The sequence below is a fragment of the Vigna unguiculata genome, chromosome 5, assembly GCF_037176805.1.
Source record: "Vigna unguiculata cultivar grain cowpea cultivar isolate G323 ecotype 2 chromosome 5, ASM3717680v1, whole genome shotgun sequence".
NCBI lineage: Eukaryota > Viridiplantae > Streptophyta > Magnoliopsida > Fabales > Fabaceae > Vigna > Vigna unguiculata.
The window spans coordinates 1745201-2012770 of NC_140796.1; the positions used below are offsets into that span (position 1 = coordinate 1745201).

The 267570-nt window shown below is 31.8% G+C and overlaps 31 protein-coding genes, 2 long non-coding RNA genes, 1 other non-coding gene and 2 pseudogenes across 40 annotated transcripts; 16 read left to right on the plus strand and 20 right to left on the minus strand.

The window, feature by feature from the left end:
- Window positions 1-686: 686 nt before the first annotated feature.
- SFC (ARF GTPase-activating protein) lies at window positions 687-11156 on the minus strand. Of its 2 annotated transcripts, none has more exons than XM_085672934.1 (19): window positions 10691-11156; window positions 9431-9507; window positions 8407-8507; window positions 8010-8080; window positions 7606-7668; window positions 6969-7013; window positions 6605-6670; window positions 6464-6511; window positions 6280-6375; window positions 6164-6205; window positions 5805-6020; window positions 5571-5711; window positions 5247-5471; window positions 5065-5151; window positions 4649-4987; window positions 3649-3794; window positions 3453-3546; window positions 1447-1901; window positions 687-1256 (listed from the first exon to the last, which is right to left on the minus strand). In XM_085672934.1, the coding sequence occupies exons 1-19, from the start codon at window positions 10733-10735 to the stop codon at window positions 1142-1144; spliced, it is 2472 nt and encodes an 823-aa protein (XP_085529060.1). In that variant the 5' UTR covers window positions 10736-11156; the 3' UTR covers window positions 687-1141. The 2 variants fall into 2 exon arrangements, with proteins under 2 accessions (XP_085529060.1, XP_027928799.2); XM_028072998.2 differs by having other exon boundaries at window positions 5580-5711; window positions 10691-11155.
- Window positions 11157-14020: 2864 nt separating this feature from the next.
- On the minus strand, window positions 14021-18038 carry LOC114185673 (trihelix transcription factor ASR3-like). Its single transcript, XM_028073541.2, has 3 exons — window positions 17198-18038; window positions 15761-15814; window positions 14021-14513 (listed from the first exon to the last, which is right to left on the minus strand). The coding sequence occupies exons 1-3, from the start codon at window positions 17838-17840 to the stop codon at window positions 14230-14232; spliced, it is 981 nt and encodes a 326-aa protein (XP_027929342.1). The 5' UTR covers window positions 17841-18038; the 3' UTR covers window positions 14021-14229.
- A 5749-nt stretch (window positions 18039-23787) lies between these two features.
- Window positions 23788-30578, plus strand: LOC114185500 (protein MEI2-like 4). Its single transcript, XM_028073253.2, has 14 exons — window positions 23788-23992; window positions 24554-24687; window positions 24813-24852; window positions 25404-25544; window positions 25651-26090; window positions 26286-26402; window positions 26487-26641; window positions 26851-26906; window positions 26987-27385; window positions 27581-28175; window positions 29041-29125; window positions 29504-29572; window positions 29701-29880; window positions 30109-30578. Exons 2-14 carry the CDS (start codon window positions 24610-24612, stop codon window positions 30199-30201), a joined length of 2448 nt encoding a protein of 815 aa, XP_027929054.1. The 5' UTR covers window positions 23788-23992; window positions 24554-24609; the 3' UTR covers window positions 30202-30578.
- Window positions 30579-35978: 5400 nt separating this feature from the next.
- Window positions 35979-38950, plus strand: LOC114185501 (ethylene-responsive transcription factor ERF113). The gene is made up of 2 exons (XM_028073254.2): window positions 35979-36314; window positions 37846-38950. The coding sequence occupies exons 1-2, from the start codon at window positions 36164-36166 to the stop codon at window positions 38436-38438; spliced, it is 744 nt and encodes a 247-aa protein (XP_027929055.2). The 5' UTR covers window positions 35979-36163; the 3' UTR covers window positions 38439-38950.
- Window positions 38951-42518: 3568 nt separating this feature from the next.
- Window positions 42519-45456, minus strand: ATMAK3 (Acyl-CoA N-acyltransferases (NAT) superfamily protein). Its single transcript, XM_028071597.2, is given in 5 exon segments — window positions 42519-42769; window positions 42771-42922; window positions 44534-44589; window positions 45012-45132; window positions 45239-45456. Coding segments are annotated over 5 exon segments (564 nt in total). The 5' UTR covers window positions 45404-45456; the 3' UTR covers window positions 42519-42699.
- An 894-nt stretch (window positions 45457-46350) lies between these two features.
- LOC114184303 (large ribosomal subunit protein eL30) lies at window positions 46351-48326 on the plus strand. Its single transcript, XM_028071598.2, has 5 exons — window positions 46351-46499; window positions 46611-46716; window positions 47032-47133; window positions 47921-47989; window positions 48085-48326. The coding sequence occupies exons 1-5, from the start codon at window positions 46479-46481 to the stop codon at window positions 48123-48125; spliced, it is 339 nt and encodes a 112-aa protein (XP_027927399.1). The 5' UTR covers window positions 46351-46478; the 3' UTR covers window positions 48126-48326.
- Window positions 48327-48865: 539 nt separating this feature from the next.
- LOC114184301 (uncharacterized) lies at window positions 48866-50388 on the minus strand. Its single transcript, XM_028071596.2, has one exon. It carries the CDS (start codon window positions 50245-50247, stop codon window positions 49084-49086), a length of 1164 nt encoding a protein of 387 aa, XP_027927397.2. The 5' UTR covers window positions 50248-50388; the 3' UTR covers window positions 48866-49083.
- Window positions 50389-51003: 615 nt separating this feature from the next.
- LOC114184304 (uncharacterized) lies at window positions 51004-53422 on the minus strand. Its single transcript, XM_028071599.2, has 4 exons — window positions 53278-53422; window positions 53024-53148; window positions 51914-51990; window positions 51004-51365 (listed from the first exon to the last, which is right to left on the minus strand). Exons 2-4 carry the CDS (start codon window positions 53122-53124, stop codon window positions 51250-51252), a joined length of 294 nt encoding a protein of 97 aa, XP_027927400.1. The 5' UTR covers window positions 53125-53148; window positions 53278-53422; the 3' UTR covers window positions 51004-51249.
- A 2134-nt stretch (window positions 53423-55556) lies between these two features.
- LOC114183778 (uncharacterized) lies at window positions 55557-59169 on the minus strand. 2 transcript variants are annotated; one of them, XM_028070909.2, is made up of 6 exons: window positions 58568-59169; window positions 58436-58480; window positions 58068-58349; window positions 57802-57968; window positions 55840-56029; window positions 55557-55736 (listed from the first exon to the last, which is right to left on the minus strand). In XM_028070909.2, exons 1-6 carry the CDS (start codon window positions 58785-58787, stop codon window positions 55726-55728), a joined length of 915 nt encoding a protein of 304 aa, XP_027926710.2. In that variant the 5' UTR covers window positions 58788-59169; the 3' UTR covers window positions 55557-55725. The 2 variants fall into 2 exon arrangements, with proteins under 2 accessions (XP_027926710.2, XP_027926709.2); XM_028070908.2 differs by having other exon boundaries at window positions 55557-56029; window positions 58568-59163.
- A 9040-nt stretch (window positions 59170-68209) lies between these two features.
- Window positions 68210-69516, minus strand: LOC114183281 (allene oxide cyclase, chloroplastic-like). Its single transcript, XM_028070236.2, has 3 exons — window positions 69204-69516; window positions 68967-69088; window positions 68210-68794 (listed from the first exon to the last, which is right to left on the minus strand). The coding sequence occupies exons 1-3, from the start codon at window positions 69421-69423 to the stop codon at window positions 68393-68395; spliced, it is 744 nt and encodes a 247-aa protein (XP_027926037.1). The 5' UTR covers window positions 69424-69516; the 3' UTR covers window positions 68210-68392.
- A 7220-nt stretch (window positions 69517-76736) lies between these two features.
- Window positions 76737-77476, plus strand: LOC114186144 (uncharacterized). The gene has a single exon (XM_028074174.2). It carries the CDS (start codon window positions 76896-76898, stop codon window positions 77196-77198), a length of 303 nt encoding a protein of 100 aa, XP_027929975.1. The 5' UTR covers window positions 76737-76895; the 3' UTR covers window positions 77199-77476.
- Window positions 77477-94465: 16989 nt separating this feature from the next.
- Window positions 94466-96374, plus strand: LOC114184669 (transcription factor DICHOTOMA-like). The gene is made up of 2 exons (XM_028071984.2): window positions 94466-95895; window positions 96010-96374. The coding sequence occupies exons 1-2, from the start codon at window positions 94854-94856 to the stop codon at window positions 96063-96065; spliced, it is 1098 nt and encodes a 365-aa protein (XP_027927785.2). The 5' UTR covers window positions 94466-94853; the 3' UTR covers window positions 96066-96374.
- A 10973-nt stretch (window positions 96375-107347) lies between these two features.
- TRNAE-UUC (transfer RNA glutamic acid (anticodon UUC)) lies at window positions 107348-107419 on the minus strand. Its single transcript has one exon. It is a non-coding gene; the product is annotated as a tRNA-Glu (tRNA).
- A 909-nt stretch (window positions 107420-108328) lies between these two features.
- Window positions 108329-114689, plus strand: LOC114185066 (translation initiation factor eIF2B subunit delta-like). The gene is made up of 7 exons (XM_028072563.2): window positions 108329-108951; window positions 110691-110837; window positions 111223-111572; window positions 112866-113610; window positions 113690-113786; window positions 113873-113927; window positions 114328-114689. The coding sequence occupies exons 1-7, from the start codon at window positions 108483-108485 to the stop codon at window positions 114388-114390; spliced, it is 1926 nt and encodes a 641-aa protein (XP_027928364.2). The 5' UTR covers window positions 108329-108482; the 3' UTR covers window positions 114391-114689.
- A 5177-nt stretch (window positions 114690-119866) lies between these two features.
- Window positions 119867-126583, plus strand: LINC1 (little nuclei1). The gene is made up of 8 exons (XM_028069829.2): window positions 119867-120344; window positions 121746-121955; window positions 122102-122355; window positions 122458-122728; window positions 122815-122898; window positions 123233-125340; window positions 125445-125613; window positions 126016-126583. The coding sequence occupies exons 1-8, from the start codon at window positions 120132-120134 to the stop codon at window positions 126253-126255; spliced, it is 3549 nt and encodes a 1182-aa protein (XP_027925630.2). The 5' UTR covers window positions 119867-120131; the 3' UTR covers window positions 126256-126583.
- Window positions 126584-127601: 1018 nt separating this feature from the next.
- Window positions 127602-128786, minus strand: LOC146885966 (putative disease resistance protein At1g51480; annotated as a pseudogene).
- Window positions 127602-129786, minus strand: LOC146885967 (disease resistance protein RPS5-like; annotated as a pseudogene).
- Window positions 129787-131837: 2051 nt separating this feature from the next.
- On the minus strand, window positions 131838-138204 carry LOC114184161 (putative disease resistance protein At4g10780). 2 transcript variants are annotated; one of them, XM_085673522.1, is made up of 6 exons: window positions 138051-138204; window positions 137315-137930; window positions 136400-136483; window positions 136071-136151; window positions 134648-135264; window positions 131838-133966 (listed from the first exon to the last, which is right to left on the minus strand). In XM_085673522.1, exons 2-6 carry the CDS (start codon window positions 137532-137534, stop codon window positions 131903-131905), a joined length of 3066 nt encoding a protein of 1021 aa, XP_085529648.1. In that variant the 5' UTR covers window positions 137535-137930; window positions 138051-138204; the 3' UTR covers window positions 131838-131902. The 2 variants fall into 2 exon arrangements, with proteins under 2 accessions (XP_085529648.1, XP_085529647.1); XM_085673521.1 differs by having other exon boundaries at window positions 137315-137548; window positions 138051-138203.
- A 647-nt stretch (window positions 138205-138851) lies between these two features.
- PERK8 (Protein kinase superfamily protein) lies at window positions 138852-144493 on the minus strand. Its single transcript, XM_028072365.2, has 8 exons — window positions 142687-144493; window positions 141507-141920; window positions 140719-140805; window positions 140374-140444; window positions 140129-140205; window positions 139756-139903; window positions 139513-139674; window positions 138852-139397 (listed from the first exon to the last, which is right to left on the minus strand). Exons 1-8 carry the CDS (start codon window positions 143711-143713, stop codon window positions 139155-139157), a joined length of 2229 nt encoding a protein of 742 aa, XP_027928166.2. The 5' UTR covers window positions 143714-144493; the 3' UTR covers window positions 138852-139154.
- A 4359-nt stretch (window positions 144494-148852) lies between these two features.
- LOC114184001 (large ribosomal subunit protein eL37x) lies at window positions 148853-149678 on the minus strand. The gene is made up of 4 exons (XM_028071228.2): window positions 149560-149678; window positions 149345-149480; window positions 149174-149275; window positions 148853-149094 (listed from the first exon to the last, which is right to left on the minus strand). Exons 1-4 carry the CDS (start codon window positions 149560-149562, stop codon window positions 149048-149050), a joined length of 288 nt encoding a protein of 95 aa, XP_027927029.1. The 5' UTR covers window positions 149563-149678; the 3' UTR covers window positions 148853-149047.
- A 655-nt stretch (window positions 149679-150333) lies between these two features.
- Window positions 150334-151887, minus strand: LOC114184231 (protein trichome birefringence-like 19). The gene is made up of 2 exons (XM_028071513.2): window positions 151336-151887; window positions 150334-151245 (listed from the first exon to the last, which is right to left on the minus strand). Exons 1-2 carry the CDS (start codon window positions 151822-151824, stop codon window positions 150457-150459), a joined length of 1278 nt encoding a protein of 425 aa, XP_027927314.2. The 5' UTR covers window positions 151825-151887; the 3' UTR covers window positions 150334-150456.
- A 5140-nt stretch (window positions 151888-157027) lies between these two features.
- LOC114183821 (protein trichome birefringence-like 19) lies at window positions 157028-161707 on the minus strand. Its single transcript, XM_028070973.2, has 2 exons — window positions 161128-161707; window positions 157028-157955 (listed from the first exon to the last, which is right to left on the minus strand). The coding sequence occupies exons 1-2, from the start codon at window positions 161626-161628 to the stop codon at window positions 157149-157151; spliced, it is 1308 nt and encodes a 435-aa protein (XP_027926774.2). The 5' UTR covers window positions 161629-161707; the 3' UTR covers window positions 157028-157148.
- A 7049-nt stretch (window positions 161708-168756) lies between these two features.
- Window positions 168757-169368, plus strand: LOC114185764 (uncharacterized). The gene is made up of 2 exons (XR_003604890.2): window positions 168757-169011; window positions 169093-169368. It is a non-coding gene; the product is annotated as an uncharacterized LOC114185764 (long non-coding RNA).
- Window positions 169369-173884: 4516 nt separating this feature from the next.
- Window positions 173885-179391, minus strand: LOC114183359 (protein FLX-like 2). 2 transcript variants are annotated; one of them, XM_028070365.2, is made up of 5 exons: window positions 179232-179391; window positions 178615-179149; window positions 176213-176358; window positions 176022-176119; window positions 173885-174593 (listed from the first exon to the last, which is right to left on the minus strand). In XM_028070365.2, the coding sequence occupies exons 2-5, from the start codon at window positions 179145-179147 to the stop codon at window positions 174108-174110; spliced, it is 1263 nt and encodes a 420-aa protein (XP_027926166.2). In that variant the 5' UTR covers window positions 179148-179149; window positions 179232-179391; the 3' UTR covers window positions 173885-174107. The 2 variants fall into 2 exon arrangements, with proteins under 2 accessions (XP_027926166.2, XP_027926165.2); XM_028070364.2 differs by having other exon boundaries at window positions 178615-179387.
- Window positions 179392-180242: 851 nt separating this feature from the next.
- HBT (CDC27 family protein) lies at window positions 180243-188832 on the minus strand. The gene is made up of 16 exons (XM_028070362.2): window positions 188640-188832; window positions 187654-187726; window positions 187345-187454; window positions 187015-187061; window positions 186582-186679; window positions 185790-186091; window positions 185383-185538; window positions 184795-185005; window positions 184000-184226; window positions 183792-183857; window positions 182921-183040; window positions 182164-182240; window positions 181539-181658; window positions 181234-181453; window positions 180827-181108; window positions 180243-180648 (listed from the first exon to the last, which is right to left on the minus strand). Exons 1-16 carry the CDS (start codon window positions 188742-188744, stop codon window positions 180598-180600), a joined length of 2265 nt encoding a protein of 754 aa, XP_027926163.1. The 5' UTR covers window positions 188745-188832; the 3' UTR covers window positions 180243-180597.
- A 1985-nt stretch (window positions 188833-190817) lies between these two features.
- LOC114184209 (uncharacterized) lies at window positions 190818-193459 on the plus strand. Its single transcript, XR_003604554.2, has 4 exons — window positions 190818-190967; window positions 191790-191988; window positions 192475-192582; window positions 193125-193459. It is a non-coding gene; the product is annotated as an uncharacterized LOC114184209 (long non-coding RNA).
- A 1106-nt stretch (window positions 193460-194565) lies between these two features.
- Window positions 194566-198666, minus strand: LOC114186206 (uncharacterized). The gene is made up of 6 exons (XM_028074246.2): window positions 198502-198666; window positions 197709-198112; window positions 196613-196758; window positions 196063-196339; window positions 195622-195894; window positions 194566-195212 (listed from the first exon to the last, which is right to left on the minus strand). The coding sequence occupies exons 2-6, from the start codon at window positions 198015-198017 to the stop codon at window positions 194727-194729; spliced, it is 1491 nt and encodes a 496-aa protein (XP_027930047.2). The 5' UTR covers window positions 198018-198112; window positions 198502-198666; the 3' UTR covers window positions 194566-194726.
- A 1980-nt stretch (window positions 198667-200646) lies between these two features.
- LOC114183097 (uncharacterized) lies at window positions 200647-201784 on the minus strand. The gene is made up of 3 exons (XM_028069963.2): window positions 201658-201784; window positions 201473-201541; window positions 200647-200971 (listed from the first exon to the last, which is right to left on the minus strand). Exons 1-3 carry the CDS (start codon window positions 201712-201714, stop codon window positions 200897-200899), a joined length of 201 nt encoding a protein of 66 aa, XP_027925764.2. The 5' UTR covers window positions 201715-201784; the 3' UTR covers window positions 200647-200896.
- Window positions 201785-205757: 3973 nt separating this feature from the next.
- Window positions 205758-209286, plus strand: LOC114185749 (uncharacterized). 2 transcript variants are annotated; one of them, XM_028073644.2, is made up of 5 exons: window positions 205758-205918; window positions 206884-207071; window positions 207672-207770; window positions 207878-208029; window positions 208586-209286. In XM_028073644.2, the coding sequence occupies exons 2-5, from the start codon at window positions 206889-206891 to the stop codon at window positions 208971-208973; spliced, it is 822 nt and encodes a 273-aa protein (XP_027929445.1). In that variant the 5' UTR covers window positions 205758-205918; window positions 206884-206888; the 3' UTR covers window positions 208974-209286. The 2 variants fall into 2 exon arrangements, with proteins under 2 accessions (XP_027929445.1, XP_027929446.1); XM_028073645.2 differs by lacking the exon at window positions 205758-205918 and adding an exon at window positions 205982-206239.
- Window positions 209287-211558: 2272 nt separating this feature from the next.
- Window positions 211559-214376, plus strand: LOC114185010 (proline dehydrogenase 2, mitochondrial). The gene is made up of 4 exons (XM_028072482.2): window positions 211559-212322; window positions 213107-213752; window positions 213840-214080; window positions 214183-214376. Exons 1-4 carry the CDS (start codon window positions 211780-211782, stop codon window positions 214220-214222), a joined length of 1470 nt encoding a protein of 489 aa, XP_027928283.1. The 5' UTR covers window positions 211559-211779; the 3' UTR covers window positions 214223-214376.
- Window positions 214377-219529: 5153 nt separating this feature from the next.
- Window positions 219530-222281, plus strand: LOC114185260 (S-adenosylmethionine decarboxylase proenzyme-like). Of its 2 annotated transcripts, none has more exons than XM_028072886.2 (3): window positions 219530-219760; window positions 220567-220715; window positions 220809-222281. In XM_028072886.2, the coding sequence occupies exon 3, from the start codon at window positions 220960-220962 to the stop codon at window positions 222031-222033; it is 1074 nt and encodes a 357-aa protein (XP_027928687.1). In that variant the 5' UTR covers window positions 219530-219760; window positions 220567-220715; window positions 220809-220959; the 3' UTR covers window positions 222034-222281. The 2 variants fall into 2 exon arrangements, with proteins under 2 accessions (XP_027928687.1, XP_027928686.1); XM_028072885.2 differs by having other exon boundaries at window positions 219584-219760; window positions 220563-220715.
- A 2487-nt stretch (window positions 222282-224768) lies between these two features.
- LOC114183044 (uncharacterized) lies at window positions 224769-225534 on the plus strand. The gene is made up of 3 exons (XM_028069876.2): window positions 224769-224972; window positions 225066-225134; window positions 225253-225534. Exons 1-3 carry the CDS (start codon window positions 224853-224855, stop codon window positions 225331-225333), a joined length of 270 nt encoding a protein of 89 aa, XP_027925677.1. The 5' UTR covers window positions 224769-224852; the 3' UTR covers window positions 225334-225534.
- Window positions 225535-225782: 248 nt separating this feature from the next.
- Window positions 225783-226792, minus strand: ATA1 (TAPETUM 1). The gene is made up of 2 exons (XM_028074026.1): window positions 226740-226792; window positions 225783-226608 (listed from the first exon to the last, which is right to left on the minus strand). Exons 1-2 carry the CDS (start codon window positions 226790-226792, stop codon window positions 225783-225785), a joined length of 879 nt encoding a protein of 292 aa, XP_027929827.1.
- A 1301-nt stretch (window positions 226793-228093) lies between these two features.
- Window positions 228094-230952, plus strand: LOC114184992 (pentatricopeptide repeat-containing protein At3g02490, mitochondrial-like). The gene is made up of 2 exons (XM_028072449.2): window positions 228094-230240; window positions 230507-230952. Exon 1 carries the CDS (start codon window positions 228283-228285, stop codon window positions 230170-230172), a length of 1890 nt encoding a protein of 629 aa, XP_027928250.2. The 5' UTR covers window positions 228094-228282; the 3' UTR covers window positions 230173-230240; window positions 230507-230952.
- Window positions 230953-241850: 10898 nt separating this feature from the next.
- LOC114185476 (protein CLAVATA3 INSENSITIVE RECEPTOR KINASE 5-like) lies at window positions 241851-245993 on the plus strand. Its single transcript, XM_028073212.2, has 11 exons — window positions 241851-242875; window positions 242966-243098; window positions 243245-243316; window positions 243399-243542; window positions 243638-243709; window positions 243821-243880; window positions 244002-244099; window positions 244244-244393; window positions 244529-244870; window positions 244963-245342; window positions 245438-245993. The coding sequence occupies exons 1-11, from the start codon at window positions 242776-242778 to the stop codon at window positions 245756-245758; spliced, it is 1872 nt and encodes a 623-aa protein (XP_027929013.2). The 5' UTR covers window positions 241851-242775; the 3' UTR covers window positions 245759-245993.
- A 15660-nt stretch (window positions 245994-261653) lies between these two features.
- Window positions 261654-264113, plus strand: LOC114183708 (zinc finger protein CONSTANS-LIKE 2-like). The gene is made up of 2 exons (XM_028070823.2): window positions 261654-262505; window positions 263522-264113. The coding sequence occupies exons 1-2, from the start codon at window positions 261792-261794 to the stop codon at window positions 263879-263881; spliced, it is 1074 nt and encodes a 357-aa protein (XP_027926624.2). The 5' UTR covers window positions 261654-261791; the 3' UTR covers window positions 263882-264113.
- Window positions 264114-267570: the final 3457 nt, after the last annotated feature.

Sequence of the window (267570 nt, forward strand, 5' to 3'; positions counted from 1 at the left end):
GAATTTATGTTCATATTTTTCAAAGACTATTTTTAAACAATAAAGACCAAGTTCATATCACTTTTGTACATTTGAAAGATTACAACGGATTTTTTTCCTGTAAAATGTGGTCTGGTCATAAGTCATAACCCAGTTGAGGAGGGTCCACTTCAGGTGTTTGTTAGACTGTCACTAATATCAATAATTATGTTAAGGTCACCCGTGACAAAAGTTGAGCTTTTGTTTAGAGCTATGTTAAAACATAACATGAGTGTTGTCTTGCCATAACCTACTAGATTCAGATTTGTTTTGTCCAACAAACATGTCTCCCAGTCAAAATTTTTCACTACAAGCTTACAAAATATCCAAACTTCGTTTTTCAAATGATGTACTGAAAAACGGTAATTCTTCATTGCTGGGTACGAAGAATACAGTGTTTTTTCGACACAATTGTCCAATACTGAAAACTGGGGGTGAAATGGACCACTTCACTTTTTGATTAAATTGACCAAAAATTTCCCATGCATTCGAACATGTTGTCCCACTCCGTCTTTTCAAGATTGAAACTTTATTAAATTTACAATGATTTGAGTTTTTTTTTTTAGGGTAGGGGGTCACTCTAATATAGCAGGTGATTGATGGTTTTCTTTATCTTTTTGCCTTTGACAATATATAGAGATTTTTAACTACATAAATACATCAGAATATTAGAGAGCTAGGGACATGACATTATGGGTACATGTCCCACCAAGTAATCCCAAAAATACAAAAAATGTGAATTACAGCCACAACACCTTCACAAAAACCAATGTACACAACATACACAAATCCCTAGCCTAGTGTGCATCGCAGCTTCACCTCAAAAGTAAACAAAATTACACAAACATCATATTACAAAGTGCTGGCTGGGTGCTACCAGTGCAGCATAACTCTTCAACTTAGACCAATGTGGCCATTTTACATTACACATCTTAGCACTATTTTTGCACAAGATGACTAAGGGGCAGGCATTTCAACCTACCTCTCTCCTTAATCTTCCACACTAGGGACTTTTTACTTGAAAAAAAAACCCAGCTTTTCAATTTATGAAATACAAATTTACATAATCAAATCTTCCATATTTTATATATGTAATAAACTCCGAAATATTCGTCTATCACTCTCATCCATTTGAGTCATTTAATGGAGCATGGACTTCTCTTTCACCAGCATTTGACTCAGCAGCAAGTTCAATTGGGGTTCTTCCCTGCTCATCCACAGCTCGCGGATCCGCACCCCTGCATTTTTAAAGATTTCAATACCATCCATTGAGCCAAAACTATATTGAAAATAATTATGAATTGGCAAATAGCTTATTAGTACCTCCTGGATTACTCATTTAAATGATAATATCAGAGTTAAAGCTGAATACATAAATTATTGAAAGAACCGGATATATCATCATATATGTTGTTGCATCGGAATCACCTTGAAAGCATTAATCTTGCAAATGCAGATCTGCCTTTGAGAATACAGCGATGTAGTGGCGTTTGACCTCTTGAATCAGTTGCATTAACATTTGCACCATACTGTAGGAGGAGCTCCACCATGCCAATATCTGCAGTTTCACATGCAAGGTGAAGTAGGGTGCACCCATCTAGATTGTCCATGACAGGGCCTTCTTTACTTGAGGACCAGTCCAATGTGTTGCCGGCCAAAGTAGAGCTGTGATCATGGCTAGTCTGCTCTTGTAATAGCATTACTTTGGCAAGGGTTAGGGAACTGTTGCACATTTGCTCATAAGCAACATTAACATCAACGTCAGAATTAACAATGTATCGATATACAGCTTTTTTGTCATTAGCATGAACAGCCTCCCAGATTTGTTGTGCCACCGAGAGTCGGTTGTCCTTTGGCCTGCGAACAAAAAGCTTCTCTGCATACTGCCATGAAAACAGAAATGGTCCAGGGAGTCAGAAAAACCACAATCAGAAAATAGCATAAAAGGAAAAATACGATAAAAATAAATACATAAGTACGGTTCACATACTGAATAAGTACGGTTTGGCTTGAAGTCCAAAATACAAACAAAAAGTAATCATCAAGCAAAACTCATGTCAAATTCAGAGCACTTTTACCCTTTCCAATCATCTTAAAAGCTACCTTAATTTTTTAAGAAACTACTAGTCTCACTCAACTAACAAATTATTACTGAAAAATGAAAGTACTCAAGCGAGTCTTCTGACAAGAAACATTGATATCCAGTTAGATAAATGTGTTCGATCAACACATTATTATCATAAAGTGAGATTATTCTGATAAGTGGTATCTACACCAGCACGAATTCATTTTTAATGGAAACATCTCTTTCGAAGAACAGTTGTTTTCTATAGATTCCCATGCATGACATCACTGGCAACGGGAGAACAACGTCACATGATACAACTATAAGACAGATATTTGGGATACATTATGGCAGATAAAAGTAATATTCTGTAGCTAATACCATAGCATCCAAAGAAAAATTAAATTGTGTTTTTTCCACGAATCAATTACTCCCAAAGCTTAAGCTGATAGGTAAAAAAGAAAACACACAAATGTTTTCTAAAATACCCCTCATGCAAGAGGCATTTGGGATTGAAGTGTACATAATGCACATACTCACCTACCTTGTGCTAAACTTAACCTTTTTTATCAGAAGCAAGTAGCGTTAAGCATTGTACTATAGATCACTCCATCATAGGCTCCTATACCATGTCATGAATCAACTAACCTAAGAGCTTTAGCTATTACGTTAAAACACAACGTTAAAATCTCAATATTAAAATTACATTTTCATTACTTATACTTGCTTGCACTAACTTCTAATGCAACTAATAAATAGTATGTTTTCATAAATAATTCAAACTTATAAGCTGTCGGCTGAGTGACAATTAAGTCTCCAAGTTTCTGCCACTAGTTTTGTCTCAAGTGATATATCCAATTAGCATTTGAGTGCTGCTAAAAGAGCTTATATATCAAAGAAACACAGACCATTGAACATGCGATACCTAGGAGTTCTAGTTCCAAGTCCTACTTTCTTTTATCCTTCAGCTCAGCTTCCAAAGTGAAAATTAGAATCTGGTCTGTTTCAACAACTGACAACGCTTTAAATTAATCCAAAATCAACAAAACCTTTGTCTTCTTTTCTAATTTTCCCTAAAGCTCACCCTTTCACAGGTTTTTCTGAACAAAACCAGAACATCATTTACGGTCAGCAAGAGTTGAGTGTACAAACAGAGTACGGTCATACTGTTATAAATATTATAAAAGACATTTGGTTTCCTAATTTATTACCTATTATTGACAATTAGTATATTTAGCATAATTTGTGAAGAATGGATTCCATGATTCTAAAGATTGATTCCTATTGTTATAACCGTATAAATAGGAACCATGTATATTGAGATTATTATCACAAATACTGAGAATACTCCTCTTTTTTTAAGTCATACCTTTGCATGGATGAACTTTTCCTTCACTGATAGAGAATCAGATTGACAAGGTTTGGGAAAGAAGAACATCAGCGGCTTATCAGACTTGCTTAAGCTTCACAATAATAGAAGAGAATATCAGCAATAATTGGTCAAACAATAATAGTTGTAATAATAATGGCTTTAATACAAGGATATAATAATGGGGATTCTTTACCCTGTAGGGACAAGATCAACCTGAATGGCACTTCTTGATTGTAATAATTCCTCCCAGACGGAGTTGGCAAAAGTATTCCCAAGAGACTGAAATAAACTTATGACAGAAGGTTCCCACACTTTAACATCCAAAGTAAGAGATCTGACCTGTAATGAGACAAAATGGTTCTCGATGATTAATCTAAAAGCCTCATCACAAAAAAGAAAGTGCCAGCTAAAACCCGAGTATCTAAACCAGACACGATTATTGATTTTACATCAAAGAAGATTTTGTCCTAAAATTACAAGTATGCAAGAAAACATGATTAGTCAAGGAAAGACAATATTTACACATCCAATCAAGAGTACCTACATTTACCCCGTTCAAATGTTCATAGTTTTCACAAGAGATGCTTATCTTCTCCAATGTATATGGAGTCGCTGACCTTATGGAATGCGGTAAAAAAAAATTAATTATCTCTTATTATAAGGAGGCACCAAACATCTACAAATTGGTTTCAATTGCAATCCTCATTATAATATTAACTCTAAGCTACAATATAAAAAAAGCACTCACAAAGTGGGTTGCATTTTATAAATACATCTATTGTAAGTACAATATAAAAGTTAGATTTCAGAGTTTTCTTTCATGAAAAAATTTATCATGAGAGCAGACACAAAGAATAGGTGAATCGAAAAAGAACAAGATACAAGTAAAATATATTATTTTACTGAGATAAAAATACTGAAAACTCTCCCTTCCTCTGTATATCCAACAAGGAGTTCTGTTTGCTGAAATTGGAATGCTGGGAATTATCAACTAGGCTAACAAAGGCTCTTCAACCATAGTTATTTTCTAAAGACAACCAATTGTTCCAAATTACACAATTTATATCGCCTCATATTTCTTTAATTACACCAGCTCATTGTCAAGCATCCTTACGAATTATACTGGAAAGTAAAATAATGGTTTGCAGATAAAACCTAAACAAGGATCAAAAGAGTGCAATTGTATGGTCTACCTTTGATATGTGCACACCAAGGTTGCGATGCACACCAGAACACTCAATGCAAACAAGAACACCAAGATTTAGTGATGCCCAATCAGGTTCAGGAGCACCACAATCAGCACATTTATCATTCCCACAAACTCTTCGCAGCACATCAATCGGCTTCTCACTTTTAGTGCAGGATCGCTGCTGTTGTAAACTTCTTGAGGGGCGCTCCAGATGTGCAGAAGCAAGACTTCTATCTGCTGCACATTCTTCAACAGCAGAGTGATCGAAATCTGAACTTTCAAAAGAACTACTCTCACTAGTAGACCTATGATGACCACTTCCCATTGGGCTTGCAGGCAACATCTGATAACAATTTTAACATTAATCAAATTGACTTATACTTCATTTCTACATGACCAACAAAAGTTCCTAGAAGTTACCCTTTCAGGGATCTGAGAACTCAGTAGTGAGGCAATAACACCAGTGATTTTTTCAATCCAATCCATCTGGTCCAGCGCACTCTCTGCCTGCACTGACAAGCATAATTAAGGAATGAAACTATAAAGCCTTAATCACCATCCTTGTATGAATTAAAAGAAATCCAAAAATAATATCAAATAACCTGCAAAGTGTAGTTCTTTGTCGGTGAAATGATCCGGAAGCAAAACCTCAAATCTGATTGGTCAGCATCTACTTTGATTGTTGACGTAAGCAGGTTCACAGTGTGGTGAGCAACAGATTTTTCATCATGTACCCCACCATGGTGATGAGAAGACAGCCATCGACTTAAAAGTCCAGAACCAAGCTCAGAACTATTCCTCTGGCCAGAATGTTGACTACTCGACCCCTATACATCATACATAGCAAAAATGAGGTGAAATTTTCATTCAGAAGAAACTTCGACTTCGATTAAATCCTTGAAAAACCAACTTATTTTTTGCATTACACTTCTTACAGATGATTTGCTGCACTGCTTACGATAGTAATACAGCATTCCCCGACTATCAAGAACAAAAAATCTCCTCTTCCAGTCACCCCTTAAGTTTGAGGAACGCTTTGAGAGATAACCTTGTCGAATTGTTTGAACCTAAAATGATGAAACGACAAGTACAAAAGTAAATCACTGGGAGAAAGTAATTGTTAACAACTTCAGTCAACAATTTTCAGGCCTAGATTCAACCTTTCCCTTTGCAGCAGATTGCATAACAGCCTCTATCATCTTATGTGAACTTCTACCAATGGCTTGTATACCATCTCCATTAGGGGACCCATTAGAACCATTTGATGACCACCTACTCTCCCGATCAATCTGTCGTTTGTATTCTTGCATTCTTTCATTCAGGGCTGCCTGCTCATAATTGGATCTTTCTCTTGATTGCTGAGCATAAGTCAAGACCTGCAAAACAGCTAGCCTGGAGTGAATCAATTTTATTTTTACTGTTGGAAAATTAATCACCAACAAAATACCACTCAAAAAATGTTTTTACAATGACGTGTACCCCCTTAGACAAAAAAATAAGAGTGTAAAGACAACTAAACCTGGTTAATATATGGCTCCATTTGGTGCAACAACTCGTAACCCTACAAGTGAAAAATTGAACTTGAGCAAGCTCAAACAGATTGTAGAAAAAGAATAATTTAACAAATATATCTACCTGTTTGAAGTAACGAAGATGTGCATCCATGGTCCCACTGACTGCTTCCAAAAATTCAAATCTCTTCTTTGCTTCAACAGTTGACAAGGCCGTTACCTGGACAAAAGACTCATAATTTACTTGTGAAGACATGTCATGGAAAGAGTAATCATTTAAGTACTTCTGATCAAATAAATTCACTAACCAGATTAAATCGAGCTTGCTCAAATGTTGATCTTGCACTATGAAGCTCCTGAAACATCTCCAAACGTTTAAAGGTTTAAAGAATCACATACACGAGAAAGAATCTAAGCTGAACCAACAGGTAACAAACACAAAGGCCTACCTCTTCCAGAGCAGTAGCTACATCAGTTTTAGTGCCTTTTCTTAGTGACAGAAACCTCTCCCGAGTCTGCAAGAATAGAAAATTTGGCAATCGTTAGAGAGAATTTTGCAGCTTCTGACACTGCTTGTTTCAAAACATGTTTCCAGTAAGTTCAATCAGTTCTGCTTTCTGAAAACAGACCAGAAGTTTTGGTTCATCTTAATAGTCAATTAAATTTGTTAAATTCATTATATCTCCACTGATTTCTTTCTACTTGAATGAATAATTATCATAGGCAGTCCGCTTAGCATCCATGTTTTTCAACTCAGGAGGAACACACCACATGGGAAAATAAAATAAAAAAACTTAGATAATAAGAATGCACCTGGTCATATATAAGACTAGCCTTGTCAAAGCGTTTCCGTGCTTCCTGCATTAAGAGAGGATCCCTTAGAGCAGAAACTAAGTGCATAAATTGCTCACAGAAGTAAACATCAACTATCCTTGATATTAGGTGATATTATAATCAATATTAACAAAACAAAAAACCATATATATGTCATAAAGTTTAAAATACTTCATATACTCACTCACAAAAATCTCAAAACGGAAAATGAAGCCCAAATATTTAGCTCATTTAAAATAGAAATAATAGAATTGTGAAAAGAAAGACAAATTTAGCTCCTACATAGGATCCTGAAGTTTAGTTGAAAGAACCAAATACTTGACAAACTACTCTTTCCACAAGGGCATCAAAAGAATCCCTTCTCAAATCATCAATCCATGTATGCATGGATTAGCTCATTTTGAGGAAATAAGACAATTAATTCTTTCAATTTAACATTCCTAAAAATCTAAGTAACTAACCAAAGAAGCAAAAACCAATTACATGCCTATTACTTCACAGGTCTACGCACTATTACTAGACAAGTTTATCAGTTCTCACATCTGTTTCGTACACATCTAACTGAAAGGATAAACATAAATTTTTACAATATTTATTCTTTGTAAAAAAGAAGTACCTTGACCTCTTGCAAATCAATATTGACAAACTGAAGCAATCTGTCATTTAGCATATGCTCAACCTGACAGAAAGATCGCAATCTATGTTAGCAGTATAGCAGACAATGTGTCACCAAGAACTGATTGATAAGGACAAATATCAAGGATGAAACTCCCAAAAAGCTGACTATTAAAGGTCACAATGAGATTCGGCTTCTGAGTTTGTATGCATTATTGATATTTTTTTCGTTTTTCTCTTTCTCTTTGGAAAGGAATAGATTCATTAATATAAAAAAATGTAACACAGATTGAAGTAAGAGATCCTCTGTTTTACATTTTCTCCCTTTTAAAATGCATCATTAGGAGTCTTTAACAACAAGGAAAGTATTAAAAAACACTTAAAAGTTACAACACAATAGTTTACCTGTGATCGAAGGACTTCCTTGTATGTCCCAATTTCTCTTAGGGCTATGGTGAATTTGGTCATAACAGGGCCTGGAATGAAGGTGGAAACTCAATCAGAAAGTATTTCATAGCCAATAGACTTTTAGAGTTGAAGATAAAGTACAAACTTAAAAATCAAATTATGAAGTCAACTAATCCCAAGCAGCCAGTGGCCACTGCATTAAAGAGAAAAACTGAAAACAAATTATCTCACTAAGAACTGAAATTATTAGAATGAAATGTTAACATAGTCAAGCATTAAAAGTCATCCTTTATTGACAGCTCATCTGGGGTGCCAAAAATGGAAACAAAATCATCTAGGAGGAACAGAGAAACTCTCATCAACCATCACAAGATTGATGTAAAGAGGGGCATACCTCCAAAAGCCACACTGATTGGGTCATTATGTCCACCACCAAAAGTTTCTAGGGCACTGGCAAATGCAATGTCTCCATCGTAGGCCTCCCCAAGACCTTCACTGGAAAGTACAAAAGTGAAAGCAATTAAAGTCTAAAGAAAAGGCAAACCTAACAACTTCAAAATCAATATTCAATATGTAACTATAAGCTATGAGATACTCCTAACAACTAATGAGAAAAAAAAAAAACTAAAGTTTTCCTTTGGATAAATTGACAGATATTGCAGGACAATTACTATGAGGAACATCCTCATAGAGGACATACTAGTGTAACAAACTATTAAGTAGAACTAACAGTTTCCTCTTTCTACCTAGTTAAAAAATATTAATTTTATTTTTAAAAGTGCATCGTATTCACTCCTTCAAAATGAAAATAAATGTTCTTGGAGATAAAAAAAATACAGAATATTGAAAGGATAAGTTGAATGCCAATAAGCTCTAGCTTGGAAATAAAAATGTCACTTACTTTTACACTAGCCAATAGCCACTTTCAAGGAAGTTTCTGTATTTTATATTAAAGGTTTGGCACAAATAAGACGTTAAAATATTATGGTGCCATGCAGTTTATGCTGCTGATTGGATGAAAGGGAATGCTCCTACAAACAAAAATACTTCTGTCCTTAAACATGCTATCACATATTATTGTTTTCATGCTACTATGGTGTTCTACCATCTTGATTGCTTTTGTTGTGATTTACTCAGAGCCTTTGTTAAGGACATCTCACCCTCGTTATCAAATCTAAAATTTCTATCCAAAAGAAAATTTTGATGCTGATTTCATCTAGTCATGAAGAAAACAAACCACAAAAACCAAACAAGAAATTAACAGATGAAAGAGCTAAACTAATACAGATATAGAAAAAAAAGACATCAAGGTTAAAAAATAAAGGCATTAAAAAGCCTAAATAAACTGTAATTTGTACAGCAGACATGCTTCCACGAACATAAGAGATATTAAGTTAAGTGGGCAAAAAAATACATACGTGTATTTTCTACATCCTTTGTAAAATTTTAAACTTCTCTCTCTTAAAGATTCAGCACTTTCCTCCATGCATTGTATCTGTTCATCAAAGAATTCAAGGAGAAGCAATTTTAGGAACATCAAGTCAGTTAAGAGAGAACCTATCATTCTGTACTAATAAAACATATGAAACAAAGGGAAGAATTGAAAAGACCAGCATCATTGTCAGATGTGATACAATGAATATCTCCAACCCCATTAACAATAACCTCATTCAATAAACACTAAATTTAAAATTTTACAAAGCTTTCCAATAATTATATAGTTCAACCAACAAGAAATACACTATATTTCAGAATATTCAGAAGATGATCGAATGGTTTGTTAGAGAGTAAAATATAATTACAACCAAGAATTGAGAAGAACAGATTGCTTTTTAGGATAATACCACTATGATTTAACATATAAAAGGGACTTAATGGTTATGTTCGTGAAGTAACCAAAAAGAGCAATGCCTAAACACTCTATGAAAGTATTAACATAAGGATCAGTTTAGTCTGCTAGAAAGGGGGCTAATTTTTTTCACGGAGTAAAATCGTATGAGGTTGTGTGTGTCAGCCATATCAGTAGAAGACGGGGAAGCTTTCTTGGAGTGAGATTTTTCCCCCTTTAGGGACCAAGTCTTCTTACCCCAATTAGTAATGGAGTAACAAATGGGGAAAAGCACGAGGACTCTCTTGATATAGCTGTTGCTTTCTCTCACTCTCACTGCCCATCCAAGCTCTACCAAAACCCACCTTTGATGCCTGATCAAATGTGCAAGTGCAAAATATCCTTCCATCTCTGACTAACCTCAGAGGGCAACAAACCATAAACTAAAGACTCACTTCCAGATTGTGGAACTTCCCTAAATACGCGTGGCACTAGTACATACCGTAAATCTAAGAACGCAAACATCACGCCCAAAACCATTACTAAAAAACAGAGAATCCCTCGAAGGGAACCCACTTCGTTCCCTTTTGAGGGATTTCCCAGAATAAAACAAAGGAACTCTCAGGATTCAGAATATTCACATTCCATTTGACAAGACCAAAACATGCACAAAATCAACCCTCCACTCCCTAACACGTCACTCGATAAACCCTTAAAACCACCCGATCAAGCTCAAAGACAAACAAAACCCACTATACATTACACACAACATCCAAACTAACTTGTAACAAGGTTCTAGAAAAAAAAAAGGGGGGGTTGTAGAAAAAAAAAACAAAAAAGAGGGAATGACCTGCTTGCGGAACATAGGAGAGTCATCGAGCTTGGCGAATTGCATTTTGATTGGAGCAAAGGATTCGCGCTTGCTGGTGGTTGAATAGACCTAAGAGTAAGTATTGTTTAGCATTATCGCGGCACGAATGGTCGATCTCGGAATCGAAGAGCCGAGGAATAAGAGGACCATTTGCAGGAGCGTGGAGTTGAGTTGGATTTGGTGGCGAACTGAAAACCCTAGCCGAGAGACAACCTTGGAGTTCGAGGTAGCATATGATTTGATTTTGATGTGTGTTGGGTATTATGAGTTGTTCACTGTTGTGTTGTTGTGTGTTTGGTGTCACTGCTGCATCTTCTTTCTCTTCTGATCAAACAAGGGAAATGAAATGAAAGGAAGAGAAAGTAAAAGGTATATTGGGAATTGTTTAACAAAAATTTCACTAATCCAACCAAAATTCTGGAATCCCATGTGTGTAACAGACACTCACTTGGACTAAAGTCACACCCATTGAGTTCCTTTTCATGCACCTTTCCCTTTCTTGCCCCCCTCTTTTTCTTTTTTATCTTTCTCTTTTTTTAATCATATTATTATAATACCCTCATAATAATTACCATCACCTTCTTCATCTCACCCACCCTTTTCAAATTTTTATGTCAAATTTTTTTCTTCAACTATTTAATAAAACTATACACTTAAATAAATTGCTTATTTTTGGTGAATACAAAAAACATTCCACCACTTTCTTATAACCTAACTATTGGATTTATATACACTTTTTCTTGCTATACGTGAAATGGTTCAACATTTTTTACTAGGGAGTTAAATCTGATAATTGAAACATAAGTTTGGTGTAAAGAAAAAACAAGGTTGTACGCTGTCGTACCATTGGAGAAGAGAACGGCGTTATTATTGTAATATAAACCTCTTCTTCCGTCACTCACTCACACACACCTTACCAAAACCAGCATGGGAGAGTTTCTGCACGCGCTACAGCGGGAGCGTGGCCTGAACTGAACAATTGTTTGTCTCTGTGAACTGTGAAGAAGGAATGGCTTGTGGGCCAAAACCTAGTTTCCCTCCATTCATGGGCCGTAGTGGGCCCCACTCTCTCTCCTCCCAATACATCTTCCTCGCATGCTCATCAATAATAATCTATCTTCTTTTTCTTTTCTTTTTTCTTTCTTTTTAATTTTCTTTTCTATTTTCTGTTATTTTCCTGCATAATTCCATTTTGACTGTGCTAGAAAACTGACACCTGTCAAAAATAATCTTCTTTTCTGTTTTCAATTTTTTTTTATGTTCCTCTTTTCTATAATTTGTTTTGCTTCTTCTTATATTCTGTAGAAAATACCACTGACACCGTGATTGCGACCACGAATGCACTATTCTACACTATTCTACGACTAATTTCAATTATTTTTATAAGATTACTTTTGTAAGTTTTCATTTTCTATTACCAATTGTTTCATAGAATAGAATTTCCTCTTATTACAAAGATAAGATATTTATTTTAATAGACATCATTCTTACTTCGATTCCACGTCACATTATTTATTTTAATTGGTATACATTTATTTTTATTTTAATAAGTTGGTTTATCGATAAACTAAATAGTCCAAAATTTTAACTATAAAACTATGCAGTCAGTTGCCTAAAATTATGTTATTTTCATAAAGATTAATTATGTTACTTGCATATGCTTAAAGTAATTGAGATCACCCTTCTTATGTCCTTTTATTACATTGTGTATGTATCAACCTGTGTAATTTTTTTTATTTTATAAAAATAAATATATTCATTAAAAAACTGTCTAATTCAATTTTTTTAAAAGCAATCCAATTTAATTTAAAAAAAATTAAATTGATCATCTAGATTACTTTCATTAAACATATTAGAACCTCTCTTAGTGTCATCTCATTTAATTACTTCATTACACGTTAATAACATCTCCACATTTTCTCTTCAGTAAATAAATAAATAAATAAACATTTCCACGATTTCCACTGCTTAAATCTTAGAAAATCTCGAATAAAGAATAAATGTTGTTGACACTATTGCACTTGTTACTAGTGGTAACATTGTAGTTTAAAATGCAAAACGTGTAACTTTATATGTTGAATATGATTAAAGTAGGAGTAATAATATTTTAACAAATTTAAAAATGGATTTTCTTGTCGAAGCAGTTAGATTTTGATGTAATGAAAATGATACGGTATAACAAATGTTATTTCATTAATTAGTTATTTGGAATAATATTACATTTTTTTATATATGTGTAATTGTAATTGGCGTGTTGAGTTGTTGTCTTTGTCTTCGGAGAACAAATGAATATTATTTATTAGTGGACAAAGTAGTAATATAATTCTTATTTTACCAGTGTAATACTTGCAGGAGCAAATTCCTGTGTTACAGAAAAAGGACAGTGTTTTAAAACTATATCCCAAGTAACCACTTACTGAAAATGTAGTTTTTATTTGATGTAGAATTGTGGTCGGATAAAATGTAGTTTACGTGATTATTTTGTGTAGGTTTTCACTAAGTATCACATGTGACTATTGTGTATAAAATGTATATTAGGTCAAATGGAAGTAAGATTGGAACTTTAATCTTAAAAGTTGTAAATTCATGTTTCGCAGTGCCACTGAATTTGATGAACTAAACACAAGCCGTGTAAGAAATTTAGTTTATTGACAATATTTATGACTGAGTTTATTGATTTTGAACTTATACACAAAATTAGGATTGGAATGTTGGTGAGATTTCAGAGTGGCGGTAGTAAGAGAGTGACATGGGAGGAGAAACAAACATGCCATGATTTTGAAAAACATTTTTATTTTTCAAGAGATTAGATTAGAATGATTAATTTGATTTTAAGACTAAATTGAATCATTAATTTTAATGGGTTTATCTTCCTGTCAAAACCTAATATATGTTTGTTTTTATGTCACATCAGAAATAGAATAAAATTTTTGTTCAAAATCAACTAAAATAACAATTTAAAAATGCACATAACAAAATATGAACACAGGACAACTAAGTTAAATGCATGAATCTAGATATTAAAACAAAAAACAATTAAACCTGAGGTTCTGTTCCACCCTTCTTCTGGTGCTATTAACATGGACTAATTCCATAAACTAGATCCCTTGTTCCCAATAGTATGGTTAATGATTAAGATGGGTAGAAAGATGAATTATACCAAAGAAGAAAAATACTGCAAGAGCACGCAAATAGATACAACTGATTAAAAAAAATGTAATAATATCATCTGTACAACCGCTATTATTGACCGGAAAATATTCATTATATAAACCTCACCGAAAGAAGAGAATAAATAGAGAATAAATAGATGTAGTAACCTCCAAATTTGTGTATAAGATGCTGTAGGAACAGTAATAAACAACAAAAAGTGACATTATGCAGTGACCGGGGATGAAAAAGAAAGGTAAGTAGTGTGTGACATTCATCTTCTACAAACTACACTGAGATAAATTATGGGAACCACTATTGTTGACTCCAATTGTTCTGTACACTATTCTATTCTGACCCTCCTTGCTCTACAATTTATCAGCAATTCTCCCTAGAGCATCTGCCAGCTTATCAAGTACAGCAACTATGTTAGTTGCAGTGTCTTTCTGCTGCTGGCGATCCAATTGGAAATTGGTATTCTGAGTTTCAAGATGATCACGAAGCATTTTGCCATTCTTTTCTAAGACATCAATTAATTGACTTTGCAAACTTTCCTCCTCTGTGTCGGTTGAAAATCGCTTCCTCTTCCGTCCGCCTTGAGATGTAGAACCCATCTCTGGATTTGGGGTTGCCCGTTTCTCATTGGTAGTACCTGCAGACAAATTAAGGAATGTCAAGACAATGAAGTTACAATAATGTTATCAGTTAAGTCCTGAATACTGTATTTGTCATAATAGAAGCTTTGGTCTTATTTCTATACCTATTTAAGGAAGCTACAGCCTAGCAGCTAAAGCTCAAAAGTTTAGGTGATACCATTATGAAAGCTTGTGCCTAAGACATAGCTTGGCATTTATTAAAAGAGAAGAACTTTCTTTTCAGACATGAATTGCGGAACATAGTTGTTCATTTATTAGGGTAGGTTTAGAATGTGGAATGTTAAAAGAAAAGTGACAATGAGACCTAAAGTGCAATTCAATGACTTATCAGAACTGATAAAGTTAAGCATGAGTAAGCACCATTACCCTGTCAAATATACGACTAAACATCATCCCATTCAAATGTATTTAATCCTAATCAAATTCACCCTGCAGCAGAGATATATGTTTTATACCTAGCATCCAATATATTATTAAGTAACCAATCATACATTGAATGCTCCAATCCTATCAATTCTTAATCCCAAAAGTAAAAAGGTGGGCTAACTGCAAGCCTATTACCATTTTCATCTTCAGATAAACCATCATTCTGTTTGTACTAAAGTAGACAAATTTGATATGCAGGAATCGGATTTGTTGGATTCCAGTAAAAGCAATATGGTACAACAAGATGGATAGATAACAAATGAATGAAAAAAAAGTGACCTGCCATTATTGAAATTCTAAATGCAATAGCAAAAATTTATGACAAAAAATGGATAACTAATTAGTTAGAATGCAGCAGCAGCAACAGAAAGAATGGGAAACAAACACATCGGACAAGGTAGCAAGCTGTCACTAATGAGTTTTTAGCTTGCTTTGTATAAGCACTGAATTCATGATATTTTGAAGACATGGAAAGGACACCGAAGTAGCTTCCACGTTTTTGTTTGGCTATCCTGTCATTGACATTGGATGCCCTTTAACAAACATAGGCACTAGGTTTAGGGCCTACAACATCATGTTGGTCACATCAGCAGACCATGGGCCTAAACTTTTATGCCAAAATATCAAGGCTGTCTACAGAACACAACAAGAATCCATTTCGGAAAAAATACAAGGTTTCAACTTTCAATGAGAATTGTGTCAGTGCTAATACCACTGTTAATCCTATTATTCCAATCTTAAAACAATAATCATGATTTTTAATCAATCGTTAAATATTCAAATGCATTAAGAATAAAAGAGTAAAAGACTCTGTTACCTTCAGCATTGCCTTCTCCTTCACATAGTTGAAGGAGTGGTTGAAACTGCTTCTCTGCAAATCAGAAGGAAGAGAAAAATCAAGGAAATATATATAATTGAAGAATGCCACATGGGAATCCCAGTGCCCTTGACTCCAAAGTTCCAACTTCACAACATCATTGCTAGAATGGAAAAAAAAAATACCCAAAAGAAAAAGCCCACTAAAAAATTAGTCTTTCATAACAAAAGAAAAGTGTTGCCAAAAGCCATGAAAGCCAGTAGCATGTCTAGACACTTTCCAACTTCACAAAAGACAACCCAACAACATTAGCATATACCAATAAATGCTAGACATTACCAACAACAATGATATCAACCAAAACTTTTTTCACTGAGTTGCATCTGTCGCATAAATTACATATTAGTGGATATATTTAACTTTGAACTCATTGTGTGTGAGTGTTTGAAGAAATGTGGGGTTTAACCTAAGCCCCTTTTTTCCAATCCAACAACACACTTGCTTCTCTATTTTCAGCTCCGGTACAAGTGAAAAACAGTCAGTGTCTTGCAAAAACCAAACACACACTACATGAGTATTTCAAAACACACACGGTATATATGAGTAACTCAAAATTGATTTCGCAAGATTAATTGTCGTTTGGATCGGCCATAGAGAAAACAATATTCAAGAAAAAATTGACACAATAAATCACCAAAAAAACAACTATTTTTTGCTGGAGAAAATCACTGGTAATCAACCACACAATAAGCTAAAATTGATTTTAAACTAAACTGAATTACTTTGTTTTTATTCTAGATCTAGATGATAAAAAACTTAGTATGGAGTTTGTATGAACCAGCCAAAAAGTTATTTCAACTTTAATCAACTGTAGATTCATATTCAATTTCTTAACACGGAACCATATACATGAATATTTACCTAAAACCATCTTAGTTGTATTTCAACGTTTATAAATGATAAATCCAAATACCAAATAAATCCTTCTTAAGAATTTTAAGTTTTTATCAATTTTCTTCATTTTTTAGTACTTTCAGTGACGTTTCAACTGCATCATCGAAATGTGAGACATCGGTTTTACAAATACGCACTTACTCACTGAGTATGTTTGGAAATCCATTAGAACAGCCATTGTTCGTAGATATGGTACTATCCAATGCATAAACAGAGGAGCATTGTGAGTGTTGGATTGAATGAAACTGAAATTCAAAATACACACTTAATCATCAATGGATTTTCTCCACGCATATCCATATCATAAGACAATTTTTTTCCATCAATTTTACCATAACTTTTCTGTAATGCAATCATTCTCAACAAATGAACAATACCAAAAGTGGAGGAAAAGAAAAAAAAAAAAACTTACAATAACATTACGATAACAGTAGTTCATAGAATCACAAAGGACGTATCTAAAATTGATTCCAAAAAACGAACCTGAGATTGGAACGGGTGCAGGAACATCCTTGGCAGGAGCCGAAAGCAAAACATCCTCCTTCTCACAATCAGAGAACAAACCATCATCACTCCCAACTCTCCGATTACTATCATACAGGTGCACTTCCTCATCCACCGCCGCCTCCACCGCGGCCGTAGGAGTCTCCACCGTCGCTGCAGCTGCAGTGGATGGAGAATCGAGAATATTATACACTTCCCTGTCAAAATAACCGGGCAATTTCCTCTCCCTCCTCAAATCGTTCCTCATGAGCCAAAACGACTCCGTTTCGTCCCTGACCTGCAACTCCCACTCCTTGATCTTCTTGTAATCGCCGGCGAGGTTGCTCCACCGCTTCCGGCACTGCACCGGCTCCCGGTTCACGCCGTGCTTTTTGCAGTACGCCGAGACCAGCGCCCATTTCGGCTCGCTCAAACCGAACGCCGAACCGCTCCCCCGACCCGGTCTGAACCGGTTCTCCGCGTCACTCTTCCCCTGAATCAGCACCAGAATCTCCTGCCGCGTCCACCGCGGCAGCCTCGCCGCCGGCCTTCCGTCGTCGGCCCCGTCCGCGGCGGAGCACGGCGTGGCGCCGTTACCCGCCCCGTCAACGGCGTTGGGGTTGGAAGGCTGGTCCAGAGCCATGAAAAAGAGAATTGTCAAAAAACACGTGACTGGCACGTGAGGATTTGTGACGGTGCTTTTGGGAATGCCCGTTACGGCGTTAAGAAAAAAAAAGAGGGTTTAGGTTTTGTTTATTTATGTTTCTCTCCGTAAGAACGAAGAGAGGGAGAGAAGAAAAAAAAAATAGAGGCAAAGAGAGAGTGGGTTTTTGTGGCTTTTGCTAGTGAAATTGGGGTTTTTATTTTTAATTTTTTTACTACACTAAACATATGTTTTGACCCTTAACCCCTTAACAAAGGGTTTCTTTAATTTTATTATTGCCATTAACAATTATTATTGATTACTATTTATTGGGGTCATATCCTTATCTTTAATTCTGAATTAATGGGATTTTCTTTGTTTGTAAAGGTTACTTGTTGGGTTGGTTTGACATAAAATTCCCCAAACAGCACTTTCATTTCATTGTCCATCCTCAATTTTTTTTCTATTCCTGTTTTTGGTCATTTTCCAAACCCTATGAGATGTGAAATCCTCACTCTCCCTTCCTGTTTCGGGGTTCCATGTAACGTGTAAAATTCCACCTTCAACCCCTTGATGTTACTATGAGCTTTTTCTTCATTTTTCTTCATTTATTTTTTCACCCTTTTTTAAAAATTAATTTTTTGAATAAATGTGGCATCAATCAAAGGGGGGAATAACACCAAATCCCCTTTTAAATAGTTGTTGTTGATGAGTTGACAAGGGCATGCTACCCTACCACTCACTAATCCTTTCTTTCCTTTCTCAACCTCTCTTATCTTATCGAATAATTTCCCTCTAATCTTTGCTTAATGCTCAATGCTTAATCCCCATGGCCCCCTCCATTAATCCCACTTTCTTCTTTTTCTCTCTTTGTGCTTTCACATAACCCTCATTACCCACTACTCTCAATTATAATTTTTCGCACGCCTATTACGTAAGGTACCATTCACACACTCTCGCAAAATCAAACAAACACAATTTCTACCTCACGGAACAAAATCTTCAAAATAACACATGCTTCTCGCAACAACGTAATAATCTTGCTTTCCTAGTTTTGATTACAAAAACAAGGTTAAACATGACAACTATGAAACCGGACACGCCTCATTAATGGTGTGTTTCGTGTCTGATACGTATCGGACACCGATACTCGTACCATACATATTAGTCAAGTGTCCAATTTGAAAGATATTTTTTTGCCTTTAACATGATTTTGACATGACTCCAATACAATGTTAATAACCACAAATTCAATGGTTTTCTAAAAAAACCTATAAACTTGTAAATTTATCACATAAGTTTCTATTATGATTATAAAAATAAGGAAAAAAAATATTATATGATCACTACTTTTCACTTTTTTGGATATTAGATTGATAAATTTTATTCATTTTTTTGTTAGTTGATAATTTGTTAGTTAAAATTTTAAAACTAATATATATATATATATATATATATATATATATATATATATATATATATATATATATATGCATGTCATGTCCCGTGTCTTATGTTTTTCAATTTAGGCGTATCTGTGTTCGTATTTGTATCTGTATCCAGATTTTATAAACAACAATTTTTATTGTAAATCACATTATTTAAGATGCTTTGTTATAAATGTGAATTTTGATGTAGTGTTATTCTTTGGTAAATATAGAGAATTACTTCACTAGTATTTAAGATAATTTTTTTGTTATAATGGAACTTTGATAAGTAATTAACATGGTTGCAATGGACAAAGAGACAACGATCATCCTCGAATTTGTTAATTAAATATTTAATTTTCATCGACGACCTTTGTTATCATTTTCTAATTATCATTAAGATTAAAAAATATAGTGGTGACATATGTTCTATTTTTCTCTCTCTTTCCTGTTTTTTTTTTTCTTTTAGCCTCTCTAATTTTTTCCTTCAAATCCTCGAGAATTGGACACAAACAAATAGAGCTCTTAAAATTGGTTGAAAAACAAGTTAAACAAATTATAAGTTAGATTAAATTCAACTAATTTTGACTTCATGGTTTAAATAGAGTTATTATGGATCTTCATTGATTTCAACTTGATGTTTATGTTTGTTGAATTATTAACCTAATTCCAAATTATTGAAGCTACTTACATATAATCACCTATTAAGAAAAGTTGTCGTTTTTATTTAAGATGGAGAAGTGAGATAAAGGGTTTATGGAGGATAAATAATTATTCGTTGTTGGATTTATTTACTAAAAAATAAATAGTTATTCTTCTCAGAGTCTTATAAAACTCAAATGGGATGGTCTTTTTGAAAGATAGATCTAATTTAGAAAAGAAAAAATACTAATTTTTTTAGTCATGTTGACTCTTCCACATTTCTCATTTATCTAACAAAAACAAACAAGAGGCTGTTGGTAATTCTACGTCTTTCTTTTCCTTTTCATTATTATTTATCCTAATTGTTCTTTTTTGTTACGTATTTTTTTTTATTTCTTTCTTTTTGTTACAGTTTTCATGATTTATTGTCCCAACTTTTCCAGTATCGTCTTTATAAATTTTCAGAAACAGTGAAAATTTTAATGATGACAACAAAAAAAATATGGGTAAATCTACGTTGTGTGCGAATTTCCTTTTATTTTTTTTAGAAAACATAGTGTTATACCAAATTATTCTTTCATACGTCTCTTATTGGTTTTTTTAACCTTTTCTCTGCGGAAAGTTTTGATACACGTGACTTCTTATTTAATTTTTCTTAATTAAATTAACTATGTATTTAATTTTTTTTATTCATTATGTATTGGCATTTGAAAATCATGATCATGTTTATTCATTTTTTATTTTATATATATTCTCGTATTCGCAATTTTTAATACCCATGTGAATCACAGTGTTGTGGAATGCGAATATTTATTTTATTAATGGATTGAGACGAAAGACAACAATTAAAATCACACCTTGAAAAGATAAATTATTTCATAAATTACAATTTCAATAATTACTTTTTTTAGTGACTTCTTAATTTTTCAATAACTAAAATATTCATGTGAAATAATTAGGGATATATTCACAAAGAGCGGCTGAGATGAGTTAAAATAAACTTAAGAACTATATTTTTTAGTTAAAATTTATTTGAGTTTTTTTTATATAAAATTATCTATTAAATTATTATGATTAATTTCTTTTAACTTTCATTTATTCATCTCCATTATCTACTAAAACGTGTTAAACCTAAATATTAAACCTTAAATATAATTAATAAATTTTCAATTCAATCCAAACAAAAGTTTAATTTCTCAATTAAAATGTGTAAAAAAATTCTTAAAACACATAATTCGAAAAGTAATGAAAAACAAAATCAAACAAAAAAAAATTATAATAAAAATAATATCAATAGAAATTAAAAGAAAAAATATTAACAAAAAAAAAATATTAGTACATATCCACAACATAAAATTCAAAAAATAAAATTTGTCGAAACTTGGAAATAAAATTTTTAAAACAAAAATAAAGCAATCGAAAAAGAGTAAAATCGCTAGATAGAAAGTCAGGAGAAAAAATAGAAATCAAAATTAATTATTAAAAATTATAATAACTAATATTTTTTTTTCTATAACAATGTCCAATATGATATATAAAACATATGATGCAACAACTATTATATGTGTCTGTGCTTAGTTGTGGTTGGAAACCAAATATGAAAATCATTCGGGTTGAATTTTAATTTAATATAAGGTGCAAACAAAACCAAAATAAATGGTTAATAAATTAAATTAAATAAATGTTTTTGAGTTTTATTATTATAAAATTATTAAACAATTACAAATATTTCAATATTTTTATAATATAAATTTTCAAATAAAAATTTATTATGATATTTGTTATAGCCATAAATAAACTAGACATCTTCACAGTTAATAAATATAATATGCATTTGTTATCATGATTTAATAAGTATAAATACATTATAAGTAAATATAATGAAACAGTAAAATAATTTAAGAAAAAGACATACTCTTAAAAGTTTATTAATTATTAATCATTATAAACATACATTACTATATTTAAATGTGTGATTGATTTAATTGATAGTTTTTAATATGTAATTTGAATTAAATTCAACTATAATAAATAAATAAACAATTTTAGTCAATTTCTTAAATTTTTGATCAATTATTTATAATTGGTTTGGTTTTAAATATAGCCTCCTTACTTTATAGTTATATTATGCTAAATATACTCATATAAATTTTTTATTTAACTCTTTATTTTAAATGTTGTTATTTATTCCTCAAAATATTTTTCATTCTCACAAATTTTTATTGTTATCTGGTAAGAAGAGTAACCCATAATCATTTTTTTTTTCTCTCTCTCTCTTGCTGGGCCAAATTGTAGCTATAGCCCAATTCTTATGTTATGAACAACTGTTCACAATTAGATTCTGCTAATCACTAATTACTACTAATGTTTAGGCTAAAGTAGGTTTTACTGTGTGAAGTAAGAAGAAATAATGAAGTGCGGGTTTCTCTCGGAAGAAACATTATTCTCCTTGTTGGAAATTAATCTCTCTATTTCCCATTAATTAAAAAAAATATACATAATTATATGTTTAGGAAAATAATTAATCTTGTAATAATGATGTATTTGGGAACATAAAAAATAATTAGTTTAAGAATTAGTTAACAAATAAATACAGAATCACCTTCTAAACATATGCTTTAATTAGTTGTACTTAGAACAAAATAGTGATGAGAAAAACTTGTCATTGTTAATAAGAACATGTATAAATAAAATAAAATCGGCAAAGGTAACTTAAGAATGGATTCTGAATATATATATATATATATATATATATATATATAATAAATAAGAAGCTAGTTTACTTTTTAATTTATATGATTGTATTTATTAAATATTATATTAATAGGCCTTTAGTTTTTTTTTTAGCAAAAAATGACCCTTTCAATTATAATCTTCAAAATAACACTAAAGAAAAATAGTTAAATCTGTTGAACATGTTGAACTACTGAAGAAAATGCAATTAAGTCACCAACTTTTGTTGTTTTAAGTTTAACCTTTTCCACACTCAATTTTTTACATTTATTTTTTGTAATCTGAGGTGCATGCATGCATTGTAAACCTTACCATTGCTGAAGGTTTATGAAGGATTAAAAGTGATGCAGATGAAACAAAAGGAAAAGACATTGCTATATGTTGTTCAATTGTTCCTTAAAAATTGCAATTTCAGAGTTTACAAATACTTCCAATGGAAGTGATCCATAGCAAGTTGCAAACACATTGAATGTATTACAAGGTAAGTCATTAACATGTTTGAAATTTTCAGGATAGGAATCAGAACTCACTATACAGAAGTAAAAGTCTCTGGTTTTGTTTGTCCAATGAATTTGTTGCTGAACATTTTGAGGAAAATGTGCAGAAAAAGTGGCAACTTTTTAGAGAATGAGAAAAACATCATCGGTATACGTTGGCATGGATATTAGATTACATTATTTATCTATTTGTCAAAAGAAAATAGGTTAACAATAATACTCTTGTCATTTTCACACTTTGTTCTTAGAAAATAATAATAAAAATGATCGATTCATAATTTCAAAGATGCTTCAAAAAATTAATCAATCCAATCAATGTGTTAATTCAGTCAATTCGATGTAATGTAGTTGTTAAACACATGTACGGGAATTTTAATGATTGAAAGAATGGTAAGAAAAGTCATTTCAAGAGGAACATAACATGAAACCGCATTCACGCCGTTAACGAAATAAACGGAAAAAACAGTCGTCTCCCGGTCCCTGTTTGCCGGAAAAATCACAGTTCCGGCGAGAGCTCGCAAATTCCGTTGAAGTTCAGAAACGAAGAAGAAGAAGAAGTGAAGGTGAGAAAGGAGAGAAGTTGAAGTAGTTAGTTAACGTGCAATGCAGGGAACGGTAAAAGGTTGTGAGAAGGTTTGGATGGAGGATCTTGCACGCCACACATGCATTGATACCTACAAAGATGATCCTCCCTTTTTGCAAATTCCCACCTTGCCTTATGCCCTACTTTATTCGTTTTCTCTCTCACACTTCTTCTTCTTCTTCATCTTCTTCTTTCCAAATACTATCACTATTTAACTCATTCTCACCCCTTCCTTCCACTTCTGTCTTCTCCTCTTCCAATTCCCACAAGGTAAGTATTGTCTTTGTTTTTGACACCCCTTTTCGCTTTTTCCATCATGGGGTTTTGGGTTTACGTCAATTTTTGTCTCTTCTGTTCTCTCAAGTTTTGGTTTTTGACTTTGTGGGTTTAGAATGTTCAACAGGTCAAGTAACTAAGCTTTTTTAGGGGGGGTGAATATTAAGATGTTCAACTGTTTCAAATCCTCTTGATCGTTCACAATGTCGGTGGATTTGCAATTAATGTTGCGTGCCAATGTTAGAGGGTCATGATCTTGAGAAATTATTAGGTGATTTGGAACTGGATGGTTTTGATCATGTGAATCGTAATCATGTTTTAAATTTACAAAAAAGAAATATTGATAAACATGTCACGTGGAAATTGTTAGGAGCCACCAACATCTCACATTCTTCTTAGTTCAACGAGTTTTAACTTTCCATAATCTATCCTAATTAAGAATTTTTATGTTTTTAATCGCGTGTTGAAAACTTGGAAGGTTTACAATTCCTCGTAGCTTTCTTGCTGGCGAGGTAAAAGGTTGAATTGACTGCCATGCTATGTTGTGCTCAACAGATATAAAAAGTTAGGAGATTTTCAATTTTGAGGCATAGTACATTGTGGGATTCATCATGCCTTCTGAAACAATTGACTATAATTGTTTCTCTTCATCGTTGTATTCCTCTGAAGATATTTGTTCTTCTAATGAGGTATCTTCTTGTTTCATCTATACATGGTGTTACTTTAGGGTCATTTGTAAAAATTTGAAATTGAAACACTGTTGCGGTTCCAGGCCTTATTTATTCCTGTTTTCTCTTTCTCTTTGCTGAGGCAGGCTAGCTTATGGAAATCAGATAACATGCCGAAATGCTATGGTTAGTTTTACTAATCTATTTGACTGTGTTATTATTATGGTTGTCATGACTGAGCGCTACTGGGGTGGATTCGTTTTGCAGTTATCTGCTGCTAAATACCTTTTTTCCCCTAATTTATAGGATTTTTGTATATATGTTGTTAAGGATTTAGGAGTCATTTGCTCGATTTGCATTTGCAAGTTGCTATATTAGGAATCTCAGATTGCCTTGGTTGAGCAATTTAAAAACTTTTATCTGGTCACTCATTACTAGAAGAGCTTGACTTGTAATGTTTGAGTGCTATTGAACTCTGTGTTTGCTTCAAGCCCAAAAAGGCTTATGCACGTCAACGTGTGCTGAAAACCATTTCTACCGTTGCTTCTGACAACATAAGCTTTTAGGTTAATTTTTTTCTCAATACCTTCAACTATCAGTTTAGGAGAGTACAGCATGCAAAGTACTTCGAAGTTAGAAATTTACTTTTCATGCCAAGTGTATCGACAGAAAGTAACTCAGATATGCATATGCATAATGGTCTAATAATCAGTCTTTGACTTTTTTATGTCATGTAGATTTTGATCAAGGAATAAAAACCAGCTTGAGTGTACAAGCGTTATCCCATTTGCCAGATCGTAGCAAAGTCAATATAGTTGCTCCTCAGAATGAGAGTAGCGTCTTTTCAAGTTCTCTGTCGGAATTGTTTAGCAGGAAACGTAAGTTTTATTTGCCTCCTAACTTCTAAAATGAGTTTGGGTTGTAACTTGTATGCTGAGGTTTCTAAAGAGCTAAAATGCCTTTGTTTGACTTCTATTGGTGCAGTGAGATCATCAGCAAATAATGCTTTATATGGGCATTCTGTTGACACTGTTGCTTCCCACTACGAGGAAGAAAGACTTTTTGACTCTCTTGAAGAACTTGAGGCTCAAATTATTGGAAATCTACTCCCCAGTGATGATGATTTCCTTTCTGGAATGACAAATGAACTTGAGCTCGACCACATCATCCAAGACAGCTCTGGTGATGACATGGATGAACTAGACCTTTTCAGTAGTGTTGGAGGGATGGATTTAGGAGATGATAATACTCCATCTTCTGGACAAAAGAATTCTAAAATCCTTGATGGAGCTTGTAACAGTCAGCTAGGACTGTGTAGTGCCTTAATTGATGGTGAACAGCCTTACGATAAACACCCTAGAACATTAGTTGTGAGAAACATTAATAGTGATGTCGAAGATTCTGAACTGAGATCTCCTTTTGAGGTATGCTTTTGCTGTTTTCTTGTCCTTTTGTTTCTCCTAGAACACAAGCTCATCCAATCGTGTTGTGTAATTACTGGTCTTTTTGATAATGCTACAACAAACTGTGCTGAGAATCCAATTCCTCGTAACACTGAAAGTATATTCTTGCGTTGAGTTCGATTGTGACGTCTTGCTTTGTGGCACAAATTTTATCAGGATACTCCTTCCAAGAAAGATATGAATCAGCGCACCCTTGTGGTCTTTTTGTATGATTCATCTGTTTCGGATAATGAACTTCACCGTATATTCAATGTATACGGAGAAATCAAGGAGGTGAGTTTGGTTACCAATTAATTTATTGCACAAATATTGATCAGAACAATTTGTATGTGGTTGGTTAACTGTCTTGAACTGCAGATTGGTAAAAGCCCACATGATCTACAACATCACAAGTTGATTGAATATTATGATTCTAGAGCAGCAGAGGCAGCTCTCCATGCTTTAAATAGAGATGATACTATCAGGAAGAGGCTAAAGGTTGAACCATACCTATGTGAAGACTCAAAACAGAGGTAATCTTTGGGTTCAATTGTCACAATAGTTTCCTCCTGTCACACTGCAATACCAGTCACAATTTAGTCTGCAATTTTAAAAAGAAGTATCAGTGTTTCATTCTATGTTCCTTATTGTTCAAGAAGCAAATTACAGGATCAGAAGCCATTAATTGTAAGTTATTTAGTTTTTGTTCTGCTAATTTTTTTTTGCTTTTATTTGGCTTCAGTATGGCTCAACAGATACATCCAGAACTAGAACAGAAAGAAAGTAGCCTTTATCCAGGTAGAAAATATGCTAATCAACTATCAATTCAGCAGCAGAAACATATTTTTTCTCTCAATGATGTTTGTACGTTGGACCAGGTTTGCATGGCATTTCTAAACCTGGTAAGATGGATGGTGGAAGAATTCTTGGTATTGAGCCTGCCTCATGTACACCATCTGTGAAAACTGCTGGTATTCATGGGGTCTCTTCAAGTGTTCCTAACTCCTTACCATCACTGGTCAGAGTTAAATCATTTGACAACGGACGTGAAATTACTGAATACGATTCCCCAGGCCAGTTTAATTTTGATATTCAAGACGCATCATCAGCTTCTCATCCACATTTTCTCCCAGAATTTCATGATGGTTTAGCTAACAGTGCTCGCCGTATTCCTCCTGAGGTGGCAGCAAACATCAATCTTAAAACACAAGAAAGAATAGAAAGCATGCAGTTCTGTCAAGTAAACTCCAATGGACGCTTCATGGAATTCAATGAATGTAAGTTAAAAAGTGCAATTGATTGGAATGTGTAAGAACTTTTTATTGTCGTTTCTCTTTTTTTCTTCATCCTATGGCTAGCAAATCTATAAATCATGGAACTTCCTGGATAGTAAATGGGAAACAAAAGACTAATTTTTAAGATATGTTTAAGAAATACTAAATTGATCATATTTATTCTCTCCCTTTTCTCAGTTTTCAAATCCTCTGGTAATGGAAGCTTCCCTCTTCCTCCTGGCCATCATTACAAATGTGGGAACTTCTATCAGCCTCCTGAAATGGTGTGGCCAAATTCACCTTTATATTTTGATGGAGTTTGTCCATCCCCCACCCTACCAAGGTTGCATGGACTTCCTAGGTCACCATCTCATATGATGACAACTGTTCTACCCATAAATAGCCAGCATGTGCCTTCAGCTCCTTTTTGGGACAGAAGACATACCTATGCAGGGGAATCTCTTGGGAATATGCAATTTTCTGGTAATACAACATCAAATTGTGTTGACTTTGTTTCTTGCAATTTCTTTCCCCATTTTGGGGGAAACTGTGTTGATTTTCGAATCCTCCCCAAGAATCTTGGACTCCATTTTCATAACCAAAAGGACCTAATGTTTCCTGGAAGAAACCATATGATTAATTCATTTGAGACTCACAAACAACGTACTAGAAGCAGGAGAACTGAAGGTGTGTCAAACTTGGCGGACAAGAAACAGTATGAACTTGATATTGACCGCATAAAAACAGGGGAAGATATCCGAACAACACTTATGATAAAGAACATTCCTAACAAGTAAGTAGAAATGTATATATTACATTAAATAGCTTTAGCCTTTTGTGTTTACTTACTATTTCACTTTCTGCGATGAAAACGTTTTTACATTCATTTGGTACATTTTGGGTTGTACTTTCACTTTGCAATAGATTTTGGAGTTTTCAGCCAACCTTAGGGTATATGATTTCTTAAGGCAGAACAATTATTAATTTGCTGTTGGGAAAAAGTCTCACAAACACCTAGAAAGAACTCTTGTGTGAACTGCAAGCTTAAGCAAATTACTCCTAGTTTGCACTGGGCTTTCTTCTAAAACTTCTTCTTTTAAGAGATTAACCTTCTGGAAAATTCACTTCTAGAAAATTCAATTTTCTTATGTCGTCAAAGAAGTTCTTTGGAAGCCTTGTTTTTAGTTTTGATTGAAGCTGTTTATGTCAACTTTGTGTTGTTCTTTTACTTGTAGATTTGGTAGTAGGCAAGCTTATGTTTCCTTCCTTTTCTCCACGAGTAAATACATTCTGATTCCATAGGAACATGACTTCAATCGTGAACAAACTTATCTTTTATAGGCCTGATATTTGACAATTTGTTTCCTGTTTATTTTTTTCACTCTTTGCCGTGGTTAATGACCAGTTTAGTAGACTACACATATTTATAAAGTTAGGACTGTTATGGTGGGTGAGCTTGGTGGATGGTTATGAATATAAACACAAAATTAAGCTTTTGATTTTTTTTTTCATAGGTTTTAAGCATGTATGAGAAACCTTGTCATCTGTGTTGCATAAGTTTTGCTGAAAAAGACGAATTCTATTTCAGTTATACACCTCGTTTACATTAATTTTGTTAATCTTATCATTTTCCTTCACTCTGATTTGTTCTCCTGCAGGTATACATCCAAGATGTTGTTGGCTGCTATTGACGAACGCCATAGAGGAACTTATGATTTTGTTTACCTACCAATTGATTTCAGGGCAAGTGACTGTCCCCCTTTATAATAAGTTAATGGTCCATTTGTTGTATAGAGAATATCTTTCAGGAACATATTTGTTTTCTTCTGTTTCATGCAGCAGTAAAATGAAAATACTTTCTTGGTTTCTTGCATGAAATTCAAAGAGAAGAAAATGAACTGACCTTCGTCCAGGGAAATTCATTTTCATGGACAAATCAAACAATAAGAAAGTTTAAGAAAATGCAGCTCTCATCTGAATTATTTTCTCTAGTAAAATATACTTGTTTGCATGAAAACAGATTCCTTTTACAGAACATTTCTACTATGAAATTTAATTTACTCTAGTATTCCTTTCTCATTTTTTGTTTGATTATTCACACGGAATCAACATTAATTGCAGAACAAATGTAACGTGGGATATGCATTCATCAACATAATCAATCCCGACTTGATTATACCATTCTATCAGGTATGCTTTAGAAAATGATGATACACTGAAAATGATTGGTGTTAAACTTATCATAATCACATTACATTCACACACACACACACACACCCTGCACCAATAGACTAAATCATATGATGCAACTCTGGTAGGTGTTCAATGGAAAGAAATGGGAGAAATTCAACAGTGAGAAAGTGGCATCACTTGCATATGCTCGCATACAAGGGAAAGCAGCACTCATTGCTCACTTCCAAAATTCAAGCTTGATGAATGAGGATAAGCGCTGCAGGCCTATCCTCTTCAATACAGATGGCCCTAATGCCGGTGACCAGGTATAAATCTCTTTTAAGATCCATTTATCTGTTACATTGCATACATTCTCACTTGCTTCAAGCATAATACAGCATGTATTCTTGCTTGCTTGAAGCACAATATAGCATGTATTCTTACCTGCTTCAAGAGTAGTAGTATGGAATCTTGGGAAGCCATTTGAAATTTGCACTTACCAAGAGAGAAAAAAACTACATACAGAATGGCTACTAACTTTGCAAGGAACACAGGTTCCTTTCCCAGTGGGCATTAATATTCGCAACAAAGGTGGAAGAGTGAGAAGCAGCACTCAGGAGGATATCCATTCATTGGAGTCAGACTAAGGAAACCATCCATACCATTAATTTTAGTGGATGCTAAGTTAACCTTTGGAAGCCAAGTGATCTAGTTACATTCATAAAGTATGTTTGCGGTACATATTTACCAACACTAACCTTGAGTAAGGCAAGAAGTTTTCCAGTTCTTTTGGCTTTTGTTACTGAATCACAACTTTTCATGTGCAAGAGTACTGTGTCAAAAGATTACATGTACAGGAATTTCACATTGGAGACTGGAGGAGAGGCTTGTAAAGTGGTTTGAGGAGAACTTACTCTGTATCAATTTTACCTTTGTTTTCCTTCTTCCTCTCCTTGCTTTTTTCTTATGTATATTGTTGATTTTCGAGTCATTCTCATCCCAAACTGCTGAAATTTTTTATCAACTATTTGTGTACTGTGCTGAAGCCTTCTTGGATTGTTCATCATTGTTGATGTTTGGTGTGCGTGCATGCACACTCTTCTATTCACCTTTTCTTTGAAAATGTTACACTTTGAATAATGTAGCAGTTGTGTCTCGTCTTTTGAGTCTCTGTTGTCACTTGTAAAGACATAACTGACATCTAAAATTATGCTACTAGAGGAGACTCAATGCAGAAGGTTTCATGTCAATTCTGATTCATCAAAACTGGCAATTTCTGTTTCTTTTAATTTGTTATTTTTCTAATGTTTTTTCATTGTAACTGGGGTCCAGTTAGCATGTAAGGAACTTTACTTGTATGCTCCATTGTACTAATACATAATGTTACAAAGGGCTGAATAATCTTAATTCATTTGAGCTTTTTTTTTTCTCTTGTTTTGTCTGTAAGATTGTTTCAAGTAAAATTATTTTACTTACAATTCCTTAACAAGACAGTTTTAAAAGAATAATCATTTAAAAAAGATTTAACAAACATTATGCTATATTATTTATTAAAAAAGTGCCCATATGGCAATCCAAAGGCATGAAACAGTTCTTCATCTTCTTATTTGTTTGTTTAAATAGACATGAAACTGTATAATTTCCAAATATTATATTTAAAATTGAACAAAAAAAAATATAAAAAATGGTAATATCATTTTATTTATTTAAATAAGCAAACTTGTTAGACCTGAAAAATATTTTTTAAAATAATCTGATTAAAATTATGTTGAATGTCATTTTGTTAGAAAAAGATAGATGTGAGTCTAATTTCCCTCTATTTGAAAACAAATTATCATAATTTCCTTTATTATAAATTGTATTTATATTTTTCTGTCTCTCATAGTTATATCTCTCTTCCTTTCACTGGTAGAGAAATAGCAACATTTTTGTGTTCATAAAGTATGATGGCAAATAGAATCTAATATTTGGGGGAGAAGAAAGAAAGAAGCAGCTTCTTTTGACATATCCAAAATGAGAATAAAGAGAGTATAGATTTGAGTGGTGGAAATGTAGTTGTCAGAATTCATGGGCCAAACCAGACTAGTTTTGAAATGACATTGACACCCCTATTAATTGCTAAAGACAAAATAGTATTCAAATAGTTAACCAAAATATGTCATTCATCACATATTAAATATTTTTATATCTTAAATTTCAATCAACCAAAGTGTCAAAGAAAAGGACTTAGTCATTTATCAACGATTAATCATTTAGAATAAACGTTTGTATATTTTTCAACTTAAGAAGGAATTTTCATATGACATATCAATATATCGATAATGAAGAATATCTAAAAAAACGAGCTTTAGCAAATTAAGAATATCATAGTACAATTTACCGAAAAGCTAAAAACACGTTAATTATATAAAAGAAAAAAATAGAAAAAAAATTAAGAAATAAGTAATTCTTTCTTCGGATAAGATTGTATTAAACATTATTTACGAATCTTAACATTCGATCATTTAATATCACATAAAAATTTATTAAAACAATAAATAAAATACAAAATAAGACAGAAAATGAATAATTATTTTCTCTTAAAAAAGAGAATATTTATATTATTTATTACTTATATATTGTATTATAAAGTCGTCAAATTTTAGTTTGATATAAAATTTCAAATATTTTTATTGTACTATTTTCTAAAACAACGAGAGAAAAAAACATTTATAAATTATAATTTCACAAAGAGCATAGTAAAGATAATGATATATATTCATCCAAATTAAAAATCTTAAAACTAAATTACTTGTAGATGTTATTTATTTAAAGTTAAAATTTATTTTCTCTTTTTTTCTCTTTTCTAATTTGGTAATGTATTAAATTTGAGAAGAAAAAAATAACGTAAGGTGGGATGTTGGAGGCATGTGGGAGTGATGTTGACACACATGAAAGGACAGTGATAGCATGCGAGGAAACTGCACATGCACATGCAGACGCAGATGCAAATGCATGCGCAGACACCTACATCCATTCCCATGCAACTTGCATCATCATGCATGCTCTTTGCTTTGCGGCTCACACATGTGATGCGATTAATCAATCAATCACTCACGCCGACACCCTTTTTCTTTTGCTTTCCAAATCCATATTCATTGAATGTTCCTTCCTCACCAATTTAAATCACCTAATTAATTACTTAATTAATCACCGTTTATCGTCAAAGTACACAAAATTTCTATGTTACTACTCATAAAGCTAGCACGTAAAAGACGTTGTGGTGTGTTGTGTCTCAACTCAACTCAACTAAAGTATTAAAGTAAGATCACCAATCATTCCATGGGATACGATTATGAGTGAAAAGTTGACGTACCACTCATCTTCATTACTCACTCTGATGCCACCCATTAACTTACCTTCTACTCATGTCTTCCATTTTCATCCCTAGTGATCAAGTAAATTTAGAACATAAATATCTTTAGAGGAATACAACAATGTGTAAAATTTATTTTTTAAAGATGAAATTAGAGTTATTTGCTAAATCACTTATTAATATTTAAGTAGTTTTGTTCTGATTTCGATCCAAGTTCCTCCAGTAGTCATCGTTAGGAACAACGACTGCATTTTTGAGGTATTATCCACTTTAGAGCGTTTGAATTCTGTCACAATTTTGTCTTTGAAAGGTGCCTCAGAGGGTGGAGGGAGGTAAGAGTATTTAAACTTTGCTTAACCTCAACTCCTAAACGATGTGAGACTTATTGGATATACCGAAACAAGTTTGATGATGTGTAAGAAATCCTAATAAGATAAATTTATAATATATAATATAAAACAAATTTGATCTTATAAATTATTTTTATAAGATTTAAATTAAATTTAAAGTATCAAGATTTCAACTTTAAAACATATATATTTCGAACATAATATTAGATATTAATAAAGTCAAATAGTGGATGACACGATAGTCAAACTAAATAATAAATTTTTCAATAACGAGTGATATAGTAAACCAAAATAAACAACATATATCGCTAAGATAATTTGACTACTTTGATATCATATTAAGAAATGAACTTGTAAAGTTTACATTCACTTATATATCGTAATTAATCTTATCTTTATTAGACATGATCTTTAACCGAATGAATGAAAATTTTCATTTTTCTTTGACTATTTGAGTGACTATTTGAGTGAAAGAAACATATAGTTGTATATATCTTTTATGATATAAGCATAAAAAAGAAAGTGGAGGAAGTGATGTGAATGAATGGTATGAAAAGAAAGGAATTGTATCATGGGACGCTGAAAGAAGATAGTAACATGTGATGAAAGGACCAAAGATCATGCGTGAATGAATGAGAGAGGAATGAGGACAACATTGTACTTCATGCACGCGGCGTGCAGATTGAAGGTTGCAATTTCGGTGTGTGTATGGTTACTTTGTGAATTAAGTTTTGAGATTGGAACTAAAGATAGGTTTTGGAAATATGGGATATAGACAATTGAAAATAGATAACACTCTGCACTATTTGCAGACAAACCATGAAGATTGCTGTATCAAAAAACATCGTTAAGTTATTTAGTGTTCATAAAAATCGATTGATATATTTAAGGAACTGTGTCAATGTCAAGTCTACATCATCCCATATATGGATATGTATATAGTAGATATGACCAAAATATTTGTTATAATCTTTTGATGATAATCATAATCTTTTCCTGTCTATTGTCTTTTTTTTTTTTTTTTTTTCTTTTGTAAGTTATGTTCATTGTCTATGTCAACATAACAAGCCATGTATCTCATGGTTTAAATTTTTATTTATATGAACTTAACGCTTTTAAAAATTTAATTGTGGTGAAAGAATTAAATGTTTGCTTTATACTAATTAAAATTTATTAATTTTTTTATAGTAGTTACTTTAAATTTATCTCAGCAATTTTGTAATAAATCGAGGTTGCAGTAATTTTACACTAATAATGTATTAAATTTAAATTCAAATTTATTACAATTGAATATTTATGAAAAAAATTACAGTGATAAGTTTGATTATGATTATTAATCAAATGTTAGGAACATGTCTAACTTTAATTATCATATCGAGTATAAATGAAAAAAATAGAATATTGAGAATAAAAAAGATTTTTAAATTTATTGTCTTAAAATATTAAATAAGAATCATATCAATTCTTTATTTGGTGGTATTTTATCACAAAATTTAATTTTTTATTATTAACAATTTTAATTGATTTATATTAAGTTTCAAGAAAGTTTATATAAGGTGAAAATCATAAAAAAAGATGTTTAAAGTTTTGGAAGTCATTTTTGAAGAAAATATTTTCAAGAAAAATATAAGAAATTAATTATAAATTTCAAATTTTTAGATGTTTAACGACTTGGTTAAAAAAATGTTTTAAATTTAGTCTCATCCCAATTTTTCTAAGAAAAGTAGAAATTTTTTCTATTTTAGTTTTTCAAAAGAACATATATTATACTAAATTTCATGAGGTTTTGGAATATCAACAAAAAATTGATCAAAATAATTTTCTTAGATTAAAACCAGGTTTTACGCCTTCAAAATGCAGAAACTTACAAATTTTTCTCAGCAACTTTTTTTTTTCCTTCGAAGAAATTTTTATTAAATTGTTTTAGCTTCGTACACATATCTTTTACATAACTTATCATATAAAAAAATTATTTTTATTTCCCTATCCAAAAAATTTAACTATTTAAAAATAATTTTGAATAAATACAAAAAAGAAAGGATTATTAGTTCTAAAATCTATTACCACAACAACCAATTAACACTAAATTATTCCATAACTATGAAAATCATACAGAAAAACCATCCTCAAATATTGATCCTACAAATTAATAAAGGTGTTGAAAATCCGATTTACTAAAAGGAAGAAAATCGAAGAAGAAGAGATGTGTCTTTGTTTTAGCCACTTATAATCGTGTCACTGTCATTATTCTTTAAATGGTATGAAGCCACTTGTTCAAAACACAATTGGTGTAGAAGAATATGGCAATAGATATGGATTTGGTCTACCATTTCAGAACTCAAAACTCACACCTGTAAAAAAGAATGTCATTTAAACAGTTACCACACCATAGACATCCTGAACAAAAAAAATATTATATATTTTTTCAATTGTTATAGATGACATTAATTACTGTAACAAAAATCAAGTAGATTAAATTATAATTGAATTGTGATATTTAAGTTTGTATTACATTAAAGAGTTACCTTAAATAAAAAAAATTACGTTTTATATAAAAGCTATAGTTTTTGTGTAGTGGTAAACTTTAGATCCTATAATTAATATTATAATAACATAACGTGGGTTAGAAAACACTTTTAGATAAAAATTGAAATGAGAGTGAATGATTACTATGGAAAAAAAGAAATATATATTTAAGTATAAGAGGGTTATTATATAGCAGCATTGACACGAGCAGAAGAAGATCACATCTAAGAACACAAAAGAGCATAGAGAAGCAACCTAAAAGTGGATCCAAGAAGGCATGGAAAACTACCACTATCTTCAGAAACATCAAAGGAGGAAGAGAAAGAGGACACAGTACAAGAATTCGATGCTTATGCGACTTGGTCTTCAGAAACTGACATGTCTGCAATGGTTTCAGCTCTTTCTCAAGTTATGGGAACTTCAAATCGGAACCCTCCTATGTCACAATCAACCTCTTTTCCTTTCTCAAACTTCGACACCAAAGATCAACCTCAACCTCAACCTCAACCTCAACCTTCTTCAGATAAAGGTTTGCTACCTTTCTTATCTTCTTTCAATTCATCATTTTTCTGCGTCTTTAAATTCCGATGAATGGAAATGGTGCATATGCAGAATGAATCTGTTTTCAGTCAAAAAACCAAAGTAAAGGTAGAATCCATTTGTTTTGGTGTATTCTGATCTATTGTTGTTAAATTCAAATAAGTATAACTTTATACAACGATCTGTGATCTGATCTCTCGTGTATTTTGAAAAAAACAGGTTAGTTTTTCATGAAAGAATGTCATAGTTTTATTTATTTTGATGGAAATATTGAAAATCTCATTTAAATAAATAAATAAATAAATAAAAACTAAAACAGCACACAATGAGAAAAATGGAAACTGGGAATGACAATGTTAGCATAAGTGGCATGTGGACAACTTAGTAAACACAGAAATTCAATGCATGCGTGTGTCTTCTATCAAGTTGTCGTGGTTTTTCTTCTTTCTTCTTATCTCATCTTTGACCAATGCCCAAAACCACACATCAACAAAGAACTAAACATACGAACTTCTTCACGTAACAGAATAAAATACATATCATACTTCTGTTCCCAACATTCATACGTCACACATATATATTGCATGCATAATTCTTAGAACTTTTTAAAACTTTATAACAATAATTTTTAATTTGAATTTCGTTTTAAATTATGATATCAAATTACAAATACTTTAATATTGAATATCTGCAGAGTTTGACAAGTTTTATGCAGTGGGGAACATAAAATCTACACCTACCTTACCTACCTTAACATTGTTACATCGGTATTTGCATTAACCATTTGATATGGTCTCTTTTTTTTTTTTTAAGTTAAGACAGAAGCACTTTCATTCTTTTATAATCAATTACATTATTATAAGACATTGTGTTTCGAAATGGTTCCACCACATTTATAATTTGCACGTTCTGTTTCCAGATTCAGCCTTGTAGAAATAAATAGCAACTAAATAAATTTGAAACTCCCTTTTTTGGTCTACAATGCCTCTTTATAGGGTTTTAACCTAAAGTCTATATCTTCTCACCACTAACTTATTCTTAATAGGTTAGATTAGGTTAAGTCTGAGCTTCTTCTTACCATGATATAAGAACTTAAATTTATTTTATACAACAAAATGTCTTAATATATCTTCTCCTTATAATTCTCAAGATGTTGATTAGTTTGCTTGTTATCATTTTTTTTCCTGAAAGAGAAAATATCTTTTAAATAAAATAAATATATTCCAACCTTCTTTAACCTACTTTTTTTCTTAATAAATAAACTTTATAAACTTCTATTCATTTTAGATAAATTTAATCAAGTTACGAGAAGATACAATATCAATAAAAGATGAATTCAACATATACAACATTATTTTTATGTAAAAATTTTAAGACAATAAATTTATGAGTCTCTGTTCTTGAATAATGTTTAATTTTCTAATTTTTATTCAATATAGGACTTAGATTCACACTTGAATTCGAATTCTAGTGAATGAAACATTGAATCTGTGATTAATTCGTGTGTGTTGGTAATGAAGGAGTGACAAAGAAGGCACACTACAGAGGAGTGAGACAGAGACCATGGGGGAAATGGGCAGCAGAAATCCGTGACCCAAAAAAAGCAGCAAGAGTGTGGTTAGGAACCTTCGAAACCGCAGAAGATGCAGCACTTGCATATGACAGAGCAGCACTCAAGTTCAAAGGCACAAAAGCAAAGCTTAATTTCCCCGAAAGAGTTCATCACAATGTTTCTTTTATGCACCAAAACCATGAATCTTCATCAAACACGAACACTTTTCCCTCCCATGCAACTTCCAACGCTGTTTCTTCTGCTCATGATGTTGCTGTTCCACCCTCATTTTCCACACACGATCAACATGGCCACCAACTTTTCCCAAACCTGCTTCAATACGCTCAGATTCTTTCAAGCGATGATGCACAGTTTCCTTACTACACATCCCATCTTTTCAACAATCAACAACAACATCAGCAACATCAGCAGCAGCAACAACAAGATCCTTTCAGCTCTCAATTCTCCACCACTTTTTCTTCAACCTCTTCTCAAGCATCCTACTTCTACAACCACCAACAACAATTTGATGAACAGGGACATGGTCATTCAGGCCAGTAGCATGCTTTTGAAAGTCTTGATTAATTTGTATTCACAACATTGCAGTTGCAATATTTACCTCATAGATAATGATATTTTGATTCACTTTTTTTAATCTATTTTTAACTCATCATTTCAATCATCTTTAGATCATTACATCGTTAAGATATAGAGGTGATCGAAGTAGTGAATTAAAAGTGAGTCAAAATATCATTATCCTTATCCATCGGAATTAGTTGTCCACAATTTTTCGAAATATCAAGATTTTTGAGATGTGTAACCATCGCTTTGGACATCAAAATTTGTAGTTGGAAATTTAAATTTGCATGAGCTTTGATCCAAACGTGGCTTCAGAATCTCGACAAAAGCGATTATAAAGCTTCACTAGTAGAATATTTACCTTTGTTAGTGTTGCTGCAGAAAAGAGTGAAGGATTGAGTATCTTTCTTTGAGCTTGCACTTGCACAAGACATGGATCCCACATTTAATTTCAAATTCAATTATGGATAATGCTATCTGTTCCGTGTTGATCACTTTTTTTTTTTTGGAAAGTTTTTAGTGATTTGCTTTAATCGATCAAAGTGAGACAAAAATAATTATTTAAACAGATCATATTTTACTTATTTTTTTCAGATTTTTCTCCGATTATTCACCAATCAGGAAGACGTTAGGTGAACACTTTTTTATGTATTGAAATTTAGCTTTATATTTATCGATTGATAGATACTCATATTTTTGTTAAGATAAACGACTCGTTTAAGCAATCATTCCTATCAAATTCAATGACTCAAGTATCTCCCAACCAAAGACAAAACATTAGCAACCGTCAAGAGAAAAAAAAATCTAAGAAGAAAAAGGGTCGTGGCTTAATGTCAAAATTCTTCTTCAATTTGTCCCATTTTCTTCCTTTCTTCAACCACATATATTCTTAGCCTAAAATCTTTGAACTTCTGAAGTGAAGTGTGACTAAGAAAGTACTTATTAGTAAGTAATTACATGCATGGTGTAAGATACAAATTTAAGAATTTTTAATAAGGTGAAGATTGTTTAGAGGTAAATTTGTTTTATTTTTAGTCATTACATTTGTAAAACATGTCAACATATCTTTATTGACAGGATAATACCAAAATCGTCGTCATTATTATCAAAGAGATATAATTCTAGTTTGAAAAAAAAAACAATTTCAACGACAACTTTTGAAGCGTCCTGAAATACTATAACATTGACGACGGTAATTTAAACCATCGTTATTATAAGTTACTTTTAACGACGACGTTAACAATGACGATTTTGAAGTCGTCTTTATAGAATTTCAATAGCCGTGTTAATAGGAGTTGTTATAGTGTTATTTATTTATATATATAATACAGTTATTCATCTTTCCGTAAATTAACCTTATTTTTTATAATGAAAGATCTGTAATATAAAAAAATGAAAGAGAAAGAAAAAGTGTAAAAAGTTTGGGTTGGCGTTGAACATAAGTCTGCAAATAGCAATAGTATATTATGAAGTTTGGGTTAGACGGAAGTGGCGATGTTTGGCGAAGTTAAAGAAAAGAGAAAGGGAAAAAAAGGTGAAATGAATGATTTTGATTGAAGAAGCTTTTTGACCTGTTCATTCTGCATGCGATGAGAAGTACAGAAGAGGAAATTGAAATAGATTAAATTTGGGGAAAACAAATGATGTCCCATGAGGCATGCTTCCTATAGAAAGTTCGATGATTATTGCTTTACTTTAAGTATTTGGATGTCTGACGTGTCACCTACCAATTATTATCACCATAAGTAAGAAAAATCTGTATATGCTATTATGTAACGAGTATAAAATGAATATCGTAAGTGGATAACTGTAAATAACGGATACGAGTATTCTTTAAATCCACATCTTAATAGGTGGGTATATATATATATATATATATATATATATATATATATCATAGTATTCGTACTTATAGATACTCATATCTGCTATACTACAATTTAAATAAAAAATTAAAAAAATACGACTAAAACATTAACACATTAATCTTAAATTTTATCAATTGGTTTTAAAAATTCTCTATTTCTTTGCAAACTGTCATTCAACAATATTTAAATAGATTATTTCTACTTTGTTTGAAACTTATAAATGTTAAGCATTGTATTTTTATTTCAATTTATGGTTGAAATATATTGTTAAATATTAAAATTTTCTTTTGTAAATAACCGCGAGTACCGTGAATATCCATCGATATTAAAAAAAATATGTTGATACTTGCATAGATATGGATATAAGACATATATTTATTCAACAAATAGGCTACAAAGGAGCTATTACCCATACTGTACTCGCCCGGACATCCCTAATTACCACTTTATTATTCTCTCCAACAACAATTCATTATCATCAAAATCTATAAATGTTTTATATCCCCATGTGTGCTAAAATTGATTACTTTAATCTTCATTTATTATTAGTTGAAAATGTTTTTCTACTATATTATAATATAGTGTATTGAATGTTGACCTAGATAACTAATTTTTCTTGGTAATTTTACTGCTTTATGCTATATAAAATATTTTTAATTAGATTTTTTATTTATAAAACTTGAATACATTTTTACTAAGAAAACATTATATAATGTTCTCTAATCATATTTAACAAGATGCGAGTTATTAATATAAAATTATGATTATAGAATAATACTACAATTTTATAAATTATTTATTTATTTTGTTCAAAATTCTGATTAGATAACTTAACCCTTAAAATCTACTCTCTTTTTTCATAATAGAGTGTATAATATATATATATATATATATATATATATATATATATATATATATATATATATATATATATATATGTGTGTGTGTGTGTGTGTTTATTTTAAATGTGTTAATATGATATTGATAGAGTTAATTGACACATTTAATATATTATTTTGAAAGACTCTTAAATGATGCAAAATTATTTAGCATATCAAAAGAAATCCATTAGTTGATGTTTAAGGAAAATGAGGATTTGCATTTGAAACCTTATTTTTATTTCTCTTGTTAAAATTAATCGACACATTTAAAATATTATTTGTTTTGATATTCAAAAAGTTGAAAGAAAAAAATAAATTTAAATTATTTTTAATCTCGACTCTTAAATAATATAAAATTATAAAATTATTGAATATATAAAAACAAATCTCCTCGATTAAAAAACAAAAGTTTCAATACCCAAGTCAATGATTAAGAAAAACAATAGTTTCGATACTCTTATAGAACAAGTTTGTGTTTGCAACCTCGATTGTTCCTACACAAATGACATTAATATTCTGATTTTAAATGTGTTAAAGATAATATCAATAGAATCAATTACTACATATAATATTGTTTGGGACCTAGTATTTAATATTAAGGATAATATGAAAAAATAATTATAACTCATTGCAGTTTGTCATGTAATTGATTGGAATTAATAAATATTAGATGATGTAATTTGATATTACTAAGGACTGTTTCAGTAGCACCATTAATATAAAATACACACTTATCCTCATTACTAGACCAGTTACCATTTTCTTATCTTTTCCCATTCCATCATTTTTTAGTTTTGGAAATCGCATAGCACCACGGAATAACTCATAACTTGTCTAAAAAGGAATAAATTCTGAACCAAAAATCTAAGGTACTCGAGTCTCATTAATGGCCGAGTGGGATTATCTGATGTAGATTGTTGTGTGCATACATGAATCATGAACTCTGATACAAAAATGTGTCATGATGAAGACCAATCTAGTTTTTTAGTGTTATGATATTTTAGGTGGTAGTGATTACTGATGGTGGTTTTTAACCATGAGAGTTTGCTGAAACAAAAATGCATGGTGCCCCATTATACAAATACTTACATAATAAACATTTATTCGCAAAAAGTTTTAAAATTCCTATTAATCACTTTTCCGATTTCTAAAGAAGTCGTGACAAGACAGACATTTTAAAAACTAAAGAGAAAGGAAATAATTCCTCTCTGATATACAGGGTACAAAGCCTATGTTTATTCTCCCAATATGTGTTGAACAAGTTCCATTCAAAACTTGAACATGACCTTTCATATCGATAGAAGTCATTGTGCTTTTCATCCCAAAAGAAAAAAACCTGAACATTAATATATCAAAGTACATGATGTTTTTCCTATATAGTCATTTCAAATGAAGGAGTTATACAACAAAAAAAAAATTATACTAGAATTTATATGCATGGTTAATTTTACAAATATATTCCCAAACTGTTTCCTCAAATACAGAACAAAATAATTATTTAAATGGTGTATCACCTTGGTCACTTTGCATGTGGCTCTCATATTTATCTGCCATCAAAGGAAGATGGGTGCAACTCTGAGCGGGGAAATAAAAGTTTCAAACGGAAAGCATCAACACCATTCAAATAATAGTGAAAGAGCCGTTTAGCTCTGATAAAGCCAAGGCGACCATACAGTGCCAGTGCTCCTTTATTTGTCACTTCCGCTTCCAATGTAACCTATACATATAATGACAAAGAATGTGAATTTAACCATTAAGTTTGGCCCTAAGGTCAAATTCTAAACAACTTAGGCTTAAGCTACTACGAATACAGATGTATGATATTCAATATAACTCTGGCTATACTGTTTTTCCACTACATGATAAGAATCAAAATCTATAATGGCAGTAGGATTAGTTTCTTCAAAATGAATTTATCTCTTAACAAGCTGTCAGCATTCAACAAGGAAAAACATGAAAAAATTTAAGCACAAGGCTAATAGAAGAATGAGGGGAAAAAATATATCATTCCAAAGGGTGCTTTTAACAAACAAAATGAAAGAGACAAAAACAGAACTGATGTTTTAGAGGAAAACCGAAAAGATGCACGTGTATTATCACAATCCTAGTTTAATTATAGAAAATGGAGAATCAAGAAATGCAGGGACATATCCATAACATGGACGTGTTCTCATTGCTATTCAACTTTAGAAACTGAAGGTTAAACAAACATCTTTCCATTTGTATATAGGAGAAAGTAAAGTTGAATATTTGGTACTCAATCTTTCTCTCTGACTAAATACTCAAACATATTAAATCAGCACACAGTTTTAGTGTTGTATTTGAGCATTATACTAGTATTTAAAGAGGTGCATGCCTGCATGAATAAACTGCAATATGATAAAAGATTTTGATATTTTTATATGCAACCAATTTATTGGCATGTCCTGCACTAATATTACAACGCTAATGATACATTGATTTTCTTTTTTCTAGTAAAACAACATCAAAGTCAGCCAAATTATACAATAACTCACCCTAAAAATCTTGGTTCCAATTTCAATTTCCTAACAATTTTTTCTACATTTTCTCTATTTGTAATAATATATCATAGTGAAACTTCCTGATAAAAGACATGAAACCATAGGCTGGCTGTAAGATGATGAACCATTGGAATGCACATACGGAAGGAAATGAAGAAATGGAAAAATGGACCTTTCGGTGTTTATGAGAAGACGAGAAAAGGGGGCCAGGATGAAATTTGAAGGAAGATAAGTAGTGAAGAATTTGATTGGAAAAGTGAAGTGTTTAACAGAAGACAGGGACAGATGACAAAGGAGACTGAGAGGAAAAAAATGGTGAATAATATGAAAAATAATGAGAGAACTCATTTAGGGAATAGGCCAGGACATGAGAGGGTATGAGTACATTGGGTAGTAAAGGTGACTTTGGCCTGCGGAGGAGAGTGCACGATCCTATAGCATTTTGGGGCTGTATTTTCATTCCTTTAAGCTGAATTCTATCCAGAATTTAGTTTCTATATTCATAAGATTAAAGGTAAAAAAATTAAAATAAAATGAATAAAAGTGTGATAAACAATGAAAGGAAAAAACTAATTCTCTGCTTCCCAGGTAAAGGAATAAAATAAGTGTGAATCATATTTGGGAGTTCACCATTTTCATCCCATCTACATGATAATCATTTTTGGACCAGAACACCAAAACATTAACTAAGATGCAACCATCATACAAATGCACATGAAGTGTATAATAAACGCATAACCGTCATTCCCAAATCATCCAGTGTACTTCTATTGTTTACACATGGTAACATTAATACACACATATACCTCTTCACAACCTGATTCCATCATCACCTTGATAGACCTAGTAACAAGCTCTGTAGCTGCAGAAAAATTAAGCAAAAACGAAAAACCCAAACATTAGCATTTAGTAACATCACAACACTTAACACTATAACAATATCCAATAATAACATCACAAAAACACTTAACATTATAACAATATCCAATAATAACATCACAAAACAGGAAATTAACACAAAAAAATCAACCACTGAACAAATTGGACACGTGTATTAAACTCATAAATTCGTTATCCTAGATTGAGAAGTGCTTTTTGGAAGAAATCATAAAAAAATTATTCTTAGTACCTATTTTCGACTAAACGTGGCCAAGGTCCTAGTATCTTCATATTATGAATTTTCCATTAAAAGAAATAAGAAAAATCACGTCAAAATTTAATATTTTTCACTTCTTTCACAGATAAATTAAAGAAAAAAAAAAGACAACATAGAATAAGAACTACCAATGCCTCTTCCTCTATAAGGTTTGATGACAACCAGCATGGCAATGTAGCCTCTGAAAGTGTTGCGGTGTTCCCCCATCTTACATACCACCGTGCCCACGCATTTACCCTTGTGGAACGCCTAAAACCAAGCACATGCAGAAAGCAAATCAACATAAGGAAAACCCACAAGTTTTACAGCAATTGAATTAACGAAAATTGAAAAAAAAAATGAGAAGTTGAGAAACCAGGAAAGAAAGCTGAGGCCATAGATAGACGAAGTAACGGTACGTGAAGATGGAGTAAGGTTCGCTGAGCTCTTGATCCACCAGGTTCATTATCAGAGGAAGGTGATGCTCGCCGCCATAGCTAACGTATTCAATCTCCGAAGCCTCGAATTCCACGTTCTCCATTTCTTCTTCTTCCGCACCTTTCTGCCGCCGTTTCTTGCACAGCACAAAGGATCTAAAATGGCCAAGATATATGGGCCTTGAGTTTTTCCATTTCGGCACTTATTCTATTGATGTTGCCACCTCCTCTTTTCTCTTCTCACACCCCCACTTCCATAGCCTTGTAAAAACTTAACTCAGCAAAACTGAAATTCAGCAATTTGTCTACTTTTTATTTCCTATTTTTTTTATTCATGTATAAGGAGAATATAATGTTTTTTTATCAATACTTTGCTTTCTACTCGTCAATGATATAATTTTTGGGGACGTATTATGTGAGAAACGATTTAGATATTGAAATGAAACCTCTAAATTTGATTTATATAATCTCATAAAATTATATTATAAGTTAAATTAAGTCACATAATTATTCGAAAAGTCAAACAGATTTAAAAAAAAAATCGTATTACATATTTTAATTACATAATAATTTTAAAGATTATTTCGCCCATTTTTTCACATGCGAGGGTTATATACTTAACTTCGTGATATCTTAAAGAGTATCAAAGTTTAACTTGTTTAGGTAGTCTCAAAACATTATATTTGAAAATTCATCTAATCTGTAATTTTTTATTTCATTTTCATCCTTCATATCTTTTCAACTTTTCACAGCCATGTTTACACTTTTCCAAGTTGCTTTTTACTCGAAAAAAATAAATAACAATCAAAGTGCAGGCTATTTATAATAAATAAATAAAAAATCAAAGAGCATCAATATTTATAAATTATAATTTAAAAAAAAACAGAAATATTTTTTTAATGCTAAATTGGTGACAACTTAAAATATTCCAATTTTATTCATAGTAATGTTATTATTAGTGAAAGGAGTATGAAAAACTTCTATCAAAACAGATCCAGTAATATATGGGCCTCGTTGACGACAAATTGGTGAGGCCCATTATTCCTAATTAACAAAAGGCCCAATCCAATGGAGGATGAATAAGTACACTATATCAAACCCTAGTTACCAGACCTCACAGCTTCTCAGTCGCCGTTTCCTCCGTTTAGGGATTCTGCTTCCTTTCTCCATACTGCAACAATGGTTGCCGCCAAGAAGACCGTGAGCTCTCTTTCCTTCTCTGCAATTAACGTTCTTGATCTGTTCTTAGTTAAAATTCCAAGTCGATTTTAATGGAACTATGTTATGTTGTTTCCAATTCGCAAAATGCAGAAGAAGACCCATGAGAGCATCAACAACAGGCTCGCTCTTGTGATGAAGAGTGGCAAGTACACCCTTGGTTACAAGACCGTTCTCAAGTCGCTCAGGAGCTCCAAAGGTGTCCCTTTTGCACACTTTTGTCATTCTAAGTTTTCGTTTTTGGCTATTTCTTTATTTATTTTTTCATACCATTACGTGTAACCTCAGTGTTAATGGAAGTGTCAATTAAGTTTTATGATCTTATTTCAAAATAGGTGGCTGTGTGCTTCTGTTTTAAAAATCTTGTTTGTTAATTTAATTATTTGACAGATTCGATGATCTCTTCTCTGTTAATTTGGTGTTTTGTTTTACGTAGTGTTGATTATGTCTTTTTGTCGATGTTTTGGTGGTACGTTTATTAAACGATAACTAAATGTTGTTGAATTCGTTTCAGGAAAACTGATTATCATTGCCAACAACTGCCCTCCTTTGAGGAAGTCAGAGATAGAATACTATGCTATGTTAGCAAAGGTTGGAGTCCATCACTACAATGGGAGTAAGTTCTCAATCTAATATCCCCTTTGTGTTGGCATGATTCAGTGATAGGTGGAAAATTACAAGTTTCTGTTTTATGTTAGTTTAGGTAATCTATTCTTCCAGAACTATTTTTATTTCAATGGGTTTAGAATCTTATTGTATTTAATTTATGGTATTGTTTTTATGTTCAACTGACTATTGAATGTGATTTTTATTATGTATTTGTGTGCTATTTTTCATCTATTATTTTCTTCAGATTTCAAGTTAGCATTTGGCAGCATTCTAATGTGATGTCTGTTATAATTTCTATGTTATAGAGGAATAAACATTGAGTACGAGCCATGGATATTCTTGCATTATAAACTGAGCAGTGGTTTCATTATAGTAGGTTTTTAGCCATCTAACTATTAATTTTCTTCAATAATATGCATTCAATTTGGTTTTATATTGCATTATAACCAAAATAGTTGTTTCATTGTAGTAGGATAGTATTTTAACCATCTAACTATTAATTCTCTTCAATAATATGCATTCAATTTTGTTTTGTAGTAGTTCTTGTTTTATATCCCTGTATTTTGGAAACCAACTGTTATATAGTTCGCACATCTTGATGTTAGTTACACTTACAGATCTTTTCTGATGTATAAATTGCTGCAAAATCGATAGGGTTCTAATTTTATTTGTTGATGCATTCGATGAGTTTTTAGCAGTTCCATGTTATGGTATTTGGTAGAAAATGTCTTGTGACGCTTTTCAGGATTCGGTGTGGATCTTTCTCATTAACAAAAAATATTTTTGTTTTATAGACAATGTTGATTTGGGAACTGCATGCGGCAAATATTACAGAGTGTGCTGTCTCAGCATTATTGATCCTGGTATGCGATGCCATCTTTCTTATTTTAATCATATATTAGAAACTGATCTTGATGTTTTTTTTTTTTCTAATACTGTTTTGTTATGGTTTATTCAGGTGATTCTGATATCATCAAGACACTCCCTGGGGAACAATAAAGTAGTATTGGAGTTGCATGCTTTTATTTTCTGTTGTTAGTTGATTAAGACATTGCTGAAAGAGTATCTGATTCAGTTGTAGACTTTTGATGTAAGGTGCATGGTTTTTGGGTATTCTATCTGAGCATCAAGTAATTTTGAGTTTTCATCATGTTTCATTGTGTTAATTTTTATAAAGATAATATAATTTTATTTTCGTCATGATTGCTTCAAAAGTCATCCGCTGTTATTATTGTTCGTTTTTGGATTTTCATGCCAACTCTCCCATATGAATAAGAACTTCAAATCGGTCTAGTTGGATTTTGTTATGAAACAATTAAGAATGTATCTCAAGGTAGCCTGGGCTAATTTTTTATGGATTTCTTGTAAAAAAACTCTTTGGGGTTATTTTAACGAAGTTAAATTCAACCCATGTGCTTCTTGAAAAAACACTTTGGGGTTATTTTATCGAAGTTAAACAAGTAGATTCTAAGGAGACGAATGTAGTGATAGAAAAAGGGATTTCGTAGATTTGAAGTAACCAGAGAAATTCAGTTTTTTGTACCTGTTAATATGTAAAGCCGTACAAGGCTCACAAGGAAATAGACAAAGGCAATTTCCGATGATGGCACAGTGCATGTTAATTATCAATTGTAAAATCAATCGTAAAGTGCATATTTACCATGCAAGCGGAATATTGACTTAACATTAATGCTGTTCAGGGAAAAAAAATGTAACGACATTAATGAAGTTTTCAGAGATAGAGAATTGAAAAAAAATAAAGGGATTTGGTATTGGGTGATCATGTGTACTTTCAAATCTTGTTAGATTTACATTTGATTTTATCTGTGGAGAAAAAACAATAACAACAATTTTGTTATACACAAAATGTGGGGTTGAATTGAAGAACAGACATAAGAAAGTGTTTGGAAAAATGAAATTTGAAAAGTGCAATGAGGCAATTAAGAAGAGGTGAGAGTCAATTGACCTTGGTCATCTTCCTGACAAGGCGAGCCATTTGGTACTTCCAAAAGAAAAAATAAACGCAGCCCAAACCAATAAGTACGAAGATCCAAACACTCTCGTCTTCACCCTTGGATCGCAACTCAGCAATCCCAAAACTCTCTCTTCCCGAATCCCCCATCTTCCCTTCATCCACGTGTCCGTACAACACATACACCCTGTCTTTATGTCCCACCACCACCGACGTCGGAAACCGCCGCACATTCACCTCCACCTTGTCGAACACCGCTCCCTCCGACCAACTATCCATGCTCTTCAACAACCACAGCTTCTTCATCGGTGCCACCACTGCCGCCACCCCGTCACTCCTCACCGCGATGTCTTCAGCGCCCACCAGCTCCTCTTTTACCAACACCTTCCTCGCCGTCCCGTCTTCCGCGTCCACCTTGAAAACCTTCCCGGTGCTCGATTGCACCACTAAGAGGTAACCCTTGTTCACGTAAGCGATTCCGTTCAACCCTAGGTAATCATGAGGTGAGCCGTCGTCGTCCGCCGGATTGTTTGTCTCCTCCAAGTACTTCGGCGATCTGGAGAAGATCGAGGCGGAACCGTCGGCGGTGACCTTCCAGATGAAGTTTCCACCGGAGTTGGTGACAAAGGCGTTGCCACTGTAATCGACAGCGACATCGTTGGCGGCGTCGAGGCCTTCGGAGGGGAGGGGACTGAGGAAGAGGCGGCGGCGGGACTGGAGGTCGTAGGCGGCGAGGGCGTTGAACGGAGGGAGGGGAGGGTACGAGTGCACGACGGCGAGGAGGCGGTTGCGCGGGGTATCGACGGCAAGGCCGAGGATGGAGACATCTTCGGGAAGGTCCGTGTCGGAGATGTAGGTTTCGACAATGCCGGAGTCCGAGACGGCGGTTATGACCCGTTGTCGGAGGGACCCGAGGAGGAAGTGCTGCATGATGGGATCCCATGCGAGGGATTCCGGGTAGAGATTCGATGATCGGAAATTGATGACGTGGGCATCTCGAGCGATGATTGGGACTGGACCTGGGCTCTGTAAGAAGAAGATAGTGATTGTGATGATTACGAGGAAGGGTTGTTTGGGTGATGAGATTGGCATTATGATTGGAGAGTGTGACGTGAATATGGTTGTTAGAATCAGAATAAGCTTTGGCATGCAGAAAATAACGGAAACACGACCAAATCAAAAACAAAAACTCCAATTTCTTACTAAGTTGAGCAAATTAGGGGTTGACTATGATTTATGTTTGCAAACTCTGTAACAGGAAAATAGTTCACAAAAAAGGTTAAAATGGAAAATCGTTATCATTATGATACAACTAAACAAATTAATTAAATATAACTTTATTTGACTAAAAATACTCATCCACAACGTTCGTACAAAACAAAATGTCCACCGTTTAACAACTTCCAGAGATACAAATCACTGTGTAAGAAACTGCTGATGGTAGAGTAATGTGTATTGTTGATGATTGGAATACACTATCAACCCCATTTCTCTAATGGTTATCCACAGAGTTCTTATATCTCATAACAATCATTTGCTACCTCTTTGAATGTACAAATATACAATAGCAGTGATCATGTTAGATCTAAACCCTTGTGTGTAACAAATACTTTCTTTTGCTAAATTATGATGTTTCCTACCTTTGAGTAGTATGAATGAATGATAATGAAGAAAGTTTTAGGCATCTGATTCTATTCGCATAATTATGAGCATGTTCTATTCTTAAATTCACTGCTTTACCTTTGTGTATACGAGGTTATGAAACTAAGCATATCTGAAGTAAAATTTTCAAAACTAAGGCTGCCATTTCAGTGTCTGATTGGTTCCCACATCCTATATAGCTTTTCCCTTGACGTGGATATGAACTCAAGTTTTTCCAAAAAAAAGGAAAAGCAAACAAGCTAGTTTCAGGAATGAAGTTTGCTTTCTGAAGTATATTCCAAAACTGATTACGAATACTATTTTGGTACATACCTTTTCCTGCTCATCATATTTTAGTGTATCTGTTACATGGGCAAAATAAAAGATTGGCAGATAAGTTCACTACCAACAATTACATACCCAACTATGGAGAACAATGACGCAAAGTAAAATCAACATAAAACAAATTGAAACCATAGCCAGTATACAACTCGGCGTGTCCATTTTATCCTAGCCTTGCTGCTTTTTAAAATCATTGACTGCCTTATCAAAAGTGCTCCTAACATGGCGGCACATAAGCATCAGATCTTGACATGCATCTTTTAATACCTCGGATGCTGGATCTCCTATACAAAGACACATTCAACAGTAAGATACCAATGCGGTGATATTGAATTATATATATAAATTATAAGAGACAAGTTTTACAACACAAAAATACAAGAAATGCTAAACAGATACACCTATGGGCGAAAATACTCATCATGAAAAACGTATTTGTGGATGATCTACTATTGGAATGAAAAGTAATTTGTATAATTTGTATGATGTTTAGTTTACTTTTTTTTTATGGATGCAGTGCCTAAACCTTGTAATGTGTTCATATTTCAAATTTGAAAAGAAAAACCTTTTACGTTCAAGAGAGAATATAATGCAACGAGACAGATTTTAGTATCACAATTTGTGTGGTGATAATAATTGGCTTAAAAAAGTTCGTCTCCCTTTCACAACTTCGTATCTATCAAAAGCAACAAATGGCACCTCGGCAGAATATACAACGTTGTCTAACAAAATATGAAATGGTAACTAAGTACACAGAACTCTGGTGATTTTAATGCAAAATAAAAAGTAATAGCTGCAGAAACAAATTTGAAAATCAGTCATTGTTACTTACCTGTTGTCTGGACTCTGATATTAACACGATTCTCTGACGGATGAGGAATGCTGTACCCACAAAATGCCACTCTTGGGCTGCAAGACAACATAATACAATCACATTGCCTCATCAGCATATATTGCACTGATAATGACGAGGAAGAAAAGAGAGAAACTTGGGCATAAAAAGAGATCTATGGAAAAGCCAGGTAAATAAAACAGACAATACTTTATATGTGAGGTCTTAAAGTGAAAATCCTTCAAACTACATTTAACAGAAATGTAAATGGATTAATCAGTCATGCCCGCATGAAGACACTAAATCAATATCAATAGGAACTTTTCGACTTAAACTCAGGTGCATGACTACTTTTCAGACCCAAAATTTACTATGGATAAGCAACCGTTTATGGCTTCAGTGTGTGATGCTCTCAAGAGAATTTAGGCAGACATTTCAAAATTCAGTCTCTCATTCCTTGTTCTGTGTAGAATTCAGTGTTTGGGATGAATATCTTATCCTCATCTAGTTGCAACGTTACACCTCGCTAACAAACAAATATTTTTACAATTATAATTTAAAGTAAAAATATTTTTATTTAGTCATTTTTTATTCAAGATAAAAACTTATTACCTCCCTTCCCTATGTTTTAGAAATGCTATTTGACTAAATTCTTACTCTGTCGGCCAAAAGCTTTTGCATTTTTGTTTTTTTATTCAATTCCTTACAATTCGCTGCGTTGTGGCATTATTACACACTTCAATTGAGATCATTTTAAACTCTTTTTATCTATTATATTTTTTTTTCATGTTAGTTATTATAAGTATTCTTATTCCTTGTGTTCTAAATTTTGACGGGTGATACTATTATTTGTGTTTACTGTTCTATTCTTCTACATATAATTCTTTTCTAACACAATTTAATTTCTTACCCTAGACACTGATAGTGGGCCACACTACTTAGGCCCATTAGAAGCAGTATCAATCTTAAACCTAAATGGCTCAAAGACTCTGTTTGACTAGTCTATCACAGAGAAAAAGAAATTTATAGCTCTTCCCTTCTCTCGTTTCCTTAGTGTATCAGACACAGAAGAACCCTAGAGACATGAATCGGCATAACACTTTGACTTACTCTTGATTTAAGGTGAATCTGACAGTGTTTGCCAAGGTATGATCTTCATCTATGATAGAAAACGTGGACTTACTCGGGTCAGAGACTGAACCGTATTCCATTACTGTCCCTCACAAACAACGAATCTGCAATCGAATCCATTACATATTCTATCATTCTAAGAACAAAAGTTGTATGGAAGAACCACAAGAAATAAACAACAGCTCACAGCTCATAGAAACCAACAAGAAAGAAAAAAAATTCAGAAACAGTACCTCTCCTTCACGCAGTTGAAGACAAAGGCGGAAGGAATTTGGGTTCCGCGACACTTGCAATGCGACTACGAGGGGCTATTGGCTTGTGTATTTATATGACCATGGAAACGATGTCGTTTCAGCTATTCAAACAAATTAAAATCACTTTGTTCTTGCATTTTAAGACATTTAGACAAACAAAATTAATTTTTTTTCCTATTTAAAAATTGGGCACAGAACACTACTTCACACAATCCTTTAAAGATTTGATGATTTGGAATTCATTTAAAGTCATAAAATCACACGTAAATAAAATATTATATATTATATTTTTAATTCTTTTGCAAAAAATAAATAGTGCTTTTGAAAATGTTAGTAGTTACCTCTTAAAAATTCGTGTGCGTTTGACTAAAAAGATTGATAAATCATCACAAAGAAAATTTTATTAGTTGTATGCTAAAACATAAAAAATAAATAAAGATTATATCATACCTAAAATTTAGTAAACAATTATAAATTTAATAAATTGTATTTCTCATTTAACAAGCTTTTCGTTGATTTAGATATAAGTCTCTTAAAATTGTATTTATTTTAAGAATATCAGAAATACATATTAGAAAGAGAATATCAAATATTACTTGATTATATAGCAAATTTCCTTTGTAATAACAGGTTTGTCTTCAAGTATAAGTCATAAACTAAAAACAGTTTTTTGAGTTTTTAAAATTACTTAGGAGAATAACTTTTTTTCAAGATATTTTTTTAAACTTATACGTGAAAATCAAAAGAAAAATAATAATCATAAAACAAGGAAAAACATTTCTCATTGTAAAGGAACATGGTTTAAAAGGAAATAAAATATTTCATTATTTTCTTTGACGTTTAACGTCTGTTTGAATGGATAATTACAAAACTTGTACTTAGTCCTCCTCTCTGTAAATTTAAAAACATTATATTTTAATTTGATACAACTTAAATATATAAGTTGTTACTGGATTTAAAGAAAAAAAACTAATATTTTTGTATTTTGTTAACTTCATATCTTAAATATATATTTACACACAGGAAGGAAAGTATTTAAAGAATAATTTAGGGAAAAGTATGTCCTCTCTAACTATGTATATCGAGTTACTGAGTAATTTTACAAATAAATATATTATTTATATAAAGAGAAAAGGAAAGAGGCACATAGATAAAATGAAAATATATATAATTCTAATAAAAATTTGATATCAAAATTTATTTTATTTTTATATTAACTTAATCTAACAGTTTGTTTTAATTAATTTGCTACCGGTGCCCTGACTTTTCAGAAAGAAAAGTGTAAAATTTTAAATAAAAGTTTAAGAAAAATACAGTTTACACATATTTTAAGTAAGAGAAAAATTAATTTACCATATTAGTTTTGTATGAAAAATATTTACAGCTACCCTATACCTAAATTATTTTTTTAATTATTTGAGTTTTAAAAAAGATTCATACAAACACTAAACTTAGAATAAATATTTTATTATTATTTTTCAAAATATATATTAATTTTGAAACTGTCAAAATATATATTAATTTAATTATTTTTCAAAATGGACCAAGCCTAATTTGAGGAAGGTCCCTTGGGCCAAACAGTCCAAAATTCGACACTATTTTCGTCTCGAAGACTGTGGCAGGCACATGATATTTCTCTGGTACTATATGATAATAAAAAAATATCTAATTTATTATTTTGTAAACTTTTATGTTTGTTCTTTGATTTTGTCTTTTTTGTCTTTATCATTTCCACAGTAAAAATATATATATATATATATATATATATTTTTTTTTTTTAAAAAAATCCTCTTTTCAGCACCACCATGATTCTTTTCATTACAAAATGTTCATATCCCAAACTACTTGTTTATTATGTTCAATTTATTTTCTTAGAGACAAATACTTTCTTTGAAAGGTATTGATAAATCTAACATTTTTACTTTAAAAAGAGATTACTCATATTAGCACAATTTTAATAGTTAATTACACATGTACATTCAATCAAGAAAAGAATTAAAAAATATAGACATGTTACAAGTGAATGGATGATGGTTTTGAAGAAAACCATATTTAAGATATATATCCTAAATTTGAAAAATATATATTTTCATATTTATTTCTTAAAGGGTATCTATATATAATATTTAATCATATTATTGATATTATTATCCTTCATAAATTTTGCGTGAACCATGGTGGAAACTTGTTTAAAATTGAATTGTAAGAAGAGGAATTCAAGATGCAGAAACAAAAGATGCACGTGAATTCAAGCAAAATTTCACCACAAGAACACAACATATCATATCATATTACTTAATATTTATCAGAAACATAAAAAAAAAAAAAATGGACCACCAGATAGAGAAAGAAAGAGAGTCACACACAGCAGAGTCCACAAGCTTTTGACCATTGCAATTTGCATTAATGCTCTTAACTTTTCTATTTTCAGCAAAGCACTGCAAAAATTGGTGAATTGAGTGAGTGAGAGAGAATCTTAACCATCATGCATTGTTCCACTACACCCTTTATCAGATTTTGATGCTCTTTATCTTTTGGTACCTCTGAAGTGAGTGAGAAACATGTTATTCCTTCTTTCTCTTTCTCTTTCTCTCTCTGCCTTTTCTTTCTTTCTCATCCACCAAAAGCAACCACTTTGTTGTTTGCAAAGTTGTTCCTCTCTCTTCCTCCATTCCTTCTTTTCTCTTTCTGTTTCTTTTGTCTCCCATATTTCTTCATCTTTCACTTCCACCTGCACATGCATTTCCACTCTCACATATCAATGTCATGCTTTCTATCATGTGCTTCTCAATCCCATTACTCACCCCACACTGTTTCTATTTTAGGAAACACTAATCAACATCACTTTTATCTTTCATCTTTGTGCAAAATATTCCTTTATCAATTTTCTTACGTGCTCTCTACATATGTAAGTCAATCTTATACATATATAATAACTCCAATGTATTTATACAGTATATTTCGTTTTAAGATAAGTTGGAATACAGAAAATATTCTTTTAATGCAGCTGTCACTTGTTTCTACCTAATCTGCCAATTTTGTTTGGATGATAAGAACCGACAATTTATTCTGACAAAGAAAGAGGTAGGCCAAATTATATGATTATAAAATCCATATAAATTTAAACTGAAGCAAGAGATGTAACATTTTTTGAATTAGAAAAGGACAAAATCATTATTTCTGATAACTTAACTTACTCCTTGTTGCTAATCAGCTTGCTTGAAAACGATTCAATCTCTAACAACTTTGTTGGGTACATCATTTGACAGTGCAGAATTGCTCATATGTAGCACACTTAGTACAATAGTTTCAGACCATTGCATTATCCATTAATGTGACTATTCTATGATGCTATTTTTGTCATATAAATTACTCTCTACATTTATGTGTGTGATCCTAATGAATGGTACATAGCATGACAGTGAGTAGACAATTTGTTGAGGTACCCACAGAGATAAAGGGTGTATTTGGTTTTGGTTCAGTATCATTCTCCATCGTAGAAAGTTTATCATTCAACATGAAATTTTACTCTTTAGTTGATTTTGAAAATCAAACACATATTTATTTTATGTTAAAAAATCAATTTTAATCAATTCTACGACAGTTTCACGTAGAACCAAACACGCATAAACCAATGTACTTTGAATCTCAGAGTCTTATGTGGCTTCACATGTGAGACAAGGGAAAGCTACATAGGTTAAAAAAGAACCACACTGTATTGTTTTAATCATATTCAAGAAGGAGAACTAGGTTGGATTGAAGAGCTATATGATGCAAAATTTGACACTTGTAAGTTGAAACCAAGATAACAGTTTCATGACAGGAAATTTGATTCCCAAAACCACACAGACAAGTGCAACTGAATGTGTAGTAGAAAACAGCTTACTAGGGGGAAAGTAAGTAGGGGCCAAAAACCAGAGATACACTTAAAACATGAAATTCTACTGAGAGACAATATATCTACCACTGCCCCACATTAGAAGGTTACAATCTAGACAACAGATTTGATTCTTTAATCTTGGAAACCGCAGGATATTGTTCTCTTTCTATCCATTCATTTTGAATAATTTTGAAAAAACTTAAATGAACCTGACTCATGTATCTGAATTTTTGGACACTTCTGTACATTGTTTAAGAGTTTAATATATATGTAGTATGTGTAAAAAATCTATACCATTAGCTGATCAAAAGTTATGATTGTTATGAGTTTTAAAATATTTATAATAAAAGTCAACAATATATATTAAAACTCTTTATATTATTAATGCATACACTGTTTACTCTAGTTTTAATAATTTCATTCTGCCAAACAATTACAGTATTTTGAAACTTGGAATTTCTACTGTCTAGTGTTTGATGAGGCGCATTCATTTATGAGGACCAAAGAAAGGGAAACATGAACTGAATCTAAAGTGTTTGATGTTTTAATTAGGACACGTATAAGATTTTGAATTTCTGATGAACTCATTAAAAGAACATTCGGTGAAAAATGTGTGACAGTACCTCTTCCTCAGATTTTGTTTTTGCATTTGAATTAGGTGAGTCTTCAGGTTGAGGTTTTGATCTCTCCATGATGGATGGAGTTGAAGTAGGGCTGGGACTGCTTGAACTGAGATAAGGAGGTGTGCTTTGAGTACCCACGTCTCTTGTCATACCCTCTTTCTTTTTCTCTGCATACAGAGGCAAAGTAGAATTCAGAACTTTAACTGTTCTTGAAAGAAGAAAAAAGGAAAAATCAAGAAGAAGATTGGGTAATTAAGTGTGTGAACCTGGATTAGGAAATTGAAGAGCCACTTCTTCTTGAGTGTAAGTTGCTGGCTTTGTTGGAATGTGTTTGGAGGAATAAACTAAAGGAGCAGACATGGCAATTCTGCTTACTGAGTTTCTGAAAGATCTTCCACTAAGAGTTTTTGCAGACAAACACTCCAATGGTACCTCCCCTGAGAGAGGGTTGCATATATACCTTTCTGCTTCATTCCACTTGGAATTCAAAGCAAACCCATCTGGGGATGAGCATTCCCAACTGTTATAGGCTGCTCTTGCTTGCAATGCTGCAATGAACCATCCCAATTCAATTGATTCAGAAAAATATGTAACTGCTATGCTAATTATCATTGTTGATTCAGTTGTAGTGTACCTTTAAGAGCAGTAGTGAAAGAATATGTTGAAGGGTCTATTTCATCTGCAACAAACGGGACAATTTGATGTGAAAATGAGATAAAAATTTGAAAGCATGAACTACTTTGAATTGGAGTGAAAAGAAAGGCACCTTTTAAAGGGTATCCGGGTGAAGAAGCAGTGCTGGAAATGGCTATGTTTGATCTAAATGACCTTGTGTCTTCTCTGAAGCTTCTCATGTAAGATCCTGAGTACCTTCTGGAATTGGTGTTCTCACGGCTGATTCGAGCTTTCACGTTCCATTCTCTCAAATTGAACTCTGACTCGTCTCTTCTTCTTGAACTATAAGGAAGTGGTTCAGCTGTGGCCATGAATGAGTTAGAAAAATAATTCAGCAGGGTGAAATGTTGCTGCAAATGTTGGTTGATTCGAGTCACTCTCACTCCAACTCAAACTTGCACAGGTTTGAAAGTGGATGATGCTGCAGGTTCAGACATGACAAAAAGAGAGTGTTCTGAAGTTGAAGCTTTTTGTCTAGGCAAGGTATAGGTAGGTGGAATGTGGCTTTGGCATCAATTCAAACACTAGGCATGCCTAAGTACTTCTGTAAGGAGTGTTTGTCTCTCCTCAGTTTTTCACTTTTTGAATCTCCATGGTGCAACACCATGCCTCAAATAATATCATTCCATATTACAACTTTCTTATATTTCTGTTTTTTGGCCTCTGCATTAACTTCATTGGACTCTCTCTCTCAGTAACTATTGTTATTCTTTGACCCCTAATATCCTAGCCCAGTTGGCAAGTTTAATCTTCAAGTCAATCATGGGACACTAACTATTAGTCCCTTTTTTTATTGCTGAAGCAAGACAAAATCAAAATTTGTCTATCTTTTATTTCCTTTCTAGTTCCATAAAATTAGGATGCATTAATTCAGGAAAAATGTCGCTGATATCACAACTCATCCAGCACACAACTTCACTCTATTTCACGGTGAATTTTCATTTTATGCAGATTGTGGAAAACAACACCAAATAATGGATCTGTTTCATGCATCAACATCACTTTTGGTGATGATGGCTCCTCATATTTTCTACTGTCACAGCACACTAACATCACATACAAAACTCGTAAGCTTTCTTTCTATTATTCATTGAGCATGAGATTGATTAATTAACCATTAATAATGTGATTTAGATAAATAAGTTGAGTTAGAGGATTAGTCAGAGCCTCCACTAGTCTTCAGCGAATCCACCTTTAACGATAGCCGTATCATATTTAATTTAAGTGGTCAAAGTAGGTGCAATTTAGATGCAATTTTCAATTCATTTTAGTCAATGTATTTAGTTACAACCACATGAGGATGAGGTTATCAAATGAATGATTAGGGTAGGTGAGGAATTGAGCAAAAACATGTTTTTTTTGTTGTTTTCTCCGAGGATTTAAACAAAAAATGTTAAACTCTCTACGACAACACCATAATTATGTCACCCTAAGGTACAAAAGAAAAACAATTGTTCCAGTACATGAATAAAAATAGCAATTTATTGTATCCAAGAAAAAAAAAAGAATAGCCATAAAATTTAGAAAACCATCATTTATTACAATAATGGCAATTCCATAGAGTCTGACACTCATGCTTCCTGTAGTTTTCCACAAATTAAAACCAACACCATCACCTTATCCGAACTGATATCACAACACCAAATCACTCATTTCAGTTTGATAAAACACCAATCTTTTACCATGATACTCAACCCCAATTCAGGAAACTCTGCAATCAAGGTAAGTTAGATGCTTTTTCAATAAACAAAAACACATGAAGGAAAGTATCCGGGAAGCTTCTGCAAATCAAAAAGGGAATGCATTATTGAATGCATAAACCAACCAAAAAGACATGTTCTTTTGTTAAAGAATGATTCTTTTTTGTTGAAAATTTATAGGGGGTATATATGTATATATATACAGGTTTTGATAACAAGAAGGGTAAAAACATAGGTTTGGTAAATTTTGCATATCTGTGAGTGGTGTATCAGTAGCATATATATATATATATATATATATATATATATATATATATATATATATATATATATTGTTTTTAAAATTTGAAAGGGTAGTAGAAGAATAGATGAATGAAGTTTCCCTCCTAAGACTAGTCCAAATTTGAGGTAGTTGTAACCTAGTGAAATCCCAATGGGGTGAATCCTTTGGATTAACACTGTTTTTGAGTTGAGAATAATAATGAGGTGGAGCATAATATGATGAGTTTGCAATGTTGAGTTGTTTTCAGTGTAGGGTGTGGAGATGAAAAGAGTGGATGTGAGTAGTGTTTGTTGGAGTGGTGAAGAGTTTTTGTGTTGTGTTGTGTTGTGATGTGTGTTGTGTGATAGTGAGAATGTCTTGTTTCCTTTGCTCTTGAGCATGTGCATGTCACATTCTTGTCTTGACCCTTGACAATGAGTGAGGTTGGGACCCTCACATTATGGAAGCAGGACCAGGGTCCCACACTGGACCTCATCATAGCCGTCAGTTTTGTCTGATGTGTATGCAAGGTTAGTATCAAGAAAGAGAGAGGTTCTGTTTCACACCCACCTCTGGGACCCATTTACTTCATTTATTTTATAAAGCCTTTCTACTTTCTACCATTCTCTGTCCCCACAAACTACTTCCCAGTGAACTGTCTCATCTTAATGCAAATTTCCAAACACTCCTTTCGGAAACAATTACCATCCATTTCCACAATAGCCTAGGCCATTCAGAAACACCAATGTCTTCATTACTTTCACTTTCTTAAATATATCACATCAACTATACTAAATGGAAGACTATGATACAAATGATTTGGGTTCATCTGTGTTGTTGTTGTTGTATATTCTTCAATTAAAAGAAGCATGAGAGTTAAAGTGAAAAACTTAGCCTTGAAGCATGCACGTTTGGAAACATTTTAGGTTGCGAGAGACAAATAATTGTCTGATTGTGTTTTTGTTTTGTCGTGATGTATTTGAGTAATGACGTCAAATTATATGATTGATGAGAACTTGATTTGATCAGTTCCAAAAACCTGTTACATTTCCCTTGTATAGCCAGCCAAATACATGTTTCCAAAATAGCTTCAGAAAAAAGTGAGGGCCACGAAGAAAGTTAAATCAGAGATGATGGCATATATTCCGAGAGATTCTGTTCGTTTTGGGGGAAAATCAATCTCATCTGATTGAAAAAAAGAGTACGTTAGTTTAACCTCTTCAATTTTCTGTTACATGAGAAGTTTCTTAGGATGGGAAATTTTACTTTGGTAGTTACTTTGAAACAGATCAAAATCTCTTTTTTTAAGAGAGAAAAATATTTTTTTTAAAGCTATTTTTCGCTTTTCTATCTATTCTGTTTCTCTTTTTATATTTTATTTTAGTTCTGACTTTTTACTGCAAAATCTTCTTCTTAATTCTCAAATTAAATGAAACTCATTCCATTGTCAAAACAAACAATGAAAATGAAAATCAAGACAATGTCATGTGATTGGCTACTGTTTTAAAATACTCGTTCACGATTAATTTTTGTGAGTGAAGAAAATAATGGGCCGGTTTTTGTTTTGCGTTTGTTTTCAAAAGCCCAACTGTTTATTCTATGGGTCTCAAATATTATTTTGAAAATTTTATGGAATAAATTTTTAGAATTTTTGAAATAAAAACTCTGTAATACCCGGATTAAAATTTTCGAAACTTGTGAAATATATTTCGCAATATGTTTTCTGGAAGTAAATTTTCAGAATAAATTTTTCAAAATATATATAATGTTTTTTATAATAAAATTTCCAAAACATTCTTACATAAAATGGCAGTGACTGTTCTTTTTCTCCTCTTCTTCCTCCTCTGCAACAACTTTGATGAGGGTGGCGGTGACAATAATGGTAGCAACAGAATAATGATGATATGGTGCAATAATAAAGAATCTTTGAGTCTTTTTCTCTGATGAGGTTACAATAATTACTAACTGTAAGGGTACAGGAATCAATAACCCTAAAATTTACATTTCTTTACCTTTATCTTGTTCTGTAAAAACTCCAGATACAAATTCTCTGACCTTCCTAACAAAACACAACAGAACAACAAAAAATGATAACTATACCAAATACTTGGTAGTCAAACCAAATGAATAAATTTCAAAAGTAACTCTTTGGTGCCAAATTTTCACTTCCTTTTCTGTTTATTCAATTCATTGCTGGTTGAAAACATCACCTACTCCAACAATGATATAGGTGAATTGAGAAAAGAGTATATGAAAAGAAGAACTATGAGGCTCCCTGAGAGACTAGAACATGTTGTGATGAGAATCAATGGCAGTAATGAATTTCTATCCTTCAACCCCCTTTTGTATATATAACAGGAAGATCAAGAGAAAGAAGAAAAAAAGTGCTTATAATGAAACTACTTTCATGGTGTCACCACCGCCATTGATTCCCATCACAACTTGCTCCGGCCAGCCAGGGGATTCAACGGTGACTTATTAATGAATCATGATTTGCCTCAATCAGATGCAACCATTGTATTAGCAGGGATTGAAGGATCTGCTACATGTTATATAATATTTTTACTGATTGATATTTGAAAAAGGCCATGAATGTAGTACACTTTGTTGCATTGATTGGTACTGTGTTCTTGTACTGGAACTTTGTACTGCAGAACCCTTGCTAAATCAATTATTATGCTAATCATTTTTCCTCAAATAATATGCATAGTGTAACTCAGCCACCAAATTTGATACAACTAGTAAACTATATATGTAACAATAGTTTCAATTAATTAATCCATTTTAGTTTCAATCAATATTTTCTTGATCACAGATCATTTTTATATATAACTAAATTCTGTAAAGATGGTGAAATATTATGAGAGCATGCAAGAGATTGCAATAACAAACATTTTAGTAAATGGTTTCAATGTTATAATTTTGTAAGTGTTATATTCAATAAATATATATATATATATATATATATATATATATATATATATATATAATTTAGAACATGGTATATTTTTAAATTGAACCAAAAAATAAAATTAGTATATTTTTGGAAAGAATAATCGGGTATTAAAGCCATCTGAATGCATATTGAATCATATAAAAGAGATGGATGGCAACAACTAATCAAAGATTATAAAAGGAAAAATCAATAATCATTATATACATGAAGAAATACTTTGAGGCTGCACGTGTTTATTAAATATACAAAAGTAATATTATGCAGAAGTGGTCACAATTTGAATGTGACAGTTGAATAAATTAAAGACATGTGCCACACAATGTGTTTTAGTAAAGACATTCACGAAATCGTGGTTAATTAAAACCAAGAAACCTAAGGTTGCATTATAAAATAAATGAGTGAATTATTAATTTAGTTGTTTAATTGTAATGGTAGGATATAACTAGGTATCTGAAAATGATTAAATAATAAAATAGTGCTTACTAATAATTGATTAAAATAATTTTAACCAATTACTTTTTATTGTCTTTTCAATTGACATCATTGAAAATGTAAATTAACTGGTCTTAATATCTGTGATTGTGACGTTATAAAATTTATAATGACGAAAACATTAAATAAATAATAACAATTCTTTACCTCCCTTATGTATATTTACTGGTCGTTTGGTATATTTTTTAATAAAATGTTGCTGGGCCTAAATTTAATACTGGGACATATTTTTATGGATAAATAAAAAATAGTAATGAAAAATTAACAATGCCATAGCATATTGGGAATCGATTTTAGATGTGTTGGAACCGTTTCTTTTAATAGTTAAAGGCAAGAGAACTGGTTTTGGATGTGTTGGAACCGATTCCATGAAGCCATTGATGTGTGAGACCGATTCAATGATTTTCAAATTTGTTAAAATTGTTCGTTTTGTATTATAGGAAGTTTGAAGGTGACGTCATGATGAGGTGCTGGACTGTGTTGGTGTGTGGTTTTGGGTCAGTTTATTTTGTATTCAAGAAGTTTCTAATAACGCAAAAGCTAAGATATGGGAGAAAATATTATTTGGACAAGTTCTTCTCTGTATAATTGGATGAAACCCACCTTACCCACCTTTTTTTTGTCTTCAGATTAATGGAAATGTGTCGATACAAATTTCACCATCAAATTTATTTATTTTCTTATCCAAATTTTTTAAAATAAATAACACAAACTTTACTTCACAATTCACACAAATTCATACAAATTCATGTATTTACTTTAACTTTTTTGTTTTCATGGTCCATTTTTTGTTAAATTTGTAAAATAAGATTCGTTGAAATTTTGTTTGACAAACATGGTCAAGTGTCAAGGTGGAGGACGACATTATACATGCAGTCCTCCTCCACTCAACCGGTTTCCCTTATTTTTAGAAAAAAAAAACGAAATCTATGTGAAAATGGTTTTTGTTACGAGAGAAGTGAAGTTGTTCTCTAACATGACACCTTCGCTTTTCTTTTTTTTTCAATTTTTTCACATTTATTGTTTTTAACGTCGCCGTTTTTTTTTTCAAATTTTGTATTTTAATTTTTAATCAATGTTAATATATATATATATATATATATATATATATTAATGTTTATTTTTATTCCATTAATATTTTTTATTTTGTCTATTTATTCTTCCAATAAATTTAAATTAAAAAATAATCAAAATTTATTAATTACGTACAAACAAAAAAAAATTGAAAAGTGAAGTCGTCATGTACGATGACGACTTCACTTTTCCCTCCCTATAACGTCCAATTTAAATAATGACATAATTAGATGAAACATTACACAAGATAAAATAAAGAGTAATGACAGGAGTATAAATATCATTCCTTACAACAAAATCCCAGATAACTTAGAGAGTAGTCTAATGCACACCACGATGCCATAGACTAAGCAAGATAAAAGCTGAATAGTACATAAAAGGAATGCTCAAGGAGCATGGTAAAACATGGGTTACAATCCTAACAGAGAACTCGAAGAAGCAGGATCCGACCCAAGACGAGTTATGCAGCGGAATCACCATTATTCTGTTGACCACGAGGAGTTCTCGCATCTACTCACATCAATAAATTGATGATCATTGCAAAAAGAGGAAACCATACACAGAACAATCAAACAAGCAAAAGGGTAAGCTAGAGTAGAAAATGATTTATCATACAGTTACATACACTTTCATAGTACAAGATATATATGTTAACCAATCATGTTATGACTTGCAAACAATAGACTAAGACTCAAGACACGACTTATCTGGATACATATAATTAGTCAGATTCACCGGATGCTTGCACTTGTGGTGGCCTTTACTGCTCTACCGAGCTAATTGTTACAATGTTTCATCCCACCACGCACAAGGTTAGCCTTAAAGTGTTTCAGGCCTCCTGTTACTCTCAACACTTGAGTCAGTATGCTCTACGTGAGATTAACTAACTCTTTAGAGTGTCAGGATGCAATCCTTACTAAATTATATAATCACCACAAACTCCCACTAACAGGGGTCATGAAATTACATCCTGACCATGAGGCACCATCACTCAACCAATGTGGAATTATGTCCTGACCAATGAGGCACCACCATGAGATCTGACCTAGAGATCCATGGAATTACGCCCTGACCAATCAGGCACCACCACATAGCCATCGTGGAATCACGTCTTGACCGCACCAACACTACAAGATTTCCTAGCTTTAGTAACATTTGTTTAGTTACGTTTACTAAAAATGTTACTATACACATCCTACAGTAATGTTTTCTTAAAAACATTACTAGAAGTGATATTAATTATAATATTGTAACATGTTTTGAAAATGTTACTATAAATAGATAAATTTATTGTATAATACCATTTTACCAATATTATAAGAAATTAATTAAATATAAAATACTACAAGAGTCAATGTTAGTGTAGACAGTCACCAACACCTCCAGCATCGTGTTGACACGAAATGGGGATCGTCCTCTCTGTCTTCGTTCACGGTTTCTTCCATCATCGCCAACCTCCGCAATGCACACGAGGAACAAGAGAGGCGTCACCACCAAACATCAACGAGTGAAGATTTCACTCTAATTCTCGATGAAACACTGGCATTGTGAATCTGATACTCGTTACATGCTTCAATTCATTTTTCTTTTTGGATTATTTTGTCTGTTACCCTAATTTCTGAACTTCTTCTCAATGCTTCACATTCTTGTCGTTGATGAAAAACTCGTTGATCACAAGGTTATTGAACGGTTGCTCAAGATTTCTTCCTGCAAAGGTGACCCGACGTTGCGAATATTGTGTTTGTGATTTTCCCTTGCCAAATTGAGTTTTTCTACTAAAGTTTTGTGTGTGTTTGAAATAGGTGTTTTCAGTTACGATTGTGGAGAGTGGAATGCGTGCTCTTCAACATTTGCGCTTGGACAGAGAGACAGGCTCTCGGGTTGAAACTAGAATTGATGTTATTCTTTTCAAATCCTTGTTGCACAAGGTGCAAGTTGGATGGATTTAAATTGAAATGGGTAAGATATTATGAATGTTTATTTAGTGCAAACTTTGACTTGATTGACATGATATTGATACAAATTTGAACTTTTTACCCCTCGTGGCTTCCTCTTGATATTGCTACGATGTGGCGGCGTGATTGGCTTGAACAATTACTGGCACCCAGTTCTAATACCATAGTACCTAAATTCTCTCATGAGTGTGCTCAACATAGCTAGGTATTTTGAGTATGATTCATTTCATAAATTCAATATTGCTAGATTTCTCTTTGTGAGAACTTCCTAACAATTGTTAACATCTTCTCTTTAGTAAATTTTTTCTGAGATATGTGTACTTATGAGAACTTAAATCCATTTGTTCTCAATCTGGTGAAACTTTGAATGAGAAAGTTATTGTTCAATGACTAAATTTAACATTAGACTATCATTATGTGTATTTTTAAAATATTTTATATTAAAAGATATTCTATATTAGTAACATAACGCCGCCTTTATTAAAAAAAATATATTACTAAAACCTTTTAGTAACAATTTGAAAATGTATCTCTATTTAAAAGAAATGTCATTAAAGATTTTTAGTAACATTTTTATAATGTTACTCTTTTATACAAAAAAATATTACTAAAAATATTTAGTAACATTGTTTAAAATGTTGTATTTTCATTAAATAAATGTTGCTAAAAGTATTTAGTAACACTTTTGTAAATGTCTCAATTGATACGTAAAAATGTCATTAAAAATCATTAGTAACATAGGATATACCTAACATTTGATGGAATATTACTAAATCACATTAGTAACATTTTTTGTAATTTAGTTACATTTTTTATTGCTACTAATAATCATGAATGTAGTAGTGCAAAATCATGGTTCTTCAACCAACATAAATCAACCTAGATAACCAACCATCTCATACTTGTTTCATTGCCAAACTCATTATTATAACCTATAACATCAAAGATTTCATACAACAACTAATCACACTTAGAAAACCATATTTTCTTCTTAATCATTTAACATTGTTCTTCATTATTATTATCTTTTATAAAAACTATTTTACCTTTAGAAATATTTTATTTGTATAAGAGTTGTGAAATAATATCAAAGAATTTTTTCTTTAAAAAAAATAGTTAATAATAATGATATTCATACAATACCAACCATGTGATTTGACGAAAAAAACACATGTTTATAAAATATATACAAAAATTGTATTATAATGACACATGCACATCCACAATCTGAAAACATAAAAACATATTAGGAAAAAAAAAACCACATAGAGCTTTAAAAAGACATAAGAAAGAGTAGCTAAAACATATAAATAATCCAACACCAATGATGGCAAATACAAATTACATAAGATATTTGTTTAAATACGACTAGTGGATCAATGTCAACTTTTTCAGAAACTCCATTACCAAAAGAAAAGCATCAAACACCCACTTATTATTCAGAAACTTATATCAAACTACAAAAAGAAGTTGAACTTTAATCTGTGAAACCAGCAAGGGTGGCATGGGGTTCAAGGGCTTTAGCAGCAGGGGAAGCTTCAACAGATGGAATGGGTTCAACCGTCTTCACAAGAAGTTCTTGAGGCAAATCCTTAATACCTTTTAAGTAGAATGTGTATAAAATTTTGAAAGGATACACAATTTGATGCAATTTTACTTGACCCTTAACTCCCTCAAAAATTCCAGATCCACCCGTCACAGCCAAATATGAATCCTCATAAGTTAAGTAAGGTCCCTGCACTGCTATGTGACCATAATCTCCAAAGTAGAAGCTGAAGATTGCTTCATACCTGTCCCCTTTTTTCTCAGCTTTGTTTTGTATCAAAATGCAAATACCAGATGTTATGCCAATGCGCTTTTGCAAATCTCCCGTGTACAACTGCACATGTTCAAAATCAAAATCAAAATCAATCACAACAACACAACTCACTAGCCTCTATCACATGGAAATCCAACATTTGATTACGTTAACAACTCAAACTTCGGTGGAATAAAACATTAAAAATTCTGAAACTCTGTCTAAATTTTGTCCTGAAACCGAAGAAACTTACCTTGTTGCTGAAGGGGACCAAATCACCAAGAGAATTGACAGTTTTATAGCTCAATCTAAGGTAAACAGGGCTTCCACGGTCTCGCTCGTTGATTTCGTACACACTTAGTTCTTGGACTTTTTCTGCATAGTGATCGAGCAAAGAAACCAAAAGGGTGACGTGAGAGCATGAAGAAGACAAAACTCAATTTAATTTAGCTATAAAGAAACAAAATTGAGAACTGGGTATGTCTATTACCAGAGTCAACAGGCTGAGTCTGGCTTCTGCAAGTGAAAGATTTCTTGGGAACTGAAGTGAAAGAAGAGTGTGGCAAAGTGGAGTTAAGCTTGAGAGTTTTGGTGAGAGAATGGTTGAATGGAGATGAAAGTTTGATATTTGAGGGTGTGAGGAACGAAGATGGTTTGGTAGTGACAGAAGGGATGGTTTTGATGGCATGGCTTGAGAAGGTGGTTGCCATGGTTAAGTTTGTGCTGAGAGTGTTTTTAGATGAGAAGAAAAGAGAAGGTTATGTATGGAATGTGTGATGTGAAGAAGGTAAAGGTGGTTTTGCTATATATAGTGCAAAGTGGTGGCTACAGAGGGAGAAAGAATACTGGGTTAGCAGGTGGACGGTGGAAGAAATGTGTGAATCTTAAGGTGACAATGTGAAAGAGAGACACGTTTGAGAGGGTCAAAGGTTCAATAATGGCTACAAAAGATAGTGGACGGTCTCATGAATAGTGCTTCATTTTCTTATGTTGAGAATCGGCGTGGGTGACACTTGTTTTTGGAGGGGTAATAATAAATTTAAGGTACAAGTTGGTGAACCTTTTGTGTAGGTCTATGAGCTTGTGTTCAATGTGTTTTTTTTTATGGTTTGTTTAAACCGTGCTTGGTTGGACTGCAACGTGTAATTGGGCATGCATGGGTTTTTTACATCTCGAAGAATATGTTATGAGGAATGTGAGTTGTTAAGAAAGACCATGATGAAGTTGCGGATTCTGAAAAAATAAAAATGGACAAACTCTTCATAATGTCTACATACATGTCAGCAATTTATTAGATGAAAAAAAAAAGTTTGATGTAGTTCAAAAAAATATTTAATGTAACTTTAAAAGAATTTTTTTTCAAAATTAAAAAAGAAAAATCGTCAAACTATAATGGTCCGATTGAAAAATGAATGTGTTGCATGAGTTGCGTTCAACACGAGAAAATCAACGTTAGAAGAATGTTGGAGGTTTGATTTTCTGATTCTTCAGTTTATTTCACTTTTTCCTTGACCGCAAAACTAATTTAGTATCTTTTTGGACGGAAAGAAAAATTTCAAGTTTCCTTCTTTCACATTGAATTTTCTTTCTCCGGCTAGAAATCCTTTCTTGAGCATTTCTTTTCATATTTTTCTCATTTAACCATATCCATTATTATATTTTTTGTTAAGAATTTTAAATAATATATTTTATTTTTATACAAAAATTGAAATATTTTATAACAAAACATTTTTTTAAAATTTATGAAAGTAATTAAATTATTTAAAACTAAAAGTTCTTAATTTTTCTTAATTTTTTTTTAAAGTTTCAGATTAATTTATGTCTTTTTATTTGTATTTTTTACTTCGATTTTGGTCAAGAAATTATCAACTTTTTTTAACATTAAAATATTAATTTTTTTTTATAATAATAGTTAGAGAATACTTTTTAATGGATATTAATTAAAAAGTTGGTAAAATAAAGATCAATTAAAGAGTTAATCACTTTAACAAAAGTAAAGTAATTTGTTGTTAGTTCGGCATAACCATTTAATTACTCGAATTTTTATTTTTTGTTATCTATGTGATTTTTTTTTCTTTGATGGTTAATAAGATGATGATGTATTTAATTAAATTTTAGATTTAATTATGTATTTTTTCAAAAAAAATTGCTAAAATTTTTTACTTTTCTAGGATGAAATCTATGGATTTGGAGAATTTGTTTTAGTTAAATATAGTGTCAAATGACCTTTTTCTAATATTTGGATGTTAAAAAAAAAGAGTAGTTTTATTTGTTTTTTTGTGTGGGAATAATATTGAATTTTTCGGTCATTTGTTCTTTCACTATTTTATTATTATGCAAAATGATTGAAGGAAGATTTTCAATATCTACAAATTTTCTGTATGGATTTGGTTGTTTTTGTTTATGACGTTTTCTTGTAGTCTTTTGCTTAAAATGATTAGAATGTTTGTCATTACTGTAGTTATTTGAATGATTTTGAGAATGACAAATCATAGTACATTTTAGTATTAAATTATTTTTACTTATGCCAATTTTCAAATTGAGGACTTAGAATGTATGACTGATAATAAATATAAGAAGCATATGAGTAATGTTATATTTGTCTTTTTATGTGCTGAAATTTATTTTCAATATTCAAATTAGGGAGGGTAGGTGGTTTCATTTGAGGACTTAATATAGCAAACTCCATATGTTAATTAACTTAAGGTGAATATTGACAATGCACTTAGGGGTTGTTCTAATTTAACTTCATGTGTTGGTATTTTTAAAGGAAGTCACACTGAATATCTAGATAATTTAAAGCTTTTTTAGGGGTGTAGGCTTCTATTTATGCATAGTTTATGAGATTTATCTATGCTTTGGAGCATGCTTGGAGGCAGAATTTTCAGAACAGTGGCGGATCTTGACCAAAATATTTGAGAGAGCCAAAATAATATATTTAAAATTTATATATTTAACATTACTCTCACTAATTCAATAAAAATGAATACATAATTCAGTATAGTTATAACTATAAAAGAAACTACACATATCTAAAGGATTGTCCATCATTTTTCATATTTTTGAACTTATCAAATAATTCAATCATAACTAAAATTTTCAACTATTTTTTTCTTCAATATAAATAACCATATTATATGCAAAATATTAATTTTCCATCTTACTAATGTACACATATCGATTCAAAGTCATCACAAGCATTTCATTTCATTGTTATGCGATAAGCAATGATGTTGTCATGTTTTGATCTTCACTTTTATTTTATCCATTTTAAAAAATGAATTTATTCTATTAATTTTCATCAATATACCTATTTAAAAAAAAACAAGTTTAAGACTAAAAAATAATTTATCATAATCTAATAAAAAATTAAGAGATATAACTACTAAACAAAATTATGATAATCAAGTCCACTTAAAAATTGTATATAAAAAATCACATAATACATTATTTACTCTTCTATATTCACTAAAAATAATATACAAAATGTCATGAGATAAAAAATAGTGCTAAATATATTAAACAAGTATTTCACTACCAAGTGAGACAAGAGAAAATTACTTTTTTTTTCTTAAAAAATGAAAGAAAAGATATAAAAAATGATGGCAAAAATAATAATTTTATGTTTAACTTGTTCTTTTGTTTCGGTAACAAAAAAAATTTAGGTAAAAGTGAGAGATAAGTATAACATATGAAAAACTCATAATAAGTATAACATATGAAAAACTCATAAGACAATGGAGAGAGAAAATGAAAATTATCTTAATAATTTTTTTTCTTTATTATATTTGATTTTATGTTTTACTATTTGTTAACATTAAATATTATACTTTATAAAAAAATAAAAAATACCTAATTTATTTTTTATTAATTTTTTAATATAATACTACCTAATTTAAAAAGATACATATAATTTAAATAATTTTAAAATATACGTAATTTAAAAATTTTAAACACATATAATTAAAAAAAGTTGAAAAAGTTTTGGGGCGTGGTCCCACCTACTCCTTAAGAGCTCCGCCATTATTTGAGAAGTTTTGGTTAAATAGTGATTATACTTTATAATTTGTCATGATTTATTTGCTCAACAAATAGTTTCTTCGAATATGAGAGATAAAAGTGTTTTCATGTTTTTCATGATGAAAATTGTTGTCCTCCTAAAATAGCTAATTTGGTTTTTATTCATAGGAAACCATATAAGTGATAGTTGTTTAATGTTTTACGTTCATGTACTTATTTAAAAAAAATTCATAATAGATTTTTTTTGTTTATGTTTTATAAAGTGTAATTTTTATCATAAATTTAGTGTGATATCTCATACTTTGTATTCATTATTTAATTTTAATAAATATTTATATGATCACAAATAATTAATGAGCTTTAGAGTATAATTTATAATGTTGCCTAACATAACAAAAAAAAGTTCAATTTATATTAACTTAACTAATTTTAATCCACAGAAAAAAAAGTTTTACGTCGACCTTAATAAAAAAAGTTTGTAAATATAAATTAATGAATTTATAAATTTTAATATAAATTAAAATTAATTATAATATTATTACTATTAATAGTTTTTAACCATTAAGATTTATAGATAATTTTAATTTTTTAATACCTATAGAGGTGCGGGAGGAAGGTATGGAGGTGTGAAAAGAATGTGGATGTGCGTTGTTTTAATGCTTGACTTAGACTTTTGCATTTTTATTGTTTTGTCAATGGAACAATTCAAAATTAGCCCAGTTTTTGTTATCTGAATGTTGTTTTTTTCCTTTTAGTACCATATGGGCTAATTCATGCTTTATACCCAAGCCCATGGTAAATCTAATTAATTTGAAGATCTATTTGGAGAAAACATCTTTACAAAAAATAATTTATAAAAAAATTAAAAAATAGATTTTGGACAAACTAATGAAAAATTAGTTTCTACAAATTTGTTTATATATCAGATTATTTTATTTTAGGAAAAAAACTGATTTCAGTTGTCTTTACTATTTTATCTATTACAAAATACTTATAAAAAAAAATTACACTGCCCTTGATAAACCAAAGAAGTCGCTCAACATAATTAGTAGAACTATATTTTTAAATATGTTGACCATATAATTTAATTACTAATTTTGTCTATGAAACATGTGTTGATTATATAATTCAATTATTAGCTTTGGTTTAGACGATCACTTTTTTTCTTCTTCATGATTTAATAATATATATCACCTATAATATAATGCACACAAACAATGAAATTATTCACGCAATAATAAACCTTAGTTAAGAATACGAACTAGTAGTAGTATCCAATAATTATAGCTTTGTTAAAGACAAACAACATCTTCAACGATAGCCATATATTAATAAGATCAAAAGGTCAAACATAAATTAATACTAAAAACCGAATATTTGAAGATGTTTTAGTCTTTATAAAATGGTGATATTTGATTTTGATACCTACAACTTTATTTCTTTAATTTCCGTTCTTCTAGAATGTAAATTCTTATTTCAATCCCATTAAAATATTTTATTATTTTTTATCCTTTGAAAATCAAAATCCCTAAAGTTCCTTTTTTATACATATATACTTTTTTTTTAAAGATATTACTTGTTATATTGTATTGCATTACATGTTTACCTGGGGACATTGTACCACATACACCAGCAAATATTATATCGAAACAACTATCAAACACATTAATTATTTCAAATTTAACATAAAAATATAATAAAATTTTAGTTCATTTGAGAGATAAACGTTAAATAATTCTATCACAAACTAAAAATAAACTTTATTAGTTTTACAATGTAAAAACGTATTTAACTCTAAATTAATAAAAAGATTGGCACTGATCAGTATATATGATATAACATTCATGCTTTTAGCATGGCTAGCAAATAGTTTTTGTTCCGAACTTTTCTTGTTAAAGGGAAACAAATTTTAAATTCGTGATAACATTTTTACGAAAAGAGTAATTTCAATAAGAATAATGATATTTTAATCTATTTTTTTTTATCTATTTTTAATCCATCACTTCAATTATCATTAGATCATCACATCATATCACTAAAAAAAATCAAAATAAATAATCTAATAATAATTGAAGTAATAAGTTAAAAGTGAGTTAAAATATCATTATCTTTTTAATAAATAATAACATCATAAAATAACGACAATTTGTAATGAAGATATATCATGAAGAAAGTTTTTGTTCGCATTACATGTTTAACACATAGTACCAAAATATTTTGACATAAACATTCCCTATAATTGTTCCACACATTGCTTTTAATCTAATAAATGAAATTAAGATTCTTAATTAATATCTCATCCAATGGTAGGAGAGTCCGTAATTAATTCTGTAATCTCATAAAACTGATATTTAATTAGAATTACGTACTAGCTAGCATTCTCCTAGTACATTGTCTTGTATGGAATGAATGTAACCAAGTACACTGAACCGTACCAATGTGGTTATACGTGCATAATCTTTGATCAAACCAAGAAATTTAGAAGATCAGGTATCAGTTTGTTTTGATTATTTTATCTGGAAAAGAATACGAGAATGTTAATGAAGAAATAGGATTTTACAGAAACATGGAATGGACAATAGGGTTACAAACTGTGAACGCCAAGCAAAAAATCTAGGTGTGTCCACAGTTTCAAAGGCAGTAACCATGCCCCTCACGAGCATTTCACGTGCTCCAATGTCTTCTTAATGCTTTACAGCTTTGCGTTTTGGTCCATTAAGATATTCTCAGACCAAACCCCCCAAAGGAACATGGTTCAGACAAGTTTGGTAGTGATGCCCTTCTCCACATTTTTAAACTCCCCATGTCCCTTATGCTTACACCCTTCAATTAATTCTTCCACACCTAACTCAAATGCAAACAAATCTTAACGACGTTAAAAGTTTTATATCGACCAGCTATAAGATCAATTTATAATATATAAATAGATATAAATTAATTTTGTAAAATTGAATTAGACTTCGTACGAAACCGAGTAACGTATATCCGGATAAGCTATCTTATTGTCTCTTTTTTGAAGTTTCTTTATTTTATTCGGAGAAGGATAAGTTATCTTAATAATGCAACTTAACTTAAGTTTCATCGTGTACGAAGAGGGAAAGAATAATCATTAATTTGATATTTTGTCAGCATATGTAAGAGAAGTTAACTCGAAGGAATGTATATTGTTTGAATATTATGCCACTGTATATACTTAATTAAGCACGACAAAGCTTTCGTTTAAGGTTCCAAAGAGAAAAGAAATAAAATAGAATAATAGAAAACGGAAGCTGCAATTCTAAGTGATATGGGTGGAGCACAAGACACAACCTGTGGGATTATGCTTCTTCTTAAATTAAGACGAAACCCTAAATGTCGAAGCAATTGGTCGGGTTTGAACAAGTCTGGTTAGATTAATTTTTTTAGTATCTTTTACTGCATACAAATTTTTGACTTCAAACTCAGCAGATAAAAATCTGAATGGAAATAAAAGATGGATTAAATATCTTTGATCTTTCTCCATATTTATTTACAGACAGTGAGAGAATCTTGCTCATTGCCACACGATTAAGCACATTAGGCCATAACTCGTGGAGCCACAGCCATTTTACATTTATACTATGATGTCCTTTAAGATAACCCTCTCTGACACACCCTTGTCTTTATATCCCATATTTGAAATCACATGCCTAACTTTGACTATTAGCCTGCCATTACAGTTTTCAGACGAACTACTGTAAGATAGAATGTGAAGTTTTGCAAGAACATGAACATTAATTAACTTTAGACAATTAATAACAAATCACCATGAACTTATTAGTTACAATAATTTCTTTCAAATGAGTCCATGATTGGATTTTGAAGTAGAGGAAACTTCATCACTCGGGTATAGGTGTGAGGAATAATTGGAGAATATAGTCAAAGGACATGACAAGGAAGCTTCGTTGTTTCTTGGCCTAATTATGAGGTTGAAAACCATGGAGAGGGCTCAAAAATCTAAGGTAATAACATTGGTGTTTTACTTAGCATGATGACCTAAACATTATTATTTGGTTTGCTTAATTCAATGGCCGACCACTTATCTTGGTGGTTGATGCCACATAAATGTTGGTGCAGAGAGATGGAGAGAGAATGGGGGCATGGAATCTGAATTGAGGGGCCAATACACATTTTTTTCGGAACCATGGACCACACATTTCTCTCTATAAGAACCCCTCTAAAGTCCCATTTTTTTAACACTGCTTCAAGTGGTTTCAACTTTCAACACTCAACTTTCAACACTCACACACATTACACACAGATATCTGTCTCTCTACACTGCAAAGTGCAAGCTTGCAAAGACAGAAAAAAGATGAACAGAGATTCCATGAAGGCTTCAAAGAAGAAGGTTTCATGCAGAAGGCTTGGAGGGTATCTCAAAGAGCAAAAAGGAAGACTATACATAATCAGAAGATGTGTGGTCATGCTACTCTGCTGGCATGACTAGATACAAAAACATTCTCAACATCTTCAACTATCATTGTTCAACGTTTTTCTTTGCTCATACCATGGATCACCTCACACCGGATTCCTCAAAGCCATGGTCAAGGATCAAAGTTCAAGCATGCAGAAAAAGAATATATATATGTTTTTCTAGCTAGCTCTTTATTATTATGTAAATAGCAGAGAAAGTAACGTTAGAGAGAATTTCCTTCATATAAAACATGTATGTTCTCTACGTGCAAAAAGGCTAATATATGGCAATGAATTAAAATTTTCAGTTTCCATTCTGCACTTGGTATAGTACTTCACTTTGTTTCTTTTGAATCAAGAACTGTTTATGGTGAAGTTATCTGTATATAATTGGCATATTTTGTTCATTTTGTAAGGTTATTACACCCTGTTTTAGTGTAGATAAATAGCATTGCAAATAAGGTAGTAATGATAATCATGTGTTTATTCGTAGATCAGAAACACCGTAAATTTTAAACCTAACTCAATCTTACAAAATTCATACAGATTCGTATCGATCGATGTATAATCGACGAGTCTATGGATTACAGGGAGGAGAATGTTGCCATGAATGGTGAAAGTAAAAGTTAAAAGTGAAAAGAGAAGAAGCATAAGAGCTATATTTATATAGCTAGAAAAAAAAGGACACAAATGGGTGCTTATGAGTTGAAGAGTGTGTTGTGTCTTTTACGTAGGCTGTATTTGTTGAGGTCTTGTCAACTCAAAGTTACATTATAATGCATTTTGAAAAAGAGATGGTGCATCATCACATGTGGTTGATATGACCCTCTCTTCCATTTTTCTCATTGTTTCTTCGACATCATTTTTGTTTTTCTTACCGTTTTATCCACTTCTTCATTTGTCTCCTCTGAGTCACTGTTTCACAAGACTTCCTCATAGCTTTTCCTAAACAAAAATCTCCATGTGAACATTCGCATACCTTCAATTTTTTCTTTTTCTGAATAATATTATTGTTGCTGTTCGTGTTTGAACGCGTCCAAACAGTAAAAAAATGTACATATTCACTATAGGTTACATACAATACTAGCTAGCTTCTGCTCTAACATGGCACATCGATGCTATTCCAAAACTCATTAACTGTTATTTCCACATTTTTTTACCTTACTATTGTTACTCTCTTTCTCCTTCACTACAATAATTCACACAATTCAGAAAACAAGTTATTATAATTAATATCAAAACTATTTTACTATATATATTTATTTGGAGTATGTTATTATGTAGTTAAACTTGTTAAAGTATTTCCTCTCATTCATAGCCAATTATGAGATTTCATTTCTACGATCTTGATTTTAGTTTCCTAATAACAATTAAAAGTTTCTAACCAATAGTTATGATTCCTAATTAATATATTTCAATTTGACTGATGCAAAAATATTCTTTTTCCGACCTCATTTGCACGCACTTGTTCTTGTGGGAATTTTCCCAATTTATGTTTTGAGTGTAGGAGAAAGTTTGTCTGAGACAATCGTTCTATTCTGCTTTGTCACTTTTATATTTTTAAATTAAAAGAGGGACAGAAAAGACTCTATGTTGAAATGGCATATTATTCCAATATAAATCCATATTTCTTGATGAATTATTTCAATAATTCATATTTCTCGTATACACTATAAAAAAATAATATTTATATGTTCAAATGAATTAATATTATTTTTTTATAATGTATATGAGAAATAGGAATTATAATTCATCGATATCGATAGAATAATATCAAGTCTTGATTTATGTGATGAATTATTATTAACTTGAAAAAAACTTACATAATTGGATTCACAACTTGAATAATTATTTGTGAAACTTTTAGTAATTGAAATGATTTTATTTACTTATGTTCATAGAGATATATTTTTACTTGCGGAAAAATATTCCAGTTTAACTAACTATAACATTTCTTTAATGTTTATAGAAACAAATAACTTACGTTTTCTCGTAAAAAAAATATATAAGAGCTCATCAAAATAAATATAAAACATATTGTTGAGAAATTCCACTGGTGTCAGAATTTTTTTTCCCTATCATTCCCTCTATTTAATGTATTCAAACTCATTCAACTATTAATCAAACAAAACAATCATATCAAAGTTGTTAATTTTTTGGGGGGTTCGGTGACAACTTTCGTATATATTTTGGTAGTTGTTCCTTAAAAATGAAAAATCACAAAGCACTTGTTTTCATTCATAACACGTTCATATACTAGTGGTGTTTGGTAAATATCATGGAATATGCTTTATCTACGTCATATTGAGCTTAACTACGGTGCTTTATTTTCACAACTCTATTATTTCATATAAGTGCTATATACAACTGGATATATTATTATTTTATCTAAAATTTTACTTACACTTATCATTACCATTTATATATAATAATATTTTATCACTAAAAATTATCGTGTATTGTTTAAAATTATTATGATTGTAAAAGGATTACTGTGCTGGTTTGAATTTTTCGTGTCAACTAAACATAAGTTCATAAGATTAATTCATAAAATATAAGTAAGTAATTTTTTTTACAAACAGGTTTGGTAAGATTAAATTAAACTTAAATCTATTTCTTAGTATTTTATCTACTTCATATAGGTGCAAATCGGTTAAGGTTGATACAGTCATTAAATATTGCTTTAGTTTTGAATTATGACTACAATACTTAAAATCTAATGTTTGGAATATCACACATTTGAGTGTGTTTACTATTAGTGGGTACTGACAGAGTATCGTATTTTCAGAATTGTAAGTTCATTCTTTCAGAATTGGAGCCTTCATTCTTTTGGTGCAGACATGGCGTCTCTGATATATATGAATAAGATATGTTTCTATAAAATTAATGTATCAATGAATGAATATAATATGTATATCCAACATGTGCATGCATTTATGCTTTTCATTAATCATTACACTATATAAATATATATAAACTGAATAAACTTTTTTAATGATGTTTGGTTTCTTTATTAAATGAACAAAAATTTAATATTTCATTTTTAATTTCTTTATTTCTCTGTATATAAAACTTATTTTCCACCGAAACATGTCATTTCTCTGACAAGTTTGTGAGTGTATGTTTGAAAAACATTTACCATGATCTTGACATAAGTTGAGTGGGAGAATAGAATAGAAAATCCTTATTAATAGTTTGGATCTTAGGTTTTGGTTTCTCACAACAAACACTCCCATCTTATCTACAGTAAAAAGAATCACGTTCTCTCCCAGCTTTAGCAAACACGTAATACGACAAGGCTCTAAAGGGAAACAAAGAAAATTCATATACAGCATCAAAGTTCAAACACAACACTCTTGCACTCGTGCAGTCTAGGACAGTGTCTCTGGGTCAGATTTCAAACACTGTCTAAATTCTCTCATGCCATCATTTTTTATTTTCTCTGAACATATTTTTTCTGAACAAATATATTTATAATAATTTTTATTAAATTAAAGAGAATTGTGCTTATTTTTGCATGTTTAAAATAATTTTAAATTTAAAAAAATGATATTTGTAAAGCAGAGAGAGAGAAGGGTTGATGAATAGTGGTTAGGGCCCAATGAACAGAGGGAACCTCATGATTGAGTTAAGCAGTGAGAAAAAAGTTTGATTGGTCAAAGTGGCAGCTTTATGATGCACACATGCTCACCCATTACTCTCTCTTTTCATTCTTTCACATTACAAAACCATGGTCCCACAACTTTAACTTCTCTAGGACCATCTCCACCCCGATTCATTCCCCATTCAAATATATTTACCATTATTTAATACTTTATTTATTAAATATTCATACAAACATAATATATTTTTTATACTAGTATTAAAAAACTAATTGCTTGTCATTGTAATCCAAAATTCTTGTTATAATCTTCTATGTTTCTATTTATTTACACTTCATATAACTGTAATTCCAAGAAATTGTTCTCTAGAGTTTGAAAATAATGACTATTTCAATGTTAATGGGCCTCGGCTGTTTCAAACAGTTCTATATTTGGGCCCATAGCACGGACCTCGAAAGAATTTCCTCAGCCCAAATCAGCAACATTCATGTTTTGTCTAGGGTCATTTCCTCCAGCAATCCTATAGATTTGAAAAATTCTAAATTTACTCTCTGGTTTAGGATTCTTATTTTCATTATGAATTACTAGCGGAAACAATAGCGCCTGAGTGTACGCATTTTTTGAATTATATTAATAATTGATGATATTATAATGTTATTAAGTTAATGAACAAAATAAAAATATATTTATAAAAATTAAAGTAAGATGTATGGAGAAAATATGAGAAAAATAACTGTTGATGAATAGTAAAAGAGAAAAGAAAAAGAAGATAAGTAAATAGTTTTATAAAAATTTGTAAAAGTAACCGTTAATTTTTAAAAATTTAATAAATAATTAAATTGTAAAAGATAAAGTTGAAATTATGAAATGGGACACAAAAGAGAAAATCCCCTTTATATATAGTTATAGATATAATTCAAAAACATTCCGGATGTATAATCCAGAAACATTCCGAAAGTATAAAGTCCTTGGGAGCTTCATTTGTAAAATTTATTCTCTAGTTTAGGATTTTTATTTTTTATTTTATACATCAATATTTTGTATGTTCTAATCATGTAATCCAAAATTTGAAATAAAAAAATTGTAATCCAATATTTTTTGTATTATAGATCATAATATAAATTTATATTCTGAAATATACAATTTAAAATAAAAACTTATATTACATTTCAAATTGTGTATTTCAAAATACAAATTTGTATTTTAAATTATATAATTCAAAATAAAAAAATACATTTCACATTTCACAATGGTATTTTTCAGCTTTGACCTGACGAAGTAACAACAAAAGATAAGTTTATTAACTGTGATGGAGTATGCGAGAGAAATTATACTTAAAGAGGGAAAAGAAAAACTAGGAGAAGGATTGAAACTCGGTTCATAAACTTGTAGAGAGGGTGCGTGACTAGTGTAGAATGAAGTGAAGAAAATAGAAACAAACTGGTAATTTCATCATCCCATAAGGTGCAGGGTAAAATTATTGGGGTGAAGAAAGAAAATTTATTTTTCTAAACATGCGTAGTGCACCCAGTCCAACTCAGTAACAGTTAACAAGCCCAATTTCTTTACCTTTTCCTGAAAGAACAAGGTGTGTACCTTGATTTAGTCTTTAAATATATTTTATATAAATACACAGATTAATTTTTAATTTAGTTGTAGTTAATGAAAAAATAGCGTTGGAACCAAATAAAAATGAATATTGGTAATAGAATAAACAATATTAGAAATGATTGGTATGTTTAAGAGTAAAGACGTTGCAGAACTAAAGTGAAGTAAATCTGAAAGGACCCTACCGCGCGTGCATGGTGCACACCATCGGTGGAGGAGTGGGCCTGCTAAACTGATTCTGTCTCTGTACATTACGCACAACTTTTTTTTTTTTTTTCTATTTACCTATTTTTATTATTAACACTAGTAAAAGAACTATGTGTGGACGTGTGATCAACCTTTTTATAATAAAATTAAATATAAATAATTACTATAATAAAAATTGATTTTTTTTATTTTATAGTTACTTTTTATTGTTAATAGTTATTTTAATTTTAAAAAAATTACTTATTAAAGGTAAAATTAAAAAACGAAATTTATGAAAAGAAAAAATCGTTAGTATAGATTTATATAGTTTTCTTGTGAACAATATTTAAGAACACATCATATATCCAAAATAACAAATTCAATAGGTAATTGTACTCATTTTTGGGTTTAGTGTTAATTATCATTTTATGTTTTTCTTCAAATAAGTTCATGTTATTATGAACTTTGACATTTATGTTAACATAAAAAAAAACTTATCAATTTTACCATCACATAAAAGTATTAAAAAAAGTTAAACTTTATTATTTTTACTATGAACTTCATGTCTTTCTCATTTTAAAATTTTATTAATTTTTATTTTGGTATTTTAATCAGCCTTTATGTATAATGTGTGAATAAAAATAAAATAAAAAACTATTTTTTAAAGAGTTAAATATGTATTTGCTCCTTCAACTTTTAGTAAAAATTAGAATTAATTTATTTTATAAATCTTGAACTAATTTTGTCCTTCAATTCTGGAGTTGTATGGATTTAGTACTTTTAACTAAATTTTATTAAATTTATTTGACATTTCAAATACACTTCATTATAGTATTTTAGTTTTTTTACATCGTTTGACACAAATTCACTTTAATATTAGTTGATAAACGTGTTTTAAACATCAAATAAACTTAAAAATTTTTGATTTAAAAGACCAAATCCATATATTTATAAAGATAAGAGACTAAATTAATTCCAAATAAAAAAAATTCTAATTTTCATTAAAATTTAAAAATAAAAATATATTTAAAATTTTTTAATTTATGCATCTAACTAGAAATTAATGTAACTATTCTTAACTTTCATATTATTCAGTATTGAGATTTGAGTTGTTTACTTATTACACGTAAGTTATAATAATTGTTATTCTTCATCACAGAGTAATAAATTATTTTTTTTAATTGAATTTTATAATTAAAAATTAAAAGTCTCAATTTTAGATTTTAATTATAAATTATTTGATATTAATCAAACAATTCTTTAAAGAAATAAACGGAATAAATTTAAGGACAAACAAAATTAGGGGATTATGTGAGGAGAGGGGTCAAAATATTTTTTCTTCACATATTTAGTAATAATTTTAAAATTTTCAAAATTGAGGGGACGTTTATCCACTCTCATTTAATAAAATAAAATAATACTTTTATTATTATTATTATTATTATTTCTTTTATATAGATTTCTTTCAAATTTATATAAAGAGAGCGATGTATGTCCTTCGTTAACTAAATTCCCATTTATTTATTATGCTCTTATATGAATTCAAAAGAAAAATTATGATGTTTTGCACAATCACTCAAAATATAAACAATGAAACTTTTCTTTCTTTTAAGATTATCTTCGTGAAAGCGTCTTTGTGAATTTGACATTCTCGTCAGATTCATAATTTTTAAAATTTGTTAAGAGAAAAATAGCATTACAATAAATAAAAAAATAATATTAGAGACTATATTAACCATGTATCAATACATTTACGTAACTATATACTTGAACTTTAGTCTTGTATAATAAAATTGTATTCAATAAACGGTAACGGTTACCTATTGTATAATTATAGCATTTTTATTTCTTAGAAAAAAGTGATCTCAATAAAAAATAAACATGAATTGTTGGAATTCTCACGTGTGATTAGATATATACGTATGCAGATCCCATTTTATTGGTCGATTAAATTAGATTTAAAGATTATTTTGTAATATGGTATAAGAGTAGTTAAAGTGTATACTAACTAAGTTTGTTAATGATGGATTTATTATTCCTAGGGGTGATAATGCGGGCCGGTACGATTCACACTTGACTCGTCCTGCATAAGTGCGGTCTCGTCGGCTGTAGACTAGTCTGCCTATTTTTTTTTTTTTCAATTCTTATGATAAAATTTTCAATGTTTAACAAATTTGGAAACTTTAACAAGTTCACAAAATTAAGTGAAGACTTTAGGAGATTGGATAATAAATTGATAATTCAATATTTTCATCATATTCTTATTCATACTTTAACATACACGACGCGGTGTATTATTCATATTCACCAAGTTTTTTTTTTTTGCGGGCTGCGGACCAGTTCGTGCGGGTTGCGGACTTTTGCAGGTCCACGACCTCAATGTCTTGCCCCGCCTTTCATTTTTTTGGCGGGTCTGTGGGCCAGCTTGATGGACCAAGTCCATATTGTTACCTCTAGTTATTTCACCGCTATTAAATTGTTATCGAATCATTCATTAATATCTACTCTTACATTTAATATGTATATGTCTCGGTGTGATGGGGTGGATCGAAAATCTTATATAAGCTAAAATAAGTCTAATTCATATTATATAAGTGGTGGAAACCTTATCTTATATAACATTTATGCGTATATGTAATTATGAATCTGTTGAAGTGCACATTCATAACTTTTCATTCATCCATAGTTTTTGTTTCACAACTTTAGATGTCCCTTCCATTCCTTTATTAGTTCAGTGCTCCTTCCTTTATACCATCTTAATGTGTAGTACTTTTAAATAGTTACAATTTTTTCTATTTCTTTGTTTTTCGAGAGTTTGATAAATCTTTCCCTATCAGAACACTTTGTACCAACAGCCAATACTAAATTTCTTCTAAAATGGTGTTTCATTAATGCAATTTCACCACAACAAATATGGAACAGATTATATTTCACTTGAAACGTTAAATTTTCATAATTTTTTGTTGTCTTGTTCTTCATTCTCAAGTGAACACAATAATAGATTTCTAAAGTTGTTGTCTTTTCCTTTTTCTCATTTACTGTTGCATTTTTTTTTTCCATTTAGATTTTTGTTCTTGTTGGTATTAGCTGCATTTTTTGTGTAAGTTGTGGATCTCTAAATTGTGATGATCTTCAATAAAAAAAAAAGCTTGTTATATGTACGCAATAGTTGCTACCATGAGTGATTTCAAATCTTAATACTCATTTTCTTTTCAATTCCATCCAAAAAGTTGAGGTTTTAATTACAAAGAAACATTTAATTACTTAAAAATATGATTTAAATACATTTTAAAAATACTATAGTCAAAATAAGGAATCAACTTGAAATAAACCCCTATTATATTAGTAATGTTAGGAGAAATAAAATGAACCACAAATGCTTTTTTCTCTCATAATATTGTGTCCACTACTCTTTCTCTAAAACTCCCAAAAAACCAAAAACACTAGTACTTTATTCTAGTCTTTCACCTTTTAACGGTTCTATTCATTTTTTTTTTTTACTTTTCATTTACCATCTACCAATTTTTATCGTTTTTACATTGAAATCAATTGATGCTTTAAAATCAATTTAATACAAATGATTAAAACTAAAAATAAAGTAACATGTAAAAAAGAAGAAGAAAATATTTAAAAAATAAAATGCAATGATAATAAGCTCTAAATTTAATAATTGATATATGATTCCAATAATGAAAGGCTTATTATAGTTTGAGACAAAGTAACATGAGTTATATGTGGAAATTGTGTCTAGATGGATTCGTTCTCAAACGGTAATGGATCTTTGATGGTGAAGATGAAAATAGAAGAAGAATGAATGGGGTTTTTGAAGTGCAAAAACAAAAAAAGGAAAAAGGATGAGAAACATAAAAGGTAATTAAAGTGATAATTAATTATGCAAGTGGCCAGCTAGCATGAATGCGATGAAACAACAACCTGACACTACTCGAAAAGTGGCAACGTACCACACTGTCGCCGAATCGTGAGAAATGGTTTTCCACGGCACATGAAGGTTTGTCTGAGGGGTTTTCTGGTGGGGGCATGGTAGTAACAAAGAGATCATCAGCAGAAGAAGTTTGATCATGGGACCCCTAAAAAAACCAAGTATCTTAGGCTCAACCACATGATCATGCTCATGCAACACACAAAAACCCTGCACTTTCTGAGCTACAGGTTAACAATTTTTTTCTTTCTTTCTTTCCTGTTACCACTGTCTACCACTTCTTCTCGTCGTTTCGCTCGCCAGAACCAAAAGGTACCGGTCGCTTTCAACCAATGTCTCCATGGATCACTCAAGAAAGAACAACAGTGGGACAAACTTCTTACAATTATTAATGTCTTAAAAACACTCATCAAACTTCAACTCTGTACTTATCAAAGTCAAATTCATACATACGTTGTCGTATTCTTTGTGTTTGATATTCTAATATTTTTCGAAACATGCCTAACGATCATGCTGCGAAGGTCCGAATGTAAGTCTAGTACTTGTAGTAATTGTATCTGCAACCTTTTATAGGATGCTGGCTTTTCAGTTTTACGTTGAAAAGGTATTCAAAACTTTAAGAAAGAAAAAAAAAACTCTTAAATTTGATAGGTACTATCAGTTTTTCTTTTGTTGAGGAAATCCAATTCATAATTACTTCTATAAATTGTGAAGTGTTAGAAAAGTTTAAGTTTATTGTTATCTACTTATATGTAAATCAATGCTTATTTTTTTAACTAATTTTTTTATTAGTGTTTAGTGATACAAATCATGTTTGGAATGTTTTTATTGACTTGTAGGCTTTTGAGGATTTAATATTTGGCGAGGATTTAATTTTGTCAATCGGCGAATCACTATTGCATGTTTATAGAATGTTCCATGTGTTTGTAACTCGAAGATGTGATTCGCCTTTTTGGTCATCTGGTTTTGCATATTGCTCCACCTCCACGAGTTTGTTTTTTCAATAACAAGTTGTTTTAATGGAGAAAATGGATAAGCTATTTTAATGTAAACACTATTTTTTTTAAGTAAATTTCCTCTAAATTGACATGAAAGATCTATCTTTTTTTTTTTTTCATTTGTACATAGCTTAAAAAAATTAATCAAAGTGAAAAAAAGTATTTTTTATGTTTGTACAATTTACTTGACAATTTTATTAGTTTAAACAATAATTTAAAATACTACTTAAAGAAATAAGTTAATAGTTAGGATATAACTCCTTTTATTTAAGAACGTAAGAGTTCGAATATCTTGATTCAATTATAACTTAGTTCACTTGTCAATTGATACACCATGCAACAATTTAATTATTATTGGGACATATAATGATAATACGAAATATTTAAAATAAATTATCCATATTTTTAAATTTATGGTCCAAACTACCCACACTTTTAACTATGTGGTCTAAATTACCTAAAATTTTAAAAATATAATCTAAATTATCTACTATTAGTAATTGTTGTTTATTATCTACATTTTCTAACTTGTTGCTTAAAATAAATAGACAACATCTTTACTATAATGACTATGTTAAAGGTAAATAAATATTAGTACATAACCAAAAATAAATAATCATGTCCTATTTCTAGTTTAAATAATGGTTTTTGAGTTGTTTCCATGTAAATGTTGCCTAATCTATATTTGACCAAAGTAAAAAAATAATTTTAAACATTATGTAATTAATTGATGTAAAATATTTTTTTTTATGTTTCTTATATTTATATCAAAACTAAAAAGAACGTAATTTGTCTCAAATAACCTACTTAAAATATGAATGTTTAAATTAAAATATAAAAAGTTAGGAAAATAATAACTCTAAGTATAACTTTAAAATAATTGTGGTACCTCATTTAAATCGTTGTAGCAGGCAATTACATTGAGAAAAAAAGATTATGGCAACGCCAATAACTAAAGGAGAGTAGAAGTTCCCTTCCTTACCTCAATACCCATGCCATTTTTAAAGGTACAAACATATTAACATTACTCAATTAAGTGCAAAAGGAAAAGAAAACAGGAAACACTAAGTTTATTAATATTAAAGTCTAAAGTAAATTATAATGTTTTGTTATATAGAAATCTGTCAAACAAAAGTCCTTAAATATTTTTTTTCTTACTATAGTAGTTTATATTATATTGTGTCAAATAATAATTTACTCTATACATTAAAGGGTTATTATTATTATGTATTCTCTTTTTCTTTTGTTTTTTCTATCTTACTTTTTTTTTCTTCTTATCATATCAATTAATATTTTTTTTATCAGTTATCATATTAATTAATATAATTTCTTATTATTCTTTTGTTCATTTTCCTATCTGTCTCCAATCGAACAAAAATGAAAAAGGGAAAAGAAAATCTAAAAGGTTGTGATTGATACACACATTCTACTAACTTGTCTAGAGATCCATGGAAGCATAATTAACATGTTTTAATTTATACATTTAGCTTGGGTTCCTCATTCCTTTTGAATACTTAAGACATTTATGGCATTATTAAATGAAACAAATATTAAGGTATCCGTAGATTTCTTAAAGTTCAATTTAGTGTTAATGCATCGAACCTTTTAATACTAGTAATATGTTACACTTACACATGACTTTTAAAATAAACAAATATAATGTTTAATGATGATACATTCTATTTTTAAAATAAAATATATATAATTTTTAGGTTTTTTAATAAAATGACACTCTTAATTATTATAATTTTAAATAACCATACACTTCTTTTATATTTTTAATATATCACACTCATTTTATTCATCTTAAACTAATAAGTCATTCTTGTATTTTATTATATTCATAATTTTTTAGAAAAAAATGATTTGTTTTATATTTTAAAAATTTAATCTAAATTTTCATAATATTTTAGGTTTAGTAAATACCACTAAAGAAAATAAGAAAAATAATTGTTATTATTAAAACATACAAAGAATGTAAACATAATTTATTAAAATAATAGTTATAGATTTATTTAAAAAATCAAAATATAATAAAAATAAAAGAATATAAGAGTTTGATTAACGTTTAACATGATTTAAAATGAGATAATTGGATTTTTTTAAAAATTAAGTTATAAAAACACACATTCTTTTTAAAATAAAATTTAGGAGAAATTATGCTATCTTGGGCTCCTTGGATGGATCCATGACATGTGCATACTACAAGGCAGGGCCACCTTAGGGAAATAGACTTCTCTTAAGAGAAAAGATTCCACATTATTTTTTTTTATAAAATAAAAAATTTCAATTAATAATATGTAATAAACATTATAAAACATTAATTTAAAATATGTATTTATGTAAGTTTTATGATTCAATATATCTAACTGTGTACACTTTTCCAATCAGCAAGTAATTATATCACGGTCTTGACATAGTAAAAAGATGAAATGAAAAAAAATGTCATTTTTTTTTTCCTTCCTAGGTTCTTTATAAAAAGATAAAATCATTATATGCATGTAAAAAGTTTTAATTTACATGTATCCAACTTTGAAGAGTTAACACTATGGTAGCTATATAAAGAAAAAAAAATGTTTTTTCTTATGCCTTGACCGTAATCCCTAGCATAACTTTTGGATTCAAGCATAATTATTGATTTTGTATTAATTAATAATTAATTATTGTTTAATTCCATCTCAAAACCATATCCAAATCTTGATTATATTCCTAGATTCATATGGTATAATTATTAAAGCAAACCCCACTAACTTTTGTACTCTAGCAATTTATGGAAACGAATCTCTATCAAATGTCATCTTCGATTACTTAGGCGTGTCATTTAATTTCAAATCCGTTTCTTTTCTTTTTTTAAGTAAAATTGTTTTTGAAAAAATCAAGATAATTCAAAATTATCTTTGAAAATATGCTTACACCTAGCATTATCAACGGAAGCTACGAACAATATGTTTCTTAGACAAAAAAAAAAGTTTGTGTTCGGATATCATTTAAAAAAAATTAAATACTTTATAATAAAATATATTTCAATTGAAAATATTGATTTCGAAAATAAAAGTTTTGAAATTTTACACAAATAATTTAATTATTTAAAATTACATAATTTTAAGTTTCATTTGAATTAACAAAAAATTAAAAAATGTCATATCTTTTCTTCTTATTAATTCATGTATTTCTTTTTCATATTATCTTTCAACTTTATTTAATTTCAATTGATACATTCTTTTTAACTTCATGTTTATACGTTATCGTTAATATTAATTTAACAGAGTCCGCATCAAACTTTTTGAAAAAATATAAACCGAGTTGAGTTAAAAACAAATATAACAATATAGGTCCAAATACAGGACTAACGAAAGATCAAAATTCAATAAATTAAAAGTGTCTCTAAATAACATATTTAAAAAATTAAACAATTTAAAACAAAAATAGCTTAAATTTGATATATTTAAACTTTATAAAAAGTATAAAATTTCTCATCCAATGTAAATTCAAGCTTTCAATACAAGAAAAACATGATACACAAACTTCCAAAACATTAAAAAAACAGTTATATATTTATTTACTTAAAGAGCTAAGTTAACCATTAAAATAAACTAAACCAAGTCAACAAAACATCAAATATCTAAAATACACACATCATTTATATATTTAAAATATTAATTTACTTTAACTATTAACCATGATATATTCTATAAATATAATTATTTAAAAAAAAATAATTATATGAAATATATATTTATTCGGTATTATATATTTTTTGTCCATAAAAATATTTTTTTATCCATTATTCCGTATAATATATAGACTAAAATTGGAAGGGGTTCCAATCGGTGACTCTACCGACAGTGAAATTAAATATAAAATGTGAATGGCCCCAGAAAGAGATTTCACTAATTAAGTGTCGAATCTAATTTGCAATCATCTAATTTGTATTACGTTCAGTTGTTATCACTGGACCCAACAGTTTTATGAATATTTTCTAGTAGCAATTTTTATTCATCCCGCCGTTCTGTGCTAGAACTAGAAAATTTGAGAAAAACAAATAAAAAATATTTGAATTGAATAAATACAAAAGTAGAGAAAAAAAAACTCTTCTTCTTCGCAATTTTGTTTCTTTCGGCCTAATGCATAAACCAAAATGACACAAACTCGAAGTCTAACACACTCTCCTTACGTTGATGTATACATATTGTGTGATTGTGACTAGATATTAATAGACGGTTCAATAACAGTTTAATAAGAGATGAAATAATATGTCCAAAAGATTTCGTTAAGTTAGACTCTAACCAATAATCCTGATATCATGTTATAAATAGATTTTAAACCTAACTCAAATTCAGAAAACTTATTTGTAAAAGAAGGATTACAGGTATATCTCTAATTAATGTTAGACTTAAAAAAATGTTGAAATTGTATTGAAAAATCAGTGGCACTTTCATAACCATTGACAATGATTTGTGGCGTTGCAATAGACATTTTTATATATAATGCTCTATTTTTTCACCACCATATCAATCATTTTTCTTTTATTTTTTGTTGAATATACACAAACGTATTTTCTAGAAAAAGAAAATTGAATTTTGAAGTAAGTGAATGATAGGTGGTGGGTGAAAAACATGCAGCGTTTAAGCAAGTATAAATTGATGGTATATATATATATACCTGCATGGCCTTAACTGTGAAGAGTGAATCACTGAAGTGAATGCCGAAAAGCGATTACTAGTTTACTACAAAGGGGAGGGAAAAGAATGAGGTCAAGAGACAGTTATGTCCCTATCTTGGAAACGCAACCTCAAATCCTTCAAACATTTACCTTATTTGGTGCAAATAGCGTCAAACCTCAAACCCTTTGGTGGAGGAGAAAATCGAAATATATAACATGTAAAAAAGAAAAGCATGATGATGAGTGATTCATTTGTTGTTGTGACTACTGCATTCAGTAGTAAATATATTGGTGATTTGTGTCGAGTGCAGATCAGAAGGAAGATGTAACCCCCACCCTGCTGTGCTGCAACCAAGGTGCGTGTCAGACATTGAAAGAGCTTTCTAGCTATATTGAAAATGACAGTAGCTGATACGATTAGACCAAGTCAATGGAGCACAAACCTTTGATACTAATGTTACTATCACCACAAAGGATCGAGTACATAGTTATATTTATAACTCAAGATCCAACTCCGTATTACAATTCGATTACGACTCGATTCATTTAATTTCTGCAACGAAAACAATTAATGTCATCTGCATCGACTAATTACATTCTAACGTCATGTTAAACAGAGCTGAGGTTTATCAAATAATGTTGAATTCTATATATACACGAACAATTTAAGATGACAACTGAATGATTTCAGTGTTGATGAGAAATAAAAGTGAATGTAAGTTTGAGTAAGTCTTTATATACTGTGTAAGCATTTTGTATACTCTTTAGTATACTTATATTAATAATATATGCCATATCTATAAATAATTGAATTGTTAGGTTTTATATATGACAACTATATATGATATGATCTGCGTAATTTTATTGTTAATATGAAAATTTTTACTTGTTTTTATTAACGAATTAAAACTCACTGAACGGGTATTAAAATGCTTTATAATGCATGATCAGAAACGATAATATAAAAAAAAAAAGTATCTTTATACTAGTATACAATCTAAATGACTTGTAAATGAAAATCCGGGATTTATTTATTTACACTTTGATTCAATTAGTATGATGAAACCATGTAAACCAAAAAAACATACACCCAGAAAAGTTACTAGTCATTGAGTTATTAGTTTATGTAAAAGTTACTTTTTTTAATCAATATAAACATTGGCAGTCTAATTAAAATTTGTTATACTACAAAAATTATTAATTAGTGTAAAGTTTTATTTATATTCATAACGTAATTTATTTCTTAGAGAAAAAAATCTGATTCACTAAAACGGACATAACTTTAACATTTTTTAAATATATATATGACTTTATAAGTGATGGAACTTTGGTTTTTATGTAATTCAATCAATTACTAATTTGAAAATCTCAATAAAAAACTAAACTTTCAAATTATTGATCGAGAAACTGTGGTATCCCTATCCTTAGGATTTTTCTCTTTACTCAAAATTTAATGTAAAATAAAATCTGAACCACATTAAGAACAATTGCACCATATTTAAAGCTCCTTAACCTCATGTCCCTTGGGAAAAGTGAATCCAATCTTACTGTGTAATTTCTTCTGCAGAAAAAGGTAACTCTCAACTTTAATTTTGCAGAAGGAAAATAAAAAAACTCGACATAATTTTGTAAGTTAACACACATAATAAATACTACTATAGATATTGTGTTAAGCTGTTTTATGTTGTTGAATTCTTCTAAGCTATCCATGAATACAATTTAATTATGACTTCTTTTGAAAACATATTACTTCCAATCTATATAGTGTTTATTTCACATTAAGCACATCTTAAATATAAAAATAGTAAACTTGATAAAAAATAAAAAAGTATAACAAAAGTGGAAGAAAAAAAATAGAATAAATGTTTTACTCTGATCGCTTACAATATGCTATATAGTGACAGTTTATAATTTAGAAAGGGAGATAAGAAAAAAAGAAGAGTATATAAAAGAAACATACAAAAAGTTTCATGAATATAATGTAAAAGTCACAGTGTCAATGGTTCAAAAAGTAATATCGCCATAACTTTGATTAATAAAATATATGAAGAAAAATCATGGTTATCTGAGTAAAACCTATTTTCACATTTAACCTGATTTGTTTAAAGTGTGTGCCACCGAAGTTTAACCCTAAATCCAACGGTTCCACGCGAAGCCAGAGAATCACACCCATATAACGTACACAAAACACATATATTAACGGGCTCAAAAGCTCAATGATTTGACCTTCTTCTGTTTACATTGCTTCCACATAATGAGGCACACAATCCACCAATTATGTGTGTCTTATCCTCTGTGTTATGCTACTCATACATACTACACTCTCTCTTTCTTTCTCCACAGTCCCCACCCCTTTGGTACCATTCTTCATGGTCCTGCACCACCTCACCTGATAAATATGAAGCTCTATTCCAACTATAATGGAAACTGTGAAAACCACACCACACTTCCATCATTGGCCTAAACCTTTCTTCACTTTCTTAAATCAAACCACTTTCTTTTTCCTCCTAATCCACTACCAAATGCTTCATATGCACAAAAACATCAATGTTGTCTTAAAAAAAGTGTATCCTTAGTAGGAAGATAGATAAGAAACATCTTCTGCTTTGGTGTGGTCCTCAATATTCTGCAGAAGCTGTCTAGGGTTTTTTTTCCTTCTTCCGTTGGAAATTGGAAAATCTGTTTATGTGAGATGTTCCCTTCCTCTAATTACACCTCCTCGGGCTCTTACCCTCGTTTCCCTTCTTCATCTTCTTCTTCTGCTTCGCCTTACCCTTCTTTCACTTTCCTTCACCCTGAAAATTCTTCCGCCAGCACCACCTTTCTCCATGATCCACTTTCTGTTACCTTCATACCAACTAACTATCATGCTCCAATGCCTGAAACACTGGCCAATTGGGCAGTTGCAGATTGTGCCGCTGCAGCAATGCTCAACCAGGATCTCGGTGGTGCCCTTTATGGCATCACCAAGAAACCAGCGAGGAAAACGGCCAAGAAAGACAGGCACAGCAAGATTCACACTTCTCAGGGCTTGAGGGACCGGAGGGTGAGGCTTTCCATTGAGATCGCACGCAAGTTCTTCGATCTTCAAGACATGTTAGGGTTTGATAAAGCCAGCAACACCCTCGACTGGCTCTTCACCAAGTCCAAGAAGGCAATTAAGGAGCTAACTCGAAGCAAGCACAGTGCTGATAGCTTCGAATTCTCTTCATCTTCGGATGGTGAAGTGGTTTCTGTGATCCACCAGCAGCAACAAGGGGTGGACTTGGAAGAGGGGAAGTTGAAAGAACCTGCTTATTGTGTCAAAGCAAAGATGAAGGAATCAAGGGAAAAAGCAAGGGCAAGAGCAAGGGAAAGGACTAGTTGCAAGATACTGTGCAGTGGGGAAGGGAAGGTGCAAGAATCCAAGAAAAAGTGCCCTGAAACTGAAAACCATCAAATCCTGAACCAGTTAAGGTCACCCCTTCAACTTCATCCTCAAGATTTAGATGGAGGAGTGCCAAGAGATGACGACTTCAACGTTATTGAGGAATCCATTGTCATCAAGAGAAAGTTGAAACACTCTCTGATGTCTTCCATTCATCACCAAAACGCTGTGATCCCTAAGGAAGCAAGTGTGAACAACAGTGACTACCACTCCTTCCCCAATTTGTCGCCAAATTGGGAAGCTAATAATAGTGCTGCCAATGGACGCTCCACCTTTTGTGCAATAGCCAGCATGAATCTTTCTGCAGGTAAGTTTTTCATTTCCATGAACAAGTACCTCACTCAATTTGTTTCTTTCCTCTTGAAATCGCTAATGACATCTAAAACTGATACTTAAAATCCTATGTGTTGATTTTTATTAGGGCTTCAAATTTTTGGAAAATCTTGGGAGGAGTGCACCAATCCTCATCCTACCTAATATGTTAAATTTCAGTATTATCCGATGATTGTCTCTAGTGTTTTGCAAGGAATTCCATGATCATGGAGGAATCTTTCTGTGTTTTCTACCAGTGACTTTTGTTGTCCTATATTTCCTTTCCAAAATGTACTGATTTTTTTTTGCTCTAGATTAACAAAGGGCATGTGACAGTTGGCAAAAAAAGATGCTGCGTGTATAATTTCTGACCAGTATTTTAAGCGTGGCTGATATTGTGTAAGGGTCAATTTTATTTACAAAGAACTTTGTTGCTAGCATATTTCAATGTTTACATAATTAGTTTATCATCAATATATATATATATATATATATATATATATATATATATATATATATATATATATATATATATATATATATATATATATACTCAACTCATATGGAAGAGGGTAAATTGTCCACCTTAAAATTTAACAACTGGTGGAATATAAGAAATCACACAATAATTTTCAAACCTAGACTAATTAATCACTAGGAGTTGAGCCTTACAAAATAGATTTAGATTTCACTCAACTGTGAAAAACTTATCAACAAGTCAAGAATTGAAGATTAAGAGATTGAAACTAAATATGGTTGATGATCCTATAGTAATTTAATAAGGATTGACATGATAAGACTAAATCTTATTAAAACAAATTTTATTATTTTATAAAGTGAAACTTCACTCACCTTTATAAAATTAATCTATAGACGAATGTTTCTCCCTGTTTATATACTCTAGTTAGTGTATGATGCCTTAGTAAGCTTCACTTATACACATTTTTTTAATTTTGCATAATATATTTATTGCTCTTCTCACACACACATTGTTCCATTAGCTTCAAGCAAAACATACATGATAATTCTTTATTTATTTCCCAGTTGCAAATTTATTTGTCATAATGATTTTTTTTGTATAATATATGTTTTGGGAAATGCATACAAATAAAATTAATAAAGAAGTTAGATCCTAATATAATTGTTATGCTTTGCTAATAAACATATTTTTATCAACAAAAGGAATAGATATATGTACAGGAGAAATTGGAATGCCTCAACCTTTATGCATAACTGCATTGCAAAAGTAAGGTTTATAGGACAAAGTTTATAATCCCTAATGTCATTACTTGAAGTATCATAAGCATTTTAATCATTTAATACACTTCTATCAAGTATTTTCAATGGCTTAAAAAAAGAGTTAAGTGATTCTAATATTTTTAACACGATAAAGTATTTATTTCTATTAAATATTTTATTTCCATCATGTCTTACATTGGTGAATCAATGCAATCTATAAATCTTCACTCCATTAGCATTCTTCCACTAAAAATTAAGAAGAGTTTTTTACTGTTTTACTGAATCCATAGATAATTGTAGTTATTTTTATTAGAATTCTAAGATATCTATTGTGAGAGAAAACAAGAATATGTACTTGATGACCACAAAGAGCAGGGGTAAATGATGATCATATAAATATTCAAGGAACTTTCTGTAAGACTTGGCTGCATTATGTACGTAGTTATTGTATATCACAGACTGAACTGAATTTATGATCCACAGTGATATATTTTGTCAGCTACAGACTTTGTATTATAACTAAATAATAATCAGTTTAGCCCTTTGTAGTCATGCACTAACAATGACTTTGTCAGAACTTTTTAAAAAAATTCAGACGTTTATGGATCGATATCTAGCGTTGGACAAAACAAATGTGTTCACTTAGCAGAAGCATTTGTATTTAATGTTACAAAGACAAACTTAAAGTCTGACAGTTCAGATACAATACTTTTTATATAACTCTGATTGATTTTCTACCTACTTGCAGAAACTGGTTCTTCTTATAATTTTCTTATACAAAAGCAATTATATACGTTATAAGCATCTGATTATTGAATCTGAATCATATTCAAGAAAGAACTCTCCAATGTGAACTTTTCATTCACTGCTAAGTTGTGGAATTGATACAAGAAGTTGCATAATTTATAAGTCTTTGGGTGAAGTCTGAAGCAAGTATAACCTATTTGATCTGTTATTTCCCTATTTGAGTAGTTTAAGTTTAACATTAAACTACTCACCCACCAAGATTTCCTAGAATTTAGTATATGTTTGTGTTTGATGGAGAAATTTCTTAATGTTTCTAGGAAATCTATTTAAATAGGTTGTCCAATAAGCTAAGAGACACCATTCAAAGGGATTCATGATTCAAAATTTGTAGCCTCATACAGAGGTATTCTGCAATTATTTTGTTTTTTTATTTATATTCTCATATCAGACTAAGAACACAGACTCTGGATGATGTATCTATGAAGTGGTTGGGTTCTGCAAGAAAATTGTTAGAGAAAAAAGTTTCCAAGAGTCATGTCAACATGTTCTCTGGATAGCCAACAAAAAAGGTCTTATAAAATCTTTTAGACAACCCTAAAGCCATAGAACTTTCACTAGCTATAGCTAGAATAGAATCTAGTGTAAAACTTTCTGCATAGGTCGAACTCGTGTGTCAATAGATACATAATAGTCAATGTTCGTAACCCAGAATTTTAGGCCGGTACAATTCAAAACTGCATCTGAAGTTTCGTTGAAATCCAAGACAAAATATGAAGGTTTATAATTGGACTCAACACTGAGTATTCGACCAAAGTTTCAGCAAGAACTGAAATAAGTTTCGGCAAAAACTAATGTCATACAAAACTGACATGACTTCAGTAAAATGCAGTTTAAAAATTGGGACGCATACTTGCCTAGTTCCTTTTAGTTTTCCACTCTTGTTAAGATAGCTTCTAAATCTAAATGCAATTCTTTGAATTTGCAACTTAAAGGACAAAAATATTAGTTATAAGTTAATTATATGGAATAGATTAATCAAAATGAACTAATATCGGTACTTTAAAAATATTTTTAATATATTTTAAATTACCAAAATCAATGTCCTTTAATGTATTTTGAAAACACTACATAGGAATAACACAAAAATTAAATAGAAAATCCAAATTTGATATTCTCTCTTATACGACCTCTTTTTAAGTACTACTAAATATTGTTATGTACCAAAGAAGTGAATTAAGCAGGGGAAATTTGCATATGGTACCAAAGCCGTGTAGGTTCTGTTTTTCAATTATATTTAAAAGTTCTATTTTACTAATTTTTATTCTATTAAATGCATTAGATATCATCAAAATAAAATTTCAAATAGGATGGGAAAGTAGCACCTACAATACGTATGAGACTAATTAAATATCATTTTAGAATCATTTTTTTATCAACAAAAAACAAAATCATTAATCAAAATTAGAGTACTTGCTATACTCATCTCTTTGTATAATATATGTACGTGTAAATTATTCAAAACTTGGTCTCTCTCAACTCATGAGACTTGTCTCTATACCTACTATAAGAAACAAAACATATATGTTATTGTTTTTCTAATCTTACCACACATATTAAAATTATGAAAACATTAATTTATAATTTTGACTAATCAAAACGTTTCATAATGAATTTTTTTTTTTTAATGTTCTAAGCTTTTACCTATATTAATGAATCAGAAAATAGCATTGTAGAAGGGAAGTTAGGTAGAGAAAGGTAAGGATGGAAGATCTGATTGTCACCTAAATCATCCCAACAAAATATTTAAGATAAAAGTACTATGCTATATATATATATATATATATATATATATATATATATATATATATATATTCGTACGTTTAGGTCATTAGATTTCTATTGCACCCTACCTAACCATCATGATCCATACAAAATGTGCAGTTCCATTGTACTTTTACAATATAAAATCACACATATTTCAGAAGAGAGACAACGTAAACAGCAAAAATAAAAGGTAAAATTTCAACTGCTACAAATCAACCATCAATAAGAGAAAATTAAACTGTTCCAAAGACTAATTTTGCTTGTCCATGTGTTTGATATAACTGTATATTTAATAGATTATCATCATTTTTTTCTTTTTAGTTTAGTTGTTATTCATACAAGGGATTTTACTGAGGTAACTTTTGAATAAGAAAGTTAGATGAAAATGAATATGAAAGTTAATTGAAGTAAAAGAAGAAAAGATAATGATTGCTTACAGATGACAGAGTGAGCTTTATACATGGCTCGCTTCCACATTGTCTCCTCCTTCTATTTTATCGTAAAAAAGTCAATACTTAAGCTGAAAAGTTGTAAGAGAAAATTTGCAGATTAGCTTGTGACCAAAAGAAAGACAAAAACATATGATAACTCCAACATATTCAACATACATAACAGTCTGTGTGCAGTAATAAATTACAAGAACATTTATTCTTGGATACTCTGATCTCATATGCAGAAGAGAGAAAAAGAAAGTTGATATGTGTGTTATTATTGATATAAAAATTGATATTAAAAACAATATCAGTTGTTTTCTTCTCATCAATATTTTTATTTGAGATTGAATAATAATGAAGTTGGAAAGATAAAGTTATTTGTCATTTTTAATAAGAAATACAGATATATTGTAAATGAAAGTTTAAACATTGAAAATAATGTACTATACAGATTTTGACATATCATTATTTTAATTAAAAATTAAGTTTAGTGATTCACAAATTTATGTAAATAATTAAAATTGAAATTAGTATAGTCACGTAATATATATATATATATATATATATATATATATATATATATATATATATATATATATATATAATTTGACCACTTAAATATAAAAACGTATATACACCTCCGGGTTTTTTTTTCAAATTTAATCAATAATTTTAATAGTTAAGTAAAAAATGATCAAGTATTATCGTTTATAATAGTTTTATCAAAATTTGAGCAGATTTTTATGTTAAAAGTTATTAATTAGGGGTCAAAGGTTATGTTTAATTAGCTTTTAAGATGAATAAGTGTTTTTAATATTTTTTTATTGGATTAAAAACCTTAAATAAGAGTACATTTTTTCAACAGACAATCATCTTGCCGATTTCATTGTGAAAGTGTTTTCTTCTTTTTGTACAAAAGGATTTCAAGCTTTCAAATATGAAATCAATAAATAAATAGTGAAGACCGGCACAGAAAGGGGTGAGATGGATGATAATAATAATAATAATAATCTTCAGTATAATTTTGATTCATTCAGTAAAAACCACACACTGAAACATGTTTTTAATTTCATCGATTGTAACACGTCATACATTAAAAACAAAAAACTGAACTGAAGATAAAAATGAGGTGAAGTAAACAATGAAAAAACCATATATAGCTTCAACTCTTAAGATTTCACAGGCTCACATAAAACAGAATAAGGAATAAAGAAGCTGAAGAGTTCTGGAACAACAACACGCATATATTGAAACATAAGCACGTAGATTCTATATATCAAAGAAAAACGAAATAAGTGAGAAAGAAGATAAATAAACGTACTTGCGTACAAGAAGAACTTGTTGAACAGAAGCAGCTGGTAGTGTACGTAAACAACCTCACAGAGAAGAAACTCCTGGAAAGAACACTGTTCAAAAGCAGAGTGGCAATAACCTCGAGAGAGGGAGAGATAGAGAGAGAGATGTTATTAAGGCACTAACACAAAAACAGGTATATAGCACCTGAGATTAGGTTACATACTCTTTGCAGAAGTGTTCGATTACTGCATGTTTTGGTAATAATTTTTCTTCTGCATGCTACCTAAAAACCATGCTTAGGTTCTGCCACCCTATACCAAATATAGGGAAACTGAGTGCTAATGGAGAAAGTAGTAAGTGGTTTTTGACCACTATTTATTCACCGTCTCAACTCATAACAAATATTTAGGTTTTACAACTTAAGAGCTTAAATTGAAGCTTATAATTCAATATCATGGAACGAGTTTCTAAGAATGGTTGCAGTGTAAACTGATTTTATTATTAGTCGATGTCAAATTTTTACACATCTTTTCATATGAAATTGTTGGAAAAAATTTATCGAAAATTACTTTATTAATAAAAAAATAAAATAAATACAAGGAAATATATAGATAACATACCTATGTTCTTTGAATCTGAGTATATTTATACTCTCTAAATCAATAATTTAATCTAACTCTCACGACATTTTTATTAAAAGAGTATAAGAAATATGAAGAGTCAAATACAAATTTAAAGTATCTTTGACTTGGAACAAGGAACATCATGAACTTATAACTCATTATATAGTCACTAACACCCTATCTTGATTGTCCGAGGTGAAACTTTTCAAGACATGTTATTTTCATCAGTCCAGTAAAAGTATAACATGAGACTGGATATTAAGATGGTATGATAATAGTCTGATTGAGTCTGATAATAGATAAAACAATAAACTCAACAAACAACAAATTTTAATAAAACAGACTTAATATCATTTTAAGAAGTGAAATTTAAATCTTAACTTATAAAACTAATTTTTTTATATGAAATTTACATAGATTGGATGAATTCTGGCCTAAAAATATAAATAAAACACCAGATGGAAAAGAAAGTTACCCTTGATGTAGGTAATGAAACATAATTTAAATGATTTATGCAATTCTTTGGTTCCTAGATATAAAAATGTTTGTATATAGATATGATGATTGATAATGATGTTGAGTGCATGGCATGCAGATACCTCTGGTGCTGAACCTGTACGTCTCTCTTTCTCTCTGGGCCGTATGTAGCAGCAAATAAAATATGAAAAAAAAAAGCTGATATGATGAGCGCACACAGAGGCAAAGGCAATGATATTATATTTGAGAAAATGATTTTGTAAGATTGTTCTGACTAAGTGGATCCTTGAGAAATTTCGAAATTGGTACGTTTGCATAATGTATATGCAGCAGTGTGTCATTGATTTATGTAAGGTAGACGTAGTTGATGACCCATCCCTTTCTTCAGCTATTTTTCTGCTCTCATGTGAAATATTAGGAGAATGTGAAGACTAGCTAGCTATACTATATACCTCACCTCACCTTAGTTATCACTCTTTTACCTAACCACTTTTACCTACACAACTTCTTTTCAACACTCTAACTTGTACGGACTTATTCTCACTTTTTTTTAGGGTTTCATAATCATTCATGTTTATAGTTAGTTTAATGGTTAAACATCTGATTTAAGAAAATTAATGTTAATTATTTTGAAAGAAAAATTGTATTATCTGTAATATTTAATCACACTAGGGTTATTTTGCATTCCTTTGGTGGGTGATGTCTATTTTTACGAATTTGGATTCTTTCTTTGTTGAATATAAAAGGAAGGTGTATATTTATCATTACCCGTTTGAATATATCTTTTAAAATCGAGTAGGGGTGTTAATAGTGAATCAAATTCACTAAACATTGAATTAAAAATAAATCAATTTAATTCAATTTCTTTTGTCATACAAAAAATTTATAATGTTCTCCACCTATCATATGGGTTGGTAACTTGCATTGACTCATTACCTATATTTTATTTTTTTAATTTATTTTATTTCGATATATTTAAACAATTAAAAAGTGTTGGATATTTTAACCAATCTCTCTCATTTTAGGGTCCGTAAAATCGAGCCACAAACTATGATCTACTCTATCATCCCAAATTTAGAAAAATATATTAAAACAACTTTTGTTAATTATAACACAGACTGATTAATGTTTGAGACCATTTTTAATTAAAAGTGACATACAAAGCACGTCATAATAAAATAAAGTAAAAACTCGATAATATAAACCAAATCATGAGCTACTAAACAAAAATAACATTTAAACCAGACGTTAGACCATCCTGATAGTAACATTTTCAACGGCCATAATAACAACTATTATGCTGGTGATCAAGAATAGGATTAGGAACCTCCTAAGACCTTTTAATTAGGTTTAATAAGTGGCAAGTATTTAAAATTACGTTTTTTAATAAATTATATATATATATATATATATATATATATATATATATATAAAGGATTATTATTATTATCAATATTATTATATAATTAACTATAATCAAACTGGCATATGCTTTAAATGAATTAAAAGAAAAGTGATATTTAGATTATTAATTTTGTTTAAATGTTAAAGAAATCAACTTTCGCATAAAAAAACGAAGGGATGCAAGCTAAAAAAAATTGTTAAAAAATAATAATAAACTGCAAATTTTTCATGTTCAAGAAGATTTTCTTTTACAAATTTAAGTTATCATCCAAAACACAATTTATTTTATAAAGAGTTTTTAGAAAACTGAAATATAAAATTTTAGCGGTCAAAAAACATGCTCCAAATTTTGAAATGGTCGAAAAATGAAGCTAGGAAATTAAAAAAAAAAACTAAGAAATCATTGTTTTATAATATAAATTTTAAGATAATAATTAATTTATTTGGAGAATTTGAAATTATTCCAAGTAAAATTATATGTTTTGATGAGGAAATTAGAAGAAAATTGAAATTGATGAATTTTATAAAAATATTTCAAATAACTAAAATAGTAAATTTTGAAATTCACGAAAAATAGAAAGAAATTGAAATTTTCCAAAGTTGTGAAATTGTTCATTACTTAAGATAAAAAAAACCCACATGTCCAAAAATTCGAGCCGAGCCAAGCCGAAGGTCAAGATGACTCGGGCCAAAGGTCGAGTTAAGACCGCTTAAGCCGAAGATCGTGTAGAGCTGACTTGGACCAAAGATCGAAATGAGTCAGTCCGGACTAAAAGTCAAGCTGAGCCGGGTCGAATTGAAGGTTTAGTTGAGCCAACCTCGGTAGAAGGTCAAGCCAGTCGGGCAACATTGAAGTTAGAGCTGAGCCGGCTCAAGCCAAAGGTTGAGTCGAGTCGGCTCAGATCAAAGGTGGAGCTAAGCTGGTTTTGATCAATGGTGGAGCAAGTCGGCTTGAACAGAAGATTTAGCTGAGCCAGTCCCGATCGAAGGTCAAGTCAACTCGAGCTGAAAGACGAGCCAAGTTGACCCTGGCCGAAGGTCAAGATGAGATAACTCTCAGCCGAGTCGACTTGGGCCGAAAATGAAGTTGGATTAGCCTTGGCCAAATGTCAAGCCAAGTTGGCCATAGTTGAACGTTAAGACGAGATGAATTTGAACCAAGTCATTGCGAATCTAAGGTTGAGTCTAATTGCTCGTGTCATAGGTCGAGCCGAGTTTATTCGAGGTAAAGGTTAAGTCGAGTCGGTCTGAGCTAAAGTTCGAGTCGAGCCTACTTGGGCTGAAGTTCATGTCGTGTTGGACTGGACTAAAGGTCTTGACAGGATGGTTCTGAACTAAGTTGACCTTAACGGAAGTCGAGCTAGGTTGTCCTGGGCTAAAAATTAAGTTGAATTGGCTAAACATAAAGTATAAACCAATCTATTATAGTTGAAGGTTGAGTAAAGTCAACTCAGACCAAATCGAGAGAAATAGGTTGAGATAAAATTGATTCAAGTTGTGTAGAGGTCAAATGATTTGAGTCGATCTAGGTCGAACTAGCTCAGGTTAAGCTGAGTTAAATTAGATTCTAAAGTAGTGTTGATTTCAATGTCAAATAAAAATTAAATTGTTTTATTAAAAAAATGTAAAATATTTCAATTATTATCTAAATTAAATATTTAACAAATAAAAGAAATTCAATTACAACTAATTTAATTATTAAATATTTCAATTTTTTAAATGGTTGAAATTTCTCCTCCAAATATAAAGTTAAGAGGTGATATCAGATTTATTAGTAGAAAAATTCTCCACCTACCGAAAGTACTTATAAAAGAAACTTTAGATTCACCTCATCCAAAAAATTGTATAGTATTTTAAATTTGCAGTGCAAGATCTTATCATATTATGCACTGGGTTTGTTAATACTATTATAGAAAATATCACATGAGAAGTGGGAAAAAAAGGTAACACACACACACACACACATATATATATATATATATATATATATATATATATATATATATATATATATATATATATATTCTTTTGTTAAAATCTTCAGAAGTAGACTGATTTGCACCGGGTACTATAATGATACAATATTAAATAGGGTAATTGATACAATGGTTGATGACGTAAGTGCAAATCCTTTATTCAATGTCAATGCACTTTGTTCATTAATTAACAGCAATTATTTACTGTGACTTTCTTTGACTGCAACAAGACAATTTTGACCAACCCTTTGCATAAATTTTTAATTTAGAAACATTAACCCTAGCTTTATGTAGGCCAATCATGAAAATATCTTTTAACATTAATTAATTATTAGCGCAGCCAAAATCAAATTAGCAAAATAATGCAAAGCCATTAGACCTTCGTTACAATCATGACTGAGATTCTACTTTGTCAGCAAACACTTCACCATCACAATATATATATATATATATATATATATATATATATATATATATATATATATATATATATATATATATATATATATATATATATAAACTGAATAATTCATCTGATTATCATGAATTAAAATATGTTTTTGTCATGAAAAACAGTTTACTTTAATGTATTACTCTCAATTTTAACATATTATCTTTCTGAAACAACTATCTTTTCAATTTTGAAGCATGTTTCTAAAAATAAGTTGATTTAAAATGTGAAAAAAATATAAAACTCATTGCTTGAAGAAAATATAACGAGTAAAAATAAAGTAAAAAGTAACGATTATAAACATTTAAAAAATTATAATACTAATAGTTGAAGCATACTTTAAAAAAAAGTTGATTTAAATGTGAAAAAGAAAAAAAAAAAACTCACTCCTTGAACAAAAGAGTTATAATATGTAAAAATAAAGCAAAAACTTACTAGTACAAACATTAAAAATTGTTATAATATTGAAGCATGCTTTTAAAAAAAGTTGATTTAAAATGTTAAAAAGAAAAAATAAAACTCACTACTTGAATAAAAGAGTTATAATATGTAAAACTAAAGTAAAAACTAACTACTACAAACATTAAAATTTTTTATAATACTAATAGCTGAAGCATATTTTTTTCTTCTTAAAAAAAAGTTGATTTAAAATGTGAAAAAAAAATAAAAGACTCAATTATTTGAAGAAAATATACCGAGTAAAAATAAAGTAAAAATTAAATACTACAAACATTAAAAATTGTTATAATACTAATAGCTGAATGAAGCATGTTTTTTTTTAAGTTGATTTAAAATGTGAAAAAAGTATAAAACTCATTATTTGAAGAAAATATAACGACTAAAAATAAAGTAAAAAGTAAATATTATAAACATTTAAAAAAATTATAATACTAATAGTTGAAACCTGTTTTTTAAAAAAAGTTGATTTTAAATGTGAAAAAGAAAAAAAAAAAACTTTTAAAATGTATTAAAAATTTTCCATTGCCGGGAATCGAACCCGGGTCTCCTGGGTGAAAGCCAGATATCCTAACCGCTGGACGACAATGGATTTGATATTATTGATTTTATCTAAAACATATTTAACAGGTTCAATTAAATCTTTTCCCAGAATTTCATCCCGAGAAAAATAATCCATTGAAAATTCAATCTACAATTAAATATTTTAAGATATTTTTGATGGCTTTGTACAAATAATCAATAGAATCAAGACGGAATAAAATGTAAGATATTAATATTATGAATTTTAAACAAACTAAAACACCATTTAAACAAATTAAAAAAATAAATGTAAAAACAAACATCTAAATAATATATTTTTAGTTTATTTTGTTCTTTTATTTATTCAGATTAAATAAGAATGAAACATTAAATTAAAAACAACTAATACCGTTAATAAATATATATTTTTAGTTATTTATTTATTTAGATTAAATAACAATGAAACATTAAATTAGCAATATACCATTTGCGACGTTAATGTTTAAATAGTAAAAAATATATTTTTATTTTCACATTTTTATCAAATATAATAAGTGTTTTTGTATTTGAATATTAGAAAATTTGATGCCCAAACCTTAAAATCACCGAAGTTGATTTCAAATTTTATGCGAATTTTTGTAATATCTCTTAAAATGTATTAATTTTGACGTATTAAGAAAAATATTAATATATTTTGAAATGTCAAAATTTATGTATTGTAAAACACAAAACAACGTTAATATTCCATTAAATATTTTAAATTTAGTCATATGTTAATTTAAAATTAAGAAAGTAAACCCACATGTTTTATAAAGTTAAAGCATGACAACTATAGACAGAAAAATATTAAAACTTGTACAATTGGCAAGAAAACATATGAATTAAATACACGTTTAGTGCTAATAAACAAACAATTTCCTTTATTTTATTTTATTTGTAGTTGTTTTCATTATTGTCTTGGCTGCTTCAACTTCAATTCCAAGCTCAAATCTGTTAACTGAATTTTTCCAAAGAAGAGAGAAGAAAACAAAAGAAACTCTTCCCTGTTTGTTTACTTTCCTTGCCACCCAAACATTATACTCTCCGAAAGTTACTAGACCCAAACAAAACCTAACCTATCCACTATTTTGGTCATGGATGCGCGTAGAGCTCCACGCGCCGTTATTGATCCTAAGGTCCGCAGAGTCGGGTTCTTCGCCCCGCCCGACCGCTCTCAATCGGGTCCACCACACCTGATCTCACTTGACGTCTCTCCCGCAGCCAACTCCCTCTCGCCGGTCATGATCCCACCGCCGCGCCATTCGTCGGAGAATCTCAGCCTCCACGCGCGTCCCGCGCCGACTTCTCCATCCGTCGAGGAATCCGTCACTGCCGAGAGCTATTCTAGCTCGTCGGCGTTCTTTCCCGCTCCGATGTCTCCGGCGCCGTCCTCTTACACGAGCAGGATGGTTGTCGACGACGGAGACTTCTTCGACGTCGGTAAGGTGGCATCTTCGTCTCCTCGCGGAGGGGTTGACTTGACGGCGACGAAGGCCAGTAACGTTTTGGCAAGCGAATTAGCCACGGTTGCGGTGGTGAATGCTGATTCCCGTGCAATTGGCGGTGAGGTTTTGCTATTTTTTCTTTGTTCAGTTATTTGAATCGGCGAATCAATATGCTTTGAGCTTGAAATTTTTTGTGAAAGTAAAATGAAATTGCAATTCAATATATTATATATAATAGCATTGATCAAGTTTTGTGTCAGCACATTGGAATTGGAAGTTATGAATGTTTACGGTTGCGTGCAATTGAATGGAATGAAGGCTTGTGTCGTTGCTCTTTCAGCTTCGTTGAGGTCTAGATTTAACTTTTGACAGCTTATTGACTGCAAGTCAACTCTACCGTGCATATCAGTAGCGAGAACGTTTTACAGTATAGTGTTGCTTGCTCTTTATCAGATACTCCCTTCTGCACTACGCTTTCGGCTTGCGTATTGTATTCCCAAAAGTGAAGCTGCTGAATGTCTTGTTTTATTCTAAAGCTCATTTGCATGCATTAATATTGAATTCAAAAGTAGTGCAAGTAAATTCTTTGTTATTGTTATTTACTTCCGCAAATTGGTTACATTTTGTCATTAGTATGTTTGTAGTTGCTTGAAATTTGTGTGGCTGCTTTAAATTCGAGGGGTTGTATATTACCCAGCACCAGAAAAAATCAGAGATTTGCAGTTGTGGCTAGGACTATCTTCTGTTATTCATGCTAACAAAATGATAGAACAGGTTCATACCGTAAAGTAAAGAAAACAATGATTTTCTATTGGTGATTTTGAAATAGTCTAAGCGTTTTTCTAACTTGGGTCCAACAATGGACTCTGCAGTCTTAGGCCAGGGTAGAAATACAAAATGAATGATTTCACTGGATGTCATTCAGCAGACCAAGACTCTTCCCGATCTTTAAGGGTCTAATCTATTCACAAATGACCAGATGTATCTCACTCTCAACCCATTTTCTTATTTATAAGCAACATGTTTTATTTCTCTGATTATCCCAAGCTGCAACTCACTAACTAATTATTCCTATAACTAACTATGGGGGTCAACTAGCACACAACCACGTTTTAGCTTCTCTGGTTGAAACATTGATTGTGGTATATCTTGGCCTGAATAGTTCCTTAAATATTTTCATCTTTTCCTAATTAAAGTCAACTTGATAAAAAGAAGAAGAAAAACTACAAACTAAGTTTCAATACAAGTGTAATTCAATATCACTGAATAACAAGACTTTGGCTTCGTGATAGATGCCTATTTGTTGCTATCTAAATCTAAAACGTTTCACAAACAGAACTAGTTATTACTTTTGTGATGAAATTTGATTCAATTCGTGTCCAAATGAAAAAAAAGAGTAGAATGTTGGGATGAAGTACTTGATGTTGACTAAAGCTAGAGTAGTACCTGATGCTGAGTATACCCTGTGGTTACTTTCCAGAAGTAGCCAACACTTTTAAGTGACTCAAATTATGTTGAGAAAAACTCACAAAAATCCACCTAATTTTGTGCCCTTTAAATCTTAGTTTTCTGATTTTTGGTACTTTGGGCTCTGATATTTACTAGAAAAGATAGATGTTTATTAAAAATAGTTGCTTGTGTTTTTTGCCATCTGCTACATTGTCCAGTCAGAACATATGAAGAATAATTGTTGTATCACTCTGACTTGCTTGTTGTCAATGGTAGGTGTCATCGTAAAATACTCTCTCTGGTTCTTGTCATCTTTCATTTTCATCCTTGGATGTCTTTTCAAAGGAATCTTTGACAATATGATGTTATTATTCGGTATTTAAGCATTTTCTCCTTAATCCCCTTTAGAAAGAGAGAGAGCAGACAAAGCAGGAGGATCAGCCATGGAAATGAAAGACCAAGCTCTGAATACTAAACCGAAGAAAGAAAAGACGTCAAAAGCTGAAAGACGAGCTCTTCAAGAAGCTCAACGAGCTGCTAAGGCTGCTGCAAAAGGTGTGTATTGGTAGTTAGTTTGCCCTTGTTTGATTGAGATTATGCAATGTTGATCTTGTTTATTTTAGGCGTAAGCAAACTTTCAGCTAGAACATGTGAAAATGTGAAGTTTCTCTACAAACTCAGAAAGTGAATTAAAAGTTGTAGTTGTTAGTTTGGTTGTCTATTTTACATTTACTGTTGAAATGTTGCACTTTTTTTTATTTTTATTTTTTATTTTGGTCATTGGATCTAGCTTCTTCAAACCCAATTCATAAGCTGAGACATTTTTTCTGGAAGCCTCAATTGGGAACTTATGATGTGATTTCACATATGTTCTTTTTTAATGTATTCATTGTGACTAACGCTGCTCATTAGTTTGTGCCTTTATATAATGTGTTTTTAGCTGAAGGAAATAAGGCATCTGGAACTCTGGCTTCAGTGAATGTAAAACCAGCTAAAGCTGCAAAGCCCCCACAAAAATTTGATAATGCTTCAGTTACAGCCTCTGAGAAGAAAGGGGTTGATCGTTCACAAGAAAAAGATAGAAAGAAAGATGTTCCTCAACCGCGGATGCAATATGATGATAAAAGCAGAGTGGAGAAAGCCAAAAGACGTGCTGTGGTAAAACAAACTGAAGTTAAGAACAGAGTTGAACTATTCAGGCATTTGCCACAGTATGAACATGGGAGTCAGCTACCAGATCTTGAGGCAAAGTTTTTCCACCTTGGCCCTGTGCATCCCGCTGTTTATAAGGTAGCTTATGTTGTTCTACTGTTCTGTTTAATCTCGTTACAACTATGTTTCTTATGTGGTTGGGTTAGGATCCATCTATTCACAATAGATGATGTTCTGATGCTATTCTCATAGCTCACCAATTAGATAAGACCACATGATAAACGGGGTTCCTTGCCCTATACGAAGTTGAATATTGAAAACAGAAGAATTCAGCTCCAAATTAATTTAAATTAACAGTGTTTAATACAGCCTAGAGCGAAAAGAATCATAAAACAAACATTCAGCATATTGGAGTTCATTTATTGTATTCAGCTGCAACACTCAACATGTTTAAATCATTAAATGGAAATGATTTCTTTGTCCCTAGCCTAATGTACTATATTAAATTCTAATAGTTTCATTTATACAATTTCCGGACTTATGGCTCTTCCAACATTTAAATTATAGGTTTATGTTTTCAGCTTTTCATCAATAAAAACCTCATTGCTGAAATTTGCATATCCATCAAACATTTTGGTTCAAATTTTGCATGGTGCTGCATCACGTTCTGGGGTAAATTCTATGCCGTCTCCAAGCATTTAGGTATTTTACTTGCAGTTAAAGTTTCAAACAGTCACGTATATAGTAAGATTTCATGGTTCTCAGTTGTCTAAAACATTTTAAAGTGGATAGTTGATAGAAAAAAAATATTAAATCCTACATTGGTCTGTGTAGTTTGCAATGATGGTGAGACAATTTCCACCTTTTTGGTTATAATTTGGACCTTTCCAACACTGCATTGCTGCCTTCAATTTGTTGGTGTTGATATTATTGACATGAAGAGGGAGAGTCAATTGGAAGGAAGGAAGGGGAAGTTGAATACAAACCAAGTACTACTAGATTTAGGAAATAGTATGTTTGAAGTAAAACAACTTGATGGTTAAAGCTATTATCTATTCCATGGTTCATATGAGAACAAAGGCTAGGCAAGATGAAGAATATGAAATAGTATGAAGAGTTAAGTCCTTAAATACTTCCATTTTCTAATTTTTTTTGCACTGCTTTATCAAGGCAACTGAACTATTTGAATGTTAAAAGTTCATCCTAAATGACATCTGAATTGAAAACAAATTGTATCTAGGGACCTATTGTATGCATGGAGATACTATAAGCTGAATCATGAGTTCATCATTAAAATTGTTTTAAGGTGTTGCGGCTGATACGGGAATTGGGATAGATTAGTTGTTAAGACCTGGTTCAATTTGTTTTGTAAATTTTGCACTTTTTATTTCGTTTTCCCTTAACCGTTGTGGTCTTAATGATGATTATCAGGTAGGCTTGCAGTATCTGTCTGGAGATATAACTGGTGGCAATGCTCGTTGTATTGCTATGCTTCGAGCGTTTCAAGAGGCCATTAAAGACTACAGGGTTCCATCGGAAAAGACTTTGGTGAGAGACTTAACGGCAAGATTGAGTAGTTATGTTTCTTTTCTCATTGAGTGTCGACCACTTTCTATCAGTATGGGCAATGCAATTAGATTTCTCAAAAGCCGAATTGCCAAGCTACCTTTGACGTTGTCCGAATCAGAATCAAAAACCTCTCTTCAATCAGATGTTGAGCGTTTCATAAATGAGAAAATTATACTTGCCGACAAGGTGATAGTCAAGCATGCTATCACAAAAATAAGGGACGGTGATGTTCTTCTTACTTATGGGTCTTCATCGGCAGTTGAAATGGTACTGTTACATGCACACGAGTTAGGTAAACAGTTTCGAGTTGTAGTGGTAGACTCTCGTCCAAGACTTAGAGGGAAACTTTTGCTTCGTAGGCTTGTGGAGAAGGGTCTTAGCTGTACATACACTCATATAAATGCTGTTTCCTACATAATGAATGAAGTTACTCGAGTATTTCTGGGTGCTTCATCAGTGTTGTCTAATGGGACAGTTTATTCAGCAGTTGGGACTGCTTGTGTTGCAATGGTTGCCCATGCATTTCGTGTCCCTGTTTTAGTATGCTGTGAGGCTTATAAATTTCATGAAAGGGTGCAGCATGATTCCATATGTTCAAATGAGCTTGGTATGTAAACAATGAGAGATTACGTTCATTGCACTTATGTCTGGAAAAAAAAGTTAATGCTTCTATAATTTTCTTACAGGTGATCCTGACATCATTTCTAGGGTTCAGAGTAGAGAGGATGTGAATCACTTGGAAGGTTGGGCCCATACTGAAAATCTGCAACTTCTAAATCTGATGTAAGGCATTTATATTTACGTAATAATACCAATCCAAAATTGTCATTTCATTACTCTGACCCTGCAATTTTCTACGTTGATGCCAGCTATGATGCAACACCTTCAGATTACGTTTCCATGATAATCACAGATTATGGCATGGTAAGTGCTACAATTAAAGAAGATTTATTTAGTTGCTGCTAGCAAATACCTAAAGTGTGCCTTATTCCGGGCACCCAACGTTAACGTATGGATTATGTCTCACTTTTTAGTGGAGTGACACAATCACAATTAAGATCAATTTGGACTAAGAAAATCCAAGAAGATAAAAGGAAAAAAAAAAAAAAAACTTGCATCCTTGCTCAAATATTAGATAAAAGAGGCACATTAAAACAGTAGATGACAAGAATTTAAACGAGGTTAATCCTCATAGTATAGCTGTTTTGCTTTTGTTGTAAAAGTAAATGAATTTTTTATTGTCTTAAGGAGCATTTTTCCTTTATCACTTAGTATTGATTTACGATCACGAAAAATAAAAGATTTAACAATATAATCTTGACAGGTCCCACCCACAAGTGTACCTGTAATTGTAAGGGAATATAGCAGGGAACAGGTGTGGATATGAATGCTCCAATGTAGATCATCTCAATTCTTGTATGCATGCAGAGACCCTATTTTAGCAATAAAAGTTTTGTGAAGGCTGTGATGATGCCATCGTTCTGTATTATTATTATTTTCTCACCCTGGAATAATGTAACGGTCCTTTTGTTCTTTTCGAAATTTTGGACGCTTGTCTCTGTATTCTCCTGTCGCAGTGAAGAGTGCGGATTGTCGCCTCTCCCGACAGATTTTGTCCATGCATTCTCACTTGTAACACTTTTTTAGCGGTCTTCAAATTTTGAACAGTTTTGTTCTGGTGCTTCATTATTCTGTTCCTAAATTTTGGTTTATTGATTGTAAAACTCATCACGATCACCACGAGTTACTAATGAAGCTGTTACTGCATAACATTGGTGATAATGTGCCATATTCATAAATTTTAAGAAGGGTTCCGGGAAGATGATGAATATGCGCCTAAAGAAGAAACATTTCATATTTTTTAAGAAGTATCAACATTTGATATTTGTGGATGCACATTCTTTTCAATTCATCGGTGTTTCCTTTTATGGATTCCTTATCTGTAGTATGTGTTAGAACTTTTATGGAATTTGTTCCGTCAAGATTTTAATCCATATCCATCGTTCTCTTGGTCAACCCATAATTCATTTTACTGTCATTGTGTGCTTCTTTATTCCTTTTCTAATATTAAATTAATGATTAGTCAACTTCAGATCCGTTTACACATTCAACCCTAATAGAATTAGTATATTTTTGTTATGATAAAATGAAATGTAAATTATTATTTAAAATAAAATTAATAAAATTGTTATTATTGTTATTAGTATTATTTTATTATGAATAACGGATGAAATAACAAAACATAAGTCGAATAATTGTACTTTAATTTCAATAAAATTATTGATTCCAATTATTATTTAAGTTAGAATTTATTCTAGCAAATACATCACCATTAAGGAATAAATTCTTTCCAAATACAAAATTAGGAGAACCAATTTTCCTTAAGGGTGTCACTACACCACCATGATTAGCCACCACAAACATATGCAATCAAGTCATACACCACCACCTCAACTACCATACATCACAACCAACAAATCGATTTTGGTACCAAACACATCGGAGATAGTCGATCTTTACGGATAAAGAGAGAGGAGAATCGATTCTCATCACTCATAAATTGATTTTCATCACTCATGAATCATGTATCATTTCTCTTCCATGTCAAAATTTTTGACATTCTTAAGAGCAATTCTGTAACTTAAGAATGATGAGTTATCTTTTTCACCTCTTCTTCGCATCCAAGCAAGGTCCCTTCAAAACTATATCCGTTCAAATCTATTATCCATATTTAGTGCATTCCATTTGAAACAAATAACGGTTACACTTTTTTTTTCCTCGTGAATAGTACATCACCAAATACAAACATATGATTAGTAACTTAACTTGTTACCAATCATATTCCACGATTAACTACTTCTCATTAGTAAAATAAATCATATCTCGTATCATTAATAAAATAACATCTTTAACCCTTCTCGTCTAGTATATACATGCATACATAACATTTATTAACTAAAAATAATATCAGACTAATTATATAAAAGTCACTTGAACAAAATAGCTTTTGTTGACCGAAATTCAATAGCAAAAACAAAAAATTGGATTTTGTCATGATTTTAACTTGAGGGGATGTTTTAGTTTGAGAAAAAAAATCTATATCACTCTCAATTTTACTTGAGCAAAAATAATACAAAGAATAAATTATACAATAATTTACAAACATTTCAAAACTCAACAAAAACTTATTTTATGAGTTCAAACATGCTATACAAGTTTAAAACCTCGACGCCACAAGATCAATTCATAACCAAGATATATTATTATCCTAAGTCATTATGACTACTTCAAATTCATATACAATAGAACATTATTATAATTCAAATTAATCCAAATATATCAAAATTCACTTCAATGCTCATAATAACCAAATATAATAAAACTAAGAAATTCATAGTTTTTTTTTTCTATTCCAAAAATACTTCATACATATAAATAAATAACTTGTACATTTGGAGTCATTTCTCTTCATTCACTATAGATTACTTAACAATTCCATGACTTAAATACTACTACACAACTTCCTATCACCTTCAAATGTTTAATTTCAACTTCATACCAAAACTTCAAACCAATTAAAGTAAAATAAGTTTATCAACTTTCCTAATTACATGGTTGATATTTGCATTTCAAGCTACAATAATAACAGGGTTGCTTAGAATTGAGAATCTACTTCTGAAAGGTCTAAACATATAAGAAATATCTAAAACAACACAATATCAAAATCAAATAATTATTTTAATGAAACATCACTCGTCATCTCAAAAAACTCGTGAGAATTCAAACTTTAATCTAAACTTAGAAAAACACTAGTAAAAATACATTAAAGAGCAGAAATAAAATTATATAAAAATTCTTAACCAGTTAACAGTTTGAAAACATGACGGTGTTTTTATAAATAAATAAATAATTAAATTATAGTTCATACAATCAATATGAAATAAAATTTTATCTTTATTTATTCCATAAAAGAAACATTTCAATCAAACTAAAATTAGATTTCACATCAAAGTAAATAATATTTTTATAGATTCAAATATAACAAATAACTAGCTTATATTAATTAAAAAATTTGGTTAATACTATTCAATTTCACTAGTTTTAATTAATTTCTTTTACTAAAACTTGATATTATAAATCAAAACAGATATTGAAAATAAACTGCAATTCAATAAAAAAGTATTTTATGAATTATATCATTTAATATGATATAATCAATTAGATTTATTTATATTTAAGTCTATTACATTCACATATGATATTTCTTTTACTATATTTAGCTCAAAATAGTAGGTGGGAAGAGTGTGTGTTGTGGTGAGAAGAGTACACTTGACGGGAATTTCTAATAACAATTAGAAGAAACTAAAACTGTTAAATACTTTTATCAAACTTTCTATTTCCTTGTGACGTAGCATTTTAATTGGTTTTTGTTTTATTTTCGTAAGGAGTTCCTACTAACTTTTCAAAAATATTTTCACATTTTAATTTTGATTGAAATTTTAAACAAAACACTGAAAAGTTTTAGCAGTAAAGTTGTTTCAATAATTTTGTTTCATCTGAACAAAGTTTAAAAACAAACGAACTCTAATGTATGTCTCGGTAATGAATTAATGCAAAATATCGTATCTTTTCATATTATTAAATTTATAATTTCTGGTAAAAATGTTTTTTTTTTACAATGTTATATGGCAAATATCAACTATTAACTAAAATAATGTGTATACAGTACAGAGTTATGTGCCAAATATTTTAAATCTAATCTTGCTCTTTTTGAAAAAGAAAATACTAAATAAACATAAACACATGAAACGTCTTTAAAATACAAACATCTTTAATATTTACTATAGATAAATGTTGAGTGTTTTAAGAATTATAAATGTTTTTTCTTATACGGCAAAAGCACTCTTATACAATTTTTAATGAAAAAAAAATCTCTTTTAATCTTTTTAATTAGTTTCCTAAACTGGTTAGCGTGATTTAATTTTGAACTGGATAAAGAAAGTCGAATTGTAAAAACAAAAATTCCAAAAGACAAGATATATAAATGACACGACTAGTTAATGCATTAATTCTCCTCAAATTATTTCTACAACCCCAATGAAGTCCAAGTATCTTTGCGCATTTCCAGTTAGGTAAATCTAATTCTCGAACATTTAATTTCTTAAAATAAGGTGTAATTAAATTTGAATTATTACCAGATTTTAATTTTTCCAATAATACAATTATTCGATACTGGTGCAGCAAGGAACCTCTCCCAGAAGACAAACGGTGCCTTCCTAGTAAGTGTTACCCAACAACGTTGTCCCCACGAGTCAACAACAGCAACATTAACAAGTACATGCACCAATCCAAAATCAAAACCTTATTATTATATAATTAAGAGATTATAATAATAATAATAATTAAGGAGTATAGTATAATTGAGTGGAGTATAATAGAACATAAAAATAGTGTAGTTACCTATTTTGTTTCAGTTGTTGTGTTTGCTGGTGCATTTGCCAAAGTCCTTATTTAATTTTGAGTTCCGTTTTCCAATGTTGTAATAAACCGCAAAACGACATAACATTGTCCGAAGTAGCGAAGTAAAGAGTGGTTGTTGTGTGAGTGGAGCAGAATGATTAAGAGCTGGGAGAAAGGTCATGCCAATTGGCTAATTCTCTTTTCCAACTTAACACCTCTGCCACACCCTGCATGCATCTTCTCTCAAACTCACTAACTATTCATTTTACCAAAACACCCCTCACGGATATACTATTTTTCTCATTATTTTTTTTTAATTAATGAAAAACAAATCCAATCTATTTTTATTCCATGCACAATGTTAAAGTTTGCCTTTTAACTTTTTTATTCTTTTTGTTTAACTTTTAATTCGTTGTTTTGGTCTCTTAAACATTATGCAAGTCACGTCGTGAACAAATGATGGTGTATTTCAAAATTAGATACATTGATTTTTATTATAAACTAAAACCATATTTTAACTAAATTTGTGAAAATAGGTATTTAAATTAGTTCTTGAAATATGAGTACACTATTCTTAATCAAGTTTTTTACGCAAATTATTTTTTTTTGAAAAATTTTACTATTTACTTATAAATTATTTACGAATATTTGTTTCATAAATGCATGTTTTTCTTTATACTTGATATGAAAGAATTTATGTATATAATTTTTTTAATTATTTATATCTGTATACGAACATTTTAATCAACATTTCTTAATTAATATACTCATTTTCAAAGATTAATTTAAGGGTTTGCTAGAGTTGAAATTGAAAAACATGTTTTATCCACTAAAAAATTACCAGAAAATCTTATTTTTTCACTCCTTACAAGTGATTGTTAAATTAAGTAAAGAATTCTACCATTTGACAATTTTAAATGATTGTCATTATTAATAATAAAAATATACCCGCAAATTTATAACTTTAATACTTTTTGATTGGTAATAAATACATTTTTAAGTTGCTCAAGAAATTGAAATTTTGCTTTAATTGTTTGCGTATTTATTTATTTTACAAATTATTAATTTAAAACTTCAACTATAAAGGAAAAGCATGGTAATATATGTTCAACTTAAAATTTATATTAATTTTTGCATTAAATAAAGTGTGTCTTTTTTGCTAATATTTTCTTTGTTTCTTTATATTTTCAGATTTTCTTATTCTACCCACCACTGGCAAGGGCAATACCGTCAGGCGAAAAACAATACACGAGAACCCACGTTCCAAACCAAAAGGTCACGCTGCAGAATCCCGATATTACCCTTGGCCACGAGGCGCGACCGCGACAAAGGCAAGGGTACTCTCGAACTTTCAGTCACGCTCCAGACATTAAACCAATAAAATAAAAACAAGGAACGTGAGCGATCAGCGCAAAAAGCAAAAACAGGAGAGAGAAAGGAGAAAGAAGTAGAGAGAGAAAGAAGAGAACCGTTTGAGAATTTTAGAGACGTTATCGGACTTCAAATCCTCAATTCGCCGGAATTTGGGAACTGCGGTCGCGTCCGGAGGCTCGCTTTTGGGTTTCGAATTTTCGCGATTCGCGATGGGGCAGCAAGGCTGAGGTTGAATTCTCGAAGGTCGTTGCTGTGGAGTGAAGAATTCGGCTGTGCTGTTTTTCTTTTTTGAAGATGTTTACGCCGCAGAAGGTGTGGTCAGGTTGGTCCCTGACGCCAAACAAGAGTGGGGTTCGGGGCAGAACCGGGCCGGGTTCGGATGTGGGTCCGAATTCGGGAGATGGCGCGAGTGCGAAGGAGAAAGGTATCGTCGCGTTTGTTGAGAATGGCGGGAACAACTTGGATCGCGAGGTTTTGGTTGAGAGAGTTTCCAGCCTCGAGAAGGAGGTTAGTTAGTTGATTATTTATTTATTTTTAAACCTTTTAATATTCTTTTGGTTTTTACTTTGAAGGATTCCTTTTCCTTTTGCTGCGACACTGTTACGAAGTGTGCCTTCGAGTCTTAGTTAACGGTTGCTTTCTGGTTGAGATTGTAGTGTTAGCTTTAGGTTTTAATTGGAATATTTTATGTGTGTAATTGCTGTGGTGGAGATTGAACAATTGTTACGTAATTGTTTTCTTTGTAAGATTTTAATTTTTGGGATAATGTCTGGCTTGGTTCTTCATTGAACTTGAAAAATATGCTTTTTGTTTACTTGGTGTGCGTACTGAGATTTGAAGCTTGACTCTGGGGCCGTAACTTGGTATGTTTTGTTTTCTCCTTATTTAAGAAACCTTTTGGCTATTATGAAATTGTTGAAGCAAAGTCACTTTTAGTGAAATCTTGATCGTTGGATTGTGTATACTGCTTGCTTCACCAATGGGGAGGAATGATTTTATTTTGTCCTTCTAGTCGTATGATGATTCATATTAGAGCTTGGCGGTAAAGATGATTATTATATTTTGTCGTTGAACCTGGGTGATGACTGGGAGGAGTGCTGGAATTTTCAAAAATTAAATTACAAATTCACATTCTTTGGAGTAACATTGAAATGGCTCATTTGGCTTCTCTCGAGTTCATGACCCATCGTAGACTCTTGAGGCGTCTATTTGCCATGAGTTCTGAGAGTTTGGGGATTTCAATTTGGTTGTACTGTTTTTTTTTTTTTTATGTTGTTTTTTGCTTTGACTTATATTTATGTCCTTATCCATTATTTGTTACTAACATTTTTATTGTTCTGTCAAAAAAGGAGAGGGATATTTAGCATTATTATAACTAATTTTATTATTGATATGGAGTATTTGGAGACTCTCATCATCAAGATGTAATGTTTTGGTTGAGTTGAGTGAAAGTTGCTGTAAAAGTAAATAGAAAAGAGAAGCATTTCAATCCTTTAGTTCTATTTTACTGAAGTTTAGCATTGAGCAGCTATGTTATATGCATTTTGGAGATGTCTTGTCACTAAAGCTAGGGTCAGCCTTCTATGTTTGGTATGACTAAGTTTTAGCTTATATGATGTTTGAACCTGCCACTTTTATTTCAGAAGAAATTATCTCTCAATTTTGGTGGCTCCATGTTATTTTCATTCACCCTGGGTTGTCCAATCTCTAGATATTATTGTACTCTGATAAATACTGTTTGGTTTTAGGATGACTACAAGATACTTAGGCTGATGTTAAGATGAAAATAAAATAATTAAAAGGGGAGCTTAGTGAATAAGGGCAATCAAAAGCTACTTATTATTTATTATTATTTTTTTACCGATTATATTTTGTGGTTTGACCTGATTAGAAGTTTTTCTGGACCAGCTTTATGAGTACCAATTCAATATGGGACTTCTTTTGATTGAGAAAAAAGAGTGGACTTCTAAGTATACTGAACAAAGTCAAGATTTAGTAGAAGTGAAGGATGCTCTAGAACGAGAAAAAGCTGCTCATTTAATTGCTCTATCCGAGGTAGAGAAGCGAGAAGAGAATCTGAGGAAGGCCTTGGGTGTTGAGAAAGAGTGTGTTCTTGATGTAAGTTTTTCAACATACGAGTTTACATATCAATCAACTTCTTCCTTAAATAAAAATGCACGACTGTATATCTGATTTGTGGATAGTCTGTATCTGTACTACTCTATTATTTCTTACTGATATCCAGAAATTTGTGATTCAAACAGCTTGAGAAGGCTCTGCGAGAGATGCGATCAGAAAATGCTAAAATTAAATTTACAGCAGAATCAAAGTTGGCTGAAGCAAATGCTTTAGTGGCTAGCGTTGAAGAGAAATCTTTAGAAGTAGAAGCCAAATTACGTTCGGCTGATGCCAAATTTGCAGAAATCAGCAGAAAGAGTTCAGAGTTTGATAGGAAATCACAAGATCTGGAGTCTCAAGAATCTGCACTTCGAAGGGATCGATTATCCTTCATTGCAGAGTACATATTATTGTTCATTGTCTTTTTAGTTTAAATATTTTTTCTGCTCTCTTTCAATTGAAATATTTATTGGGGGTTATAATTGTCTTTTATTTGTGACAGGCAAGAAGCACATGAGAGTACATTGTCTAAGCAGAGAGAAGATTTGTGGGAATGGGAGAAGAAACTACAGGAGGGTGAAGAAAGGCTGGCCAAGGGTCAACGAATTATCAACGAAAGAGAGCAAAGGGCTAATGAGAATGACAGACTGTGCCAACAGAAAGAGAAGGACCTTGAAGAGGCCCAGAAGAAGATTGATGCAACTAATATAACACTGAGAAGTAAAGAAGAAGACGTGAACAATAGGCTTGTTGATATAGCTTTAAAAGAGAAGGTAAGTATTTGCTTATGTGATATTGTTTACCTTTATTATGTTTTTTCTGGTTGTAGGAATTTATGGTTCCATATTCTCTCATGTAGGAATACGATTCTCTGAGAATAAATTTGGATCTCAAAGAAAAGGAGCTATCTGCATGGGAGGAAAAGCTCAATGCTAAAGAAAAAGTATGTTCTTATATAGAAATATATATATATATATATATATACACACACACACACACACACACACGTATGTATGCACATATTCATTTCATTAATGTTTGCTCTTGGAAATTATGGTCATATGTAAGTTGCTGAATTTCATTGATTTATTTTTTCCGTGACTTTTTTCAACTTTTGGTCATTCAAAAGTTAGTGGTGGTTGGGTGTATGCGTTTAATTCCAATGTTACTGGTCATAACATCAGTGTGTTGTGACCATGTTTTTTCTATCAAATGATTTATGCCAATAGTCCTCTACTTTTGCTTTCCTCTTCTAAATACAGCTTGGATCTTTGCAGGTTGAGATGCAGAAAATTCTTGATGAACACAATGCTATTCTTGATGTGAAGAAGCAAGAATTTGAGGTGGAATTGAATGAGAAAAGAAAATCCTTTGAAGATGGATTGAAGGATAAATTGGCAGAACTGGAGAAAAAAGAAGCTGAAATCAATCACATGGAGGAGAAAGTTGGAAAACGGGAGCAAGCCTTGGAAAAGAAAGCAGAGAAGCTTAAAGAGAAAGAGAAAGAGTATGAACAAAAAGTCAAAGCTTTGAAGGAAAGGGAGAAGTCTATTAAATCTGAGGAAAAAAGCTTGGAGACCACGAAAAAGAAAATAGAAAGTGAGCGAGAGGAACTGGTCACACATATGGCTGAAGTTGAGAAAATAAGAAGTAACAATGAACAAGAGTTGTTGAGAATTAATGAAGAGATTGAACGTCTTAAAGTAACTGAGGAAGAGAGGTCTGAATACCTGCGATTGCAGTCACAATTGAAGCATGAAGTTGATCAGTACAGACACCAGAAAGAGCTACTTCTGAAGGAAACTGAAGATTTAAGACAACAAAAAGAGACTTTTGAAAGAGAATGGGATGAGCTAGATCTGAAGAGAGCAGATGTTGACAAAGAGCTGAAAAGTGTGATTCAACAGAAGGAAGAAATACTGAAACTACAACAATTTGAAGAAGAAAAGTTAAAGAACGAGAAGCAGGCCACAGAGGACCATATACGAAGGGAGTTAGAATCTCTTGCATTGGCTAAAGAGTCATTCGCAGCAGAAATGGAGTTGGAGAAGTCAAGCCTAGCTGAAAAAGAACAAAGTCAAAGGAACCAAATGCTTCTGGATTTTGAGCTGCAGAAAAAGGAACTTGAAGCTGATATGCAGAATCAGTTAGAGCAGAAGGAAAAAGACTTGATTGAGAGAAAGACGTTATTTGAGGAAAAGAGAGAGAGTGAATTAAACAACATTAACTTCTTGAGAGAAGTAGCTAACAGAGAAATGGACGAAATGAAGCTTCAAAGAAATAAGTTAGAAAAAGAGAAACAAGAAACTGATGAGAATAAAAACCATCTTGAAAGTCAAAGGATGGAAATGCAAGAGGACATAGATTTACTTGTTGATCTCAACAGGAAGCTGAAAAATCAGAGGGAACAATTTATTGTGGAAAGGCGACGTTTTATTGAATTTGTTGAGAAACTTCGGGGTTGCCAAAACTGTGGGGAAATGATCTCTGAATTTGTGCTGTCTGATTTACAATCTTCAGTTGACATTGAGAACTTAGAGGTACCTTCTCTTCCAAAATTAGCAGGTGATATTATTCTGGGAGATTCCATTGAAAATTTACCTTCAAGGCAAAACATTGGAGCATCTCCTGCAACAGATCCAAAGTCACCTGTTTCTGCTGGCACTATCTCTTGGCTACGGAAATGTACCTCTAAGATTTTTAAAATCTCCCCAATTAGTAAGTTTGAATCCGAAGATTCTGGTTCTCTAAGAGATGTGAATTTGTCTATAGAGAAAACTAACAGGGAAGATTCACCAGGAAGAATTCCTGGCCGTGAAAATGAAGCAGAGTTGTCGTTTGATGTTGTAAATGATTCTTTTGATGGTCGGAGGGTACTATCTGGCAATGACATCACAGAGTTTGAAGCTGCCGATCAAGATCCCTCAGTTGAAAACCAGAGCAACGTTGACAGTAAGGCACTAGAAGAATCAAAGGCTGGGCAGCAGCAACCTCGCAGGGGAGGGGGAAGACCCAGAGTAAAGCGCACACACACTGTGAAAGCTGTTCTCAAAGAGGCTAGGGGTATACTTGGGGAAGCTGCAGAATTGCCTGGGGAATCAGTGGATAATCATGAAACTGAGTTTCCAAATGGAAATGCTGAGGATTCTGCCAATGTGGATTCTGAAAGTCAGAGACCATCCAGTAGAAGAATGCCTATGAATGTCAGAAAGCGTAACCGGGTTCAAACATCTCAAATGACTGTAAGTGGGCATGATGGAGATGCCAGTGAAGGACATTCTGACAGTGTCATACCAGGGCAGCGCAAAAGAAGGCGACAGAAGGCTGCTGCTCCACCTGCACAAACTGCTGGTGAAACAAGATATAATTTGAGACGACACAGAACGTTAGTATTCTGATTTAGAACTGGTTTCCATTTTATTATTGAATGTGAGCAAATGCTTTTCTTTTTTGCTATTTGCCCACTTACTCATGGCTGAATTTTTATAGTGGAGCCACAACTTCATCCGTTAGAGCTATTTCTGCTGGTGGCAAAGAAAGTCAAGGAGAGGTTGATCGTGTAAAAGATACAGAAGAGGAAATTGTTGACTCAAAAGTTTCTCATTCCCTTTCGGTGGGCATTACTAATGAGAATGGTGGAAGCGTACATCTTGAGCAGGTCAGCATGGTGTAGGATTTAAATGGAAGTATTAAATGGAAACTCTTGCATTGTGAGGAAGAGAACTATAAATATAGACCATTAAATCATATTTTTGAATTGTCTAAGATTCAAAGATAAATGCGCATTATTATTTTTTTCAACGGTTATATGATCTCTAACTCGTAATTTTTGACCATCCATATATATTGTATGACTCAGACTTATATTTCTTCATAACTAAGAATTCTCATTCAATAATACACATTAAAAATTGGGCACACAATCACATTATGAATCGTTGAACTATTGAAAATTGGGAAATTGATAGTAATAGGATCCGGATCTCAACAAGTTTTGGATTTCAGTTTACTGTCTGGTGAACGGTATGAAGCTAATGTTAATTGCATGTCATTATTGCAGTCTATTAAAGGTGTTGAGACAAGGGACGGTTATGGTGGTGATACCACAGGGACCTTCACAAACAATATAACCTTGAGTGAGGAGGTGAATGGAACAGCAGATGATGCGGAGGACAATGATGGTGAGTATGAATCCCATGGGGAAGATGCCGGTGGAGTTGAGAACGAGGATGACGAAGATTACCAACAACCCGGTGAAGCTTCAATAGGGAAGAAGCTTTGGAATTTTTTTACGACATAACTCCACATGCTTCTTCATGTCTTGACCTCATCAACTTTAGGGCTGATGTCGGAAGTTATCTTGTATTAACAATTGGATGTAGATCTCTAAATTATAACCACGAGGGGTAGTGCTTAGGAGAGAGGTGATTGAATTTCTCTAGCTTTTTTTTCGTGTACGTTTTCATGAATGTTTGGATGGAACATATGGTATTTGTTGATAGTTTAGGCATTCGATAGTGTAGCTAGAGTTTAGATATATTGGATTTTAGCTACCTACCCTCTTTGGAAATTGATTGTATCCCCAAATGTTTGTATCTCTTCTGTCAAATGTGATTGTTTGAACTTAACGAGGGTGCCTCTCTATCTCATTGTTTGAACTTAACGGGTGGCAATTGGGGTTTGAGTCTATGGCGTGTCCAGTGGGTAATTCAACGCATCACAAATAATTATTTAAAAGAAATATTAGATTAATTTTATATTTAAGATAAATAGAGCTAAGGCTAAACTTGATTAATATTCATATTCTAAGTGTTGGCAGAAAATATACTTTGATTTTTAGTTTGTAGTCAATGGTTGTCACAATAATTAACTTTAGACTATTTTCAGTTGTATTTTGGGGAACCTCTCTAAATTGGGGCAATCAAGAATTTCCAATGTATTGTCAGACCCATTGATTAAGATTACTTTAGACACGATCTTCAATTGTGATAAAATGAAACAATTGAAAATTGATCAACTTGGAGAGAGTAATCTTGAAACTATTGTCAGCACCATTTTTATGGACTGCAAATATGTCCTTGATCGAATAACAACTGCAAACAGTTATAAACTCCAGGTTTTGAAGTAGTGGCACTAACCCTGGTGTTAGATACGTTTCTATTTTATGGCATTCGTTGATACAAAATTTCTTGAGATGAAAGAACACCCACTATGATGACAAAGATTGTGTTAAAAACATTTTCCTTACATATTGTAGTTAAACTTCTTAAATCGTTAAGAATAAAAGATTGGAGGTTTTGGATATTACTACAAAAGAAACAAGAATTTGACAAACATACCAAACTGTACAGTTTTTTTCAATATCTATTGTATCTTCACCAGAGAAGGATGATCATTCCATGACAGTGTAGCTCATAAGCATTCCCATTATAAGTTAAGGTCTCTTGGAAGCAAATAGCGGAGTTCTTCACTGTCTCCAAACCAAGCACGTTGAAGCTCATTCTAAATAAATAGGATCCATATAATATTCAGGCATCCAACCCTCACATTTTCTCATAAGGCTAAGATTCAGAAAAATAAATGTTAGCCTTCAAAAGTGATATGGAAAAACTTATCCCTTCAACTATTTTATGAAAGCATAAAGTATTGAATAAAAGAAAAATGCATCAAACAATTTCAAAGTATATATTCTGGGTTCACATCATTTGGGACAATCATGGAGCCACCTATTCTATTCTGGGTTCACATAAATTGGGACAATCAACTATGAACGGTTCAAATCCATATTTACAAATTAAAATTCCCTCGCACACAGTCTTTAATTGAGGTAAACATATTACTTTCAAACATGTCAACTTACGAAGTCTAATTTTGCTACCATCATCATCTTCATCTTTATCTTTACCATCTTCATCCTCATCCTCATCTTCTTCACTTTTATTCATATCCTCATCATCAACCAGTGCAAATATTTGTTCCATTGAATGACAATGGGATACAGTTATAGACTCCAAATTTTGAAGTTGTCGCACTAACCTTGATGCCAACAAAATCTTTATTCTATGGCATCACATAAGCATACCCAAGTAATAATTTTAGAAGGTCTATGGGGAGGGCATGTGACAATTATTTGCAATCTCTGAAGGACATTGTTCGACAGTTAAATGTGGCAAGACGAAATTCACGACTCCAAAAAAGCATCCTACACCCATTGTGCTTCCAATCTAGATAATGAATTAAATAAGTTTGAGGTCCATTATCACTGCCCAAGATTTCTCGCACATAACGGTTGAAATTATATTGATCAACAAATGTTCCTGCAAAACATTCAAGCATAGTCATCCCTTCTACATCTTCTCCTTCTATGCCTCCTGCACAATGCCAGAAATTCAGGTATTGAATATTAGTCAAACTAGGGAGAAAACTTCCTAGTACCAATTCCAAATTGACATTATTGGACAGATCTAACCATTCCAACCTTATTAAAATTTTGAAACCTTTGGGTAATGCTTCAATGGAACAACATGAAATTTGTAACCTTAACAATGATTGTAGCTCTCCCATGGGAGGTATATCTTTTAATTTTGAACATTGATGGAGCATCAAAGAAATTAGAGACCTCACGTTTGATAAAGAACGAGGCAAACATATTAACTTATGCTTTTCTGATACACCAAGTGTTGTTAGAGCATTCATGTATGTGAAACAGCACTCTGGAATATGTCCAATTGAATTGTCAAATAAAAACAAGGTGGACAAGCGCACACAACAACAAGATATGCCCTCTAGAATAATTTTTAGGACAATGATACTTTAACCCATTTTTTTTACTTACTTTTAACTCACCACTTCAATCATTACTAGATCATCACATCACATCACTAAAAAGAATTAAAATAAATTATCTAATGATGATTGAAGTAGTAGATTAAAAGTGGATCAAAAAAAGTGGATTAAAAAGTGGGTTAAAATGATCTAATGGTGATTGAAGTAGTAGATTAAATGTCAGATGCCATTTTCATATATTCATTGCATTTTAGCATCATCTTTGCCTCACTCTCCTTCAATGCAATTTTCTTTACCAAATCTTGCATTCTTAATGTGGAATCATGCTCCAACAATAATGAATGATTTATGAGTTCATTCACTATCTTATTTCCATCCTTAAATATTTTCTCCAAACTCCTCTTTCCATTTAAGAGGCCCTTATCAACAAGTATCATAATCAAATCGTCTCTAACAAAAATTTTAGGTAGCAATGCACTATACATGAAACATTTTTTCACATCTTTCTCAGCTAAATTATCATAGTTGCGTCTTAGTACAGTTAAGACTTGTTCCTACATCGCCACTCCCATTTTCAATTTATCAAATTTATCCAGGGCATGTCTTCACTTATTGATGCTAGTTTGTCCCTTTTATGGTTCGAGCCATCACACTTATTGCAAGTGGTAAACCATCACATCTCCTTACAACACATCTTGCAATATCTTGCACTTGAGGGGGAACTTTTGAAGGTGTCCCAAGGTGTCCAAGTTGTAGCAAAAACAACTCCCAAGCTTCTTCATATTGATCATCATCATAGAAAGTTCCACTTCTATCATATTAAGTAAGAGACAATCCATCTCTCGACACACATGTCTCAAGCGACTTGTCATAAGCCTTTACTCCAAAAGGAATTCCCACATTTTTTAGATCGATATATTTCCAAATATCATCCAACATCCAAAAAAAGTATTGTGCTTTTTCTTTTCGCCAACTCTGATGCCAAAATTATTGCTCTACACTTCTCATCATATCCCAAAAGGTTGACCTTTATCATTTCCGCAATTTACTACTAGAATATGAAAATGTTGAAACAACGAGAATTTGTTAGGAAGTAGGCTTTTAGTCTAACTCAATTCCCACAAAATCGATTTGTAAGGAAATGTTTCCACCCCATTTATATATTATGAAATTTCTTTATCTTTAGTAGATGTGAGACTTCCAACACACTATCTCACGTTAAGGTATATAGATCTCGTGCTTAAGACTCGATAAATTTAAATAAACAATAAATATTTAATTAGTAATAATTGTGGATTGGAAGTACCACCAAGAGAATTAGTTTCTCAAGTTATAATAAAGGAGTAGTGATAGCTTAAGTGGTTGAGTGTGTTGGATGGTGTTGAAAGGTTTTGGGTTTGAATATTGGGTACATCATTATTGTAATGTTTTAATTATTTATTTTATTTGCATGCTGCTTGGTGGAAAATTGGGTGAACGAGAGTTCGAACGATCTTGATGAACTGATTTTCGTGCAAGGGGATGAGTGGGTTAAGCATGTGGAGATTTTTGGGGTTTACTGTTGAGAGAGAAATCTGGGATTTTCCCAAAAGCATGCTAAACTCGATTAATATTCATATTCTAAGTATTGTCAGAAAATATACTTTGTAGTCAATGGTTGTGGCACAAAAATTAACTTTAGATTATTTTCAGTTGTATTCTGGGGAACCTCTCTAAATTGGGGAATCAAGAATCTCCAACGTATTCTCAGACATCGACTAAGATTACTTTAGACACGATCTTCAATCGTGGTAAAATGAAACAATTGAAAAGTGATCAACTTGGGAGAGAGTAATATTGAAACTATTGTCATTACCATTGTTATGCACTGCAAATATCTCCTTCAAAGAATAACAACTCAAAATAGTTATAGACTTCAGGTTTTCAAGTAGTGGCACTAACCCTGGTGTCATCAACGTTTCTATTTTATGGCATTCCTTGATACAAAATTTCTTGAGATGAAAGAACACGCTCCTCGGTGACAAAGATTGTGCTAAATCAACATCTTCCTTACATATTGTAGTTAAACTTTTTAAACAGTTAAGAATAAAAGATTGGAAGTTTTGGATATCACTACAAAAGAAACAAGAATTTTACAAACATACCCAACTCTTTAAGTTTATGCAATTACTAATGTCAATCTTCATCAGAGAAGGAGCGCCATTCCATGACAGGGTAGCACATTCGGGATTCCAACAAGCACAATTGTTCCTGAATGTTTCTTTCCTCATATGTTAGATCAGTAACCAATTGGTTTTAGTGATTAATCTCATTCTTTATAGTTGCTCTCATTCACAATGTACATTGGTATAAATCTTCACTGCACAATTCTCAGAGTTCATGAGATTTGCTAAATTATCAGCCACTGCAGATCATGAACTCATTTTAATCAGACAATTTCTTCAGATCAATTTATTTGTCTGGAAAACTTGTACTATTTTAATTTTTACAAATACGTTAATTTATTAAGAAAAAGTTGAACGTTAAGAAGAGTATTAACTTATTAGGTTGGGTGTGTAAGGCATTTGAAACATAAAATAGTTTATGCATTCTAAAGGCCAAGCCTAGTAACTTTGAATAATCATCGTTGATTGCAACATGCAGCTAACTTGCAAAAGTAGTATTGTATTGTATTCTTATAATTAAACTATCAATATTGTTGAAAGAAAAATCTTAACAAAAAAAAAAAACTTAAGAACTATTTTTACGGAAAAGAAAATAAATAAATTATTAATCTTCTTTTTCTTTTGGACTTCAAACTTCATACTTAATTTCCTGGTAGTGACCAAAAAACAATTGTAAAATGATTTTCTATGAATATCCTTCACATACATCCATTTTCTTTCGTTAATTGAGCGATAGTATTCTGATGGAGATCTCAATTTTGTGCAACAATGTTTCAAAATGTTGCATAACACTTAGGATGATCAAAAGTATATTAATATACTCTTTATTTTTTTTTCAAAGAATTATCATCTTTTGTAAAGAAAACGTTATTCTATATGGAGTCGATACACATATATATGTTCTTCCACAAACATATTAGTAAACCTCATATTTTTCAAAAAGTAAATAATGAACATAAAGACTAAGCGTCTCATCATCTAATCAACACAGTCAAATTATAGAGGCAAGTATTCTATTCTGGGTTCACATAATTTGGGACAATCAAAGATGTACGGTCTAAACCCATACTTACATACTAAAATTCTCTCGGATACCGTCTTTATTTGTGGTAAATATTGTACTCTCAAAGTGGTCAACTTAGGGAGTGTAATTTTGATACTATCATTGTCATCAGAAGTCAGTGCAAATATCTGTTCCATTGAATCACAGTTTGACACAGTTATAGATACCAGGTTTTGAAAGTGTGAGACTAAGCTTGATGTCATCAATGTCTTTATTCCATGACAGTAGGTAATATGAAAGTCTTTGAGTTGAGAGAACATGGCCATCGAAAACATGGTAGTTAAACTTTGTAAATGAGAAAGTGTCAAAGATTGAAGGCTTCGCATACTAGCGCATAAGTAACAAGATAAACAAAACAAGCTCTTCAGTTTTGTGCAATACTGAATGATAATTTCCTTCAAAGAAGAAAGACCATTTGATGACAGAGCAGCACATAAACATACCCATTGGCCATTTTCTTTTACAGATAACTTCACAAGGTCTCTCGGGAGGACATATGGCAGTTCTTCGCAATCTTTGATGCACATAGTTCGACACTTAAATTCGGTTAGAGGCTCCTGGTAACAAAATTTCTTCCAATCTCCTTTGTGACTCCGATCCTGATAATGGATAGAATAAGTTTGAGGTCCATAAGCACTGTCCCGTGTTTGTTGCACATAACGATTGAGGTTCTCTCGATCGACAAACGCTCCTGCAAAACATTCAAGGAAATTCATCCCCTCTATATCTTCTACTTTTATACCTGAACAACCCCAAAGATCTAGATATTGAATATTGGTCAAACTAGGGAGAAAACTTCCTGGTACCAACTCCAAATCGACATTGCTGGACATATCTAGCCATTTCAAGTTTACTAAATTTTCCAAACCTTCCGGTGGTACTTGGATCAAACAACGTGAAATCTCCAATCTTAACAATGATTGTAACTCTCCCAGTGGAGGTATATATTCCAGTTTTGAACAACCATTGAGCATTAAAGAAGTGAGAGTCCTCAAGTTAGACAACGAATGAGGCAAACGTGTCAAGCAATCATTTCTTGATAGATCAAGTGTGGTTAGAGCATTCATGTGCCTGAAAAAACACTCTGGAATATGTCTAATTTCATTGTCAAATAAAAGCAAGGTAGACAAACGTGGACAATTAGGAGATGTGCCATCCGAAATTTCTTGTATCTCATTGTTAACCAGAGAAACTACTTCCAAATCAATTGTCCATTCCTCAATGTCAGGTATCTTTTTCATACTTTCACCACATTTTACCATCAAGTTACTGCCACTCTCTTTGATGATATTCAAGGCCATTTTCCTCACCAGAGCATGCATTATTAGTCTCAAAAATATCTCCAACAATAAAGAATGATTTATGAGTTTATCCACTATGACATTTGCTTCGTCAAATATTTCTTCCAACCTTCTCTTTCCATTTAACAGTACCATAGCAACATAATTCATAATCAAAAGATTTCTTTCAAAAAACTTTGGTAGCAATGCACTATACAAGAAACATTTTTGCACATCCTTTTCAGTTAAATTATCATAGCTACGTCTTAGTACAGTTAAGACTTCTTCCTGCATCTCCACACCCATTTCCAATTTGTCAAGTTTATTCAGGGCATGTCTCCACCAGTGGATTCTAGTTTCCCCTTTCATGGTTCGAGCCATTACACTGATTCCAAGTGGTAAACCATCACATTTCCTTACCATAGATCTTGCAATACCCAAAACTTGAGAGGGAAGTGTTGAAGGTGTCCCATGGTCTCCAAGTTTTAACAAAAATAACTCCAAATCATCAAAATTAATACCAATTTTGAAAGGCATCACCTCTATCATATTACTTGGAAGGCAATCCATTTGTTGGCAAACATGTCTCAAACGACTTGTGATGATCAATTTATTACCCTTTATTCGAAGAGGAATTCCGACCTTTTCCATATCAATATATTTCCAAACATCATCCAAAATAAGTACTATATTTTCTCTTTTTTCCAACTCTAACGCCTGATAGGTTATATTTTTTCATATAGGTTATGGTTATAGACATGGGCATGGTTATGGCATGGGCATTGGGAGATTGTGGTTCTATATGGTTATATAACATTAGTCTTACACATATAAGACCTTAGACACCACTTTTACACCAAAACCTTAAGGCAATGTTGTTATGGGTCTTTATTCTTATATAGTGTTTAACTTTGTCTTTTCTATCCAATGTGGGACTTTTTGACTCACACTTGGACTATTCCCAACATCTCCCCTCAAGGGTGAGTCCCTTGTTGTTTTTTTTTTCCTTTTTCATATGGTATATTTTCCCTTCAGGTGTATGAGTGACCCCTTTGGTTATGGTTATGCGGTCAGTCACATCGGTGACCCCTTTTGTTTATGGTGGTGGTTATGCGGTCAGTCACTCCGAACCATCGGCTCTGATACCACTGATAGGTTATATTTTTTCATATATGGTTTATAGTCATGGTCATGGCATAGTTATGGTCATTGAGAGATTGTGGTTCTATATGGTTATATAACATTAGTCTTACACATATAAGACCTTAGACACCACTTTTACACCAAAACCTTAAGGCAATGTTGTTATGGGTCTTTATTCTTATATAGTGTTTAACTTTGTCTTTTCTATCCAATGTGGGACTTTTTGACTCACACTTGGACTATTCCCAACAACGCCAAAATCAATGCTCTCTCCCTCTCATCATCTCCATAAAGCTTTATTTTTAATATTTCTGCAATGTGTTGTTGCAATTTGAAAATGGTGAAATCATGGGAAACAGTTACCCATACGACATCTTTGAAAGTTTTGGTTCTCTTTATCTCACTTTCCATGTAAGTTGCTAGGAATGTTTTTCCCACTCCCCCCATTCCATGTATGCCAATGATGAAAACTTCATCCTCTAGCAGAAGATTCCACATCTTCTCAACATTTTCCTCAAATTCCCAACCAACAAATTCATTTGACAACACCAATGGCTTTTCTTCCATATGCTCTTTCATCTCTTCAATTTCATTTTGTAATTCTTCAACTAAATACATTTGTCCTTGTTGCACATTGAAGTTAGAGCAGCTAAACTCATTCAGTGACTTTTTCACATCGATAGCTCTTTGTTTCATGTTCTGCAGTTCTTTCAACCACCCATCAATGTCTCCCTTGCGCTTCTTGCCACGTGACTCCATCAATTGTAATTGTCCTTGAATGTCCTCTTCCTTACTTGTTAGATCGGATATCAACTCATCACAGTTACTTTCTAAAGTAGTCCAAACACCATGACCATTTTCTGCTTCATGACCTGTTTTATTGTTTTGGTGAAGCTTACTTCATTCAAGAGTTCTGATATATTAAAACAAAGAAAGAAAAAAAAATACAAATACATCTTTAAAGCTCTCGTTAAACAGTATTTTATTGCTAACTTTTCCTTTCATTAATATTAAATCAGAAATTAATATACTAGAAGCCAAATCGGTCTTTAGAGGATTTAAATAAGGAGTTTCTGAAAAGAAATCAATTTTTTTAATCGATTTATAATAAATGACATCAAAATAATTGTTTAAAATATATATTTTGAAATTGACAATATTTAGTTAAAATTATTAAATTTTATGCTTTTAGATATGTTTATTTTAGTTTTTAGTTTTTTACTAATTAATGTTAGTCATTTGTTGATTTTTATTTATCAATATTACATCAAGACAAGAGATACTTAAAATAAGCAATATCTAGCCCATGAGAAAGATTACTATACTATTGATATAAAATAAAGAAAAGTTTAGAATTGGTAAGAAAATTATAGGAACTAAAAGAGAAATTTAAATTTTTGAGTAATAAAAAACTTAATTAGACAAGATAATTTTAAAAAAAGAAAGAAATTATTCTCAAATGCGAGTGCTTTACGATTCCAATATTCATATATATATATATATATATATATCATGCTCACAGTAAGAAATACAAAAAAAAATGTTGTTTATTTAAAATACATAATAACGTTAAAACACGAAAATCTTTACTGAGCAAATAATAAAATTGAATATTGAAAAATAAATAAAAAACACTTGGGTGAAAAAGAGAAGAAAAATGGTAACTAGAAATGCGTACCTTCTAATAATAAATGGGTTAATGATGGACTGTTTTCAGGGTTAGCTGCACCACCAACCATTTCTACCATCCATTGATCACCTTAAAGCATTTCAATGCGATAACATAAAAGGAAAATCTATTCATTTCTCAAACTTCCACTAAAATCAAGAAAAATAAAGCTAGTAATTAAGGTAGGTATGTTTGACAAGACATATAATCTCTAACACAAACAATGGAATTGATGATTGAAAAATAAAAATCAAACTATGTTGTCTCACCTTAAAAAATAGAAACACAAGATGAGAGAATGAAATAAACAAGATAAATCGGTAACAAAAGCTGCATACCTCCTCCTAATGATGATTGTATAACTCTTCCATTGTTAATTGAACGACCAACGGTATCAGTCATTTCCTCGGTCCTTTCACCCACTTTAACACATGAGATAATTAAAAGCATTAAATATCACGATATATGTATATGTATTATATGCAAACTCTAATGATTATTTTTCTTTCTTACAATTTTTTTTCTTCTAAAAATATATATGGTTATCTTTTAGAAAAAATCTAAATCATATTAAACATTTCTGCGAACGAAAAAGAATATTTTAAATTTTTAATAATAAATTATTTAATATTGAAAAGATAAAAAATGGGCTGAAATAGTTAAAATCAGAAAAAATTATGATTTTAATTATTAAAATCAATACCATAGATATTATGTCAATAATATTATTTTGATATTTTTGACTGATATTATATCCTGTATTATTTCTCGTGTGCAACCATCATTATCAAATCAATTATTTCTTATATTACTTATGGTATTCAAGATGATTTTATTATAGAGATTATGATTGTATTGTATTGTGTTTATATAAACACAATATATGCAATACAAAAACACCGCAATATTTCTTCCTTTTAATATGTAATCAAGAAAAAATATTGATATATAAAAATATAACATAAATAATATCATTTTTTTAATTAATTTGTATTAAAAAAGTGACTGTATAAAGTGACACTAAAAATTGTATAGGAACCAAGTTTTATTATGTTGAAATGCTTAGAGGGTTTTTTTTTTGTTACATTTTTTTCCTCTTTGAGATTTTTTTATATATTGCTGTCGATGGATTAAGTAAAAACATTAATAAATAACCTTTGAAAAAGTTACAATACAATCAAAAAAATTGAATATTTAAATAGGATACACAAGAAAGAGTGGGTGTGAATATGAGAAATGAAAAATAGTTGTACCTGGTGATGTATCCATAACATTCATGTGTTGTTCGGAATGATTTGAGGATGTTGTATCATTACGAGGGGAGCATTTACTAACGCCTCCCCCTCCATTAATATGTGCTCTAATTCTTGAAACTCCTCCTTTAAATTTATGTCCGCATTTCTTACACTTCAACTTACCATCTTTTTCTTTATCAACTTCTTTCCAGTAGTGTTCATGTTTTGGTCTACCCATTATTACTATATTTCCTATATCCACACAATGAAATATAATTAATATTCATTTCATCCACAGTTGGAAAGTGGGATCACGTTTCTTAATCAAATTTCCTTTTCACCACCTCAAACAGGTTTAAGGCTACTGACAGAGGCTTTAATGAATTTTCCCTTTGGGCATAATAACATGATTTTTCAATTCACAATTCAAGCATGCTCAAGTGTATAATCCCATAATGAGTGGATATGAGTGAGATGAGCAATATACAAGAAACAAAATCCATAAATCTAATGTCAGATCTCTTATTTATGAAGTACTTCACGACTCAGGACTCGTCAGATTCAAGTCTCTCCCTAGAGGACATTGTTATCCTGCAGGTGAATCGTTTCTTCTGGGATTTGGTTGAAGGGATATCTATTTATAAGGAATTAATTTAGTTTAAATTCGATTCATACAGGTAAGAAGCATTCAAGTATAAAATAAAACGAGGGCAATAATTTTCATTGGAAAATCAGAGAAGAATAAAGAAATTACCGAATAAAGCCCTTCTTCCAGGTGTTGATTACTGATAGACAGCAACCTACTCTCTTTCAATATAAATCTCACTGATTCTATAATATTATTATGTAGGCTGTTCAAGGGTTGGTCTCGGTCCAAGGAGAGACAGTTTCGCCGAAATTTCCTGGAAATTACACATACGCGCTCAGAAGTCATAAAGTAGCCGTGTCATGACCAATACCAAACAATATTTCGCTGGACCCATTAGCATGGCTCGAAAGTCTTTCCTTATATGTGTATTTTCCTTTGGTAATGATATAAACAACGTATTTCTCAGTTTATTTTCATTACTTTGTTGTTCTGTCAGCAAATTCTTGACAGGTGAAGTGTAGCAGGTTCGTCCATAAAAATTTCAAAACATTGACATAGTTAAAATTAATGACATTAACATGCTATACATACTCTTTTCCATGGGTCAATAAAGAAAAACTGTTCCCCTCTCATGAATTCCAAACACAAGAACAAATGGCTAGGAACATGGTGATCCTGCACATATCGTTTCTTCTGCTGTAAGGTTGAAGGGATATCTCTTTCTAAGGTGTTAAATTAGTTTAAATTTCATTCAAACTGGTAAGAAGTGTTTAAGCAATCATACACAGCACCCGTTAACTTTGATTTACAACCTATGTATGTTTGGTTGCACATCTTATATGTGATTTTTCACTTCGTGAAGGTGATTTAAGAAAAACTTTGACAGTAATTTTTAGTTCTGTAAATCGGATACTCATTTTGAATTTTGATGTTCAATTCAACCGAAAACTACAAAGTACAAAAAAGTGCAGCGTAAATTGTGATTTTATGCGCCGGTAAGTGTTACAACTCATACATGGTATTTTACATGAATAAATACATTGCTGTATGTAACAAATAACCTAATTTACAAAGAATAGAAAGGGCCTCAGCAAGCAACATGATGTTAGGAAAATGGGAACAAAAATAGTAAAAAAGAGATTTACAACATTAGACATGTCCCACCAGAAAACTGAAGTTCAAGTGCATGCACTGGCAGGTGTGTCTGTGCTGTGTGCATGAATCAAAATTTGTGCAATCCCTGAAGAGTGAGTGAGTGGGTGGTGTGATTCAGACGTTCCAAGGACCAGTTTTGTTTTGGGAAAACATGGTTGTCGAGTCTTGATCTCTACTCCTCCAGCTACTCTGAGACTCATTGAAGAAACTTGAACTATCTTGGCTCCCAAAAGCCATCCTCCTAAACATTCTTATCTGTGCAGATTGCTGTGCAGAATCAAACACCGAACTCTGCCCCGGTTTCATTCCATTATTCAGATCCGTAAACTCGTCTAAGGAATCTAAAGCTCTCACCACCTGCGAACCACCAATGTGCAAAGCATGCACATTTAGCATTCTCAAAATCACAACAAATATATACATGTTCATGCTGACCTGCATTTCATGCTCTATAGACAGAGAATAAAATTACCTGACTCATGCGTGGCCTCTTCACCGACGAGTGGCGTACACAGGCTGCGGCGGCCTCGATCATCCGGAACATTTCGTTTCTGTCGTAGTTCTTCCCCAGTCTTGGATCCACCAAGATTTCAAAGTCCTCCTTCTCAAGTGCTTCACTCAACAAAGGCCGAGCCTGGAAACAAGTTTGTTGACTATTAAAATCAGCATTTTATTTATATTTGTATCTGTTTGTGAAAGCAATTATGTGACTCACCCATTCAACGAGGCTCTCATCACCAATTGGTTGAGATGCATCAACAGGTTTCCGACCTGTAATTAACTCCAAAAGCACAACACCGTAGGAATATACATCAGACTTTTCCGTTAGTTTCCCACTTGTTGCATATTCTGGTGCCATGTACCTGTCAATTCAGACCATTCTTCCCCTTAGGTATGTATACTCACAATACCAACATTTCATACTTCACCAATATCCAAAACACTCTAAAAGATTTATATGCCATAAACGGCCTAAAACAAAGGCATAATAGATCAAAGATCAATAAATAATATCCACACAGGATACAGCTCAGAAAAAAAAATAAAAAATTACTACCAAAAATTATTACTATCAATAAATAACTTACCCAAAGGTTCCCATTACTCGTGTTGTAACATGTGTATTTGAATCTAATGCCAATTTTGCAAGCCCAAAGTCAGAAACCTGTAGATCAAATCATACATTAAAAACGTCACAACAATAAAGAAAATAGTGTAAGATGCTGATGCAGTTCAAGCAGACGTTTAAGTGTGAATCAATTTATTTAAATGACTTCATCAAAAAGTTTCAAAATCTATTCTCCCATCAGAGGTACAGGTTAAAAAAGCTTACTCGAGCTTCATAGTTGAGATCAAGAAGGATGTTCGACGACTTAATATCTCGATGAATAATGCGTGGATGACCTGATAAATTAATTAAATTGAACTAAGATAAACAATCTATTATGGTACAAAAATCCGAAAGATAAAGGGGAAAACACGCAAGTAATTATGAATGTGCAATCCATGTCTGATGCAAGCATCTTAATAGTGGTTGCAAAATTTCTAAAGAACTCAATGTCCTTATTTTAAAATAAATACTCCAAGCACCGAAGGAGCATGTAGTACCATGGAAACACCTTGTCTTCAACTGATGATAAATGTATACTTGAAAATATGCGAAAAAGAAGATACTTACAGTCTTCATGCAGGTAAGCTATTCCTCGAGCTGCACCAGCAGCAACCTTGATTCTGGTAGGCCAATCCAGTACTGGTCTATTTTCTTCTGAAAAAATGAATAAATTTACTGGTCAGGTTTTAGATCAAATTTTAGGTGAACTACAGACAACATGATGATGGGAACTTACTCACCAACCTAATTGGATTATAAATTGAGGTGCAACCACAATGGTTATAATAATAAATTTAAGGAAAAACAAAATATTACGTGTTTCTACTACCACAGTAAATATCCTACATATCCTCCAGAAGTAGGATGTATCCATATTTTTTTCTCTGTCATGGAGGGATGCAGCATAGATATGACATGCAAATTTAAAAAAAAAAAAAAGTAGCATTGATCTATTTTAAACATTTTAACAAATTTCAAAAATAAAAAATAAGGTAGGGGTGCTAAGGTCAATGCAGTAAATCATTTTGATTGAGCAAGAAATTGAACATGGCCTATTTGGATGAGTTCATTTAGGTAATATTTTGAAAAATGTCAACAGAAATGATGTTCCGGTTTACAAAATAGCCAATATTGTACATATGACATATATCAAGATATTGTCAATGTTGAAATTTATTGATAATTTTATAATCAAAGAACCTTTTTTCCTTAAATTGTGAACTATCTGTGAGCTGTCTATGTCCTACAAATTTATGAAACAACTCTAATTTTTCACAACTTATTTTCTTCACCCCTCTCTAGAAATGGGTGTTCAACTCTCATCTAACCATGCAATCAATATGTATTTATCTTACCATGGAGATGGTAATGAAGAGTATTGTTGGGAACATAGTCATATACAAGCAATCTCTGATGTTCAGATATACAGTAACCAACCAAGGAAACCAGATGACGATGATGCACACGGCTGATAATCTCAACTTCTGCCCTGAATTCACGTTCCCCTTGCCCACCACCAATTTTGAGCTGTTTCACAGCTACTTCTCTTCCATCTACGAGTAAACCTTTATAGACACAACCAAATCCACCTTCTCCAAGCAAATTTTGTGCCGAAAATCCATTTGTAGCTTGGATAAGTTCTTCATACGTGAACCATGATCTTGAGCTACTTACTCCACCTGGTTCTGATGGAGAATACACAAAATCACTACCTGATGCACTACCTGCTACAAAGTTGGCAGGAGACTGTGGCCTCAAGAATAAGGTACCTAGAAGAATTAAATTGTAGCCGAATTAAGAAGTTACTACAAACAAATACAACTGTATGGTGACATGCCATTTAAACATAATGCAACTACAATTCCAAAACTTTTCAGAACAAAGTCCAACAACAAACATCCTGCCTAATTATCTTGATCAGCTAAAATTTGTAAGAAATAATGTAGAAACCGAAGTTGCCCCGACAGCAAGGAAGTTTGATTTAAACCAATAAAACGCTTCAAACGTCCAAAAGTGTCAGTCTTTAGCCACAAACCCAGTTCCAGTATCTTGCAACAACTGAGTTTAGGGTTCAATTAAAATAAAGACATTGTTAATGTCATTGATTTGAATACCAGTTCTCGGTCATATAGATCAAAATGCAATTACACCTCTATAGACAATTAATCGTATTTCCCTGAAGATGGCAAGCCATAGTGTAATACGTAAATGAACTCAATATTAAATTAAGAGAAATTGGTATTAAGCGGTAATGAAGATTGATACATTGACATCGGACTTCCGGTTTTGAGTCTATGATGAATATTTCAAGAACCAGAATAGGGGGACTATTCTTGTTCATAAATGAAGTATCTAGGAAACAGAATCCATTATATCTGGATCATCTAATTCAAGTTTAAGGCTCTAGGCAACATTGGGAAAATCCTTTCGAACTAATCTGAATAAAAAATTATCAAGATTAACAACAAACAACATGCAAGAACCAACAAGATAATATCCCTAAGCCCTAATAGTTGGCAATACATAATGCAATACCTGAATTGTGGGATGAGGTAAATGGAGAAGGAGCAGCATAACCACCTCTTGATCCTTTTTCCTTCTTCTTTTTCTTCTGTACAAACCACACGGCCATAACAAGAAAACTGAGGGCAATAAAACCAACTACAATTCCAATGGCGACGGATCCTCCAGCACTTAATCCTCCTGAATGTGAAGGCGTGTTGTTTGTACCTATGTCGTTAGAACCATCATTAGTTGGTCTAGCAGTGGGTTTCTCAGTCGGAAGAGACGGCAGTGGTACCGGTGGACCCCCAACGGCCGTTTCATTGGTTGGGGGGTCAGGCAAAGAAGCTGGAGGTGAAGATCCTGAAGGGACTGAAGGAGGAGTTGATGGCAATGTGGATGGAGGGGGAACATCAGAAGAAGGAGGCTTAGGAGGAGATTGAGAAACTGATGGAGGAGGTGCATGTGAAGGAGTAGTTTTCGGAGGACTTTCTTTCTGTGGAGGAGTACCGGTGGATGGTGGCCTTGGAACATTGGCAGGAGGAGGAGGAGATGGTGAAATTGGTTGAGAAGGAGGGGGAATTGTAGAGGGAGGAGATTGGGGAGGAGGGGAAACAGTTGGTGAAGATGGTGGAGACAAAACTGGAGGGGAAGGTGGAGGAGGAGCAGTGGTGGTGGCTGGTGGTGAGGGGGGAGATGTTACAACTGGTGGCGTTGGAGATGCTGGTGGTAATGGAGGAGGAGAATCTGGCGGTGAAGGAGGGGGCAGAGTTGGTGTTGGTGGTGGTGGAGAAGATGGTGGAGGAGAGACTGATATGGAAGGAGGAGGGGTTGCAGGCACTGCCTGAGGAGGTGAAGGAGGTGGAGCTGAAGGGTCAGAGGGAGATGAAGGAGCAGGGGAATTGGGTGTTTGATTGGGCTGGGAAGAATTGGGAGGTGATGGAGGAGGGGTGGAGGAATTGGTCGGAGAAGATGAAGAAGGTGGTGGTGATAAAACACCACCAAGAACCGGAGGCACCGCAACAGGGGAAGCATTTGGAGAAGGGTTGGTTGAAGCCATTACTGCACAAATCTTCCCTCAAAAACAAAATGTACTACTAGTTAAACACTTCCATCACCACTACTCCGATACTTTCTCAAACCACCATCACTCCAAATTCCAGAAACACACTCGACACAACATTCCAGATCAAGCATCAACAAAAAATTTCAATTTTCAGATCAACCCTTCCACAAGCAATGCTCGAATTTCTTCAGAGAAAGAAAAAAAAAACACAACCACCAAGACCCAATCCCTTAAAAAAACACTTAACTTTGGCAAAGAGCAAAAAGTCAATACCCACAAACAACTTTGAAGAAAGCTAGTACTTTAGTGAGGTACAACAGCTGACAAAAAGCAAATTCACAGTGGGGAAAAAGAAGTCCAGCTCGTGAAACAAAACCTTTTCGCAAATCAAGGAGCATCTTCCAACATTATGACCCAGCTTGGTCACTGGTCTAACCCACCGGAGAGGTCAAAATACAGCATACCCAGATCTCCAAAACTCAGCAATGAACTAAAAATGCAACCTTTAGCGATATCTGAGAAGAGGGTGTTCGCAAATTGCATGTACAATTGACCATGGGCAAGAAACGGAAGGTTCAAAACTCCGTAGGAAAAAGCTGATTTTGCGGAATATGAGAATAGTGGCACACAGAAACAGACACAGCACACCCCACAATAAGTGCAAAGCAGAACGTGGAGACGACTTTCAGAATAAGCTCCGTTTCACACACTCTCTATGGCACTCCTTCACTCACCTCACATGCACTGTTAATGGGAAAAGGTCGTGTCCCAATTGAAAATTCAGAAAACGCAATCATTAAACCATACCATTTTATTTTGTTTTACTTTTTTTGAATTCGAGGGACCAAAGTGCTTCTGATGTTGTATGCTGTCACTTTATTTTTTGAGGGGAAATCCCACTAACACGTTGAATTGGTCAAATTTATTAGACCTATAATAAAATTTGACATTCCCTATTTCATTTTAATGTTTCTTTTTATGATTTATATTTTAATAAATTTTAAATAAATAATAAAGTATGTTAGAAAGTGCTAATAGCATTATTTATTTTTTCTTTATTCAATCATTAGTTTTATCGTTACTGGAAGTAATAGCAGTCTCTGTCATTAACAAAATTCATCAGAAAGTATAAACTAATTTGTTATAAATAGAAGATAAAACTTGCAAAATTTGTGACTTTTAATAATCATAAGTGGAAGAAACTTTAGATTGTGTTAGAACTTGTAAGTTGTAACATCTTCTCTTATTACCATATTTTAAAGTTTCCCCTTTTAGGTGGAGTTTCTTATTTAACAGTTGTAAGTTCTTGTTTTCAGTATTTTGTAAGATTATTTACTATTTTGGTGAAGACATTTAATCCCTCTTGTGCTTAGATTTTTTCACTATGTTGGTTCTGAGGAATGATACTTCTTGTCATCACCACAAAACACAATGTCACTTTTGATGGATTAAAAAATTCAAAGAGTATCTCTACAAAAGTGTTTATCTGAAACTAATCAATAGATAAATTTATTTTAATTATAAATTTTCCTTTCGGTACTTAAGACTTGTCCTCGAAAAATAATTAAAATTAATTACAATGAGCAGTTGTTTGCTATAAAAGAATGATGATTAGAAAAATGATTTTATTATATATAGTTGGAGAGTAGTGGCATGGAATGTTGCAGTTTTTGGCTGTGATAGAGTTATGGTTGGCATTAAATATTAAATATAAATTATAGTAAAGAAGAAGCAAAACAAAAGTATTATTATTGTTGGAATAGTCAGAAGCTGAAGTTCATTCTAACTTGTATTAATTATTCTATTGTATTGTGGTTGTTTGTTAGATCACATATTCAATTGATGCCTTATACAAACAAATTTTACTAATTTCATTTTAATCTCTGACTTTTTAATATAACGTGAGTAATAATTAATTATTCCTGGTCTTTAAAACAATTAAATGGACAGTGAAAATATTGAGAAGTATGAAAATATTCATTTTAAGAAAGAAATTTGCATGAACAATGCAATAGTTTTATCCAGTAAGTTGTTGCACATGGAAAAGACAATCCTACGTGCTTAAATAAATTAATAGTTTGTGCACATGAACTAATGTTTTGTTAAACTATAAATATTGAATATGAAGTTCAATAAAAATAAAGTAGGTAAAAATTAAATTAAATTAAATTAATTAATTAAAAATTAATTTTCTTATCATGTGTTAATCAGGTTAAATCAATTAAATAATTGTGTAAATAGATAATTAGATTTTTGGAATAGTGAGATAAATTAGTTGGATTATATAATTAGGCTACACCACCACTACCCGAAGATTGATCCATTTAAAAATTATCCAAGAGATTAAAAGATAGAAGGAATGTTCACTGTTAGATTAAAATTAGGATAATGAATAAGTATAGGAATAAAAATCAATGACATTTTAGTGAATATTTGTTTATTTAATATTAAAAACTAAATCTAATACCATGGAAGAAAAGTAACTTCTAGTAGTAGATAAATAGCATATAGAAATGAGGTAAGGAATAATATTAATGAAAAGTTTAGAGAAGAGACATAGAATCATTCCTTTTTTTTTTATCCTTAAGTGAATTCTTATAATATTTTCTATGTCAGATATATTCCTTTAATCTCTAGATTATTACGTTGGATATTCTGTTTTATTTCTTTGAACTTTTTATATTTGTTTTTCTAACTTTGTTTAAATTGAAAGTAAATATATAAAAAATTGAACCAAAGGTTTTATTGTATTTAAATGTGATATTGTATATTTAGAATTAATTGATAACTAACAAATTTTCTATAATTAATTTCAAATTTAAAATTAATAATATATATTTATTTAATTTTAAAGTTTGAGATAAGTTCGCATTGAAATTTAAAAATTAAAATTATATTTAACTGTAATAAATTTATCCACTTTTTTAAAACTAGAAACCATAAATAAAATTGAAAGTGACGAAGGAGAATAATAAAAAAATAATGATACGACACTATAATATTTTTTACACGATACTACCACACACTACTTTTCACTCTTTCTTTTTCTTTAGAAATACAAAATTTAACTTGTTATAATCATTTTATTGGTATAAAAATTGTTAAATAATAGTCTAAAGTTGTTATAGGCCAAGAAACGATTGGCACGTTTAAATATACATTGCTTTTATTCATTAAGGCCATGTCGAGTAAAATCATCACACAGGTGATAAGTTCAATCGAGTTTTTAATTTTTAATACAAATTAGTTCCTAAGAAATTTTGACATGGTTCTGACCAATTTTGATATAATAAAAGTATTGGGTTAATCTCACTACATCTACATGGTTCTGACCAATTTTGATATAATAAATTAATATTTTAAAGCTATTAAAAATTAATAGTATTTTGTTACACGTTAATCAGTCTATAATGAGACCTAGTAATTTCTTCATACAAAGTTGATTTCACTCAACAATATTTTTCCTTCAAACATGTGAATATTCCAACTAACCACAATTTAACTTTAACAATATTGTAATATCCCAAATAAATATTACAGCACGTTGCTAAACTGTGAGCAAACTAATAATTTGATGGAATAAACATATTAATAAATCAATATGTAGTTGTCGGCTACATGTGTCAGCCTACTTGCAAGTTTTGTTTTATTCTCACTATTTGACAATTCCTATTCCAATTGCACATCTTCTCTCATTTACTTTACATTGTTTAAAAGAACAAGTTCACAACTTCAAGTATCGATTCTAAACCTTTTCATTATAAATTTAATATTTACTTTATAAAATATCATAAAATGACTTTATTAAAAGATTACTGACTGGAATAACGATTTAAATATTCTGTAACGATAAGTTTGGTACTTTTTAAAATGGAATTGATAGCTATCATTATCTATTCTTCAGCATAATACAGCCATTACAAATTACCTTATTTGTTTAAGCCGCATGTTAAATCTTAATTGGAGCAGTTCCAGTTTAAATAATGATGTTAAGTTTGAGTAATGATAAAATTAAGTAGTTGATTGTAACAGTGTGCCTTTTATAATTAAAGTTTTCATGATATAATATTAATTACAAATTATTTATAATTGATATAATATTACTGCGCAATCCATGGGATATTTTGCATTCGTCCCTTCATATAATTTAACCCTCTAAATACGTCATGTTCTTTTGAAGCGTGAGGATTCATAACTCAGTCAACTATCATACTTACTTTAAAATATATTACAATGTAAAATATATAGCATTCACTTTACAACTTCACAATATCGTTTATGGCCTATCAATATCTTTGAATTTGAGAAGAGGAAAGATTGTTGCTTTCTCCATCACCATACAAGAAAAAGAGAGGAAGAAAAAGAGATGAAAAACACTGAAGAAAAAAAGAAAATGTAAAAGAAAAACGAAACTCGTTCTGAAAATAAAATGTACAAGGAAAATGAAACTCGTTCTGAAAAGTTTTTCTGCAACATATTTTTCATTCATGTGTTTCAGAAAGTTCTTTCTAAAACATATCTTATGGAGTACAATTTTGAAAAACTCTTCAAAAGACATTACATATATTTTGATAATTTTATTTCCAAGAATTTACTCTGAGATGTATTTCATATATTCCGAAAATTCAGTTTCATAATTTTATTCTAGAAATTATTTTAGAAATTTTGTTCCGGAAATTTTAAAAAACTCACTCTGAAATTTTCTGGAATATATAATCACTTGCAAGATAAAAATTTGAGGAGGTGCGCAAAGAATTAGGGGGTACAGGAAGTGAACACGAACACAGGAAAAATGAGCTTAGGAAAATTGCATCTCCACCCATTACATGTTATCTACCACAGCCTTGCATACTTCTCAAATTCTTCTATCAAGGAAACACTATCAGGTGAGACATGATTGCGAAGAACGTTTAACATTAACAGGTCTCACTTTTCTATCTTTTAAAATTACATATCCACAAACCATATTATTTTAGATAAATCATGTGGTAGCATATTCTGAACTCAATTTCTCCTATAGTAGCAAAATCTAAGCCAATGCCGGAATCAAAACTATCTTGTTAACGTAATTAACATAAACTAGTTAATTATAATTCACTGCCAACAACCACAACACCAAAAATAAGGCCTGAGTTGAAAACTAAAATTTAAACGTAAAAAACTATCAAATCAAAATTCCTTATCATCCTCAGGTGGAAATACAAAATCCATATATATCAAATGAGATCAAATCGACAGAAAGAAAAAATGTTCCGCAAGGTTCCGCACAACACAGAAGCCTTAACTCCTACAATTCAATGATCCAGAAAAAAAGCTACCTTGGAAAGCTTAGGCAGTGGTAGCCGCTCCTCTCTTCCTGGGTGCAGCCTCGGTTCCTGATTCAAAATCACCACGTTAGCCAAAACCCTAAACCAATGCCCACATTTAAACACTCAAATAATTAACCGATTATACCCTCTCTGAAGCCGCTCTTGAATCTGCGAGGCACGTGACGCAGGTATCTCATTCTTCCAGTTCCAGTGGTCTTTCTCCTAATAGCCTTCACGCTCCAGTTATCTGAAACCATCGACCAGTGAAAACCGAATTCTTAAACAAACCCTGATTTAAAAAAAGTAAAGAAGTTACATTTTCTAGTGCGCGCTGCTGGGAAAGCACACGCAGCACACCGACTCTTCTGGAGGTGGAAGCTGCGACGGCCGCATCTGACACAAAGGGTGTGGGTCTTGTTCCTCCTTTTACCGAAACTCCCTGTTCCCTTCCCCTACACTCATACAAAATCCAAACACCATCAGCATCAAATTGGTATCACCTCTACAGAGAATAAGCGAAAAAACACATACCATTGTAGCAGCAGAGCAGAAACCCTAGTTTCTCTGAAAGGAGAGGATTTATATATGTGCCTGCACAGATGGGTAGGTTATTCTTTTATATGGGCCTTCAGACCAATTATTGTATGGGCCTCCGGCCCAATTTATATTAACTCTGTTGCATTGGTTTATAGTATATAATTTGAATGATTTAGCAATAAAAATATTAATGGATAATTTTATGCACATGATTTTACCTATTTATAAATAATATTTTAACCATTATAAAAAAATTTGTAACCTACTTATAAATATATTAAACAATAATTTTTCTCTCTATTATTTTTTCATTTATTTTTAAACTATAATTTTAATAACTATTGATTCAATAAAATATTATCTTAATAAATTACAACCATTTAAATTCATATTAGTAAATTACGTTACACTTATACCTTTTTCATTTCTTAAATATTTTTTTCTATCTCTCCTACTCTTTAATAATTCAAAAAAAAAACATTCCAACCATTATTTAATTATGCAAAATCCAACATAAATATAAATATTATTTCATCCTACATACGTATAACTCTTCTCTTTCATCTTTTTAAAAAAAAATTAAAAATCAAAATATTTTAAGAAAATAATTCAAAATTCAGTTTCCGAAAACCAAGTGATATTCATGCACAGACATGACAAAACGACAACCAGAATTCAACACTGCTATAACAAATTTTGACATCAAATGAAAAGTGTGTTAATGCTATACATATACATGTAATAAAAAAGTGGAACAGGGCTACCCGAGAGAAAAAAAAAATCACACTTTGTTTCAAGAATCAATAGTGAATCGTAGCTAAATACGTTATACATTGCATCATCCTATGACTAACACTATAATATATCTGTTTGTAGCTAATGTGGTGTATCCTACACAAATCCCTGTAACGAAGAAACGAAAGATTTCTGAGTTTTCAACTTATAGAACAAAAGCTCATTCCACGTGTCAATAGGCCCCGGCAAGCACCAATGAACACAATCACTGTGCGTGTTCTTCATTTCATGTCCCCAGACATGGATATTAGGATGTCCATCAGGTCTACGCAGCATGATTTCAGTGGTGTTCAGCATCAAAAACTTCAACCCCCTCTTCCTCGCTTGCTTCTTTGCCGCTCTGAACTCCTCCACCTGAACCTTGTACGTCTCAAAAATGTAACCGTCGAACTTCATTTCCTCCTTCCCATAAGGTTTTGTCCTCTCACAACTCCCTCCTTTGTCCCACTCAGCATTCTCGAAGTGTGCAGGGGAGAATGTTCTCAGAAATGTCACACCCTTGAACCCTTCCATGTTCAGTATAGTTCTGAATGCGGTTCGGAACGCTTTTCTGTATCCGTAGTAGTGACTCAGGTCTGTGATGTTGCTTTGTTCACACTTGTGGCACCCCACAACTTGTCCTTTTTCATAGAACAATGCTGGCCGAAAGAACCACTGGCCAGCTGAGATAATGACAAAATCGAAGTTTTTCACTTCACCACTCCACGATTCTTCTGCCTTATCTAGATACAGGTTCGTGATGAGGCTGCTGTGAACATCGCTGCTTCTGACCAAAAATGGGGACCAGAGTGTTACAACTGTAAAATTGTAATCTTCATAGAACCACCTTCTGAAATATATGGGATCTGTAGAATATCTACTGGAAATATCCTCAGGACGAGCCACCTGAAAGAAAGTGAATGAATCACGTTTCAGATATGCATGTTTTTGTGTATTGACTGTGCCATTGAGTGATTAGTGACTATTACTACTCACAGAATTTAGGAGGCACAACAAAGAGTTCATTTGATTTCTTGCGACGGAGTCTCCAACAAAGGCCATGGACTTTCCTCTGACAATCTCTAAGAAAAGGGTTGCATCAAAGAGTGGAAGCTCGCATTCATCGGGTTTCCACCTCCATTTGAGGAACTCTCTATCAGGTCTCCCAAACTTCATGCAGTTTTGCTGATCCAGAATCAAGTTACAGGTCTCGTTATCATAATAGGGTCCTTTACTGTAAGGAACCCATTCCCCAGAAAACACGTTGCATCGTTTCATCTCTGTCACGTTCGAATCGTAGCTGCTTCTATTAACATACACCTTATTAGGAGAGGAAAAGGTAGAGTTATTAGGAGGTAAAAAGATAGAGTTTTTCGTAAGAGGAAGCGGTAACACGAGGATGAATAGGGTGAAAGGAAGAAGGATAACAACACTCTTGAGAAGTTTTCCTGGTGCATGCTTCCCGTTCCCATTGAGAACTTTCATGTCTGAGATAAAATCTGCATCAGAAGCTTTGGTTTATATAAGTCATTGTTTTTGGTAGAGTGATCATTACACATATAAATGATAAACCCTATAAATAAATAAATCTTGTTTTTTTTTTTTTTTAAGGGATGAATATGTATATATAATATTTATTAAAAGTATAAACAATAATTGTTGGGTTGGGCTATTTAATTTTCTGGCTCCATTGAATGTAATATATAATATTGTTAACCGAGTTTAATGGATTGAATGGATAATTTTATGGTAATAAAGTACAGTTAATTTGTTGCTATATAATTAGAAATATTCAAAGCCTCGGATTGTGACATTTGGTAGGTATAGAGCTCATGCTGTATGTAGAAGAAAAACACAAGTGATCACTGCAATAATACATGGAATTAACGACAAAAAAAATAGTGTCAGCTTTAACTATATTCTAGACCCGATCCAAAGTATGCAAAATCAATATAAACTAATTCCTTATTATTTTTAAATAATATAAAATTATTTATTTTTCCTGTTAGGACCAGTCGATAATATTTTATCCTTGTTAAATAAAACTGAACATAGAAGAAGAAAAAGGGAGAGTCACGAAATGCGACAACTCTTAATATGGGGATATACGTACCATATCAAATTATGGTATTTTTACTATGTTGTTTATAATAATTAACTATAACATATGTTAAGTGCTTCTGCGTGTTTTTTTTTTTCTTGTACAAACGAAATATGCATGGTATATGAATCCTAACGAATGGATTATATATTAAGTTTTTTTTTTTAGTTTTAGCCTCTTCTTCAATGTAATATTTTAAGAAAAATTATTTTTTAATAAAGTTTTGTTGACAAACTTCTAATGATGCATATGTGGTAATATCTTAATAACTTAATGGATAAAAAAAAGGTTTGATGTTATTTTAAGAGAGAAGAAAAAGGTTTTGTGTATATTAAAAAATAAATTTTATCAAACTTTGTAAGAAAAAAAAATGTTGTCAGAGTATTTGTTGGAAATAATTTAAGTGTGAGTCAAAAGTCTCATATTAAATGAAACATTAAATAGAATAAATAAAGTTAAACAATATATATGATGAAATATTCAACCTTATTGTCTAAAGATTTTTTTTTAAAAGTGATATCAAATATCTTATATGTGTAAAACTAATTTTATATAAATATATAAACCACAATCTCTCAATAATTATAATCTATATATATGATAAAATATAAACCCAAAAATATCATATTCCTATTTATAATATACATGATGAAACACATCAAATTATTAATCATAAAATAATGAAACATTTTAAGTGAAAAAACATCTCAAAATTCATAAAAAAAAACGATGTCTATAAGAAAAAGGTAACCATATGTTCAAGGTTAGTTACTTTCCTTTGCAACAGTGTTTGTCGTGGTAATGGTAGGACATGCCACTTCAAATTCTGAAATAAAAATTTAAAACAAACAAGAAATAGACATAAAGCAATAACCATGCTGAAAAGTATGTGGCACTTGACACCACAAGCAAAATCATTTTTGAAAACCATTAATTTTTGTATATATTCACATAACTACTTCTTTATAATAAAATATCAAAATATAAAGATAATAATATGATAATTATTTAAAAATTAATCAATCAGCATATAAAAAAAATATATAAAGTACTTATATTGAATAATAAATTGTCAATCTATATCATAATTCAACATTAAAAAAGATGGATGAGGACATAAAGCGGTGTGGGTGTCAAATTTTCGATATTCATAATTAAAAAATTAATTATACATATTAAAAAATAACAAGAAATTAGCCTTAAGTCCCTATATATACTTTATCGTGCACACGTTGAAAATTAGATGTTATGAATATAACAATTGGACCACATAAAAAAATAATTGCAAAACATTGTGAAAAAATAATTTGCTTTTACAAATGGTTTATAGTGCGTGGGACTCCTCTCGAAGACATTGGTCAATTTATGCAGTTTTAGTTTCCATATGCCATTAGTATGAAGGAGTGGGTGATTAAAAGTTGAAAGAGTGTGACATTTCAAAACTGATTTAATTTATGCAAATGGAGTTTGCTATATTTATAACTAAATTTTGTATGAAATTGAGAAAATAATGTGAAGATATAAATAATGAGTTTGCATTATTGTTATGAACAAACTTTAGAGAAAAATTAATTAAAAAGAAAGGAGTTGCCAGCTAAGGAAGAATAATGTGCAAGTGAAGCCAAAATCCAAAACGCCACTTAAGCGGTCCTTCTTAGTCTCCAAAATCAATCAATATTGGAGAACAAAATTATATATCAATCTATTTTTATATCATCGATTCACAAAAACTTCCAAAATGCCAACCATAATTTCATTTAAATTACTCCAAATAATATTTCAAATTAATGCTGCTTCATATACTTTAAATTAAGCCCACAGTTTGTTTTATTAATTTAATCTGGATTACCATGATCTTTTTACACACAAAAATACAAAATATGACCACAAAATATTAATTTTTATTTAGACTAGTTTAATGTTTATAAAATGCAATACTTATTTTTGTAATGTTAATCTTAGTTTTTTTTTCCGGAAGGAGACAATTACAAGATTTAAGGCTAATAATGAGATCAATGCTATAAAAACCCATATTTCCTGCTAATTTCTTGTCTTTGAAATTTTTTTCGTAGGAAATACTTGCAAATTTTTTTGTGAAAAAAAATTGCAAAAAATTGTTACCAACTTTTTTGTAAAATATTTTGTATAAAACATTTTTCGCAACAAATTTTGTAGGAAATACTTACAAATTTTATAATTTTATAGGAAATAATTTCACACGAAGGAATTACATATCAATTAAGATTTTTAGTAAAAATGGCAGAAAAAGTGTTTTCATGTAAAAATTTTTAACAAATTTGTAAGAAAAGTCTCATGGTATATGAAAATTTTTAATAGTGAATATAAACAAATTGATGTATATACTAGATAAAAATATCACCTTTAACAAAAAAAAAAAATCAAAATAATATATTTATTTGTCTTTTATTTCTATATATTATTTTCTTATTCATTTCTATTTAATATGAAATTTGAGCTGAAATTTACCTACTACAGTCTCTACTTAAAAGTAAATCCATAATATGAAGTCTCTTTCGTATTGTTACACTTCAACTAAAAAGGCTTTGCGAAATGATTAGTAATATGATAAACTTGTTTATTCATATTATTTAGTAACATATAAACTTAAGCTAATTAATTAACCTGTTACCTGCAAAAAAGAAAAAGGTAATGGTTCCTACACATATTTCCTTTGAGTGGCACATTTAATTCTTCTCATATTTGTACCATAATGAAAATGTAGCAATAATAATATTGTGCTTTAAAAAGTGTTTGTGTTGCATTTGAAAGGGTTGAATCGATTACATAAAAGAGGGTGCCACGTTTTTGGTTATGGGTCTTGTTCTATTATTATCAACCCAAAATGCAATCATGCAAAGCTTGAATATTAACCACTTCTTTTGCTTGCTTTTGGTAGTATTAGTCACAACAAAGGACACTATTTATAGTATTTGATTGCATATGTACCAGTCAATTTATGGTCCCCGTCTCATTAATATTTAATATCCCACATTATAGTTAAATGCTATTGTTTTTTTCACAAAAATATAAACATAAGATAAAGTATTTGTGATATATTATATATTTGAAGCTACTATTTAACTCTAAGTGTATTCAATGTAGGTAAGATGACAAAAGAATTTGTGTGTAATGTCTAAACCATTACAACCTGATTTTATTTTAACTATAAGAAATTCATGTATTGATTGGTATTAGTATGACTACAGATAATATTCTTCGATTTTTTAAATTTAATATAAATGAGAATATATATATATATATATATATATATATATATATATATATATATATATATATATATATATATTGTCCATAATCATAATCATTCTTATTTTTATACTTATTTTCTTCTCATATTTATTATGTTTTAAATTACTAAAATACATCCTTAATTTATTATATCTATGTTTAGTTTTCATTTATATTTCTTCATCAACAATTAGATTTTGTGGGTTAAAATGTGCTGTCCTTTTGTCATCCATTTTTGGTTTTCCAATTAATATTGGTAAAAAATTAAATAGTGGACTGAAAAATACTATTTATATTTTTTTTGAATATTAAAATTGTAAGTATATACCATTAATTTAAATAAATAATCTAATAGTAAACAACATGTTGAATCAGCAGCTTGTACTTTCTAATAATTTCCCATAAAATTGAGGGGTTTGACGACTTCTTGTAATATTTCAAAATATAATTTTCAATTTCATATTTAACGTAATGCTATATATTCATCTGATATACCATGAAGTTCAAGTTCTCTTATTATGTCATCATGCTAGAACATCATGTAGTTCATTAATAAGTTCTAACATAGTCAAGTTTTTTAACATTAAAAAAAAAAAACTGCGTATAAAGAAGGTTTTATTGAAAAATATAAAATTTACTTTGATGATCTCTATGTTTAATGATATCTAACTATCTATCAATCATGCAAATGAAACATATATCAATATAATAAATAATGTTTAAGTAGTTGGATTGGATGTGCCAACTACTGGGTTTTGCTGATGGGCTTCTTCAATTTGGGCTCATGATGGTCCCGATTATTGTGCACCGTCAGATGTAGTGTTAAATAATTGAGTGGTGGAGATGGATCTGGAATAAACTTTTTCACATTTCTAAACAAGTATAATTTTCCTTTTCCCTGTGGTTCTAAACTTCAAAATCAGATTTTCTTGATTTTTATATGAAACTCGTGAAATTTAAATGTAATTCTAAATTAGTAAAAATAGAAAGTTTAACATTATATAATAATAAAGATCTATAATTTTATTGTCTTAAAATTTTAAGTTAAAAATAATGTAAATTTTTTATATATAAATTAAATTCATGTTTCGTTGGTGTGATGTCTCCCGTGATCTTTTATATCAAATCTCAACATTACTTGTTTCCAATTCTGCATTTGGTTTGAAGAACATCTGTGAGTTGTTGAAGTGGTCTTTTCAGATTGAATAGTGAGTTTTGTCATTCAAGTGGTCCTTACTTATATTCCGAATTATGTAAAGAATATTTCGATAATATTTATGAGGAACAACAAAAAGATATATATCAATGAACATAAAGTTATAAAAGGGATGATCAAATTCGATCTTAGTTTAAAAAGATTTACAAATTACAGTAGATGTGCGCAATGAAGTTTACAATTACAAGCAACGTTACACAAATATCCGATAAAATTGAATTGTCAATTTGAACGCAAATGAAGCCTCTCTTCCGCTGATCTCACACCCTCCATCTTCAACATCCCGAGCAGAAAATCACTCCACGTGTCAATAGGACCAGGCAAACACCAATGAACACAATCATTGTACAGTGTCACATTTTCATTAGGCCAATGACCGTATCTACTTGGGTGACCGTCCGGTCTCAACAACGATGCTTGTGTGACATCAAATAGCCTATATTTCAAACCCTTTTTTCTGGCTTCCTTCTCAGCAATCTTGAACTCCTCCAACTGAATCATATAAAACTCCAAATCAAGACCCTCTAATTGTGTCTCATTGCTCCTAAATGGCTTAGTTCTGACGCAGTTCCCACCCTGGTTCCACAACCCATTCTCAAAATGTGATGGGGCAAATGTCCTCAGAAACACTGTGCCTTTGAACTTCTCTAATCTATTGATGGCCTTAAACGCAGTCCTGAAAGCTCTTCTGTAACCATAGTACATGGTCAAGTCAGGGACATTCTCCAAGAGACAGTAATGGCATCCGACAATTTTTTGTTTCTCGTAGAAAACCATGGAACGTGTAAACCAATGTCCTCCATTGAGAATCACATAGTCAAAATCCTCAACTTGGGTTATCCACTTCTCATCAGGCTCATCAAGGTAAAGGTTGCAAAGCCCAGTTGGGCCTGGGCCCTTTGAATCTGCTTCTTTGGATCTCACCAAATGAGTTGTCCAAAAAGCAGCCATGGTGAAGTTGTAACTCGGGTACTTCCACCTCATAAAGTAATCGTCTCTTTTATACGACACATCAATGGGCCATTCCACCTACCAAATCCCAACAAAATGGTTACAGAATACTCGTACAAACAACCAAAACAAAATATGCTCCTTTGCCAAACAAATAATAGCATACAACAAAGTGGTGTATGTCAAATAAACGTCATTTTGCTACCAAACAAACATCAAGTGTCGTTTCTTTGAAATGCGTATACTTGTTACTATTATTATACAATAATGCATGACGTGATGCGTACTCAACTTATATGTTTTTTTTATTCCTGTGGTGTATATGAATAACAACAGCAGTGTATTATTATTCTTTTATCAGCTTAAACTGTATACTCTGTCTGCAACAAACAAAATTTCCAATCTAGAACAACTATTGCATTAACCAAGAATAATGCTGTTTTTACTTACACACAAGTGTGTAAGTAAAAACAGAAAGTAATAGTTAAGTTATAAGTTTCGAACTTTATCAGAGAACCCTCTCTTTTTGTACTGTAAGTACTGCAAATTTTAAGCTCCTAAACAATTGCCAAATTCTGAAATTATTCCATGTAACATCACCTTTTAGAGCATTTCCTTTTAGCCTCCTTTATCATCTTAAGTCATGTTTTTGTGTTGGGAAAAGAAGCAAAACCCTGCATGTTACAAACTCGGAGGATCCAGCTCATAGTTGTATTGTTTACATGTGAACTTTTCCGCAAAAGACACAGAAATGGATAGCTAATCTTATTAATAATGCATTACGCTAATGGCAATAATACATTATGATATATATTCACTTTTGTATTTGGAGTAAATAAAATAATCGAGTGGTCCCATCTGGTCTCTCTCTCTCTCTCATCTCAGATTCCCTTCAAACACAGACTAATATGAAATTTTGTCCATGCATATGGATTTGGTTGGCCAAGCTTTAATTTCTCATCAATTTCATATTCAACCAAAGTCCTAATGTTATCAAAGAGTATTTGACGTGCACAACAGCATCACTGGTTTTTCTAATTTCAGAAATGTGACCTCTCAACAAGATCTATTATTGAACTCTCCACACCACCTTTATATAGTTCTCATCTCTCTGTCTCTCTTTTTCTCACAATCTTTCTTTCTTATAGTGGATACAGTTTGGTGTTACAACTTGAACCTATAATAGCAAGTCCTAACTGCTTCATTTTTGTCACTTTTGCATAAGACCTCAATTTATAAGAAACTGAGTAGTTTACATGATTATCAGAAATATTATATTCTCTTAATCTCTTTATATTAACAAACTAATGCATGTTTTCTTAAAGGCAATGTAAAAAGAAGAAGGAATATTGTAAAAGAGGATCAAGACAAACTGAAAAGAATTTTATAAAAACAACCAAACGTAGTATAATTATTATTCTGAACCGAACAAGCACTTAGCTAATAGCCTTATGCAGAATGGTTGGAATGTCAAAAGACAACCTGACATAAAACAACAAGAAACTGGGGTACCTTGTGTTTTTCTTTTCTTTTTCCTGTGTCATACAAGAGAAATGCAAGCAAATAGTACTCTTTAACACACACTCACTATAATTAATCATCAGGTACATTTTATGTGTAATACCAAGTTACATGTTTTTATATGTATTAATTCTTCATTTGTTTTCTTTTATGACCTAATGAATAATTAAGTGTTAACACCATCTTATAATTAAATGTGAAAGCTCAATTCTCAACCATTTCTACTTTCTGGTTTGGCAGGACCTGAACAATTATTGCTGTCTCAAAATGCAAGTTGACATAAACTCTTCTTCATAATATCAGTGTATAATTCAAAGCAGAAGCCAATAGAATGAAAAGTTCTGCTACCATCAACAGTGAACAAGTTTTTTCTTTTTGAAAGTGTGACTAAGTTACTGACAGGGTAGCTTCCTCCATAGGGTAATTCTGGGAGTACTATTGTGTATCACAAGTATACCCGAAACGTCAAATTTTGTATAGTAATTTTTCAGGTTTTGAATAATGGAAGTCTACTTAGTTAGATATACATAAAGAGGGGACAAAAATTATGCCGACACTATTTTTTTTTTCTCTGTAAATAAATACTTAACATTTAATTGCTATTAGTTGAACTGATAAATGGTTTTGGAAAATTTAGCAACACTAATTTAAGGTTAATATTATATTCATTTTCTTTTATGTGGTAGCTAGACACAGACGTAGAGAACAAGGTGTGTGACGAGTTGAATCGAATGTGAGTGGCACAGTTTCCCGAGAAAAGATTCGATTCCTCGGCATGCATGCTCGATGCTCTTTCACGCATGTTACTTTCCTTTGATCATTTTACCTAATCCTTGAATATCGTAATGGCTTAGGTGAACAAACCAGACACAAGGATAAACGACAACGTATATATAATCGAAATAGGAAAAAAAACTGCATCCATATACTTTTTCAATAAAATCTGTTCAATAAAAAGGGATAAGATGAAAAAAAGGAAAAAGATAATGATGTGATAAAAATGGCAATAAAAAGTGTTGCAAAATATTGTTATATGGATAACAACTCATCGTAACAGGGTTGGGATAGAGACATTTGGAGAAAAACAAATACGAGCTGATTAATTGTATTACATAGCTTTCAAAAATAATTAGTGGAATAATTAGCACGGTGAAGATAAAGTTAAGAAAGTGATTTATTTGACTAAAACGTTATTGATGTCTAATCTTCACGTGTCAGCAGACATTAGAAGAATAGTAGTAGTAATTGTGTCTGCTCATAGATTTGAAATCCCACCATCTCCACCTCAAAATGTTAAACTTAAAATATCACAAAGCTTAGATTTCCATAAAGAAAACGAAAAGGGTAGTATCATTTACTAACTATTAAGATATTTAAATTTTTGTGGCTCTGAAATTTAGGTGAGGATAAAGGGTTTCAATGTAATCAGATCCAGAACTAATTTTAAAGTTTTGATTTTTTTATTTTTTTTAAGTAGTAGAAAAATAATCTCTCTCCTTCCACTAGTATTTTAGTTCTTGCTTTTGATTATTTATGTAAGAAGTTATTAAAATAAAACACACCCAGATAAAAATAATATTTTTTTTTTCATAAATTATAAATCAAAAAATTAATACTAAAAACAAAAAACTAACTAGCTCACATGCTCTTGATGGATCAAAAACTTACACCAGAAAACTCTTAGCAGAAGCTTAAAAATGATGAACTATGAAGCAATAAGAAAACTTACCCTTGATAGGAGGCAAATCATGGACTGCATCTGGTTTCTGCCAACTGAGTCTCCAACAAACGCCATGGATTTTCCTCTGACAAGCTCAAGAAACTGGAAAGGGTTGAAGACAGGTAGTTCACACCCATTTGGTTTCCACTTCCACTTCATGAACTCAGAGTCTGGTCTACCATACTTCATGCAGTTTTGGTGTTCGTGAATAGCCCAGCATGTTTTGTTTGAGTAATATGGAGCCTTTGGGTTTGGGACCCATTCCCCACTGAAAATGTCACACTTTTTGATCGAAGTTGAAGGCAAGCTTGAAGACTCGTTCAGATCATCAAATGCTGAGTATGGCTTCTTGGATTCTTTGTTCGATGATGAAGAGTATCGGAACAAAGGGTAGGACAGTGGCGTCACAGTGAATAACAGTATGGCAAACACTGCAAGTAAAGTCACTTTTGGGATCATTTGTTTTGGGGTGCTTTTACCGAACAGAAGCTCTATAACTTGGAACTTCATTTTGGAAAGAGGGAGAAAGAGAAAGAGAAAGAGAAGAGAAGGGTAGGAACAAACACATACAAGGTTGTATAGAACAAAATGGAGAAGTTTTTCTTATATAAAATATCTGTTGTGTTGTGTGCAAGAACTTTATTTTATTTCATTTTTTACATTTGGATTATGATTGCAAGTACTTAAGAAAGTTTATTTCCTAATTACACTTAATTAATTTTTTTTTTCAGACATGCATGAGATATATGAGATGTCTTTTGAGAAAAGTTTTTGGATTTTTGGTTGGCATCACCCATGCGCTATGCACAGTGGTATATAATATTTGGAAATTGTCTTTTTCTTTGTCCTACTACAAAACGTTATTAATAACGCAAATACTGTTTATAGTTATTAATCTTTAAAAACAGACGGTGTTTTTTTTTTCTTTTATGAATGCATGCACCTTATTTCGAAAACAACATATTTTATTACAAATCTTGAAATGTCTTCTATGTTACGTACCAAAGCAACTACTACTTAGGTGAGCAGGTAAATAATATCATTATTATATGTTCCAGTGTTGACTTACACTATATATATGGTGCTTTGCTTTGTCAATGAAAATCTGAAATCTGTAAAAGTGGGTGGAGAAAACAAGAGAAATATAATTAATTAATTAATTAATTGTGATAAGCAATATGTAACCAAAAAAAAAAAGAGACAAAAATAAAAATAACTGTAACAGTAAAAGGAATTTTTTTTTATAATTTCTCTATTGGGTTAAGACTTTTATGTTTAATTAATTTGCATTTACGAATTTTACATAAACTAAACTACATCGAGATCCGTGATCATTCACCAAATGCCATTCTTTTCATCTTGGGAAGTGGAATATTTTTGGAGGGTAAATTAGGCAATTTGCTTTTTCAATTTGTTCAAGACATAGATTGAATTTGACAAGTGACAATATATTGATCAGGAATATAATCAAGCTTGCACGTCAGAATTTTAGATCCAGATCTATATTTTTAATATAATGAATTCTAAATTCTCTTTATATTATTCCAATAATCTTCTTTTCCTTTAAATATTGAGTGCATTTTTGTATTTCCGTGATATTAAATATATTTACTTTTGTATTTGATATTCTTTATTAAATAGAAGACGGATCACAGCTTTTCTTTGGAAGAATCTTCTGCAATTTGTGCTGTAAAATGTTGTTGTAGTGTGATTGTTTTTTAATATTTCTCCTTTGAATTATGTTGGTGATGTTAGAAAGTGATGTGATTCATTAATGATTTTACGAAGCTGGTTTCCGAATACTACCTAATAATTTTGATGACAAAGGTCAAATGTAGTAGGATGATGAATGGGTTAAGAAATAGAAATATTGCGTTCGTTAATCTTTGTCTGTGCAATCATAACATATCAGGACACATGTACGAACCACAGGTCATGATCAAGACTACCATAAAACAATTATGGTAAGCTTGCATATATAATGAAAAAATTATTTAATTAAAATTAAATGTGGGGACTAACTAATTGATGTCTGATTTGATATTTAATCAATTCAACAATAACCTAATCAAATGCTAATTCTCTAGTTTATGAGCAGGACTCAGTCATATAATTAATTGTGTCTTTTGTTAAGGATTAGATAAGTTTTTTTTTCTTTAATTTATAGTAAAAATTATAATTAATTTCTCTTCAAAATTTTTGTCCAATTTAATTTCTCAATTTTAAAAATGTGTAAATTTAGTTTTTTAAATCTAGTAAGTTTATTTGATGTTTTGGATACGTTATGATAGTTTTTGAATTATTTATATTTTTTGATAAATTTTTACTCCAATATTATGAAATGTTAAATAAATTTAATAAAAATTTGATTAAAATGATTAAATATACACAAATTTAAAGATTAAGACTAAATTGGTTCAAAATTTAAAAAAAAAATTAATTTTATTTTTCATTAAAAAAAGTAAGGGATCCAAAACATTTCTTTTTAATATATAATCATTTTAAAAATAAAACATATGTAGAAGACTATATATAACTTCATGTTTATCCTTTGATTAGGTGTGATTGATTTGATTAGTGAGTTTTGTAGTAGCAAAGTTGAAGTTGAATGGAGAAGAAATAAGAGAGCAATGGATGAAAGAAAATGAATGCACAACCACCTTGAATTCAATTTCCTCTGTAATTGATTATTCCCTTTGAAGTTTGTGTGTTCATCAATGGTGTACAATTTATTGCAGCCAAAGAAGAAGGCAATTGGAAACAACATGATTTGGATGGAAGAAGACACTCGTGTCCGGTTAGGTAGTACAACTAATCAGACCACCATGTTTACACCTTTGTGACAACATCAATTCAAACAATTGGTGTATGTAACACCAAATCCAGGTTTGACCTAAGTAGCCAACTACACAAGTACACTTGACTTGAGTGCATGAATTTTCCAATTTTTTACTCATTCATTTTTTTTAATTGTGAAACACAATTTAAAAAACATAATTAAGAACATAACATTTTATTGGAAGAACTTAAATATACAAGTCTTTTTTATCTCAAATCTCAGAAAGCCGAAAATCAAAAAAAATAAATAATCAAAATCTAAGTATTATAAGAATAATGATATTTTGACTACTAAATTTTGACAACTTTCATGAGGTGATATCTTCTAAATAATTTTGAAATATTGAGAATGAAAAAATGAAAAAAATGAAAAATCACTTAGAAGATGTCACCTAAAATTATAAGAGAAATTTATCAAAATTTAGTAGTAAATTTTTTTTTCTATAATATAATAAAATCATTCAACATGGTACACAATGCATGCATAACCTGTCCTTTAGAAATACATCATCTCCTATGTCTCATGCATTTACTGTGTGCTTCTCATAAACATTATGTGTCATGTGATTTGTGGTGTAACTAATTTTCTCTCTATCTCTAACTTAAAAATGTAAATATTATAAAAAATTGAAAATAATGTAATCCAAAAATTTTAAATTTAGACATGAAATATTACTCCTCAGTTAGAAAAAGGTCAAATTTAACATTCACATGTATTTTTACTTCTTAAAATTTTCTCTTGAAGTTAATGTGGAGGAATGAAGGCCCAGCAATAATTGAGGAGGAACGTGGTAATGAGACTAATAATGTGAGAAAGTTTAACTTTACACCTAAACTAAATTACATGTTATCTCTTTCATTGTCATCTTCTCTTTTTAGATCCTTTTACGTTGGAAATCTTCAAAATTCCATTCCATTGCTTCCTTTTTCTCACATCTTACAATAATTATTGTACCTCACCCTTCTCATCATCCTTTACTCTTTCTTTTTGGTTCTTGAAGAAAGGATAAGGAAAGATAGTGAAAAACAAATGACAAATAAAGTATAATAAAATAGATAGTTTTTAGGTTATTTAATTCTATAACATTTAAGAAAGTTATGCAAAAAGAAACCCCTATGTATCTAATAAAGTTGCATACTAAATAGATATATTTTTGTTCTATTTTACTCTCAATTACTTTAAAAGTAAGACAATAATTCATTTACTTATCATCCATTTATTTTACCTACAAATAAATTCATATAATAGATTTATTAAAAAATAAAAACATCCATTTAAGTTAAGAAATTTTTATTTTCTCAATCTCCAAGTAAATTTTCGAACAATTTTCCGGCCATTCGAGTCTTATATTTGTCCAAGTGTTTCTTCAGAACAAATTTAGAACAGTGATAAAATCTAGGGGTGGGCATGGATTGGATATTTAATGATCCAATCCACATCCATTTTATATCCAAATAATTGGATTAGATTTTTGACCCAAATCCATTTTTTTAGCAAAAGTAGTTTGGATTTTTTTAGAATCCAGATCCAAATATTTGGATCAAGATTTAAATCCAATCCAAATATTTGGATCAAGATTTAAATCCAATCCAAATATTTGGATCAAGATTTAAATCCAATCCAAATATTTGGATCAAGTTTAAAATCCAGAATCCATTTTTAATAAAAGAAATTTAAATTGAATTTCTTAAAACTTGTGTCATTAAGGCCCGAATGACTCGGATGAGATCGACGATCCGGACGGACCCGACAGCCCGGACGATCAAGACCGGCCCGATGACCCGAACGGGCTCGACAACCCGAACGGGCCGGACAATCCGAACGGGCCCGAAAACACAAACAGGCTCGACAACACGAACGTGCCGAACGACCCGAATGGGACCAACGACCCAGACGGGCCAGACGACCCGAACGGACAGGTCCAAATAGTCGGGCCCAATCGGGTAGTCGGGCACGTTCGAATCGTGGGGCCGTCTGGGTCGTCAGGTACGTCAAGGTCATCAGGCCCGTCTGAGTCGTCGGGCCCATCCGGGTCGTAGGGCCCGTTCGGGACGTCGAGCCCGTCTAGGTCGTAGGGCCCGTCCGGGTCGTAGCGCTCGTTCGTGTCATCGTGTCATCCGGGTCGTAAGGCCCGTGTAGGTCGTCAGGCTCATCCGGGTCGCCAGGCCCGTCAAAGTCGTCCAAGTTGTCATGTCCGTCTGGATCGTCGGGCCCATTCGGGTCGTCCGGCCCGTTCGTGTCGTCGTGCCCATCCGGGTCGTAAGGCCCGTGTAGGTTGTTAGACCCATCCTGGTCGTCGGGCCCGTACGGGTCTTCGGGCTCGTCCGGGTCATCGGGCCGTCTGGGTCGTCAGGCCCATCCGGGTCGTCGGGCCCGTACGGGTCTTCGGGCCCGTTCGGGTCATCGGGCCATATGGGTCGTCAGGCCCATCCGGGTCGTCGGGCCCGTACGAGTCTTCGGGCCCGTCCGGGTCATCGGGCCGTTTGGGTCGTCAGGCCTATCCGGGTCGTCGTGCCCGTCTGGGTCGCCAGGATGTCCAGCCCATCCGGGTCTTCGGGCCCGTTCAGGTTGTCAGGCCTGTTCAGGTTTTTGGGCCTGCCTGACTCGTTCGAGTCTTTGGGCTGCCTGACCTGTTTTCGTCATTGGTTCTGCCTGGTCCGTTCGGGTTTTCGGGTCCGCGTGACTCATCAGGTCATTGGGCCTGATCGACTCGTTCGGTTTGTCGGGCCCGCCTATTTCGTTAATATCTTTAGGCCCGCCCAACCTCTTATGGTTGTCGGGCCTGTTCGATCCGTATAGGTCGTCGAGCAAGGCCCATCCAAGTCTGAATTTAGTATAGTTCCTCTCAACCTTTAGTCTAACCCAACTAAAAATTTAAATTGAAAATTTGGATTGGATTTTTTGGATTATCCATATTTAAAAATCTTGATTTATAAAATGGATATCCAATCCATAAGATATATAAAATGTAAATTAGATTGGAATCCATATCCATTAAATGGATTTTAAATGGATTAGATTTTTAATAAAATGGATTATAAATGGAGTGGATTGGAGCAAAAGTGGATTGGATCAAGAAAATTAAATTTTTTGCCCACCCCTAATAAAATCTTCTCTTTATTTAGTGAATTTGTGTGTACTCTTATAAACTCAGTAGAAAGAGAATAAGAGAAAGAAGAAAGAAAGAAAAAACATTAATTTTTTTTATGTTGTGATCTGGGTGATAAAAAGAAATATGCTTTAGTGATATTTTCATTCATTTTTTTATCTTAAAATTTGGCTTAAATATCAAATTATCTTAATGAAAAAATAAGGATACGCAGAGCTTTAAACAAAAAAAAAATGGTGAAAGAAATTTAATTGCAATAATTAAAAATTTTCATAAATTTAATTTGTGCAAAACCATATACATTGATGACAGTAGAAAGATAAAATATAAATAAGTCCACTAAAAAGGTTAGACTATCTAATTTCCATGTTAACAAAAAAACAATAAATCAAAACGGTATTTAATCTTTTTCAGTCCACACGATCTTCTCTCACATATTACACATACTGGGCCCAAAAAAAACTTTAAATGGGCTTCATTTCACAACATTACAAGTGAAAACTTTCTTAACTCTATTAAATTTCTTAATTACCTTTAATTCATTTTTCAAATGGAATGTATCTTTTACAAATTACATCTTATAAAGTTTATTTATATCCCGTGATACAATCATTATAATAAAAGTACCAAATTGAGTAATAGTCATGTGATAAATAATATATAAATACATAGTTCTAAAAATCCCGTGATATTATTATATGTGTGTGTGAATCTAATTGTTAAACTATGATATAATAATCTATATCTTTAATTCTATTTTTTATTATAACAGAAATGTTTCATTTGATACTATGAGTAATATATAAAGTGTAAGAAATCCTCTTTAGAGATTGAGTGGCTGTAGGTCAATAACTCATCCTTATCTTTGATTATTCAAAATAATTAGCATATAAAATACTGAATTTAATACTTTAGAAAAGATGATGGTGACTTAACCACAAATCACACCCAATTTAATATCCTATTTATAACTAATAATTGTCCACACGTTATATAATTAAGAGCTTAATCTATGTACTACTCTGTTATCGTAAAACATTTTCATATAACAAAAATCATTATCATCATGCTGTATCAATGAATAAAATAAAATAGTTAATTTTAATACATATACTTATAAAAAAGTATCACACTAATATTATATATAAATTAAATTCTAAAACAAATGAATTTTTAAGAATTTTGTAGTCAACCTTAATATTTAAGATATAGCCAAAGAAACAAATTTGTGTTGTACAAATAAATTTCAGGATTAAAAGCACATCGTGTAGGAATTCCTTTCTGCACAAACCAACAAACAGTGACCTTTTGACCACTTAATTGAAACTCTTGCATAACTATTTAAAACTACAAATTTCTTTGATAATTTAATAATATAATATAAATCAAATAAATCAAATAATAGATTAGTCACCTATCCCTAAGTGAGAAGGCTTTTCTTTTTGCAATTAAATTCTGTATTCCATTTCCATAACTTTTTTAAGGAATTTATTTGCATAACTTAAATATTACAAATTCTGGTAAAAAAAAACCTAGTAATTAGAACTTTTTTTATGGTTCTGAATAACCAATACTTAAATTATTATGCAGAACTTCGAATCCATATATATATATATATATATATATATATATATATATATATATATATATATATATATATATATATATATATATATATATATATCTTCAGAGCTATTAGCCTTACATGCTCTTGATGCTTAACATTTCACACCAATTCTCACATTTCAATTCATTCATTTCCTCTTCCTAACTTGTTTCATTTCCCCTTTAACACAGAAACACAAACTATTTGTTCATCATATCATATACCCTTTTCATTTTTCTTTTTTCTACAACAAGTGTAGTTTTTGTTTTCATCTTCTTCTGCATTCTCTACCAAAAAGTGGAGGAAGTGTTCTGTTACCACAAAGAACAAGGGGACAAGGTATGTTTCTCATCACCCTCTTGTTTTTCCATTCTTTTCTTTGTGCTTGTTATTATGCAGTGCTTAGTGTTTTTATTTCAGTGTTTTTTCGCAGAATTAACGATGATGGGTCTGGGAAGGTTGGTAGGGACTCTAAAATCCAAAATAAGGTCTTTGAAACTGAGGAAACCTTATGATAAGATGGAGAAGAGTGAGAGCATGAGAGTGGAGATAAGAAGCAGAAAAGCCAGAAAACTCATTGAAGAGACCTTAAAAATTGCTGATTCACCTAAGTCCAGAACCTTCACTTTATGATGCTTATGTATTATTGTGTTGGTAAAAACTCTTCAATAATTAAGTTTTTCTGCTATTCATATACATGAGTCTTTGAATTTCAATGATTTAACTTACTCTATATCCTTTAACTCTTAACCTTTGCATCAATCACATGTAATTAGTACTACTAATAATCATGTTAGGTATACAAGTCTAGAATGGTATGAAGCATGCAAAAACTTTGCAGAATTTGTATGAGTTTGTTGTTTGAGGCACTTGCATAAAAATGGAAGGTGGAAAGTACCAGAAAAATGAATTATTGAGTTTCTTTTAGGCCATTTGCATAGATAAAAGTGGGAGGGGGAAAAAACAGCAACAAAATTGAAATAAAAGGTAAAAACTTTGAAAGAAAAATATCTGTATTTATGCACTGTATAGTAGATTTTCACTGAAGCTCCTTTCGTTTTCAAATTTATTGCTTATGAACATCAGGTCTGGTTTTAGGTGGACCATTCTATAGATGGTGCAGGCCAATTATGTCACCTTCACTTTTTTCCCTCTTGTTTTAAATGAACACGAGAAATTTAAGTATTTTAAAAATAAATTCAAGAAAATATTTTCAATTCAGATCCAATTAGTGATTCACATGTTTGATAATGTTTTTATGGTTCAAAGTTTTGAACAGTAGATAAGTTCAATCCAAAGCAAAAATATTATGTACATATTTTATTCAGACATGGTAAATTTACATGTTGGTTTTTTATAATATTTAAATTAAAAATCACACATATTCATACAAAGAATAATTGAATATCCGACAAAGAAGTATATCCTCGGCAGTTTTGTTAGTTAAGTGGGAAATTTTGTTTCGAGAGATAAGATATTAAAAATAAATTTCGTGTATTTAGTGTAAACATTTAAACCATTGAATCCGGCTTATATTTTGACAAATAATTAATTATTTTTAGAAAAATCATTTAAGAAGTAAATAAGAATAATAGTTTAATACATATTCTAGAGTAAAAATTTTCATTGGTAGTTTTTTTTTTCAAGAGACTGTAGAGTGTGTTTGTCAAATATATATGCACAATATCTACGTATGAATGCATGATCCACGATATTATATATCATATATTAAAAGTTTAACGGGAGAATCTTGATGTAGCTAACGTCCAACTAACAGATAAGATAACCCATCAAACTCAACCACCAATTTCCCAAAGGAAAACTCAAAACTATATATTATTTATAAACTCAAAACTATATGGTCTCAATAGAATACACTAGTTAAAAGGACCAAACAAAATGAGAAATTTAAATGGTTGAAAAGCTTCCAACATACATTCATAGGAATAAGGGAAGTTGAAAGGGATTTGTTAGTCCAGCAACCATCGTCAGGAACGAACATCTCATTTTGACGTATTGTCCGTTTTGGAGTAACGTGGAACTCTGTCACAGTTTTGTCCTTAAAGGCGTCTCAAATGGTGGAGGGAGGTAGGAGTATTTAAACTTCGCTTAACTTCGACTCATAAGCGATGTGAGACTTATTGGGTGTACCGGAATAATACTAAACATTAATAAATAATATGAAATAAATTCTAACTCATGATTTTTAATACAATGATAAGAGTAAATTTTAAATCTAACTCAACCTTACCAAACAAAATGAGAAATTTTCATGGCTTAACATACTTGTAACATACCTCCATCACGCTGAAACATATACATCTCAAACGTTGCATGAGACTAAACATTAATAGGTGATCCAGAATAGACTTTAAGTCATTGTTCTAATATCATGCTAAAAAGTAAATTTTAAATCTAACTGAACCTTACAAAATAGAATAATGTGAGATTTGCATTCACTTATACATTATAAATTGATCTTATTTATATATATATAAAAAACAACATTAATAAACAAATTTTCATATTATCCATGAACACCAGAGCATGCATTAACGTTAAAAAAATCGGAGAATAAGTCAGAACTAAACACATAAGAAGTTGATATGTAGTGTTTGTCAGGGTCTGAATGAAATTGTTTTCAAATTTCTGCAGAAAGTTAAAGTATATTAAATTGGTAAGTAAAACTCTGAATGGTGATGTTAGAGAATGAGTAGGGGGAAAATTAAATAACATGAGTGTTAGTAAGTGCAGTGGGTAGCCACAGAGAATAAAGTTGAACATTTAAGATGTGGAAATTTGGCTGCACGTGAATCATGAGGTGGAAGAGAAGAGATAGTAATTGAATTGCCCATGAAAAATGCACTCTACAAACACACCATCCAAAGGAAAATGACTAAGCACACTTCTTTCTTCCAAATACTAAGTCCAAAATTTATACCAACCACAATCTTTTGCATTTTCTTGCACCACATAGCTTATTCAAATAGTGTAGAACTTGTTAAGGTTTATTCACTTCACTTTTCTGACTCTAGAACTTCTCAATTAGTGTGAACAATAGTCACGACCTTTTGTTCTTGAAGAAGTATTGTAATTATGAACCCTGAGGAAACAAACAGTTAAAGCAAAACAACAGCAAAGAAACAGAAAAACCAGCGGTAGAGTAGGGAATACTCATTTTCATAGTGAATGTTTTCTTGGGATAGTGGGGCCATCAGAACCAACCCAACCAACATGTTCTCTTGATTGGAATTTGGATCATGAAATCACAGCTCATGAAACAACATTGGATGTGATGTAACTAAAAGGGATATATATGGACATCATCACACAAAAACCTCAATGCATTAATATCTGACGTGACGAGAATCTAAGCGTGAATTTAAGTCAAGTATCGATAAAAATGAAAAAAATTGAGTAAGTACCCTTCATATTAACTGCTATTAGCAATCATACTCAAAACTAGTAACAAAGATATACGACAAACAAAAGCATATACAAGTCAAGAAGGAAGATTCAAACGTTGAACATTTGGTTACTTCTTTGTAACTTCCCTAATGCACCTTAATTCTAATACTTTGATATGAGTATTATATTACATATATTTTACCTGTTTAGGAAGTGGTCTTGGTCCATGGTAGCATTGCACATGCATCAGATTCAGACACGTTGGGTTGAGTTATCTGTAAAGATATTTGATAGATTTGACAATGACAAAACAACAACAACTCTTGGGTGAAAACCTGTGCAGTCTTGAGGTATATTCTGTGCCTGTTATATATACGAGCATGTATGTACTTGAGTTGAAGTGAAGTGAACAACAATCACACTCAATTGGAAGAAATCCTTATATCGTAATGCACAAATAAAATCCATTATAAAGGTCAGGAATCACTAAATTGATCTCCAAAGTGTATGCAAATTCATGTTGGGTTTATTTAAGATTATATGCTAACTTTGTGGTTTTACATTAAGGAGTTGATTCTAAATTTAAAACTTATTTTAGTGAGTTTATATGGCTGTTCAACATGTCTCTGTTGGCAGCTTCAATCAAACCCATGCATTACTGATATGTAATGTGTAATTAAACATGTGATAACTTGATAAATAATCTACACATATTATGATAGATTTTAACAGGGTGTCTCAATTTCCTATGATAGATCAAATGAAGTAAATCATAATTGAATTGTGATATTTTTTAGTGTTAAGTTCAATCCTAAATATGGGTAACTACTTTTAGTCTAATAATAAGAGAGCTCGATGCAATGTAAAATAGGTGGTTGAGTGAAATGGGTTTTATAAAAATTAACACTGAGCAAGAATCATAGAGGTGAAACATCTCATGCTTATTATATTCAGTGTTGGTGCTGAAGTTTGTTTTAGCTTTGCGCGATTTAGTATTTGTGCAAATTGAAGAGAACGGTTAGCATCAAAAACAAAATATAAGCATGAGATGACAATAAATCAATAAACTTTTCAAATTATGTAACAAAGAGTTACCAAAAGCAAAACCAAAAATTAGAAAAAAAATATATAAAAAATCAATAAACTTTCCACATTGTAACAAAAGATAATTACGACGTACCATAATCAAGTTAAAAAGTATAATCGGTATGTCAATAATATTAGAGTATTTATGTACATAATTAATTATATTTTTTAATGTAATACATTATGCTTAAAAATATTATTTCACTATTTACATTTATATAAAAATATTTATGATAATTATATTATTGAATATAAAAGTAAAAAAATTAATATATATATATATATATATTAAAAATATTAAAATAATAAATAAAATGGAATAAACTAATTTAATTTTCATATTTTATAAAATAGTTTATTTCTATATATTATTATATTTTTAAACTTAATTTTTTGCTTATTTAGATTGGATTTTTTATTATATTGAACATTTTATTTTAAATTTAATTCATATTTTGAAAATTACTTTTGCATCGAACTACTTCTAAAAGATATTCTACGAATTATTCAATTAAATTAACTACAAAAGTTTCAGTAATTTTATTATATTATTTATCCTCTTTCTCCTAATTCAAACAATATTATTATTCTTTTTTTTTTCTTTCATGTTCTGCTTTAAAGAAGCATTAATCTTGTAGAAAATTTAAAATAGATTTACAGAAAAAAAAGATTTGAAATCATTTAATCGAAGGTAAGGGAAGACAAGAAATTAATAAAATTAAACCATCTCAAATCCTAAATAAATTATATAGACAAGAAAGTTAGATATGGTATTGTGTTATCAATTTCATGTATAGCAATTATAGGCGATGAGAATGTCTTCCCAATAATAACGAACATTTGTTTCCCCCTCTCGTGGACTATGCACATTACAAGATAGGACAAAACCAAACGTTCATGACCATTCAGACTCAAGGTCACCACCATCATCGTCGTCATCATCATCTCCTCCTACCGGGGTTTACACCTCGGGTAGCTTCATATCCACCTCCACTACGAGCCGGCGGTGTTGAGGAACCATACGGCATATTGTTCACCGGTGGAGCATGTCCATGAGGACCACCAACCCCTCTTGATTGTGTATCATAGCCACCTGCTCTCGATGAATCGTAATCAGCTCCTCTCTGCATATCATATCCCAAACCTCTCTGTGGATCATAGGAACTTCTTTGAGTATCAAAAATTGCTCCTCTATTGGAATCATAAGCAGATCCTCCTCTAAAGGCATTGTATCCAGTCAGCCTCTGTGTGTCGTAAGTAACACCCCTTTGTGCGTCATAATTAGGTCCTGCAGATGCTCCAAAACCAGGTCCTCTGGGAGCATCATAACCGGTCGCTGCAGGAGTTGGACCAGGTTGCGCTCCAGCAGAAGCAAGTGTAGTAGCACTGCCACCACCCCCACTGGCTGCAGGGAGGGGACCACGTCCCTGTAAAACAAAAATATTCGAATTCAAAAACCGAATCAACCTAAGAACATAGTCCTTCTACTCGGTAAATCTTACTTTATTAGCATATCTCAAGATAAGTCCCGTTTACTGATACACAACACATACATTTCAGATCAGTATTGGAAGCGGAGATTTTATTTTTTGGTTTTAGCTACTATGGCATCTAAAATTATCCCCAATTGAGGGCACAAATGCAATGACCCGCCATCATAAATATGGATATCTAATGCTTGATTAGGAGCTATTTTAATAACTGGTTGTAATGCAGAATTTGCATTCAGGATTTTGAATCTATATCAGATTTCAATATCAATTTGAAATTCTAGTTTTAAGGCACTAAGCAAGTACATTGCTTGAAAACCCATTATTAGTGCCTAATCTAAACGCAAATTAAAATCTTTCATCAGTAGCACTACATTTAGCACTATGTTTAGAAGAGCAGATGTTAGAATATAGCAGTTGAACACAAAGCATCTATTGCTACCACTATATCATTCCTATTTTCTCTGCACACAGATAATACACTAATATATTCCCAATTGTTATCATGCAAAGCACCTAAACATGGGAATGAGCATGATAATCCTATAAATTTTGAATTTCTTTATCATGGTAACAAAAACCATCAGCAAGGTGATTATGTTAATTTGGTACCATCAGAAAAGTGATTATCAAAGATTAATGAGTAACAAAAGAGTGGACAACCACTAGAAAAATGCCATTATGTCCATTATGTTAAGCAGCATCATATTGAGAACATAATTCTATGGTTGTTTAACCTTAGGATTAGTATGTAGTGGTAGGGTCTGAGAAATTGTTTTGTTACTACATGAGTCTGTAATTTTATAACATCTTTGCAATTATAGATTGGTGTTATACTTGACAACATATAGACTAACCTATTAGTCTATTCCTCAAAAACTATTGTTAGCATAGGTACCTATAAAAAGTGTAGACCTTATGTGAAGTTTTCTTGTAAATTCCTTTTGTAAAAGGTTAGAATACCCCGAGTGTTCTAATTTAATTTATTCAATTTTTGCTGATAAAAAAATGAGTAACAAAAGCATAGAGAAAACAGATAAAAGTTTTTTAATTCAGATCTCTCTATTAATATAGTAGAAAAAAATAAACTCCAACTAGGCATTTAGTTCAAAAAGTTCATCAACAGGTAGTATAATAAACTCAGGACCACGTCATTAATTCTTGATACAAGGGACAGATACTTAATTGCAATTTATAAGCATTATTTTATTTACTATATTTAAGAATGAAGAGTTTATAAAATAAATAAAAACAAGAAAAATCGTCGGATAGATTAATTTTTATTAGAAGATTTAAAATTAAAAGTATTAGACAATGAACTAAAATGATGCACTCCGACAATATACACATGTAGGCATCACACACCTGCATAACAGAATAATCATCTTCATAAGCATTTTGTCCCACAGGAAGACCGGAAGCCTCGTTCTCATTACTTCCAGAGGTTCCACCATATGGCCCACCTGAATTTTTATTACCAGTTATTAATCCACAAATATGAAAAAATCTACGGATCTATCCTAACACAGAAAACAGGTATGAAAGGAGATCCGTACTACTTCTCCGATCCACATTCGCAGTATTTGTAAGCTCGGCTCGAAGTTTTTCCACTTCCCTACTCATAGAAACATAGTTCTTTTCCATCACCTGGAGTGACTCAAGGTGATCATTGTATAATTTTTTTTCGTAGTCAAAAGTGGCCCTGCATGACCAGAACAAAAGATTGTCAAGGGCCCTAAACATGGCACTCTGACACTATGCCAACATGATGTAAGGAGAGAGTAGGAATTGGTTGGCTTTAAAGTTGTCTTGAGTGAATTATGGGTAAAAAAATAAAAAAGCAGATGGAAAGTTCAGAATAAATCTATGGTAAGAATCAACCCAAATCATAAATGGGTTTAGAAGGGTCACATGGTGGCAGTCAGAAACATATCTTAGTCTTGGCGTAGGAACCATAACACACCTAAATTTTTAAAAATTTTAAAATTAGTATATTAGTGGAAATTAAATTAGGTAGATTTTTTTTCTTTTATAAAATATAAAATTTGATGTTAATGAATAATAAAACATAAAATTAAATGCAATTAAAAATAAATAAATTATTTTTTTATGTTTTCTTGATATTTTTTTTTGTTTCATACATATTCTCACTCTCACATGCTTCCTTTTGTTCATGAAACTCATGCTTCTTATTGTTTATGAAGAAAATTAGGAAGTTAGACAAACTCATGCTTTCTATTCTTATTTCTAATATATATTTTTTCATTATTGAAAATAAAAAGTAACTCTGCTCCCTTTCGTTTATGAAAAAAAATATGAAGATAGACACAAACTCATGCTTTTATATTCTTATTTTTCATATATATTTTTCCATTATTGAAAAGTAATTCTCTTCTGTCTCACTCGATCATAAAATATTAGTTTAATAGATAGTATTTTTCATGTCATGAGTTTTTTTAAATAATTATTTTTACTCTTAAACTTTGCTTTGGATAGGCAGATAAATAAATAATAAAAAAATAGACTCATTTATTTATGACACCTAGAACCCAAAATAAAAGAGAATATATTATTTTGACCCATCTAAGTTATGGTCAAACTCCGCCACGAGTGACGGTTGGGATTCCAAATAGAATGGCATGAGAATGGAAGATTCACCCTTAACCAAAAGGGTGGCAGTTGGGATTCCAAATAGAATGGCATCAGAATGAATGGAATATTTACCTTAACCATTATAACTGCCAAACCTATTTATCCGGTATTGACAATTTATAAGGAAAAAGAGCATGTGATGGATTAAGTTGCATACTAAATAGACATTCAAGTATAGAGAGTTAGGAAGTCTACAATCAGTGGTCCTAATCACATATATCGCATTTCAAGCAAAAAATACTGCACCCTTACAAAGTGAAAATTCATCAGCTACCAATACTTTCTCTGGATAAATACATATGCAGAACCCAAATTAAAAAGACCCAAAGCTCCAACACAAATTCCTTGGGTGTTTCGAGAGTTTCTAGAGGAAATCGGGCAAAGTCACATCAATTAACTGAGTTAACCAATATAAAACCTCTCCTACACAAAGCTTGGAAGACAATGAGTTTATGATTAGTTTCCTTCCCTTATATATTGCTTAACTTTCTAGTTTATACCCAATATGGGACTCAAACTCACTACTCCCAAACACTTTGGACTACCATACCACAAATCTACCAAACATGCATATCACTATATACAAATATCAACACGAAAATCTCTTTTAAGCTTAATAATAAGTAATAGTAATAGAGTTTGAAATTTCACTTGTCTATCTCCAATTCCAAACATGGAAAACCTATCATGAGTGTGTAAAAATCATGTAAATAGAGGTAAAACATCATTTGGAAGAAGGAGAGTCTTATAAGATTTTGTGCGTAACAAAACCTAGTTCATTGTTTCTATATATTTCCATATATTATTACCCGTCTATCAAATCATCTAAATGACATTCACCTTGTCCAATAATCCCAATTCCTCCATCCCCTTCTACTACAAAACTCTTCATAATATTTTCCACTAAACAAAGTTCACACAAGTAATTTCTCAATTTAACTACCCTATTCGTTTTTTTCATTATTCTAAAGATATGTTATCAGGTTATATCCCTCATCAAAGGTTGATAAATGTTAAAAAAATAGACACAACTATCTCTAAACTTGCCAATTGCCACATCTCCATAATATCCCACCCTTCGCCAATACTAACAAAGCCTCTAAACAGAAGAAACAAAAACCACCCCATGAATTTTACAGGCATAATTGCATCCCTTAGAGAGACAGCTAGCATTCCAAATCACCTAGGCCACAACACAAGAAGCAATGTCTACATAGAAAACAACACTTAACCAATGCTTTCATATACTTGGTCACTACATCATAAGTACACATCTCACCCTAAAAAAGAGGCAGAAGAAGGATACCTGCAATGCTGATACTCCTGTCTGAGGCATTCAAGCTCAGAGATAAGCGCGGGGATCTGAACAACATCAGTATGAACCCTCTGCAGTTCCTGAGTCAAATGTTGCGCTTTTGAAACAAGTTCATCCCTCGACAAAACAAGGTTCTGCGCCTCCCCGCGAGTCTGCTGCAGCTCCATCTTCACGCCCTCTCCGCTCTGCGCCTCGCTCTCCATCTTCGAGATCTTCTCCAACTGCGCGCGCACCTGCTGCTCCCGCTTCCCCTTCAACCCCGCCACGTGGGCGTGGAGCATCTGCAGCTCGTGCTGTGCCGCCGCGAGCTCCTGCCGCAGCGCGCCGTGCGTCGCTGCGAGCCGCTGGTTCTCCGTCCCCAGGCGCTGCATCTCCGCGTGCTGCGACGCTAGCTTCTGCTCCATCACCTGAGGCGGCGGGAGTAGATCGAACGGCGCCACAAGTGGGTGCGGCATCACGGCGGGACCCGGCGGGATTGACCGCCGCAGGTGCAGAGGCGGCGGCATGCGGCCTTTGCTTCCCATTGCTGAAAATGGAATTTGAAAAACTAAGAAAATGAGGTAATGAAGAATTGAGAAGGGGAATGTGAATGACAAAGAAACATGTACAGTGAGATTAGGGGAGAGAGAATGCGAATCCAAGAAAGTTTCGAAATGAAGGAACCACAAAAACCCTAATCCAAAGATGAAAAAAGGAATTCCCCAGAATGGTTAGTTAGTCACGACAACAGCCGGCCTCTATGGTTCGGTATACTTCTAAATTTTCGCTATCATAATCCACTCTTTTTTCTAAAGGAGGTTTATGTAAAACTTAATTGGAAAGAGTGCTTTAACTGTTTTACTTTTTTTTAGTAAGAATTCAACAGATTAAAATTTCATTTTTAATCTCTAAAATATAGGATAAATTTTACTTTATTTATAAATGAAAGAAATTCTTTAAACTTGAAAAAGAAATATAACTTATGTCTATCTACGTTAAATCTAAGCATTCAAATTATTTTTAAAATTTACTTTTTATCCTTCAAATTTTATATTAAAAAACTAGGTTATATTTTTTTTAATTCAGTCGACTAAAATTTATTTTCCTATTACAAAGACTTAAAATATAATTAAATAAAAATATTCATTATAAATCGACTACCTCAAATTTTCCAATTAATCGGAATCAAAATTACTTAGTTTGCTATAGTATGTGCATGAATCCAAATTCAAAAATATGACGTAAATTTAACAAAGTTGCTGGTGTAAAATCTAAGTTGAAGAGTATGTAATCAATTGTAAAATGGCGAAATATGTAATTAAAATAATATCTTCAATTAATTTGAGTATGTAAGTATCTTGTGAGAAGTCATTGATTTTGGTCAGCACTCCCACGTTTCTTCGTTCAAAATGTGTACTAATAATAGGACAGTGGATATTACTGAATGTAATTCTGTTAGGAAATATCATTTTCTGTCTTGGTAACTGTTATATAATTCGAAGCGATTACTTAACTAATTTTCTTTACCCAACATTTCGCAATTTTTAAAAATGATGAGAAAAGAAAAAGAAAAACTAACGAATTTGCTGAGAAGTTCAGCGTCTTCAGAGAAAATGGTCGCTCAAAAAATGAACAACCGAGGGCACAAACCGAAGCTGTCATTTATTAACAAATGAATGGGTAGACCAAAGAAAGATACATGTAGATTTCTTTGACACAACTATTCGTACACGTTAAATAGGAGCTTCTTGGCACCTCTGTTACATCATCTCCTCCTTTCTTTTAGTATTTGAATCGGTACAAAACTCTGGTCACTTAGAGAGATCCTTCTTTAGGATGGACGTGATGGCTGCATGAATAAATAAATACTTCTCAAGTAGTTCTGCTTCAACGAACAATTTTGCCGAAAGCACAAGCAGAGCCAAGTCCTTGTATTCAAGGATTCAAAATGAGGGTAATTTACACAAGCTAGCATTCTGCACTTCATACGTCTAGCTACAAGTTGTCTTCCATCTCATCTGGTACATGTAATTTCTCAATGGCAGCCTGTTCAAGATGAAGTTCCAAGTTGCATAAGAAAATGTGACAAGTTTATACCGTTTAAGAGAATACGGAGATAATTGAATTTTCCCCCAACCAATCAGAAAGCATAAAGATAAGTTAGTGCAAATGTAGAAGTTGGACCAGTTTAAAGCAAAACGATTTATATTAGAAGCGAAATCACCTTGATAGAAGCAGCATCTGTTGCAGATGGTTTCAAATCCAGAGATATACCGTAATGAAGCATAGCTCTCTCATGCATGTTACGCCTTTTATAGATCCTGCCCATCAAAGCATAAACACTACTTTCACGAGGTGCGTACTCTTTAAGCTCCTCTAGGACTTCCAATGCCTCCTCAAACTTTTCCAAGCTCAAGAGTATATTGGCCTTCTGATACATTGGAAGGGGATTCTTTTTATCCGCTAAAATAGCCTTCTCCATTACCATCAGTGCTTCCTCGCTTCTCTGTCAACCATACAAGCATAACATAATTTTAGAGTTTCCAAGATACTACAAAATACAAAAGCCAAAGACAAATGGAATCTTTATTTTTTATGTACAAACTACAATCAGTATGGTAAGAGACTTACCTTCAAGGCATGCAAAGCAGTACCAAGGTATGACATTATTACAGACGAACGTTGATTGATTTGGAAAGCCATTCGAAAATGATGTTCAGAGAACTCAAACTTTTCTTGGCGTAGATATACCATTCCAAGTCCATACCAAGCATTATAATGCCTTGCATCAACCCTGAGCGCACTCTGGTAGCATTTGATTCCATTCTCAAAATCTTCTAGTGCAACATACCTGTAGCGATGAATTAGAAGACCACAAAGAGTTGCAGAAGTTATTGAGACTTGTGGATATAATATAAAAAAGGGAGTGGCCATACTCGTGTCCACAAAGGGTGTGTGCATATGCAAATCTGGGATTCAGTTGAACAGCCCGCTGAAAATTCTTCAGCGCAGTTTCATGATCCTTTTGCAGGCTGTAGCAATTACCCATTGCACACCTGCCAAAGCATTCAACCACAACTATAAACCCAGATAAAATGAAAATAATTGTGATAGAACAGCCAAATAAAGAAGAAACATCTAAACACTCATGGTTCTCAAATAGCAGGTGATGTTATGCCAATAAGTATACTTCATGAAAAGGTTTTGAAAAAACATAGGTCAGGTAAGGAAAAATATTGATACACACAAATGGGCTACATATGAAAGAACTCGTATATTAAATGGAAGTAGGTAAGCATATAGATGCTAAAGTTATTATATATACGTCTGGAATGTGGCATAAGTCGACAATAAAAGCACTTGCAAAAGTCAGCACAGTTTTCACTCCCCGAACATGCACATTTGCCTACACAAAGCCGTGCAATTTAAAGCATTCTGGTAATAAGGCAAATATGGATGATAGCAAGCAGAAGTGACTTCTAAAGGAAATAATTTAAAAAAGAAATTTATAAAAACCGGTATATTTTGAATAATCAGCAAGAAGTTCCATATAAAGCCTACCAAGACTGAGGAGATAAACGATCAGTTGATATCAGTTCCTGAGCCAGGTAACTTAACTTCATATCCTCCTTTAGGTGCTGCACAAGAGATAACTTAGTCTCTTGATCAAGCATTAGGTATAACAGTTAGACATTACATAGAAGCAGGAAAAGAAAGACAATAAAATAAAATAGCTCTGGATGGCTATTCCACGCTTTAATTTTCATGGTGCTTTTGTAGCTCCCAGATGAGTGCCATAAAACAAGGAATTGTTTTTATAAATAGCCCATAACATCAGAGAAGCCTCAGACTAAAAACTTTGCAGGATAATTTTACTGCAAGCTGATATTAATTATAATACTTTTCTCCAAATAGTGCATCAGACTAGTAAGCGAAATTAGCTCTCTCTGGATTCATCCTCAGTCCCTAGTATCGTGATATTGCTATCATTGATAGTGGCATATTTTTTCTACCAAGAGGCTCTATTAATTGAACCAACCACTAATCAAAGTATCAAAGGCAAGAGAGGAAATCAAATCACATCTTATTCATATCTATCTTCTTACTTGTGGATTGGGATAATTAGTATAAATAGGGGTTAGTAAATTACGTGTTGCAACACACCAACCATCATTCAGATTTTGTTCTAGCTTTCCATTCTTCTCCTAAATCCCTCCAGGATCATCAATTCAAAGAATTTCTATTATTACTAATACTATTATTATTATACAATATATGATATATCACAAAAAACTAATGAAATGTAATATAAACTCACATAAAGGACTGTTGAGTAGACATCCATTCCTTCCAAGCTATAAGGCATGACCTGACGAGCAAGGCCAAAGGCCTGATCAGCTTCTAAGTAATCAACCAATTCAAAGTACACTTTTCCAACCTGCTTAAAACATCCAAGCATCATATTACAAATAGTTAGTAACATGCACCAGTAAGAATCTCTAGATCAAAAGACATCAAGAATCAAGCAGGTATGGGCTAATGTTCTGAAATAGATGTGTTTGGTTTGTAGGAGTCACAACTTTCAAAGCACCCCAACAGAAAATTATGCATCTAGTTGAATTGTCTCAAACTGATGTTTGATCATTTTCAACAAAAAAAGAAGCACACTCTAGGTGTTTGAGCTTTGTATTTATCAAAAATCCAATCTCATTATTTATCTGTTTTCCTGTTCTCTTTTCCCTTTTTTCCTACTAGACCCCAATTTCAACATTATTTTTAAAATCTTGAAAATATCAAATAGTCCAAGTGTCATGAAGAACTGCATCAGTAAAGAAATTAATTGGAACAAACAATTTAAAAGATGCTACAGAGCACAATCAGAAGGAAAACGATAACTATGAAGGCAGTATAATTTCAGCCAAAATTTTACCCTATTTGAATCCTAATTTTAGGTATATTACACAATATGTCAGATATGGACAACTGAGGATGAGAATATTAGGAATCTAAAAAAAAAACACATCAGTTGGAAACCAGAAGTTACTCCATCCAGGAAAAACCTTTCTTTTCTATAGGAACAGCCAACGAAACATTTGAATATAGCATCGTAAATCTGAATGTAGTATAATGCTAAATCAATACCACTACCTATGAAAGGCCAGAATTTGCTAGCTGAGTAACCAAATTACCTGGGAAAGAACCCACCCAGTATTGTAATGCTTATGTGGAAGTTTCATGTAGGTATCCAGTGCATCCTGTTTCACAAAAAAATAAACAAAACATTAGAAAACTAGTTCTTCTATCATTATTCCTTTCTTCGTAAACCCAATAAAAGATAATGAAAAGATAATTACAAATTTATATATCTCTTAACCAGGGATGATAATTAATTAATACCTGACAACTATATGAGTAGGCAAGTCTACAGCCTTCACCAAAAATTCTTAAAAGGGTCAGTATTTCTGAAGCGCCAGAAATGACTTTTGAACCACTCACTGTTTGTCCACCAATGGAAAAATTTGCTGCTTCTTGTTCATAAGATTTAGCATCCATGATAGGAGTAGAACTAGATGTTGATGATGTGACATTTAAACGAGAATCATCAAGAACATCGTTTCGAGTTCCTGAAGATGAAAGAAAGGATATGTTAATATTAGCAGTTCAAAAATATTTTATAAAAGAAAATTGGAATTAATTTATTATGTAAGAACTTGGGAAGTTGGGAGTCATACATTAGGATAGCAAGTATAACCAGTACAAGATCAGTAATAGTAGAATAAATAGTATTATGTTACCATTGCATAATAGATATAACATATCATACCTGAATGTTAGGATCAATATCAATCATTTAACTATCTATACTCTACTTATTCAAAGTTGGTATTTATTAATCATTGTACAGTATGGTGGTATGTCTAATGTTCGGTGTAGTCATTGTCCCACTATTGCCCTTTTGGGTTAGCCACTCTGAACTGCTACCAAGGATTACTAGATGTGCTTAAAAAACTTTGAAAAGGCAAGAGCATAGAAGAAAATTGCATAAAAAAACACAGAATCATTAGCCGGGTCAAAATTGTTCATGACAAAATAACTACCGCAGCTTCAAAACAATCATCTTTGCACAGGAAAACATAAAAAAAAATAATACAGTAGAAAAAGTTATATGATATAATAAAGACTCATCCTCACCTTCGTCAGCATTTTCATTGGGCCATGGCTGCCCTTTACGAACTGCCATGGAACGAAATGACATACTGCTAAGCTTTGACCCTCCAAGATACTTAGAAGAATTACCAGTTCCATTTCCAGATACAACTGCTGCATTAGCATTTAAACTTGCATCACTGGATAGTCTAGAGCTACGTCGAGGACCAGAATCAGCAAACAATCTCCCCGAAATCTGAAACAATTAAAAACCAAAAGATCAAAAAAATAAAGTACTAAGAACAGAATAAAATGTAAAAAAATAAAAATAAAATAAAATGCAATCTATAAAACTACAGCAAAACAACTCAGAGTATGTTTCCTAGGAAACATTTTCTTTGACATCAACAAAACTATTATTCCATTAACTCACATCATGTCAAAGATATTTAGAAGTCTATCATGTATTACATAAAAACTAGAATGTAGCATGTAAACAATAGAAAACAGAGATATTGAGCAGCTGCAGATTTTAGGCAACTAAATAACGCTTGGTTTGTATTATTTCAAACTGGAGGCAGGGAGAGTTTTGGCTAAGATCTCTTAACGTGTTCTCATTCATGTGTCCCCAACCTTACGTAATTTTCCTTCATCCACAAACTTTCTCCGAGGGGCTTGAATGGTAGAGTTCACTGATGACTTAGGAGAACTGTCAGTATTCACTGTACTCAGGTTTTGGCCGTTAGGCTGCAGATTCCTACACAAAGGGGGTGGCGCAACACCTGACAACTACAGAAGAGGTGAACAGAAAATATCAAATTTTGTAAAAAAAAAATGGACATGCAACACATTCAATAAACCAATCGACATCCATTCATATTTGGTGAATAACAGGGCACTTTTTTTTACCAATATTTCTGATTCTGACTTACAAACTAACCATTTTCAAAAATCAAAATTACAGAAATTATGACTCAATAAATTGTGTATTTTATCCAAGATTAATATGCACACATGATATGAAATTAGATGCACTTTACCTGTGTTGCCATTGGAGACGGGGTGTTATAAAATGATATGTTGGACAGACCACTATTAATTGGTTGAGAAGTTCCTCCTAAAATAGATGCCCCATGATGATTTCCAGGAACATCCTTCAGGCCCTGCATAAGTTTCAGTTGTCTAGGACTTGTATCTTCTGAGACAGAGTGTCTAGTGTCAACTAAATTACAATCCTCGGCTGATGACTGCAACTTAGGTGTGGTCGAGCAATGTAGGTATTGCTTTTGTACACAAAGAGCAGCTGCTTCACCAAAAACTGCAGTTGCATCTTCAGCAGCACCTGAATATTCAGAAAACAGCATAGTGATAATTGATTAGGACAATAACATAATTAAGGACAACAAAAGACTAGAAGTCTACAACTCAGATATATTGTTAAAAAATTAATATAAACAGCCACCCAATGAAATTAAGTCTAGTTCTGCACATTATCATCCTAACTTATGCTTTTTGTTGTTGAATATAAAACTTGTTTTTGCTTTCAATTAGATACATCAACCTTTAAAATTATCCAATTGTAGTATGTTACATCATCAAATAGAAACTGTGCAGCTTTTTGAAACTTATAACTTGAAAAAGCAACCTTTTAGGTGAAGTTGTAAAGTCGCATTCATCACTAAAAAGGTTACAGAAAATTGACAGATATCAAGAGTCAAAACAAAGAGCATCAAGGTGGCACTAAACAAAGAACATAAATAAATTTTAAAATGGTTATGATGGAAAAGGGTGGCAAGTTTCCGCAGTGAACAAGTTGAATATATCATATCGACCTAATATGCACAACTCCTCATATGCGGCCCATATTAGAGGATCCATTGATAGTGCCTGCTTAAAATGATGAATGGCACTTTTCCTTCTGTCAGTGTATCTGAAAAAAAGAGTACCAAAGAGAAGTTAGAAGGGTGAATTTATCAAATGTGGCATGCTTGCATGACATACACATATGTGACTGACACAATTATATAGAATTGACTCCAGTTACAGCATCCAATGTCTTTAGAATAAACTAATATTGTAGCTCTTGCATATGCCACAAAGAGGGAAGATGCAAATATAAATTTCAATTATGTCTGATTTAATGTTAAAGATGTATGATTATAATCTGCTTTAGCCACAACCAGACCATTCCCTTTTAAATAATATAAAAAGAAAATTTCAGATAAACTAATAAAAAGTATATGGTAGGTTAGATTGGTTAGCAACCTGTAAATCAACCCTAACAGATAATGACCAGCTGCCCCGTTTGGAACCTACAAAAAAAGGCAACATAACATAAGAGTCATTCTACTTCTCATAGCAAATGTATTATTGACAAATTATAATAATAAACAACTAAAAGCCAAACAGCACGCTATAACTAACTCATACAAGAATAAAGAATTCAACAATAGTAACTTTGATAAGGAATACACAAAAGCACAAAAGATAAAAACATAATCAGTGATTTGAGACAAAAAATGCTAAGACTTCCAAGAGACCATTAAAAAAGTGCAGAAAATCATTCTCAAATATATTCTGAATTATGTTTTGTACCTCTACACTGGGCTCACTAGCAGGACATAATGCTGTTTCAGCTTCACTAAGAAGATCCATTTGAAAGCATGATATTGCAAACAAGTATCGGGATTGAGCCATTTGCGCCCCTTCAAGGATTAAAAAGAAAATGAATAACAAGAGATACATAATGAGAAGCATAAATATAAGGTGATAAAAAATGAGGTAGGAAAACATTATCTATTAAAAAAGGCAGGAGAAAGACAAATAACGATCACCATTAAACCTAACAGGATTACAAATGAGATTCCAAAACTGGTTGGTTCATATATATTGAAAGACACATACCCTTTAAGATGTGATATGCAGAATAAGCTTGATTATTCTGCAAGTAACATCCAGCCAACAACTGGAGATTTGTCTGTACAGTATCCAGAAAAGATAGTTATCCAAAATTATCAAGAGTAACGATATCCTTCAGAAAGAAACTTTGAATACACACATATATATATCTAAAGAAAGGAGCACTAGTGAACAAGAACAAACAATTAACAAAGTTAAAAAGATAAAAAAGCCTTCACTTGAGCATGTCGTATGTATCTTGGCACAAAAAATAAGAATACACATCAATTCAAAGTGAACAAAGTCTAAATATCACACTGGCACATTTATATAGATATAAATACAATATAACACATAACAAGAACTAAGTCAAAACTTTATAATGACCTTTTTTCTATTTAAGTGATTTCTGCTTCAGACTTATTGTAAGGTAAGCAATTCAAGGGGTTAGTAAGGGCAGCACAAAATATCTCCTCACCCTTAACCCTTTCCTAAAACAGCTACCGTAGTAAACAGTACTCACACGAAAAGAAACCCTTTCATCACTGTTACCAAACCGAGCACACACGCAACTTCAAAACTTGGAAGAGGGAAAACCGTAACGTATAAGTCCACCACTCTAACAAAAAACATCAAGTATAACGAAGAGCCAAATAAACTAGAGGCTTAGAATTACCATCGCGAACCCAATTTAATCGTACTAGTGCACCGTGAGAAAGGAGGGAGAATCTGTGCAGTTCACATAGACTGTGAAGCTAAAAGAGGAAGTTGTATCCAAATCCAAATTCCTCCAAAACGAACTAAAAATTCAACTACCACTACATAAACTACGAAATGGACTTGAATCAAATAAATAGCAAGGTGTGAAGACAAGAGTCGCCGATCTCGGAGCTTACAACGGAGAAGTTTTGGGAACTTATAACGGAGGGAGATGATCTTCCATTTCCATTTTCTAGAATTTTGTGTAGAAAATTGAAGAGGGGAAAAGGTACCTCGGTGGGGAACTCGGCGCATAGACGGTGGCAGAGGAAGATGGCGTTGGCGTGCATGAAATGCCGAAGACTCTTCTGCACGCAATCAACGAGTATCGCTTCCATGGCAGCTTCGGAACCGATTCAGAGAGAAAATGGAAGAAATAAAGGGAAAAAGAGAGGGTTTTGGTTTCGGTTCAAAATGAAATGAAATGAAAATACGAAATTGGTAAGGCACGTGCTTTGTCTCCGATTTCAAAATAGGTCACGTGACGTTGTTGTTGGTCACTCTCATATCGTGAATCTCAAATGTTCCGTTGCTGTTGCTGACAGAAAAACCAAAAGAAAATGATATACGAAAAAAATTAAAATCAAAATTAAATAGAGAAATGATAAATTTCCAAAATTTCCACCAAACTGTTAACGTTTAAATCGATGGCTGTGACGTTAATAATAACAAAGAACGCTCCCTTTGTCTGTAAATAATTCATCATAGTGGTTTACTTTAGAGTTGCTTTAAAAATAAATCTGATCACATTAAAAAAATTAAAACAAAATAAAGAATATTATGATGTTTGGAACATTTTGATAAGATAGAAAGATTCCTTGTGATGAGCATGGATGAGGGTTTCGAAGGAGATATGTACTTGTCGCCATTTTCATTCTTATTTTAAATAATTAAAAAATAAATAAAAATTAAATATATTTTTATTCCTAACGTATTATAAAAATTTGTAAATAGTTGATACTCAAAATTTTAATTTTGTCTGATCCTTTTACTTTTAGAAACATTGTTTTTTGTTGAATTATATATATTTGTACGACATTAATTTTATATAATATAAAATATTTGACATTATTTATATAAAAACCTTAAAACAATAATATTATATATTTCTATTCTTGTATAGTATTTAAATTTATTTATTTTATCAAATATAAAACTTTTGACAGATTTGATTTAATCTTTTGTCTTCAACAAAGATAAATTTTATCTTATATAACAAACAACGTTCTAAATTTAACATCTGGAAAGCTGACACATAGGGTGATATGCGTCTGCCACATGTGAATTTATTTAAAAAAATTAAAACTTGAGTCGACTTAGCCACACTTTATTTTCTCTTCGTTATTATTTTTGATACAACAATCAAATGTTTAAGAAGGTACAATATATAGTTGAATCGATTAACTGATAGCTTTTATTAATTAAAATGTTATTTTGTTCTTGTGATATGCTAACTCTGTAAATTATCAAACGCTATCATACATTATTGTTATCGTCCCTGGCTTCTATTCATAATTACAAGATAGATTAACTGAGGGACTTTCTTTCAAAATCAAATAGTGAAGAGACTAGAAGTACAATTAAATTTTTTTATTTTAAAAATAAGAGATATCAAAATTTAGAGGTAACACTATTTACAAATTTTATTATAGTTGAGGATCAAAATCATATTAAAAAAAATACAGTGGAAATCATTGTTTGATTTAAAAGAGAAATCAAGTTGATAGTGCATCTTATACTTCTTCATCATGTTTATCGAATATGACACGTATTTAATATGTCGATACGTATATCAAATATGACACGTATTTGATATGTCGATACGTATATGGAATACAACACGTATTCGATATATCAATATGTATATTAAACACGATACGTATTTGATATGTCAATACATTTAGTTTTAAAATAATAGGATACAATATAAAATATATAAATATTAAAAATGTATAATAACTTTTACATATATAATAAATATATGATTATTAATATGTGAATCCAATTTTTTTTAATTATAAACTAATATTTGGGTAGTTAAAACCTAATAGATAATGTTAATGATTAATTTAAAAATTAATTCATAATTAAAAGTATTTTAATTATTAATTTAGAGATCAATTATATTTTTTTAAAATTATTTTAGATATAATTTAGTTATTATATAATGACTAATTATTTATTATCATTAAAATTAATTATTATTTAAATATTTCATTGTACTACACTACTACTTTATAAACTATATTTTTTATTTATAAATTTATAAAGCACAATGATACTTTAACCCACTTTTCTTGATCCACTTTTAACCCACTATTTTAAAAAAAAAATCGGTGAAAATATTATTTTTCATTTATAATAAATGTTAAAACATCTTTAAAGTATTTTAAAACATGGGACACGCTTAACCAAGTTGAAGTATCGCTATACGATACTTAATTACTGAATACCAGTTTCAGTTTTTCTTGATACCTCTCTCCCGCTCATTTATCTTCATCACTAGCTCTGCATTTTCTCTCTCTTTGCCTTCCATCACCCTCGCCATTTCCCTTCCCAAGGTCAGTTTCTAACCCTCGATTCTTTTATTTCTAGCTTGCTTGAATCTGTTTCTTCCTTTTCCGTTTTACCATTCCAGCTTTCAATTTTGTTTTCTTGCTCAATTCCACGAGGACATTCTTCGTTCTCCCTTTATTGGATGTTGGGTAGCGGGATTTCAATCGGGGATATTGTTGGATTTCGATTACATCCACTGGGTGTGAGAAATTTTTGTTTTTTCTTTTATTTTCTGACTTCTTTTGTGAATGTGAGATGGATTATTGTTAGACTTTTAGTTTGTCTGATGTTTCACTATTTTTTTTTTCAAGAAACTCAATCTGGGTCTTTTTCAATTGATCGATCAGGGTTTTGTTTATGTTTATGAAATGGATTTTATTTTGAAGAAAATAACAATTTTGACTGGCTTTAATCTTTACATCATGAATTGTTATGATGAAGTGTATGAAACCTCCCTTTCCCAAAATTGAAAGAAGAGATACTGAAAAGGAAATGTAATAGTGCTTTGTTTGTGGACCCTTTCTTTGGATATTTGCAACATTTTCAAGTGTTCCCTAACTTTCTAACAACGAACTATTATGACTCATGATGCATGTCTCATCAACTTATTCTTCTTCTGACAACATCCCGCACTTGTCTGAGAAATGTAAGATCTATATGTGAATGTAGGATCTAATATTAGTTATGTGTACATTTGTGTGTGCAATTAATTTAGTTTTTGTGTGGATATCCTATAATCCTAGCCCACTTTCTGCTTATATTTTAACCATAATGTTAGGTTTTTCGATTGTCAATTTATGTTCACTTTATGTGTCTGAATTTTGAAGGTCTTGCGTGATCCAAGCTTTAATTTAAATCATTTTGGGTGACACGCACGGTCAGAAATATTTTGTGAAGATGAATAGAAAATTTGGTGGTGGAAGACAACCAACAGGGACTCCTTCACTGGCTTTGTCCTGTGTGGTTGTTGTCTTCTCTCTGCTTGCTGGTGCTTCTGTTGTTCACAATATCTATAAGCCTAATCTTGTAAGTTTTTAATCCAACTTTTTCGTGGCCTTTTAGTAACTAACTAGTAACCTCTTTATTCAGTGTTATGTTATTAATATGACAATGCGTGTAAGCTATTTGTGTTTTTTCATTGGTTGAATTCTGAATGCCTAGTTTATATTTCAACACATAAGGAGCTAATGTGCTCGATTAAAACCTATGCTATTTGAAATACCTTGTCTTTTTATACTGTCAAAAAACAGTATGCATAGTTAAGATTATTAGTAACTATTTTTTTGAGATATAACCATCAGTAATTTTAAGTTCAACTTGTTGGATCTATTTGACTATTCATCAAATTTATCTTTATGTCCGTGCTTTTATAAATTCAAGCCATTCTATGCAAACATAGTAGTAGTAGTACATTCAAACACATACTTGTTCAGAATCTTTAGCCTGATATCTTCTTTCACTATGAATTTAAATTTTTCCTATAATGTTGTTAACAACTCCTTTTCTATTTAGACATTACCTCCGGTTGATGGGACCAAGCAGAAATCTGATGGGAAAGAATGATCATCTCCCCTGTAAATTTCTTATGATATAGTGAGATACCAGGCTTTGGGGCTTAAGGTGAACTATCAGTAATTTAATATACAAAATTAGAAGGGATTAAGATTGGAAGAGAATATTATTTCATTTACTTTTCTTTTTTTTGAAGTTTTGTATGTGTGCATATATTTTAAGTTTTTGGTGCAGGTATGCTTTACAACATTTTTTATGGCCAAAAATATTTGAAAAACTGATACAGTAGTGTTCTATAATAATGTTTAATGCTATTTCAATTTGGTAGCTTTAGTATTCAAAAGACAAATTTTAGAATTTTAGTACATTTATTGAGTACAAATTGGTTTAGTTATTTACAGTTATAAAATATTAGTACATTTATTGAATATAAATTGGTTTGTCCGGTAACATTAGACGGACTTTTGTTATGTAAGCATATAAGGAGTTTATCCCCTTTATTCTAAGTTATGATAGTTTTATTTCATCAATGCACAAAACAAGTCCTAATTCAATGGTAAATCAACTTTTTAACCTCAAATCAACGTTGAGAGAGATAATAGCATTAGCATCAATGGTGGCTTTGCGCTGAGGATTACTGAAATATGCAGGTACAGTAACCACTGCATTCTTCACACAGGCTTTTCTAAATATGTCTCTGCAATGTTCAACATATTTGAGAGGACCATGAATATACTTCCTCAGCACAAAATGTTCTTCTCCCGACCCTTCCTTCGACTTTTGTACGTAACAGAAATAATGGATTTGTCATTAAAATCAGCAAACAACCTTAAATGGCGACACCATTTGGCCATCTGATTTGAAGCAGCAGCATCTTCATGGATTGGATTTTACTTTATTGTCTATGGTTTTATTGCGTGTATTTGGGATAGAAGTTTTGTACAAATGTATTACTGTATTATTAAGTATTTTGATTTAACTTCTATTATTTTGAGTATGTTGTGCCGAAGTTTTGATTATGGAGCACAATGAAGAATGATAGAAAACAATTTATATCATTTTAATTAAAAATTTATATGTCCGAAGGTAACAATGGTATAAGATCATTATGTGTAGTCCTACACAAGTAATAATTATGAAATTCACCCTTTATAGATTTTAATGTACTCTTCTATATCTATATTAAATTATGGTAACATCTCAATCAAATTCAAAAAATTTTGTTATTTTATTTTGTATGATTTTCATTTATCCCACATAAAAAAGCTAAATTATGTTTCAGAAATATTTTTAACTATAGTTATATATATCAAACCAAAATCTTCTCTTCATACTATTTCTCCTAAGTAATTTGTTCTTGCATCCCTTTATCGATATGTTTTTTCTTTCTCAATTATGTTTTTAATTCAATCCATTTGTTCATATTACTTACATGTGCGTGACTTTTAAGTCTAGATCCAATACTTTTCCAATTTCTAATACCTTCATCATCTAATTGATTAACAATGCAAGTTATGTTTTAAAAACATAAAACATATATATATATATATATATCTTTGGGTAGCTCTTTTTTTCGGTGGATGGAGTGAAAGATTTTTAGAGTGTCAAAGCCAGAGGTTGAATGTCTTTGAGCAAATAACTCTGTGTTTAGGTGTGTTTGTTTGTAAATGGTCTTTAAAATGTCTAAGTCAGAGAACAAATATTTTTCTTGATTTATGTTTAATACTTGGTTCTCTAGTCTCGATATTAGAGGACGAATGTCTCAAGAAGTCTATGAACTAAAACTTATGAGAGTCTTTAGAGTGTTGAAGTCAGAGAACAAGGATCTCTGGACAAACTATTGATCGGTGATAAGTGTTTAGATTTCTTAATTATAATTTTTACTAAAAGGACAATTAAATTTAATCACCTAATCATTTCGAACCAAACACTTACAACAATTACGTATCACCAAACTAAATAATTGTCAACATCATCCAGGGGTAAACCTCTAATTCTTAATCCCAATACAATAATTGATTTATAAAGTACACACTCTTTCAACAGACGTGATGGCTCACAAGGGTTTCTTTAGTTCATGTGTCTCTAGTATGAACAAAAACAACAGAGAAAAATTTATTTATGTTGAGTTTACATTGTTGTTTTTAAAACAAAACTTGTTATTCTACATAATATAAAAGTTCCTGACGTCAGTAGATGTCAGTGAGAGGAATAAAAAAATAAGAAGTGACATGAGACTCCTAATTTCATGGTTAAGCAGTTTTCTCATCTAAGCTAATAAATTTCTTTATAATTCCCATCATTTCTCCCCCAGGGAATCGCCCCAGACACCCTCTTGCAGCTGCCACTTCATTCAGCTCATAAACTGAATCACCACTGTGAGCTTCACAACATTTGTCTCTTCCCTCCTTTGTGTCCAAATCATTAAGCAAGTCTTCACCAGACTTGACACTGGGAATGGGAAATGGATCAAGAGAGGTTTTCAGAACAGTTGATTCCCCAATAGCACCAACAAAGTCTTTTAGCCGACACATGGCGAATGGAACTGATTCAAAGCTATGATCACCATATTCTACTGGAGTAGAGTGATCTCCTGTGACACAAATGTAAAACTGATTTTCTCCAGAAGATTCTGCTTCCCAGAGAAGCCTTGCAAGCTGCCCCACTGCAGTATCAACAGCTTCTAATGCTTTGACCTTGAGAATGCTCGCCTTGTCATGACCAGCATCATCTATTGCCTACAGTACCACATAAAGTCTTATCGCATAATCCAAAAGGGTAGAAGTAAAAGTAGTCTAGAACAGTATAAGAATAAGGAGAAATGAAGCAGCAATAGCAAAAGATGGAAGATTTTAACTCTGATATTGTATTGCTTAGTATTTGTATTTCTAGTTAAATTTTCCTGGATTCAACATCATCTTTTGATAGTTTTAGTCTATGCAACAGCAGCAGCACTAAACAATACGCATCAGATCCTTTACATTAAGCTAGATACTGAATTACAATTAACACTTCTTAAGCTCTTGATTGCAGCAAAAAGATTGTACAAAACTCCCCAATATATAAAGTGGGATTCTGGAACAGATAGGAGGCAAATTGCAGAAAAGTAAAAGCAGATAACAAGAACAAAAGTTGTAAATTTATGACCTTGATATGAAGAAATCCAAAGTCATAGCCATCAGAGCGACCTGCTTTAAACTCATCCTCTCCAGGTACAAACACTTTGGGGCAGGACTGCAAAGGAGCCGAGAGTGCCTTAGCTATTGCCGATGCTTTTGATGTTAGTAAAGTTCGGTAGTCCCCAGTTGCTCCAGGAGCATCTAGAATATCAATTCCGAGTGATAAGCCCAGGCCAGCAATTATTTTTGTTGGAGCCACCATGCATGGCCACAGACCATGTTTATCTAAAAATGGTGTAACCTGTGATATATAATTTAAAGTTTTAAATGCATACACATGTATGATGGGCTTTCCTTTAAAGTAGCAGAATATGTAAATGGATTAAGATGTATCACCGCATTTATTATGCATCACTTTAATGCTTGAAAGATAAATGAATCAACTATGAAATAAACTGAAAGAACAGACCTCAATCCGAATGCCACAACCTCTTAAAAGGACTACATTTGCTATGTTCTTCCCTTCTGCAACACGTTTAGCGTTCACAGGATGAGAAACCAGAATTTTTGTTATTTCCTTGGACAATTCATTAACAACAGCAGCAGTATTCCTTGCTTCATGAGAATCATCTAAAGCTTCTGCTTTCAAAAGTAAGCGGTTGTCCTTTAATGGGTCCGTTCCTGATATATTTCCACTCAAATTTGGTCCTTTAACGACCACTCCACATCTATGTTCTGTTGCATACCTAATAGAGGAATAGCCATCACAAATAAAGAACTGTTAATTATTTTGGTAGATAATAATCATTTATTTAGCTATGCAAAAATCCTGAGTTCCCAAACTAGTAAACATTTAGTAGTCAATTTTAATTGAAATTTTTAAAATTTGGAAGAAAGTTTAAGCCAAATAAAATAGAGTGCAACAATTAACCCTTGAAAACTTGATATTATCCATGATAAGTGGTAACCTACATTAACAATTAACCATTAAATGCTATAGCAACCTCAGGCATCTTCACCTGACTCTGACTTCATACTGGGGGAAAGATGGAAGCTTCAATCCATCCAGGGCAGCACAGAGTATGGGACCTTCTTCTTCAAAGTGCCTGTCAGCTCTCCTACTGGTGACTATTCCAGTTTTCTCATCAAGGGTAGCAAAGTTTGACTGCAGGAAAATGTTTTGAGTGATTACCATGAACAATGCAAAGAAAACTCACTTTTAGACAAGGTTAAGAATTAACAACTTCAACAGAAGAACATAGAAAGAAAGCACAATCTATGTAACAAATATATCAGTAATTTTAGAAACTTGATCAGAATACTGATGCCAACCAACATTGTATGGTAGTAAAGCATTTCGATGAAGCTGCAAAATTTCAGACTATTAAATTCTCTCCTACATTAATTTTGAAAAGACATGCAGTACCACTGTGTACCAAAAAGACTAGATTTTCATGTCAATACGAAAAGTTAAGTCTTCTTTTAGTTAAAAAGAAAACCACAACATCAAACCATCTCACACATAAATGACAGAGAAATAGAGATTAGACCAAAAAAAAAAACCCAAATTGAATGAAGAAATGAGAATAGTGATTGAATGCAAAATTATTCGTCAGCAGTAACTATCTTTAAGTTCTCCCTAATTTGAGATGAACAGAAAGAGCTCATAATCTTCCTGCAGAAATCTCAAATATTTTATCCTTTTTCTTCTCACTTGTTTTTCTTTTTCTACAACAGAGAGCAGTCCACATATACATGGTTTAAATCTTAAAATTAAATATGGAATCCCTTACAGAATTTATCAAATGAGAAGTTGTTCTGAACTCATCGCATCCAGGAAAGCAAGGAAAGAAGACAAAACATTGATAGTGCCCCTAACAGTGTTACTGTTCTTTGTTAACCATGAAAAAAAATGAGCCCAGAACTTTCAATATTATGCTAAAATTTGAGAAAAATATCTACTCTGGTTGAATCTAAAATTTGCATCAATCTTTCAACGCAATCCGCTATCTAAATCATCCAGGAAGGTGATATTATCTGTGGCATGAAATAAAGTATAATAGCTTCAAACAAAAATAAGCATAGAAAATGGTGAAAATAGGGTTCTTAACCAACCTTAAAAGCAATATCACCAGGTGACATGGCCAATCCTGCCCCCATGGATTCGAATGCTCCTCGACCACGATAATAAACCCTGGGATCATAACCCAACAAGGAAAGATGAGCAGTGTCACTTCCACAAGCTAAGCCAACCTCAACAGGGTCCATGAGTCCATTAACTCCAGCAGATGCTATGCCATCCAAATTGGGTACTTTTGCTGCCTCAAGAGGAGTCTTCAATCCAAGCCTTGGCAGTGACACATCAGCCAACCCATCAATCAACACAAATGCCACTCTTTTTTTTGGCACCTGTGGAGTACCCATTCTGCACCCTTTCTCCTTGCTTCCCTCTGGTTATAAATAGTAGGGTTAAACAGCAAGTAACAAATCACTCCAATGGTGTCTTCACTGCCAAATCCCTGCCACCATAGTAACATTTTATTTTTCGGTAATTTGGCTTCACAACTTACAAAGGCTCAACCAATAACATTCAACCATCACTCTTTTCTTTCTTTCAAAAGAGGAAGAACAAACTTTGTGGTCAGCTATAGAAAAAACAGGAATGAAACCAGAGACAAAAGAGAAGGAAGAAAGAAAATCCCAGCAACAAAATTGGAACTTTGTTTCAATTTTGTGTTCAGCGTTCAAATTGGAAACTTGGATGCAATCCCAATACGTTTCAAACATTAATAAGTACAATGGCATCGATCTCCCATTTATGAACTTGGCATGGTGGAGATGCAGGGAAATGAAATTGCAATATAAGGAAGAACAGAATGGATGATAACATCTGAAATAAAAATACAACCTTGAATGCTTGATCAATGAATGTCAGCGATCCAGACAGAAGAGTCAGCAGATGAAAGGGAATAAGATGAAGATTTCAGACAACAACGCAATAAACACTTTCAGATGTTCACTTTATTCTTCACCCTTTATTCTCAACTCAATCAAATCATAATATAAAAACGGAAAAGCATAAATCAATCTTAATTTATAAAAAAGAAAAAAACCATCTTTTATAAATATTGGAAAAATTGTCCCAACATTATAATAACAAAATAAGTGGTTCAAGTGTCAAACCAGTTTTCACAACAAATTTAATTAATCAGAATATGAAAAGTAGAAGTATATAAGCAGATATTTAATGACTAAAATGTCATTTTTTGTTTATGTTTTTTAAAAATTCCATGTTTTAAAATTTTAATTTTGATTTTCTTAAAATTAAAAAAAAGTCAATTTTATCTTTATTATATTCTTCCACTGATATTATATTAGTGTGGTTAACGTTTTTATATTTTAAAATAACTAATCTAATATAATGACATTTAAATTTTCAAAAATATTTTAAACTAATTATACTATTTAATGGGGAAATGGAGCAAAAGCTTTTTAGATGCGATTATACTACGGAATTAAATATATAAATGTTTTTGTTTTTAGTCTTTATAGTATTTATATTTAGCCTTTTTTTGAAATAAATCTAGCCGTCAACTTTTTCCATTAATGCCATGATGATATTGTGATGAGACACTACTGATATGTCATTATAATCAATTCTGTGATATCCTTATCACTTAGTATGTTTGACTAAAGATTAAGATAAAAATAGTATATTTATCAGGGTTAAATATGTTTTTATTTTTTTATTAAATTTTGAAATTAATTTATTTTAAAATTTTAGACAAATTTAATATACTTTTTTAAAATATGTAAATTTAGTTTTTTAATAAAATTGGGTTAAGTTTATTTGATATTTCAAGTATATTTTATAATAATATTTGACTTAATATTAAAGAAAAAATATGTCAAACAGTATAAACAAATCAAATATAATCCTAAAATACGTACAAAATATCAAATAAACCTAATAAAATTTGATTAAAAATACTAAATTCACTTTTAAAAAATAAAGTACTAAATTTGTCCAAAGTTTTAAAATGAACTAATTCTAAAATTTAAGTTAAGAGAGAAAAAACATATTTAATCATATTTATTAAACAAAATAAAATAGTATTTTATTTATTAATAACAGAAATTTTAACTTTTTGTTTAATTTGAAAAAGGATTAATTTGTAGATGTTTAAAAGAGTTATGAAATAAAACCAAAAAAAAAAATAACTAATTGATCTTCATCTGACATAAGATTTATTTGATTTTTACAGAGAGAGAATAGACATTTAAAATTGTTTGTTTGAGAAGTTTTAAATTTTTTATAATAAATAAATGTCATTCATACACATTTTAGATTTTCTTTTTTTACGATTATAAAGTATTTTTATTTTAAAACTATTTTCCCATAAAGAATTTCATATGCATAGTTCAATTTCCACATTGATTTATATTCAACTTGACTTGTATTTTTTTATATTTCGTTACATTTCTCTTTATGTTTATTCTATTTACTCTAACATTAACTCTTTTGGTTTGCTTTAAAAAATATTAAATTGTTTAAAAGTTAAGTTGATTATTACATAAATGCAATCACTAACAATGGTTTTGCTCGTTTTTTTTTTTTCAAATGGGTTTTTCCAATATAGATTTTGAGTGGAAAACTCAAGCAATGAAATTTAAGAGTGCATTGCTCACTTTTGATATTAGTATTTGTATTGTTGATTTGTCTATAATATAACTAATTTTATAGCAAAATCCTAATATTAACTATATTAATCATTTTATTTCAAATAAATTATATAAACATTTGTATTTATAAGAGAAAAATAAATATATTTATTGAGAATGAAATTATTTTAACAAATATAATCAATAAGTCATATACTTGTTATTATTCTTAATTTATATAATTAAAAAAAATTATAAATCATGATTAAGATATTAAATCTTCAACATTAAATATAAAATTTATTATATGTATTTGAGATAAACCCTGAAATCTCTTCTTAATAGCATTGAAATAGAATTACTCAAGAACAAAATTTTGAAGAAAAAAATGGGAAAAAAATTGCATTAACATGCATCTTTTTATTGAAAAATGGTTGTTTATTGGACTATAATATGATAATTCTACAAATAATCATGTCTTTCATTCAAGTGACTGATACAAAAACAATCTTATTCATCCATTAAAAAAATGAAAAAAAAAATGCTAAAAGCAAAAAATAGCAAAAGTAAATAAACATGCAGAAAGATCAAAAACCAAAATTTGGAACATAAATAGCCACTTGGAGAAATCTTCATTAGATTCATTTGTTAGCCCCAGCTGCATCTTTGGCAGCATCAGCAGCACCTTGTGCCCTTGCTTGCATCTGTTGGCCAGCCTACACACCATAACACAGTTTCATAAAAATCCTCCATAGTTTAGAGTTTATTATATAGAATCTAACACCATGTTTAGAAAAGCTCTTTCCTTCTTAGTTGTTTCAATAAGAAAATAATATATTTATGGAACAAATTTTATTGCACTCACACAAAGGTTATCTCAAACATACTTTTCATCATCCTTATTTTTAAATAAAGTGTGATTTTCTATGTCGATATAGAAATTGACTTTTATCACAGACATAACAAACTTTTCTATGTCCCAAGTGGACTTTTTATGGCAGATCCAAATTGGCATGGAATGTGGACTTTTTATGGCACAGTTCTTGAAATGGCATAAAAATTTTCTATGTCGATTGTATCTATGATGGGTCCTAAACCAACAAATAAAGCATTTTCTAATAGGTATAAAAATGTATTTGTTGCACTTTTGTCTGAATTTGATTATACTATGTTTTAAACTATCAACAAAACTAAATTGATCAACCAAATGTTCTAACCTCTTGGCAGGATTCTTTGGCAGATTGAGCAGCATTGCTTGCGCTATCCATCATGTTACTTGTCTTCTCCTAAATCATCAACAACATTAATCCTTTTTATGCCACTATAATTGAGAATGTTGTTCAAAAATTTAAGGAAATGAATATATTGAACACATGAGACATGATACAAGTGCTAAACTCACCTTAGCTTGACCCACAGCCTGACCAGCTTGATGGCTCATGTCCTGGGATTTGTCCATTTTTGGATTTCCTTGTTTTGAATCTTGAACTTGAAAAAGCAAAAGGTAATTGAACAAACACTTTTTAATATGAGATGTTATTCATAATTGTGGGATGCAGTATATATAGTGGCCAAAAGTAACACATGTAATGACATGCACCGTTAGGTGAGCGAAATTTGGGCTTAAGAAGAGGCACCTACGCTTCATTTGCTTTCTAAAATTGCCAACTAAACCAATAATAGAGGAAAAAAAGAAAAACCTATCTGTATGGATCCATTGTGTTAAAAATAGAAAGCGCATAACTGTTGAATGTGCAAAGGTACATGAACATTGTTTTTAATTAGTTTTAAGAGAGTCTTTACAACTTTGATAAAATGTGAAAGTTTATAACCTCATTAATTGGACATTAATGAAAGTAATATTATTTTTTGTCCTACGATTTTTGTTTGTATGTATTTTTTTTAGTAACATCATTATTGTTTTGAGTTATCATAATGGATTGAAATTAATAATATGATTGTTGTTATGATTTAAAAAATTATAATTTATGGTTGTTTTAATAACATTTTTGTTCTTGTAGTTTAATAATATACACTCTTCTCATGATTTTTTTATTGTATATAAACATAATTGATCATTTTTCAACAAAATTACCAAAATAATAATAGAACATATTTCCTTATGTAACTAACTATTGACGAATAAAAATAAACATAAAAAGATGAACAAAAAATTATTGTGGACAAAACAAAAACACACCCTTTGATCCGAGAATGATCAAATTTTCATTCTTTTCAGTTTTTCATGGGTTCAGAAAATCGTTGTAAAAATAGGTTACTCGAATGAAAATCACCTTCAACTCGGATTATTGACTAAGACTGTTCCAACCGAATTTGGATTTATTATTTGATTATTCAGTATTATTTTGCCGTTATACTTTTAAAATATAATTATAAACATTGATTTTGATATTTTAAAATATATTAAAAAAACATTTTAAAGTATCAACATAAAAAAATTCAATAAAAAATATGTACTAGTTTCAACTAGTACATGCTCATAAGAACTTTTTACCCTTGTCTTTAATGTAAGAGCTTTGCTACATAAGTTTACGATACAAATACAAGAGCTGCAAGATGAGTTTGAAAGATAGAAGGATCATATCTAACCTATGAACTGTTGTTTGAATCCTTTAGAACAGATGAAAAATCCCCTATTCGAGTGCTCTTCACTTCTTCAATCTCATCATCCAAAACCAATGCTCGCAAAATTTCATCTATTTTATGTGCTGTGATTCCTACCGCGAAGACACCACTCTTTCTGCTCCACTCCAAAATTCCATCGCATGTTGCAACTTTCTGCTTGAAAATGCACTTCAGCACACGCCCTTTACAAGGTTTATGAAATCAGCCTTTACATTCATTATTCGATGGTATGACACTTCTCATAAATGACGTGTTTAGTGTCTGATACGTATCAGACACTGATACTTGTATGATATTTGTAAGATATATTATGTTTAATTTGAAAAATATTTTTTTATCTTTGACATGATTTTGATGATTAAAATAAGGAACAAATCTTATATTATTATTATTTTTTCGCATATTGAATATTAGGTAGATATATTAGATTCATTTTTGTGTCAGTTGACAATGTAGTAGTTTGACAATTTCAAACTTAACATGTATATACATGCTCTGTCATATGTCCTATATTTTTTCAATTTAGTCATATCTTCGTATCCATATCCGTATCGTATTCGTACCGATTTCCTATCCAGGCAACATAACCAATCCCCACCGGTGGCTAGAAACCTTTAACTAAAAACACCAATGCCCGTCAATTATGATGAATTGAAAAATTAATGTTTCTCTGCTATAACTTTGAAGCTACAACATGAACACCTTATATTGTGAATGAAATAGTACAATTCCAATTATAATTCATATAGGATTACATGAAGAAAAGAATACCAAGTCCAAGTCCAGTTAAGTGCTGATAGTTCATTGGTTCAATGATTGAAAAAGTATTAGGCAACACTATCAATTGTTTTCTATATTTTAATATATTTTAATAAGTATTTTTTTAGAATCCAAGTATGAGTCTAAATCTTATATTTAATAAAAATGAGAAAGTTAAACACTATACAAAAATGAAAACATTTACCGTCTCAAGATTTTGGATTGAGAGTAGTATCAATCCCTTATATGTGAATTAGACTTATTTCTTATATACTTAGATGAACAAGTTACTACTCTACTTCAATATAAGAGTGCAGAAAAGGATATTCGTGCTTTATAATCTTGTATGTTTATTATTCACCCAAAAATAAATATTCTAAGATAATGCTCATATAATAAATTTTTGAAGTGATAAACTATTGTATCATTTCCATACATGCATGTCCATCTTTCTTTCTCTTAATCTTGTCTTCCTTATTAAAAGTTTCGATAGAAAAGAATAAAATTAAATAATTTTATTTAAAATTTACAATAAAGTTTGACAATAAAATAGTAACAAGTGAATATTATTTTCACCAATAAATTATTTTTTTTAAATACACGTTATATAAATATACAATTTGATTAAAAAAAATTGTTGATATTTTTGATATTTTATATGCAATTTTTATCCACAGAGGAAGTGCTCCATGGAGATGTAACACACAAGTTTTCCCCAATGAGGAACACATATACACTTTATTTTTTTATTTCTAATTAATGAACAACATTAAAAATAATATGTAAAAATGCAGAAAAATTTAAATTAATAAGAAATAATAGTCAAATTAGTGTAATAAATATTAGTATATTTTGTTTTTAATATAATTACAAGTTCACACTTTTAACATAACTTTAACTATATTAGTTTAATTTAAATTCCATTAACAATAATATATTAATAATTAATATAATTGAGCATATAATTAATTTTTAATAATTATATAATTATATAATTATATATGTATATATATATATATATATTTAAAATAAAATTAATATGTAATTTAAATTTACAAAATAATTAAATATTAACAATAATTACTAAAAAGTAAACACATATTTCAAATAAAATTAATAAAATTAAAATTTATTTTAAATTTATAATTATTTTATTATATTAAAAATTTTATATATATATATATATAGTTATTTTAATATTTACCTAATTAAAAAACTAATAAAATGTTATATTGGAAAATAATAATTTATCCAGAAATCTGAAATATCTTAAAATTGGTTACATACAGTAATAACTTACTTGTTAATTATAAGTGAATTAAAGAGAACATAAGTTAACTTGGTATTGTTGGTAGGAAATAACCAAAAATAAAATTAGGTTTTATAAGTATTTTTTTATTTTATGTTTATCCATTATTTTTAACCAAATACTCTGGGAAGTACGCTATGAATTAATATTTCAATTTTTGTCATGAATAAAAGCCTTTTCCTTTTACATCTTATGACAAAACTTTTAAATAATACAAATAAGTCATCAAATCAAAATATAATAATAGTTTATTAAGATTTTTCATCTACTTTTAAAATTATAATATTTTCTAATAATATATAAGATCCTTTCAAGAATTCTTATATATAAAATGTTAAAAGTCAAACTACGAAATTTTAATTATAAAAGTCTCATAAAAAATTTATAAGTGATAGTAGTTTTAAAAATCATTTATTACATTTCTTTAATTTTCACTTTATTTCTTATCTATTCTCACTTATTTATTTTATTTTCAATTACTTATTTTTTTGTAATATCAAAATGCCCTGTTATAAGCAGTATTAATTAACTTAAAGAAGAGAATGAAATAAGATTAATTGATGAAACTTTTTCTATCTGGTCTTACCTTTGACTATGTTTAAGAGAAGAAAACGTATTAACTTTCAACTATTTCTTCAACTCCTTTTTTTTTCATTCAAAAAAATATTTTTATTTGAGCAAAAAATAAAAAATAGACAATTATATATATTTAATTATTAAAATAATACAATTTTTACAATTTTCTATTATTTAGCACCACTAGTATATTGGAGAAGGAGGCATCGAGACGGTGCGTATTGAAAAAGCATAGAAAAACTTTGAATTTCCTTAATTCGGTTCAGTTCCTTAAGACTTTCACTGTCAGATCTTCGTCTCTGTCTTCTTTCTTCAATTCATCTACCAAACGCGTTTCTCTTGTTGACTCTGCCCCCCTTTACTCTCTGTTCAGGTTCATTCTTCTTTTCCCTAAAGATTTTTCATTATCAATTTTTTTTGCATTTCAATAATAGATCACTCACTTTCTCTCTGCGCCTTTGTTTGCTGTAAAGCTTAGAAATTTGTAATCCGTCATACCTCTTTGCTATTGGGTTGTCCCTGATTTGTGCTATCCCTAATATCTCCACACTAACTTTTCTTCTTCTCTTTATTTGGGCTTCTTCAACCCTAAGCTATCATAAAAACAAAAACGAACCGTTCCTCTTGTGCTCATTTTATTGCTCATGATTACTTAACCTGCTACTGATTTAAATCCCTTTTATTTTTTAAACCGGTATTACTAATCCCCATTTTCTCTATCTTATTTTTGTTTGTGCATTTTACTGAAGTAACTTGAAGTTCATGTTGTTCTTTCTTAAACCCCCACCGACCATCGTGTTAATAAAATTGTTATTTTTATGTTTAATCACGTTTCAAACATCGCTATTTATCTGTTTGATGCTAGCTAGGGAGGGACAGGGTTTACGGTATCAACATGATTTAGCAGACTGTCATCTTTACATCTGAACTGCTGGAATGGATCTTGGCATCACTTTGGCTTGTTATGTTTTAGTTGGATGATTTATTCATGTCATGAGATGCTATTTTTTTTTTTTTTTACTTATTTGATTTAGTGCATCAAGGTTATTATATATCTCGTACTTTTTAGGCGACTCTGGTTATGTGGCTGGGTTTAACTTCAATCCCCACATTCTCATTTTCTCCTTTCACCTTAGGTCCAATCATGGTTTTAAATTGCGGTTGTGATTGCAGTTCTGCGAAATTGTGGCTGATGTAACCACAATTGCAGTTGGAGAGTCTAAAAATATTGATGTGGCTGATATAGCAGTTGTGGACTTTTTGTTTTTTAAATCTCCATAGAACACAGAAAAAAGTTATTTCTGGGTTCTGATTGATTGTATGCTGTTTTATGTGCAGTAAGGATGTATAATAATGTTGGGATGCCACCGGGGGCACCTCAACTGCATCCTCAACCTCCAACGAGCTCACAACCTAATTTGTTGGGGAATGCATTTAATGCTGCTGGATCAGGACTCATTCGAGGTGGATTGGGTGCATATGGAGAAAAAATATTTGGATCGAGTTCTGAGTATGTTCAAAGCAATGTATGTATCGTTCTGTCATTCTTTTTATTGAGTCATTTAATTTGACATGCTAATTCATTGTTGACAAAATTTTATCTGATCTTTTGTTTCTCTCTCCTTTTAGCTTTTTGTATGTTTAGTTTCTTTCTTGTTTTGCATTTCTTCCTTGCATCTATGTTGTGTGTGGAAAACTGCTTTTTCTTAGAAAACATAGATACCTTTTGAATGCCGTGTTTCTAAGCTATTTGGTATATCATTTGAACAATGCTTATCGGCTGATCAGAGACGATGCTTACCTGTTGATGATAAAAGACAATTATACCATACAACTTAGCATCTTAATATTTGGCATTTACTTTTAATCCGTTTATAGTAAATTTAAATGTTGTGCATTATTGCAATTCACTTTTGAATCTATTTCATATATGGCAAATGCTCTCACTTCAATAATGCATACATTTCAATTAAGTCAGGTTCTTTTGATTTCGGAGAAAAAACCAATGCAGCTGAGATAATTTTTAGTATCTTTAGTTGGATTGTTAACTTAATTATAGATATTATATGGAGTTGTGAATTCAAAGTATTTTTTTTTTGTAAATATTTTTATCTGTTCAACTACAGATAAGCCGGTATTTCTCTGATCCCCAATACTACTTTCAAGTGAATGATCACTATGTTAAGAACAAATTAAAGGTTATCCTGTTCCCATTCCTGCACCGGGTAAGCAGCAATAGTGTCACCCTTTTTCAAATTTTTCTAGTTGTATTTTCATTTCATTATCTTATTCTATCTTCTCCCTTGCCCTTGTCTCTTTTTCTTGCGTTCAGGGTCATTGGACTAGAATTACTGAACCCGTGGGAGGTAGGCTCTCCTATAAACCACCAATGTATGACATAAATGCTCCTGACTTGTACATTCCATTAATGGCATTTGGTACCTATGTTGTTCTTGCCGGCATCTCGCTTGGTTTACATGGAAAGTAAGTATGATATCTATCTCCTTAATCTTAATTGCTGAAATGATCAGATGTATTTTCCTCAAACTCAAATTTAGCCACCTGGACCCCCACTTGACCTTATTTTTACCCTTATATATACTATGTCGCCGTTATTTAAAAACGATTTGTGCTTGTTTGTGGTGGTGCCAAGGGAAATACAAAATGGTTATTTACCTTGTGCAATAAAAAAAGGATACTGTATATTATCAGAGTTGAACATTGGCACGTCCCTTTTTGACTGGGTGTAATGATGAGTCTATTTTCTTAAAGAAATTCAAGTCCAAGAGGAGTTATCTTTATTCTTGTGTTCCAAACTAAAACATATAAAATGTGATTAGAAATCAGACAAGTAATGATCTTCTATGATATGAAGATTACTGATTTCATTTTCTTGATTGTTATTTTAATAACTCCGTGGACGGATTTTGAAAAGTTTCACTAAGAATTTAGTTTGGTTTATAGTGCTGAGTTTGTTCCATCTCCACATGCTTTCTAGTTTGACATTGTTTTTTAAACATGTTGTATTTGTTGTGGGCAGGTTCAGTCCTGAAGCTTTGAACTGGTTATTTATCAAGGGATTGGTTGGTTGGTTTATGCAAACTGGACTGCTTAAAGTTGCTTTACTTTCATTGGGCACTGGGGAAGCACCTCTGTTGGACATTATAGCGTATGCTGGGTACACTTTTACGGGCTTATGTTTGGCTGTTTGTGGAAGAATGATATGGAGTTACTCCTACTACTTTCTGATGCTGTCAACCTGCTTATGCATGGCAGTGTTCTTGGTTAAAACAATGAAGAGAGTCCTTTTCGCTGAAGCCAGGAGTTATGATTCAACCAAGCACCACTATCTCTTGCTCTTCATTGCTTTGGCTCAGTTCCCATTATTCACATGGCTTGGAAACATTACTGTAAATTGGGTAATATAGTGATAGCATTTACACTGTTCTTAGGAGTTAGAAGTTCCTGGTAATTTTTTTGGTTAACTTCGAAGAATTGTAATACAAGGTTTTTTTCTCTCTTTTTTGGATTTCAAAGATGCGAAATTATAGGTGTTCTCCTTCTTCAGATGTATTATATGATTTTTAGTACTTTTGAGGTTACTCTCTTCATAATGGTTCTCAGTCTCAGGTTCATGTGTTGTGGTGTTTGGTATGTAGCCTTGGTATCAGTATCTACCGTTTCACAGAACACTATTTTTTATCTCTATTCTAATAGTGCAAGATCTGTGGGAGTTGAAAATGTTGTCTGTATATTATGGTAGATTACATGATTTTTTTTCTGTTGCAGTACCTGTTTCTTTGAAATGGATTCAATGGAATTTGTGGATTGCAGACGCAAGAGAAGGAAGGGGTAAGACAATTTTGGCTATTGCTTCCTACGTCCTTACAAGTTTCTACGTACATCTTATCATTCTCGAAATCTATTTTCCGAACACAATAAACAATTCGAAATAATTAATAACACCATATATCATTTGTTGATAAAAGCAATTTTGAAATAATTTTTTGGTTAAGACTATTGTCATCTATAATTATATAAAAACGTAATTTCTTCTGTCCTTAATATTATTTTATTTTACTTTTTATAATATAATTATTTAATATTATTCTTATTTTATTCGGTGCAATTATTTATTAACTTTTTAAAATTAATAATTATTTTGACTTATTAATTATTAATCTTATTTATTACTATTTACAGTATAATTATTTATTAACTATTAGTAGTTATTTTGACTTGTGCTTTTTATAGAACTGTCCCAACACTTATTTTATGTTTTTTTCCTCCCTTCATGATCAGTTATTTGATCTTTCAATTAAGAATTAAATAATGCACTATTATGAGTATGGTATTTAATGGACAATATATATTACACTTTACTCATAATCAAATTACAATATAAAAAACACAGAAAATTACTTATTTTTAAATTTTATATAAATTAATTTTAAAGTAAACTTCTACTTAAGAAATATCAATGGAAAATATTTTAATAATAAAAGTATCAAAAAGTTAATTTACAAGTTAAATAATTTTAATTTTCAAATTGTGATTTAGTGTTGTCAAACGGTTTTTTGAACCATACATTATTACATATTAAGGTTTAAATACTTTTTTGGTCCTCATTTTCGTAGTGTTTGTTGCGGATGGTCCTCATTTTAACAAAATGTTTAAAATGGTCATCATTGTTACCAAATGTTTAAAATGATCCTCATTTTTATCGAATGTTTAAACTGGTCCTCATTTTTGCAATTTGTGTTTTATTTAGTCCTTTTCTGTAACGATTGCCTCCACGATTACAACCAGAGGTAAAGGAAACATATCTATATAATGGGATTGCAGGAAGAAGAAGATTGCAGCAACACCAATTAGCAACACCAATTAGGAATGGAGGAACAAGATTGTCAAAACTCACAAACTGTCCAAACATTCCTTACCAAAACCCTAGCTCACTTATTTATGTCTAAATATCTAATTACCCACACCTATATAGTACACGTAACACACTCTAATACAAATCGTGTCACCTGTACAATGCTCTGTTAATGATTTAAACGAAGTTACAGAAAAGGACCAAATAAAACACGAATTGCGAAAATGAGGACCATTTTAAACATTCGGTAAAAATGATGATCATTTTAAATATTCTGTCAAAATGAGAATCATCCGCAACAAACACTATGAAAATGAGGACTAAAAAGGTATTTAAGCCATAATTTAATCTTTAGACAACATAGCTTCAATCTTTAATTTACTTTCTTCTTGAGTGAACTTATCTCTTTCATACTAAAAGAATATTAAAATTAGCATTCAATTTAAATTTAATGAATAAATTTATATGATTGAAATAAATAAGGATAGTTGGCTAATTCTTTATATTAAAATCATATTAAACTACATTTTTTTATATTGATAATATGTATACAAAATATTAATAATATACATTTTAATTCAAAATTTATTTAGCTAAATTTTAAAAAATAAAATCCCTCTTAATTTTTTGTTTACATTTTTAAAATAAAAATATTTGGACGGCAGTAAAAATATATCATATTAAACTTAATTTGAAAAAAAAAAGTATTTTGTTTTTCCCCTAATTGGAAAAAGAAAAAAAAGGAGTAAAGTATTGTAACAAGTTAAAAAAGGAATAATTTACAATGAAAAGACTGAAAATGATGATGCTCCAAATATGTAAAATGATGAAACACCATTATTGTTTTCTGATAGTAGTATGAATGAATTATTAATTATCATTAAAAGAAAGTGTGTGTATTTATAATTAAGTAAAAATTAGTAATAAATTGAAGAGATGTGTACACGTGTCGAGTGATAAGAAAGAAGAGATAACATGAGTAGATTAAGATTGGTGCAAGGTGGATCTGTGTCAGCACCGAATGTGTCTGAAATTTGAGAGGGTTTGGTTCCTAAAGATGCGGTCACTTCAGAGGACTAAGAAAAACACAAAACACAAACGTGTTAGAAAAATAACGGAAAAAAGACCTATTAGGAAGGGAGCAAGGGAAAGACGACGTTGCATGGTGAGAGCTATAAAAGGAAGAGAAAGAAGAGCATTATGCAGAAGTAGCATTTTGCATCCTCACAGCGTTTTTAGGTCCCAAAGAAAGAAAGAGAGAGAGAGAGAGGAAACACACCCAGGGAGGAACAACACCATCATCGCCAACACCAACACCAACACAAACCCCACCAACACCGGCTAACGTTGTTCGTTACATGGCCACTCGTGTTATCCCACCAAGAATCCTAAGGAATCTCCGATACAACACAGCCACAAAACCACTCAAATCCTCACACGCTCCTCTCTCCCCGACTCTCTCTCCTTCTCCCTGCCTCCCACCCCCGACCTCCGCCGTGCTCCGTCCAGCCGCCACCGCTGATCTTAACTTACACGACGTCGAGAAGCTCTTCTGCCACGTCCGCACCCCCTCGCTCCTCCGCTCCGCCACCGTCCTCCACGCAACCGCTGTCGGACCCTTTGTCGACTTTGGAACCTGGCTCATGCAATCCAACCTCCTGCAAGTGCCTGGCCTTCGTGAACTCATCCTCGCCTCCGTCCGCTCCACCTTTTACGACCACTTCTGCGCCGGCGAAGACGCCCCCACCGCCGCTTACAAGATCCGTGCCCTCAACCACGCCGGCCTCCGTGGCATGCTCGTTTACGGCGTCGAGGACGCCCACGACAATGACGCCTGTGACCGTAACTACAGAGCGTTTCTCCACACCATCGACGTTAGCCGATCTCTTCCCCCTTCTTCGGTAACCCCTTCTTCATTTTTCTCATCCTTCATTCATTCATTCAAAATGATTTTCGCAAGACCAAAAATTTATACAAATCAGAACCAAAACATCGTATGTATATGATCTTCTACCATTTTTGATACATTTAACACCTGACACGGTCTTTAGCTTTTTATGCTGAAGATTATTGTCACGTGTGACGTTGAGATCATAAGTATGTTTTGGTGACTGATCGTATAGAAAGCACACCATTTTCGTTACACCAATTTCATGCAATTCACAGATTGTGTAAAATTGGGAGGAACGAAATTTCGGTGTGCATGTGTATAAGAACAATGTTTTTTCTTCTGTTTTTTGTTTGTTCTTGGGTTTTTGCATGTAACAGATCGGCAACGAATGGTGCGATCTGGGAGTGACTGCCACATGTATGATAAATGGCATTGTTGAAATGAGAATCGAAACGGTGGCTTGATTGGGATCCCGCCCACCTTTGCACTGGAACAAAATCTAGTACTACTACTGTTAGATTATGATGTTGTTGGAGAGGGACAAGATTGGTGATTTCTCTTGGGTGACGGTTGCGCGGTGCTTGAAATGGAGTGTTGGTTGTTCTCCAACAACAGCTACTGTCTAGAACCATCGTGATTTCCTTGTCAATTTCCTTTTGGTACCACAGTAGTCCACGAAAATCCTGTGGCTGCTTGTGCTTTTTCCTTTCTTTTCACGTGCAGAGTGGTGTGTTTTAGATGGAGGTATGATGATGATTGTAATGGTTACGAAATGAATTTTTTTGATGTGACAGGTGAGCTTTATGATCGTGAAAATCACCGCAATATGTCCAATGAGTCTTCTGGAAAGAATGAGCGACTTGCTGAGATGGCAGCACAAGGATCCTTCTTTCAGCTTGCCATGGAAGCAAGATTGCTTCCCCATTTTCTCCGAGTCAAGCCCTCTGTACCACACAAGGAACAGGCCAGAGTCTCTCACCCGAGAGGAAGAGAAGGACCTTGAACTTGCCATTCAGAGATTCCATGACCTTTGTCAAAAGTGTACACAAGCAAACATTCCTTTACTGGTTGATGCTGAACACACTGCTGTTCAACCTGCTATTGACTACTTCACCTACTCCTCTGCCATCTTGAACAACAAAGATGATAACGCCATTGTATATGGCACCATTCAGACCTACCTGAAGGATGCCAAAGAGAGGTTGCTGCTCACAGTAACGGCTGCAGAGAAGATGGGAATCCCAATGGGGTTCAAATTAGTGAGGGGTGCTTATATGTCAACCGAAGCAAAATTGGCTGAGTCTTTAGGATATCGTTCCCCAATTCACGACACCATCGATGACACACACAAGTGCTTCAATGAATGCTCATCTTTCATGCTCGAGAAGATTGCTGATGGCCCAGGTGGAGTTGTTCTTGCAACTCACAATGTTGAGTCAGGTACATACACATCATCATTTCTCATCCATTGAGTTTAATGATTTATGGAATCATGACCCAATTGAGGTGTGTTTAATGTTCGTGTAGGGAAACTGGCAGCTGCAAAAGCTCATGAGCTGGGAATTGGAAAGGTGAACCACAAGCTTGAATTTGCGCAGCTGCATGGCATGTCTGAGGCCCTTTCCTTTGGTCTGAGCAATGCAGGGTTTCAAGTGAGTAAGTACATGCCATTTGGACCTGTGGAAACTGTTATGCCATATCTCCTGAGAAGGGCCGAAGAGAATAGAGGAATGTTGGCAGCTTCGGGCTTTGACAGGCAATTGATGAGGTGAGAATAACATAAAATAAGAACACTTTCCCATTGAGGCATATATACAAATACTTGGTGCTGTTATTCCGATCTGACATTGATCTTTTGCTTTATCTGCAGGAAGGAGCTGGGAAGGAGGCTAAAAGCTGCTGTTTTTTAATTTCAATTTGGTGGGACGAATTCATGGATGTTACAATGTATCGAATTTAGGAAATAGGATTTGCTACATTTGTGTACAAATTAGAGAATCCTGTTAACCTTTTTTTTTCAAATGTTACTTCATTCAAATCAATGAAAAGTACATTCTACTTTCATCTATATTCTAATTATATTCCACTACCGTGCCAAGAGTGAAGTCATTTTTCTTATAATAACATATATTACCTATAACAACTTGACTGCAAAACTATAAATACACGAGTCATATAAAAATAAGATAGCAGTTACAACTTGAATTCACCAAAAGATTTAAACTGATATTGACAAATAACATGAGTAAACAAAAAAAATCTTCTTTTGCGCAGTTTCTAATTTTCATAGTGTATTTGAAAGCACAACCGAAGAGGAATAACAACAAACACAAAGCAGACAATTTGAACTCACCAAAAACAATGTGGACTCCGAAGTGACTCTTATCTAAATTTTCCAACCTGAAACAGCAACGAATCCAACTCCAATAGCACAAAATCAATTCTCCAAGTTGCATATTAATTTTGTATACTAATATTGTGACTTTGGAATCAAAATGGTCCATTTGGAAAAAAGTGAGGAGGAGATAATCATTGGTACTAAGAAGAGTCCAACGAAAGAAGTGATGACAAGAGTTACAACTTGTTCATTGTCATAATGTGATAGCTAGCTATAGATCACCCTTTCACAAGTTAATTGGGCAAGTGTCAAATTGAATTCCCTCCAATTCCTGACATGGAAAATGACCCAACCCCAAAAAAGTAACCAAATCATGTGGGTGAATGTTACATACTATTAATTATTATTCTTTGCAAGGATAAATTTAAAATTGAACTCAAAGTTGAAGATTCCATGGCAGCTATTGCTGAGTTGGAATCCATGAATTTTCTACTTTGATTCGTATATTGAACGAATTTGGATTCTTTCTTAGATTTTTTGTATTTTTTTAAAGTATAATTACTTTAGTATTTTAAAATATTAAATTTTCAACATATTTTAAAAATAGAAGGGAACAGAAGAAAAGAAACCGAAGAATCTGAGTTCAAACTCAATTGAAGACGCAGCACAATAGTCACAATAAAAGGAGAACCGGTCAAACCTTTGAAACCCAGAAAAATATGCAATCTTTGTAACTGATAACTGCAATCTTTTTTATAAAAGTAAAACGATTTTAACAAAAGTGAGATTTTGTATTATTAAAGAAAAAGAAAGAATGAAGATAATAAAAAATAATTTTAAATGAATATAAAAAAATGTGAAAATATCATTCTTTTTCTCGAAAAGTATTAAAGAAAAGTAAAGGAAACAACCTAATAGTAGTTTCCAAAATTGCTCAGAAAAAAATGTTATGTGTTGATCGGGGGAATCCAAGATCTTACAACTTCTAAATTTCCACACGTAAAAAACATGTGAATTTAGAGAAAGATATATTAGTTATTTACGTAGAAGAAAGAAGAATATCCATACAAGTAATTATCTATGCTAATAAATATGACTCCCTCTCTCTCATATATATATATATCACCGGGTCAATGGGCTAAGGGCTTTCTTGAAGTCCATATATGACTTTTCTTTTTGTCCAATAAAATATTTGCATTGTTGGGCTCTCACCTGTAAAACGGGTCTACAAAGATACAATCTCGGTTAGGATGTTATTTCTTGTACTCAACAAATTTCTTTCTGCACCTCATTAAAGTTTCAAGAGTTTTTTTTTTTTTTTCGAAATAGAAGTGGGTAAATGTTTTCCGGAAAAGTGAGCAAGTGTTTTTGGAAAAAATATTTCCGAAAATGATTTAATGCATTTTGAAAAATAAAATCTGAAATAATGGGATTCAGAAATATGCGATACTGATAGAAATAACCAACTTAAACTTACTATGAAATGAACAGCCCCAAAAGGGACCGATTCATTTATACATACAACATTGTGACGACAAAATTATAAACAAATCATCAATATGTGTTTTTGCTGCAGATGGCTCAAGCATTGAATTTTTCAAAATTTAATTCAGATTTAATAAAATATATAATATTTATGATCTAAATCTATTTTAATCACATAAATTACATTTGATTTTTCTTTCAATTCAAGTTGAATTGAATTAAATATAGAATAAATTATTTTTGTCGTTTAAACTAAAATTCATGTTGGATTAACCTAATAGCTTGATGCGAGATTTACTCTATTCAAGTTGACATGGTTTTAATTGAATTATTATTCAAAGAAAATCCAATTTGAACTGGTCCAGTTAAGTCTGGTTTGTCTCGATAGCACCCAAAAGCAATCTCTTCCTACACCTTCATAAATTTCTTTCGACACCCCCGTAATAATCATGCAATTTAGAATAATTCGAAAAGGGATAAAATTGGAAAAAACAATTTCATGGAGTGGAAGAATAAAGTTGTGGAGGAGTAGAAAGAAACTGCTCCACTTGAACTTGACTAACCTTAAACTTGGCCAAACTTAATCTTATATCATTCGGTTCGAACTTATTTTGATTGTACTCAACTTAACCTCATCCCATGGTGATAGGACAACTTAACTCAACTTGAATTTTGGTTGACTTAGCTCGATCAAGATCTGAGTTGACTTATCTCGACTTGAATGTGTAGGTTGGCTAGACTTAACTCGACTTGGGAGCGAGTTGACTTATCATTATTTAGGCAATATTTACTTATATTCACCTAGGTTTGGGAGAACTTACTTAATTTGGACTTGGAGCAACTCAATCTAGCTTTGGCCTAAGATAACTCAGTCCGACCTTTGCCCTTGATTGACTTGTGCTCGACTAACTCATATCGACCTTGCTTGGGATGGATGACTATATTCGACCTAAGTATGTGTTGACTTAACTAAACTATACTTGGGCTTAAGTCAACTTGACTAAACTAGGGCTCAAGTAAATTCAACCAAACTGGAGCTTAGGTTGACTTTGTGCTACTTGAACTTGGATCAACTCGTTATGACCCAAATCTAAATTGACTTGGCTCAAAATGGGCTTGTGTTGATATAACTCGAGGTAGGGTGGTGAACTCACTTCAATTAGGATTTGAACACCGTTTTGTCCCAATTGAAGCATAAATGGGCTTAGCTTGACCTATCTTAGGTCAACTAGATTTGACTTAGGTTTAAGTCAATTCAATTTAATTTAGATTTGACTAACTCGCTTAATCTTAAATCTAAACTAATTAAATTTGACTTATGATTAACTTATACCTGTTTGACTTGTCTTAACTCAAACTCTTAAATTAACTTAACGTGTCTTAATTCGAGCTCGAACTAGTTAGACTTTACTTTTGATGTAAAGATGATTTGATTTTTTTTTCTCCAAACATATTATCAACAATAAAAATATACTTTAATAATTTCATTGGTATCACATTCCTAAACGTGATATTTTTATAATATTTATTTTTGTCTATATTCAATGTTAACTTATTTTTTTCTATCTTTATGTGGCACCAAATAATAAAATAATAAGAACGCTATTATACTGGTGCATGAGAAATCGCTAAAACATGATTTCCCATCAGAACAAAAGAACCCTAGAAAACTAAAGGATTTGGATTGCGAATAAGAGAAATCACATCATCAGAATTAAATAAACTCTATCAATATATTTAACAATAAAATTTGAACAACTTTCTTAATTAGATTTCTCTTCTATTTATGAAAGATGAATAAAATACTTATTCTTATCTATGTTTTATAGATGCTTAGTTTAGCTAAGTTCTAGTTCTGGGAAGATACACCTTAAATGAATGGAAAGAAGAATATTATAAAGAGAATTTTGATTCCATTGCATTCATAGAAGTTTAACAGGTCATTCATACTCATATGGCATAAATTCCACATTCTTTTCAGATTGGGGTTCCACACTTCTCCAAGAAAAAATAATTTCGTATTAGGTTATCACTCTTTCACCAAAATTCATTTCATGCTTTGAATCTTTCCCTAATCATGGATTAACTAAAAAAACATTTTAGTATCAACAAATATGTCAGTCACTCGGTAATGCTTTACACATATAATATCACTGAGGATAATTTTAACAGCGAGAAAAGAGTTGAAAAAATGTCAGGTCGGTCAGAAATATATAAAGAGATGATACGAAGAGTATTAAATTTTGAGCGATGTGGGACCATATACATGCAATGTGGACGGGATAATGGATCCAATCCAATGTAGAAGTGAGAAAGAAGAGGCCAAGACGATTCGATGTGGGGCAAATCGCAGTGCCAAACGCAGAATAAAACATCGAATTCAGCACCACAAGAATATGAATTATTATGAGATGAAGAAAACCAAAACCACTTTCTTTCATTCTTTTTACGTGACTTGCGTTTCGAACATGCTTCACACAAACGCACACGTACCCCGCCACTACTCTTTTCAAATCGCATCTTTCCTCTTTTTTTTTTTTTTTTTTTTTTTTTTTTTTTTTTTCATTTAACTCCCTATCGTCTAATTAATATTCCTTATTCTATTTTTTTTCTTCAAAACATATACATAGAAATAAAAAAAGATGAGGTCAAAAATCAAATATTCCTTGGAATAACATTTTTTTTTTACAATTCTAAACTTGGATTATATTTTTTCTATCATAATTAGTTTACTAATTTTAAAATTAAATATACTCTTTATCTCTTTCACGAAGTTTTCATATATGTTAGGCAAAAATATTAGTATGAATGTTATCGTTACTTTTTTCCTTAATTTCATTCTTAATATATACATATTTTGTTGAGATAAGGTAATAAAAATAAAAATTTCCTTTTATATATACAAGATTTGACAGCTTTCAAAATAATTAGTCATTATTATAGTATTTTATATTCTGAGACTCTCATAAATATTCATTTATTTATATATCATTAAGTATATATATAAATTATCTTCGAAATACAAATAAAATCCTAATTAGCAGACATATATCTTATTTTATTTTATATTTTTAACGCTTAATTTATGATCTTATCATTTTAAATTCCTTAAGATAAAAATAATTTATATATTACAGTTTCAATCTGTATTGACTATAAAATACCGGTTGAATTATATTTTTGAAAGGAAAGAATAAAATTGCATGACTGAGTATATTATAGTGTTAATTTACTAAAATTTAAAATAAACACCACCTTTAAAAAGCATTCCATATATTCTATAATTAATCGAAAGATAAAATTAAACATATTATTCGTTTGTTTAGCACGTAAACCGAGATTCTTTGCCAAATTTATCGGAGGAGGATATGAAAACAAAGATAGAAAATTTAGGGGTACTACCGTAATTTCCAATTAACCTAGGCTCCTATATAAGTTCCATCTCTTCTCTCCATAACAACCCAGCGATTTTGAGTATAACCAATAATCAAAACCCTTTTTCTCTCAAATTTCGCCCTTCCTTGAATTGTTCTGAGAGCATTTCATTCGGATTAATTTTGATTCGAAGTGCAATTTTGGGAGGGGATATCAGACAACTTCACTAGCCTCCATTGTATATACACCTGTAAGTATATTAATTGTTTTTTTTTTTTTTTTGTATTTTTGATTTAAGATTTTTGTTTATGTTTTGAGGTATACACTAGAATAATTTTTGGGTTCTTTGGGTTGTGTTATTGTATTCAAAAGTTTTTCCCGGTTAGAAATGTCAGGTAAACCTTTTGTTTCAATCTGAATGTGTGTTTTTGGTCATGTTCTTCAATTATGTCTGAGTTTATGGGGATTGGAAGGAACATTTTCGGTTTCTGTTTTTTAATATTTTACATGATTTTTTATTTATTTATTTATTTTCTTTCCAGATTTATAACCTTTTCAGAATGATCAATAATGTTCTTATGTTTTTGAATAAAAAAGATCATGTTTTTTTGTACCTAAAAGAATATCTCAGAAGATTTAATCTTGTATCTTTTTTCTTATCACAGACTGCAAATTTATTTTACATCAACGATAGAGATCAAAAGCATCTTAACTTATACTTTATCCTTGGAAGAGAGACCCTGTTGTCTGCATTATAGGGAACAATATTTTGACTTTTTAACGCACACAGCGTAGGCATGATAGCATACGTCTTTTACCCCTATTGATTACGGTTTTATCAACTGATTATGGAATTTGTATTAACATTTTGTATTTATTTGTTCAACTTGATGAAAGGTTACGCCACGTACATGGTGAATTTGTTCAAGATTGCAGTTTTTTTTTCGTTTAACATGTTCATGTTCTTCTCGCACAATGAAATATTCTAGAATTCATGTTTGTACAGGGATTGCTAGCATTCTGTGATTGATTTTGTTTTCTTTTTTTGTCAGAAAGGTCTGAATGATCTGATGGAGTCCAAAGGTGGCAAGAAGAAGTCGTCTAGTAGTAAATCCTTTCTGTACGAAACTCCCCTCGGCTACATCATTGAAGACGTTCGCCCACACGGTGGAATCAAGAAATTCAGATCCGCTGCATACTCCAACGTAAACATTTTTTCTATTTATTTTTCTGATGATTAGATTCAGACATTTAGTATCCAACATTATGTTTGACAATCGAACTTTTGTCTATTGCAGTGCATCCGCAAGCCATCCTGACTTTCGCTTTGTTGCGTGACATAGCCCCCGTCTTCATTTTGTCTCCTCTTCGTTTTCTTTTTCTTTTTCTCTCCCTTGTGTTTTTGTTCTCTACCTACACAGCAAAACTTTCCTTTCTTTTCTAGTCAAGATGGCAGCCTCAGCAATTGGTTTTGAAGGTTATGAGAAAAGGCTTGAGATATCATTTTCTGAAGATGGTGTGCTTGCTGGAGGATCAGGTCTGCGAGCATTGTCCAGGGACCAATTGGATGAGTTTCTGAACCCAGCAGAGTGCACTATTGTTTCATCGCTTTCAAACGATTATCTTGACTCTTATGTTCTGTCGGAGTCAAGCCTGTTTATCTATCCTTACAAAATTATCATCAAAACTTGTGGGACTACCAAGTTGCTTCTGTCCATTCCTGCAATTCTCAAGTTAGCTGATTCCATTGACCTTTCTGTGAAATCTGTAAGGTACACCCGCGGAAGTTTCATTTTTCCTGGTGCACAGTCATATCCTCATCGTAGCTTTTCAGAAGAAGTCTCTGTCCTTGATAGCTATTTCGGGAACCTCGGTAATGGTAGCAAAGCTTACGCAATGGGTGATCCTTCAAAGTCACAGTTATGGCACATCTACTCTGCAAGTGCTCAGGCAAGAGAATCGTTAGAATCTGTGTACGGCCTTGAGATGTGTATGACTGGTTTAGACAAGGAATGTGCTTCTGTATTTTTCAAAGAAAATACATCTTCAGCAGCTTTGATGACTGAGAAATCTGGAATTAGGAATATCCTTCCACTGTCTGATATATGTGACTTTGAATTTGACCCTTGTGGTTATTCTATGAATGGTATTGAAGGGAATGCAATATCCACTATCCATGTCACTCCAGAAGATGGTTTCAGTTATGCTAGTTTCGAAGCTGTTGGTTATGACTTTGATGACATGACTCTGTGCGAACTTGTGGATAGGGTTTTAACATGCTTCCGTCCAGCAGAGTTTTCTGTTGCTCTGCACATTGACATGCATGGTGAAAAGCTTGACAAATTTCCCTTGGACATCAGTGGCTATTACTGTGGAGAGAGGACTAGTGAAGAACTTGGAGTGGGTGGTGCAGTTATGTACCAAAAATTTGTTCAAGGCGATGGTACTGCGTCTCCCAGGTCAATTCTGAGATGCTGCTGGAGTGAGGATGAAGAAAATGAAGATGAAGCAAGGGAGATATAATTGCTTCTGATTTTTATGTTTTGCTGTTTTCCTTTAATCTGTGTTTTTACCTAAATAACTTTGGGGGTTATGATCTGAGAGTGAAGCTACAACGTGCTGTGTTGCTTCACTTGCTAGTTTGTTTGTGTGATTCTGCTGATGTTTTTCCTCACAACTGCCAACTCATGAGGTACTCTTAAATGAGGGTGTTGCAGCTGTTTATCATGGAACTATAATAAATGAATAAATACGTTTTATTATAATTATAATTGTTGAACTTTCTTATTGGTGAGACATTCTCAATTCTGTTATTTACCTTTACCTTGAGCCACAAATTAAGGAGATGAACGAAGTAGTTGTTTTTAAGTATGTTAGATTTGGATATGCGATTCTAATTCACATAATCTCCTCTTAAATACTAAAAGAAAAAAATGGTCATGCTTTGGTTTCTGGTGATACATGCTTTCCCGTTTCAAATCCAATCATGAATTTTTGGCAAATACACAAACGCATTCTGTGATTTTATACTGCTATTTTTAACTTTTCTAATTTTTCAAATAAAAGCAAATATATACGAAAAAACTATTATTATTGTTGTTGAATATAAAATAAAAGAATGTATTGAATAAAGTATTATATTAAGGATTTTTTTTATTATTAATGGTAATAGTATGTTCTTTTTAAATAAAAAACATGTTGAAGAGATAGATGGTATTTTTAATGCTCTGATGAGAAACTATACGATGGCTTATCATCCTTAGCGAGAGAAATTTGGATGCACACAAACGTAAAGAAAAATGAAGACATTTTGGAAATAAACACACGTAAATCACATAAAAATATTATTTAAAATTTTCAATTTATTTTTTGTAAGATTTGATAACTCACACCACAATGGTATGTAGCTCATTAAGATTTAATATTAACAATGTAATTTATACTAAAATAAACTAAATTTAAGTAATAATACTGGTAAAAGACAATGAAATGTTTTGTAAATAAAAGTCTCTTTATATAAAAATACACCCACACATATTTTTGTTTAAAAGTAACTATTTAAATTGATATTTTATGATAGATGAGTAAAAATATATTAGTCCAATTATCTTCTACTTCTACTATGTATTTCCATAGGCAAATTCTACGATGCCATTGTATTTGAACGGATAAAGGATTTTTTTTTTCTCAACTCTTAAGTTAGTTTTTTGAAATATATATACAATTTAATTTATTTAAAACTAATACATACACATAAACTATGAATATCCCATCTAAAAGAAATCCGAAAGTTTGAAAAGTAAATAAATTTTATCTTATCCTTTAATAATGTGAAATTAGATAATGGTTCGTAAGCATAAATAAAAAAAAAAGGTTAAATATGTTTTTAGTCTCTGAACATTGATCTAAAATTGGAATTCGTTCATGTCCGAAATTTTAATATATTTTAGTTCCTAAATTTTAAAAATAGATGAATATAGTCTTTTTAACTCAATTACATTAATTTTTTTTGAAGTGTCGAACATATTTTTCAATAGATATTAAACAAAAAATATGTCAAACAGTGTAAAAAACTCCAATACTAATATGAAAAATGTTCGACACGTAAAAAAAAATTAACATAATTGGGTTAAAAAGACTATATTCATTCATTTCTAAAATTTAAAAACTAAAATAAATCAAAATTTTAAACAAAAACAAATTTTAATTTTGAGTGAAAGTTCTATAACTAAATCATACTTAACCCATACAAAAATTTATTGGCGTTAGACACATGGTTTGATTTGATTCTTTGATCCTGTTCCTCTTATGACGTGACATTTGTTCTAGAAACGATGAAAAAAATGAAAATTTGAATCACAATTAGACCCCAAGAAATAGTGTAAAAGTGTTAGCCAGTGAGTGGTTTGAGAAACTATTTAAGTCTACACAGTTTGCATAATTGTCATCTGCATCTCAAACTCAACAATTCTTCTTTTCTTTAGTTCATTCATTCACTCTATAAAAGAATATATGGACTCCAAGAAGGCTAGTTACGACGCCGGAGTCACTAAAGACCAAATTGAACTAGTTATTAATCAGACATAAGCTACTTGACTCATTTTTATTATTATGGGTTATGAAAGTATATACTCTTGTAGAAGCTGATAAAATAAAAGTACTGTTGTAGAAACTGAAAACAAACATATTTTATTATACATAATTATGCTAATCAATAATTTTTTTCTTCATTTTTAAGATATTTCGGATTAAGTGCTAGTACTTTTTCGAGAACATAATTTTATTTGTCTGATCATTGGATTTATTTTTCATAAAATAAATTACTTTATAATATTAATAATATTATAAGATTTAAATACTTTTTTTAATGCTAATCCATCAAAACACTTATTTTTTTTATTCTTGATCTAACACTTATCAATATTCTACTGTATTTTTTAATATATATATATATATATATATATATTATTGGAATATTTTCACAACGTTAATTAATCAATTCCATATTCTTTCATAAAATTATTAAACTATATAGTGCATCATCCTATGCTGTGTGTGGTATATAGTTTTTTTATCAGCCACAAGAAAATGTCACTGAATTCTCCAAAACTCTCCTGATGAACCGGTTTAAAGGTTCTCCCCAAAAGCAGCACAGCCTCAAGAATCCTTCTAACATAACCAAATATGTAGTACCCGAACCTCAAATAAAGCAATTCTTTACCAAACTTACATATATAAATATCAACACTGCAGCAACTAATCTTCATCTCAAACTACAATCATTCTTTATCCTCATTCATTACATTCAATCAATTCGTTAATTACACATCACAGTTCAAAAGATGGACCCTCAGCAGTTGCACTTCGAGGCTACACAGGCTCAGGGCGAAGGTCAAGGTCAAGCACAAGCACAAGCTCAAGCCCAAGCCCAACCTCAGGCCCAAACCGAAGCCCAAGCTCAGGTTTTTCTTACTCCCCATGCAAATTTAGTCTTCTGGGGCGTGCACAATCTTATATGTCATTTAAAAGACCATATTTTTTTGCATGTACGACAGGAAAAGACCAGCAATTTGATCGACATGGCTAGCAATGCTGCTCAGTCTGCTAAGGAAACCATGCAAGAGGTTCCAATTTGAGAACATACCACGCATGTTTAATTATAATAAACTCGATCAAAATTTCATTTATTGTATAATCAACACACTAATGTACATGTTTTTCCTTACATTATTGTATGTTTAGGCTGGTCAGCAGATGATGGCAACAGCACAAGGAGCAGCTGAAGCTGTGAAGAATGCAACTGGCATGAACAAAAATAATTGAACTAAGAGGGATATGCACGGATCCTGATCATGCAGTTTCACTTAGATTTTGTTTTTTCTTTTCTGTATTTCTCGTTTCTTCTTGTTGTCAGGGCATTGTTTAAGAAATGCTCTAGTTTCTTTTGTTTTGAATGGTACTCCTAAAGAGAACTCTATGATGTAGCTCTCATTTTATCTATCAATAAAATTTTTCTTAGTATAACTTAATACTTCTATAGTTGATTACATGTAACAAGAAGACTAATCACATAAAGTTGTTAGCAGAGTTTGTCAGAAATTACAAGCAAACTGTTCACACACAGTTTGATTTCTGTAGAAAACTGTTTTTTCAAGAGCGAGGGGAAGAACACATTGAACTATGCCAACAAAGAAAAAACCTATATGTTATTCTGGAATAAAATTTGAAGAACTATATCTATATATATAGTAGATGAAGATTGAATTTTGTCCTCAAATGAGTATTTTCTCATCTTTTTTAGGTTGGTACATGTAACTCATTCTACTATCAGCATATGTGTATCCTCCATCTACACGAAGATCGTGTGCTGTTACGAAACCAGACTCATCACTAGCCAAAAACAAAGCAGCATGTGCTACATCTTCAATGGTTGCACCTCTCCCCTTAAGCAAACTTGCCCTTGTCCCAATAAACTCATTCAAACATTGAGGGGTAATATCTACAACATTCGAAAACCTTCTGAAAGCAGTGAGAAGCATCTCAGAGGGAATCCCATGTGGGGAGATGCAGTTAACACGAATCAAATGTTCTCCCAACTCACATGCAGCACTTCTCACCAATCCATCTATGGCTGCTTTTGTCATGGTGTAGCCATGCAAGGCCAAACCACCCATCACCGCTGCAACACTTGAAGTGCATATGATGGATCCTCCTCTTCGACCTTTGATCATTGCCCTTGCAGCATGCTTGATTCCATGCACTGTTCCATGAAGATTGGTGGAAAATAAATGCCTCACTTGGTCCATGTCAATGGTTGTGATGCTTCTTCCCTCAGGGCCTCCAATTCCCGCATTGCTGAGCATGATATCTAGATGACCCTTCCATGACAGTGCAAAGTTAATGGCAGATTCAACATCATCTTCCTTCGACACATCACAGTGTATGTAGCGACCCCCTATGGACTCAGCCACCTTGGCTCCTACTTCATCAAGCACATCAGCAATGACAACATGTGCTCCATTTTCCGCAAACAGCTTAGCTGCAGTTGCACCAATTCCTCTTGCACCACCAGTTACCACTGCCACCTTATCAGCTAGTCTTAACAACAAATCGAAAAAGTGATTAATGTTGCATTCAGTTGAAGTTTCTGTTCATATCACATACTATTATTGATTCACTGGAAAATATACGAGATTATTTATCAGCAAGATAACTGTGTGTGCACTGACCTTTTTGCTGATGAGTTTTGAGTTTCTATATTCTGATTCATGCGTGGTTCCATTTCAGTGATGTAATATTGTTTTATGGATCTTTGTATATTCAACAAACACTTAAATATTGAGAGTTGTGTAGAAATGGTGTAAACATGCTTTTGCTACCTTATAACCACTACTCAACTCACTCCTTCGTATTCGTAATTTATTCTGTTCATGAATTCCATGTTTATTGTTCAGCTAATTAATTTCATTCAGATCTCATGTTTCCGAGAAGAAAAGGAAAAGTCATGGAGTTAAAAAGATTATATAACATCATCAAAGGCAAAAGTGGTTATTTTAATCTTCATAGATGTTTTATTTACTGTCAAATGAATCAGTGTTATTTCAATAATCTGTTCTGGGCATCACAGAATTTAAAAGAGAACTTTGAAAAATATAATTGCTCCATTATTTCCTTGGAAAATAATTAAAACAATGCAAAGGAGATAAATATTCTGTTTCCTTATTTTTCCAAAGGCAGTTGTTTGACATCAACATTTAATTCCAAATTTGAATCCTTCAAACATTATAAAATAAAATAAAAACTCCGGAAAAAAGATATTTTCATAACCAATACAACCATATTATAATAATATAAATAAGTAATTGATGAATTAATGAAGATGATTAAAACAATATTCATAAAAATTGATGTTTATAACTTTCGGTACTATATAAATTTGAATTAATATATTCTGGCAGTGTAACTAATTTTTAAATATAATTTAATTATCAACGAATTAAGCATGTAAATCACTCTTATTTTTTTCATTCAAGCCGAGTCTATGTTTTTTCGACCAATATTGGAGATATAATTTTTTTTCGTGGTAGTAAAGTAATTTTTTTCTAATAAACGTATGTATAAAGTTTAGAGTCATATTTATTTAGTTTTTTTTCATGTCTGGGGTGATTTTTTTTATCACAGATATCAATGTTATTAAAAATAATCCGATTGATATTAACCTAAATAATTGTGGTTGACATCAAGTGAGAATAATATAGATTGATGTTAATAGCAATTGTTTGATATTTAATTTTTTTAATTGAAATACTTGATTTAAAGAGAATTATAATCTCATAAATTTGAATTATTTTGCCTAAATAAAATATTTTAAAAAAATTAATTAAAAATTATTTCAATTTACATTTAATATACTTGAGTATCTTCAAAATTTGTGATATTTTTCATTGAAAGGTAGCGTAACTTTTTCCCCTCCTTATTTGAACACGTCATGAGTGCCAATAGTGGTGGTTCCATAATGCTTTAGAGTATCTTCATATTTAATACCGTAACCAAGTGCAAGTGGAAAACATGGGTGCAGAAGTGAGTTCCATAGTAGGCAGATCCAAATTAGAAAGCCCAATTTTACAATGACCAAAACAAAAAAAGTTGCATCTCCTAAAACCCTAGTTACTGTTTCTCTCTCTCTCTCTTTCTCTTCGTTTCTTCCTCACACTCAAAATCTCGATCAATTGCTTTTCAAATCACAATCCCATTATTCGTTCGTTTGCAGAAATGAGATACCAATGGCGTCTTCTTCACCATCTTCTCCGTTCTCGCCCCCGTATTCCCAATCACTCTCAGGTACTCCCCTCTTCCTCTTCCATTTCCCGTCGTTTAACCGTAAATTCCTCCTTCCCGGTAAACCCTAGTTTCCGTCGGTTTTCTTCGGAACCTGTTCTCCCTCACTCCGATAACGACCACGTCCTCATCGCCGACATTTTCTCGAAACCTGAGGATTCCGACGACGTGAAAAACCTCGTCGATTCGAATCGCATTTCGATCACTCACAACGCTGTCCTTGCGGTTCTGTGGAAGCTCGATTCAAACGTTGATGCGGCACGGAGGTTCTTCCAATGGGTTTCGGAGAACTACCCCGAGAAGTTGAGCTCCAAGTGCTACAACTCAATGCTGCGTGTTTTGGGGACCAATGGTTTGGTTAACGAGTTTTGGGAGTTGGTTGATTTAATGAAGGAAAAGGGATATGGGGTTTCCAAGGGTGTGAAGGAGAGAGTGTTGGAGTGTTTTGAGAAGGGTGGAATGAAAGGTGACGTGGCGAAGTTGAAGGGTTTGTTTGATAACTCGAATGAGAAGAACTGTGCCGTAGTGTGTAGGATTGCGAAGAACAATGTGTGGAGTGATGATGTTGAGAGGCAGATTAAGGAGTTGAATGTTAGGTTCTCCGGATATATGGTTAAGATTGTTTTGGCGGGATTGGCATCAGAGCCGGCTAAGGCGCTGATATTTTTCCGGTGGTTGGAGGAGAGTCAGATGTTTAAGCATAATGGGGAAACTTACAATGCAATGGCGAGGGTGTTGGGGAGGGAGGACTCGATTGATAGGTTTTGGAAGCTTGTTGAGGACATGAGGAGTGCTGGGTATGAGATGGAGGTTGAGACCTTTGCTAGGGTTTTGGGGAGATTTTGTAAGAGGAGAATGATAAAGGATGCTGTTGAGCTTTATGAGCTTGCTATGGCTGGCGCGAATAAGCCTTCGGTTGAGTGTTGTGTCTTTTTGTTGAGGAAGGTTGCTGCTGGGAAAGAGCTGGATATGGATTTGTTTTCGAGGGTTCTGAAGGTTTTTACCGGAAGTGGTAATTCGTTAACTGACCCTATTGTTGATGCTGTGCTGAAGTCTTTGACCAGCGTTGGTAGGACTGGAGAGTGGAACAAGGTTTTGAAAGAAATGGAAGAGTGTGGGTTTGTTGCTGGTGGTAATTTACAGAGAAAAATTGCTTTTAGACTTAGTGCTGCTGGTAATACGGAACAAGCTCATGAGTTCGTGAATAGAGTTGAAGCATCTGGGTGTAATGCAGATCGCAAGACATGGGAATCTTTGATTGAGGGGCACTGTGTTGCCGGGAACATTGATAAAGCTCTTGATTCTTTTAAAGAGATGGTTGAGAAAGAGGGGATCACTTCGGCAGGCTATTCTTTTGATGTTTTAATGAATTCACTTTGTCAAACGAATAGGGCAATAGATGCATGTAAGATTCTTTGCCGACTAGTGAATGAAAAAGAGCTAAAACCCTGGCATTCTACTTACAAGCTGTTGGTAACCGAGTTATTAGTTCAGGGAGGATTTGCAGATGCTTTACCAATTTTGGGATTAATGAGAACCCATGGTTTTCCACCTTATACTGATCCATTTATTGAACACTTGTCAAAGAGTGGAAGTGACGATGATGCGGTACTGTTTCTCAGGGCAATGACTTCAAAGAGGTTTCCGTCTACATCTGTGTTTCTTCGTATGTTTGAAGCCTTCTTCGAGCACGGAAGGCATGAAGAAGCACATAATTTCCTTTCTAAATGTCCACGGTACATTCGAAATGATGCAGATGTCTTGAATCTCTTTTATTCCATGAACTCTAAGGAAGCTGCTTCTTCTGGTATCGTGACTGCTTAAGTTTGCGAATATATCTCATGTTGTACTCTTCAGAAGAATGTGCAATTGCAGTTGTTCGGAAATTTTTGGTGAGTGCTTATTCTTTTTACCTTCATTTAAATTATTGAAAAAAAAAGAAGTTGATTCTTGCTTTGAATAAAGCCAAACAAACCAAACTTTTTGACATTCTATAATACCCCCATGCAACTTGTATTTGACATGCAAATCGAAATTCTTCTCCAACATCATTATTGATTGAAGGACACCAAACTAATGCTTTGCTTGGTGCTTTGACATTAGTGGACTGTAGTTCGATGCGTCCTGATTTACACTGTCTTAATAATGTACACTGTAGATTGAGGTGCTGCATATAAGCAAACAATCTAGACATGAAAAGCTTGCAACAATCTATCTCAGTATTTCTTAACAAATTCACATGCAATCCTTCAGTATTACACACTTAGTCCTTCAGTGCCTTAGATATATTATGTAAGCTTCATTTGTTATTGGACTGGATCCTTTTCACATAGGATAGTGGGATTCTAATATTTCCACTTTCTACTCTGCTGAGCTTGGTTAGTTGTTTCTATGACTGGTTTGTGCTCTTGACCACTACTGACTGTAAATTCGAGGACGGCAAAAATATAGCACTGTTTGAACCAAGGCAATAGACACTGTTGTGTTTTACTTTGTAGTTTGTTTATTTGCTAATAATGTTAACAGTTTCGTCCTGTGAAATCGGTGATCTGTATCGTTTAAGAATCATTATCAATGGATTTTCATTCCTGTTTGCCATGATTAGGAATGGATTTTTCTAAATACACATGATGTTTGAAAATGTGGAAGGCATTGGTCGAAGTAATGTATAAGGTGACGTGAAAATTTCAGTCATAAAATGGTGAAAAATATGAAGATGGAATGTTGAATTCGACAGCCGAGAGATGACTCCCTTAACCTTCAATTGGAAAGTTATTTTTTGTTACCCACTCTCAATAGCGAGCGAAAGCAACATTATCACCATTTTCATCCAGCTAACTATTGACGGTCACAAATTCACAATTTATTATGATTAAGGAACATTACTTTAGATGTACCTTTCCGTATTCCGTCTTCTAACCATTACTTTTGGATATTCATGTTGCAACGATAAAGTGTAGACTGGGTCCTCTTTTTATGGTTTCATATTGGGCCTGGCAAATTTAGACCCACTGGTAGATCTCGCTTCAAATCTGGTGGATGCGTTTCTTATAAAAGCACTTTCTTGAGGACGAAGCAAGCATTTTTCCCTTTTATTGATTTGCCTATATTGAATGACATTTCAGACAACTCACACCAGTAATAGTAAGGTCATATCATATCAGTGCCAATTTGCATTAATGTGAAAAGTACATGTAAATAGTCCTATAATTGATGGCAGGAACTGCAACAGAAGTGTGGTGAAGGTAGATACGACTGTATGTTGAAAAAGAAAGGTTTTTTCTAATTTAATCTGGAAAATAATTAAAACTAGCGATATTTGATTTATAATTTGAGTAAATCATTAAACTCTTCATGACTTCCACAACTTACATGAAGAACTTGATTAGTTCTAACATTCAGTTCAGTTTTCCAAACCAATAGGATAATAATACGAAATATTAATACTGATTACAACAACTATAAAGCCTTATTTCACGAGTTACACTACCCAAATTGATTAAAGGAGGATAATCATAAATTAGCAATACAAGAGTAGCGACACGATATCCAACAATGAAATAGATAGGTGAAAGAATGATGATAGCTTAAATATTAGAAACTTAATTGGGAGAGGTGTGATAAACAATTAGGAATGCGTATGGTTATTAAAAAAAAAATAGTTGGAAAAGTTTAAGAACAAAACTAGAAAGTAATAGTAATTTTTATTTTATAACAAAGTATAACCAGGTGTCAAAGAAAGCAAAATTGCTTTCAGTGAAATTTGCCGATAAAATCAATAAGAAATCAAATGTATTAGAAGTATAAACTTTTTGGGTGGCTGAATTGACATGAAGCAGCAGGTCATGGGTAATCGTCCTATTTTCTGAATGCTTCTGACGTTTGAGTATACACACATACTAATCTTTCTTTGAAGTATTCAATTTTACTCTGTGGATGGTGTTTACAAGAAACGTTTTTCACTTAAATGCAAGATAAATTTGGCATATTATTAATTCTTAAACGAAGCAAAAGAACTCTTTTAAGCAACACAACTGAAAAAAAAAAAAATTACAGTCGAGAACTTTAACCAGGAACACCAGCTCAACAAAAAAATAAAAAAAATAAAAACTTGGACCCTCAACGTTATGTGTTCAATTCTTGTGTCATTTTTCATGACCCCAACCATGTTTCTTTTGATAGGAAAAAAAGAAAAAGAAAACAATGAAGAAGCTATTGCCAACTAAGAGAGACGTGTGAGTTTGTATCTTTTCCCTACGACGGACCACCCTGTTTCTTGTAGTTCCAAAATCAGTGACCTAAACTATGTTCCAAATTATAACCACAACACAACACAACACAACCACATTCTTCCTTTCATTCAAAGCAAAGTAAAGAGTCTTCCCTTTTCATGCTACCCAACACTCTGAGCAGAAAAAATGAGACTCACCATGATAGTACAACTAATCACTGCTTCCAAAACCAACGTTTACAATGCGACTCTTTTATCATTTTTTTAACTTTCTCCCAACATTACCTCAGAAAACGTGTTTTTATGTTTCTCAAGGAAAAAGGCATAATTCGGTTGGCCATTGCACCCTCCCTAACAAAAGGAATGTAACAATAACCAAACAAACTGAATATTGATTTACTTGGAAGGAAAGAAGTTCCTCAAATTGTCAAACCCCAATCACAAATTTTGATTTACTTGCCATCATATCGATAAAGACTTTTTTAACAGTTTTGAACATGTTATTTAAGTTCAACCTTTTGAAAACATTCTGTAATGCATCATTATGAACAGAGTCTAGATTCTGGGCAATGAAAATGTTGGGTTTTCTTGTCGTAAAGGATGTCACAACAATGCTGCTTAAGACACGGAGGTAATTTTGGTTCCTCTGTGTATCAAAGATTTGAAGGAATTGAGAGAGAAAGAAAGGGTTTGTGTGGGGGGGACCAAAGCAAGCATATGCTTTTTGTTGCTTCATACATGCATGCTTTGAGACTGCTAAAGTTACTGTCATGGGGAGGGAAGGAATTTTTGAAATTGGCTCTTATTTTCACTTTGTCTTTGCAACAAGCATGCGTGTGGTCTTTTTCTGCTCTTTGGCTACCATTTTCTGCTTCATTCATTACAATATATTCCATCAGGTTTGCCTCTTTTGCCCTGTAACAACACTATCTTCTTTTCTGCAAACATGGTAACTCATTAGTTAATTAAAGTACAAAAATTAGATCAAATCCTTAAATGCGTCTCTGTAATTGAGTAATTAGTCTTTGGTTATCAACCAAAAGATGTCTTTTTTATGCATCTTTGTGCCTAAAATCATAAAATCTGGTTGCACCAAGATATCAGTTTAGAAATTTGTCATATCCCTGACTAAATGACACTGAGAAGATGATGAAAATTAGGTGGTTTAGGTTTTTATTGTGTTTTGAGAAGCATATAGAAAATGATGCTTCAAGTGACATATTATTGATTTGCTCGAAAACACCTCATTCTGCAGGATTGTTTGGCTAAACACAACATCATTTTCATTTCTCAATCCGTGACAGCGTTTTCAGTCTGATAGGCAAAGGGGTTGAATGAGACTTATCAACAAACAAAACGTGATGACTGTAGAGTTGAATGTGACCCCAGAAGCAGAACAGTGCTGTCTTATTACATTATATTTATTTTCATATCCCTCAAAATTATTTTCCTCGCATCAAGTGCTTCTTTGAAGGTATTTTCCTGGTGGAAATGTTTCTTGGAGCTTTCTGCAGTTGCATCTTTAGTCCTTTGGCAAGACTTACAGAACTTACAGAACTTAAAGAACCACACATAAGAAACAAAAGACAAGTTATATTCTTACAGATAATGTTGACAAAAAAATGCCATCATCTCGTGATGATTAGTAGCTATTGCTTCCCTCAAATCTAATGCACATATCAGATGGGACCAAACCTCTGAAGAAACAATAGGTGCATCATAAATTAAACTGAACTAATGATATTAATATCAGTTATACTCAATTTCAGCTAAAGGTTAACTAATCACCTATCAGTGACCCTTTTAGATTTTGTTCACTTCATGGTGCATTGCCATTTGACATGACATGACTACTGATAATTGATGGTTTATGTTGCCAAAAACAAAAATTCCTAACGTACATTATCAATGACATAATGGCAATGTATGTTACATACATGTGACTCAAAATAGCAGTACATATACATGTGACTCAAGGTTTTGGGTACGTTAGCTATAGCTAGCTATGTGTCCTCTTTCAAGAACTGAATGTTATATTATTCAATCTTCGGAAAAAAAGGGAATTAATTACCTAGATTTATGTCACTAGTGCTGCTACATTTAAGATTACATAACCAGTAACCATTAACCAGTAACAATATTTGTGTAGTGCAGAGAAATGGAATCATACAATAATTCTAATCATGTGTGTATTCAAACCTTGTCGCTTGAGACCAATGTTTTTGAGATTTCTTGTTGGTGGAAAACAGTTTAAATGCTCCAAACATATAACGGCTTCTTGTAGAACTGCTTTATACAATACAATATGATTCTGTAGGCAATGAATATGTGTCTTTTGACACTTTTACCATTTCACATTAGTACAATGTGTTTATTTGTAAAAACTAAGGCTACAAATGTTCTGGTTTTACTTTTGAGTTTTATGTGGAGGTTCAGTCTCATTTTGAGTAGTATGAGATCTTTATTGTAGTATTTAATTGGTTTTGGTCCTTCTCTCCATATTTTTGTGCTGATAAATTTTTGGAGGCAATATTTTAAAAAGGGGAAAAAAAGAAAAAGGTGAAGTTGGATAAGGGAGAGAAAAATGAGTGTTTGGGTGTGGTGAGAAGTGAAATAGGAATAATGGAAAGAAGCAAAGAGTGAATTATTGTGGGGAGAGTGCAGAGGTATAAAGTGGGGGGATCAGTTTTTGGAATCTTTTCAAGATGTTAAAACATCATTCTCACAAAGTAAGAAGAAAATGGGAGACTTTGAAGAGGGTGGTGGAAAAAGCAAAAGTAGGAAATGAGGACAAGGTGTTCCCTCAATCAACCTTCCCCTAACAACGTTAGCTCCATCACTGTCTTTCATATTGTGGACATATGAATCACTTTTACTTTCCTGTCAAAGCCCCCCTTTGTCACATTTGCCCTGCACCTCAACCACAAAATAATGCCAATTTTCTCTTTTCACTTCTCTTATTTCTTCCTAGTTGAAATCCAAGTACGAGTCTATCTCTCACATCAAGTAAAAATAAAAAAATTTAGCACTCATAAACTCATTGTCATTTTCTTAAGGTTTTGGATCGAAATAATCGTCAATCGTCTGTCTGATTGGACTCACTCAGGTCTTATTGTTGTTGTGTCTCTGAGACGAATTCTCTCGCTTAACAATCAATCAACACTTGGGATGGTACAAACACCTTTAACAATTAACAACTACTCAATGGGCATGCACTCTTTACATATTATATCAGTTTCAAAGTTGTACAAGAGTTAACAATCTATTACAGACTTGACAGTACAAAAGTTAATCCAAAAATTCCTACTTAGTTACTTCAACAATAGGTTGTGCATCTTGATTGAGCAAAACTTGAAGGAAACTTATTTTAAGCTTATGAAAACCACTTATACATTCAACAAACTAAATTAACATTTAATTAGTTTTGATCTCTACTTTCTAATCTCTTTTTTAATGCTTAGAGTTTACGTTATCAATGGTTCCCAGACATTGTAATGATCTTGATACAAGGATATTGAGAAATATGGTTGACTTTTGTCCCTGGCATTAGTGTATCAAATAATGTAGCCACCTGCAATGGCACCATAGAAAAGGAAGATAAATTAGTTGGAAAAATTAAAATAAGTGTAAGAGAAGTAAATTATTCAGAGTCTATCAAATGCCCTTTAATAGGGTCATAGATAGCAGTATATCACCTTATAAAAAAAGTTCTCCTTCAAACCTTAAAGCAACCAAGTTCAATAATGGTGGCTCATGAAATGATGCCCATGTGCTGCACAAAGCTTTTTGCCTTCTGATTTATCTCTGTGAGTTACATTTATCTATTCACATTATCTTCCAAATATATTATAATAAGCTTAGAATTTTATATTTTACACACTCTAATAAAGATTCACAAATACTGCAATTGTTGATAACTTCATTCTTAGCCAACTGTTGAAAAATTTTCAATCATGATTGTAATCATTTTGTTTCCAAAAGTTCATCAACACAGTATATTTGGTTATACAGAATTGACAAATACTCATCAACATGTTTCGGAAGACAGATTTTTTAGCAGTTGCTTACGATGTTTTCTAATGTTCAAGAGATTACTGTGTATATATATGCTTTGAAAATCAAAGCTGGTTTGAACAAAACCTTCTTTGACATTATTGCATTTTATCTTCTCTATTCACTCCTTTTCTAGGTTGCTCCAACATTTTTTCAACATAGTTTAGTCTCCTCAATTTTAGTTTAGAGTACTATATAAAAGTAAAAAAGTAAAAAACTTTAAAAAGATTTAATCCATTGGTATACTTAAAATTTAAACTCACTAGTAGTTTTACATCCTTAAAAAAGTTTAGGGTTAAATTGAAAAAAAAATGTTAAACAACCATTACACTTAATTGGAAAATTATTATTACCAACATTATTCATTAAGGTTGAGCAAGTTTAGTTAGTGTAATAGAAAAAGTCAAATAAATCATTTAAACATTTAAAAAGAATGAAAGTAATTAATTAATTAGTGTAATTTATCCAAAATGTCAATGAAATAAAGTGCATATATACAAAGTATGGAATGAAAAAGATGATTTGTACAAATGGGGTGTATCCATTATTAAAACTCTAAAATGGATATTGTGAAATGATGACATTAGATCCAAATTGGTAGCATCATTAGTTGATAAGGAGGAATGGGTCCATTTTCATGATGGAAACATCTTCAACCAAATGGAGAAGAAGAAGAAGAAGAAGCAAAAAAAGATTATAGAAAAGAGAAAGTTGTGGAAGCAATTGAAGAAGGAAAAAAGAGGAATTTGTACTAATAAAGAGTCTGAAACTGGTTTTTGAAATTGTGACTAAACAGATAGGGTCCAATAAATCTGAAACTTGAACTTGGATGTTCTCTATTGTCTTCTAATTCAACAACACTGTCAAACTACTATCACGTGAGTGAGAGTACTTTTAAGTTTTTTCAAAAGAATCCAAGAGGAACTTCATCAAAAAAATACCACTATTTTAAATACTCCAACTAAATGTCATGTAAAATAATCCAAACCAAAGTTATCTTTATATTTGGTTCCATTTTTCAATGTTTCAGATGAGTTGTTTTTCTCTTACCTTCTATACAGATGCATGCAGAAAAAAAGGTTCTTTAACAATCTTTTATGTTCATTTCATTTTTAGATTTGGAAAGAGAACTACACTTTTTATGTCATGTTGAAAATTATTAACAATTTTTAATTTAGAATTTTGACAGCAATTATAGGACATATATATTTGGTTGGCATTGAGTTTTCATGTGTCTAAAATTGATAGGTGCTTGTCTATAGCTAAACCTGCATCAGTGCACTGCATTGTACTAATTCTGCTAGGGTTTGTTTGATATTCAAGGGTAGCATGATGAAGGAGTGGAACCTTTATGACCTAATTTTTATACAAATATTGTGTGGTTCAGTGCATGCATCCTTCCAAATCAAAAAGACTATGCTCCATTCAAGTTAAGGAAATTTTCTGAATTTAAAGCACACTTACCAATGACGACTAATTGATATGATAGGAACAAAACAAAAAATAAGAGGATTGAAAAAAATTTAAAAACCAAAATGTTTTATTAAAAAAAGAAAAACCTAAAGCATAATTTAGAAACCAAAATTATATTTAAACCATACTTTGATGTATATAGTATCTGCAAAAATAAATTTTGAAGACAATGTAATATCCTTGTCGAATTTAATGCCGAGAAGCTTTCTGAACACATAGGCCAATGTGTTAATTCCAAAAACGACGTACACTTGGCATGTTTTTGTTGTTTCTCACGTTTGAGTGTCCGTGACTGCGTTCTCATTACAACCTCATTTATCTACCAAAGACAAAAAAACACACAAAATACAGACAAATAGGTTTTATTTATAAACACATTAAGTTACTGCATTCCAGCTATGATCTGTTTTAATCATTTATGATTCTATTTTAAAAAATATCTCGCTAAATTAAAAGAAAATATTTTTAAATCCTAAATTAAATAAGACTAATTGAAATTATTATTATTATTATTATATACATAAATGGTACTAAAGATAGGAGAGGGTTATTTTGTGATTGTGAAGAGAGGACAATATGATCCTAGCTAGCTGTTATCACTTTGCATTGGTCCTTAATTGGTGGATATTTTTGTTTTGTGTTTTTTTCTCATGTTAGGTCAATTTATTTTCCTTTATTGCCTTATATAATTGACCTACAGTTTTCTTCCACACCCTTAATAATAATAATTATTATTATTATTATTTATTATTATCTTTTATGCATGCAGGTCCATTGTTTGAATTTTTAGTAGTAATAATAAATAGATCACATGGTACATATAAGTTTAATGAGGGCATGTTAACATATTAATTGTGAATTCGATGGATTTCAAATTGTACTACATTTGCTGATTTTATATGACATCAATCTGACATATGCATAGTAAAATATATTATATAACATTTGATGAGACTAATACCTAATGAATCATTGTTATGCCATCTCTCTTATACTGCTTCTGGTTTTGCAGTAAGAAAAACATAAGATTGATATATGCATGAAGAATTTATTGTACATAGTTTTATTTAAAAATATCATATCTAGCAACCCATTTGAGAGAATATTGCATATAATTGATCAATCAATAATTTTTATTTTGTTGAACTATGTAACAAGTTCATCAAGTTAAAAAAAAAAAAAAAAAAAACTAAAATTCTTCTTTTGAGTGCACCATTAGGCAGTGTGTCACATCCCTTTCACATAACCCACATACACATCCAAATACATTACTATCATCCAATTCATTTATAGATACAATATTATATATAAACACTTCTTTTTGTGATATCATAATCTTTAACTCAAGTGGCAAACATTCTCATTGCTCCATAGATGGCGTGTCACCTATTTTGAAATCTTATTAGCAACCTATTATAATGCTAATTAATAATTTATTATCACCTATAGCTCTTTGCCATATGTGAATCAATGGCGTTTAACCCTTCAAATTATGTTATTAGTACATTTGCATGCGTAATATATATTATCATATAGTCTTTATCAAATATATTCTTGATGACGTGTCTTCCACCCTATAATTTTGTGCTTAATATGGTTGTATGCAATCAGCATCTACTCTGCAACTATATGAATGTATTGTGGAACATGTGATGCACAAATATGTCACATTCCATATTTAAAAACACTATAGAAAAAATGTAGAGAGGTATGCAAATTTTGATTCACATATTCTTTTACTATGAAGCATGTTTTGTTTTGTTGTCCTGAATTTATGGATATATAAATTTATTAAGAATCATAGATAAAGGTTAGGTATGTTGGGAGTAATTTTTAGTATATTAAGTATCATTAGGATTGATGGATTATTTTAGATTGATTTATAAGGGAGACTCACTTCAATTCATATTGTTCATTATAACACTTTTACCTAAAAATTCATGTTAAGTTCAAAATATGTTACTTATATTTTCTATTTAATCTAAATTAAATAAAATTAATCCTAGAGAGGAGTATATAGTTATTTTATAATAAAAAATTTTAAGACAATCTAATATTTTCTTTATATGGAAATCCTTTAAAATCATCACACCCACTATATCATATGCTAAAGTTATATTATTATCTATTAGGCTAAATTACATTTTAGTCATTTTATCATCGTATTTTTCAAAAAAAATTATCTTTTTATTATGCTAATCGTCAAAATGTTAGTCCATTTATTTATTAATTTGATACTTAATGTTAAACAATGTAATATATATAACAAGGAATTGCTTAAAAAATTATTTTTCAATAATGTTATTCCACAATGTATAAATTTATAGTTTAAAAATTATATTTATGTAAGTAAACATATTTATTAATCAATTAAAAAATAAATATATAAAAAAAATTATCTCATAGTTATTAAAACTTGCAAATGAACAACAACCATATACCAAAAGTTGGCATGCAAATAATATAAGTTCCTTTAAACACCTTTTATCGGATTCTGGTTAATCCACTCAATCTTATTTCCAAAACAACTATATTTTCAATATTTCTAGTTTTTTAAAAAAAGTATTGACATTCTTAGTAATGAATAATTAGTGATAAATATTTTAGGGTCTGTCTGATATAACTGGATATTGGCATAAATATAATAATTAATTATTACCTTATAAAAAGAATAACAGCATAAAAATATAACTTTAAGTCAATCAAGATTAAAATCTTCTCAATAATGTTAAACACATATCTCCATCATGTTGGTTCAACCCATTTAACAGAAAAGACAAAGAATCCTAGAAAACCCCAGCCTTCAAAATGTTTTATATTAAACAATAAAAACAAATCAATAATAAACATAATGTCATAAAATTGCAGAGTGCAATTCTTTTGAAAATGCAAAGGATCCGAATCCTTCTAAAAGTAATTCCCCAAAGATCTAAAGTTAAACCCCAAATAGTAACACAATTGTACTCTTTGGTAAAAGACACCTCTTTTGCATGTAAAAGTTTGTCCTAATTCAATTTTACATCACTTTGTTAAGGTAAAAAATTACATAATTAAATTATTAAGGTAAAAATTACTTTTAATTTGTATAAGTTACAAAACTAAAAATAAGGAACAATTGTTCAAGTCTAACTCAATTGTATAAGATTAGACTCCGCATTGAAATTTATAGCTATTTATACAGTAACGTAAATTTGTTTTTATCTTTTTGATCGATGTGGAACATTGAAGTATAATTGAAAATTTTGGAGTATTCACTTGGATATGAGGTTAATGTTTGGAACACTAGAGTTCAATAATATACGTTTCTGACATTTTTTGTATGGAGAATGAATGTGACAGTTGAGTTGTTTGGTAAGAATAACAAGTAAGCAGAAGAATAAAAGCAAAATATTAGGGTTAATGCTGAGGTAGAAGGTAGGAGAAAGAAGAGTAGTTTGTAGGGTTAATGTTAGTGTAAGTTGGAAATGGTGAGAGTGTGATATAATAATAAGAAAAGAAAAAAATGGAAAAGGAAAGTGTGTGGTGTGGTGGGTCACGGAAAGAGAGAGGGGAATGGCAGTGGCAGCTTTTGCTTTTCAAAGTTTTACTCTTTTTGAACAATTTTATGGGAATGACTGTCTGCTGTGGGAATAGACCAAAGAGACCAAAGTGTGATGGTTAGCTCATAGTGCTTTATGGAATCTATAAAGCACATACCATTCATTTCCACCACAAAACCACATCATCTTATATTATTTTTTATACCTAACTCACATTTTTCTGCTTCATCTATGTTATCTCACACAATCTAGCATCAATCTTCAGTCCCCCAGAACACCATTTTCCTCGAGATTCTCACATTCTCAATACCTTAATATTCTAAATTTTAACTTTAGGACTCTACTAAATGGCCAAACTCCACCCTTTTGGATTCTCCACCAAACCATAACCACTCATGGCTTTTGCTTGCTAATCTAACACTAATCCAACAAATTAAAACAGATAAACAAATACTATGTAATGTACTGAGGCTGAATCAAACACGTAGGATTTTGGTTCTTTGCAGCCAAAAGGGAAAGAAAAGCACTACTGTATTATTCTTTTGTTCTAAATGTGTCTGCATAATATTCATTAATAAAATCTAATGATATCTCTCATGCGACAGTACTTTTTTTTCTTTTTTCTTTTTTCTGCTTTATCTACTACTTTGCTGATGCATATATAGTTTCATGAAAACTTCTTTATGCTTTTAAGTGCATGTGCATGATTAAGTAAGTAACTCTCAAGTGCATTTCCCGTTCTCTCCCTGCCACATATGTGACTCAAACTTTTACCTTGAATTGGTTTTTATTCATCTGTTTTTGTTCTGAGATTAAGGCCATTATATATATAATATTTTGTTTACAGCTTCCTGACTCAGTGACAGGCATGCTACTTCTCTTTATGCTGTCTAAAAACATGTCTTTTTTCACCCCTTTGAACTGACACGAGATTTTTCGGTGAATGAGATTCTAGCATGGAAAGAAGGGAGTGAGTTTCTTTTTCTTATTTTGAACACCACAGTGATGAAAGCACACCCATTTCAGAACTGTTAAACGTTCCATATTTACATCTTTCTGGGTTGAAGTTTTGAAACCTCAACCTCAAGTGAAGTGTACTTGCATCTTCTTTCTTGGAGATTTTCAATCTGAATGGGGAATCCAAGAGGAACAACTCTTTTGTTTTTCACATTGTTCTTCTTTTGGAGCTCCGCAGATGCTTTGCTTTCTCCCAAGGGAGTGAACTTCGAAGGTATGCAAACTTGAAATTTTGCTCCTTCTTTCCCCTTGTTCATAGCTTCATAATATGCAGAGTTTTGAAATAGGTCTCTTTTTAATGCAGTGCAAGCCTTAATGAGCATAAAACGCTCTCTGGAGGATCCACATGGTGTTCTAGACAATTGGGATGGGGATGCTGTTGATCCATGTAGCTGGACTATGGTCACATGTTCTTCAGATAACTTGGTCGTTGGACTGTGAGTCTTTTCCTTCAATCTTATAATTAACCTCTTGAAATACTGTTCCAATTTTGGACACACTCAACAGGTGTTGTACCAGGTTGTAGTGCAAATTGATTCAAGCTTAAGATGAAAGTTGTGTTGTGTTGTGTTGTTTTGTGCAGGGGCACTCCAAGCCAAAGTCTATCTGGTACTCTATCTCCGAGCATAGGCAACTTAACCAACCTTCAGATTGTGTAAGTAATTGCAAGGCTCTATGCAATTTGATACTCTCAAGATGAATGCTTCTTATTGACTATGTTTTGGACAACTTTTCAGGCTGCTACAGAATAACAACATAAGTGGACCAATCCCATCAGAGCTGGGAAAACTTCCTAAGCTTCAGACCCTTGATCTCTCAAACAACTTCTTCAGAGGGGAGATTCCTCAATCTCTGGGACACCTTAGAAGCCTCCAATACCTGTAAGCATAGATAAGCTTGGGTTTGATATCTTGAGATGAAACCATTTTCAGTATCAATCTCTCTGATGCTGAAATTTTCCCTAAAATTGTTTCAGGAGGCTCAATAATAACACTCTTGTTGGTGAATTCCCAGAGTCTCTGGCTAACATGACCCAGCTTAATTTTCTGTAATACACATGAACTCTTCTGTCTTATACTTGTATCTTATGCATCATTTCAGTTCATTTTTCCAGTTTGGTATTGCTAAAAACGTTTCTTGTTTTGTGATTGTAATTCAGTGATTTGTCATACAACAATCTCAGTGGCCCGGTGCCCAGAATTTTAGCCAAATCATTCAGGTAACTCTCTCTGTCTCTCTATCTATCTCTCGGTGTTATGTATGTGCATTTTTGCTTGGAAGGAAAACAGAAAATTGGGTGCTGGCCTATAGATTAATCCCATTCGTTTTTATTGTTTCAGCATTGTTGGAAACCCCATTGTTTGTGCCACGGGAAAAGAGCCAAACTGTCATGGGATGACATTGATGCCTATGTCCATGAACTTGAACAATACCGAACGTAAGATCTCGTCAGTGTTTGTCATGTTTTTTAAAATTCATTGTTCTTACAAGCCTTGTGTCAGTTTCCCATGTACTAGTGTACTCTGATACATTCTGCACAGTCATTGTTATGATGCTGATAGCAATATCTTTGCTTCTCTAGATGCTTTACAATCAGGAAGACCAAAATCTCATAAAATGGCAATTGCCTTTGGCTTGAGTTTGGGATGTCTCTGCCTCATAGTTATCGGTTTTGGAGGTGTTATTTGGTGGAGACACAAGCACAATCAACAAGCATTCTTCGATGTCAAAGGTACTTTCCCATTGAACACCTTAAATGAGATCAATTTCGTTATATAATAGTGTTCCTGTGCATCAAAAGCTACCAGTTTGAATTCAAGTATGGTATGTTCTCATATGCTTATGATCTTTATGTTAACTGTTTCAGACCGGCATCATGAAGAAGTGTACCTTGGAAACTTGAAGAGGTTCCAATTCAGAGAACTCCAGATTTCTACTAACAACTTCAGCAGCAAAAACATCCTAGGAAAAGGTGGTTTTGGAAATGTCTACAAAGGAGTTCTCTCTGATGGTACTCTTGTAGCTGTAAAGAGGCTTAAAGATGGCAATGCCATTGGAGGAGAGATTCAATTTCAGACCGAAGTTGAAATGATAAGCCTGGCAGTGCACAGAAACCTCCTCAGACTCTATGGATTTTGCATGACACCAACAGAAAGGCTTTTGGTTTATCCATACATGTCCAATGGCAGTGTTGCTTCTCGTCTCAAGGGTGAGTAAGATCAGTTCTAAATTTCATACTCAAATTAGACAACCTCGTTTAGTGTACCTAAGGATTCCAATACCAAAATTGGTGGTTTTCAGGTAAACCAGTGTTGGACTGGGGCACTAGGAAGCACATTGCTTTAGGAGCAGCAAGAGGACTACTTTACCTTCATGAGCAGTGTGATCCAAAGATCATTCACAGGGATGTGAAAGCTGCAAACATATTGCTTGATGACTACTGTGAAGCTGTGGTTGGAGATTTTGGGTTGGCAAAGCTTTTGGATCACCAAGACTCACATGTCACAACTGCAGTGAGAGGCACAGTGGGGCATATTGCCCCAGAGTACCTTTCCACAGGACAATCCTCTGAGAAAACTGATGTTTTTGGATTTGGCATTCTCCTCCTTGAATTGATCACAGGCCAGAGAGCTCTAGAGTTTGGAAAATCAGCCAACAACAAAGGAGCCATGCTTGATTGGGTGAGTTTCTTTCCCTTCATTATTCATCAAAAAACTCTTTCCTTCATCACAAACCAAATGTTAAGTCTCTAAGTCCTTGTGTTGTTCACATTCAGGTAAAGAAAATTCATCAGGAGAAAAAGCTTGAAATGCTGGTAGACAAGGATCTGAAGAGCAACTATGACAGAATTGAACTTGAGGAAATGGTTCAAGTGGCCCTCTTGTGCACACAGTATCTTCCAGGGCACAGACCTAAAATGTCTGAAGTGGTTCGCATGCTTGAAGGTGATGGATTAGCAGAAAGATGGGAAGCCTCACAAAGAGTTGACACAACCAAGTTCAAACCGCAAGAGTCGTCTTCATCAGATAGGTATTCTGATCTCACTGATGACTCTTTGTTGTTAGTCCAAGCCATGGAGCTCTCAGGACCCAGATGAATCAATTGTCCAGTAGCAGCAGTACATTTTCATTTTTGTTTTAAAGGTGTTCAAAGAAAGCATATGATAGTTGAATCTTTGTTACAAGAAGATTATAATGTTGTATGATAGAGATTTACCAGAGCTGAAAAAGGCTCTGGTAATGTTTACTTTCAAATGTACAGAATCTCATTCGTTGAATGTTAATTTTGTAATATGAAAAATGAATTGCAGTGATTGAACAATGTTTTCTTTAGCTGTGTGAGTTGCAACCTCAATTACGCATGATGGTTTTTAAATTCAAACAACATTAACAATAATAAGACACGACCATAGAGACTGATAATCTATGTTTATGAAAATGTGAACCTCTTAGGTGGTCCCATGGTAAGGTGCAACGGTCCTTTTACTTTGGTAGTTGATCCATTTAGGTTTGTCCCAGGGAATGGTGCAATGGTGATTCTTTCTATATAAAGCTGGGCATAAGTGTTGTACCTCTTTTACCTAACAACAGGATTTCTCCTCCACACCTCCTTTCCCATTCCCCTAACCAACACCACCAAAAAAATCTTCATTCTTTTATCTTTACTCCATTAATTATATGTTTATAAGAGGGCAATGGATTAAAATATTAACATTGTCAAGTCTCTTAAATAACTTCAAACTTTATTTTAGCTTTTTATACTTGATCTATGATTTTAATAAACTTATATATATTAATCGACCTAAACCTTCGCATAAGTTAGGATAATGATATTTTAACCCACTTTTTTATCCACTTTTAACCCACAACTCCGATCATCTTTCGATTATTTATTTTCATCAAAATATCATTATACCATAAGTTAATAGGTTGACAATGAAAAACAATGATAAAAATAAAAATATATTTCACCAATATACAAGAAAGATTTTAATTAGAATGTTAAAATATGTTTTTAATCTCTAAATTTTTGTGTCAAATTGCAATTCGTTCATATCTTAAATATTGATACAGTTTTGTCCTACCGACTTTAAAACATAATAGATATATTTCTTATAACTCAATTGTGATGCTAACGTTTGAACTGTTTATATTGTTTGATACGTTATAATTCAAATTTTAACTTGAAATGTCGTTTAACACAAGAAAGAATTAATACAGTTAAGTTAAAAGGATTATATTTATTCATTTATAAATTTAAAAAAATATATATATATCGACAATGACAAATTTTAATTTTTTGTTCATATTTAGGACTAGAAACGTATTTAACTCTTGAAAGTTTAAAGTATTTTGTGGCGAAAACTGAAAATTTGTTCGTGAAATATGGTGTGCGTGTGTTGTAAGGCTATTTTATCGTGGTTGTATTATTGGGGGAGAAGTTAGATACTACAAAAAAAAAATATCTTAGAATTTCCTGCACTAAATTTTAAAAGAAAATGGAACAAAGACCAGATTTGACAATAATTTTTGAAATAAATAACAAACACGTGATGCCTCACAGTCCATGGGCTTTGTTTGTGAAAAAAGAGACGTGATGAAGGCTTTTGTTTTCTAGAGTAGAGATAGAAAATAGGGATTACAGGAAATAAAAGCCCGTGATTGAATATTTTATGGACTCCAGTACTGAACTCAGATTATTTTTGAAAAATAATAATTTGCAAACAAGAATGGGCTATCTTTCGTGAATTTTAATCGAACCCATTAGCCCAAAAAGAACCCCTAACAAAGCGTAAGCACGATAGAAAATTTTACAACATTGAAAAGTTTTATTTATATTGAATTTAACTTTTTTCATTATAAAGTTTAAATTTTGGATTCTTTTTAAGAATTCAAAATTTATTATATTTTAATTTATTTTTTGATATAGTTCTCTAATTACTATAAAATACAAAAACTACTGTTCTAACCTTAAGATATTGATAAAAAATGATAATCACATACTTTAATAAAAAAAATATAGTTAATAATTACTAGAAAACAAGTTCACCAATTTTAGTGAAGAAATAACCTAATTTATGTTTTGGCCAACGTTAGGGGTGAGAATAAAAATTTAACCGGTCGAATTTGAGAAATCCGAAAAAGAAAATAGAATATAGAAACAGAATATGAAGTTTTCTAGTTTTAAATAAACAAATTATTTATTGTGAGAATTTCAATTTATTTTAAAATTTTCTTGTAAATAACATATCTGTTAAAATATATTTTAAATCTTTTATAAAACATGAATTAATTCTAAGATAAAATTTCAAAATAAAAGGAACGTTTCATCCAACTCATATGATTAAACGGAATGAAATGAAATTTGGATGAATAAAATGTGAATTGGGAATCTATTTATCATCTCTTAAAAAGTATACTGAAATTTAATTTGTAACTCATTTAGTAGAAATCACAATGATTTATAAAAGTATGCAGTATAACATTATGATGAAACGAATTCGTAACTTTTTACTTTTATTATTAGTACGTTGAAGTTACACATAACACATGGTTAGACAAATGGAACTAAAGAAATATTCTCTTTATGATTTACCAAAAAGAAAGAAAGATTGCAATTTAGGTTGTCTCAGAAGTCTCATTTGAGAATCTATCACTCTCGAAATAGAATGGTTCCTTCTTTCCACTCGCTTCCTTAAATTATAATACATAACATTTCTTTCAAAATATTAAAAATGACAGTTTTTTTTTTTTTTTTACTTTAAAACTATAACTACAATCATGCATGACAAGACTCCTAATTAATTTAAAATACACTCTTGACAAAATAAAAAACATTTTAAAACATGTATTAGGTTAGTTTTAACTTATTAACAATGTTCCGGTACATTCAATAAGTGAGTCGATGTTAAGTTAAGTTTAAATATTCCTACCTCTCATACATTTTTTCACTTTCTGAAACATCTTTTAAAGACAAAATCGTGACGAAGCTCAAATACCCTAAAATGAACAATACCTAAAAAACACAGTGATTGTTCTTAACGATGATTATCAAAGTAAGTCAATATATATAAACAAGAAAAAGAAATGTATGTTTTATAATTAACAATACATCTAACATATTATGTGTATTTTTGATTCCCCTCTCAATTTGTAGGGTTTTGGGGTTCATATATACAAGCAAGTAGAGGAGGTAGATAATGACCAGACACAGTCTTAATTAACTGTTCCCTAACACAATTCTTATATTCCATGATAAAACTGTGTCTGTCTCCAAAGTTTGTGGGCTGAAATGGTTGGTGTTATTGTGTGGCTGTTATTTGAGGAGGCTTAAGTTAATAAGAAAGGAGAAAGGAGGTTAATTGATAAGCAAATCTAGGTGCAAACCATGTCCAATACTGTGATCTACACAATCTTTCCACGTTTGAAGCCATTTCCTGAGTTTTGAGCCACAAGTTTTGTGGCAACCTATTACACGGTCGGCATCACTGTAATTTTGATGTCACGTCCACACAGTGACCGTGCATATCTTCATTGTCGCCAACCCTACAAATTTTGTCACTGCTTTATCTTAATTGCATTCCTCTCAAAGTGCAACCCTTCTCTCAGATGTTGACCACCTCTCACTCTTCCATCATCAACAACCAACCATCTTCACATGCATGGACCACACTACTTTCACATCTAATTCATACCATTTTTCTCTAATTATAGACTTTAAATTTTATATTTACAAACATACAAAGATGATTTTACAAGTCTGACATAGAGTAGACTCGAGAATACATTTTTCATATTGTTAAATATGTATAAGTCATAGGAAGAAAAAATATGTATAAGAAGTGTTTGATGAAAAACAACTAAAATCTAATTTTCAGATTTATCTATTGTAAACTTATCTAATATGTATAAAGTGTACAATATTCCATAATATAAAAGACAAAATAAAATATAATATATCATCATAATATATGAATATTTGATAATAACATAAAAGAATCAAATACATGATATTTCCAACAATAAAATTAAAATCAGGAGAAATGTGATATTTCTAACACGTATAAATGATCTCGAATAGAGAAGTCAAAAATTGGATACAGAGATATTTTGACACTCAAATTAGTTGGATGCAAAGATATTCTTAATTATTTGATTAATCTTTAATATTGTTTAATTAGGGTAATTTAAGAAGGATCCTAGATGGAATCCGAAAAAAAAATATTATTATTTTTTTATTAATTGAAGTTTATCGTGATCATTAGAACAAATTTAACCTTAATTTCACGATTAGTTTATATATGATGTTTTTTTTTTCAAAGTTAAGACCCACTTAGTTTGAACTGATAATTATGATCAACATCAACGTTTTATGAGATATTGAAATAAATGTTTAAACATCTTAGTGGGAAACCATTCTAAAAGATTCCTGAGTCCAAGATGCTACAACTTGAGATGTTGATCCCAAAAGTCATATTCGTATTTGCTGTTTGGATTTTCTGACCATGATACAAAATATTTTATTTGTTCAATTTTTTTTAATTTAAAAAAATTGTGTTTTAGTCTTTCAATTTTAATAAATTGTTTTAATGTTCTCTCGAATTATACTGTTACATTCGTTGTGGTTAACAAAATTAAGGATATCCACGTCCACTAATTAAACGCATAATTAAAATTGTAACGTAAGAAAAGTCACTTTAATTTGTTTGGCTAAAGTATATTTTTAATACATTAAATTTTAGTTAAATTTTATTTTAGTTTTCTAAATATAAAAAGTAATAGTTTTGGTCTTTCATAGTTAAAAGGTGAGTTAATATTTCTAGTTCAAAATAAATGTAAAAATTTTGTTTTGCTCTGCTCCTTTATGGGAAAAAATTTAGAGATATAGGAATTAACTCTTACCATTTAGGAATTAATTAATTAACCAAATGTTTTTTTTTATCATATGAATATGTTTAATTCAATAACAAAATGCTATATATAATTCATCACAGTTTTAAACTATCAAAATTTAAATTGTCGAGTAATAATTTTAGATTTTCTTTTTGTCATAATTCTAAATCTCAAAATTTAGTTACTAAAAGTAAACAGTGAATTAATTCATTCTAATAATCAATATATTTTAATTTTACAAATGAGAAAAAAAAAAGATAAAAACAAAACAAAATTGATTGCATTGTTGTGTATATGTAGTAGCATCACCCATGCCACCATTGTTAGAAATGAAGAATGAGAAAAAGTTGGAAAATTATTTGTATTTCTTAAATTAAATATGTTAGCTATCTAAACAAATTTTCAACGTCAATTTTGAAAATTGAAATAGATTATTTTTAAATTGAAAAAAAAAATATTTTAAAATTATTGGAGATTAAAACTTTATTCTGATCATATAACCATTACAAGTCTATATTAATAATATAAGTCGTCATTACAAATTATTAATATATATAATATCTGTGCAGTAAGAAATCACATGTATCTTTTACTTAAAATGGATAATTTCATTTAACCTACCTCGACAAAATCTTTTTGTAAATATTTAATGCAGTTGAAATTGTATGATAGTAATAAACAATCTAGATGTTCAATAATAAAATACACAATAAATTATTATTATTATTATTATTATAACATGTATCTGCGTAATTATTTTCATAATATATTTACTAGTTCTTTAAAGTTTAATTTACAATATTCTTATATGAGCATCACATCAAATCCAAGTATATTATTACCTTCCTCTGTCAAAGCTGATTGAAAAAAGTCAAAAAAGGACGCATGAAGAAGACCACCCTTAACGAATTAAATTTGACAAATTACAAAACCAAAAGTTCCGATGTAATCTTTATGAATTAATGCTAATGCGTTATTCAGAAATGACGATGCTGTAGACAACAAATGTTTGATAACAAAGTGTGAAGTGAATAATAAGGAAGGGAAGACAAAAATGACAACATAGGAAGAAAAAGAAAACAATATAAAATGCGAAGAATGTTTATGTCTGGGATGAATTTTATAGAGTGTATCCACGATGGTGCAATGAAGTAGTCGAAGGGAAACGAAATTTGAATGAGTCTCTTGTGGCCACAAAGTAAAGATTTGATCTTGATGGGGCTGAGTGTGAAAAGACATCCATGTTTTGTTGGAGCAGCATTCCATGAAAATCAAAACCTCTTCACTCACCCAAAAGCCATGTCAACAGTGAACAACTTAAGAGAAGAGATAAGTGTAAACCTAAACACAGGACCACACCAACACCTTCGTTTGTGGTCTACGTGCATCCTCATCTATTGTCTCTTACGTGCCACCCTCACATTCGATGTTATAATTTTCACCAACTTTATCTCACTCACCATGCTTTCAGTTGCTTCCACCTCATCACACACTCTCACAACTCACCAATGTATCAAATAACATGTCTTGAAAAGTCTCATATTATCTAGAATAATCAATGAAATGAATGTTAGTGACTATATAATGGATTCTAAGTCTATAATGTTTCTTGTTCTGAATCAAAAAAACCTCAAACGTATATTTGACTTATTTGTTAATACTCTTGGATTAAATTATTATTTTAAAATTTGTAAATGTACTCGAGTCGAAGAACAAAAAACATAAATGTTTTGTCTATGCGTTTTATTATATTTATTTTATTTCTTTATTAATAAAGTGATTTTTGAAATTTTTTTTCACCAATAAAATACTCAAATATTTCTAAAATAAATAAACAAATATTTATCCTTTACAGAAAAATAATGTCACATCTTGGGTATTTACTGTCTTACTTTACTTACATGTTATTATCTAGCTCATCACGATTCAGGTGATAATTAATTCATCCATGTGTCATAAATTCATAAGCCTAAGTTCTGGCTCAATATATATATATATATATATATATATATATATATATATATATATATATATATATATATATATATATATATATATATACCAATTATAGCGTTTTCCAATTATTTAGTGTAATTTTGGTTTGAGTTAGAATTGTTGCCCTACCACATTTGTTGATGTGTACATAGATGTCTCTCACACTAAATGCTCCACAACAAGTAACAGTTACACAATTTCTTCCTAGGTGATGTTCAATCCCTTTCTGTCATTCAAATTTACAACACAAATACCAACATTTTCAGCCTATGTCTGCTTCATAATTAATCTCTATAACAATTATGTTTTAGCAAAAAAAGAAAAAGAAAAAGAAAAACTTTCCATCAGGTATATATCAATACAACAATATTATTATACCTTCAGTTTTTCTACGGAGAAATTAATATTACTTTTCATATGAATTGGCCCAACTTCCAACTGCCAACTCCATTATGCTTGCCCTGGATTGGAAGTTATTGTGTGCCCCAAACACCACCTTCTCTATTTCTTTGTAAGCATCCAATTGTATGGCTCGTGGCAAATTTTAGTCACAAATTTATTGCATGAAAATTAGGTCACGTTAACTAACGTACTAAATGTGTAAAGTTGTTTAATCACATATCCCGATATAATATAATATAAGTAAGAAGACACTGCTCGCAACGGGATATAATTTATAAACCACGATCAAGAAAAAATAATATTAAACTGATGAAATGATTGTGTGTGAGACCACTGATGTAGTTCACTTCACGTGTATCATTAAAAAAATGAAACATAGGAGAATCGTTCTCTTATTGTAATGAGGGAATATAAAAACATACGTACCAACATCCCATGCAGAATATTTTTTTTTTTTTACTTGATCCGGATATATATATATATATATATATATATATATATATATATATATATATATATATATATATATATATATATATATATATACCACAGGAAAAGCAAAGAAAGTCGAAATGAGTTTGGTATTGTGGGAAATAATTCAAGTGTGAGTTACAAGTCTCATATTGAATATATAATAAAAAAAGTTAAACACTATATAAAAATAAAGACCCATAATATTATTATCTTAAAGTTTTGGTGTAAAAGTAGTGTCAACCCATAATAGAATTACTTTAAGGGTTTGGTGTAAAAAGGGTTCAATATGTTTTTGGTCCTTCAAGTTTAAGTGAATTTTGGAATTAGTCATTTTTCGAAATTTTATACCAATTTAGTCATTCATCTTTAGAAATGTGTGGATTTAGTCCTTCTTACCAATTTTTGTTAAGTTTGTTTGACATTTTAAACGCATTTTATGATAATATTTGAGTTAACATTGAAGCGAAAATGTGAAAAACGGTATAAACAATTCAAATACTATCATAAAATACACTTGAAACGTCAAAAAAGCTTAACAAAATTTGGTTAAAAGGACTAAATTCACGCATTTTTAAAGATGAATGACTAAATTGGTATAAAGTTTCGAAGAGAGACTAATTCCAAATTTCACTGAAACTTGAGGGACCAAAAACATATTTAATCCGTGTAAAAATGATGTAAAATGTCTTACATGTGTAAGACTAATGTCATAGAACCACATAGAACCAGAATCTCTCAAATGACTAGAACTCTATAACTCATATGGAAAATATATATAACCCAACAAGTATCACATAATAAAGGTCTAAAGAGGAAGCTCATGATGTTTAGGATGTTCATTTATGGATGTAATTGAACTCATCCCCACTCCGTTGGCACTTTCAAGACAAAATCTTAGAGAGGTACATTGATGTCACCTATTTTCATTAAAGAAATTTTAGCTCTTTGCACATTAAATTCAACTATATCACTACTTAATTAAGGGAACTTATATATAGGATTTAAAATTTTCTTGTACTCCTGTCTCAGTCAAGACTATCGGATGAGAAATATTAATCAGTAAAAATTAGTAATAGAATGATTAGTAATTAGCAAACACTATTTTTGGATAAAATTTGTATTTACTACTTTTTTAATCAATGCTGTTAATTATGTTATGTTATAGTTGAATGTTGGAGTTAGAGGGAGTCGTAATTAACAACGGAGATTCATAAGTTAAAATCAATATATATATATATATATATATATATATATATATATATATATATATCCTTAATTTCTAATTGGAAAGGATAATTAATTGTATTAATTTTTATTTTAATAGTATTATACAACACATCCAACAACAATGTGAATTTTTAATTATATTATTTTTTTAATTAAGTTTAAATATATTTAAACTATTTTCCTTTATCTAAGGTGAACATGCGGTGAGTGCATTGAATACTTAAAAAAAAGATAATTCATAATTAATCTTAAACCTAATTTATCAATATATTCAATGATTAGAAATAGTAGAGTGGCATAATTAAGAAAGAAGTAAAAAGCACATTATTAACGAGGATAATTGGAGATGACGTATGGGAGTACGTGATGGTGAGATTGAGGAATGAACAGTGCATAAAATATGAAGGAAATATTGAATATTCCAATTTCAAACTCATTCATTTCAACTACCCTTATCTTACACTCTCACATGGCATGCCCAACCTACCCTCCTACACTTCTTCATTTTAATCGTGACTAATTCCACCGCTAGACATGCTTCTCTTTTCTTAAGTATTTTCTACAATTTCTGCAATACATTTATTACATATATCAATTCTTTGTAAAATGAGATTTATCAAATTCTATACTGTTATCTCAAAACAAGACACATGAATATCAATCAGAAAACACACACATATATACATGATATAAAATAATATGATAGTTTATTTGACATTTTCTTACCGTAGAAAATATTTTCAACGATAACTAAAATTTCAGAAAACATAAAGAAAAGTTAAATCAACATGAGATTCAACTGTCCATAATTTTATTACGGATTAAAAATGTTTTTATTCCTTAATTTTCAATGAATTTTGGAATTAGTCAATTTTAAAATTTTGGACCGATTTAATTTTTCATTTTTTAAAATACGTAAATTTAGTCATTTTAATTAAATTTTGTTACGTTTATTTGATATTTCGTACGCATCTCAGTATTAAATTTGAGTTGTGATGGGGAAAACAATAACAAACAATATACCAGAGAATGCAGCGGATATAATTTCCCCTAACTTGCAAGAATCTATGAGGAGCAATAATCAAAGAGCAGCAATAATAAACCACCAAAAGCACAAATAAAGGCACCAAGATTTTTAACGTGGAAAACCCCTCAAATCAAGGGTAAAAACCACGAGTCGTCCAGACCAAAGAAATAGCTTCACTATGATCAACAAGAGTACAAAAGAGTCTTAATCAATAGCACAAATTAGTGCCAACACCCAACCAAATAACAAAGCAACAAAGCTTTCAAATAGAGAAGAACAAGAGAGGAAAACCTCTCCCTCTATGTGTTAGGGCTTTCAGTGTATTCTGACTCTATTGTTCTGCCTCTCTCTTTATTTTATAGCCTCCTCTCCACTAGGTTTAAGTGAGACATGGGCTTCTCAAATTTTGGGCCTTTTCTTCACATAGGAAGGGAGCCCAATACCCAACAAATCTCCCCCTCACAACTATGTGGAGATAACCGCCAAACCGGCGATCTCACAACAAACTTCAAACTTTCCTCTTGGCAATGCTTTAGTCATCATATCAGCACCATTATCATCTGTATGAACCTTTTTCAACTCCAACAACTTAGCATCCAAAGCATCACGTATCCAATGATACCTCACATCAATATGTTTGGATCTAGAATGAAAAGTTGGATTCTTACCAAGATGGATAGCACTTTGGCTATCAACAAACAATGAATAGTTATCTTGCCTAAAACCAAGCTCCTGCAAGAATTTCTTCAACCATAACACCTCCTTGCATGCTTCAGTAATAGCAATGAACTCTGCTTCTGTAGTAGACAACGCTACACACCTTTGTAGTCTTGATTGCCAAGCCACAGCTCCCCCTGCAAACTTTATCAAATAGCCCGAAGTGGACTTTCTGGAATCAATATCCCCAGCCAAATCTGAGTCTGAGTAACCCATCAAAGTAGGTTTATCACCTCCAAAACAAAGCTTCATATCAACTGTACCATGAAGATACCTCAAAATCCATTTCACAGCATTCCAATGCTCTCTACCTGGGTTTGACAAAAATCGACTAACTGTACCAACAGCATGTGCAATATCTGGTCTTGTACACACCATCGCATACATCAAACTGCCCACCGCAGATGCATAAGGAACTCTACTCATATTGGTCTTCTCAACTTCATTTGAAGGACTCTGTTTAACACTCAGTTTAAAATGAGTAGCAAGAGGAGTACTCACAGCTTTAGCATTTTCCATCTGGAATCTCTGCAACACCTTCCTAATGTATTGCTCTTGTGATAGATAAATCTTCTTTTCTCTCCTATCACGTGAGATATGTATGCCAAGAATCCTTTTAGCAGCTCCCAAGTCTTTCATGGCAAAAGACTCGCCAAGTGTCTTCTTTAACCTGTCAATTTTGGAAATATCTTTTCCAACAATAAGCATGTCATCAACATATAATAACAGGATAATAAAGTCATCATTAGAAAAACTTTTAACAAAGACACAATGATCAGAAGTAGTCTTCATGTAACCCTGCTCACACATAAAAGACTCAAACTTCTTATACCACTGCCTTGGAGCCTGCTTCAAACCGTATAGACTCTTCCTTAGTCTACACACATATTCTTCCTTGCCTTTAACAAGAAAACCATCAGGTTGCTTCATGTATATCTCTTCCTCCAAATTACCATGAAGGAAAGCTGTCTTCACATCCATCTGCTCAACCTCCAAATCAAGAGTAGCAGCTAAACTTAGCACAGTTCTGATGGATGACATTTTCACCACAGGTGAGAAAATCTCATTGAAATCAACACCCTTTTTCTGTCTGAAACCTTTCACCACTAATCTGGCCTTGTACCTTGGAAGTGTAGAATTTGAATCTTGTTTCACCCTGAAAATCCACCTAGTTTCCAATGCCCTTTTGCCCTTAGGCAATTTCACCAAGTCGTAAGTGTGATTATCATGCAAAGATTTCATCTCATCTTGCATTGCATCCAGCCACTGTTTCTTCTCTTCACTATCCAAAGCCTCTTCAAAACACTCAGGTTCTCCACCGTCAGTCAAGGTTATGTACTCATCACAGGAATACCTTGTAGAAGGTTGTTTTTGTCTATTAGACCTCCTGAGTTGGACTTGAGGTGATTCAGGTATATCACCAAGATCGTCATCATCATCATGTTCCTCTTGAGCATCATCAATTGGAACCTCTACTCCACTTCCAAACTGTCGATCATCAACATCACCATGTTGCTCATTGTCTTGAGCTTCCGTTTCAACATTCTCCAAATTGTGAGTGGGCAACCTCATCGGATTACCATCAGTGAGATTACTGTCTTTCTCGGGTGTGGTCTTCTTCACCTTATCAATGTCTTCAATGGTCTGATCTTCCATGAATTGTACATCACGGCTTCTAACAAGCTTCTTCTCAACAGGATCATAAAACCTGTAGCCAAATTCATCCTCACCATAGCCAATAAAGATACATTGCCTTGTCTTTTTATCTAACTTGGATCTTTCATCCTTAGGAACATGAACAAATGCCCTGCAACCAAAGACACGCAAATGATCATATCTAACATTCTTACCAAACCAAATTTTGTCTGGCACCTCAATATTCAAAGCAACTGCGGGACTGAGATTAATAACATGCACAGCTGCAAGCAATGCCTCTCCCCAAAAGTGCTTAGGCAACTTTGCTTCTGAAAGCATACATGTAACCCTTTCAACCAAGGTCCTGTTCATCCTCTCCGCTAGACCATTCAACTGAGGAGTTTTAGGAGGAGTCTTCTCGTGTCTAATACCATGCTGCCTGCAATAAACATCAAAAGGTCCACGGTACTCACCACCATTATCACTACGGATGCATTTCAGCTTCTTGCCTGATTGCCTCTCAACCATAGCATGAAATTCCTTGAACTTTTCAAGTACTTGACCTTTCCGCTGAAGAGCATAGACCCATAGCTTCCTGGAACAATCATCAATAAAAGTAACAAAGTAAACTGCACCACTAAATGACTTTACCTTTAATGGGCCACAAACGTCAGAATGCACCAATTCAAGTAATTCTGACTTCCTTGAGGGTGGATGCTTCTTAAAAGATACTCTGGTTTGTTTACCAGCCATGCAATGAGAACATTTCTCCAATTCTGCATTTCTCAATCCCATAAGCACATCCTTTTTAGCTAAGCAGTTAAGCCCTTTCTCACTTATATGACCAAGCCTCCGGTGCCACAAAGATGCCTCCATATACATAGCATTCACACTGTCTTTAGCAACCAAAGCTTTAGTCCAATACAATTTAGATTGTCTCTCCCCTCTGGCCATAACCAAGTTACCTTTAGTGAGCTTCCATTTACTAGAACCAAAGTGATTGTCATAACCACAATCATCAAGCAACTGCACAGAGATTAAATTAAAACGAACATCTGGAGCATGTTTGACTCCTTTAAGCAACAACTGCACTCCCATGTTGGTTTGCAGGCAAACATCACCAACACCAATCACTTTAGACTCACCATCATTACCCATCTTCAACACTCCAAAATCACCAGAAGTGTAAGATGTGAAGAACTCCTTCCTAGGTGTAACATGCAGTGTAGCACCACTATCAATAATCCACATGCTCTCATCAGATACAAGATTAACAGACTCAAAGTTACGAAGAAGAACAAGATCACCATCTGTAGCAGTAGTGACACGATCATCATCATCATGATCATTCTCTCTCTGTTTGCCCTTCTTGTCTTTGTTCTCCTTTTTCCACTTAAAACAGTATTTCTGAATGTGTCCAGTTTTATGACAAAAATGGCACTCTAAATTCTTGTATCTTGACTTGGACTTGCTCCTACTCTTCTCTCTACCACCTTTATGTTCCTTTTTCTGACTTCTCCCCCTAGCTTCTGTAACAAGCATCTCAGACTGAGATGAAGAACCATGTGCCTTCCTTCTCATCTCTTCATTAAGAGCACCGCTCTTTGCCATCTGAAAAGAAACAACACCATTCGAGGCAGAGTTCGTAATTGAAACCCGAAATACCTCCCAAGACTCTGGTAGAGTATTAAGCAACCATAATCCCATAACTTCGTCATCAAACTTTATGCCCATTCCTGACAATTGATCTAGGAGCCCTTGAAACTCATTTAAGTGATCAGAAATAGAAGAATTCTCCCTGTACCTCAAATTCATCAAGCAATTTAACAAATACAATTTATTATTGCCCGACTTAGAAGCATACAAAGACTCAATCTTCTCCCACAAAGCTCTGGCATGTGTCTCATTAGCAATATGATTATAAACATTATCTTCAACATATTGCCGAATAAAACCACATACCTGTTGGTGCTCAAAGTCCCATTCTTCTTCAGACATAGAATCTGGCTTCTGTGTAGCAAAGACCGGAAGATGCAATTTCTTGACAAATAATAAATCTTTCATCTTGCCCTTCCACAAATGATAATTTGTACCATTCAAAGCAACCATCTTTGCATTTGCCTCCATCATTCAAGCAAGTAAATATAGCCCAACCAAGAGCTCTGATACCACTCTGATGGGGAAAACAATAACAAACAATATACCAGAGAATGCAGCGGATATAATTTCCCCTAACTTGCAAGAATCTATGAGGAGCAATAATCAAAGAGCAGCAATAATAAACCACCAAAAGCACAAATAAAGGCACCAAGATTTTTAACGTGGAAAACCCCTCAAATCAAGGGTAAAAACCACGAGTCGTCCAGACCAAAGAAATAGCTTCACTATGATCAACAAGAGTACAAAAGAGTCTTAATCAATAGCACAAATTAGTGCCAACACCCAACCAAATAACAAAGCAACAAAGCTTTCAAATAGAGAAGAACAAGAGAGGAAAACCTCTCCCTCTATGTGTTAGGGCTTTCAGTGTATTCTGACTCTATTGTTCTGCCTCTCTCTTTATTTTATAGCCTCCTCTCCACTAGGTTTAAGTGAGACATGGGCTTCTCAAATTTTGGGCCTTTTCTTCACATAGGAAGGGAGCCCAATACCCAACAAGTTGTTTATACTATTTGACATATTTTTTGTTTTAATGTTAAGTCAAATATTATTATAAAACACGCTTAGAATATCAAATAAACTTAATAAAATTTGATTAAAATAACTAAACTCACGTATTTCGAAAGATGAAAGACTAAATTTGTCCAAAATTTTGAAATTGACTAATTTCAAAATTCTCTAAAAGTTAAAGAACCAAAAACATATTTAATTATTTTATTAAAATCTATACTCCGATTAAAGAATAATTTCTTTGGATTCTTCATAATCCAGTTTTAAATAAGAAACGCCAATGGTTAAAATTGCAACTTTAACTGATTAGTTCTTTGAAACTCAAATCTACTCGTTTTTATTGTAAAATTGTAACTTCAAATAGTTCAGAAATATCTATGTATATATGAACACATGATAGTGGACACAATAATCTCTCCCAACATTCTCCCATTTTTTTCTCTTTCGTGTTTCCATCCGATTAACATAAAAAAATCACAATGATTCGCATCTTCAATCGTCGTAATTAGTGCATACCTAAAGGACATATAACCTTAAAAGTATTAAATTTTTATCTTACATAGATCCATTTCATACAAGATTATATCTTATGAACACTAATAAAAAACTTATTTTAATGTTACCTTAAACTTGTTAATTAGTTTTCCTTAAAAAAGAAAAAAAAAAATCTATAGTTAGTAGTTGTAGCAAGAAGTGTTAGAGTGGAGTTACATCAAGATATTATATTGGGGTTGCAGTATATTATATTCCAAAAGGCAAAAGGAAACTAGAGAGAGTGTATGTGTACCACCTTCCCAAACCTTATAATGGGCCCACCTTAAAGCACAGCCACCCAGAAGATAGATAATGTCCCAACTTTTTCACACCACTAACTTTCTGACACGTGGCGCACACAGATTCTCCCACTCTCTCAAAGCCACCAAAAACAGCAAAACCCCATTCACTGCTTACACAAAAACATAAACACAAACACAAAACAACTTCCTAAGTTCCTAAGTTCTTAGTTCCTTCCTTTTTTTTTTCCTAGTTCTCACCGAAACGGCAACCGCATACTAAACTCACTCACTCTGACAGAACTACTAACTCCCCGAATGTTGGAAGGAGAATCAGCTGGCACGTGGGCGCGCACGTGCGACACGTGCCGCTCCGCAGCCTCCACCGTCTTCTGCCGCGCCCACAACGCCTACCTCTGCGCCTCCTGCGATGGCCGCGTGCACCACGCGTCCTCCTCCTCCTGGCACGAGCGCGTGTGGGTCTGCGAAGCCTGCGAGCGGGCCCCCGCCGCGTTCCTCTGCAAGGCCGACGCCGCCTCCCTATGCTCCTCATGCGACGCCGACATCCACTCCGCCAACCCCCTCGCAAGCCGCCATCACCGCGTCCCCATCCTCCCCATCGCCGCCGGCCACCACTCTCACGTCGAAATCGACGTCGCCGACGACGACGATGGTGCTGACGTGGATGACGAAGACGAAACCGCTTCCTGGCTCTTGCTCAACCCTGTCAAAACCGGCACTGTCCCTAACAGCAACAATAATGGGTTCTTGTACAGTGGTGAGGTTGACGAGTATTTGGACCTTGTTGATAACTGTAACTCGTGTGGTGACAACAACCACTTCGCTGCAACCACCACTACTGCCACCACCGCTGATCATTACGCTCAGCACCATCATTTTGATGCTGTTTCTCAGAAGAGTTATGCCGGGGACAGCGTGGTTCCAGTTCAGCAGCACCAGCATTTTCAGCTTGGCTTGGACTTCGAGAACTCTAAAGCTGCCTTCAGTTACAATGGTTCTATTAGTCAAAGTGTAAGCCTTTCTAATTCCCTTTTTCCTCTTTTCCTTTGGTTTTTGTTTTTTGTTACGAACACGTACAAAATATGAAAACTTTTTTCGGTATTTGAACTGTACTTCGCCTTCTACTAGAGCTAACTCTCGTGGGTGGTTTACTTTTCTATTGTTCATTCATGTAAACCTCAAATTCATCCAAACCAAGCTATTGGGAGGGGGAAAGTGGTGCTTTTTGTTTGACTTGGGTTGTGGTATATATTATACTACATGTTCCTTCTTTTGACAGGGTGGTTTTCTCCCTTTTGGCCTTCACGTGACATGTTTTTTGTCAAAGTTTTCGATTTCACAAATAGTTTCCTTTCCTGGCATGTCCAATGCCAGCTTTAACTCTCTGGACGAAGTTCTGTTTACCCTGTTTTTGGCCTGGGGTATCTCATAATCTGTCATGTTGGACTGTTTGCCATTAATTCGACCAGTTCCGAGGTCGTGTTTCATGTTTGGTTTAATTTGTACAGAAATGGTGTGTCCATTCGTTCTGCAACTTTTTCTGGCTCTCTTTACCTTTTTGCCTTTACACTTTTCCTTTATCGGAACGAATCTAAAGGAAAATTAAGTATCATACTTTCTTTCTATGATAAGATTGTTTCCTTCAGTAAACAATTGAAAACTTTCTGCCTTTTTATTCTACTAAATGTTAATGTGAGAGTGGATCAATTTTCTATATCATACATATATGCATGCAGTTGCCGTTCTCTCACTATAATTTATTCTGTAGTACACTCCGTCATGTCCTTTACCAAGGAGCAAACAAGTTCTGTCACTGACTTGTTCTAAAGCGCTAAAAGCCATATCCCTCTAGATTCTCGTACTTTTGTAATCTCAACCAGTTTTTATACATAAGCATAGGAATATTAATCATATTCATCAATTGTCTGACCTAGGATTCCCCAAGATGTTCTTTTTATCTCGAACTTGTGATCTCGTGAACATTATTAACTGGTGTTCGTGTTTGCTTCCTTTTTCGTTGAATTCAGATTTCAGTTTCATCGATGGATATTGGTGTTGTACCCGAATCACCGATGAGGGATGTCTCAATTTCCCTTACAAGGCCCCCCAAAGGGACGATTGACCTATTTTCTGGACCCCCCATTCAGATGCCTTCACACTTTTCTCCAATGGACAGGGAAGCCAGAGTTCTAAGGTACAGAGAGAAAAAGAAGACAAGAAAATTTGAGAAGACAATCAGGTATGCCTCAAGGAAGGCCTATGCAGAGACCAGACCCAGAATAAAGGGTCGATTCGCCAAGAGAACAGATGTGGAAGCTGAAGTGGATCAGATGTTCTCCACAACACTAATTACAGAAGTTGGATATGGCATTGTTCCCTCTTTCTGAATATGCTGTGTTGAACAAAAATGGCCACAAGACAGAGACGTGATCAATAGAAATGGGGCAACCTCTTATGTACTAAGTTGTTTTTTGTTCATAATGTATTTTTTATGTAATCTAATTACTCCCAGTTGCACTAATCGGATGCTTTTATTATTTTGTTTACTGTATTTTGAATGAAACTTGTATTTGTAAATACAGTCCTTGTATTGAATTATAGTCAACATATCTTTCATAAGTTTTCATTTTCTCCATTTCTATCATGGTGTATAATTTGCTTCAAAGATGACCAACCAATAACTTCTGTTTGTGCTATTTGTCGTTTCATTTAGTTGCAATCACTTCAATCAAACTCAGTGGTGAACAGATATTCAGGGACCAAGACTAATTATCTTTGTCAAATATCATGCAGGTGCATTGAACTTGTTGTGGCTTCAGTTTTGGTTTATATTATATATTCGTTTCTCCTCTTTTTCTCTTTATGATTTCCACTGTTCATCATTCCTCTGCATAAAATGCTCTTATATCATCAAGAAATCATGAGAGCTTTTGGCATATTTGGCTAAAAGTGAGAGAATTCTATTTTGGAGGAAAGAATGCATTTAAAAACATTGATTAGAAACTTAATGATTAAGGTTATACATATGGACTAATATTGTGTCTGTGTTTCTGTTGTTAGGCTTTCTAGTTTACTTTTGGAAGTGAATTTTATGCTTTAACATGTGTGTTCTTTAATTTTGAGAAGTCAAAAATGCTTTTGTAACAGTATAGCATATTCCTACAGAAAAAAGGATATTTTTATGATGTCTCAAAGTACTTTTTGAAAAATTGTGAACAAAATTGCTATGAGTTTTTCGTATAAAAAAATGCATGAACTTACTTTTAAACTTTTAGCTTTAACATGCTCTTGATTATTATAGTCTACAAATAACTGGGAAGTAGATTTTAATCTTTAACTCTACAAAATCTGACAAAAGTATTATGTTTTTCTCATTCCAAGTAGTATATTTCGTACAGTAAATTGAAAGTGCTGTAACAAAGTTCCATTGCACTTTTTGCCCTCATGAGAGTGAATGTTTGACAAAAAGTAGAAGGAAACGAATCTAAGCCAGAGTTATCGAATGATCAGAAACATGAATCAAACAATGATGCTTTTTGGTTTAAGTTTCAGGTTGTCATGGTCCATAAATATTTGAATAATCAGTATCTGCGATTCTATTTGCTGCAGATGACTAGTGATAGCAAACAAATATTCATTCCTTCCCACATATCATGACTTCAAAGCATCATGATACCAGATCAAAATGGTTACAGATCAGCACCAAAATTACAATAAAACTTTTTTCTTTTCTTCTCTTTCACTGAAAAAGTAGGATACCTCTGATTTTAATCTTGTACTCTCTGTTAAGTAGAATATTCATTCAAAATAGAATAATCAATGTAGCATTGGCTATTTGTCTATAACATGCACAAATTACTGTCATACACTTCTACTCTATACATCTTTTCTTAAGCAGTATTTATAGTAGTCTGAATATATATATTTTTATGTTTTATTTATGCCACTACTTTTCTATTTTCTTAAGGTATAAAAGTATCCGATTAAAGAGACAAGAAACTTGTGTTATAATAAGTTTCTTACTAAGTTGTCCTAACAAGTTTCTTAGTTCAATCAGTTTACTGAAATAGTGGTCCTCGAACAAAAGTGGCTGCACTTTTTTATTTTAGGAAAGGCATGAGACACAAGTAGAACAAAGAAGAAATGGTGGTGGCTGCTGTCTTTTGATAGTATTGATACACAAATATATACGAGTCGGTCACCAAAACTAATTTGACTCTTATACAACTGATAAGTCTATATATGAGTTGGTCATCAAGATTAACCTAACTCTTATAAAATTGATAAGTCTTTATAAATGAGTGAATTCATCGAGAAAAAACAATTAAAATGAGATCAGAGTCTAACTCACACAAACGAGTAACAACACCTTTAATCTAAAATCTTATGACAGTGAATTTATGCATTTTACTTTATATGTTGCTCAATTTTTTCATTTTTATCCGGTACCGGTATGAGACTTAGACTCTTTCTTGTATTCTGAATGAATGGTACCTTTTGTTTGGTATGCATGCCACACAAACTGCAAAACTACATGCACTCACCAAATTGACAAATTGATTCTAAAGTGGAAAAGAACATAGATTCCCTTTCCGCTATTTCTTTTTCTTTTGAGCAAAAAATTTCCATGCCTTGAACACATCCTGCATAACTTAGCCAACTTCTTGGAAATTTTGGATCTAAATGTTTATATAAAGGAAATTTTCTGTTACTGCTGAGTCATAAGAAACTGTGATATTTGAATATCATTATTGTATTTGCATAACCATAACTAGATTGTTCATTACCTTCCATCATAGGCATGTATTTCATGTTAAAAGTTATTAATGTATCATTTGTGCAACTCAGAATAGTCTTTACATATAATCGTAGCATGTAGCATAAGAGGGAAAAGGGTTCTTTATATGAAAGAGTTACTTCAATCTTGAAAAGCAAACATGTGCGTGGCCCCGAATTAAGCACAGTGAAGCATGGCCAAATATTTTGCTTTTGCTTTAAGATCCACAAACTCTAAGAGAACCAAATCCACCTTGCTAATTTTCCAGCAGGAAAAGTAACACAAACAATGACAAAAGTGTTCCAATTATTGATGAAATCTAGTAAGTTTCCACCATGATTATGGAGGAAAGACAAGAACAGAGAAAAACAAGCTCATAAAGGGTGTAGTTTTATTATTGTTTTTTTTACTTTAAAAAATGAGTACACAAGTAGTGAAGATCTCACCTTTTGAAACTGATTTTGTTCCATGTTTTCAAAATCTATATATGAATATTATGACTTATTATTATTATTTTTATAACACTTTCATTTGTGACATAGATTTGAATGGACAAATGAACAAATGAAATTTAAGTAACTCTATAACTCTTACAAAATATTTTATATTACAAAAGTTAGTGAAAAAAAATACATAAAAGATAAAAGTTTGGATAAAAAGTAAAATTAATATAATGTGCAATATTTTAATATTCAACCTATTCAATTTATTTCTCCTTATATTATCCTTCATGTATTAGCATTTTATCATTTTTTTCCTTACATTTGAGTAATTATGGTATACTATATCTAGTAAAAATTATAATATTATATAGTTTGGCTTGGTTAATTGAGTAAGATGCATGAGTTAGTGTGAACTCCCTTGCATGTGTTCAATTCCTTAATTCAATGCACCCTTGTTTTGTACTTTCATCTTAATTGTTCTCATAAAATTGATGCAAATTATAAAACTTGGAGGCTTCAATAATTTACATTGTTTTTTTTTTTACTAAGTGCAGTAAACTTTCAATTATTTTATTTAAAATTATGCACGGACTCTTATTTTATATTTCTTAATTCCAATTTTTGTAAGCATTTTTTAAAATAAAATATCTTTCTACAAAGTACATCTTGAAATAACAAATGGATAGCAGTTGAGAGTGAAATCAGAAAAGTAAGTGTAATTACTTCACACTGACATACCCACAACGCAAAACCTCTAACCTTCTTCACTACTTGACCACTTCAAAATTTCACCCCAAAACCCAAACCCTAACTTTTACATTTACAATTACCATCTCCATCACTTTCTCTTTCTCAA

What these genes read in the sequence shown, in the direction of transcription:
- LOC114183359 (XM_028070365.2), bottom strand. Translation starts at nt 179,147, where the DNA reads ATGGGAAGCAAAGGCCGCATGCCGCCGCCTCTGCACCTGCGGCGGTCA. An exon ending in CAGGAGTATCAGCATTGCAG is followed by an intron (nt 176,359 to 178,614) that starts GTATCCTTCTTC and finishes CTGGTCATGCAG; the next exon opens with GGCCACTTTTGACTACGAAA. An exon ending in ATGATTATTCTGTTATGCAG is followed by an intron (nt 174,594 to 176,021) that starts GTGTGTGATGCC and finishes TTTGTTTTACAG; the next exon opens with GGACGTGGTCCCCTCCCTGC.
- LOC114184001 (XM_028071228.2), bottom strand. An exon ending in AGCAGCGCGCACTAGAAAAT is followed by an intron (nt 149,276 to 149,344) that starts GTAACTTCTTTA and finishes CGATGGTTTCAG; the next exon opens with ATAACTGGAGCGTGAAGGCT. An exon ending in CAAGAGCGGCTTCAGAGAGG is followed by an intron (nt 149,095 to 149,173) that starts GTATAATCGGTT and finishes ATTTTGAATCAG; the next exon opens with GAACCGAGGCTGCACCCAGG.
- LOC114184303 (XM_028071598.2), top strand. Translation starts at nt 46,479, where the DNA reads ATGGTTGCCGCCAAGAAGACC. An exon ending in TGGTTGCCGCCAAGAAGACC is followed by an intron (nt 46,500 to 46,610) that starts GTGAGCTCTCTT and finishes CGCAAAATGCAG; the next exon opens with AAGAAGACCCATGAGAGCAT. An exon ending in TCTCAGCATTATTGATCCTG is followed by an intron (nt 47,990 to 48,084) that starts GTATGCGATGCC and finishes TGGTTTATTCAG; the next exon opens with GTGATTCTGATATCATCAAG.
- LOC114183778 (XM_028070908.2), bottom strand. Translation starts at nt 58,787, where the DNA reads ATGGCCACAGCTGAACCACTTCCTTATAGTTCAAGAAGAAGAGACGAG. An exon ending in TTTCACTACTGCTCTTAAAG is followed by an intron (nt 58,350 to 58,435) that starts GTACACTACAAC and finishes GGTTCATTGCAG; the next exon opens with CATTGCAAGCAAGAGCAGCC. An exon ending in AAACAAAATCTGAGGAAGAG is followed by an intron (nt 56,030 to 57,801) that starts GTACTGTCACAC and finishes ATGCATGTGCAG; the next exon opens with GTGGAAGTGAAAGATGAAGA.
- LOC114185749 (XM_028073644.2), top strand. Translation starts at nt 206,889, where the DNA reads ATGTATAATAATGTTGGGATGCCACCGGGGGCACCTCAACTGCATCCT. An exon ending in CTGAGTATGTTCAAAGCAAT is followed by an intron (nt 207,072 to 207,671) that starts GTATGTATCGTT and finishes GTTCAACTACAG; the next exon opens with ATAAGCCGGTATTTCTCTGA. An exon ending in TGTTCCCATTCCTGCACCGG is followed by an intron (nt 207,771 to 207,877) that starts GTAAGCAGCAAT and finishes TCTTGCGTTCAG; the next exon opens with GGTCATTGGACTAGAATTAC.
- LOC114183044 (XM_028069876.2), top strand. Translation starts at nt 224,853, where the DNA reads ATGGACCCTCAGCAGTTGCACTTCGAGGCTACACAGGCTCAGGGCGAA. An exon ending in AAACCGAAGCCCAAGCTCAG is followed by an intron (nt 224,973 to 225,065) that starts GTTTTTCTTACT and finishes CATGTACGACAG; the next exon opens with GAAAAGACCAGCAATTTGAT. An exon ending in CTAAGGAAACCATGCAAGAG is followed by an intron (nt 225,135 to 225,252) that starts GTTCCAATTTGA and finishes TTGTATGTTTAG; the next exon opens with GCTGGTCAGCAGATGATGGC.
- LINC1 (XM_028069829.2), top strand. Translation starts at nt 120,132, where the DNA reads ATGTTTACGCCGCAGAAGGTGTGGTCAGGTTGGTCCCTGACGCCAAAC. An exon ending in AGCTCAATGCTAAAGAAAAA is followed by an intron (nt 122,899 to 123,232) that starts GTATGTTCTTAT and finishes GGATCTTTGCAG; the next exon opens with GTTGAGATGCAGAAAATTCT. An exon ending in AATTTGAGACGACACAGAAC is followed by an intron (nt 125,341 to 125,444) that starts GTTAGTATTCTG and finishes GAATTTTTATAG; the next exon opens with TGGAGCCACAACTTCATCCG.
- LOC114185501 (XM_028073254.2), top strand. Translation starts at nt 36,164, where the DNA reads ATGTCTGCAATGGTTTCAGCTCTTTCTCAAGTTATGGGAACTTCAAAT. An exon ending in TCAACCTTCTTCAGATAAAG is followed by an intron (nt 36,315 to 37,845) that starts GTTTGCTACCTT and finishes TTGGTAATGAAG; the next exon opens with GAGTGACAAAGAAGGCACAC.
- LOC114183821 (XM_028070973.2), bottom strand. Translation starts at nt 161,628, where the DNA reads ATGAAGTTCCAAGTTATAGAGCTTCTGTTCGGTAAAAGCACCCCAAAA. An exon ending in TGATTTGCCTCCTATCAAGG is followed by an intron (nt 157,956 to 161,127) that starts GTAAGTTTTCTT and finishes GGGATTTGGTAG; the next exon opens with GTGGAATGGCCCATTGATGT.
- LOC114184301 (XM_028071596.2), bottom strand. Translation starts at nt 50,247, where the DNA reads ATGCCAAAGCTTATTCTGATTCTAACAACCATATTCACGTCACACTCT.
- PERK8 (XM_028072365.2), bottom strand. Translation starts at nt 143,713, where the DNA reads ATGGCTTCAACCAACCCTTCTCCAAATGCTTCCCCTGTTGCGGTGCCT. An exon ending in TACCTCATCCCACAATTCAG is followed by an intron (nt 141,921 to 142,686) that starts GTATTGCATTAT and finishes TAATTCTTCTAG; the next exon opens with GTACCTTATTCTTGAGGCCA. An exon ending in AGCTTACCTGCATGAAGACT is followed by an intron (nt 140,445 to 140,718) that starts GTAAGTATCTTC and finishes TTAATTTATCAG; the next exon opens with GTCATCCACGCATTATTCAT.
- LOC114186144 (XM_028074174.2), top strand. Translation starts at nt 76,896, where the DNA reads ATGGACCACACATTTCTCTCTATAAGAACCCCTCTAAAGTCCCATTTT.
- LOC114183708 (XM_028070823.2), top strand. Translation starts at nt 261,792, where the DNA reads ATGTTGGAAGGAGAATCAGCTGGCACGTGGGCGCGCACGTGCGACACG. An exon ending in ATGGTTCTATTAGTCAAAGT is followed by an intron (nt 262,506 to 263,521) that starts GTAAGCCTTTCT and finishes CGTTGAATTCAG; the next exon opens with ATTTCAGTTTCATCGATGGA.
- LOC114184231 (XM_028071513.2), bottom strand. Translation starts at nt 151,824, where the DNA reads ATGAAAGTTCTCAATGGGAACGGGAAGCATGCACCAGGAAAACTTCTC. An exon ending in TGTTGTGCCTCCTAAATTCT is followed by an intron (nt 151,246 to 151,335) that starts GTGAGTAGTAAT and finishes ACTTTCTTTCAG; the next exon opens with GTGGCTCGTCCTGAGGATAT.
- LOC114184161 (XM_085673522.1), bottom strand. Translation starts at nt 137,534, where the DNA reads ATGGGTAGACCAAAACATGAACACTACTGGAAAGAAGTTGATAAAGAA. An exon ending in ACAATCATCATTAGGAGGAG is followed by an intron (nt 136,152 to 136,399) that starts GTATGCAGCTTT and finishes AAATGCTTTAAG; the next exon opens with GTGATCAATGGATGGTAGAA. An exon ending in GGGAGAGAGCATTGATTTTG is followed by an intron (nt 133,967 to 134,647) that starts GCGTTGTTGGGA and finishes ATAACCTATCAG; the next exon opens with GCGTTAGAGTTGGAAAAAAG.
- LOC114183281 (XM_028070236.2), bottom strand. Translation starts at nt 69,423, where the DNA reads ATGGCAACCACCTTCTCAAGCCATGCCATCAAAACCATCCCTTCTGTC. An exon ending in GACTCAGCCTGTTGACTCTG is followed by an intron (nt 69,089 to 69,203) that starts GTAATAGACATA and finishes ATCACTATGCAG; the next exon opens with AAAAAGTCCAAGAACTAAGT. An exon ending in TGGTCCCCTTCAGCAACAAG is followed by an intron (nt 68,795 to 68,966) that starts GTAAGTTTCTTC and finishes GAACATGTGCAG; the next exon opens with TTGTACACGGGAGATTTGCA.
- LOC114185500 (XM_028073253.2), top strand. Translation starts at nt 24,610, where the DNA reads ATGCCTTCTGAAACAATTGACTATAATTGTTTCTCTTCATCGTTGTAT. An exon ending in ATATTTGTTCTTCTAATGAG is followed by an intron (nt 24,688 to 24,812) that starts GTATCTTCTTGT and finishes TTGCTGAGGCAG; the next exon opens with GCTAGCTTATGGAAATCAGA. An exon ending in CTTCATGGAATTCAATGAAT is followed by an intron (nt 27,386 to 27,580) that starts GTAAGTTAAAAA and finishes CCCTTTTCTCAG; the next exon opens with TTTTCAAATCCTCTGGTAAT.
- LOC114185066 (XM_028072563.2), top strand. Translation starts at nt 108,483, where the DNA reads ATGGATGCGCGTAGAGCTCCACGCGCCGTTATTGATCCTAAGGTCCGC. An exon ending in TGATTCCCGTGCAATTGGCG is followed by an intron (nt 108,952 to 110,690) that starts GTGAGGTTTTGC and finishes AATCCCCTTTAG; the next exon opens with AAAGAGAGAGAGCAGACAAA. An exon ending in TAATCACAGATTATGGCATG is followed by an intron (nt 113,928 to 114,327) that starts GTAAGTGCTACA and finishes TAATCTTGACAG; the next exon opens with GTCCCACCCACAAGTGTACC.
- LOC114184992 (XM_028072449.2), top strand. Translation starts at nt 228,283, where the DNA reads ATGAGATACCAATGGCGTCTTCTTCACCATCTTCTCCGTTCTCGCCCC.
- LOC114185476 (XM_028073212.2), top strand. Translation starts at nt 242,776, where the DNA reads ATGGGGAATCCAAGAGGAACAACTCTTTTGTTTTTCACATTGTTCTTC. An exon ending in TGTTGCTTCTCGTCTCAAGG is followed by an intron (nt 244,871 to 244,962) that starts GTGAGTAAGATC and finishes GGTGGTTTTCAG; the next exon opens with GTAAACCAGTGTTGGACTGG. An exon ending in AAGGAGCCATGCTTGATTGG is followed by an intron (nt 245,343 to 245,437) that starts GTGAGTTTCTTT and finishes GTTCACATTCAG; the next exon opens with GTAAAGAAAATTCATCAGGA.
- LOC114185260 (XM_028072886.2), top strand. Translation starts at nt 220,960, where the DNA reads ATGGCAGCCTCAGCAATTGGTTTTGAAGGTTATGAGAAAAGGCTTGAG.
- SFC (XM_085672934.1), bottom strand. Translation starts at nt 10,735, where the DNA reads ATGCAATTCGCCAAGCTCGATGACTCTCCTATGTTCCGCAAGCAG. An exon ending in CTCCTATGTTCCGCAAGCAG is followed by an intron (nt 9,508 to 10,690) that starts GTCATTCCCTCT and finishes TTTGATGAACAG; the next exon opens with ATACAATGCATGGAGGAAAG. An exon ending in CTAGTCTTATATATGACCAG is followed by an intron (nt 6,671 to 6,968) that starts GTGCATTCTTAT and finishes CTATTCTTGCAG; the next exon opens with ACTCGGGAGAGGTTTCTGTC.
- LOC114183097 (XM_028069963.2), bottom strand. Translation starts at nt 201,714, where the DNA reads ATGGACAAATCCCAGGACATGAGCCATCAAGCTGGTCAGGCTGTGGGT. An exon ending in AGGCTGTGGGTCAAGCTAAG is followed by an intron (nt 201,542 to 201,657) that starts GTGAGTTTAGCA and finishes TTGATGATTTAG; the next exon opens with GAGAAGACAAGTAACATGAT. An exon ending in CCAAAGAATCCTGCCAAGAG is followed by an intron (nt 200,972 to 201,472) that starts GTTAGAACATTT and finishes TATGGTGTGTAG; the next exon opens with GCTGGCCAACAGATGCAAGC.
- ATA1 (XM_028074026.1), bottom strand. Translation starts at nt 226,792, where the DNA reads ATGGAACCACGCATGAATCAGAATATAGAAACTCAAAACTCATCAGCA. An exon ending in CAAAACTCATCAGCAAAAAG is followed by an intron (nt 226,609 to 226,739) that starts GTCAGTGCACAC and finishes TTTGTTGTTAAG; the next exon opens with ACTAGCTGATAAGGTGGCAG.
- LOC114185010 (XM_028072482.2), top strand. Translation starts at nt 211,780, where the DNA reads ATGGCCACTCGTGTTATCCCACCAAGAATCCTAAGGAATCTCCGATAC. An exon ending in GATCTCTTCCCCCTTCTTCG is followed by an intron (nt 212,323 to 213,106) that starts GTAACCCCTTCT and finishes TTGATGTGACAG; the next exon opens with GTGAGCTTTATGATCGTGAA. An exon ending in TTTGACAGGCAATTGATGAG is followed by an intron (nt 214,081 to 214,182) that starts GTGAGAATAACA and finishes CTTTATCTGCAG; the next exon opens with GAAGGAGCTGGGAAGGAGGC.
- LOC114184669 (XM_028071984.2), top strand. Translation starts at nt 94,854, where the DNA reads ATGTTCCCTTCCTCTAATTACACCTCCTCGGGCTCTTACCCTCGTTTC. An exon ending in CAGCATGAATCTTTCTGCAG is followed by an intron (nt 95,896 to 96,009) that starts GTAAGTTTTTCA and finishes GATTTTTATTAG; the next exon opens with GGCTTCAAATTTTTGGAAAA.
- LOC114185673 (XM_028073541.2), bottom strand. Translation starts at nt 17,840, where the DNA reads ATGGCTCTGGACCAGCCTTCCAACCCCAACGCCGTTGACGGGGCGGGT. An exon ending in TGCACCCGTTCCAATCTCAG is followed by an intron (nt 15,815 to 17,197) that starts GTTCGTTTTTTG and finishes TCTGATTTGCAG; the next exon opens with AGAAGCAGTTTCAACCACTC. An exon ending in AGGAGAAGGCAATGCTGAAG is followed by an intron (nt 14,514 to 15,760) that starts GTAACAGAGTCT and finishes ATTTGTCTGCAG; the next exon opens with GTACTACCAATGAGAAACGG.
- LOC114186206 (XM_028074246.2), bottom strand. Translation starts at nt 198,017, where the DNA reads ATGGGTACTCCACAGGTGCCAAAAAAAAGAGTGGCATTTGTGTTGATT. An exon ending in CAGTATGAAGTCAGAGTCAG is followed by an intron (nt 196,340 to 196,612) that starts GTGAAGATGCCT and finishes TTCCTCTATTAG; the next exon opens with GTATGCAACAGAACATAGAT. An exon ending in GTTGTGGCATTCGGATTGAG is followed by an intron (nt 195,895 to 196,062) that starts GTCTGTTCTTTC and finishes TATATATCACAG; the next exon opens with GTTACACCATTTTTAGATAA.
- HBT (XM_028070362.2), bottom strand. Translation starts at nt 188,744, where the DNA reads ATGGAAGCGATACTCGTTGATTGCGTGCAGAAGAGTCTTCGGCATTTC. An exon ending in GCGCCGAGTTCCCCACCGAG is followed by an intron (nt 187,727 to 188,639) that starts GTACCTTTTCCC and finishes GATACTGTACAG; the next exon opens with ACAAATCTCCAGTTGTTGGC. An exon ending in CAATGAAAATGCTGACGAAG is followed by an intron (nt 184,227 to 184,794) that starts GTGAGGATGAGT and finishes TTTCATCTTCAG; the next exon opens with GAACTCGAAACGATGTTCTT.
- LOC114184304 (XM_028071599.2), bottom strand. Translation starts at nt 53,124, where the DNA reads ATGGAATACGGTTCAGTCTCTGACCCGAGTAAGTCCACGTTTTCTATC. An exon ending in AGATTCACCTTAAATCAAGA is followed by an intron (nt 51,991 to 53,023) that starts GTAAGTCAAAGT and finishes GTTGTCTTGCAG; the next exon opens with CCCAAGAGTGGCATTTTGTG. An exon ending in TATCAGAGTCCAGACAACAG is followed by an intron (nt 51,366 to 51,913) that starts GTAAGTAACAAT and finishes GTCTTTGTATAG; the next exon opens with GAGATCCAGCATCCGAGGTA.